This window comes from Drosophila suzukii, chromosome 2R (assembly GCF_043229965.1).
Source record: "Drosophila suzukii chromosome 2R, CBGP_Dsuzu_IsoJpt1.0, whole genome shotgun sequence".
In the NCBI taxonomy this organism is placed as follows: Eukaryota; Metazoa; Arthropoda; class Insecta; order Diptera; family Drosophilidae; genus Drosophila; species Drosophila suzukii.
In genome coordinates, this window is record NC_092081.1 from 1,966,386 (window position 1) to 2,199,144 (window position 232,759).

The 232,759-nt window shown below is 39.3% G+C and overlaps 11 protein-coding genes, 2 long non-coding RNA genes and 18 other non-coding genes across 37 annotated transcripts; 18 read left to right on the plus strand and 13 right to left on the minus strand.

Annotated features, from left to right (window-relative positions):
- Positions 1 to 11,439: 11,439 nt before the first annotated feature.
- EcR (Ecdysone receptor) lies at positions 11,440 to 107,552 on the minus strand. 4 transcript variants are annotated; one of them, XM_070994874.1, is made up of 8 exons: positions 107,309 to 107,552; positions 106,595 to 106,828; positions 102,541 to 103,031; positions 102,310 to 102,476; positions 15,658 to 16,175; positions 15,063 to 15,206; positions 14,845 to 14,997; positions 11,440 to 14,780 (listed from the first exon to the last, which is right to left on the minus strand). In XM_070994874.1, exons 3-8 carry the CDS (start codon positions 102,981 to 102,983, stop codon positions 13,593 to 13,595), a joined length of 2,613 nt encoding a protein of 870 aa, XP_070850975.1. In that variant the 5' UTR covers positions 102,984 to 103,031; positions 106,595 to 106,828; positions 107,309 to 107,552; the 3' UTR covers positions 11,440 to 13,592. The 4 variants fall into 4 exon arrangements, with proteins under 4 accessions (XP_070850975.1, XP_016943274.2, XP_036670059.2 ...); XM_017087785.4 differs by lacking the exons at positions 102,310 to 102,476; positions 102,541 to 103,031; positions 106,595 to 106,828; positions 107,309 to 107,552 and adding exons at positions 58,861 to 59,806; positions 67,478 to 68,318; XM_036814164.3 differs by lacking the exons at positions 102,310 to 102,476; positions 102,541 to 103,031; positions 106,595 to 106,828; positions 107,309 to 107,552 and adding an exon at positions 67,478 to 68,317.
- Positions 79,979 to 81,891, plus strand: LOC108019791 (uncharacterized). Its single transcript, XM_070994875.1, has 3 exons — positions 79,979 to 80,496; positions 81,449 to 81,737; positions 81,790 to 81,891. Exons 1-3 carry the CDS (start codon positions 80,017 to 80,019, stop codon positions 81,798 to 81,800), a joined length of 780 nt encoding a protein of 259 aa, XP_070850976.1. The 5' UTR covers positions 79,979 to 80,016; the 3' UTR covers positions 81,801 to 81,891.
- On the plus strand, positions 88,457 to 88,529 carry TRNAR-ACG (transfer RNA arginine (anticodon ACG)). The gene has a single exon. It is a non-coding gene; the product is annotated as a tRNA-Arg (tRNA).
- TRNAK-CUU (transfer RNA lysine (anticodon CUU)) lies at positions 89,123 to 89,195 on the minus strand. Its single transcript has one exon. It is a non-coding gene; the product is annotated as a tRNA-Lys (tRNA).
- TRNAN-GUU (transfer RNA asparagine (anticodon GUU)) lies at positions 103,077 to 103,150 on the minus strand. The gene has a single exon. It is a non-coding gene; the product is annotated as a tRNA-Asn (tRNA).
- Positions 103,567 to 103,640, plus strand: TRNAN-GUU (transfer RNA asparagine (anticodon GUU)). The gene has a single exon. It is a non-coding gene; the product is annotated as a tRNA-Asn (tRNA).
- Positions 104,100 to 104,173, minus strand: TRNAN-GUU (transfer RNA asparagine (anticodon GUU)). The gene has a single exon. It is a non-coding gene; the product is annotated as a tRNA-Asn (tRNA).
- A 10,029-nt stretch (positions 107,553 to 117,581) lies between the features above and the next one.
- On the plus strand, positions 117,582 to 117,654 carry TRNAR-ACG (transfer RNA arginine (anticodon ACG)). The gene has a single exon. It is a non-coding gene; the product is annotated as a tRNA-Arg (tRNA).
- An 89-nt stretch (positions 117,655 to 117,743) lies between these two features.
- On the minus strand, positions 117,744 to 117,817 carry TRNAN-GUU (transfer RNA asparagine (anticodon GUU)). Its single transcript has one exon. It is a non-coding gene; the product is annotated as a tRNA-Asn (tRNA).
- Positions 117,818 to 117,916: 99 nt separating this feature from the next.
- On the plus strand, positions 117,917 to 117,990 carry TRNAN-GUU (transfer RNA asparagine (anticodon GUU)). The gene has a single exon. It is a non-coding gene; the product is annotated as a tRNA-Asn (tRNA).
- A 3,818-nt stretch (positions 117,991 to 121,808) lies between these two features.
- Positions 121,809 to 121,882, plus strand: TRNAN-GUU (transfer RNA asparagine (anticodon GUU)). The gene has a single exon. It is a non-coding gene; the product is annotated as a tRNA-Asn (tRNA).
- A 412-nt stretch (positions 121,883 to 122,294) lies between these two features.
- Positions 122,295 to 122,367, plus strand: TRNAK-CUU (transfer RNA lysine (anticodon CUU)). The gene has a single exon. It is a non-coding gene; the product is annotated as a tRNA-Lys (tRNA).
- Positions 122,368 to 125,755: 3,388 nt separating this feature from the next.
- Positions 125,756 to 125,828, plus strand: TRNAK-CUU (transfer RNA lysine (anticodon CUU)). Its single transcript has one exon. It is a non-coding gene; the product is annotated as a tRNA-Lys (tRNA).
- Positions 125,829 to 129,147: 3,319 nt separating this feature from the next.
- Positions 129,148 to 129,221, minus strand: TRNAI-AAU (transfer RNA isoleucine (anticodon AAU)). Its single transcript has one exon. It is a non-coding gene; the product is annotated as a tRNA-Ile (tRNA).
- Positions 129,222 to 134,914: 5,693 nt separating this feature from the next.
- Positions 134,915 to 134,987, plus strand: TRNAR-ACG (transfer RNA arginine (anticodon ACG)). The gene has a single exon. It is a non-coding gene; the product is annotated as a tRNA-Arg (tRNA).
- Positions 134,988 to 135,126: 139 nt separating this feature from the next.
- On the plus strand, positions 135,127 to 135,199 carry TRNAR-ACG (transfer RNA arginine (anticodon ACG)). Its single transcript has one exon. It is a non-coding gene; the product is annotated as a tRNA-Arg (tRNA).
- Positions 135,200 to 135,577: 378 nt separating this feature from the next.
- TRNAK-CUU (transfer RNA lysine (anticodon CUU)) lies at positions 135,578 to 135,650 on the minus strand. The gene has a single exon. It is a non-coding gene; the product is annotated as a tRNA-Lys (tRNA).
- Positions 135,651 to 135,768: 118 nt separating this feature from the next.
- On the plus strand, positions 135,769 to 135,841 carry TRNAR-ACG (transfer RNA arginine (anticodon ACG)). The gene has a single exon. It is a non-coding gene; the product is annotated as a tRNA-Arg (tRNA).
- A 3,170-nt stretch (positions 135,842 to 139,011) lies between these two features.
- On the plus strand, positions 139,012 to 140,811 carry Cyp6w1 (Cytochrome P450 6w1). Its single transcript, XM_017087511.4, has 2 exons — positions 139,012 to 139,512; positions 139,662 to 140,811. Exons 1-2 carry the CDS (start codon positions 139,051 to 139,053, stop codon positions 140,727 to 140,729), a joined length of 1,530 nt encoding a protein of 509 aa, XP_016943000.2. The 5' UTR covers positions 139,012 to 139,050; the 3' UTR covers positions 140,730 to 140,811.
- A 12,266-nt stretch (positions 140,812 to 153,077) lies between these two features.
- Positions 153,078 to 153,728, plus strand: LOC108019662 (C-type lectin mosGCTL-7). Its single transcript, XM_017087553.4, has one exon. It carries the CDS (start codon positions 153,098 to 153,100, stop codon positions 153,641 to 153,643), a length of 546 nt encoding a protein of 181 aa, XP_016943042.2. The 5' UTR covers positions 153,078 to 153,097; the 3' UTR covers positions 153,644 to 153,728.
- Positions 153,729 to 162,131: 8,403 nt separating this feature from the next.
- Positions 162,132 to 162,896, minus strand: LOC108019681 (C-type lectin mosGCTL-7). The gene is made up of 3 exons (XM_017087573.4): positions 162,735 to 162,896; positions 162,569 to 162,677; positions 162,132 to 162,517 (listed from the first exon to the last, which is right to left on the minus strand). The coding sequence occupies exons 1-3, from the start codon at positions 162,879 to 162,881 to the stop codon at positions 162,243 to 162,245; spliced, it is 531 nt and encodes a 176-aa protein (XP_016943062.3). The 5' UTR covers positions 162,882 to 162,896; the 3' UTR covers positions 162,132 to 162,242.
- Positions 162,897 to 163,020: 124 nt separating this feature from the next.
- Ptr (patched domain-containing protein) lies at positions 163,021 to 179,358 on the minus strand. Its single transcript, XM_017088009.4, has 10 exons — positions 178,772 to 179,358; positions 170,927 to 171,057; positions 170,722 to 170,867; positions 168,034 to 168,248; positions 167,677 to 167,858; positions 167,445 to 167,624; positions 167,214 to 167,377; positions 166,810 to 167,148; positions 165,811 to 166,124; positions 163,021 to 165,732 (listed from the first exon to the last, which is right to left on the minus strand). Exons 2-10 carry the CDS (start codon positions 171,055 to 171,057, stop codon positions 163,888 to 163,890), a joined length of 3,516 nt encoding a protein of 1,171 aa, XP_016943498.3. The 5' UTR covers positions 178,772 to 179,358; the 3' UTR covers positions 163,021 to 163,887.
- TRNAN-GUU (transfer RNA asparagine (anticodon GUU)) lies at positions 171,936 to 172,009 on the minus strand. Its single transcript has one exon. It is a non-coding gene; the product is annotated as a tRNA-Asn (tRNA).
- TRNAN-GUU (transfer RNA asparagine (anticodon GUU)) lies at positions 172,193 to 172,266 on the plus strand. The gene has a single exon. It is a non-coding gene; the product is annotated as a tRNA-Asn (tRNA).
- A 1,036-nt stretch (positions 179,359 to 180,394) lies between the features above and the next one.
- On the minus strand, positions 180,395 to 181,274 carry LOC108019694 (uncharacterized). Its single transcript, XM_017087588.4, has one exon. The coding sequence runs from the start codon at positions 181,193 to 181,195 to the stop codon at positions 180,824 to 180,826; it is 372 nt and encodes a 123-aa protein (XP_016943077.3). The 5' UTR covers positions 181,196 to 181,274; the 3' UTR covers positions 180,395 to 180,823.
- A 4,650-nt stretch (positions 181,275 to 185,924) lies between these two features.
- eIF3f2 (eukaryotic translation initiation factor 3 subunit f2) lies at positions 185,925 to 187,100 on the plus strand. The gene is made up of 2 exons (XM_017087566.4): positions 185,925 to 186,116; positions 186,173 to 187,100. The coding sequence occupies exons 1-2, from the start codon at positions 186,015 to 186,017 to the stop codon at positions 186,932 to 186,934; spliced, it is 864 nt and encodes a 287-aa protein (XP_016943055.3). The 5' UTR covers positions 185,925 to 186,014; the 3' UTR covers positions 186,935 to 187,100.
- Positions 187,101 to 188,178: 1,078 nt separating this feature from the next.
- LOC108019622 (zinc finger protein 391) lies at positions 188,179 to 191,042 on the plus strand. Its single transcript, XM_017087503.4, has 2 exons — positions 188,179 to 188,877; positions 189,775 to 191,042. The coding sequence occupies exons 1-2, from the start codon at positions 188,457 to 188,459 to the stop codon at positions 190,602 to 190,604; spliced, it is 1,251 nt and encodes a 416-aa protein (XP_016942992.3). The 5' UTR covers positions 188,179 to 188,456; the 3' UTR covers positions 190,605 to 191,042.
- Positions 191,043 to 200,385: 9,343 nt separating this feature from the next.
- LOC108019651 (inner centromere protein) lies at positions 200,386 to 203,345 on the minus strand. 2 transcript variants are annotated; one of them, XM_070994877.1, is made up of 3 exons: positions 202,101 to 202,221; positions 201,867 to 202,031; positions 200,386 to 201,501 (listed from the first exon to the last, which is right to left on the minus strand). In XM_070994877.1, the coding sequence occupies exons 2-3, from the start codon at positions 201,894 to 201,896 to the stop codon at positions 200,491 to 200,493; spliced, it is 1,041 nt and encodes a 346-aa protein (XP_070850978.1). In that variant the 5' UTR covers positions 201,897 to 202,031; positions 202,101 to 202,221; the 3' UTR covers positions 200,386 to 200,490. The 2 variants fall into 2 exon arrangements, with proteins under 2 accessions (XP_070850978.1, XP_016943023.2); XM_017087534.4 differs by lacking the exon at positions 201,867 to 202,031 and having other exon boundaries at positions 200,387 to 201,501; positions 202,101 to 203,345.
- A 145-nt stretch (positions 203,346 to 203,490) lies between these two features.
- Positions 203,491 to 211,828, minus strand: Ttc7 (tetratricopeptide repeat domain 7). 2 transcript variants are annotated; one of them, XM_017088017.4, is made up of 9 exons: positions 211,519 to 211,828; positions 211,175 to 211,460; positions 210,709 to 210,820; positions 209,708 to 210,647; positions 209,067 to 209,615; positions 206,258 to 206,355; positions 206,054 to 206,167; positions 205,715 to 205,911; positions 203,491 to 205,653 (listed from the first exon to the last, which is right to left on the minus strand). In XM_017088017.4, the coding sequence occupies exons 1-9, from the start codon at positions 211,643 to 211,645 to the stop codon at positions 205,521 to 205,523; spliced, it is 2,556 nt and encodes an 851-aa protein (XP_016943506.2). In that variant the 5' UTR covers positions 211,646 to 211,828; the 3' UTR covers positions 203,491 to 205,520. The 2 variants fall into 2 exon arrangements, with proteins under 2 accessions (XP_016943506.2, XP_016943505.2); XM_017088016.4 differs by having other exon boundaries at positions 206,258 to 206,385; positions 211,519 to 211,827.
- A 633-nt stretch (positions 211,829 to 212,461) lies between these two features.
- Positions 212,462 to 213,351, plus strand: LOC136116659 (uncharacterized). Of its 2 annotated transcripts, none has more exons than XR_010653693.2 (2): positions 212,462 to 212,801; positions 212,878 to 213,351. It is a non-coding gene; the product is annotated as an uncharacterized lncRNA (long non-coding RNA). The 2 variants fall into 2 exon arrangements; XR_010653694.2 differs by having other exon boundaries at positions 212,462 to 212,765.
- A 253-nt stretch (positions 213,352 to 213,604) lies between these two features.
- Positions 213,605 to 223,318, plus strand: LOC139352520 (uncharacterized). Its single transcript, XR_011603740.1, has 3 exons — positions 213,605 to 213,809; positions 213,879 to 214,038; positions 222,624 to 223,318. It is a non-coding gene; the product is annotated as an uncharacterized lncRNA (long non-coding RNA).
- The last annotated feature ends 9,441 nt before the right edge of the window (positions 223,319 to 232,759 follow it).

Sequence of the window (232,759 nt, forward strand, 5' to 3'; positions counted from 1 at the left end):
ATCCTATTATACATCCACGTCCGTATTATCTGTACCTATACTTCCGTACTAATGATAAATCAGCAAGAATCCAATCTTACATGCATACAAAATTAATCAAAGTCATCCTCGAGGAGGCTAACATTTTGAAATCCAAATTACATACAATCACATAAATATATATACAATGATGCTGCCCTCTCCATCTTCAAGTTCCGCCAGTTATTTTGGCCTTCTACCATGTATTGTATGTACATATGTATTGATTTATGTACATAAATGAATGCTGACAGGCCACATCTCTGCATTGCTTACAGTGCACAACTCTGCACTGCTTCCAGTCCGCAATTGTGAACTCCATTACATTTCAGATTCACACTTATATTGTAGAACATATGTTTAAATTATTATTTAATAAAAAATATATATTGACAGCTAACTTTTTTCAACATACGAATCCAATATTAATACGGCGTCTCCACTGTCATCCAACGCATCCAATATAGATACTCCGTTTCCATTATCATCCAACCAATCCAATATAGATACTGCGTTTCCATTAATATCCAACGCATCTTATATTATATATGTATACGTGTTTTCCAACTCCTATCTTATTATTATTTCAATTTGATTATTGGCATTTATATACAATTAAAAATATTTATTTCACACATCACACGTTGCTTTCAACAGGGTCCATATATATTATCGCGACAGCATTTCTGTTTCATTCCACTACGCAACACTTGCGTTTCGGGGAAAAGTGTAACTTTATGATAGACCAATTTAAAGTGCTGTAGTCCAACTTAGTATGCAAGCGGGAGGGGAAGAAGACATGAAGATGTCAGCCCTGTCCGCCAGAAAAGCGAGTTCCTCTCGAAGACCGAAAACAAATCGCGAGGAACAACTCCTAAACTTGGAAGAAAACCCACACACAGCCCAAAGTCACCTACGTTTAAATCCACACCCCTTACAAAGACCATCCCTAACATTTCGGTAAACCCACCTACTCCCGAGTCTAAGAACGAAGTCCCACTTACAAAAAGTAGGGCTACTCGATCCAGCGCCAAAATGGCTTCAGAGGCGGCATTATCGAAATTGATTGCTGTAACCGACGGGACGAATCAGTTTGAAGCAAGGATCAATACTCCTGGCACAACTGAACCATCTGTGTACACTTGCCAAATCCGTCGTGACCAAGTCCGGTCGCCGATAGTCTCACCCCTGTGGTGCACGCAAAGTATGATTACTGCTCTGGGGTTTACGAGAAGTGTGCGGCACAATTTTGTGAACAAATAGAGAAGGCTCAAACGAAATCCCAAAGTACTAATCCTGTTGTCCCTTCCAATATAATTTCAAGCGGCTGCCGTCTCCCTCCTTGCGATACTGAGGTCTTCAGTGGTGATTATCTGCGCTGGCCCATATTTAGGGACCTATTTACCACCATACATATATGTTAATAATCCAAGGCTAACCGAGGTCAAAAAAAAATTATTCCGTCTACGAGGGTGGTCCGATAAGTACTTATCATCCAAAAGGAAAACGAAAATTTTGGAAAAGTGGCGATTTATTTCTTAACATTCTTTCTTTTAGCTCGATACACTTGACCCAGCGATGCTCCAACTTCTTTAACCCGTCTGAAAAATACGTTTTCTCAAAGTCTGCAAAATAGGCCTCTGGGGCGGCGACGACCTCCTCAATCGACGCAAATTTCTGTCCAGCGAGTGACTTTTTCAAGTTGGAAACAAAAAGAAGTCACACGGGGCCAAATCTGGAGAATATGGTCGATGGGGTAGCAGTTCGTAGCCCAATTCGACCAATTTGGCCTTGCCGAGGGCGGAAGTGTGATGAAACACTGCTCTGAAGTGGTCTCACGGTTGCGTTTGTTGTCCGGAGTGAGCAAACGCGGCACCCATCGCACCGACAGCTTTCTTATGCCCAAAATTTCAGGCAGGATATGTCCCACGCGGTCTTTTGACATCCCTACTGACTCAGCTATCTCGCGTATCTTCAAGCGGCGGTCTGCCAATACGAGATCGTGGATTTTTGTCACGTTACCCTTCGTGGTAGCCGTTTTCGGGGCACCTGGGCGGGGCTCATCAAAAACCGACGTGCGACCACGTTGAAACTTGTTAAACCAATTTTTGACGGTCGCCGTCAAAGCGCTCTTTGATTTCGCTGAGCGATTTCCAAGAATCGAATCACAGACCGTTATTGCTCTTTCTTAATTTTTCTAAAATCCGCGGACACGTCCGATTCCACACGCAGTTAAAACAAAACTACGAGTCCGATTCGGCTGAAATTTCGACAGAAGCCGTCTACGAGAATGTACTACACGATAGTAAATTTCTCTTGCGATAGTGACGCCATCGGGCGGTGAGGCTAAGTACTTATCGGACTGCCCTCGTATACGCAAAGACCACTGGAGATGCTTATGCGATTGTCTCCAAATCTCCGCTCACTAACGACGGATTCAAGTCAGCATGGGGCAACTTAATGACACGATTCGAGAATCGAAGACTGCTAGTAAATAGCCAGCTCAAGATTCTCTTTAATTTATCTGTGATAGGTTTAGAATCAGGAGTCGCACTGAAAGAGCTTCAAAGCACTATCCAGGGCTGTTTGGTTGCTTTAAGGCATTCCTCTATATCCACCGAAAACTGGGATTGTGTTTTCCTCAAATTGCCAAAACTGACTCTCTCTTTGTGGAAACAATCTCTTTCTGACAAGTCTGAGATTCCCAAATGAAAGGAAATGAACAAATTCCTTAAATCCACTAGTTTCAAGAGCACTCCTACTGCGAAAAACTTACATGCTTTTGAAACGAAAGTGAACGCAAAGCCACAAAATTGCAATTGTTGTTTCAAAGAAAATCACCCAATCCGCTTGTGCTCGCGCTTCCTGCAACTAAAAACGGAATAGAGAGTGAGTTATATCCAAAGCAGCAAAAGTTGTGCATGAACTGTTTCGAAAGGGGACACCAACTTCGTGAGTGTACTAGTACACATAATTGTTACAGGTGCAGGGGTCGACATCATAAGCTTCTTCTTCGCGATGATTCTTTTGAAGCTGCTTCTAGTCCGCCTATGGCTCGAACCATTAATCGTGGTGCCGCTCAAAATCAAAATACTTTTCGGGAGAATCAGATCGTCCTCGAGTTCAAGTACAAACTTCCGCCTATGTTCTTCCACTTTTGGCAGAGAATCTGCCGTCGCGTGAGGTTCCATCCGATGCGTTGAGGTATCTGCCAAATATCCAGTTGGCCGACCCGTTCTTCTCAAAAAGTGCACCAATTGATGTACTCATTGGAGCCAATATTATACCGTCGATCCTGTTAGGAGACGTGCGTCCGAGTTTATGCGAAATTCTCTTTGGACAAGAATCGATATTTGGCTGACCAGTTGGAAAACCTTCTTACTCGGTTTTGGGAGGTAGAGGATCTACCGCGTTCAGCAGCTGAAGGGCCCGACACAGTATGTGAGCACTTTTTTCAAGAAACCACAAAGCGACTAGAGTGTGGGAGATACGTGGTATCGCTTCCTTTTCGTAACCCAGATGCCATTTCTTTGGGTCATACCAGATCCATAGCAATGTCCCAATTCGTGAAGAATAAAAATCGTTTGAACAAAGATTCCACTTTGAAGGCCCATTCGAGAGTACTTGGAGTTGGGCCACATGTGTCAAGTACCAGCTGATAGCAGCTCACAAAACTTTTACCTGCCTCATCATGCTGTTTTTAAGCCTGACAGTACAACAACAAAGGTGCGAGTTATCTTCAACGCATCAAGCAAGTCAACAAGTGGCGTTAGCTTGAATGACATCTTACATCTAGGTCCTGTCCTACAAACGGATAGTTGCTTAAATGGCGATGCTTTCGATTTGTCTTTAATGCCGATATCACCAAAATGTACCGCCAGATCCTAGTAGACCCACAGCACACTTTATTCCAACGAATATTATTCCGAGGCCAGGACGGTAATCTCAACGATTATGAGCTCAAGACAGTAACCTTTGGCATAAACTGTGCGCCATTTCTGGCACTCCGACTTCTGCAGCAGCTGTCAATGGATGTCCAAAGAATACACCCGTAAGCCAGTGAAATCATCAGAACATCTATGTACGTCGATGATGTGTTAGTGGGGTCCCACTCAGAGCAAGAAGCTGTATGATTCGTGAGCTCCGTGCCGCTCTTGGGTCCGCAGGGTTTCCACTGCGAAAGTGGACTTCCAACCACAAGGCTCTGTTACACACAGTGTAATTCGGAATTTCTGGAAATCGAGGAGGCTAGCACTGAAAAAACGTTGGGCATTCGTTGGAATTGCTTCTTCTTATTGCTTCTTACCCCAGTCAATTCCTCGTACACGAAGCGTAAAATACTCACCCAAATCGCAAAGCTTTCGATCCAGCAGGTTGGCTAGCTACGTTCGTCGTCCGTGTAAAGTTGTTTATGCAGGAGTTGTGGCTAAGAGAATTGGCCTGGGATGACGTGCTGCTCATCGCCCTAGCCGAGAAGTGGCAATCTTTCCTTCAAAGCTTTCCGGAGATCAATAAAATCCGAATTCCTCGATGGTTGCAAACATGCCCTAAAGCGAAGGAACAAATCCGCGGTTTCTGCGATGCGTCACAACGCGCCTATGGGGCGGCCATATATGTCCGGGTAGAGACGCCTCAAGGCATAATATGCAATCTCCTTGCGGCAAAGACATGAGTTGCCCCGGTGAAAACTATTTCACTGCCACGATTTGAGTTATGTGGGGCCGTACTTTTAGTCGACTTGACAGCAGCCATTGTTCCTCAACTTCAACTCGACTCCACCGAAAAGTATTTCTGGACAGACTCGGCGATCGTCCTCCATGTCAATGGACTACATTCGTAGCCAACAGAGTGGCTAAAATAGGTCAAACGGACACCCTAGACAACTGGCGCCATGTCCGCTCAGAGGATATTCCCGCGGATTTGGCAAGTCGTGGGGTATGTGCCACAGAGTTGGTGAATACCGAAATTTGGTGGCATGGTCCTGTGCGGTTGAAGTCACCGCAAAGTAGCTGGCGAGACTCGACGGTGTCGGCCCCAGACACGGCGATCGAACATCACAACGTGAAGGTTCATGTTGCTATTCCTAGCCCACCTAGTCTACCAGATCTCCTTTTACGGTTCTCCGACCTGGGAAGGGCATTGCGCATTACGGCGTATGTGATTCGCTTTATAAAGAGCTGTCGAAACACACGCCGATCGTCCTCGTTAGAACTTACAGGGTCAGAACTCGCAGGGGCTTTGGAAACAATAACTCTTACAACTCAAAGAGCTTGTTATCAGGATGAACGTCGACTTCTCAAGAAGAAGCAGCATCTTCCATTGTCCAGATCCATCAGATTCCAGGTCTTACAACGGACGATATCCGATTTTAGTGTCAGCATCCAGTCATTTGGCTCGTTAACCAGTTCGATTTACACACAAAATATCCTTACACGGCGGGAACCAGATCGTCATAAGTCTAATACGTCATAAGTCTATTACGAAGTATTGGATCCCAAAACTACAAAATTTTGTAAAGTCCGTCATCCGCGCATGCAAAGTATGCATTATCTACAAAAAGAACCGAGCGAGTCACTTTTTCCAGACCATTCACGTACACGGGTGTTGACTTTGCCGGTCCGTTCGAAATTAAGAGTTTTATGGCCTGCGCTTGTCGTATAAGGAAGGGGTATGTGAGTGTATTCGTATGTTTCACCACAAAGTACATCCATCTCGAAGCAACATCCGATCTATTCTCCGAAGCATTTCTTGCTGCCTTTGCCCGCGACGGATTGCCCATGTTTAATCCATTCCGACAATGGTAAAAACTTTGTCGGAGCAGATAGAGCCTTGAACTCCGATTTTCTTGAATCCACAACGAGAATAATTGTTGGGCTGTGGGAAGCGGGAGTGAAAAGCTTTAAAGCTAATTTTAACAAAGCTATGACTATGTTTAAGTACACGTTTGAAGAATTCGCGACGCTACTGTGCAAAGTTGAAGCCTGTCTGAATTTCAGGCCGATTGCACCAATGTCTGAAGACCCAACGGATCAGCTGGCGCTGACACCTGGCCATTTCCTCATTGGAGCACCGTTACTCTCTGGCGCTGAACCGGAGATTAAGGGAGGTGCTGCCTCAATCCTAAATCGTTGGCAACGCATCAAGGCTCAGAGCCAACAATTTTGTGTCAGATGGAAACGAGAGTATTTGAGCGAATTGCATAAGCGAAACAAGTGGCGTTTTCCGTCTAAGAATGTTGAGGTAGGCGATCTTATCGTAGTAAATTAAGACAACCTTCCCTCAAACGAATGGCGGTTGGCTCGAGACCAGCAAGTCTACTTGTGAAACGATGACAAGGCCCGAGTGGTCGATCTTACCACGTCGCGTGGAGTCATTAAAAGACCGATCGCTAAAACCATTTTGCTTTCAATGGAATCCCAAATCCTGTCCTCCTACTCGTCAATCGTTTCCAGTTAATAACCAATAATCAACTAATTCATTATTCATTTCACTCATTCATCATTCATTTCATTCATTCCATTATTCATTTCATTTTTCAGACCATCTACATATAAGTACATCCATCCGGTTCCGTTCTCAGACCACTATGACGCCACGCCCACGCCGAGAGCAGGTACAAGCCAATGAGCGCAAATGTACTCGAGGTAATAACTCCTACCGTTGCCGAGTTTGCCGAAACGTCCACAATCTCAAGAAGTGCGTCCGTTTTTTGAGATTGAGCATGGAGAAGTGGCTCAGGCCAGTACTAGTCAACGGCTACTGTGCTAACTGCCTGGCACATGAACATTTGGGTGAGTCCTGCCGAAGTGGTAACAAATGCCGTCAGTGTGACGGAGATCATCACACACTTCTACACATGCGTGAGTCGACGCCTTCTCCACGGTCTAGATCCAGATCACCCTCTACCTGGTCACGGTAACCCTGCATTTAATAAGACCGGCACCTGTGACTCCATCGTCGCACCAGCCTGATACCGGGGATCCGTTATCGTCCCTGACGGCTTTGTTGTAACACAGAAGCCCCCGAGAGTTTCCCACGGCATCTATCCTGGTTCACAACGGGGTGACAGAGTACGATACGAGAGCGCTCATCGATCCTTGTGAGCCTGTGTCTCGTATTAACGCCTCCATGACACGAGCATTTCACCTCGATAAGATCTCGGTTGGCAGCGAGGAGGTGTGTAGATTAGTAATAAAGTCCACAATGACACTAGAATTCAGGGTAGATGTCTACTTGAAGATTGATCCGCATCTCAACCATCGCACGCCAACTACTCCAATTGATCCGCGGATATGTGGGAAGTTCAAACACCTAACTCTGGCGGATGAGCTGTTTGATCGCCCATCCATCGGCTATCATTTTAGGAGCTGACGTTTATTCGGACGTTATACGCGCAGGAGTCTCGGCGACCGATGGTAGAATAGAGGGCAACAGCGTTTATCCGATGGAATGGCTGGACGAAACACTGTATCCTTTTTTGATAGGCCAGCCCTCCAAATGCCGAAATGACTTCCTGGCAAAGAGGAAGGATTCCTTGAAGAAAACAGCCGAATTTTGCTGCGTTTCAGTCTCCCAAAAGATTCCATTTTGTTTCTATTCTTAAATAAAAGGGAACTAAATAATTATAATTTGTAGGTCATGTATGAGTGCAAATGCTGACTGCGATTTGAATCTATTGTTTTCTTTACAATACCACAGAACAACTCTTTCAAACGCGTTTGCCAATAGAAACACAACAGCGTTGCCCATCGAAAAATCCGAAAAATACCGGTGAAAATTGGGCTTTAGATCCCTGATTACGTTAGTTTCAATTGATTTTGTACTTTAAGCCTAGTACTCAGATCGGCTAAGAGTTTCACTAGTCGAAAAATCTTATTCTTTGTAGTGTGACCGAAGTTTTGAAAGTTCACCTGCAATGCATATAGCATGGTCTTACTGTCAAGCAGCTGGGCTTGTTGCCAAACGGAAAACAAATCAATTGGAGCAATTTATAAAAGAAGAGTCTGCTGGTGCACAAAGATATTAAAATAAAAATAAATGAAATGTTCAACGAATGTTTTTATTTATGTAAATTAGAAGTTTAAGGCTTCCTTCTTGTCCCACGGATGCTTCGCAATCTTTCCCCCGCCATCTGTAGTCCAGCTCCGAGTCCCAATAGGGTGGCCAATAATGGTTGGTGATGGCTCCTCCAGCTGTCCCTTAGCGGGCGACCTTATTTTCTCCTCCCTATAGAAGCCGGCGCGTCCTCCATATCCGCTTTAGCTGTCAAGTAGCTGGTGGAGGTGGAGTCCTCAATGGAAAGCTGGTCGGAGATCGAGCGATGTCCCATGTTCCTTCCCACTGGGATTGTCTAGTGGATCTCCTCCAGCACTTCAACTATTCAGCGGATTTGCTCCGTTGTGGTATTGCTTTCTGTCGGTCAAGTCCCACAATAATGGGCAACAGCTTGGATTAGGCGTCCTTTTTCATCTGCACTGACCTCCTTTAGCCGTTTTTGGTGTTTTTCTTCCATTTTTAATTTTTAAATTCCCCACCGCTTCTGCACGAACACCGCCAAAGATTAAATTTCTTATTCTTTGGGCCGCGGCTAACGGCGTTCATCGAAAATTCACTGTCGATATCTGGTATTTTTTCTGGTATTTCCTTAGCTCATCTGAGTACCGCGCTGAAAAACAGACCAACGAAAAGATTTAGCCGCCTCTCGCTCACTCCTGTGGTTAGCTCGCGGTTTTCGTCGATGTGTGTACTACGCCTTATCGATAAAATATTGAGCTTTCAATAGATAGAAATGGCCCAACTCCTACAAAAGCAATGTACTAGCTTTGAAAATACCAAATTGAAAAAACATGTTTTAAATATATAATTTTTATTTTATTACACGTTTCATATATAGTATATATAGACTTTTGTTAGATTTATGTGTATGTATATATTTACATCTTAGTTATGCAACTACGCCAAATGTAAGTGTATCTAGGCCTAAATAAATATGTTAATTACGAAATTAGATTTAAAAAATTGAATTATTTACGCCTTAATTTGCAGCTTTAGCGACGCGCCAGACCCTCGAAAATCTCTTATTCCCCTTTATGTCCTCCAACTTAATATAAAGTTTCGCTCTTAAAAGTATAAAAGTTTTTATCTAGTTATGTTGTTAGATATAAGCAATTACATATATTAACTTTAATAAAAAAGATTTTTAAATAAGATATTAGTTTTGTTCCTTTAAATAAGAGCATTTAGATACATATCCGAGCTTATATGTACATATTTATGCACCATGTGTTATGCACACCTCACCTCCAATTTATTTCCCATCTTGGTGTAGCCAATTTCAAGCCCAGGAAAAGTCACTGTAAAAAGAAGGTATGCATGCGCTTGCCTTTGTTAATTGGGTTTAAATACTAACAATCTCTACTTCTCTCTCGTTTTCAAAAGCGGTATACGGCAATTCAGGAAATATTCGCTATATGGATGATAATAAAACGAAATAATATTTGGTTTACCGACGGATAAGTCTTAAATGTGAAGTTAAAGTTGGCTGGCAGTGTAGCATATAAATAATAATGCAAGTGAAATAGAAAACTATTTCTGGACGATCCGTCCCTATCAGTTTTTCGGTTGCTTATTTATTTCTTCTTACGTATCTGGAGTGTAATGGGCTTCATTAAGAATATTTTCTGCTGATTAGATTATCGACCTTTTTGTATTTCACGTTACTCTAAAATGCCATCATTTCAGTTTGTGTCTGCATTGTTTCCCTATTTGTATTTTCCGGAAAAATGTTTTTATTCACTAAGTTCTTTGTCTTCGAATCGTGTGCGTTGTCAATCCATATAAGTATATGTTCCGACTTAAATACATATAATCGAAATCGTACCTTGACCTGGTTGTTATAATTGAATATATTTTGTTCATTTTTTACCATTTAAATTTAGATTATTACTGATTGCAAATGAAATTAGACTTATGGTGTCTCCCCTTTAATTTACTCTAAGTTTGATTAATGGATGAGGTTTGATAACTTAGTCAATCTGCATGGGTATTAGATCTCAATTTCGATTTGGCAGTGAGAAAAACTAAGCTATTCAACTCAAGTAAACTTAAGGATCTTTGCCTTGTTTTGTTTTTTCTTACGTTTTGATAATGAAGCAAATAAAGGTCCAACATCGCGTGCTATAATTCTGAATACGCCTATGACTAGGCAAAGTTTTGCGATAAACCATTTACCTCTAACAAGGCCTGGGCCGTTTGTGTTCACCCCAATAAGATATCGTCATGGGCTGAAAGTACGTGAGAAACAAATTTCCATAACGGAATTAATATCTTGGTTAAAGGTATATATTTTGTTATTTTCCTGCTCATGCTCTGCTGCTAAGGTCTCGCTTGTAGTTAGATTTAATTTTATAATGCTTAAAACCTTTCGATCACCCTACATGTTTTGCCCGTCTGCTTCATCATCATTTGTTTTGCTTGAGGTAGTTTTTCAATTCAGGATCAATATCTACAAGTTAAACACAAAATGCTTTTAATTGTATGTGAGTGTCAATCAATTTCTCTTAGGGTTATAGGGCTGATTGCACGGTCGTGGTCATGGTTTCTACATAGTTACGACTAGGTATTAGGGAAAAACAAGTTTACACATAACAGAAAACAGTGCATTAAAATTAAACATGGTATCGAATTTAAAAAAACTACATAACGATTTTTTTACGTTTCAGCTCTTGCTTTGTGGGTTATTATTGGTTATCTCCTTTATATGAATGGATCTGTCAACAAATTTTTACTTTATACCATATTGTATTTTCGTAATTCATCAGGTTGCATTATTTGTATTTTTGTTATTTTCATTCTTTGTTTTTATTCTTACAGAGCGAGAAATATAAATATATATTTATTATTTTATGCATATGTACAGGTCTGTGGCGTGCTATAATGTAATATTTTTTTAAAGATTTAGCGAGGGTCTATCGAAAGTGTTTATTATGCTTGCCTTATACTAAATAGAATACTCGACTTGGGAATTGTAAATCGAATCGCTAAGACTCATCCGCTCCCTGACACATTCGGATTATTGAAAATGTCTTTAGCAAATAAATGTTATTTAAACATTTCATGTTAGTGCTATTATATAGCTTTATTCTGTTTCATCCAATGAAAAAGAAACAAATTAAAAAACCAATGTTGAAAAGGTACAAAACTGCTTTCCGCTTACTTGTTATTCCATTTTTAATCTGTTCCTTTCGTTCTTAGCCAATTTCACAGCCATTTGCATCGCATGCAAATATTATTCAAATTCTGAATTTTTAGCTCATAAGTCTTTCACTCACACCCAATAATTTATATCTTTTCCATAGCCAACAAAAATAAAACACATGGGATATGACGAACAAATATTGGGCAAAATAAAAACACTAGGGCTTGGATTTTGTTTTTTGCATATTTTTTGTTGTCTTAATTTTTGTCGTGTTCAACATATATTTTCATACATTTAAAATATTTTGTTTGTCGTTATTTCTTCCACTTGTGGCAATTAGGAAAAAATATTCCGCATTACGATGTAGTTTGCTTCTTTTACTTTACAATATGTGTAAAACTATAAAACAAGGTATGCATAAATGAAGCTAATGTATATTTGTATATTAATTGGTCGTACTCGAGTGTACAAGCTAGAAAGAATTGAACTTAAGCCGATTTTAAAAAATAAACTTTTAATGAGTTTGATGAGCTGGGGATTATCGCTCTGTATTTTCCCTCTGACCGATTACGATTTTTATGAATAAATAACTCACTGCTTTTTGTTTGTCAAATTGCAGGCTACATTTAATTCTCTCTTTTTAAAAGCAAAGCGATTGTTCAATAAGAGTTTTTCCTAAACGTTCATGGTTTATGCTACTTTTAGTTCATCCTTACAAAAATTCATCTGTTTAAATTAAGAATTCTTAAAAGTTTACATGTGTGGCTGTGTGTGTGTAAAATTATATTTAAATTAAGATTAGTAATAAAAGTAAAAAATTGCACAATTAAAGTAGAAAGCTACATAAGATGTTTTTTAGTCCTAATACAATAAAAGAATTTCACTTTTACCTTTACGTTTTATTTCATTTATATTATACAGTTTTTTTCATCTTCCAACACAAATATCTTTTAAAATTATAATAAATTTGATTTAAGTTAAAATAGGGCCAACAATTCTAAACAATGTTTTTAAAATGTACATCTCAGAGGAAAATAAAACTAATAAAACCTAAAAACTTGTTTAAAAAATTGCATTACATTTTGTTTAACATAAACATTGCCAAAGTAAATAAATTTGCACGTTCTTTTAATGTGTTTTTCATTAAATAAATTTTGATTTTTCCAAATTTGTTGAATTTTTCACTCATAAAAATAAGAATTACCAATGTAAATTTCATAAATATATATGAAGACTTTTGGTGTATATGTCTGTTTATATGTGTGTGTGTTTTTTATTAAAATGATTGAAAACTATTTTACACCAAAAAGTGTTTATTGAACTTGAAATCAATATTAAATATAGACTTAATACCTTTTGATTCCTTTTGGTTTGTGAGTAAGACTCCTCCAACCACTTCAATTTAATTATCTTTTGTTAAAGTTTAATATAAAAGTTTTGTTAAAAAAATGTCGAAAAACGATGCCAATATTAAACGATTTTCGTTTTTGCTTGCAAAGGTTTTTGGGTGAAAATCATTAGAATCTTAGAATTTAAATTCTCATTTTTAAAAAATATAGGGAGGGCATAATAATTATGATTTTTGTTTAGTTTTACTTTTTTGTAATATTTTTTTGCAGTTTGCCTTTCGTTATGAAATAAAATATTTATAAAATCAGTCCGAGTTTTGCATGTTTTTTTAGAGTTCTTTGTTTTCAATTAATTTAAATGTATTTAGTTATGGTGGATGTTATTCTTTTTTTCATAACTAATATTTTCCTTTAACAGATTTCCTCACTTCTCTTACATTAGAATTAAGAGTTATAGTTAGATATTATACAGTTGCTTTCATTAAGTTTACAGTTAGTACTTATTATTTCACATATTTTTAAAATATAAACAATCTTTATTCTCTTCTCTCTTCTCTCTTGTCTCGCCCTACTCTCTGTTCTTTTTTCTGATCTGTTTCGTATGCAGTTCAGAGCATCAAATTGAATAACAAAATTCGAGAATTGATCGTGAGGAATAGAACATCCGCCCACCAAAGAATTGATACTAAACTTCAAGATTTGTAACGGTTCTCTTTGAAATATATGTCTCTCCGTTTCTCAACGCTTTTGTCCAATTGTTGTTGAAGCTTTTCAAGTAAGCTTTTGTATGTGTTAATAGGTTGTGTTACCTGTTAATTCGTAAGAATAAAAGATAAACTCTAATATTTGCAGGCTTAAGACTAAATAACTGCATTTTACTCTTGTCCATTAATTATTCTCTTCTTTTCTCACTTTATCCGCAACGAACATGCAGGGATGGAACTCCCATGGAACTGCCCCTAGATCGGTGTGGGTTCTTAATCCAGCAGGACTCCGATGGTCTGTTGGTGACGCTGTGACTGCGTCTGCTATGCCGTCGTCGAGTGCTCCGATTTGACAGACACTCCGCCGATGAGCTGCTCCTGGTGCGAGTGCAGGGCCACACCCATCAGGGCCATCGCCGTCTGGGCGTTTGCATACATGCTGACGTTGCCGCCCGCTCCGACACCTACTCTAACTCCGTTGCCCATCACCACCGCAGGTGTGGTGGAGGTCGCAGGAACAGCAGCTGTGATGCTGCTTGAGGAGGTGGTCGCCGCCGTGATGGATCCTATGGACCTACTTGCGCCAATAAAGTCGCTGCTCGTACTGACCGCCGAAACGGAACTAGAACCGGGAACGGTGGCGGGCCCGGAAACCGGAAGAAGCTGTGGCTGCGGCTGGAGCTGCGGCAGGAGCTGGGGCTGGAGCTGGGGTTGGAGCTGGGGTTGGAGCTGTGGCTGGAGCTGGGGTTGCAGCTGGGGTTGCAGCTGGGGCTGGAGCTGGGGCTGGAGCTGGGCTTGCAGTTGGGGTTGCAGTTGAGGTTGTAGCTGCGATGGTAACTGCGGTTGCGTATTGTTTTGGGTCTGGGTCGGAGGCTGGGGTTGGTGGTGGGCCGCGGCTGCCGCCGCCGAAGTGGAGGCGGACTCGGAGTCGATGCTTGCGGTTATGGCGCCACCAACCGAGGCGCGCATTCGCTCCGCCCGTTCGAGTCGCTCGTTCTCCTCCTGTGTAACCTGGAGGTGCGACTGAACCGAGGGAGGGATTGCGTGCACGTCCCAGATCTCCTCAAGGAACTTGGGCAGCTTGCGGTTTTTAAGCTTAAGCGAAAAGCACATCTCGGCGTTCTGGTTGCCCAGTGTGCGAAGCTCGGTGAGGATCGAGAGCAGCTTAGCATAGAAGACGAGGCTCATGGAGTCGCCGCAGTGGCGATTGAGTATATAAATGCGTAGCGTGTCGATGTAGTAGCTTTGGATCGCTTCGACTAGTTGGGCCTTCTCAAGGCCCGGCCGGTCGGAGAAGATCACAATGGCAGTGAGTAGCGCGTATTCAACGTTGTCCACCTTCATCGAAAACATTTGGCGGCAGAAATGCAGCAGGTCTTCAATATTGTCAGCCATTCCGGCCATTTTGTACGAATCCCGCGTATAGGATCTGTTATTAGCGAAGAATATGGAGTCCGAGCTGTGGTCGTAGCGGCGGGCCATACGCAGCATCATCACCTCCGACGAGCATGCCTACGAGAAGATGAGTTGGGCCTTAGTCTCTTCGCTTTACCACTGTTCTTGCAATCCTACTCACCTTCAGTAACGTGATCTGGTCCTCCTGGGGTATCTTTGTAAACGCTGGTAGACCTTTAGCAAACTCAACAATTAGCTGCACTGTGAGTATGGTTATCTCTGTGATGTGCCGAAAGCTGACGTCTGTCTGGCTTTCGTTCTCATCGGGTTGACTCTGCAAAGTAAAAAAAATCATTCAAGTCTTTACAAATGTATATGGAAGATCTCAGTGAGACTCACCATTATACGTCTGAGATCCTCTTCGGATGGCTGCTCGTAGCCATCCTGGTACCAAATTAATTTGTATATAACGGCCAACTGATTGTACGTTAATGAAGGTATATTGCGCGCTTGACACTTGGCCAATATTTCATCAGGTAGTAGCTGTATCGGAAAAACAAAAGGGTAAGTGCGACGAAAAAACCTGATAGAGCGCGATAGGTATTTATCTTTATAAATGGCGTCTTGCTATCAGCTTTGTAGAATAAAAGGGTACACTAAATTCGTCGGAAAGTATGTAACAAGTAGAAGGAGCCGTTTCCGAACCTATAAAGTATATATGTTCTTGATCAGGATCACTAGCCGAGTCGATCTAGCCATATCCTTCTGTCTGTATGAACGCTGACATCTCGGAAATTATAAGAGCTAGAATTTTATGATTATTTATTAATTATAACATATAACACTCTAGCTCTTATAGTTTCCGAGATCTCAGCGCTCATACGGACAGACGGACATGGCTAGATAGACTCGGCTAGTGATGCTGATCAATACTATATATACTTTATGATTACTCTACGAGTAACGGGTATAATAAAATAAATAATTCCCTTACTGGAATAGTGGCATGCTGTGGCGCCTCGCACGTCATCAGGTCAAGAATCTCCTTCTTAACGAAGTCGTGGGCATTGCCAGAGCCCACGCTGCCACTGTTGCCGCCGTGCTGGGAGCTGGGTGATGTGGTCATCTTGTCCTTCTCCTTCTGGGCCTTCTTCTCGCGCCGCTTCATTGCGCACTGGTTCTCCGGAACGACGCACTCCGGCCTCATGCCCACGGCCAGGCACTTTTTAAGACGGCACTCCTGGCACTTGCGTCTCATGTACATGTCCATTTCGCAGGCGCGCCCGAACTTGCAGCAGTACACAGCGCTTTTCGTCACGCTGCGTCGGAAGAAGCCCTTGCAGCCCTCGCAGGTGAGGGCGTTGTAGTGGTATCCGGAGGCCCGGTCGCCGCACACCAGGCACAGTTCCTCCTGAACCCGCGGCGCAGGACCTTTCTTGCTTTTCTTCGCATCGCAGCTCTCGTTCGCCGAGTATCCATTCAGGCTGCTCGAGGGCGAGAGATCATCGCGACCTATTGACGAAGAGAAGGGGGAAACACATCTAGTTAGCATGGATTCTTTCAGCCGCAATCCATTAAACATTAGACCCAAATAAATATATTTTCTTTGGCGGAGATCTATGTTCTCCGCCATTTGCATGTTTTGCAAGCTCCGGATTGGAATATAACTCGTTTGCTTGGTTATCTGCGTCGCTTTATCCGATACCTGGCAAGCGAAGTTTAGCGATGTCCACCACAGCCATTGCCTCCCGAGAAATTTAAAATTCAATTAACGTTGTCGCTCAAAGTCAACGGTATAGGGCACAAATTTATTATATTTTAGAAAACTAGAGAGAGCTCCTACACAGAGAAAGTAAAATACTAAAACATGTCATCTATCCGGTATTTTTATTACCCTTGCAGAGAGTATTATCATTACAGTCAGAAGTTTGCAACGCAGTGAAGGTGGACATTTCCGACCCCATAATATATATATATATTCTTCATCAGCATCACTAGAGGCGTCCGTCCGTCCGTCCGTTTCTACGTAAACTAGTCTCTAAGTTTTAAACCTGTCGGGCTGAAACTTTCCCAAAAGCCTTATATCTTTTGCAGGTAGTATATAAGTCGGAACCAGCCGGATCGGAGAACTATACCTTACAGCTCCCATAGGAATAATCGGAAAAAAATTTAAAAAAATATATATTTTTGGTGTTTTTATACCCTTGCAGAGGGTATATTGCAAGAAGAGTGGAAGAAAATCACCCATCAACAGTGCGCACGTCTTGTGGACTCAGTGCCAAAGCGTTGATCCGCTCTTCTTAAGCAGAAAGGTCATCCCACTCAATATTGAAGTAAATTTATTAAAAGTATAAGGAATATTGGGAAAATTTTAACTTTTTCAACCAATATGTTCCAGGTGGCTTAAGTATGTGAGCAGGACATTTTGGAGATGGTCTCAGATTTTTTAAGTTTTTCGTTGAATATATATTTTTATAACTTGGTTATTCTTCTATTAGAACACTGATATATAGAACTAATGTGACACAAAAAATTGGAGCTGTGAAATAAAAACTTTTCTTAATTATACCCGTTACTCGTAGAGTAAAAGGGTATACTAGATTCGTCGGAAAGTATGTAACAGGCAGAAGGAAGCGTTTCCGACCCCATAAAGTATATATATTCTTGATCAGGATCACTAGCCGAGTCGATCTAGCCATGTCCGTCTGTCCGTCTGTCCGTCTGTCCGTCTGTCTGTCCGGATGAACGCTGAGATCTCGGAAACTATGAGAGCTAGGCTATTGAGATTTGGCGTACAGATTCCTGAGCTTCTTACGCAGCGCAAGTTTGTTTCAGTAAACTGCCACGCCCACTCTAACGCCCACAAACCGCCCAAAACTGTAACTCCTACAGTTTTGATGCTAGATAAAAAATTTTAACTGAAATGTATTGTTCTCATCAATACCTATCGATTGACCTAAAAAAAAGTTTGCCACGCCCACTTAAACGCCCACAAACCGCGAAAACCTGTGACGCCCACAATTTGCATGCTAGATAAAAAATTTTAACTGAAATGTATTGGTGTCGTCAATACCTATCGATTGATCCAAAAATAAATTTGCCACGTCCACTCTAACGCCCATAACGCTTAAATCTGTCTACCGCCGGTAGGTGGCGCATTTTAATCTCGCTTTGCTGCTTGCATATCTCCATTTCCCTTTGAGTAACGGGTATCTGATAGTCGAGGTACTCGACTATAGCGTTCTTCCTTGTTTTCGTTTAAATTTTTGGTTGAAGTCTTGTGGCTTAAGTATATGAGCACCACTGTATATATATATATATATATATATCCGTCCGTCCGTCTGTTTCTACGTAAACTAGTCTCTCAGTTTTAAAGCTATCGGGCTGAAACTTTCCCAAAGGTATTAATTCTTTTGCAGGTAGTATATAAGTCGCAACCAGCCGGATCGGGCAACTATATCTTATAAATGTCCACGTGGACATGGTAACAATTTAATTTTAGCCTTTATGTTATTTATTCCACTTTTTAATAAGAAAAAAAAAATTTCAGTACCAGAACCAGATGGATCGGACAACTATATCTTATAGCTCCCATAGGAATAGTCGGAAAAAAAATGTTAAAAAATTATATCTATGGTGTTTTTTAACATATAACCTCCGAGGCTTGGAAATTACATTTTTTAATTAGTTTTGAGTTTCGAATTAAATTTTATCAAAATCGGACGACTATATCACATAGCTGCCATAGGAACGATCGGAAAATTGGTGGGAAAATATTATGAAACAAATTATAGCTTCGGTGTTTTTATACCCGTTACTCGTAGAGTAAAAGGGTATACTAGATTCGTCGGAATGTATGTAACAGGCAGAAGGAAGCGTTTCCGACCCATAAAGTATATATATTCTTGATCAGGATCACTAGCCGAGTCGATCAGGCCATGTCCGTCTGTCTGTCCGGATGAACGCTGAGATCTCGGAAACTGTAAGAGATAGGCTATTGAGATTTGGCGTGCAGATTCCTGAGGTTCTTACGCAGCGCAAGTTTGTTTCAGCCGAGTGCCACGCCCACTCTAACGCCCACAAACCGCCCAAACCTGTGGCGACCACAATTTTCATGCTAGATAAAAAATTTTAACTGAAATGTATTGGTCTCGTCAATACCTATCGATTGATAAAAAAAAAAGTTCGCCACACCCACCCTAACGCCCATAACGCTTAAATCTGTCTTCCGCCGGTAGGTGGCGCATTTTAATCTCGCTTTGCTGCTTGCATATCTCCATTTCCCTTTGGTCCCATTAGCTGAGTAACGGGTATCTGATAGTAGAGGTATTCGACTATATCGTTCTTCCTTGTTTAACATATAACCTTCTACGCTTGGAAATAACATTTTTTAATTAGTTTTGAATTTCGAGTAATAGGGTGTTTTTCCAGATTGATATGCGCAAATATCAAATTTGTGACAAAACTATAGTATTAATAATAAATGTACGGTATTTTTCTTTTCAAACTGATATTCTTTCATATAAGTTTGCAATTCGTATATCAGATGGATATAATTGTACTGTCAATATTAACCAGTTTTGATTTTTCTTTTTTGCTTCTTTTTTAAAAAGGAATATTGAAACCCCTTCAAATTTGCATAAATTATTTATTTTCAATATATTTCGGTTCAACTACAAACATATTTCGGGGACCTAGCAATGTATGGCCGATCACCCTGAACTCGGACGACTAACGTACATATGTAGGTGTACAACAGCGCGACGAAGTCCTTCTCCTGTGTTCGATAAATGTCTCCCAGCGAAGTGGTGGATGCCAAATTGCCCAGCTCGGCCTCTTGGCCAGCCATTTGACTTTGTGGTAGTTCAGTGTATGTAGCCCAGCCCCCGAAAACCAAAGAGTTCGAATTAGACAAACATGAAGTAAATACAATTGAATGAATATGTATATATATGTATAACTGTACTATAAAATAAAATGAAAAAATATTTTCCTTTTTCTGGGACTGGGTGGAACGGGTTAAAGCTCAAATGTTCTTAATTTGAGAATTTAGAAGCTCACTACCAAGAACTTGTTCTTAATTTAAGCGCTTGGCATTTCTCAGCTTGAGTAGAGGGGATACTCGATTCTAAAATGCAATCCAACAATTTCTTAATATGAGTGCAGTTTGTACTCATATATTTAGGAAAATGTTCAAAAAAGTGCACATATGTACTCAATTTAGGTACGTATTTTTAGGAAATTTATACTGATAGTGAGTGCTTTGCACTTAAAATCAGAATTTTTGCTGAATTTTTGAGTACAATAATTCTCAACCTGAGTGCAAATTACTTGAATAAATCTGTCTGTGTAGCTTTTATAATTACCGAGATCTCAGAGTTCATACGAACGGACAGAACGTCGGTTAGATGGACATGGCTAGATCGACTTGGCTTGTGATCCTGATCAACGCATCCTTTAACCTATTAAATACTTTCCGACGAATACTCAACGATACTCTACGAGTAACGGGCACACTCAATAAAAAATCAAGTATTTCGTGCTTGAATCAAGTATTTTCGTTGTCAAAACTTCGTCAAGAATGGAAATTACGGAACACGAGAACAAAATGCAGCTTTCAAGCACGAATTTTCAAGACCGAAAATAATATGTTTCTGAACCTTTCCGTCTACCATAAAGTATGAATATTTCTTAAATCTTATCATGTTTGTACTAATGAAAAGAAAGATTTAATAATAAAGTAAGAAAGTTGCAGGCATGATTTAAGGACGAATAATTCTTAAATCAATATACGTATATTCTAAACTTAAATTGGGTCTTAAATATATTCTAGTAAGAGAAGAGGTATTGAAAACTGAAATAAACGAGTAAAAATAATATTAATATTTTAAGTTTACTTACGTCTTGCCGTTCACGGGCATTAACACTGTGTAATTTATGCGCTATATACCGAGCACTTTCAGAAAAAACAGTTGGGAATTATTAGGTATTTGAATCGGACATTTCCTTAATGTGAGAACTTTTTCAGCACGAACGTTCTTGAATCGTTCTTGAATCAAGGCTGTTTGTACTTGATTTAAGCACGGTGTTTTTAGCTGAGTGTACAAAAATATCCCAAGTGACGCTATTACATCAGTTTTGAAAACAATGGTGCAAGTTCAAACCGGAGCCAAAAGTTTAGAAATGGTGTTCGAGATAAAAAAAGTAAATGTGAGTGAATAATTTCTAGATTTGTAGAAAAAAGTTATGCGGTGGTGAAACCCTTTAAATGATTTTTTAGTCACCATCCATAAGCCACCAAGGCCCATCATCGATTACGTTCAAAGAGGGGGATCAAGAACTGTGCATTGCGTTGGAGCTACGTTATGCGAATAGTCACGCCTGCAACACTCCCAGAGATAAAAGAATATCAAGTGCAAGTTTTCCCCACCAAGGCACTAACTATGTGCCAGGGAAGGGCCGCTGGAAAGAGACTGGATGGGAGGGGAAGTGGGCGTTGGTAGCGCATAAGTACGTGCTGCAGTTACAAAAGGAACAGAAACAGCCGCAGGAATGACAGTGATAGCAGCAGCAATGGCAATAGAAGGCTGGCCCAAGGCACGTCTCAGACTCTTAAGTAACGTACCAGAAACAGAAGGAATCGAAGCCAAAGCGGCTAAGACGTCACTTGGCCACAAAGGCACCCTCCTCGTACTGCTGCGGCATCCCTCTTCTCTGGCTTCAACTGCATCCGAGTGCAACGCAGTGCATTGTCGGCCTAACACAGTTTCGAGCAACCGTTTTCCCCGCCTGCCCACAAGTCACATGGCCATAAATATTACCCATGCGCCCCGTTGCCTTGGCTCGCGGCTACTTTCCCTCCCCTCCTGCAGTCGCCTCGTTTTAATTTCACTGCCAGCCAGGGAAGGAGCCCGGGAAAGCGCAGAAAATGAAATAAACGACGGCGTCATGCAAACTTTGTCTGCTCCAGCGGCTCATGGAAAATTGAGAATGGAAAATGGGGAGACGCCAACTTGACTGCGTTTTCACTGAACTGGAGAGCCAAGTTTGTGTGTGTGCGCCAAAGCCAAAATGAAGAAAATGGTTGTTGCTTTGGCAGGGAAATCGGTTGCCCAAAAGTAAAAACCGGCTTTGGTACCCTGCTCGTCTAAACTGGTCTCGGAAGAAGGGGGCTGAGTTCGTCCCACGGGATCGCCGCTGCTGATCCGATTGAGCAGAGGTAGGTAGACGTGAGGTGACTGCACCTACAAAAAAATCTTTGAGTGTCAATTTGATAAGTGTGGGTGAAAATAACACTATACGTAGGATAACATTTTTGGGATCATTTTGAGCCTAAACAAGTATCAAAAGTATGAAGTAAAACGTGTCATTTGGCTACAAGCGTTGATACTTCGATACCGATAAAAGCTTTTTTTGATTGCTTGAGTTTCGAACTGCGCTCAAGTATCGGTTATCATGGCGTTTACCCTAAACACCCGCAGGAAACGTTGTGCGATGGACCAATGGGTAAGGTGTCTGTCTCTGATGCAGAAGGTCCATGGTTCAAGTACGCGCCGATGCAAAGTACGCTGTAAGACTTTTAAGAATAATATCTAACATTTCCTTATCAATTGTGATAGCAAAGTTGTATTTGAAACTTTTTCAGATTTCAAATAAACAAACTAAATAAGTTTGCAAAAAGCGGGACTCGAACTACTAACCACCAGTCCAGTGCATAAAAAACAATGCGCTATCACTCTGAAGCATATCAATATTTTAGTTTCTTGCGGCAGAATGCTTTTTTGTGACAAAAAGCTTTTTCGTAAAAAACTAAATAGGGGCATATTGATGACGATTTTTTTGGGTGTAGAAAAGCTGCACAATTACCCACCCGCGTGACGAATACTTCGTCCCCTGGAGGACTGAGCGTGAGTAACATCAACTTTGTGACTATCGGTAATTATTAGCCTGTGCTGAAATGCAACTCGCCCACAAACAGCAAACACACACAGACCCACAGAGGAACCACATTTCATTTTTCATCCATGAAAAGACATTTTCCATCGCACGCAATGTCCGCAGAAGAGCAAAGCGCCATTGAGTAACAAACGAAAGCAGAACGGGAATGGATGGAAAAAGTGGACGCCAGATCGGCAACAGTACAGAACAAAAGACACCCCCGAGTCCATCCAACTTCCTTCCATCCGCCCCTCTGGAGCTGCCAACGTTTGGAGTTCATTGTGTTATTGTGCTTAGTCGCTCGGTCTCTGTTACACACCCATATAGTCCATGTATGCGACTCCGCCGACTAAGGGCAAAGGAAGTTCGGTGGAGAAGCAATTTGAAAGCTGTAGCCCCATATACATACATATGTATGTACATTGTACATCCATACATACATGTGTTGTAGATGGCCACGAAAGAAACTGCAGCCAGAGCCCCACAACTTCCAGTTCAGTGCAGGCGATTCGGACTTTTACGCTAAAGAAACAATGTTTTGAATACGTCCTTGACTTTCGGAAAACTAACTAAAGACGTCAGTAATAATATTGATTTTATTTGAAAGTCTAATATAGTACACTGTTCTTCAGCTTAGACCACTTGTGGCCAAAAGACACACGCTGTCTGTGTGGCGGCGACCGGCTGTGCACCACCATACTTTTATGATATGATTTACTTTGTCCGTAGCGGAAAAGGATAAAGGGTTTTCGCAGGGTTACGGTTTCCAATAAGAAAATGTTAAAAATTTGAAGTTGGTATTGAATAGTGAACATAATTTGTAGAAATACCATTCGGCATTTTATGTACCTCGAAATACCACCAAACTTGTGGGAAACTATAGACCGATTTGGGCAAAGCAAATTCTAGTTTGTAATTTTTTTCGGAAATTCAAGAAAGAAATTTACACTGCTACTGGTTCAAGTTAGCTTGCCTACCTTTTTTGCAGGCCGCACAACAACACTGGACACCTGCAGCCTGCGCTTTCTGGCATCTCACTCACTCTCTCGCTGACACTCTCTCTGCGCCTCTTTGTTTGCTCGCGCTGTACGCCCTTGCTGGAAAAAACTGTAAAATGTTGATGCAGGCCTCGAAAGTATGCAGTTTGCCTTTGGCATTGCCACTGTCACTGCGGGCAGCGCAGTCGGCGTCATGAGCAGCCCACCACCCACTGCGCCGCGTGTGTGTGTGTGCGGGAGTGCACGAGAGCGGATTGCACGTCGCACGAGTTTCCATAGTGGTGTAGGTAAGTTCTCCCTGCTGCATTTTGCATCTTTTTTGTCTGTTCATTTTGGCTTTTCATAGCTTTTTCACACACACTTTTTGTTCTAGTTAAAGAAACGAAACTTTTTGTTACAGCTCCTGTTGTTTCCGATGCTCCTGTTTTTGTTGCTCCCCTCTATGGCGAAAATGTCTCTTTGTATGCACTTTGCTCGCCTGGGTGTGTGTGTGCTGTGAATGCAATATTTTTAAGCGGCTTGCTTTCCGTGAATGCATAAAAAGGGCGAAGAAGAGTCAGCGGCAGCCTGTGCAAATAGCGCCTTCTGTGCAGAGAATAGAGAAGCAAGGCAAATAAGTTCCAAGGCGACCCGTCCAACCGGCCCGCGAATTGGCAGTCTAGTAGAGCCGCACTTATAAAAAACAGCCAGACAATAAAATCAAGCAGGGATACTTCAATGGTAATATCGATAATATCGATTTCCTCAATAAGGACTTTGTTACGTTTAACTTTATAGTGGGAAGCGGAATGTAAACGATGCAACATGGGAATCAACTTGATAAACGCGATAGTCATAGAATGTCACTTATTAGTATTATAATTTAAAGCAAGAACGAAGCTAAGGAAGATAGAGGTAGCTACGTCGTTGCATTCATTTGCTTATAACTTTTTAATGAATGGTCCGTTTTGAACTATTTGTAGATGGGTACATAATGGGTATATTATAAATAGTTAAAGTGGGCGTGGTTCTCCGACAAAACAATTTTCCGCGTTTATCCGGACAGAAGGACGGAGATGCCTAAATCGACATGGCTAGTGATCCTGGTCATGAATATAGATTCTAAAACGATTCTGAGCGTTGGAAAAATAATAGTTGTGTCTTAAACTAGCACTTTGCAAATCACCCAAATATCAGAAATCCTTAACTCCAGTGTACGTTAATACCGTAACACATTATTGACACATTTTCTGTGTACATCATCGCTCGTCGCTCGACTGTTTATTACCCATGGCACTAAAATTTAAATGCAAAGGCGTTGCGGGCGATTACATAAAAGAAAGCCGACGACCCTAAGTCAAAACAAATTGAGCAGGCCCAACTGACCACCACAAGTGCAGAGTTTACCCACAAAGGGGATGATTGTTGCAGGTGGTTGGGGATTCGGGGTGCTGCACCTTGGCTTTGGCCGTAGCTAGGATGATTTGTGATGGCCAGCCGGTCGAGTCGCTAAGGCCAAAATCAACCTAGTCTACGTAAACGTAGAACCGGAGTTGAAAAACTGTACCACAGAAAGCGCATGTCCATTGCACTGTCTGCAGCTCTCTGTCTCTCTCTTTTTCCTCTGCTCTGCCGTTTGTTTGGGGTTGCACACGTTTTTCTGTTCCAGGGGTTTCTCTAGTGCAAGGCTGCAATTTATTTTGCACGAGCTTGTCAGTTGTTAGGCACGTTTCGCCACCCCCAAGCCCCGAGAGTCCCCTTACGCCTTGTGAGTGCTTGGATTATATGGTTGAAAAATTGATTTTTTCAGTTCGTTGGCATGTTGCCGCCTGGCCATGTAGATTCTTGTGTTTGACCAGGGGCAGGGACACGGACAACGAGCCGGGAGAGGGTAGGGGCTGCACCGTGCGCAATAGGTAGCTGGAAATGATTTGTAACCTACTTTAAGCACAGGTCGACATTTAGACCAAGGGTCGTCGCATGACCTTTCGTGTGTTTTCCAACGACTTATATACATTTTTGATTGATCTTTTTGAAAAAAGTTATTGCTGGTATACATGGTTTAAAACTCAACGAAAAAATTTTAACTTTTGAATACATTTTTTTCTACACTTTAATCAACCATGTGAAGGGGAGAGAGCAAGGTATCATTTTTTGGACCCCCCTAATGTACAATGTACATATATTATTTGAAAATGAATTAAAGTAACGTATTTCGCTTACAGTCCTTGGAAGGACTTGGATGCACACTGTTTTAAAGGCTTTAAGCAGAACAATTTGAACTAGGTTCTACCGCCAATATACTACACTGCGAACTCCCACTCCGTTCCTTCGTACTACCCTGAAAGGGTTTCCTGCTCTGCCATTTGCCAACACTACATATGTATATACCATTTCTGTCCCACTGGAACCCGCCATTTTTTGCGCACTCCTTCGTTAATGACATGGGTATGCATTTGTATGGAACACATGGAAACAAACAGAGTCTCGTGTAAACTTGCAATGTTGTGCGATTTGTTTACAGTTTGCTTTTTATAGCCAACGCTATGTTTTATTTACGCTACTTTGCCCCGCTGCCCCGCTTACCAACACTGGCCAGCTGCAATCCCGACAGATATTACAGAAGAAGAGATCGAGTGGGACATGGTTGGAGGAGAGAAAGAAGCGGAGACGTTACACTTCTAGTCAAAAGTATAGCAATAGCGAACAATAGAGCTAAAAACAAATGGCAATGGAGAAAAGCCATTAGACACACAAAGAAAAGAACGAGCTAAAACAAAAATACAAAAAAAACGTTGGAGAATAAGAGCTAAAATAGATGGACAAAGAAATGAAGAATCTTCGTGGTAGCCAGCAAAAGTGTTTCAATCGGTAGCTTCGCTATTTTGGGAGTGTTGAGACCTTCAGAAAAGGGCACTGGGCATATGGAAAGATATATACACAATAGATAACGTCATAAAAGTCAATACATTCTTAGGGGCCAAAGTATGATAAACGATATAAGATATATCTAGTATACCAAGCCAAGTGTATACAAAAAATTGGTTTTCATCGATGGGATTCTAACTAGCTTTTCATTCATGAGAGCGTGGTGCTCAAGTAAATATTTTATTTGCATACTTCCTCACCCTCGGACTCCACTCATTGCAGCGTGACTTGTGCGAGCAATGGAGCGTTCTCCTCAGCTGCTATGTAAAATCCAGCACACAACTTTCGTTCAAGTACGGTTTATGGGGTTGCAGACGCCGCTATTGGAGTTTTAGCGAACAGAAGTTTTAAATTAAATGGCACAGAACCTTAAACATGGTCATGGTAGAGCATAATTGCGACCTTGTTGCGTTAGGTAAAAGTCGATTCCGACTTTGCCCCTCTTTGAGATCCCGTCTGGCATTTCAATTTTATGGTTATTGTTATAACATTATCAACATGCTGTAATGCAGCAGTCAGCAGTCCAACATCTCTTTGCCCACTCGCCCCACGGCGATTTGTGCGGCTTAGTCGTCGACTTGGCTTCAGACCTATTAAATATCAGTCACATTGTTGTTTGTCAGTGATTTTTATTGAGCGACACGAACAACGACACACTTTGTTCTGGGTTTGAGCGACTTACAATACACAATACATAAGATCTCGTTGCTGTATCTGCCTTTTAAAATAATATACGTCTGACAAGCGTGGACTAGTCTTCGTCCTGTAAGTCACTTACGTCTTCAGCAGACGGGGGAAGATTGGGTGACAGCGGATATCAATAGGCCGTCAGGGAGAGTGTGCGAAGGCAACTGCTACATGTATACAGCAGTAGATTTGCAATCGTTTTTTTTTACTTCGGCGAGCAAGTTTATATACCCTTGCAGTTATAAGAAATGGTATGTTAGTTACGTCATTATACCCGTTACTCGTAGAGTAAAAGGGTATACTAGATTCGTCGGAAAGTATGTAACAGGCAGAAGGAAGCGTTTCCGACCCCATAAAGTATATATATTCATGATCAGGATCACCAGCCGAGTCGATCTAGCCATGTCCGTCTGTCTGTCCGTCTGTCCGGATGAACGCTGAGATCTCGGAAACTATGAGAGCTAGGCTATTGAGATTTGGCGTGCAGATTCCTGAGCTTCTTACGCATCGCAAGTTTGTTTCAGTAGACTGCCACGCCCACTCTAACGCCCACAAACCGCCCAAAACTGTGGCTCCTACAGTTCTGATGCTAGATAGAAAATTTTAACTGAAATGTAATGTTCTCATCAATACCTATCGATTGACCCAAAAAAAGTTTGCCACGCCCACTTTAACGCCCACAAACCGCAAAAACCTGTGACGCCCACAATTTTCATGCTAGATAAAAAATTTTCACTGAAATGTATTGGTCTCGTCAATACCTATCGATTGATCCAAATCAAGCAGCAAAGCGAGATTAAAATGCGCCACCTACCGGCGGTAGACAGATTTAAGCGTTATGGGCGTTAGAGTGGGCGTGGCAAATTTGTTTTTGGATCAATCGATAGGTATTGATGAGAACAATACATTTCAGTTAAAATTTTCTATCTAGCATCCAAACTGTAGGAGTTACAGTTTTGGGCGGTTTGTGGGCGTTAGAGTGGGCGTGGCAGTCTACTGAAACAAACTTGCGCTGCGTAAGAAGCTCAGGAATCTGTACGCCAAATCTCAATAGCCTAGCTCTCATAGTTTCCGAGATCTCAGCGTTCATCCGGACAGACAGACGGACAGGCGGACATGGCTAGATCGACTCGGCTAGTGATCCTGATCAAGAATATATATACTTTATGGGGTCGGAAACGCTTCCTTCTGTCTGTTACATACTTTCCGACGAATCTAGTATACCCTTTTACTCTACGAGTAACGGGTATAAATATCAATATAATATGGCAACAGAAGAGTCCAAAATTGATATGACCAGTTTTGGTATTTTATTTTCTCTGTATACCTGCAGTAGAAAGCAGGCTATTGTGAAGGTTTTAACCCGGTAGCACAAAAATGGAGAGACTAGTTCGCATAGAAACGGATAGACGGACGGACACACGGACATGACTTTATCGACTCTTCTAGAGGTGCAGATCAAGGATTACTGCTTTACTTTATGGGTTCTTAGATCTTGGAAACTATAAAAGCTAGAAAGTTAAGGTTCAGCATACTGATTCTAGTTATTCTAGCGAAGGGCAAGTGTATTTCAGCATGATGCCACGCACAATATGCGGCCCACAAACGCTCATAACAATAAGTTTGGATTTGGTTTTGTTTATCATCCCTTGAGCTTTCGTTAGCTGGTAATAGAAGCACTCGAATATAGCGTTTTTCTTTGCTAAATCCTATGGACTTAAAGATCAGTTTGGTCTTTTTGCCCTCCTTTTTAGGTCACGAATGGCCTAAAAATATTTGACAGCTAAAAACCGTTTATCTCACTAAAAAAACACACACTTTTATTGTGTCCACGGTGTGAATCAATCCGGGATCTTCCGCAAAGAGTCCGATGCGTTACTTACTAACTTGAACTTACACGCTCATGTTTTACATGGTGCGAATGCCCGATGTGTATGGCGTCTGCCTCTGATGTGAGAGGAACCCGGTTCGGATTCCCGCTAGGGCCAGAGTAAGTCAAAAGATTTCAGGAAACATATTAAAAATTTTTCCTTAGCCATTTTAACTATAATTATTTTATTGAAAAATAAATCAAATTTACTTATTAGAAAGGAAAAGGAAAATAAAACAAGAGCACAAATATTAAAAATACATTGAAACTCGATTTTTAAGATATTTTTCTTCTTCTGTGTATATCCGAGGACCAAGGAATTGAACTCCACTAATGGCAGCCCTAAAAATGTTTATAAAAATTGGTTTTCTGATTACCAAAAAACAGACAATTGCAACAAAATATTCCGACCGAAAGGAGTAGGGCATTTACTCACACACTTAACAGCAACAAAATTAGCAAGAAAGGAAGTTAGCTTCGGCAAGCCGAAGTTTGCATACAGTTATAATTATTAAATTTAAAAATACAAAAAATTATATACCCAATAGTAAAGATAATATGTCAAAGAACACCGAAGCTATAATTTGTTTCATATTATTTTCCCACCAATTTTCCGATCGTTATTATGGCAGCTATATGATATAGTTGTCCGATTTTGATAAAATTAAATTCGAAATTCAGAACTAATTAAAAAATGTTATTTCCAAGCGTAAGAGGTTATATGTAAAAAAAACGCCATAGCTATAAATTGTTTCAAATTATTTTCCCACCAATTTTTCGATCGTTCCTATGGCAGCTATATGATATAGTACTCCAATTTTGATAAAATTAAATTCGAAATTCAGGACTAATTAAAAAATGTTATAAACACCAAACAAATAATTTAGGGGGCTATAAGATATAGTTGTCCGATCCGGCTGGTTCAGACTTATATACTATCTGCAAAAGAAACAAGACCTTTGGGAAAGTTTCAGCCCGATAGCTTTAAAACTGAGAGACTAGTTTGCGTAGAGACGGACGGACAGGCGGACATGGCTAGATCGACTCGTCTAGTGATGCTGACCAAGAACATATATACTTTATGGGGTCGGAAACGCCTCCTTCACTGCGTTGCAAACTTTTGACTGGAATAATAATACCCTCTGCAAGGGTATAAAATTGAATGTTGGCGGCGTCCGCTAACTGTGCGTATGAGCGATTTCTCTGGCTTTTGACATTGTGGGAAATTCTTTTGTCGAGAGCAGCAAAAACACATATTGTTTGAGCTGGTTTTTTGGGTACGGCATATTACATTACAACGTCTCCGTTGGTTGGTAAAAGGAACCGAAATGCTATAGTACTCGCTCAATATTACAAAATTCACTTCCAGGAATTTTGTATTTAAGCAAGCATTAAAAATTCCACTTTTGGTTTGTGCAGCGACATGCAAAATTAAATGAAAATCGAGTGACAAGCTAGGTTACTTGGGGCGGTAACGATGATCAACCTGACTCTAATGCCCAATTTACACAGCGTTGTGTTTACACATGAGCAAGTTCGTAAACCAAAAGTCTATGGGACATAAAAAATTTAAATCACTCTTCAATTTGGATAAGAATTGTAGACTTCTAGACTATAAAATAAATAATTTTCGGTTATTTATAGCGTGTATATTTTTTGCTCAAAACTTAACTGAGATAACAAAAGTATGTACAACAGCGGCGGACACATAATTTGGTTGTGGGGGGGATATAAGAAAATTTATTGAGTAGAAATAAAACAAGGAAGAACGCTATAGTCGAGTACCTCGACTATCAGATACTCGTTCCTCAGTTAAAGGGACCAAAGGGAAATGGAGATATGCAAGCAGCAAAGCGAGATTGAAATGCGCCACCTACCAGCAATAGACAGATTTAAGCGTTAGGGGCGTTAGAGTGGGCGTGGCAAATTTTTTTGGATCAATCGATAGGTATTGACGAGACCAATACATTTCAGTTAAAATTTTTTATCTAGCATGCATATTGTGGGCGCCACAGGTTTGGGCGGTTTGTGGGCGTTAGAGTGGGCGTGGCGTATTCGCGTAACAAACTTGCGCTGCGTACAAGGCTACGGAATCTAAATCTGAGATCCAAATTCTCTATCTTTTATAGTTTCCGTGATATCCACGTTCATAATTCCGATTTTCTTTAGTTTGTTGGCGGTTTGTGGGCGTTAAAGTGGGTGTGGCAAACTTTTTCTAGGTCAATCGATAGGTATTGATGAGAAAAATACATTCACTTCAGTTAAAATTTTTATTTTAGCATTAAAACTGTAGGACCCACAGTGTTGAGTGGTTTGTGGGCAATAGAGTGGGCGTGGCACACTGACGAAACAAACTAGCGCTGCGCAGGAATCTTTAGAATCTGCATGCCTAATCCTAGATTGCAGCTTTTATAGTTTCCGAGATCACAGCGTTCATACGGACAGACAAACAGATGAGTCTAGACAGAATTTAGTATACCCTTTAACATTACGAGTAACGAGTATAAAAATTGGAACTAAATGCAAATTACACATACTTTTTAAACCGAGTGGGGGATCTACCCCCATATCCCCCCGTGGATGCACTTATTATTTCGCTTTTTAAATTACAGTAGTAAATATATTTAGACAAGATTTCCCTTCAAAAAGTGAGCCTGACTTCAATTATTAACCTCGACCTAGTCATTTTCCTATTCCATAATGCCAACAGACTACAATACAAACATAGGCATATTGCATCACTTCCCCTTGGTTACTTTTCATTGTAAATTGGTAGCATCATTCCCTCTCTTATGAATCTTCATGCTCACAAATACTTTGTATAGCCATTAAGGCCCTCACTTAACCCTTGCAGGGGTGTTATGGTCTCAGCCAGAAGATTGCCAATTAGTGAAGGAGATGTTTCCGACCCTATAAAGTGTATATATATTCCTGATCAGCGTCACTAGACAATTATATCTAGCAGTCCGTCTGACGGACTCGACTAATGATCCTTGATCAAGGTTATATATACTTCATAGGGTCGGAAAAGCTTTGTTCTACCTGTTACCTACTTTTCGACGAATATAGTATACACTCAGAAAAAATCACGGTGCTAAAATCAAGTAAGTCTATACTTAAGATCGATTTCATGCTTAACATTTAAAGAACGGTCGTACTGGAAAAATATAAATTTAAATAAATATTAACTCTATAAATTCCCAACTTTTTATTCTGAAAGTTTATAAGGCGTAGAAAATACACGTTGTTAATGCCCGTGACCGGCAATTCGTAAGTTAACTTATAATATTCATGTAATTTATATATATCTTGATTATCAATTTTCAATTCTTATTTCTCTCACATAATTAAAAACCAATTTTAATTTAAATTATTCGTCATTTTATCATGCTTGCAACTTTCTTACTTTATTAATAAATCGCACTTGTTTTTAGTACAAATATGACTATATTTCACAATAATTCATACTTGGTTGTATACCGAAGGGTTTAAAAACACACTGAAATCGAGAATTTTCTGTATTAAATATTTTTGCTTTTCGAATTTTTTCTGAGTGTAGCCTTTTATTCCACGAATAACAAGTATAACTATAGCTTCGGTGATTTCGTTCATCTGGAGTTATCTGGAATTTAACATTATTTTAAGAATTTAGAATTTCGAATTTTGTATGTAAATCATACCTATAGGTAGTTTTATGAGGAGGGTCAAACGTGATTTTCAAGACATAGTTTCTTTGGCAATACTGCTTAGAATTGTCCATAGATTTCGTTTTCCCTATCACTTTTTTTGGCCCATACAAATCGGTCCGCCCTAATGTATATATATATGTGGTATAAATACAAATCTTCCGAATATACGATTTCTATAATATAGGTGCCTGCATTGCATTGCTTGTATGATATGGTTTAAGCTGCAAGGGTATATCAACTTCGGCTTGCCAAAGATAGCTTTCCTTCGGCTTTACTGTGAACTAGTCCGAGCAGCCATCATTACCCGATTATTACAGTATGTTTTTTGTTTTCTGGTTTTGTGGGGAATATCTTTTTGTGAGCAGCACAATTGTCTGGTTTAGACCAGCGATTTCATTTTTTGCCAATTGTCAAGTATTTTCCTTTGCTGGTGTTTTTTATTGAAAATAATTTATTAATTTTATTTTTGGCGTTGCTATGACAAAATGTGTGTCAAGGGGCAACATGTCAGTCATAGGATTTCTGCCTGCCTGTCAAATGTTTTTTTCACTCGAAAAGAAATTGCGCAAAGGCAGAGTGCCAAAGATAAGTTGGTATATAGGTGTACAGGTACCAGTACATAACGTACGTAGAGGCACAGATACAAAAATGGACCACTAGTGGGCCTTGCTTTTTCGCGAAAGGGGACATTTTATTTACTATTTTCAGAGCGCCTGCTGTCAAGTGTCATTACCTGGAAAGACAAAGAAACTGAGATGTAATTGAGCAGTTTTTTTACATCATACGGCTAGGAGGTAGGTAGACCTCGTGCTTGCAGATCCCATCCCAGGGAATAGTCGGAGCCCTCTCAAGCTTGAGAGCACCGAGAACTGAGCGAGAACTATGAAATCGCTTTCGGCCGAGATTTTCTAGTACTAATTATAAGCATGCGGTCACCACAGGCATCACAACTGGCATCATCATAATTATTAACATCACCATGATCAGCAGGAAAAAGCGAAATTAACATCAACCTGAGAGGAAAGAAGGGCTGGAACACTTCAGATTACCCTGGAAGGCATCTCCGTTTTAAGCTATCAAGTAACAGAAGGGATTTGGCAAATAAGGCGCAGGTTGTCACTTGTTACAGTAGAGCTCCGACGCACTAAACTAGTTATTCCAGAAGAATGGCCGAATCTAGACTCATTCATTCCTACTTGTTGGGTCGAACAAAACAATGGAAAGAATGCTATTTACAACATAGTAATTTGTATGGCTATGGCTTGCTAACGATTCGCAGTCAAGCTCGGCATGATCAATTGTCATTGGAGGCGGCTTGCCCACCTGACGCCAATTAAATAAAATCCAATTAAATCCGTGGAATGAAAATAAAAATAAAGATGGAAATGCAAGCATAAATATGTAGCTTGGAGAAACAAAGCAAACAATTGAAAAAAATTTACCATAAAATCCAAGGGAAATTAAAACATAGAGAAGGCAAACGGGGAACGGTTGCGAGCAAAGCAAAAGTGGCCGTTGCAGCCGTTTTCACATGGACTGTCTAAAATGGAAACCACTTTCAGACAGCGACATCAATCCGCAACTAGTTTCAGAGACTAAGTAGGTTTGGCAAGTGCAACGAGTGCACTGGGCAAGCCGAGCGCGCTACGATCGCAATCTCTATCTCGGTCTGTGCGGGTATATCTGTATCTTGCAGATACACAGCCGCAGCCAGGCTGCACTGCCGCTTTCTAAACACATCTCCAGACTCACATGATCTGGTCGGGGGCCTGAGATCTGGTTGGTCTGGTCTTGGTTGGTATACGTGCTATCGTTTCGATTCAGTTCGTATCGTATCTCTTCAAACGCTCGTTTGTGCCACAACATGGCCTTGAATTTTTAATCAAGTTTCGCGCTGGTCCCGTGCTCGAAGTCTCAGACTTGGAAGAGAGCCCAAAGGCAAGAGCTTTGCCACCCCAGCCCCTTCGCCACGAATCGCTTCGTCATGTTGGCTAAGTTCGGCTTAGGCAGTGTTCGTTTTAGGCACTAAGTTTGAAACAAGTTCCGTTGAACTTGGCTCGGTACTGTTCTTCAAAACATCAAATCAGAAACAAAAATAAAAAAATACTGCGTCGGTTATTGTTGAATTTTGTGATGTTTTTTTTGCAAAATGATTAATGAAATACCTTTTTTGTTCGCCTTTTTTGGCAAAAAATATTGCGTATGTATATAATATCTTTAAAATAAAAATGTTATTTTCCGGACTGTCCGAAAAAACAGAAACGAGGAATGGATGATAATGCAAAAAAGGAAGAAGAAGGAAAACAAGAAGAAACGCTGCAACGGAGTGCCTCAACTATCAGATACCCAGTACTCTGTTTTAAATGTAAATCAAAATAAGATCCCAGAACATTTCTTTCGGCGCGGCACCCACAATAGTGTGTTATATTTGGTACACCAAAGTGCAGCGGTTTTACTTTACACTGTAACAACATATTCAAAAATGTGTGCAAAGGTGTCGGAAAGTATGTAACAGGTAGAAAGAAGCGTTTCCGACCCCATAAAGTATATATATTCTTGATCAGGATCACTAGCCGAGTCGATCAAGCTCCGTCCGTATGAACGCTGTGATCTCGGAAACCATAAGATTCCTGAGCCTCTTACGCACTTTGTTTCATCAATGTGCCACGCCCACTCTAACGCCCAAGACCGTCGCTCCTACAGTTTTGATGCTAGAATAAAAATTTTAACTATTTTACCTATCGAAAAAAAAGTTTGCCACGCCCACCTAACGTCCACAAACCCCCCACAAACTTAAAAAAATCGTAGGTATGAACGCGGATATCTCGGAAACTATCAAAGATAGAGAATTCGGATTTCATATTTAGATTCCGTAGCCTTGTACGGAGCGCAGGTTTATTACGCAAATATGCCACGCCCGCTTTAACGCCCACAAACCGATGTAGCATGCGGCGCCCACAATGTTAGTTTCGTCAATACCTATTGATTGACCCAAAAAAACTTTGCCACGCCCACTCTAACGCCCACAAGCCGCCCTACACTATGGCGCCCACAATATTCATGCAAGAACAAAAATTTTAACTGAAATGTGACTAATACATTATCACATTATACATTATCATCAATACCCATCGATTGATGCAAAGAAAGTTTGCCACGCCCACTCTAATGCCCATAACGCTTAAATCGTTCTGCCACCCACATAATCATATATTGAGATCGGGGGAAGGTGGCGCATAACAGTCTCGCTATGCTTTGGCCCTTTTAGCTGAGTAACGGTTATTTGATAGTCGAGGTACTCGACTATAGCGTTCTTCCTTGTTTAAACTGTGAATATGTGTATTTCAGAGTTCTAATATAACAATTTTAGCGTTTGAAATTCAAATTTTGAATTGACTTTTGCATGCTTCCTCGGTCGAATTTATTTTAGCGAGTTGTTTTTGGGTGAATACGGGGTCTGCGTAAATATTTTCTATGTGAGTTTACACCGAAAATGAAATATCGAATTAAAAGTGAACATACAATAAGAAAATAAATTTAAAAAACAACACGATTTAAATCTTCTGGTGGTGTAGAATTTTAATGATCTTAGCAAATTTATTCCCAAAAAAAATAAAAAAAAGTTGTAAGTTAAGATATTGGGGGACCATTTTTTTGCGATATTCTATTTTCTGTTTTACCATTCTAAGTGCGTGAAAACGTGGTTTAGTTGAAGCAGCCTTAAATTTGTCACGGCAGTCCAAACAAGCGATAAGTTTCCTCGGCTCCTGGTATTTTATTTTTTCCCTTTATTGCCGATTTTAATGACTTAAGCTTTGCATTCGAGGTACAAAGTACCTATACGAAAAAAGACGGAGTCCCTCCTTGATCACATGTCTGTATATATGCGTTTGCATGTTCAGATGGACTGGTTGGGCTGAGGAGACAGGCAAGCAGGCGGAGGCTGAGTTAAATAAAGGCCAAATGAGCCGCAGTTTTGATTTATTGGGCCCTGCATATTTTTATACCCGTTACTCGTAGAGTAAAAGAGTATACTAGATTCGTCGGAAAGTATGTATCAGTATGTATTCGACCCCATAAAGTATATATGTTCTTGATCAGGATCACTAGCCGAGTCGATCCAGCCATGTCCGTCTGTCCGTTTGATCGATGTAATGTCGGAAACTATAAAAGCTGCAATACTGGGCCTAATGCATGCGGATTCTAGAGATTCCTGCGCAGTGCAAGTTTTTTCGTCGACAAAACTAAAATGTATTGTTCTCTTCAATACCTATCGATTGACCCAAAAAATATTGGCCACGCCCACAAAACTTCCAAAAATCGTAAATATGAACGCGGATATCTCGGAAACTATCAAAGTTAGGGAATTGGCGTTTCAGATTTAGATTTCGTAGAAGTTTGTTATGCGAATTTGCCACTCCTACTCTTAGGCCCACAAGCCGCCCAAACCTGTGGCGCCCATAATTTTCCCTTTGGTCCCTTTAGCTGAGTAACGGGTATCTGATAGTCGATCTTCTTGTTTCATTTGCTTCTGGCCTTCTCATCAAGAAAATGTTTTAATTTTAAAATCTTTGCAATAACCTCTCCCTCCAGACTGGGTTCAAGTTTTTGCATCTACCAATACTACCTAAACGCATAATTTGCATTTCGGTTAAAATTTTTTGGTGGTGACTCTTTGCCAAATGATTCAATTTCAGCGTTGACTGAAAATTCATTCCAAACCCAACCCATGGTTTTCTTGTTAAATATGGTTTGCTGTCGGTGTTGCTGTTCTGACTGTGTGCGCAAATATTAAAATGTAAGCGAATCGCATTTGTGGGTTTGTCTCCCCAGAGGGTATTTGGTATTAAGAGTCAAATAAATGCAAATTTCAAATCCTTTTTGATTATTCTCCTCCAACTTCGGTGGATATCACGTTTTACAAATGTAGTGGACTTTTAACATGTTTTGCTTGCCTTTTCCGTTCTTTTTTTATTACTTAAAGTTATGATTTTAGGAGGTGGTAAAACTCTTCATGATTTCCATTGAATGTGGCCATTAATTAGTTGAAAGTGTCATGCCCGAAATGAGTGGTATTAAAACATCAACTATCTAGACCTTGGGGATTTTTGTACTCTTAAAAAAGTATTGATTGCAATATCTAAAAAAAGAGGGTTTTTAGACTGTACACAGAAGAACGGTGTTAGATATTTAAAAACACAACAGAAATTCACTTCGAAAATAGGAAGTAGAATAACAAGACTGAAATGTTAACCAAGAATTACCGATTACACACAAAAACCGTTTGGTAAAATTGACCAATTTAACAGTTTATAGACACAACCCATTTTAAAAACACTAATGCGTGGATTAATGGGCGAAAACTCAGGATGGGCGAAGTATTGTTGTTCTGAATCATTTTTGAGTTGCGCGAGCCCAGGAGTAGCCTGATAAATGATCACTTTCCATGCTCGAAAGCCAATTATTAGTAAGATGCAGATAAGGCAGACCGACAGGCTGAAGAATGTTTGCCAGCAAATGGTTTGCATTTGTTCTCTCTTGCCACGTTATTTTGTCGGGGCATTTGCTGTTGCCAATTAAATGTTCAAATTCGATAAAAATCGAAAGAGTTCAAAAAAGGATCAAAAGCATTTGCCAACTACTTAAAATATAAATAAATGGACGAGAGACCGGAGCGGCAGTCTTAGCCACTGCCCTGGCCGCAGTAGAAGTAGAAGAGCGAGTCGAGGCAGATGCTCAAGGAAGACTGCGACAGCTGGCAATTCGGGGCAGGCAGCACTGGAGCGCCGAGGAAACACAGAAGACGACGGCAATTGGAATCTAATTTAAAATTAGTGCTTAAGGGATTGAAATAAATTTATCCAGGCGACGGCTGCCGCTTTTGGCTGAAAGCAAGGAGTAACATCAGCAAGCTCATTGAAAATGCGTCTTTGGGCTCCGGTTCCGGTCGATGCGGTGGCAGGTGGCTTGATCTTTATCGGGAATTGGCCAGAACTTGGGATCGAAATAAAAGTATACATAGAAAAGCTTATGCCACATAAAATGACGTTATTTTAGGGTAACTTGTTAGTAAATATGTAAATTACATCGGAATTGGTATATAAGAGCGTCAAACATTTGACCAGACGTGCAAATAGAACTGAACAAATTAGTTTAATATTATCTGTGCTTATTGTTCGGTTTTTAGTCACGGATCTTTGGTTTTGCTTTGCTAGTGGCCTTCGTTACTCGCTCTTTCTGTCTGCCTACGGAAGTCAGTTTATAATTACAATTTAAAAGTAATGTGCCAAATACAATCGCAGACTTTGTAATGCCCACGCCAAGAAACGATTTGATTATTTGCACAAAACCCCTAACGTAAGTACCGTTAGTCGTCAACGTAAGTATATACCCAACTGGTAGGTAACTGAATTGCGTCCAGCATTAAGTTGCCAGTTACTGGTTTTTCCCAAACATATTTTTTCTTATTTTGTATTTTCCGTGGCTTTAAAATATTTTATAATAGCCAGAGGACTTTTTGTTATATCTGTCAAAATTAAAAGACTTAGGCAACAAACCTCTGACAGAATGGAAAACAAGATGAAACGCTATAGTCGAGTGCCTTGACTATCAGATTGCAGAGCACTTCTATTGGCACGGCCCAACCTACTGCGCGAGCGCCATGCGCCTTTTCCATGTACATATAACTCAGTAAACTTTCAAAAAACTAAAGCGATTGGTGCGATTCTTAACATGTAGATATCTATCTATCAAATACCCGTTACTCAGCTAAGGAGAGTGCGAGGGAGATGGAGATATGCTAGCAGCAAAGCGGCTTTTTTTATTTGCTTTTAACTTCTTAATAAATGGTCCGATTTACACAATTGGATGGATATTGATAATCAAAACAAAATCCCATTTAGATTTTTTCTAAACCAGGTTTTAGCGATATGGGCGTTTGTGGGCCTTACAGTGGGAGTGTATATATATATCATATATTCATATATATGAACAGGGATCATAGGATCAAAGACGATTCCTTTTACCTCTTAAAAACTGTGGGACGGATACAATATACTCTCTTACTCTACGTGTCACTGAATTCAATGTTTAAGTCCTATCTACTAAAAACGTTACGTATTTTCTTAGGGGTATAAAAAGCAAAAACGGAACGGATACAAATTTTTACAAAATTTAATAAATCACTTTTGATTGTGCTATTTTTATTATAATCTAAAAAAACCTCCATCAAATTGAAATTTGGTTAGACAAAGGGAGAAAAACAGAACAGAACAAAAGCTGGGCTCACACATGGCTTAAAATCAACAAACGGGGAAAAGAGTGGGGGGAATCATTCTAAAGTAAACAGAAAATATAAATTTGGTTTGACATTGAATGAAAATGATAATAATCCACCTTATAATTATTTCGACCACGTAATTTTAAATAAAAACAAAGAAGGGTACTTATAACAAGAAAGGAAGATTTAGACTTCACCAAGCCGAAGTACATATATACCCTTGCAACTCAAACAAAATCATGCTGTTAAAATCATACGCGTATATTTGTAAGATTTGTATATAAATATATCGATACCTACAGTAATGAGACTGTAGTCCGATCTTTAATTACAGAAAATCGATAATCTATAATTTTTAAATACTGCAATACCTTCAGCGTAATAGAAAACTGGATAAAAAACGAAGCTAGAATTTTGTTTCTAATATATTCTCATTTATTTTTTCCTGCTCCTGTTCCTATTTGCAGTTAAAATTAAAAGAATATATATATACTTTATAGCGTTGGAAACGTCTCCTTCCTAGCGTTGCAAGTTTAAGAATGTAATCATTATAACCTCTGCAAGGGTAACCAAACCCGCGAAAGGGGCAAAGGAAAACGAATAGCCAAGAGTAAGGGCAAGAAGCAACAAAAACATCATTAGCAAATAAGAAACGCGTGTGCGCTGACGCAGCATAAAACTTTCCAAGAACAAATCCAAATAAAAAATCTACTATTCCGCACCCACTTAAACCTTCCACCCCCTAACTATTCTGTCAATACTAGAGTAAAATTTTTGAAATAGTAAAACTACAGAGAAACCGAGATGGATAGCACGCACAGAATAAATAATTTTATGCCAGTTACTCATTAAGTAAAAGGCATATTAAATTCGTCGGTAAGTATGTAAAAGGTAGAAGGAAGTGTTTCCGATCCCATAAAATATATATATTCTTGATCAGGATCACTAGCATCCGTATGTCCGTATGTAGTCTGAGATCTCGGAAACTATAAGAGCTAGAAGTAGAATCTTGAGCTTCCTGCGACCACATTTTTTAAAATTTTGTAAAAATTTTAATGAGATTTTGTTTTTTTACCAACACCCATCTATTATTCAAATCGAACCACTTGTTAAAAAGTTATAACCACACAATAATAAATAATTAGCAAACTCAATAGAGTCCGAGAAGGATGGAGATATATTCACGAAATTTCTCTAGCGCCACCTGGGTTTAACGTTATGTGGCGTGTTAAAGAAACCACGTAAACAGCCGATAGGAATGAACGATTGGTGGCGCTTTTTTGTTAGCTGAGTAGCGGGTATCTGATAGTCGAGGGCGTCGACTATACTCTTGCTATTATTTGTATTTCTTTATTATTGTGGCCAGCACACACGTTTTGAGTCAATAGTGTGAAACATCTCTTGTTGTTATTGTTGCTTACTACGCATCAACATTTAACCTTGAGTGGGACTGGTCAACGACCGTTTTGGCCAGCGAAAATTCTAACGACTTTTGTTACCAGCCACAACAACCATAACAATCAGAATATAAAAAAAATATAAGTGGTAAACCTGATGTGAATTAAAATCGCACAACTGGCTTTTGTTAGATGATAGTGCTGGTGAGTCTCTTTTATGTGAGTTTGGAGTCAGACCAGGCGTATGCGTAATAAATGAAGAACAGAGGGGTGTAGAAATGAAAGTAACAATAGTGGTTAGCTTCGAATTAACTAGTTGTATGGAAGTAAGAATGAAATTATAAAAAATTTTCATTAATGATAAGTCTTCAAAAGGTTGTAAAAATTGAGTCACTCCGTACATTTCAATTAAGACTAAACAGCTTCTGATTAATATCACTCAGTTTGGTAAGCAAAGAAAGTTGAGTTCTGCAGATCTTCCGCCCTGAGGTATAGCACTAACCTTGTCACTAATCAATTTTACTGTTACATAACGAACCAAATCTTAAGTTTTAATTAAGTAATTCTTAACGGTACATTGGCAATAGCATTCCCGTATTGCAGACGTAAAATTTCTAAGATTTCGACCTTTACACTGTGTAATATGATGTATGGCAAATGTGCGGTTTCAGATCTCATTCCATCTCCCTCAATTTAAATGTATCTGTCTTTATAAGTCTTTTTCTCTCTCCCTCCGACGTGCGGCAGTTGAAGTCATCAACACGTGTCTTGATTAATACTCACTGAATTTTCGCACAACGTTTTAATGGTTGTTATTTCCCACAAAACTCCATGCCCTTCACAGTTCCCCTTCGAATTGCTTACCTAATGGCAAAGGAAAAAATACAACAAATAATGAAGGCTAACACCAAAACAACATAATTCAAAACACTGGATGTGCATATAGACGTGTTGTTCCTTTCCTCGCCCTCTACTTGACAACGATATATGGGTATATATATGTACATTGTACATTTGTATAATTGTTTTATATTAGGCACATATGGCTTTATTTATATTCACCAAAACAACAAGTAAGTATGTTTTTATTTTTTAAGTATAATAGGTCCAACAGTTCTTCTAAAAAACTGAAATAATGGTCGTTAGAAAACCTATGAGAGTCTTTATTCACATTTATGAAAACTTGCAGTACATCCATAACAATAAAAATTATTTTAAATAGTGATTTATAAAAAAATGAAATTTATTAAAATCCATCATACAAGTCAAACACCACATTTATTTCATACCTCAGCTCAATTACAATTCGGTGTCCTCATTTTTGGCAAGTAAAGACAGAAAAGAAAGTAGCTGCCAAGCTGTGTTGGCTTGTGTGTAGGAGGTTGGCAATTGAAATTATAGAGTAATTTTTTAATTGCTTCGCCGCACTACACTTGGTTTATAGTCATATATATATAAATAACGAGCCGGATCGGACAACTATATCCTATAGCTCCCATAGGAATGATCATAAAAATATTTTAAAAAAATTTAAAGCCCATGTTCGAATATGATATTCTGATATATTAAACGGATGAAATACCCAAGAGTACGGGTGTACAAATCAGAAAATCGAAAATACAAATCACATACAAGGGAGAGTGCCTGAAAGTGTGTCAGCTCTAACTGCAGGTATCAGTTGCCGGCTCAAGCTGAAGGCTAGCGAAGCCGCAGTCCATGTTTGAGAGGTCGCGATTCAATTTTCTTTGATTCCATCGATTGCCAGTTGTGGGTGTTGCTCGTGCTGCTTTTTTGGAGCCATAGCTGTTGTTTCATGAAGGTTTTTGCAAAAAAAAAAAACACCTCAAACTAAACAAAAAATGTAAAGCCGCAAAACGTATACACAAAAAAATTAAATGTTAAATAAGCACGCACTTGCTGCTTATTTATTTAGAAAAAAATATGCAAAAAATGTTACAAGGTTAAGCCCTGACAACGGCACGAATTTATTGTTTAAATTGAACAAACAAAACTTTTAGCAGAGAAATGAGTAATGAACGAAACGAAATTATGCGAAAAAGTGCGCTAATTGTGAACCAATTTTTGGTTGTCAAAAAAATTTTAAAAAAGTGGTACAACCAAAGGTATTTGTAATCCTATATATCATATTTGGATGGATATTGTTCAAATTTTCCCCGTACATTCATTTAATATGTTTTTCCCTCATGCTAAATCCGATTAGAAGGTTTAACACAGCGGTCAGCAGCTTCCCATTAGGCGGGCGTAAGGAATGGCCCCGCTTTTTCTCTGCCGCCACACGAACAGTGTAGAACACTGGTATGGTCATTGATCATACATACCTATAAAGGGGAGCAAAAACGAGTTCATGTTTGCACTATTTTACCGTTGGCCGCTAAAAAAAGTTTTTATCAATGGATTTGAACCCAAATTTTCTTATACAAAAAACATACAATTTTTTTCATGAAGGATATAAAACGATATCAACTGGTACTCAGTTTTGCTCCCTATACAAACCAATTAAAATAAGAGAGGACGATATAGTCGATGGCCGTTACTCAGCTAAGGAGAGTGCGAGAGGCTTGGTGGCTTACTATTGAAAACAGCTGATTTGCTGCACATGGTTTGGAATCTCGATTTGCAAAATATTGACTTTTACATGGTTTTTACTTTTTAATAAATGGTCCGATTTCAATAACTTTTGGCATGTAGTATTGATAACAAGAAGAAAACCTCGAATTTAGTGATGTGGTTGCTAGACTGGTTTGTAGCGTTTAGCGTTATGGGCGTTAAAGTGGGCGAGGTCACAGACAGACTGACGGACAGACGGACATGGCTAGATCGACTTGGTCCCTAGTTATCCCGATCAAGAATACTTTATGGGGTCGGGAACGCTTCCTTCTACCTGTTTTCGACGAATCTAGTATACCCTTTGTGGAGCAATAGCTGCTACATGCTAGTTGATTTAGTTTTTATTTCCTTTATGAAAAGAATTACATTAAATTGTTATGTTTCGTATAAGAATAAGTTAATACATTTTTAAAGAACAAAAGATGTGTTCCACGCAATTATAATAACTTTTTTAAGCGGACAACGGTCAAAATTTGCCAACATGTACTCAATTTTGCTTCCCACTGTATAGTCATTCATGCACATGTGCTTGTCTCAACCTAGAACTCACACACATATGTAGCTCTGTTTCCGATGCTGATCAAAAAATGGTCAACAAAACTGCAACACAATAAAACAATATCTAAGGAATGCAGAATCCGACAGTTAATTTCGTTTTCGTTTAATTCGCCAAAAACTGTGTGCAATCCACGGGCTAAGGCAAATCTGCGTTTCAGCCCACGTTTTGCGTATATTTACTACCAACCAGCCGCCTTATCTTATCAGGCTGATTGAATCCAAGAAAACACGGGGAACAGTCAAGACGAGGAGCGTACTCAGGGGCACGGAATATTGTTTATATTAAGAACAAGAAATGAGCACTGGTTGTATGGCAAAATAAATAGCACAAATGTGCATTATCAGCTAAGTGCTGGTATCTACAATGTATGTATGAATGCTACTCATACAGACACAGCCCAGGCACACACTCTCCGATCCACCAATACGCAGGCAGTAACCCCAATTCGAACTGAACGATTGTGGGGCACTGTGTTATCACCGACGCCCGAAAAAATAAAGCCAAACAGACCGTCGTAAAAGAGAGTAAACAAAAGTGGGCGGCGACGGTTGACAGTTACTTCTCTAATTCCCGTCTCGGCCTAGGAGTTTCTCATAACCCTGATTAGGCGGACCCGAAATAATGTATTTGGAGCAATTGAGCGGAGTTCTAGTTATATATTGATTCGCTGCACGCAAATATCGCATCAGCCTCAATTACGATCCACTGACCAACGAACCGAACTAGTATACCAACTAAAAATTCAGTACGTTTATGACCTGTGACTAATTAAAATAATGATAGCTGGGACTTCCGTACTTGTCAGCCTGCTGCTTTAGTAAGCCCGTACGACCCTGAACTTGAGCTCAGCTATGAGTCTAATTAAAAGTAAACAACAGCGACGACTGCAAATTAAACGAAATCGTTAAAAGTGAACACTAAACCGGCGACTGCCAGTTCGTGAACTCTTTGGCCAAGTGTGAAGGCTAAATTGCTTTGAACAAAGGAAAATAAAATCGTTTGGCTTATAGAAAACGCGAATACGTTTTTAAAGCCCTGTCATAACGCAGTTAGCGTGTTTTCTCTTCTCGACGCTTTTTACATATCCAGAAGCAAAAGCCGAGTTTGTACGTATTTGTAATTGTTTGGCTATTAGCCAAGTTAGTGTTCTGAACATATGTACAAAACGAAAGGAAGTTAGCTTCGGCAAGCAGACGTTGATATACCCTGCATATTAAACAACATCATGCAATTACAATCATTACAGAAATCGTGCATTCCGAAGATTTGTGTGTAAATATACCAATAATTCACATGACACTTGTATGATATAGTCGTCCGATTTTTACATAAACCAAGAATTTGACCCTTGCAGGTCGTTCCTGTCGGAGCATTGAATATACAGAGCTTTCCTACTTTTAAAAAATAACAAGAGAAAGCGCTATAGACGACGGCCTCGACAATCAGATACTCGTCAATCAGCTAAAGGGAGTGCGAGATTGCATACTACACCACTTAGCAAGGTAAGGGGTCGTGACGATCGACCCTTCAACTTACGAAAAGTGCTTGTTAATAAAACTACATTAGTTGTTTAGAAACCATAAGCCTTTAAAATTGGCTATTTTTTTTGAATTTCCCGCTAATTTAGCGGATCGATCTAGTACAGCCATAAGGATTCCAAGACACTAAAACCAAAAAGGGATTCTTACAAACCCACGAACAAAGGGACAAACATTTTTGTTTTGGAAAGTCTCTCAAAATCTTGTTTTTGGAATAACTCTTTTTACGACGCGTATTCTCAGTAAGAACAAAACTTGGTCAATGAACATGGCCACTTATTCCCTTTCGATTTTTAATTCTGCGGCTATACATAGTAGTTACCCATCGCGCACTCTCCTATTTATTTCAAAATGATACAAGGACCGTTATATTTCGATTCGAAAAACATATACGGTAGTAAATTAAAATAAGCCTTATCTTACAATTTCTGTAATAAGGTTCTTAGTTTTCTAAAAATCGGAAAGCTCTACGCATACAATGCTCCCACGGGAACGACCTGCAATGGTATAGAAATTACGGCTTGCCGAAGTAAGCTTCCATTCTTGTTATACCCTTGTAGGGAGTATGATTTCGGTCAGAAGTTTGCAACGCAGTGAAGAAGACTTTTCCGACCTCATAAAGTATATATATCTAGATCTTGCCATGTCAATCTGTCCGTTTCTACGCGAACACGTCTCTCAGTTTAAAGGCTATTGCGATGCAACCTTTCCAAAAGTCTTATTTTCTATTGCAGGCAGTATATTCGTCGAAACGAGCCGAATCGGACAACTAAATCCTGTAGCTTCCAAAGGGATGGATGATCAAAAACAATTTTAAAATACTGAAAAAATCACTATATTTCGTTTTAGTAAAAGTAAATAAATTAGTAAATGAACACGTTATATTATTTCAACGATCCTTTTATTATTTTTATACCCGTTACTCGTAGAGTAAAAGGGTATACTAGATTCGTCGGAAAGTATGTAACAGGCAGAAGGAAGCGTTTCCGACCCCATATAGTATATATATTCTTGATCAGGATCACTAGCCGAGTCGATTTAGCCAAGTCTGTCTGTCTGTCCGGTGAACGCTGAGATCTCGGAAACTATGGGAGCTAGGCTATTGAGATTTGGCGTAAAGATTCCTGAGCTTCTTACGCAGCGCAAGTTTGTTTCAGTAGACTGCCACGCCCACTCTAACGCCCACAAACCGCCCGAAACTGTAACTCCTACAGTTTTGATGCTAGATAGGAATTTTAACTGAAATGTATTGTTCTCATCAATACCTATCGATTGACCTAAAAAAAAGTTTGCCATGCCCACTTAAACTCCCACAAACCGCGAAAAGCTGTGACTCCCACAATTTGCATGCTAGATAAAAAAATTTTAACTGAAATGTATTGGTGTCGTCAATACCTATCGATTGATCCAAAAATAAATTTGCCACGCCCACTCTAACGCCCATAACGCTTAAATCTGTCTACCGCCGGTAGGTGGCGCATTTTAATCTCGCTTTGCTGCTTGCATATCTCCATTTCCCTTTGAGTAACGGGTATCTGATAGTCGAGGTACTCGACTATAGCGTTCTTCCTTGTTTAAATTTTAAAAATCGGAAAGCTCTGTAATACATTGCTCCCATATGAACAACTTTCTAGGGTATATACACATCGGCTTGCCAAGTTATCTTCCTTTCTTGTTCTTAGCATGAGATTAGCACAATAGTTCGCACAGTCCCAGCCTAGTGGTTTTTTTATATTCCTTGTCTTTATAACGAGCGACTCAAGAGAACCATCTAAGCAGGGAGAGCGAGAGCATAGCAAACCATTTCCATTCACATTTTTATTTGGAAACAGCAGAAATTAAACAAAATATTTCTGATTACGAAAACGAGTATTTCCATGCGGCGTGCGATTGAGTTGTCTCTAGTCAACTTTATCACCTTTTTGGCGTTACGAAAAAGTGAAAGATGACGCTCCAACGCAACAATGGACGGGCTTGCCCTCTCGCTCGCACGCTCTACCACCGACCCGCTTCCTCCCACGCATTGCGTCGGCCGAAGCGTCACAAATGCGTGCGCTCCCAATTTGGGTTATTATTTGTGTGTGCCCCACTTTCCGAGATAAAGATATAACCGTGCGGGAGTACACGTTGCCCGGCCGGCGATGCGAGTTCCGTTCTACAACCCACAAGTAACCGACCGGCCTTCCCGACCTATTTCTTGGGCGGCACAGTTTGAATTGACACCGAATTCGGTGTGCCTACCGCATTTTTGCTTCATTTGGGTTGATTGACAGATTCGTCAGCGGCTCCCGACTAACAAATGTCCAGGCTTGCACTCAAAATGTTGGATATCTAAATCAGAATTGTGAGTAAGGAAAAACAAAGGCACTTTTTGAAATTGATACACTCAGTACAAACAGTCTTGACTTAAGAACGATTTCATGCTAGCCATTTTAATAATTCATACTTAAAATATTATTGTAATTTAGATATACCTCGTTTATTTCATTTTCAGTTTCCAATACTTATTTCTCTTACTAGCACATAAATAAAACGCGATTTATATTTACAATATATGTATATTGGTTTAAGAATTATTCGTCCTTAAATCATGACTACAACTTTTTACGTTATTAATAAATCAAACTTGTTTTTAGAACAAATATGACTAGATCTAAGAATTATTCATACTTGATTGTAGCCCGAAAGGTTCTAAAAACGGCCTAAGTTGAAAGCTGTATTATGCTCTCGAGATTGGGATTTTCCATGCTTGGCTAAGTTTTGACACTGAAAATACTCGATTCAAGCTCGAAATACTTGATTTTTTCTCTGAGTGTACAATTTACACCGAGAAAATTAGGACTTTTTGAATTGAGTCCTTGTATTCTCAATTTGAGGATGTGCTGTTTGAGCATATACAAGCATTGATCATAAACTGAGCTAATTTGAAATTTCAGTATGCCTCTTCTCATAGTGAGTTTGCCATTACTCACAGATCTCTTCGAAAGTGCTGGCCTATGGAGTAACTGTCTCTGGACATTTTCGGTCCCTTGTTCAATCTCCCTACTAGTAACCACATATGGGCAAATCCGCCAAATGAAACAAAAAAATCCTCGAGTTCATCGAATTTTTTTCATATTTCCACAAATAAATGGCCATATTTTCATAGTACAGTGGAACCATAGCACATTTCATTTGATTTGTTGTAAAAGTACTCCTGAAAACTGAAAAAAAATATACTTTTTCATTTTTAGCTACTTTTAAACGCATTTTTATGATTAATTATTTCGCAAGGAAATCATATGATTTCCTTGCACTTTTTCTACAAAATCTCTTTATTGCAATCTAATAACTAGATCAAAATCCAAAGAGGGCGAAAAAGTGTTCAATTTACTGTTAATAAAACAACATGGAAAAATCGTACGTTCGCGACCGGTACTTAGTTTAATACAAAAAAGAAGGAAATATTTCCTTAAGAACAGACTCAAAAGAAAGCTACTTGAATCCTTTTTGAAAGTATAGTTATTGCTTTAGAATATTCCGTCCCAATTCGCAGATTTTTGCATTTTACTAGATTAACCCGAAGTCGACTTCCATTTTGCGTACGTTCGCGATCGCATGTTTTTGGCCAATATTATGAAAATGATAGCTCAATAGACCCCATCATTTACACTGAGCAAAGAGCTGACAAAAAGCTATCGAATAGCAAAAAAAATTTCAAAAAACGTTTATTTTCTTTTTTTTATTTGCACTAAGTGCGACGAACGTACGTTCGCGACCCCTGGAAATGCACCTATTTATAATTTTTGTTTTTCTATTATTATCCCCTTGCAGAGGGTAGTGAATGCAGAGAAGAAGTCGTTTAAGACCCCAAAAAGTATATACATATATTATTAACCAGCATTACTAGACGAGTCGATCTAGCCATGTCCGTTTGTCCGTATGAACGCTGAGATCTCCGAAACTATAAGAACTAGAGTGTTGGGACTGGGCATGCAGGTTCTTGGGCTTTCTACGCAGTGCAAGTTTGTTTGTGCCACTCTAAAGCCCACTATAAAGCCCACAAACGACTATAACACTAAAACCCGTCTAGCGCCCACATGAACATTTTGTAAACATTTAAATGAGAGTTTGTTCTTATTATCAATACCTATTAACATGAATTATTGAAATCGGACCAGTTATTAAGAAGTTATAACCAAATAATATAGAAGAAGAAGAGATGTGGCGCTATGGGCTAGCTGTGTTAGTGAAAAAGGCTCAGTTGCTTTAAGCATATATCCATCCCTCCCGCACGCCCTTAAGCTGAGTAACGGGTACCTTATAGTCGAGCCATCAACTATAGCGTTTTCTATTGTTAGAAAACATTTCGTGCTTACTTTTAAAACATCTTAACTTATTCTAACTTTTAGTCAAAAAGCAACTTCTTTTCAGTGTTCTTATATTATGAACTTTTTGACTAAACTGGATTTTATGAGCCAATTCAACATAATTCAAGCACATTGAGAACATTTTGAAGTTAAAAAAATGTGGTTCTATTTCTAAGAACATTTTTAACTTAGATGGGAAGTCAGAATTCTCTCTGTGCAGTAACATGGTTTTGGAGCGTGGGCGCCTAATGGTGGGCAAAATTTCATAGCTAATGGTCGTTGTCGTGGTCGAGCTAGGTGACCTACTTTCCGGCACGCACCGCCCCTGGTCACCCCCTTATTTCCCATTATATTGGTCTTACTCACTGACGCTCGGCGGGCGTAATCAGAAAAGCTTTGATAAGGTTCCTGCTTGTGGTTTTCCTCTTAGTTTACACATACCTGTAAAAAGAGAATGAAAATGATATAATTATTGTATATGCTGTCTTGAGCTGATTGTAATCGTTTTAGATAAGATTACCCTCAGATTTTCATTCATTTAATGTTATAATTACTTGGTACCTAAATCACATCATTTACCGAGGGGAACAAAATCCGATTTAAAAAGAATTAGTTTCCCTGGCTTTTATTTTCAGCTGTCAAACCTTGCGTGACAACTTAAAGACAATATGCAGGTTCAATGGTTTAGATCACATGATACCCCCATTTAGGTGTTTATGTGACCCTATTGAGTGTAAAAAATTCTCTAATACGAAAGTCATCAAGGATAATATAGGATCACTTTGACACTTGGCAAACGTTTTTTTACGATAAAGCTTTTGTGTCACAAAAAAGCATTCAGAGTGTAAGCGCATCGTTCTTGGTGCACGGGCATGGTTCAAATTTATTTATGTCAAATTATTTATTTAATTTGTATTTATTTGTGTGAAATCAGAAAGCTCTTTAAATACACTTTGGTTATACATGAACCTGGGACCTGTCGCATTAGAGACAGAGACATTACCAGTTGGTACCAGGTTGGGATAAGTTCAAGTGGCATAATAGCCGATACTTAAGTAAGATATTGCGACTATCGCATGTGCGATAGGCACAGTTCAAAGCTCGAACAATAGGAAAAAGCCACTATCGGTATTTAAGAAACTACGTTTTTGTCAAAATGACACTATTTAGGTTCAAACAAGATTATTCATATAATATAGTATACTTTTGACACTTTTTTGCAATCATGATCCCAAAAATGTAAACCTAGGTTTGCGTCATTTTCACTCACACTTCTTAAATTGGCACTCAAAGATTTTTTTGGGTGTAGAAATGATTTCTTCACCGAGTCACCCCGCAAACGTGCGGATCGCAGAAATCTGTTTTCAATTTGCAGGTCAATTGGCACAGAAGCTGCGATTGAGATTTCTCCCGAAACTGACTACATGATCCGAAGAGCAATTGCACTCTCCTGCAAATGCTGCCCGCAGCAGATTTCAAGTTCACATCGACAGCCGGACAGCAAACAATGGGAAATTTATGCAAACATGTCTGTGCTATTGGGGGAGTAGGAGAAAAGGTAGGTGCCAGCAATCAGCGGCGCATAAATCAAAAATGCTGTTTTGCCTCTCTCCGTGGCCATTTCTTTCTGCCGCTATGCAGCTGAACATGAAAATTAAAAAAAAGAGGGGCAAAGAAAAAGTGGAAAATCATGGCTCAGGGGCGAGCAACAACAACTTTCACCCGCCAAAGAGAGCGAGATGGGGAAGAAAGAAAGTGAGACAAGTTTGCGCTTTTATAGAAGCTTGAAGTGAAGAAGAAAGTTAAGAAGCAGAATTCCCATTTGAGTCAGTGTCTGTATGTGTTTGTGTTGGTGCGTGGCTGAAACTCGATTGGGGAGCAGAAGAAAGTTTCTGTGCCGCTCAAGAATGCTGCATAAATTGGTCGGCGGCCAGAAAGAGATGACGACTGACTAGGTCGGCATACGAACCTCTGGCTGCGGGAAATGCACACGAATACACACGCACCCGCATTTGTATCTATTACACCACTTTTGCCCCATGGCGATCTTTTCCTACGCCTCTTTCTGTTAGCTATTGCTTAATGCCAAGTATTCTTGGAATATTGGGCTGTTCTTTATTCGGGTCTTTGTTTGTTATTTCCATCTAGTTTTCTGCGCCCTCTCTCTTTCTCTCTTTTCAATCTTTCTTTCTCTGCGGCTAATCAAGAATATAAGCACACACTCGCATTCGCTCAGGCGTGTGAGTATTTTTTATACACAAATATTTCACAATTTGTTTTCGCTTTTATTTTGGACAACATTTGTGCATACACACTACTGACATAGTTTGGTCTTTCTCTAATAATTATTTATAATATTTTTAAGCGCACAGTGGAGCAAGAGTTATGACAAGGCAACCATTTTTTAGATATGAACACTAATTGTTCCATGGCTCTATGTACATCGCACTTAAGCTCAATTTCGTTCTTTTCAACTTTTTAAATTTTAAATTTCCCTTAATACGCATAGGCGTCTATGTTAAAATCCCTTTAATAATATTTGGATATTGGACCGATATTTCGGAATATTGCTTACTATCCTGAACACGGTCTTTGAAGTATAGGGAAAATAATAATCAAAAGTGAAATGAATTCATCATTTTAAAATGTAATACATATTTTAACATGCACATGTTTGTGAAACACTTCTAGTGGCGATGTCTTGCTCTTAGTCACAGCTGCATGCCGGTTGTGTCATTAACCTATAATAACGTGTTCGCCTAGAGAGGTAGTGCAAGCGAGAGGTAGGGAGATAACTAATCATTTTATTTTGTTTGGCTGCACTGCACTAACCACAAGAAGCAGCACACAAAAGCACATCGCATAATGTCAAGTTGAGATTATTCACATACTCGTGATATATGAATCACTTTGAGTAATATAGAAAGCAAAAACAAGCTGCACATACATATATAGACTAAAATGAACTGTTGGCATAGAAAGATGTTGAACCGAGTACCTATTATATATTTAACAAATCTTAACTTTTGTGACTTGTGGGTGTATCGTGAAATCTTGAAATCCGAGCCTTGGATATCCAAGTGCCAAAGCTGGATATAGACTTGTTGATTATGCTAAGAGATCAGGTCCCTGCTCACACGGGATGTTTTCAAGAGGTAACTCATTGGAATTTCGGATGACAACCATGCGACCGTTGGGCTAGAATAAAAACAAACACGGCTTAAAGTCAAAGTCAAGCGGCTGTCAGAGAGACGTATCAATGCCAGGCGACATTCTCGCACTGCAACAACAAACAAGCCAAATAGCCAGCACCTGGGGATCAATGGTTCTGGCTTTGGGAGGGGGTTGTGGGTGGATGGGTGGGTGTGCGGAGAGCGAAAGCAGTTGCAACTGAAGGAGAGCTTTTGGGAGAGCGGGAGAGAGTGGCGGCGAGAGAGATCCCCTCTCTCGTTGGGGCTCGGGTTCTTGGCGCTCCGGTTCGCTGCCACACGAAGTGCTTCGTGCTCGCCTGATCGCGATTGTCGATTGTCGATTGCTGACAGCAGCAGCGAAACAACAACACTGCGAAATGGCGGCACAAAATCATTGACCTCAATTTTTCGTCATGCGAACAGACACACACTCTTGCGTCTGTGCACATGTACGTACACGAGCGCTTGCGGGTAAATGCATCGGTGTGAGCGAGTGCAAGTAAAAATAAATACTGAACAAAATGTAAATAAGAAAAACTTGTCAATTGGCGTTATCGTTCGCCAGTACTGGTATTTTATTTAAATTGTTTGCCATTGTATAACTGCTATTCAACATTATCTGCAAGGGCCGTCCTTGAGCATCGGGATTCCTTGAGCTAATTTTGTCATAGAAAAGTGCGAGTGTCGAGCGACCCATGAAAGTTGGACAAAAGAAATGCAAATAACCCAGCCCGAATGGAAGAGAAATGAAATTAAATGAGATGGGTTTAAGCGAGCAGCAGTTGTGCAAAGACACGCACACGAGTTGCTGCTGCTCTCAAATAATACCTCTTTTCCAGGGGGTAAGGTCGTGTACTTGAGCTTTTGCTGCGTGAAGCACGTTCGTGAGAGCGGGAGCGCAGGCTGTTCGAAAGAAAGGGGGAGATCCGACAATCAATGTCCTTGTGGCTCTTTCGGCTTCTGCTCATGTCTGGCCCAGTTTTAGTTGCAGTTCAGTTTTGACCCACTTTGAAAATTTGGGTGAATCTAGCTCTACAACAACAAAGCAAAACAAGAAAGGAAGCTAGCTTCGGCAAGCCGAAGTTTATACACTCCTGCCCATACTTATACGACACCTCGACAATTTTAGTTTCGACCCTCGTAGGAGAATGGGAAAACAAAAGAAAGCCAAAATGAGTATGCAGAACGAAAGCTGTATTAATTCTGCTTTAATTCTGATCTTCTTATCTCTGGTTGGATCTTGCGTTTCCAAGTAGCGGTAACAAAAGCTCAAAAACTCCATTTTTGCTATGCCTGCAATTGTAACAAAATTATACGACACTTTTCAATTTTGTTTGATTTAAGTAATGTTTTAATGTTTAAACTGTTATTTAATAATCAATTTGGCCACCATGAGCCTTTCCTACGTCTAAAAGCCTTTTAGGCATTGAATTTATAAAATTTTTTAATAAATTTATATCTAAAAGAGCCCATTGAGCCAAAATTTCTTCCTTAAGGCTTTCAACGCTCTCAAACTGGGTGTTATTGGCGTACACTCGCCTGGCTAAGAGTCCCCATATGTTTTCAATGGGGTTTAGATCCGGAGAGCACGCTGGCCATTCCAAAACATTTACATTGTGAACATTTAGGAAGCCCATCGTCTCTCTGCTCCTGTGAATTGATGCGTTATCCTGCATGAAAACAAGGTTTCTGTCCATATTTGTTTCCAAATATGGCAGAAGACGCTCTTCCAATACTCTCTTATAATCTCCACTATTCATCCTGCAGCTTGTGAAGCAGAGATCAAGCGTTCCCGACGCATTAAAGGCTCCCCAAACCATTGCGGATCCGCCTCCAAAATTTCGTTTGGAAAAAATAAGTGGATCCTTTCTCAAATCTCTCCAATAGTGCCGAAAACCATCTGGGCCGTCAAGATTAAATTTTTTCTCATCAGAAAAAATTATCTAAATGAGAAATTATGAACAAATCTGTGTAAACAAAATCGAGCTAAAATTGCATACCGAGGCCCAGTTTCTCTGAAGGTTGTTTTCAGCAAATTGAAGTCGCGCTTTTTTGTGGCGCGGCTTTAAGGACGGGACCTTTTTCAATATTCCTCTAACAATTACTTCGGATGTTTTCAGCGCCCGCCAAACAGTCATCCTGGACACAGGCTTAGTGCAACCTGCGGCAATGGTGGAGCACGAAGCAAAAGAATTGCTCGCTTCCAAAATTATGCGACGTTTATCGCGGTCATCCAGTTTTGGTTTTCTCCCAGAACTACGCTTCACACCATATTCTTCCGGATTTCTTAGAAAATTGGTTATAACACAACGCGTTCGGCCAATTTTTCTAGAAATTTCGCTCACATTAAAGCCTGCATCGTTGTAGGCTTTAATTCTACCTTTCTCGCCCTCAGACAATAAACGTCCAGCCGGCATTTTATTCAAAATTAATTTAATTGATCTCACAAATACTATACAAAGTAATTTAAACCACACTTGTCGCTCTAATCAAACAAAATTGAAAAGTGTCGTATAATTTTGTTACAATTGCAGGCACAGCAAAAATGGAGTTTTTGAGCTTTTGTTACCGCTACTTGAAAACGCAAGATGCAACCAGAGATAAGAAGATCAGAATTAAAGCAGAATTAATACAGCTTTCGTTCTGCATACTCATTTTGGCTTTCTTTTGTTTTCCCATTCTCCTACGAGGGTCGAAACTAAAATTGTCGAGGTGTCGTATAAATATGGGCAGGAGTGTATACCCTTGCAGGTCGTTCCTGAGGGAGCAATGTATATTCCGACAATAGAAAATGAACAGGAGATAAAGATTATCGACTATCAGATACCCTTTACCTAGGAGGAGTGCGAGGGCGATGTGCACGCAGCAAAGCGACTGTTCCCATAAGCGCCACCTATCGTCGATTCCTATTCCGATTATATTAATTTGAACAACTTGTGGAAGGGTATCGATAATCAGAACATACCCCTTTTTACACTTTTACAAAATATTTGAAAATATTTGGCGAAAACGAAATATAACGATTTTTTTATTGTTTGACAAATGTCAGTAGTTTTCATCAAATTTGTTTTTGTATTTCTTATAGTGTGGTTTAATTGAACATTGGGATCTGGGACAGTCTCTTATCTTGTTTGCATAGTAATTCTCTCGAAGAACAATGTTTTTCAACGAAAATTCGAACGAATAGCATTGCAGGAATGCAACTTAAAGAATTGTATCAGATATGGAGAGCTAGGTACCCCAAGGAAAAGCCTTCCGCACTTGTAGTCGAATTTATATAACTCAAGTATCCCTAATTTGAAACACCTTGTTTAGTTTCCAACAAAGAGAAAGAGTACAGATAAAATTAATTTTAAAACCCAACATTTATGGGAATTTGAACCATGATACTATTCAATTTTTCTCATCTCCCCTTCGAATGCAAGTTTTAAACGCTAATAAGAGGGCCTGCTGCAACTCGGACTGTCACTATGAAAGCAGCAGCATATACTAATATCGTATCCCAGACCATCCTTGACCTGGTATGCAGGCCCTGGCCTGCACAGAGACAAACTCAAAGCCATGACCCAGACGACAACGAAGACGCAATCGATTGCAGATACTGGCCTTGAACTCCCGCCCACGTCCCCATTCAATTTGGGTCAAATGCAAATGGTGTCCTTCTGCCAATGCCTTTGCTTTTGCCTCTGCCTCTGCTTCTGCTTCTGCTCCTGACCTGACCTCGTTTCCCCATTTGGCACGAGGTCAGTGCCACAACCACGAGCAACGGCGAGCACGAAACGCCCGAGGTGACTTCACCATGCCCTGCTCAACAATTGCAGTTGCAACGCAAGCAGGAATGGAAGTCGAGGAGCCGAGGAACGCGGCAAGGAAAGAAGCAGCATTCCCTTAGTACCCCCTTCTCCAGTTGCTCCCTGCGGGGAGGCCCTAAATATAGAACGACTTGAGGTAGGTTTGAGCTCGACAACGAGCGTTGCATCAGCACAAGCAGCAGCGAAAAGGCCACCAAACCGCCCTTATGGGTTCACATGGCCCGGTGCAGCGTCCACATGAAAGGCACTCTTCCATGACGCAGCTGATAGTGCCCAGCAACAATGCTGGCTGCCTGAGTGCGTGTTGATTGCACTCCCCAGTAAGATCCACAAGAACCGAAGGAAATGCCATAAGAAGTGCTTCATAAAAGGCGCTCGTGAAATAAAATACAATTAGCAAGCCATGCACCCCAGATACACAACCTGGACGTTATACACCAAATGAGATAATTACGGAAGTATTTAACACAAACCTGTGCAATTTAACGGAAGGTCAAGATAATGGTATATGCAGATATCGCAATATTTTCATGACGTTTATACGAAATTTTCTGATAACCATCTCAATTTCAAGAAAAGTCTATCCTCCATTTTCATTAATCTATAAAATCCAAAATAAATAAAATAAGACGCTATAGTCGACAGCTTCGACTATCAGATACCCCTTACTCAGATAACAAAAAAGCGCCATCCATCGTTCATTCCTATGGGATGTTTTAGAGATTTTACTAACACGCCAAGTAACGTAAAACCTAGGTGGCCCTAGTGAAATTTCGTAAGCAAAAAATGTTCTGTATTAACATATAAATCCATCCCTCTCGCACTCTATTGAAATTGTTAATTTTTTATTATTGTTTGAATGGTCCGATTTAAATAATTTTTAGCATATAGAGGGCTATTGATAAAAAGAGAAACATGTCACTTAAATTATTACAAAAATATTAAAAATTGGTGTTTGGGGGCATGTTACCTTGCCGAAATAAACTTGCGCTGCGCTGGAATCACAAGAATCTGCATGCTTAGTCCCAACATTCTAGCTCTTTCATACGGACAGACGGACGTGGATAGATCGACTCGTCCGGTGATCCTGATCAAGAATATGTGGTCGGAAACGCTTCATTCTACCTGTTACATACTTTCCGACGAATCGTTTACTCTACCAGTAACGGGAACAAAAATTGGACCCTATAACTAAAATTCAACTAAAAACGCTATAATGAAAGGATTGCAGAGGTATAACGCTTAGTATTAACCGTTTATCATACAGGTAACGGAACATTTTATTTAAAGTTAGATTTAAAGTGGTTTTTGTTTAACTGAACTGTGAAGCGTTCTCTGTGACCTACAGGTCTTACCTGATGAAATGGAATTCGCCGATTCGCTTCGCGGGGTGTGCTGCATCCCCAGGCCTCCCACTCCGCCCACTCCGACTCCTCCGCCGCCTCCCGCAACTCCGATGAGGCCATTGGAGTTGCCATTCGTGTGGTGGAGAAGGCCCATGCCGATACCGCCCCCGCCTCCCAGGTTATGCTGCAGGAGGAGCGGAGTGGTGGGCGTCGAGGGGGTTGTAGAGTTGATGAGGCCATGGCCATTCTGCATCTGCTGCTGCTGCTGCATTCCGTTGAGCCCCCCATTGAGCATCCCGTGGCCATTGGTCAACGCACCGAGATTGGTGGCACCCGGCACATAGTGGCCATTGGTGGAGCTTCCATTCCCGTTCCCATTAATTGGGATGATGGTCGTCTGGGCTGGTAGGGTGCTGGAGCAGCCTTGCATGGCCAGCGTGATGACGCTTTGCTGCTGCTGCTGATTCAGGTCGTTGCCGCTGGAGCTGCCGTACGGACCGGTCTCGTTGCCGCAGAGCCAGAGCTCCTGGTCGCAGTAGTCGTGTGAGTCCAGCGACGAGGGCGACATGTTCACCCCCGAGGGCAGGACGAGCCCGTTCGAGGAGGAAGTGACCTCGGAGGAGGACTCCTCCGGGAGGCGCATGAAGCCGCCGTTGTTTGACCAGCGCCGCTTCATCCTCTGGTAGCCGATGGTCGCCGTTTTGGGGCCGTTTCTCAGATCACTACGCGTCGGCTGGGGACAAGGGGCTTGTCCCTGGCAGTTTGTCGGTATGTGGAGAACGCTTCCTCCTCCTAAGATCCTCTGTTGCTCGGTAGTGTGGTCCGAGAGTCTGCTTACTTCTGGCGGTGTTTTCTGGAGTTTTGTGGCTGATCTAGTATTTTTTGCGCACTTGCTTGCGTTCAAAATACATTTTCGAACCAATTCCTGCTCATTTAGTACTCGGAATAGTCAGTGCTGCAATAAAGAGCGGGTACAACCCATAAGGATGAGTCGAAAGTGTCCCAGGTAAACCCGTTCTCCGCTTGATTCGAGAGGTTCCTTCAACATTTTGTGGTCACACTGAAAACGAGACGGTTCAACGCACCTGGGCGGGGGCAAGCTCATGAAATTTTCATTTAATTTAATTGCAAATTTTCACTCTACCTTGAACACGGCGCTGAACTAAAGCAAAGCGACAAGAGAAGTGAGCTTACCCAGCCGAAAGGAATACCTAATTTTTGAATAGATCAACCCCAGGTCGGCCCGACACATGTTGCGTATCTTGCGCGGAAATCTCCAGCTCGTTTAGCGCGAACTCTTCTGCAGAGATTGCAAACATTTGATTGGACATCTCCAACTAAATTTATTGTCATATGTATATGAGTCGGTCCGAAAGCAGAATAAATATCTTTACTTTACTAAACAATGATTTGTTTTTTTTTCACTCGAGTTGCGATTTATGGACCCTGCGAGTCTTGAACACCTATTTGTCGCCAAAATGAATGGTCTTTCTGTACCTTGTACTCAAATTTCTACAGAATTTAGATCTGTTCTATGTTTTTTGTTCCAAGCATATCTATTATTTCAAACAGAGGTGGTTTTTACTTCCTAACTAATCAATTTTATTTCCCTTTTAGCGAACATTTTTTATGTGTTTTTATGTCTTGACAATCGTTTCTGTTCCATCACCTATGTCCAATGCGATTTTGTAGCTCAAAAATGTAGCCAAAGCAGTTGGGCAAGGAATTGAGGGGATCTAGACAGTTTTAGAAACTGTCTGTCCTAACATGCGCTTCCTAAACAGTTTACTACCCAAGGTAAAATTCGATTTTCAGATTTATTTCTTGAATGCAGGTTTTAGTGTTGTAATAAGAATAAAACAAGTTCTTCTATCCACGTACAGATTGTATACAAAATATTTAAATTACTAAAAGGATGATTGGATTTCCGTTTCAATCCAACACATTTAAGTAAAGTCCATTGTTAAGTTGGCTTTCTATTTATTATTGGGCAATCTTCTCATTACCGTCTTAACATAATCGTCTGATTTTAAGATCGGGTAATTGCTGACACTTAATTAGTGAACGTGTATTGATAAGCGAGGCAATTGACATAAATACTAAATGCAGCCGGCATAAACTACGTTGAAAATTGTTAAGCGATTAGTCATGGTCAGGTCAGTGGGAGATGTGGATTATAAAAATCTTGAAGAGTAAAACTTTTGCACTTCGATTAGCTTTGCAATGCAGGCCGATCATGACTCATTCTACGACTTAAAGGTGAATCATTATTTTGCGTACCGAATATCGACGGCTTCAAACCAAGTCTCTCCTTTCCCGAGCGCTCCTCTTTTATGGGCCACCTACCATTAAGAGACCGGGCGAGCAATAACGAGAGGGAAAGATTCAAGTGATAATAAAGCAAAAGTCTGTAACTTTTCGCCTCTTTGTGCTATAAAGCACCAAAAACAGGTTTCATGCCATCACGAAAGCTTAGCGCAAAATCGAAAAGAATCACGATCAGGCGCAAGAAGAAGAATAATCGCTAAGAAACAGCCAGAAGAAAAGGGAAGACTAGTCTAAGCTTGCTTGGGGGAGGGAATGGGAGGTGGGGTCGTGAGATTTTGGCCCGCATTAAGGAAAAAACCTGTCGCCCTCGCTGCCAACTTTGCTGCCGGCTGAATTCGTCGGGCAGCAACACAAAAACAATACAAACAGGTTGTTCTTTGGCGTTTTTGCTTTGTTGTCTACAAAAATATTTCTGAAAACATCAGAAAAGGCAGCCAGCGGAGCGCGTATTTATCGCATACACTATATGTACCTTATATACGGGCTGTATATGAGCGAGATGCGCTGCGGTACGTACATACAAGTGTAAGCGACATTTATGGCATTTTTGCTGTCTTACTGGTCGCTGCTAATGTTCTCTGCTGCGCTCCCCTTTTGTTTTGCCCAGTTTACACTTTCTGCGGGTTCCCTGTCTTCTGTTCTGCTCCCGGGGCTCAGGTTGGAGTACAAAAGCCGTGAAAAAAGTCGAAAAGCCAAACGCGCAAGCTCAGATGACTACCTTTCGCCAGCTCCCTTTCCGTCTATTCGTTTGTTCTTAAGTAGCAGTTCGGGAGGAAGTAAAACAACCCGGAAAATTCTTCTGCCGGCTGAAAAATTTGTCACGCCTCGAGTGATATAAAACCACATGGGGAGACGGAAATAGCATACACCAATTTTTAGAATCGTAGAACACATAATGGGAATTCCAACAGTCAACAGGTCGGGAGTTCTACAACTTCCCTCCCATGAGAGCTGAGCCACAAAATCGAGGTCTGATATTATCTGGATAGGATCTGCGCCTAATTAACTCCGAAGATCATCATGAAAATCCTAAATCGTTTGCATCTGATTAACATGACAGTATAGCAGCAACATGCAAAGATTGAATACACCTTGAACTTATTTGGAAACTTGAGTTAAAGTACTCATTCGATGATATTGCCTAGGGGATTATTAAGTCGCAAATAAATTAAGAAAGCGGAAGACATCTAGTATGTACTCTCTTCGATTCTATTGATTGAAGACTTAACCCAGTTAACCCCAAAAACTGACTGACCCCCGATTATACTACGGATATCCTGCTGGAACGTTTCCACTGCTAAAGTATGTCAATGACTGGCACGCGACATCCGATTGCCACGTCCTTCTCCTAGCCACCAACTGCCCCAAAACAGCGTTCTCGAATGCAATAAACTTTATTAACAGTGCGACAACGCCAACAATTGCTGTACACGCCACTGAAACCGATGGGTGGTGGGCATTTATGCCAGTGGCCATTCCTCCCACTCGTGTAGAGTGAAAACAATTAAATATCCGCTGCCGCCTTGTCCAGTAGGTACAATAGGCCCACAAACACAAATCCCCATCACACATCGCTTCGAGTACGAATACTTCTAGGAGCGGATCCTTTTAATTTCCTGCTGTTATTTTCCTGCAGAGCCAGCGCCGCGTGATTTCCATTTTTGTGACAATTCAGAAGGCAAAAGGGAGGGAACTATGCGGACGGTGGAAAACATGTGCGACACATTCCCACAAACTCTCCCGAGAAAGAAAAGAGAACCAAATTATAAAGAGCCCCTGAGCAACTAACCACTAACTAACTTTAATACTTTAACTTGTGTTTTGTGAAAAAATAGGGAAACTTTCACAGGGAACAAAAACGAGATCTAAAAAAAATGTATGGTTTTTTCTTGTGGTACTCGCACAGTTAATTCCACATTTCGCACAACGAATGCAAAACTTTAAGAAAACTCCGGAAGAGGTCTGGGCTAACAATTTAGACTGACGAGTATATCCATATCGCAATCAAACTGCTGAAAACCTAACGGTAGATTCTGTCCGAATCTCCACCTATCTTTCTCCCACTATCCACCACAAACAAATTTAACCCAAAACAGGTCAACGTTTGCTTTCCGCGAAATCAGTTGGCTGTAGGTTGGTACGACTGACTTTGTTCTGTCGGTGGTTTTCCCTTTTAGTTTGCTGATTCGGTTAAACAATTATGCCATTCAATTGACACATATCCAATATTTGGCTTAAGACCAAACCAAAAAAGCTCGCTTCAGTCGATGCAAGCGAATCAGCGACTCTAAAAAATATTTCTTGGAGGTAGTTACTTTTTAAAACATTAAAACTTTCATTGTAGCATAAGCTATTTTCCATAATTCGGCAATAACATGGAACCCAAGTTCTCAATAAAAGCCTCTTAAACTTTTCTCTTAAGTATACATTCAGCTGTTCTAATTCCCAGTCAGATCTGTTCCACATGCCGGATCTCCCAGAGTCCTTAGAACAATTAAGATGTTCTATTCAATTCCACAGACCACGTCTTTGCCCCCAAAATCAATTAGCAATAGAGTCGAAAAGCGATAGAAACTTTTTAATACAATGCCCGAAAAAGATTTATAGCATTTGGCAATGGCCCGTTTTCGGCTCTTTTCAACCGAAAATATGTTTCAGGGCATGCGTTTCAATTAATAGCCTATCAAATTAATAAATAAAAGGCTGCAAACGCTAATTCAGAGCCGTGGGTACTTTATAAGCACATAACAGTCAAACAGCCTTGAAGCGTCAGCAAACTATCTACAAATATAAAGTAAATATTAGCAGCCAAGAGGAAAAACCCCAAGCGACGCGTCACAGTTGGTTCCAAGTTTAGGACAACTGTTTGAGGTTGATTGGCCCGGCTTAAAAAATACGCTTCTATCATTTCCTTTTCCGGTTAAGCGGCATCTCTCTCTTACCACTCTGCGCCGTCTACGATTTGCATTTATAATCGATAATAACATTTGCATATGTGGATCTGACTGATTGCCTGACCTTTTCGGCAGCGAAGATATCACATTGAAGCGAATACCGAATGACAAGGCAGTGTGACAAAATGTCTACAGACAAAATCGAAGATCGAAGAGTACTAACGGTTCGATCGTGCGGGTCTAATCAAACATATTTTAAAAAAATTACACGAAACACTAAAAAAAGCGAAATTTGTTGTCATTTTTTGCCATTAGTCACAAGTTTTATAAGTTGTATGAAAAATGTCAGTGCCAAGGTTGTTAACATAAAAGTCTGCCAAAGCACTAGTCTTAAACTAGGTTATGTATGTGTTACACCTAAATTTTTGCGTTGCTCGGCTAATCAACTAAAGCAATGAAATCTTAGCATCTACCAAGAAAATTGTGATAAGTCTAAGAAAATCTTCGTCACCGACAACTGTCTGCGAAAGTGTTGCCATCTTGACTATTTTGCTAGCCTGTGAAAGTCTACAAGCGCGATGGGAGAGAAATCAACTCGTTCCAAGCTGAAATGCTATGTATATACACATAAGTATGCACGTATGCAGGCGACATGCTAATTTCACATACAAGCATTTGGTCCCAGAACCCGAGCGGACATGGAAGTCATCCAGAAAAAGTCCGACCAGATAAGATACTCAATGCAATTGCAACAAGAGCACATAAAAGGCACCTGTTTGCCATTCCATTTCCCGGCCGAAAACTGTCATCCAGGGTTGGGAAAATGGTGGTAGTGCTCTGTATCATGACCCACTGGTCGGGACCCTTCGATAAGGCCGCTCCTAGCCGACGTTACATTGCTTACCTTGCTGAATGGGAGTTTTTATGTAGTTGCATGTTTCACTTTGGAAAAAGTTATGACGTGCCGTGTGAAGTGTGATTGGGGTTGACGATTTTAAGTACTTACTAATAAATAAGATGGTCAAATTATCCAGGGCCATTTAAGTTTGTGTGTTTTCAGTCCTAGCAAAGCTATGCTGAGGTTATCAGAAAGGTAAACAACTCTACCATTAAAATATTTGAGTTATAAAATTAATGCTCTAAGATGGCAATATGTGGCGGGTACTCCAGTGTTTGTTCTTATCCAGCTACTCGTGTTACTCTAAAAAGTTACAGAAACGACCTAAACAACTTCCGAGTGTCATATAATGATATAAACTCGCCCATTAAGCCCAGAACCTCGAACAGAGACTGCAGCGAGGACCCAGTCAAAAAACATCGGCATGGCTCGCAAAACACTAAGTCCCATGTAAAGGCATACATGTGTCTATATATTTGCATAAAATCGCATTAAAATTTGCCATTTTGCCAACTTTAATGTACCATAAAACACAAACAACAGCGGCGAAGACGATGACGACGTCGACGCCAAAGGAAACCAGTAACTTTTTGTGTTGTTTGCTTAGTGTCCAGAAAGTGTAGCAAAGGAGAAAAAGCGAATAATTTAATGTGAAAAAGCGGTAGAGAAAGGGACGTGAAAGAGAAGAACAAAAAATAAGAACAAAATAATAATAAGTAGAAACTTTAACCACTCCCGCCCAGGAAACGAAGGCCAACGACGGGGGGCTGGGCGAATTAATTGTGGGAGAGTCTGACTAATGTTGGGGACCTTATTTTAGAGCTGATGCCACGATGTTACCTAATGCCCCATTAGGCGCCTAAAATTATTAAAACCCAAACACATCTGAGACATCAGAGGTCTTGCTTATTTTAGGCCTAAATTACGATGATAAAACTAAAGTGAATTCAAAACTAACTCAATAGTCACAAAAGTTGTTTGTAATATAAATATGCTTTCAAATGTATTTCTGAATGGTAACATTGTTAAAACTGAAAGGAAAATATCGTAAATTATTATTAATTTGTAAGAACTCTAACTTTCTAAAGAGAAAATCATTGAACTTGAAAATTATAATAAAAGACTAGAGTTTATACAGTCGGTTTTATACCCTGCCAGAGGGTATTATAATATTAGTCAGAGGTCCGACTGTCCGTTCGCCCGCTTCTACGCAAAGTAGTCTCTTAGTTTTCAAACTATCGTGCTAAAACATTCCCCAAAAGTTGTTATTCTGTTGCATGCGGAATCCGATTGTTTCCAAAGAAGGAATCTGATATATAATGGAAAAAAGTAAGACCTCGTTGTTTTTTTGATTTTCTGATTTGAATAATTTTTGGCATGAGGATGGGTATTGAAAATTTGAACAAAAAAAAAATCAGACCATTCATAAAAAAGTTATAACCAAGCAATAATTAATAATTATCAAGATCAATAGAGTCCGAGAGGTATGGAGATATAATCATACAGAAAATCGGGTGCATACGAAATTTCACACCCAGGTTTCACGTTATGTGGCGTGTCAGTAAACAGCCGATAGGAATGAACGATAGGTGGCGCTTTTTTGTTAGCCAAGTAACGGGTATCTGAAAGTCGAGGCCGTCGACTCTTGTTTTTTTTTTAAAAGCTAAAATATATCTTTAAAAAACTCAATGATGGATAAGAAAAAACATGAAAATAAAAGCGAATTTATAAATATTAAGACATTTTTATATTCGACTCCCTAGAAATAGGCCAGCCATTCGCTTTTTAAATTTTGAATGTAAATTAACCTTTTTTTAATTTTCCCCTCTGCAGTTACTTCTCATATTAATTTCTCAAACTCTATCATATTGTTCTTGAACATACTTCCGCCACTCAACAAAACCAATTTGATTTACACCGAATTAAACCTCATCAACAGAATATTTGCATAAATCGACTGCCAGAGCTAAATCAAAGCCCACTTGAATATTAACCTAAGAGTGTATTTATGGATATCCATGCCAATTACGCAGTCAAGTGCTTGCCTAGACCCATATAAATTCCCCTATAAAAATCGAACTACAGCGCCCCGAAAGATTTGTATTTATTTATGTTTACGCAGGCGAAATTATAATTTTCAGCGCTCACTCTTTAATTGGCCGTCCGTCACTTGTCATGACAATAATTAATGTGTTACCAATCGGACGGCCATCCCCGAACATGTGTACATTTATTTTTATTAAATGTACCCTTCTTTGCTTATGCCCTGTATATCTCGGTAATGTAGTTTTCATTTCGACTGCTAATTGATTTGGGTCACCTCGAGTGAGAGGTGGCAAGATAGCCAAAACAAACACATTAGGGGCGAAAAAATTCAGAGATGGTTTTTTTCGGAACGGCGAACTTGTTGCCCAATTCACATCTATCCCTAGCAGTTGACCACAAAATGTTGTTATGGAAAACGAGTCAGTTGGTTCTATTGGATTTTCAGGTGCCCAGAACTCACCATATGCATCAATATAGTGCGCTAGTTCTGCTACTAATCCACAAGTATCCATGGGGTCACTGTGTTCTTGAATGGAAGATATTCCTGTTGGCAAAGCACTATTCGGAATTTCGGTAAATATCTTTTCACTATATTTGTATAAAAGGGATTCTTAACACAAATCCCTTATTCTCACTCGCGCACTATATTTGAGATTATATTGGGATGCGGAAAATGTCTACGACACTCCACAGACGACGACTAGACTAATGTCTAAGTGTCTGTGCGCCGCTTTGTTGATGTTTGGTTTCGAGTTCTGTGTTTTGTTTGTTCCTGCTTTCACCGTTGAATTGCTTCGGGAATCTCTCCTATTTACATTTCGGTCCCGTCGAATTCCTTTATCCGCGATTTGCACTATGCAGCCGCTGTATAATATCTATATAAATATGAATACATGCTCTTGATTTGCGTTATTTAAAGAACTATTTCCTCCCCTTTCTTCACTACACACATATGTATTTTTCTACTTTCTGAGGTTCAGATACAATGCATTTGCACTTTATTTTATATCTGCCGATGAATTGCACTTGTTTTTTTGTTGTTTTTGAGGAAGGCTGGTATTATTTGGGACTTTTCTAATCATTTTTTATAAATAGAAGGGTATAGGCAATTTGAACAATTAATTTATTTGGTTGCAACATTTTGGGTTTTGTTTAAAACGTTCGGTATTTGGGGAAACCGTATTGGTAGGTATTGTGTTTCGAGTTGTGTTTCCTATTGTATTGTGTATTTAGGCGATCGCGTTTGGGCGTCGGACTTGCGAGAAAGCAACCGTTAACAACAAAGTCCAAAAAAATACTAAATCAATGAGCGAGACGAACAGAATGTTAAACGTAAACTCTCCCAGTGGCAAACCACCTCCAAATCGTCGGCGTCGCTCAGTCGCGAACGAACTCACCACACACTCTCACTCGCACCGCACGCATACCAGCGCGCGGAGAGAGGGCCAGCCGCAAAAGAGCGAGAGTCAAAAGCGTAATCGGCGCTAAAGTTGAATGTGAAGCGAGGGCAGCACTCACTCATAAAGGCACGGCACTCTGAGCGAGCGGCTTGAATGAAAAATGCCGATGCAATCCCAAGATACTCTTTGTTCTCTCCCCATGTCTCTCTCTCTGTGTCCGTGAGTATTTATATCTGTGAGTTGTGTGCCAGCCTGTATGCGTGAGCAGCCCACATTGCTCGAGTATGTGAGTGCCATCATCGCTTTCCTTTCGCCCTGCCTTTATTTTCGGTTTCCTTCACTTATTTACTGTGTTTTCTTTCGTTGATTTTTGTTCGTCACTACATTCGGGTGCACAAGTGCAAATTCACACGTACATTCGAAATATACTCGCACAGTGGGACAAAAGGGTCTTGATGTGAGTTTGAAAAATTTCCAACCGGAAAACATGCTGGATGCATTATCACAAAAGAATACCAACGATCTCAGTTTCTTGACCAAAAAAGTGATTTAATCGAATGCATTTTTGGTTGTATTATTAGGAAAGTAAGTGAAGAATAACTCTAGTCGAAAATCACTCATTATTCTCTGAGTTCCAAGTCGATTGTTTGGTTCAAATTTTTGGGGGCAGCAAGTGTAATTTCAAAGAGAGTTTCAGCTTACTAACGTGCTATTTCGTAAGCAAGTCAGTTTTGGTTATTTCGTGTTAAGAAATACTTGCATACATACTTTTAGAGAAGTGTTATGTACATTAAACATACACAAATTTACACATAGTACTTACAAAAATATCTAATCTTGAACTTGATCAATTGTTGATACTTACAGATCTAAAAAAAATAGAATATGTAAATGTGCAGGTGACCAAATATACAGTGTCGCATCAAAAGAATGAGTAATAGACCCTTATAGTGTCAGAGAACCTTACAGAGTCCTCCGAAGGCCTTAACGAATTGTACACCTTCCGATTCGTTGCAAGGGGAAGCCAACTGAAGTCGGGTATAATATAGAAACTGCTGGACGTAATTGATGGAAACGAAAAAAGATCACCAGGGCAAACCGAACGGAGATCAATCTACCGCAAACCATGCATAAGGCACAAAAGTATCTATGAGTACGTACACACGCAATACCCCCGTCTGTTGGGCGATGTACATATACTCGTAAATTGCACATTTCGAATACATTGTGGTTAAAAAGTAAGCGCCAAGCGAACCGAGATACTCAGATACAGATACGTACACATTGCTGCAAATAATTGTTTACCCCATCCCTCCCCACCTGCCCACTGCCCCCGCCGCTCAACCGACCCATCGGTACGTGTTATTGTACATATGTCCCTGTGTGCGTTGAGTTGACGATGGGCAAGTTCAAGTGTAGAATGCAATAGAGAATTGCATTGGACAGAGCGAGAGAGGAAAACCCAAAAGAGAGCTGGGAGTCCCTCTCTCGCTCTCTACGCATACGCATAGAAAAACCGGCAAAATGCTAGCGAAATAGTGCAGGGGTATGGGTTGGTGGGGGCGGTGAGGGGGATGGTCGTGAGCATGTGGTGAATTTCGCCCTGTTTGGGGTTGGCTAGACACATTGAACCACAAAAGTTCAAGATGAAAACACAAAATATCAACAATGACAGCTGAGTAGTGGAAACGACATGGTTGAAGGTGTGTGGCTCGGGAGCTACAGAAGGGGTCTCTCTCCGCTTGCCTCTCTATTTGTTTGGGTGTGGGGGCCACTAATACAAACACAGCTGCCATCTATTACTGCGTCTATGATGGCTTTTCTGCTCTTCGCTTTACTCCCCAGATTCTTCGCCACCCCTCCTGTTCTTACCGCCACTCTCTTACACCCCCTCCCTTCTTGCCAGTCTGCCCAACGACTCTCAGTTCAGTAGTACACTGGAGCAATTATTTAGAGTATGAGTGCAACGTGTTTCGCTATACATATACATATGTATCTGAGGATCTGAATGTGTGCGACAGAGAGTTTGTCTAGCTGCGGGGGTGATGGAAGGGCCGACCGATGTCATGTGTATGCCGTTTGTTGGGGTAGTTCGCCGGCAAATAAAAGAATTAGAAAAGAGGCAGCTATATGTAATATAAAATTGCATGGGTCGCAAGGAACAAGCCATTGCCTTCACTGAAAGATTAATAAAAGTTAAAGTTAACTATGATGAATAATAAGCTGTCATTTATTTAGATATAAATAAAGTGATTAGATATTTCGTAGGTTAAAATCAGTCATTTAAGGGAGGGCACAACACGTATTTTATGAGTTCTGCTTTAAGTTATTTTTCAACTTTGATCCAAAAAAAAAAAAACTTATTCACGTGTGTTCGATAAGTACATTTTCATCAATAGTCAACAACTGTAATACAAAACAATTTTCCAGAAATTATCCAAGATTCTTCCATACATCCAATTCCAATTAGTTAGCTCTAGATCGGAGCTAGTTCATTCCAATTTGTCTTATCCCATGGGATAACACCATTTAAGCCGAAACCAACAGTTGTTGCAGCGCACAGATACATAATGTATCTGTGCACCACTCTCCAAGCCTCTGGTCTATGTGTGCGTGTATCTGTGTGCAACTGGCGAGCGAGATAGCTGGCTAGAAAAAGAAGAAACAACAAAGGAGAAAAACTTGTCTACATGCCTGTCGCACAAGCTGCAAAATTTATGCGAAGGCACACAAATCCACTGAACGAGAGACCGACAACGCAGCCGATGGTTGTTGTTGTCGGTGCCTGGTGTTTTTGATTTCTTGCCCATAGACAGGCTGCACCAATCTGCTCCACAACACTTCGCCTCCTCACCACCAGGCTGAACTTTTAAGATGCATACACGACGACACAGAGGCACCGAGAAAAATACGTTCAGATTAAGTCAAACTGCAAAAAACCGGCCAGCAAGCTAAGGAACATTTGACGAACGTTCAAAAAATGTGATTTTGATGACCAATAAAGGTTATATTAAAAAATTAAATATGATAGTTCTGTCAATCGTAGCTTAAAAGCATTAAACAAAAAGAGAAAACGTTAGTAGAGGGCCTTGACTATCAGACACCAATTACTCTGTTTACGAGATTTTTCTAACACGCCACATAACGTGAAACCTAGGTGGCGCTAGTGAAATTTCGTAAGCAGCCCAATTTCTGTGTGAATATATCTCCATCCCTCTCGCACTCTTTTGAGCTTGCTAATTATTAATTATTGTTTGGTTATAACTTTTTTATGAACGGATGAATTATTGTTGGAATTAATAATGTGAACAAAGTACCATTTAAATTTTTACAAAATATTAATGTGGAATGTGAGCGCTAGACGGGTTTTAGAGGTATGGGCGATTGTGGGCGTATCACCCCGCTGAAACAAACTTGCACTGCGCAGGAAGCCCAGTAGCCTACATGTCAAATCCCTACATTCTAGCTTTTATAGTTTCCGAGATCTCAGCGTTCATACGGACGGACGGACAGACGGACTTAGCTAGATCGATTCGGCTAGTGATCCTGATCAAGAATATATGTACTTTATGGGGTCGGAAACACTTCCTTCTACCTCTTAGATACTTTCAGACGAAAGTAGTATACCCTTCTACTCCACGAGTAACGGGTATAACAATACGTTTAGTTGACTAGCTTCGAAGTTGATGTTTTTCACCGTGCACGGACATAATAGTATTTTGTTGGATTTTCTTTGCCAGTCTGGTTTGCCTTGCTTAGCTTGGCTTGGTTTGCTTCGGATCGGATCGGATCGGTTCGTTTTGCCTGTTGGTATGATTTTGACTTTGAATCGGCTGCCACAAGGAGAGGGAGGGCGGGCAAAGGTAGGAGGCAAAGTCAGGTTTAATGTCGTTCAGTGGCGCGGCGGCGTTTTGCAGTTGAGGTAGTCAAAGCCACGAGAAAAAGATAGGCGGCAGCTAGCAGCGAGTGGGTGAAACTGTCTGACGGCAGTTGGGCAAACGACGACATTAAAAGTGGGCTGAGTCTACTCGTGAAAAGGAACACAAGACACCGCGCGACTGTGTGCAAATAGACAAATGTTGGTGGTTGTTTTCCGATAAGCGTCTATGAATGGGTGATGGAAGTAGTTGGTGGACCGCAGGAGGGCTGTAGTTGTCCGGCCGGAGCGCATGTACTGCTCTATCTTTAGGTATGTATGTATATGGAGCTACCGCAAATGGGTAGTGAGAAGGTCGTGTCCAGGCACAGTGGGCCAAATTGAGAGTAATGCTGTAGCTCACGGTGCCCACCCCTTTATTTCGCGAAAAAATTATCCGTGATAGACCGCATTGTCTTGGGAATTTACATAAAGAAATAACTAAGCGGTCAATGCTAATCGAATTTCAAAGTTTCGTGTTTTGTAACAAAAATAAAGTAGTCTTCTACGATTTGCTAAAAAAAGACAAAGGCTTTATTTTTTTGTTGTTAAAATAATATTAATTCTAACACATTCAAAAAGACAGCACATATTTTGTAAGGCGGCTACTCCCCAGCCGCGGTGAGAAGCGGTTTCTTAAGAATTCGTGAATGAAAAGCAAATAACTCAAGAAATCGTTGTCTAAAGCCTACACCCAGAAAAATGATGAAACAAAACTTTAGGTCATGCATGACATAAAAAATTTAAAATGGACTAAAAGTTCGTTTTTAAGTCATGCACTGCCTGAAAATGTCAAATGTTGTACGTTTTGGCCTACTTTTTTGGTTACGAATGGCCTAAATTTGAGCATTTATTTCCAGCGGCCCAATAGATAAAATTTTCTAATTGTTTGCTTTTACACTTTAACCGCTTTTCTCCCAACCCATTTATATATATATATATATTACATAGAAGTTGCTTTCGCACACTCTCCTCGTGCGCTTCGTCGATTATCTAAGAAATATAACATTTATAATACTGCCTAATCACCCCAAAAAACGAGTATTAATATCTTCAAATCAATTTTTGTATGCTTGCGGATTTTGTATATTTTATACCTAAGACGATTTAATTAAATATAGAAATATTTTATATATTAAAATATACATGTTCACTAGCATTCCAAAGGTTGCCATGACTTAATTTGAAAACATATAGGAGAAGATAAGCTAATAAATCGGTTTTCTTGCAGTGGACAATAGATTGCACTAAAAAGTTCCTAAGAAATCTATGTCTATTGAGGATAATTTGTCGATAATTTCGAGGGCTAGCAACCTTTTTCTCCTTAAGAATAGTACTCAGATCAGCGAAGAGTCACTAGTCACTAGTCAAAAAATAGTATTATTTTTAGTGTGATAAAAGATTACAAAGTTCACCCCCAAGCATGTAGCATGGTCTTAGTGTCAAACAGTGGTGTTTGTTGACAAACGGAAAACAAATCAATTAAAAAAAACTAGTCTAGGTATACAGTAAAAACATCGGTTAAACATTCCATATATTTATACCCGTTACTCGTAGAGTAAAAGGGTATAGTAGATTCGTCGGAAAGTATGTAACAGGCAGAAGGAAGCGTTTCCGACCCCATAAAGTATATATATTCTTGATCAGGATCACTAGCCGAGTCGATCTAGCCATGTCCGTCTGTCCGTCTGTCTGTCCGTCCGGATGAACGCTGAGATCTCGGAAACTATGAGAGCTAGGCTATTGAGATTTGGCGTGCAGATTCCTGAGCTTCTTTCGCAGTGCAAGTTTGTTTCAGTAGTGCCACGCCCACTCTAACGCCCACAAACCGCCCAAAACTGTGGCTCCTACAGTTTTGATGCTAGAAAAAAAATTTTAACTGAAATGTAATGTTCTCAACAATACCTATCGATTGACCCAAAAAAAGTTTGCCACGCCCACTTTAACGCCCACAAACCGCGAAAACCTGTGACGCCCACAATTTTCGTGCTAGATAAAAAATTTTAACCGAAATGTATTGGTCTCGTCAATACCTACACGCCCACTCTAACGCCCATAACGTTTAAATCTTTATACCGACGGTAGGTGGCGCATTTTAATCTCGCTTTGCTGCTTGCATATCTTCATTTAGCTAAGTAACGGGTATCTGATAGTCGAGGTACTCGACTATCGCGTTCTTCCTCGTTTTATCTGCACTGACTCCTGCAGGCTTTTTTGGTGATTTCCTTACATTTTTAATTTCTAGTTTCCACACCGATTTTGCACGAACACCGCCAAAGATCAAATTTCTAATTCTTTGGGCCGCGACTATCGGCGTTCATCGAAATTCACTCGCTTAATCTGGTATTTTTTCTGGTATTTCCTTAGCTTATCTGAGTACCGCGCTGGAAAGCAAACCCGACGAAAAGCGATACCCGCGAATTTGCCTCTCGCTCACTCCTATGGCTAGCTCGCGGTTTTCGTCGATGTGAGTACTAGGCTTTAGACGCTAAAGTCACTAAATAAAACACACAATTTTTCTAGTAATCGGCCATGTAAAGGCAGATCCACCTGATTTTTATTTATATAAATCGAGTCTTCCGTTCGCCAGGTATAATAGTTTTAGTGTAAACTATCTTACGTAGATATTTGGGGAAAGAGTGGTAATATTGTCGAAATAGGTATGAGGATAAATCTTGGAAACGATGTGCTTTGATCTCAAGGTGGTACTACTTAATGGGGTTGGAAACACTTCCTTCTACTTTCCGACGAATCTAGTATACCCTTTTATTCTATGGGTGTCGAGTATAAAAATAATCACAGAAATGTCAAGATAATGTTACGTTTCAATTTACAAGCTTATGCGTTTTGCCGAAAACGAAATACACCGATTTTTAATTCTATTAGCGTGCTTAGACTACAAGCATCTTTGTTGAATATTCATAAGTCATGCGAAGCACTTACACTACAGGTGCGCATTTTTCTATGAAGTCAATTGTTTTATTTCATAGAAAACTGAAGTTAAAGTCAATCGTTGGAATGCATTCATATTTTTACAACTACATTTTCAACGATTCGTTAATCACTCGAAAAACGTTGTGTCTTCTTCTATTCCCAGGGTCTCTATGGAAAAAAAAGCGAACATTCTACTTATTGTATAATGCTGGGTTCTGAACGTTTCCGATAGCTTTACAACTGAGATTAGTTTGCGTAAAAACGGACAGACGAAAAGACGGACAGGTGGACATTTCTAATAAGCCCCTTTGCTCTACGAGTTTATACCAAACATAAAGCAAGCCGTATAAAATTGAAAATGGCCTAGAATTTATTTAAATTCCTTAACTTTGCAATGGATTATCGTATTGCAATGCTTTTGCTAACAATCGACGAGCATTTCGATTTATAAAATCTGCAAGGGTTGAAAACATCGGCTTGCTGAAATGGCTATCGATTTTTCAGTGTATAATTACTTTAAGATTCAAGTAATTAATAAAACCTTTCATTTATAAAGACAAAATTTGAAAAACCCTAAGCACTTCACTCTTGCCATTTCCTTAACTAGGTCAGTGTCTGTGTCAGGGTCAGTGTCTGGCCAAGAATTTGACGAAGCATTTTGAAGTGCAGATAAGGTTTGGGACTCGGAGTATCTTTGAAAAAGAGGATTTGGCTTAGGTATTATTTTGGCTCAAAATCGCATCACGGGGTAGGAAAATAATTACAATTGTGTAATATTTCCAAAAAGCTACACCCCCACCCCTAACCTTTGGCTTCAGATTTGCCCCTGTCCAGACGTCAGTCAATCTAAGTCTGGGCTCTAGGAGCACATAAATCTTTATTACGCGCCGCAGTTTGTGTCGAGCATCGGCAATAAACATGAGTGCAAAATGCGAAAAAAATTAAAAAAATTGCGAAGCTTGACGGACTGCTTAGAAAAATAAAAAATAAATTAAATATAAGGCAAAAAAACGTTCTTTGAAAAGCAGAAAATAAAATTTTTAGATTAGACAAATTTGTTATTTTGTACCTTTGCTGTTTAGCAAACGCCCATGCATAAGCAAAGCGTACTTTTAGATGGTTGAATTACGAATTATGCTGTCTGCGATATTTTTATATTTATTGTTGTTTTCGTTGACGTGACATTATGATATTTATGAGACAATTTGAGGCGTTCATGCCTATGTGAATGTGTGGCATCCTCCAGGGCGCCAACGAATCTGATCGTAATGCCAACAGAAAGCTAGTCCCCCAGATTGCATACTAAGCATTCAGGGTGGGCGTGCCCTTGTCTCAGTTATCGATAACTATTTCCTGGACAGCCAAATCGAAACGCAGTACGGCCAAAACAAAATCTCATCAGCATTCAGAGGGGCTGGGGGAACTGAACACTTGTTGCTGCGGCACGTTCCAGCTAATTTTAGTAGTCTTTCTGTCGTAGCTGTAGGTGGTGTAGGGTGGTGTAGGGTGGTGTAAGTGCAACATGCGCTACAGAACATTTCCCGGGGTTGGGCCCTAATGCACCATTAAGCAGCAGACAACGTTGGCCGATGAAAAGCTTCTGGTTACAGAAATAGCCACGCACTTGCCATAACACCGTCTGCGTCGCACTCGGCTGGTGTCCCTATGCTCCTACCACCCCTACCAGCATTCCATCCTTCGAACTAAGGCCAACTTGTGTAAATTATTTTTAAATTGCACATATTTAATCAAGTGTGAAGTCTGCTGTGTTGCTGTCGCAGAACTTTGTATGTATGCATGTCAAACAATTAATTAGTAAGGAATTCTCTCTGTTTCGTTCTTTTGTTCATTTTATTGTCTTGTTCAAAAGTTTTTTTTGCCTTGAACTTTAGTTTTTTGGGAAGGATTTTCTGAAGTAGATCATTTGTGTGTTGAGCTACATTTCAAGGAACTCATTCAGGGTATTTCCTAAACTGTTGAATTGTTGAAAATTCAACAGAAAATTTCAGCAATTAAGGGAACGACCCTAAAAGTTCCCTGCTGAATTTTCAATTTTAAGATGTCGGCTTTTTGTCAGATTGTCAAATTGCCAGGCTGTGTTTACCAAAGATTACGTTTAAAATTAAGGAAAACGCCGAGAATAAGCCAGAAAACTAAACTATTAGAACTGCTAACAGGCAGCATCCTATCAGATATCCTTTACTTGCATATTTTATACGATTGCAGTTCCTCCATGTTTACAAGTGACCAGAGTTACCCTCTAACTTTGAGTCGAGAACAGCGACAACTCTGATTTTCAGCAATTAAACAAAATTGACTTTGCTGTTAACTTTGTATGGAACAGCTGATTAGCAGCTGATCAAAATTCAACAACTCAGCAATTTAACAGTTTAGGGAATATCTAGATTATCAGTTTCCAGTTTTAAAAGTTTTCAATGGCTTACGATTAATTCATTCTAACATGAAAATGTATGTTCATTTGTTCTTTACCAAAAAGGCTTTTTATATTAGCTTTGCAACTGCAGCTTTTACAACGCTTAAACAATGAACGCAATTTCTTTCAAATGCCAGCGATTTGTATTCAGCAACTAATTTAAGCATTCAGATGTCGCCCTAGCACTCTTGAAATCCATATGGGCCGTTCTTTTACAAACCGTACACTTATTTCAGTCACATTTTTGATATATCTGAAACTTTTTTAAGTGTGATGTTCGGTTTCAGCGGATTAAGTACAAAAAAAAAATAAGTGAATCGGATAACCACAGCGGGAGAAATAGACTTTCAAGCAAAGGAACTTTTTACAATTGGGCGTTTTTAACTAACTTAAATAATAGTATTCGTAAAATTTGTTTTTGTAAATCTAAATATGAAAGAATATTTTTGGCGAAATCCGTTCATTGTAAAAGAACGGCCCATATACACATTCACAAGTAGGTGTTTTATGTGAATAATCGATCGCCCACCGAAAGTTCATTGTACGCGTCGCGACGCAATTGCTGCGGTTCTTACTCATTTTGGCTTCTCGCTTAGCGCCGAGTTTTACCTAATTAAGTCAACAAAGTGGGAAACCCCAGACACGCACACGTACATATGTATACAGTACATGCATGATACCGCCAAAATTATAAGCTCTGAAAAAATTAGTTGGAAAAATGTTCGCAATAAAATGCACTAGTCGAATTATTTTGTAGACATATTTTGTAGTCATTGACGGATAGTTAGCCTAGTCTTTCTAGTATAGACCAATTTTAACTTTAAACGCTAACGTCTAACTTTGAAATGTTCAAAAATGTGTGTCGGTATATCAGAAATTACCTTTGAAAAAGATAGCACCATTCTGTTTATTTAAGAGTATTAAAATTATCAGTAACTCACTTCTGAAAGTACTATATCAAATTATATGCAATTATGGAGCCTCCCATTACAATAACAAAATTAAGTTTAATTTCATACACACCCTGTTCATAAAATTATTCTCAATTTGTGACGTTTCGTATGTCTGCCATGGGGGTGAACTAGGAGCTACACTCAGAGAAAAAATTAAGTACTATCAGTGTCAAATCTTCGCCAAGCAGTGAAATTCCCAGTCTCGAGAACAAATTACCGCTTTCAAGTACGCATTTTTAAGAAAGAAAATACTCCATTTCAGTACGTTTTTCGAACCTTTCAGTCTAGTACGATTTATTCTTAAATCAACATATATATTTTAAAATTGGGTTTCATTTTATGCTTGTAAGAAGAAAAAGGATCCAAATTACATTAAAATTATAAGTTTACTTACGACTTGCCGCTTACGGGCATTAAAGGTGTATATTTTATGTGCATTATATACAAAACACTTTCAGAATAAACAGTTGGGAATTTTAAGAGTTGACTGATATTTAAGTCCAAAATTTGCTCATTGTAAGACCTTTTTCAGTACGAACGGTCTAAAAAGGGTATGCATGAAATCGCTCTTAAATTAAGACTGTTTGTACTTGATTTAACCACGGTGATTTTACCTGTGTGGATTCTACGTGGCATAATTCATGTTTCATAAAAATTCGTTGTATCAACCTGTTTTTATATACAACAAGAAGAAACGCTATAATCGAATGGCAGGACTAAAAAATAGTTCTAGATCATTTCTAATGGCCCGGCACACACCACCGATGTCAGTGCCACGGCACCACGCGGACGGTAGAGGTACTAGTGACCATGGCAAAGAATGTTTAACTTATTTAGTCATAATTTTTAAAATAACAATGGTACGATTCTTAGCATGTATATTTGTAGGTATTGGATCAATAAAATCAAGTGCACATTTAACACTGGAATAAAATCTTCAGACAGTCTTTAGAAATGTAAGACTATTTGGTGTCGTGGCAGAGCGCCGGTAGGGGACCCCCAGACTCGCGAGTCAGGCCAGTGGGTACCACTACTTTAGAGTTATGGGCGTTTATGGAGAAGGCGGCCAGCCTGCTGAAATAAATTTGCGCTGCGCAAGAATCTCTAGAATCTGTATCCCATCCAAGGATATATACATACTTTATAGCGTCGGAAACGCTTCCTTCTATCTGTAACATACTTTCCGACGAATACAATAAACCCTTTCAATCTACGATTTTTTGAGAAACTGTAGTGTTTCTAAAGCAGACTGCTGATATACATTTAGCTATATGATACAGCTATGTTTTAAAAAGTACTGATCCACACGGGCGTAGCGCCATTAGAAATGTTTACAATCGAGCAGGCTTTAGGAGTAGTTTCATGGAAAGACTTCAAATTTTAAAATTCATACGTGATCCCTCCACCATTGTCACAAAGCAAACTAAACATAAACACGAGATTTTAAGAATGGAAAACCTCACAATAGCGGAAATAGAAAATCTCACACTGCCGAGATACGCCGGAGGCAAAGTCATGAGCGGTAAAAATTCCTTTGAGCTGTACGTGAACTTCCTGTGGATATTTGCTTGCATATATGTCCTTTCCAAACTGACCCAACTTTTGGAGCGGGTCCTTGCACAGCGGTTGCTCGGCCAAAAGCAATGGTGCGACGTGCGCTCAATCGAAAATGAATGGCAGCTTACCCTGCAACTTTACGAGGAAGACAAGCGCCAGCTGGAGGCACAGGTGCGCGAGCTGCGCGAAAAGAACCTTATTATGGAGCGCATGATGGTCGAACTGCGCGACTGCAACATCCACTTAATAAGCGCGAACTTTATGCGGTCCGTGATGCAGGATCAGGTTAATGCGAAACATTCTTTATGAAATTAGACTAAATTGATCAATAATATGTTTGATAGGTTTCGTTTAAAAGAGATTTTAGGGAAAATGCAAAAAATAAAATAAATCTCTTTTAACCGAAATATTTTTTATGTGACAGACAACAACCAAATACACTCATCCTACTATTTTATAAAAAAAGTTTTACAATTAAATAGTAACCATAGCAACAATGAACAAGAGAAACCGCCATAGTCGACTATCAGATACTCGTTACTCAGCTAAATTAAAGCGCCACCTATCGTTCGTTCCTATCTGCTGTTTACGAAATTTCACTATCACGCCACATAGCGTGAAACCTAGGTGGCGCTAGTGAAATTTCTTAAGCATCCGATTTTCTGTATGATTATATCTCCATCCCATAGCACTCTATTGAGTAAAATCTGCTGTGATGGTCCGTTCGTAACGACTGATACACCAATCCGATTAGATACCAGGACTTTGAAATTTCAATTGGTTTTGGAGAATGAGCAGTGAAAGTAAAAAGTGAAAATTAAGAAAAGGGAAGCTGTTGGGACCGGTGGGGATAAACGCCCCGATTATTTACCTAGTTTTATGCTTACTGAGAATACGCGTCATGAATGAACCTCATTTTTTCAAGTTGCTGAAACCAACTTGCTCTGCGCAGGAAGCCCAAGAATCTACATGTCCCAACATTCTAGCTCTTGTAGTTTTCGACATCTCAAAGTTCATACGGACAAGAATATATATACACTATGGGGTCGAAATGCTAACTTCTACCTTTTACACACTATCCGACGAATCTAGTATACCATATTTACTCTACGAGTAACGGGTTTGAATACACTTCATTATTCTGAATAGTTTTTGCCCTTTTTTATAGCGACTATCGGTATGGTCAATTTTCCATATAACTTAAGAGAGCTAAAACTAATATTATTCCTTTTCGTAGATTTCGCGACCACCACAGCCGAACATTTACGTCAGCAACACCCACTTTCATCTTACACGCCAGGTGACCGTAAACGAGAGACATATCGATCTTAATGTTCATAACGCCGGCGGGAAAGTTACCGACTCCATGGGCTCAATGGGTGAGGATCTGAATGTCTGGCTGCACTACCTGAAGATGCGCAAGTGCTACATAGGCCCGATCGCCGATCCAAATTTGACAGCTCCTAGAAGTTCAGAGCATATGCTTCCCATTGTTATGACTACCGAGCAGTTGGCCAATTTGCAGGGTAAGAAAAAATTCATCTAAAAATGTGCTGATAATCATTGCGATATTTCCAGGTATGATCTAGTTGACTTTATTTTTGATGCATTCTAAATAGAAATTTTCATTGTTATATTATTCAAAAAACAAAAATAAAAAAAAATTATGTTTAAAACTAATTTATAGTTTTTACTTATCTATTTAAAAATAAGGAAGGACACTATAGTCGAGTACCTCGACTATCAGATACCCGATATCCGGCCGACAAATAAAAACTCTTTTGATAAGTCGTTGGACCGAGCTATTAAGTGTATTGAAAAAACCAACACGCAAAAATCTGTTGTAGTTTTCATTTTGTTAAAAAGTTCGGGAACTTTTGGGACACATCTTGTAGAATATGGTGTCCGATCCGGCTAGTTCCGATAAAATTGTCCAAATTGTCTAGTCGGTCGATTTATTTAATTGGTATTTCAAATACAATTTCCGTTGAGTGCTTAGAGCCACGCAAAATCGCTTTTATTTGCCTAAACACCTACCATCCTACCATCCACACCAGCCCCCGCCCCTTTTGATGGTCATCATGTCAACATCTGGCGGAAACGAAGCAAAATAAATGCAAAATATGCCTGTCTGCCAGTCGGTCGTCTGTTTGCTCCAACTGCGACTGCTAAGACGATGACTTATCAAGGCAGAAATAAGCGATTGCTTTCTTCAGCTCTCTTCGCCCATTCTCCCGCTCTGTCGGCACTCTCCATTTTATTTTCTTTGCCATGGGGTCAGTGGCAGTTATCGTTGCAATTTTGTAATCAGTTGCCGACTCAAGGTTAAATGCTCGCAGGCACAGTGGTACAAAGTCAGTTTTCCTGCTCCTGGTTGCTTTCTCGGTTTCTACAATTATTTGCTCCTATCGAGAGTTGCCATATTTGATTTACATTTTTTCAAGTGCACCACTTTCGTTGTTGTTCCTGTTGTGCGGCTACTTTGTGGGTCATTTGCCTGTCTGGTTCACGAGTATATGCATGTACATATGTAAAATATGTACAGTGTACATTGTACACACTTGGAACTGGAATCGGGTTTATTTCGTTTTTTATTTGTGATTGTCACATTGCTGATTTAGATTTATTGCCATTTAAATGCAATTTCATTGTATTTTCTGGATCGGTGTTGTGCACAGAATTGGGCCTTCCCTTTCTCCCTCTGCACTCACATTTTCTGTTTTTACTGTCAGCTTTGACAATGATGACGCTGATGAAGCCCGAGTCGATTAGTGTTGAATGCTTTATAAATAATTGAACGGATGAAGTCACTGAACTAATTCAACAGCTCGTCCTCGCTAGTAACACGTTTTATCTGGCTTTGAGAAATTTAATATGTATATTCTTCGGCGTTTACGTTTAAAATCTGCTATCTGTTTTTTAAGCATCGTTACTATTATTTCTATACCCCTTACTCGTACAGCATAAGGGTATTCTAGAGTCAGAAAGTACGTGACTTGTAGAATGAAGCGTTTCTGATCCCATAGTGTATAAATATTCTTGGTCAGGATCACTGGCCGAGTCGATCTAGCCATGTCCTTCTGTCCGTATGAACGCAGTGATTTCAGAAACTAAGACAGTCTACAATATTGGGATTAGGCATGCAGATTCTAGAGACTGCTGCGCAGGGTAATTTTGTTTCAGCACAGCTGCGACGCCCACAATCAGCCCGAAACTGTGGCTCCTACAGTTTGAATTCTAGAATGACAATTTTAACTGAAATGTATTGGTGTTGTATTGGGTTTCAAACATTAAAATTTAAAGAAATTTTATTTTGAAATCTCTTGTCAATACTTATCGGAAGGCCGAGAAAGGTTAAATCGGACTGTTAGTTAATAAGTATCTAGTAAAAATATCGTCAATGACGTCACGGCCAGTAGACAAAAGTGTAAAATGTAAAAATGTAAAGTAGATTATATCTAAAAAGTATATTTATTTTGAAGTTGGTTAGCTAAGTAGCGGGTATCTGATAGTCGAAGCACTTTTTATTCCTAGTTTTACATTACTTTACTCAAGTTTCAGGTAAATTTAGCTTACACTTAAATTTCACAAGTCATATAAGCCCCTAAACATTGAATAAGAATAAATAATACAATAAATAACTCAGATTACTAATGTTTTGTCCTATATTCATTTCTTGCTATTAGCCAAGTTATTTGGTTTGGGTATCGTAACATAACCAACGTCATTGAAGCACCCGCATCTTGTAACTCTGTTCAATTTTACCTATAAACTTGTATTGTTATGCAGTTGATACTAACTCGAGCCAAGTCGAGGCCACGCCCTAAAAGCCTAGTGCAACATGGATGACGCATTCCCCGGTATTTATTTCTGTGGCTAGCGTCTTATGCCAACCACCTACGCAAATGGGAGTCCTAGGACGGTAAGCTAAAAGTTATTTATAGATCACCTACTATGCGTGGCACTTCACACTTGACCAGCATCGCCTGACGTTTGCATAGATAATTTGTTTACCACTCAGGCAAAAAATTAGAATCCGCAGAACGCAAATATTTTCGCACATTAACCCACAACCGGGCCGTGGAGCGGAGAGGGAGCGCCGGAATAATCTAATCGTTAATTGGCACACTAACCCCAAACAGAAATTTCGTTGCCATTGGCCCCATTCCACTCTCACTGATAAAAATAGTTTACGTTTTATCAAGGTTATTTGCCAAAAAAAAGCAAACAGAAAAAACAAACAAAAGCGAAAATGAAAGTGGGAGCCAAAGCAAAAAAAGTGCGAGGGTGTGTGAATAGATAGACCGCGCCGAAAACAATTGGGAACGGCCTTGAGATAATGCCCTCGTTTATGGACTTGCGTTGAACGCTTATTTACAATCGAAGAGTTGGTAAAATTGGAGGAATAGAAGCACTTTCCGCATGTTGAGCCATAAGCGTTGGACTATCTATAAATGAAATTTTATAAAAGCCACTCTAAACTACAATATCACAAATTCGAATTGCCTTTTAATGGCCTTCAAATGGATTTTCTTTCGATAAATAGTGTACGTTTTGGTGCAACAGATTCCAGGTCTTGTCATGAAGAACATAAACTGGAGGTTGGACATTTCCTTAAAAAAAGCCATTGCTGGGTTCCTGGCCGTTGGGAGGCTTCTTGGGCCTGCACCAACAACAATTTCCTTATAACTGAGCCAAGTACAAAAATCACCTAAACTCGTAAAAAAATACTGAATAAAACATTGGAATACTGAGTCGATTTGCGTGTGCGGTATATTTTCCCGCTGCAGCGAGTTGTAGAGACTTTTTCCCGTCTACTTCCAAAACGGGTATTTCTTATGGAGGAAAAAAATGGCTGAATCGGATTTGGGTCGCTGAAGCAAAAATCCCATCTGTGTGAATAGGGTATATGCTCGTAATTTCACACCCTTTGTTGAGAGGAGCATTTTAATATGTTAAACCATTAATACCAATTAGAAAAACAAAGCAATATTTTTAAACACACAAGTTTGATACAAAACCGCACTGACCTTAGACAAATTGCGAAACGAAATGACGCTCGGGCGAAAAATAATAGCTGGGTCAAATAGGAGATCCGAGGAATTTTCACAAATAAAGGGTAACGGCCATTTATCGCAACCTCCTTTTATCCTGCGAGCGTTGTTTTCTGTTTTCATTCTATCTTCCAATAATTTTGTTTTTCTGAAATTTGTTCTATCGTCCAGAAGTGTCTCAGAGTTACTTCTTCGCGATCCCGACCCTATTTGTTTTCGTAAAATGTCTTCTATCGTCTTTTCATCGTCCAGAAGTAGAATTATCGCCCTTTTGCTTGCAGGGGAAGTTTGTGGGTGTTGGAGTGGGCGTGGCAAAGTTCTTTTGGGACAAACGATAGGTATTCATGAAACCATGCCTGCCTGTTACATAAGTTTCGACAAATCTAGACCCAAACAAGGAAGAACGCTACAGTCGAGTACCTCGACTACAAGATACCCGTTAATCAGCTAAAGGGACCAAAGGGAGATGGAAAACTTTGTTTGGGTCGATGGATAGGTATTGACGAGACTAATAAATTTCAGTTAAAATTTGTAAGTTTGTGGGCGTTAGAGTGGGCGTGGTACCCTGCTGAAACAAACTTGCGCTCGGGAATCTACATACCAAATCCCAACTTTTTAGCTTTTGCAGTTTCCGAGATCTCAGCGTTCATCCAGACGGACGGACTGACGGACATGGCTAGATCGACTCGGCTAGTGATCCTGATCGAGAATATATACACTTTATGAGGTCGGAAACGCTTCTTTCTACCTGTTACATACTTTCCGACGAATCTAGTATACCCTTTTACTTTACGAGTAACGGGTATAAAAAAATCATCAATATGCCCCTATTTAGGTCAATGTAATCCTACGGAGTGTCAATAAATTTCTTTTACGAAGGTCTTCAAGTTGACCCTATAATAGGATCACTTTGACACTCGGCGTTATGTTAATTTAGCCGAATTCGCGTGACATTATAGTTGTAAACTAAAACATATACCACCTAAATTGGTTAATGGCAACGCAAGATATAATTAAAAACAAGAAGATATATTTCTTGAACATTTTTTTTGAAAAACGTATCCTAAAATCACCTGTTAACGAGGTAAACAATTAGTGACGATCGCACCTTCAACATACAAAGATTCTGATATCAACTTTTGCTACGAGAATGTGTTGTAATGAATGTATAATGTATACTGTATAAATAGTTTTTAATACAATATGCCTGTGTTGGCAATTAGCTCGACAGAACAAAAACAAACCTGTGCCCATTGTTGACCAATGAGCAAACACATTCGACACATTATTTGTACTTGCCCCTCTCTTACCATGCAAAAACATTTTAAAATTAAATACAAAATATGAAATAGCATCATTGTAAATACAACCTAAATTAAAATCTCTGGTAAATATTACATTTTGTAAGTATTATAGTAATACTATGTAATATTGTAGTAATCCCACAACCCAACTCAAACCCCTAGCCCAAAAACCTTAGCTGCTATGGCTCTAAGTCCCACCGCAGGTTCTTGGTTCAACACTATAAGATAAATAAATAAATAAATATTACATTTTAATGCTTGAAAATGTGGACGCCACAGTTTTTGGTGGTTTGTTGGCGTTACGAGTAGAGCGAGACACCAGCGATCATACGGACGATTTTTGAGGTTTGGGGGTGTAAGTCTGAAATCCCAATTCTCTCTCTTGAATTCCAGCGTGCCGAATGTAAAGAATTTAGAAAGTTGATATCAGAACTTTTGTTTGTTGAAGGTGCGATCGTCACTAGATTTTTACCTCGTGTAGAGGTGTTTTGTTTGATTAAATGGACACTCAACGTTTCTTTTTGGGTGTAGTTACACAAATATTCTTAAAATAGTAATAATAATGGGTCAAATCGATAATTCGATGGTTTGGGTCCATTTAACTATCATATTTGTCGATTGATTTAATTGATTGATTTAATCGGAAGACACCTCGAGTTTAGATCAGATTGGGAACACGGCTTTAAAAACAAGTTTCAAGAACAGGGCCAGCGATCCCAAAAGGAATACCCCAACGAAATATATGTTTTCACAAAAATTAGGGTCAGGGCTAGAGACAGTGTTTGGCGCTGCTGTCCCACTATCAAGTGTCGTCTACGGTTTGTTCTCTGCTTGCGAACGTGTATCTGTGCCATGCGAAAGCGAAAAGATACCCACTCACACACATCAGCATGCGGACAGTTTCGTGAAGGAGGAGGCAGGGCGTAAGTGTAAGTGTTCATGACTCCCATTCTAATTTTATTTAAATGCCCCGCACACTCAGACGTGCTGCCATCTCGCTCTTGCCCCCTTTTTACCTCCCGTACCCCTAATGGCGATACGAGCACTTCTATACACAAAATTGCAGGCGACGTCGGCCATTTTGGTTTTACTTTTATTTCGTCTGTTTTTTGGCAAAATTTCATGTTGTCTTTGTATTGCCGAATCGTGGCTGTGGCTGGTGTGACTGTCTGCCCTGCGCCTGCCACTCCCCCTGCGCTGCCAGCCCCTCCCCGAGTGTTGGATACAAACGCGACACGCCCCACACGCCCCCACTCACACCCGCCAGTATCATAATCATTGTCTTTGTGTCGTGTTTTGTGAAGCGCAAAAACGTGTTGCCATCACTTTTTTCGCTCTTTGTTGATATATTTTACGAACTTTTTAGTTGTTATTTTTGTTCGGCAAGTATTTTCAATTCTCCCAGTTTAACCGTCTATGCCAGTAAGTCTATGTTTTGTGATTTTTGTGATTTTGACAACTTAATAAATGCAGCTTTAACAGGTTCATTTTAATCGAAACCTCAACTCCTGCACTTGCCAATACAATTAAAGATAAGTTCAATGTTATGTTTTTTTGCCCTGGTTCGTCCTTATGTGAAGAGGACAGCGACACAAAAGTGAAACGGTGTCCTGTGTGCATAGGGCTTGGGCATCCCCGCATTATTGGGTCGGAAACGTTTTCTTCTGAGTGTTACATGCTTTTCAACGAATACAATATACCCTTTTACTCTACGAGTAATGGGGATAAAAATACCATGGCACAAAGTCGCGTGCAAAATGGGAATCTCTCATACATATACCGGTTCCACTTGCCAACGAATGGACATAGTATAGTTGGAAAAGTAGAAGAAGAATCTAAGCGACGGAGCGCACAAATAGTCGACACAAAAAGCAGTGCTTGCCAACCGGTCCTGTGGCGCAATGGATAACGCGTCTGACTACGGATCAGAAGATTCCAGGTTCGACTCCTGGCAGGATCGAGTAGATTAATTTTTTTTCGACACAGGCCTCAATTAAAAAGTACTCGAAACAAAGGCTTTACATAAACGACAAGCGTAAAATGTTTGAATCATTTTTTCCGAAGCTTTTCCTTACTTTTTTTGAATTCAAGTAATTTTTTTTACAAATTCCTACACAGAACATTTCTGTAAAAAAAAAAAAAAAAACTAATAAGCAGGGAACATAAATATTAAAATTTTTATTTTTAAAATCACAAAAAAAGAATTATTATGAACTTATTTAGAAAATCAAGTTTAAGAATTATTTAAGATTTTTATTTCAAAAGATATTTAAACGGTTTTTTGGGATTATGATTCCAAAAAGTCTGAGATAACATTTATTTTCGGCGTTCATTCAAATGTGTAAAAAAAAAGGTTTTTGATTTTTTATTTGCATTAATTAGTTAAATTAAATTAAATTAAATAAATTACAAAAATATTGTACTGAAATGTGTTCTACACCTCCGCTATTAGGTTTCACACCAAGTTTGTAATGGAGATTTTTGGTTCGTCGGCTTTTGTTCAAAGAGGTCCTAGGACTTAAATAAAAGTAAGAAAAACTGGAAAATAAAATTCGCCCAACGTGGGGCTCGAACCCACGACCCTGAGATTAAGAGTCTCATGCTCTACCGACTGAGCTAGCCGGGCACTTACGAGCACAGCCGACAACGAGATCCAGAAGCAAGTTCTGTCGGCTAGGTAGCAACAAGATAGAAATGGGCTGCTAGATACAGATGTTATGAGCATCCACATGAGAACGGAGCTCACACTGAGTGTGCGCCATTTAGTTCTTTAGCGGGAGTGATTCAGGTCAAACTAATTATCGTGACCAAGCAAATTAAATCAACGACTTTGATGAGCTGGCCGTGGCAAAGGTAATCAAAATGAATGTGATCAGTGGTCGTATTATCGCATGGCCCGTCGCTATTACACGATAATTTTCGGGCTCTTTGCTCAATCAGCTGAGGAGTGGGGGAAATTCCATTCCACTCAATGTCACGGCTCGCGCTCTCCGATTCTCCCTCCTGTTTGCTCGCCACTATTCATAGATTTCTATTTCATTTCACATTCACCCTGACCCACCGCAATAGTTTTTATATTGCTTCGCCTACCCCTTTCTCAGTCGACGGCAGCTGCAGCAACAAACACAACGCCAACTATTTATGGCAAAAGTCATTCGCTTTGTTGGTGTTGTTGCTAGCTTTCTATCAGAGTTTTTGCCATTGCTGCTCTCGACTAGTTTATTATTGTTTGTTGCTTGATTGTGTGTATTTCGCTTTTTTGGCTTCTGTTTTGTTTTTTCTGTCTACGGGCAATTGAGTTCCCCAGCGATAAGTCTGGAACCATCGTCACACGCACAGTTTTCTACGCACACAACGCAGCGCAAAAGCACCGAACTCAATAATGGCCATTTAAGCAAAGTGCGACATTTTTGCTGCAGACGGTGCGTATGTATAGTGGCGCGGCGTGTATACGCGGCGTATGAGTCATATTACGCATACGCCACTCTGTCTACGGCGTTCTGAACGATTTCATATTTGTCACTTAATGTGGCTGCGAATGGTTTGAAGATTTTATGGAATATGGTAAGTCACTTAGAGACAGTTCGTAAGTTCATAGATCATAGTGGGGAAAGCTTATATTTTACTAATGAGTTTAAATACAGTTCACACACATACTCATTTTTATCAACAAGACGGTCCACACTTGTATGGAAGTACTTAAGGTCCTACTCTCACTTGCATACGCGGTCGACAACGTGGCATTTGGGGCATACCAGAAGAAAATGTTTGAAAATAAGATGCGGTCTAGGTCTGTGGTTCGGCTTCCACCGGTTAATCACTCATGCGCAGCTTTGCCTTTGATCAAATATATTATTTCTACACAGGTGTCCTTTAATAATCTTGGTATCTGATACCAGAAAGTAGACAAAATTAGAAAGGAAGGATTTAAAAAAATGTATTTTAGGTTATTTTTAATAAAACTTTAAGAAAGGGCCGCAAGGCCCACAGTAATCTACCCTGTTAAGGTGTGAGAATGAGATTATTTTTAAAAAATAATACAACATAATGCATACATTATCAAATTATCATCCAAATGTTATTTTTATTTGTTAAAATATAAAAAATTAATTAATTTAATGTATGTAAGATATTATATGTTAGGCAATAAATTATTTAAATCTTTTTTTAAATTTTGTTTTGGCTTTCTCTTTTTCAGCATTTGCCTTTTTTTCGTTTTCTTTTATTGGCTTTCATTGGCCTTTGTTCTCCAATATTTATTATTTTTTGTTTTTGCTGCACTGATTTGAAATGCTTTGTTCTCATTTCTCTTCTACCTATTTACTCATGCAGCTTGTATGTATGCATGTTTGACTTTGTTTTGGCAAAGTCATGTTCAGGTATGTAGTATCAGAACTTATTGCGCTTTAGGTTCATTGTTTCCCAATTGAGTATTTGTTTTTCGCAGTAAATACAGCTGAAATAGAGTACACACATTTTTATACCCGTTACTTGTAGAGTAAATGTAAATACTATACAGTATATATGTATATATTCTTGATCAGGATTCGATCGAGCTATTTCCGTCTGTCTGTCCGTCCCTATGAACGCTAAGACTCGGAAATTATAAAACTTAATAAATAAGCTTACAGGTTTCAAAATCTCTAAGCCAGCCCAAGTTTTTCAGCGAAGTGGCACGCCCAATCTAACGCCTACAATTGTAACTTTAAATTGATGAACAGATAAAACATTGTTTCTTGTTTTTAAGTTGGTTAGCCGAGTCGTACGCAAGACTCCCATAGGAAAAATCAAAAAAATATTTCTTTAAATATGTAACTTAATATTTCAGAAATTCAAATAAAATTTAAAACAAATAGGACGACTTTATCATATAGCTGAGATAGGAACGATCGGAAAATTAAAGACAAAACAATACATACTTCGTTTTTGGTTAACATTTACGTAATAAAAACAATTTCCGTAATAAGTTTTTAGTTTTCTAAAAATCGGAAAGCTCCGTACATACAATGCTCCCACGGATACGAACTACAAGGGTATTGAAACATCGGTCTGCCGATGTTACCTACTGTAAGAAAAAGCTTATTAAAATTTGTTTTCAGACAGTGTATTCGGTACACATGTATGTATAGCCTTTCGCATTTAACTTAAAATTACCAAAATAGAACAAAAACACATCTCAACAAGTGCCAAGGCGTCGAGTGCACGGAATATACTCGTATGTATGTACAACAGAAATTAATGCTATTGGCGAATGCCTCGACTATGGAATACCTGCTACTCACAGTAAGTTTCAGAAAATGTTGTTTTGTTCAGTGGAATTCCCATCGAAAATTGTTGATCATGATTACAAGGGTATTTAATTATTGAGTGCCTCGACTATCAGATACCTGTTACTCAGCTAGAGATAGCTCAAGGGAGATGGAAATATGCAAGCAGCAAATATACTTCTTCCGAGGTTGAACGTCGCCCCCTAGCGGCAAGAATCTCTAGAACCTGCATGCCCACCTTTGTAGCTTTTATAGTTTCCGAGATCTTAGCGTTCATACGGACAGACAGACATGGCTAAATGGACTCGACTAGAGATCCTGAACAAGAACATATGTACTTTCTACAGTCGGATACGATTCCTTCTACCTGTTACATACTTTACCCGAATACAACATACACTTTAACTCTATGAGTGAGGTACTTTTGAATGAATGGTCTGATTGTCAAGTTATGCAATGCAGATGGGCATTAATAAAAAAACAAAAAAATACATTTTAAGAATATATATCCTTTATACTTTACTTACTTTTCCCCGAATGCAATATACCCTTTTACTCTACGAGAAAGGGTATAAGAAATCTAGTTTCGTTGTTTATAATATAAAAAATTTAATAATTTAAAAAATGTAAGATGTTCACCTTAAAGATAATTTTTCATGCACATATTACATTACAGATAACATTACATCTTTGAAATTCTGCTGAATTTTTTTGAGTTCCAGATAGGTATACTCGTGATTCTTCCCTAGCTATAGAATTAGATCAAACAACTGAGTGTATAACAATGTGCTGTATTTTTAGCTCCCTGGCATTTCAACTTGTTTTGCCTCGCGGCCATTTTGATGACGTTGGGCTGACTAAATGACTAAATGACTGAGTGACGAACGGACTGACCCCACAAAAAACGCACTCGAACAATTGCCGCACCAACACACTCGCAAGTAGCGAAAAGAGGGGAGAAATTCATCTGTGTGTGGCGACTGACGAAATATACGAATACAGGCCCCCTGGCCCCTCTTTCACTCACTGTGTATTCGTGTTAATGGGTCTCTGACCTGATTTAATAATAATAAATAAGCTGTCACGAGTGAAAAGAACGTAGGAGGGGGAGGGGGAGGCGGCGGCAGAGTCCAAGGTATAAGCTATGTATACATAACAATTGAACAAAAGTAAATGAACAATTAATAAATAAATATTCAGAGAGACAATAAATCCCCCGAAAGTTATTATAACCGCAAAACCGAAATATAAATATATCGTTAAATGTCAAGACCCAAGGCGTTATAAAGGTTTTTATTATTTATTAAGTTTACTACATAACATAATAGCTAGTCGGTCATTTTTAGTTCCTTTACTAGTTGATTTCAAATTATCTTCTTATTATTGATTTAAGTTTTAGGGCTGGCAACATAATTAGAAAAATAAGATACTTTACACAATGACAGGTATGCCCTGAATAAATAAATTAGTATAAAAACAGTGCATTCACTGCCCCTTAAGAGATCGAATGTTGTACCTCCAGTGCTTAATTATCAAACTTACCTACATACATATGTATAATATAATTCGAGTTGCGGAATATGGCGAAACAATCTCGTACAGCATTGAAACGACCTGTACAACAAAACCGCAAAATAATAACGCGAAAATTATCACCACCATCTGTTTTTTATTTTTTTAATTTTTTGCCAAATGGGACTTTTTTCTGTGCGAGTGTGTGAGTGACTGGGCGTGGAAGTGTGCGTGCGACCTTGAAATGGGTTGCGCTTTGTTGCTGGCACATTTTGGAAATTATCGCGCGTGTTTCTGTGTTCGTGTATACGAACATCCCCCCTCCCCCGCGCAAACGAAAGTCCCCATCGCTTTCATTTCGATCGTGTATGTGTACAAACTTCGGTTGACAAAATGCAACCAGCTAAAAGTATACGTACACATGGGCAATTCCGAGTGTATGCGTGCGAGCCAAAAAAAGAAAAAGAGAAATTAAGTGCGCTCGGCAATTTTCAGAGCCGCTGCCATGAAATTAATTATCTTTTTACAGAGATGCACGATAAACTTGCGCGACTCGCCAAAAGCCAAAGTTCGCTGTATTATTTCAAGGCCAAGTGCGATACGCGAAAAAGTGCAAACAGCAGCGCAGCAACAACAAAACAACAACAGCGTCTACAGAAGCAATAGCAATGAGTGTTCAGTGTACACAGGCGATATGTGTTGTATATACGCAAACGGACTTCCATGCGAAAATATATCAGCCAAATCAGCACCCAGAATCACTAGCGAGTGTGTTGCGCAAATGTTTTCTCATTTCTTTTTGCCCTGCACTGGTAAAAACAGAGGCGTAGGATGACAGACTTGAGTACTGGTGTTCCGAAATCTTTTCCAGCAATAAGTTCCGTCTAATAAATTGCACATGTTTCTTAAACTGGAATCGAAATATATTATTCATCTTTCTTATTACTACTTCATAAAATGATTACTAAATCTTCAAAAATGTGCGCTAGACAGCTTCTAGCATTATGGGTGCTAAAGAAGACGTGCCACCCTGCTGAAATAAGCTTGCACTGCGCAAGAATCTCTAGAATCTGCATGCCTAATCCCCAATCACAGCGTTCGGCTAGTGATCCTGGTCAGGAACATATACTTTATGGGGCAGGAAGCGCTCCCTTTAGTTGAGTAACGTGTGTCTGATAGTCGAGGCACTCGACTACGTTTTTTTTTTTAAGTCCAGTTCGTTAGTGTACATTTTAGCAAGTGTCAGTGTGGTGCAAAGCTCTTAAATCAAAAAGGGAACTTTTGGTGACACTAGGACTATTTCTTTCTTTTGAACAAAAGAATTTTCTACCATCGAGTATGTTTATAGAAGTGCTAGTCACCTGTCCTGAGTTAATTGCAAATCGACTTGGTCTTTCCATTCCTGTAAAAAGACCAAGACCCAAAGTCAACGAGAGGGTTTAATGGGTAAAGCCTGGAAGGCACTGATATGAGTAATCATCAAAACAAGAACGTCATGACTATCTCCGTCATTATCCGGTTCATTATGTTGATCGTCATCATAAAAGCGAAAATTTCACATGAATTTCAAGGACAAACACAATGTACACATATGTACACTGTACATACATACATATATGTAGATGTATTCGAATGTGTTTGTATCGGGGGAATTTGTTATTTTTGTCGGTCTTCTTCTGCTCGCTCGCTTTGGTTGGTTTTTTCAGGAATTAATTGTGCGGGTTCTGCATGAGGCACACATACCCACGTAAGTGTTGCATTTATATATGCGAAAAAACCGAAAAGCTGAAAGAAAACAAGAACCCGCCACTCTGGAATCGAAAGCGTCGCACGAGGCTCTTGTGCTAATGGCATTTGGCCTATTTATGTTTCTGCGTACATATATGGGCACACGGGCACAGCAGCACCAACACCAGCGTGGCAGCAATATTAAGTAACGCTCGCTCCGGGGTTTTAAATTCGATTTGAACCCTTCGTCGCGGGAGCTGTTGTTGGGAAGTTAATTGGGTTAAAAGCGCACTGGGTTAGCGCAGGGTGTTGAGAAAGTCCTGTAATCGAATATACACAGGACTTCACGGAATTTGAAAACGAAACCAAGCATAACACAGGTTTTGGAGTATCTTCGAGTTGGATTTCTTAAATAAATAATGGGTAATTTCAGTAAAAACTGTTTAATTTTTTGCGAAATTTACAGAACTTTCTCTTCTGCAAAATCACTATCAGATACCCTTCGCTCAGCAGCAAAGAGAGGTTGTAAAGCGCCACCTACACACGATTTCAATATATGGGCGTTTGTATGCGTCAGAGTGGGCGTAGACAACTTTCTTAGGTCAATCGATAATTATTAACGAGACCAATACATTTTAGACACAATTTTTATTATTATTATTATTAGCATCAAAACTGAGTGAGACACAGTTGCTTGTGGGCGTGACACATTAGCGTAACAAACTTGCGCTGAGTACGAAGCTAAGAATTCTTAATCTGAAATCCCAACCCTCTGCTTTAATAGTTTTCAAAATATCAACGTTCACATGGACAATTGTTTAAAGTTTGTGGGCGGTGCATGGCGGTTGATAGGTATTTTCGAGAGCAATTAATTTCAGTTACAACTTTTTTTCTACCTTTAAAACTGTAGAAGCCACAGTTTTGGGAGTTTGTGTGCGTTGCGCTGCGTACTAAGTACTAATTAATCTAAATCTGAAATCTCAGCTCTCTAGCTCTTAAAGCTTCCGAGATCGCAGCGTTCATACGGACGGACAAACAGACGGACAGACGGACATGGCTAGATCGACTCTGCTAGTGATCATGATCAACATACGTACTGTATGGAGTCGGAAACGCTTTCTTCTACCTCTTACATACTTTTCCCCGAATACAATATTTTTTTTACTATTCGAGTAACGTAGCCGTAGCGTTTGGCCCCAGTTTTGACAAACCTGTTTAAATACCTTTGCAAGATGCACTTTAATAACTCGAACTTCTTTACTTAACCAACCATTTAACCAAAATAAATTGTTCGTGCCATTGAATATTTTTATTTATTCGGGATTTAAAAGAATTTTTTCTGCAAGAGATTTCCACTTTAATTTTGAAGCACCCTGCTGATCAAATTAATGAATATACACATCTTTTTGAAGACCCTGTACTATCGGACACTCATCGCTTCCCTTTTCCACCCGCTGTTGCACTTAGTCAAAGCCGGTCTTCCTCCCCACGTGGAAAAAACGAAAACATATAAACGCATATACATATATACCTACAAGCATGCATGTACATATGCTCAAGATCAAGGTCAAACTATATACATATAGAAGCTTATGTACAGCAAACACTAACCAGAATGAAAAAGCGAATGGAAGAGAGAATCGCAAACATGGGCCGACCCAAACACAATAGCAGGGCCTTTGGTCTTGGTCCGCTTCCAAAGTCCGCCAGACCGTCCCTCTGCCGTCCGTTGCGGTTTAGCAACCCCTGCAGACCATTTGACACACTAAGCCAAGACTCTAGTGTTTTTTGCACTCCTTGGCCTTCTACACAATGGCAGGCAAGTGTACCTGCTGGCTGGCGAAAAAAGCATCTGCTATCCCCCGGCTCAGCCCAACGCAGACGCGGAGTCCTTGAATGGCCACTGCCAAGAAGAACCAGAACCGCAGCGGCAAATTTGAGGAGCCGAAGGAGAGCGCTTCTGTCAGGCTACAAATTCTAAGGCACAATCAGGAAATGCAAGCCAGGGGAGGGGGGAGTGGCCGAAACCAGTTCTCCGGCTTTGATATCAGCAGCCTTTTCGGAGTCCAGACGCCGATCCAGACTGGCAACGGTTATCATGTTTCAGGCGCATGATTGGAAATCATTGTTGGAAGCTTTCGCCTTCACTTCTTTCGGTCCTTATTTCCCCTGCATTGCGTGTCCTGCGCAGATTAAGCTGAGTCTGGGCATGCTTTTGGGCTGGGCCGTCTAGACATTAGGTAGGGCGAACCTAATTGCACACAATGCCCAATCGATGCGATCGATTCGATTTGGTGTGGCTATAGCCCCCAGGGTTTCTCCAGAAAGTGGCTACAGCCAACAGCACTTATGCTAATTTGAGTGTTACGAGAGCTTTCGGCTCTTGAATTTAAGAAGAGATTGCGTCTCGCCTATGCAACGTACAGTTAGGAAAGGCTGTTTCTTTTTCACGACGTGTTTTTGATGACTTGGATACAGGCATGAACATTTCGAGAAGTTTTCAAATTGATTTAGCTTTCAATTTCAAATTTAAAGGACACCATATCGAAGCCTAGTTCTAGGCTCCACGTTCTCTGGCAAAAATCTCCAGATACGGCAAAAATTAAAAAAAAACAAAATAGATTGTCAAGAAAAATTTGGCAAACAACGAGAATCGGAAAAGGTTTGGTGCCAATTCGGTATTCCTTGGAGTATTGTTTGTTAAATTGCGCATTCGCTACATTGCACACGTCCCACCCGAACCCACCCACAACCAAGGAGGGAAAACCAATCGCAAGTGAAATAGCCAAGAAAAATAACAAACCCCACGGACAGAGCTGACGAGAGGATAGGGACTAGGGCCATGTCTGCTTGGGTCGTCCTTACAACGAACGGCAACAGCCTTGGCATGATTTCATTACGCACACCCCCACCCCCTGCCTTCAGCTGGTTGATTTTTGGGTCGCCGCAGCCCGCGCACCGCCAGACATATCCCCAAGTTGGGGCGAGCTGGGTGAAAGCGAGGGAAGTTCGGGCGCACGCACGATTCGGGGGCTTTGAGGGGGCTGCAGGGGCTGCAGGGGGTGCAGGGCGCTGTAGGATCGATTATTTTCGGCACGGCAGTGGCCATTTTATTTTGGGAGCGTAAACTCCATCCAAAGGAACCTCTAGGACCCAGCTTGGAGGCTGGAGGGCGTTGGCTTGTGCGTTCGTCTGGCGGTGAGGGGGATTGGGTGTTCGTCCCTCTTACCCACTTTCCACCAGAAAAGTTTACGATGTCGAGCATTTAGTGCCAAAAAACGACGTCGACGTCGCAGCCTGTGTGTGCGTGCGCAGTCATCGTCTGGTGACCTTCAACTTTCAACTTTATTGCCATTGTCAGTAAGCCGTCTGCCGCCTGCCGCCTACCGCCTACCGCCTACCGCCGAGCCTCCCCCGCCCGACTAATCATCTGTCTGTCTGCCCGTCCCGAGTGCGGCGCGTTTTGGTAATTTCGAGGCTTACATTCGCTCCACGTCTGGATGCGAATCGAGCTTCTGCGATTGGTGGTGGGTGGTGGCTGGCCCGGGGGTTTTGGCCTTTTATTTGCCTTGTCTGCAGCGCCCATGACCTTGGAGCTGGCCACGTTTTCACGTGAAAGGTGAAAGGCACGTTCTGGGCTTATGTCTGTGTTGCTCTGTGTATGTATGTGCTCGCATCTATCTTGGAGTCCGGGGGCGTGTATTTTATTCTGTTAGGAATGCCGTCCGTGCCTAATTCCCTGTTTGGTTTCCCTTTGTCCTGCATCACAAAATCTTTCTGATTATAATCGAGATGTATGCATTGAAATTTTGCAGTTGTGATGCTTTTAAGTAACATTTAACAAACTGTTTTACAGGAAAAGTTACCGAAATAACAGGTAAGTAATGGACGCCCCGGCACGCTTTATCAAAATATTATTGTATTGCGGCGTGCCTAATAATAACCATTTAGAAGAAGCACATTTTTAGTCGATCAAATAATAAATTGTCGTCACAAAAGTTTATATCAAATCTCTAGTAAGTTAATAGTGCCACTGTGATAATTCTTTTGCCCCGTTAAGAGATGTTTTTGTTTGGTTTAATTTAGGCTATACTTTATTGACTTTTTATAGAACGCTAAAGAGAGTGTGAAAAAACTTTAATGATGAATATCATTAACCGACGGCACCGTTTAAATTCTTACAGGTAGAAGATAGATATTGACAAATAATATAAAATGTACACTCAACTGCGACTTGTGGGCGTCAGAGTGGCCGTGGCACTCGGCTAAAACATTGATTGAATTTAAATTTTTAATAATAGGTCAGATTAAAATATGATTTAGGCAAGTAGTTAGGTATTGATAAACAAAACAGAATCCTATTTACGCTTTTTCCCCACAATACCTTTCACCCAAATAGAAGTTGACTTTAGCTTTGTGATCGTGCTACTTTCGGATAAAAAACTTACGCTGAATCAGTATCTAAGGAATTTGATTCTAAAATCCCAACTATAGCTCCTATAGTAGCCGGACAAACAGACTGAGAGACGGATATGGCTATATCGACTCGACTAGTACATGTATATATCATGTATATATATACATGTTACATACTTTCCAACAAATACAATATTCCTCTTTATTTTAGGACAATCGACAATTTTAGGAATTTTGGGAATACAAATCGGCGAACGATCCATCTTACAGACCGTCCCAACCAACACCCCTCTCCGCTAAAAACAAAACACTTAGTACAATTTAAAATTATAGAAAACAATTGAAATATGCAATGTTATAGGCAATTATTATTTTTCTGTATGCTTCAACATTTTTGCCGGAACAAAGACTGGTCGCACTGAAATCTGTTTTACGCCTCCACCGCTTTGCCATCTTAAATTCGCCCCGGATTCGTTCTGTATTCTTCGAATTTTACACCGTAATTCGCCTTAATGTAAATTGGCATCAATAGTGTAAATGTAGACACAGCACCACCTATTGTTCGGAGCAATGCAAACGAAAAGTTAAATATGTGGCCGCTATGCTATGTGGCGCCAGCCAGAAATTTAAAAAAATTGACATGTAAGTTATTATGTAAATAACTTTAACGGCGAATTCAAGTGGCGAATTTAAATGGCAAGGGGTCAATTCAAAAAGCGAGAATTTGGTCAACTCACAGAGTTAATTTTTTGCCCGATATTAAGGTAAGTAAAAGGGTATACTAGATTCGTCTGAATGTATGTAACAGGTAGAAGGACGCAATCCCGACCACATAAAGTATGCAGTATAAAGTACAAAATCGCCCTAAAACGGGGGTCGATGGCGATTGGGTAACGAAATAAGGGGCAAAATTTTCTTTTTGTTCTAAAGGTAAAGCGCTTTAAAAACAAGGGCAAGTGTCGTAAAAATTTGTATAAAAAATCGAAAAAAAACATTAAAGAACTGAAATTTTAATATACTAAACATTTTGTTTTGGTTATTATTTTAACGTGTTACTATTTTTTTTACTTTTGCACACAAAATTGTTTTATAATCCCGTTCTAAAACACAAAAAAAAAATAAATGTTGACTGTTCGTGGGCTTGAACTCACGCCATTTTGAAAGTTCAACGCATTAGACCACCGATTTTCATTTCGATTGCGATATGTTCGGAAACAAAGATGCTATCATTTGTATACCCTCGCAGAAGTTACAATGATTTCAATCAGAAGTTTACAACGCAGTGAAGGAGACGTTTTCGACCCCATACAGTATATCTATTCTTAATCAGCATCACTAGACGAGTCGATCTAGCCACGTCCGTCTGTCCGCTTCTACGCAAACTAGTCTCTCAGTATCGGGCCGAAACCTTCCCAAAAGTCTTATTTCTATTGAAGTTAGTACATAAATCGGAACGAGCCAGATCGGACAACTACATCCTACAGCTCCCATGATCAAAAAAAATATTAAAGACATTTTTTTTAAATTATAACCTTGGCGTTTTTTGGGATTATCATTCTTTTAACATTTCAGAATTCCGAACAAAATTTACAACAAATCGGACGACTTTGCCATATTGCTGCCATAGAAACAATCTGATAGTTAAAGTTTATTTTTTAAAATCGGAACGCTCTGTACATTCAATGACCTGCATGGGTATAAAAACTTCGGCGTGCCGAAGTTAGCTTCTTTTCCTGTTTTCTTTAATTATTCCTTTGGGAGCCGTATGCCATATATACTACCTGCAAAAGAAAGACTTATGGAAAAATTTCAATTTTAAAATTGAACGGACTCTGCTGTTTTGTTGATCATACAGATCATACAGATATCTGTATCTATTTTTATACCCGTTACTCGTAGAGTAAAAGGGTATACTAGATTCGTCGGAAAGTATGTAACAGGCAGAAGGAAGCGTTTCCGACCCCATAAAGTATATATATTCTTGATCAGGATCACTAGCCGAGTCGATCTAGCCATGTCCGTCTGTCCGTCTGTCTGTCCGTCCGGATGAACGCTGAGATCTCGGAAACTATGGGAGCTAGGCTATTGAGATTTGGCGTGCAGATTCCTGAGCTTCTTACGCAGCGCAAGTTTGTTTCAGCAATGTGCCACGCCCACTCTTACGCCCACAAACCGCCCAAAACTGTGGCTCCTACAGTTTTGATGCTAGAATAAAAATTTTAACATAAGTGTATTCTTCTCATCAATACCTATCGTGTGACCCGAAAAAAAAATTGCCACGCCCACTCTAACGCCCACAAACCGCCCAAACCTGTGACGGCCACAGTTTTCATGCTAGATAAAAAATTTTAGCTGAAATGTATTGGTCTCGTCAATACCTATCGATTGATCCAAAAAAAATTTTGCCACGCCCACTCTAACGCCCATAACGCTTTAATCTGTCTACCGCCGGTAGGTGGCGTATTTAAATCTCGATTTGCTGCTTGCATATCTCCATTTCCCTTTGGTCCCTTTAGGTGAGTAACGGGTATCTGATAGTCGAGGTACTCGACTATAGCGTTCTTCCTTGTTTCTTTTTGGTGTATTTTATAAATCTTGGGTTTTGAGGTTAACATTTACAATTATTTTTAAAACATTATGAGTTATACGACCAAATCTTAGTAATGGAGTCATCTCCAAACTTTTAGCTATAATTATATATTGTGGATCTTTTGTACGCAGTGTGGCGGTAAGTAAACACTTCCCTTGTGACACCCAAACCCTAAAACTATACGTATGTATGTACATCGTATGCGCTTACTTTGGTCTATAACTCACCTGTTTTGCCGGTGGGACTGTAGGGATCATAACTTCCGGCTGACATAGGCGAAGCATAGCCGTTAGACATATTGTAGCTGTGATTCTGCGATCCGGGTGATGGTGAGAGCGGCGGCGCTGAGCTGGGCACGCTGCCTGGACTAGGTGTGGACATCCAATCCTCTGGGCTGGAGATAAGATTGAATTTAGAAGTGTGGTTTCTGGCAGAGCCGTTATCAAGGGCGCTCTTACACATCTAATCGTGGCCTCTTGTTGGGAGCAAGCACCAAGTGCCCGTTGGCTGCCGCAGCCGACGTCGAAGCTGCTGCTGTCGAACTTGGGTTGGAAGATGTGGCTGCTGCTGCGGGGGCCGCAACGGTGGCGATGCTGGATCCTCCGGCTGCCGTGCTCGCGACAATGATGTCCGGCATGGGCTCGATTTTAATCGGGGTGGAGTTTGACTTCAGTATGTCCTCGACTGCGGTGGCAGATGTTGTTGCTGTTGCGCAGCCATTCGCACTGGCCTCATGCAAGGTCAAGGCGGCATGGCTTCTGTCGGCGAGCGAAGAACATGTGGAGACTGGGGCAGACGAAGATGCGCCTGCGGTGGCAGCTAACTGTTGTTGCAACAAAATGTGGCTAGGTGTCGAGGAGCGCTTTTGTTTTGATTGTAGTTGTCCGCCCGTCGTCAACATGGCCACGCCTTCATGATGTCCATTAGCGTAGAATCACATCCCTCGTACCTGTGCAGCAAAAAAAAAACATTAAAAACATACAAAAAGTTAAGCCGCCCCCGGGTGGACTCGAACCACCAACCTTTCGGTTAACAGCCGAACGCGCTAACCAATTGCGCCACGGAGGCTCATGTCGATGAGCGGTTAAATATCGTAACTAAGCCAAGACAAGAACATTTTATCGGGGGTGCCACAGAAATCGCAGGGTGCCCATTCAGCGTCAGATGCATTAAAAAATATTGTGCGCGACTTAACTCTGATGTGATTTCATGGCACCCTTTATGTATAATATTCAATATCCACAGGCGTGCTTTAGAAATTGCTTAGATTTTTTGCTACCGCACGAACAACAATAATTAGTATTGAAAAAGTCATTCCGTGTTCTTAAAAATACTACTTCAAATAATTTACTTTGATTTTTAGTGAGCAAAAACTAGATCCCCCACTTTAAATTTTATTAATAAATAATATAAAAATCTTTAACAGCAGTGAGGGATACACTTTCATAATCGGAATAGAGAATAAATATGGAACCAGCCCCGTAGCCTCCGTGGCGCAATTGGTTAGCGCGTTCGGCTGTTAACCGAAAGGTTGGTGGTTCGAGTCCACCCGGGGGCGGAAAAACTTTTTTCTTTTAATTTTACACATTTTTTTAAAATCGAATTATTTTTTAAACCTAATCAATTTCAACAGACATTTTTGTTTGTCTCATACTATTAAAGATATTAATTTAAAACACAGAAATCCCATGCATCAATATACATTTTACACGATATCTGTGGCAGCCCTGATAAAGGAGCTGAAAAAGTGATTTTTTTCTAATGTCCTCAATATTCAAATACAGGTTGTAGTGGTTTAAGCCCCTCTTTTCAGGTGAAATCCTACACGAAACATTGTTCGAAAAGGATGAAGGTATACGAAAAAAATGTCTGTTAACACCCCACAACCAAATCCTAAACATTAATATTTTGCAAAAGTTTTATAATAGTTAAATAGTCCAATTCAAAACATTTTTGTTTTATGTTTTGTTGCTGTCTAAATTAAAAATGTCGAATTTATCTCGAAAGAAAAAAAGGACGCCCCCGGGTGGACTCGAACCACCAACCTTTCGGTTAACAGCCGAACGCGCTAACCAATTGCGCCACGGAGGCCGATGCGACCGGGCCGACAAGTGGCGGCTTTAAAAAACAGCTCATATAGCGAATGAATCCAGTCTATCGATGTGTAGGCAGCTACCTCACTTCAAAAGTATTGATTAGTCCTTGCTCATGAGCTTGCTTTACTCGATTCACTAATGTAATCATTTACCTAATTAGGAAACTTTTCCAAACGCCCTTTGGCATTAAATGTTATTATTTATAAGCATGTGCCCGGGTATTAAATTGCATAACCAGATGTCAATTACCTGCAGTCGAACGAGGTCAATGCAGCAGTTTAATGCACTATAACTATAGTTATATACGTGTGACATGCAACGCTGGAACTTAAACTGAAGCAGAGCCAGCCGACCGCCCGATCGCTAAAGGCGGTGCCTTTGTTTTAGCGCAGAATTAAATTCTCAAGTGTACCACCCACAAAGCAATACACCCTAAGCACAGACCCTCTAATAAACCACACACGGAACGCACCCAAGCGAGGCGCCGACAAAATGGCGTAAGCATATTGACCCAGAATCCTTGATAAGGTCGTTCCACGTTGGGCAGCAACACATACGAACGGCCCAGTCACATACCGACTGGATCCGAACGCTGTGACCCAATTTCGATGGATGCTTATATAACCCATCTGAAGCCCGCCTTCTGCCTCAGTACGATTATCAAATTTTAATTAACCCACCAGGCCAACAAAAATGCACGACAGAAGTGCGGTGCACATCGGGAAAACACTCACCGAGCTGCGAATGCAAAATTTTGGCGTCAGTTGTGCAGATTGAAATCTATTTGTGGCACATAAAAATAGCAAGCTTGTATTCGGCCCTTCCTCCAATCCCCGCCCCACTCCCCGTGCGTTCGACAGAGTTTATTAGCCTTTTGGTTCGTTTCGTTTTACTTCTGGCATCTTGCACTTGCACTAATTTCGCGGACCGGCTTGTTGTTGCTCTGGCTGTTGTGTTGTGTTCTTCATGTGTGTGTGGGTAATCAATCGGACTGACTAGAACCGCGGTTGACGACCGGCTGACCGCCGGAGGAACGAGGCGACTGAGGGGCCCACTAAATGATGCACTTCCGCTGCATAAAAAACAGGAGAATTTCATTTGTGCTGTATTTTTCTAAAATCTCGGGAAATACTTCGTGAGACGACCACAACTCATCTGCATTTCCAATTGTAGCCGAGCAATAGCAGCTGCAATTTATGTACATAACAATTAGCGGAAAGAAAATTAATTTTAAGTTTTGGTCTTCACCGCGGAGTTTTGTAAAACTTTGTCATTTCTGCGTGTAAGCACAAAAGTCCTTGGAGAAACTGTTACGATAGAAGGATGTTTAAATCGCGTCGTTAACTGCATTTTAAATTAATTTTTGACTCTTTTTTAAATTAGTCTCTCTTTAAATAATTTGTTTGGTTAAAATTTTGAGTCCATCGATCTTAATTCAGAAAACTGAAGTCAAAACAAAAAGACGCTTTAGAATCAACTGACAGATACCCATTACTCTGTGTACCAATTTCAAAATAAAGGCCCAAACTTATACATGAGTACCAATAACGATTTCAAAAATATATTCGAAATGTTAATAGATGAAATTAAAATTAAATCGTTAAAATGCTCCATATGGGCGAGTTTGCCATTTTTAAGCTCAACTTTACCCTTAAACCAATTAGTATTTGTTGCTCAGTGCCAATTATTTTTAAAGTGTCTGTCCGAATGAACTCTGAGATCTCGGAAACTTAAAAAGCTACAACATTGGGATTAAGCCTGTAGGTTCTAGAGATAGCTACGCACAAACGGCTGTAACCCTAAAGTCTGATCGTCGCCCATATATTTTAAAATTTTGTTTCAGAGTAAATTGAAATTGATGTTATTGATCAATACATGTCTCGTACAAATCGTATTATTTTATTTATTCTCAGGTGAAAAGGCAATTGAGAAATTACCTATAACTTATGCTTTTTTATGCAGCTATAGCTACTGTGGCCTTTCCGTGGTCGGCAGCGCCCCATTAAGCGGGCATACGGAATAGCTCTCCCCTGCCATCGCACGTACAATGTGGTACAACAGTCGTTACACCCACATCGATAAGCCCCTTGCAAATTACTCACACAAATAAAAGGCAAATTGTCAATTGCGGGTTAGATTTTAAAACAGTTCCCGAGTTCGAGACCACGAAGTAAAATTCTTTAAAGAAATTCACATTACCGGTTATGTCGCTTACGCACTAGAAGCTTACGGGTCAAAAAAATGTTTTTTTTTGCAATTGTTTTTAAATTTTAAAAAATGTTCCTAAGCAATGACATACGCTAAAAATAAAATCTTTATGCTGAGAGCCATTGAATATGGTAGTGACCTTCCGCACACCCCCGGTGCGCTTCGTCACTACGTTACCCCTTGTCCGCAGCGATTTAGACTCACTCACCCAGTTTTTATGCAGTTTTGTTGTATTTCTAAAATAGTCCGCTATAATGTGGTAATTGGTTCCCTTACTTCTTTACTGTCTTTTTTTATTTTTATTTATTGCTTATGATTCCCTTTTGATCAAAATCGTATATTCTTACACTTGATGGGAAAACTTAATTTGATTGCACCTTTTATACAGTTCAACAATATTTGAAAGTTAGTTCCGGCCCACAGTACTTTGCAAATGCATTTTCTACAAGAGCAGAGAGGGAGAGAGCGAGTTAAAAAGAGCGGGGGTGAGAGAAAGCTGCGAAGAGTTCGAGAGAGAGAGTAGGAAATGCATGTGTAGCGCCCAGACACGTGCATTACCCGACGATTTCTGGTTGGCGCAATTCGATCGAAAAATATCAGGCTCAGCAAAAAGTTTGAATAAACTTATGTTTGGCCCATTTCGCTGCTGAAATTTCTGTAATAAAATTGGACACAAGCTGTTTTTCATTTCGTTCGTTAAACATCGTCCAAAGAACCGCGACAGCTCTGTTATTAGTACTCTCCGTGGAATCTTTCTCTCTCTCTCGCTGAGCGAATAAACAAGCGCCCCAACTGCATGGAATGTTTGTCAAGGGGCGGGGGTAAAAGGGGGACGTGTCACTCGCCACAGCAGCAACAACAACACTGAATATCAAACTCGGCACACATTTTGTAGCTTTAAAAACATATTTCCGATACAAACTTAATGTGCCATCAAGTAAAGATTTGCCTAAAAACACAATTGGTAGTTTGATTCTTTTGATTTGCAGACAGAATGTATGATTCGACGATCTTTGTTTAAGCACTAAAACGGGTGCAGCGCGTTGATTAACCCGAAATTGGATTTATTCTCCGCGTTGTCCCATCACGGTTTTCGAGTTTGTTTTCGATTTGTCTGCATTTTTTCACCGTAAACTACGCGCGATGTAATTTGTATTACTCGAGAAACTCTGAAACTGAAACGTCAATGCCGCCGCCTCTGCCGCCTGCGCCGGCAGCGCTGCTCGGCCTCTGCCGTCGCTGTCAGGTGAAGCTCTCTCATCCTCTCTCGATTGCTGGCGGGGCCAGAATGTAGTTTTTGCTTTTGCTGCGCAGGCGCTCTTCGCCGAATTTTTGGCCTGGCAATGCCGCCCTTTCGCTCACGAGCCCGACTTTTGGTTTCTGTGATTTCTTCAGACTCTATTTTGTTGTGTTTTGGCGCTTGGTTGTTTTGACTCTCAAGCTGCGCCCGCTCAACTTTCGCGTCAGTTCACAGCGGCGCGAGCAACAACAACTACGGTGCAGTAGCTAGCCACAGCGGCAGCATTCACGCACAGTGGTTGACAATCGTTTTATAAATTCAGCATTGTTCCTTCTTCGACTTAAAATTTTAGAATTTCGTTTCATTCAAAAATTACAAAGTTAGAAGGTTATTATAAGGGCTATAAAATCTAATCCATTTTAAATATTAGAAATGGTAATCGAATTTTTCTACATTGTCTAAATATTAGCGTCTCGAATTTCAAGTCCGCTTTTCGCCCTCTAATTACTATACATATGTAATTTTCTAAAATTGAAAAATACAATTTGGCTGGTTTTTTTCCAAATAAAATTATTGGCACGCTTAGCCTAACCGATTTGATTTTTCATTTCAAAATCGGGTTTGGCTCTATATCCTAAATGGTATAATGCTAAAATAGTATTGTAACATCGTTTAAGTACTTTAAATTAGACCGTAAATGTTTATATATTTAAAAAAAAGGTAATTGGCCTTTCCTCTGCGAAAAAAGTGTTTCATTTGCAGGATCATGGATACTATCATTAATTAATGGGTGCTCAGAATCTATTTTACCTATTGAAACAACGGTATTTTTCTCTTGCAAAGCGGGGGGCTTTAGACATGCAGTTTCATTGACAAAATGGCTTACAATCGTATTCCGCCAAAAGGGATATGTAAGGTTTTTCGCGTCCCTACGAATGTATCAAATTCAACGCTACTGAGATATTTTTGATCAAATACTGGTTATATTGGTCAATCGTGTATTTAAAGATATAGTTTCTTTTGCAATATTGCTTAGAATTTTTTTTGCGTCCATACAAATTGGCCCAGTCTAATCTATAAGGAACAAGAACGTGTATGTAACAATTGAAGAACCTATTTAATTTATCCGTATACAAACGGATATACACTTAAGTGGTCTGTTCGACCTAGCGCCCGTGTTGCAGGTTGTCCCACTGTGCGCGCACTTGGCCAAACATACTCGTTCTTGTTATTACTCTGCTGGCTTTAGGCCACAGTGCGGAACTTTTGAGAAATTGAAAACTGGTTTCTGTGCTTGGCTCATTGGCAGAGTAAAACTTGTGGACTGCTATTCCGTGTTTCTTTTCGCAGTGGCTCTTGAGCTCTACTTGCTGGCGACTGCGCTGCTGTGATTTGTTGCTGCTGCGGTTCTGGATGTCTTTTATGCCTGTGACTTTGTAACACACTTTTTATACCCGTTACTTGAAGAGTAAAAGGGTATATTAGATTCGTCGGAAAGCATGTAACGGGTAGCAGGAAGCGTTTCCGACCATATAAAGTATATATGTACATATATTATTAATCAGAATCACTAGCAGAGTCGATCTAGCCCTGTCCGTCCGTATGAACGCTGAGATCTCGGAAACTATTACACCTCGAATGTAGGGATTTGGAAAGCAGATTCTTGAGGTTCTAAGACAGCTCAAGTTTCCTTTAGAAGGGTTCTACGCCCACAGTAACGCCCATACCCCCTTGTTAAAGCCTGTCTAGCGTAACTGTTCAATTGTGTTTTAAATATCTATCTTTATGCCAAAAATGGTTAAAATCGGACCAAAGTTATAAGCAAATAAAGAAATCGACGCTAGGTGGCGCCGTTGCGGGGTGTGCAATTGTGAGCAGACGCTATGCTGCATATGTATCTCCATCTCCCTCTCACTCCCCTCAGCTGAGTAACAGGTATTTGATAGTCGATGGCATCGACTATAGCGATTTCTCTTGTTTGTGTTGATTTTGCCTCTGCTCAGGTCGCTGCATATCCGACAACAATGCGACTTTTGATTTTAATGATTTTTGTTTATTTTATTCAAAGGAATTTTATTTATTATTTTTTATAAGCGCTCTCGAATTGCACTGGCACATTTCTCGGGTTTTGTGCTAGTCGTCGGAATATGTTTTTTATTATACCCTTTACTCGTAGAGTATAAGGGTGTACTGTATTTGCTTGAAAATGTGTACTAGGTACACTCCTCTGAGTTTCTCAAAAAACCGTTCACAACGTCCTTAATATTAGTATTTTCGTTCTCAAAAGTGGGCCATGATCGACCCATACTCAAATTCTCGAAACCGATATCGAAGTCTTCTCGGCATTCGAATAACTTTTGAAAATGTGTGCTTTCGATATGGAGTTGAAGTCTTCTCGGTTTCAGCATCGAATCGAACTCGATTTAGAGATGAGTCGGTCTCGGATTTACGCATAAAACCTTCTCGCTCTCAGATTTCATTCTCATATAAAAATGTTAAATTTTGTAAAGCTCTATGTATGTACAATGTACATATATATTTTAGCCCAACGGCTTTCATATAATTATTTAGTTGCTATACATACATAATTAGGTGGTGTTATAAATTCGGATAACTTATAAATATAGTTCCTTGATAAATCACAACCGGTAGAAAACCTAAGGCATTCAAAAGAAACTCCGGCAGCTAAAACAATATATTATTAGTATTATTGTGCTTAAGATAAGTTGCAAAAACAATCACACTCTATTTGATACACCCAGAAAAATATCAGGAAAATTTTTCATGGATTTACAACAATCCGCTCGATATGTTCCGTTCATAAAAAACAAACGCCGCGTAATCAAATCATTAACATTTCGGTGAAATGATGAACGCGTCATTGAAAAATGCAACGACGTTAATGGGGACACCATTCATGAAAACATGCAGATCTAGTGACCCGACTGTCCGCACTTGAAAACTTAGCTCGGTGGTCCGCTGGTAGCACAGAACGTACACAATTGTACGTTTTATTAAAATATTATTTCTAATGTGTATATGTTTATATATGTAATCTTCTAATAATATAATAAATAAAATCTTTGTCATCAGCAAAATATCCAAAATACATAAAATTCTAGCAACAGCAAAATAATTGTAAGGAAATTAAATAAATCCTCTACCAGGAGTCCAGAAAAACTGGCTTGTACACATACCTCGTTTTATTATGTTCTCAAGTTAAGCCCGAAATGTTCTTAAACTGACCCCATTCGTTCAGAACCCAACCCTAAAGTTTCGGTGAAATTTTATGAACGAGCGTTCATGAATTGTCAGCAAACGGGCTTACGCACTTTTTGACCCCGTTCGGTCTTGATTTTTTTCTGGGTATATTACATTGTAATATGTAATATATTTATATTTGTGGTTATGTCTGAGTGTCATTGTGGTTGCAGTTTCAAGTCTGTGCTATTAATTCGACACATAAGTTTATTGTTCAATATATACTTAAATAAATATATTTGGTATACAAATATGAAAAGGAACTAATAAATCGCATTACTCGAATAAAAAAAATGAACAAAATAACACAAACTGAAAAAATATGATTTTACTTACGTTTTAGTTGGAAAAGGGCCTTGATTAAGTTAAACTCGAGGAGCAGGTCCTTCCATTTTTTGCCACACTTTGCAGATAAAAAAGAAGTGAATTTGCAGCGGCAGAGTTGCAGCTCACTTCGATAACTTCCCGATAATTTTAACAGAGATTAAATTTTTTTTACGTCTTCCTTACTTCCTTCTCCAGATTGATATTGCTTTTGACTCGATATCAAGAAGAATAAGTGAGAACCGATCTCGGCTTGTTCCGTTCTCAATTTTTTCGACCTATAAGGTATACATACATATGTATACATTCTATACAGAATATATATTCTACCTGAACACATATGTTTGTATATTCGTGATCAGGATTACTAGTCGAGTCGATCTAGCCATGTCTGTCTGTCTGTATGAACGTTAAGAAACTCATCTTGAGATTTCGGAATCTAAAAAGAATGTTGGGATTAGGCAAAGGGGTCGGGCAGAGATAACGCTTTACTCTGACGCGCATATGTTCAGCATAACCTCAAACTATTTACCTAAGCTAATTTGCTATAATCGACTATTGAACCTATTAGCCAGGGGAATCCAATAAAGCGCACCCACAGGGTCGTCCACCGTCACCCGTTCCACCCCGGCCCACCCTGCCTCGGTACCACCATGAAGAGTGAGCATAAGCGGGGTGGGAGGTATGACCAAGGGGACGCATCCACGCCCCAATTGAATGACACGACATGCGAGCGGCCAGCATGCTAGAGGCAACAACACAAAATGCTAGCGCAGCTATGACGAAAAATCTGAAAGCAACAACCACAACTAAATACAACTACAAGCGCTGACAGCAAGTTGAATGACATAAAGCATCAACTGACCTTCAACTCTGAGAGTGAACCTTAGAAAAAATGAATACTTTTACATTCGCGGCAGCCACATGCAAACGCAAGTGTGAGAGCGGCGAGTGCAACTTTATAGCTCGTTCGATGTGGGAGAGAGACAGCGGGAACAAAGAGGAAATCAGCAGAAGCACAAGCACTCAACCATGGCGAAAATGACTGTTGCAACCCACTCTCTCGCATACACATACAGAAAAAAAATTGCACCTCTCCAATGTGCCCTCTGTAAGAGAATGTAGCAAAGGAAGAGAGCGCGCAATTGAGCACTATACGCTCCACATTCTAGAGGTGGGGGAGTGTCTAGCGCTGAATCACGAGCAGCCGATGCCGATCTGGAGGTGATCCATTGTGATTATAATAGATAATAATTTCCACAGACTCCATCCGGTGTATTTTTGACAAAACTCCAATTCCCACAGAGCAACAGCTGTTCTGAAGACCCGTGGCTAATCAAACCAAACCTGTTGCTCTACGCCTTCCATTTTCAAAAGTTCCCTGTCATTATTGTTTACGTTTTCGTAGTGAATTTTTTAATTTTTACTGTCAAAAAGAAGAATTTAGAGTTATACAGAAAAAACATCGCCATAGTATCACATAAAAGTGTCCGTTGTATTTGGATGGGAAACTAGCTGCAAAATTTTCGGACCTGCAAAACCTTATGGACCTTCCGTTCAACGGATGGAAGATGGTGGACGAATCACTGTGGGAAGAAGGCTGGCTATTAGCCATTTTTGAACCGCAATTAAAGACGAAGAAATGCTTTATTAGGTATCTAAAATAAAATATTGGCAACTAATCAGATACCCTTTTTAAAATAATTTTCGAACATTTTTTAACGGAGTTATTAGAGAAAGAATGACGTCGTCATAGACAACATTTGCCGTCAAAATAATAGTAGCGTAACCGCCCTTCATTATTTTAAAAGTTTAAAATACATCTCAATGCCCTGTAACTCCCAAAGTGTTTATATTGAGTATATTGTGAGCTCCAACTGGGCCAATTTTTTAAACTATTCAGTGATTAGCGTCTAATGATATCTTAAAAACTTGAAAAAAAATACGACAAAAACAAAGACATAAACTATTTTAAAGTTACCATCCAAACGAACCAAACCAGCCATATTTTCACAAAACCTAAGGTAAAATAGATTTAGCTTTATTTAATATAGCTTTGAAATAAATAATGACAAATTCTCACTTTTGACACTATTTTCGGTATATGTATACTTAAATGTTAATAAAGTTATATGTTTATTTGTTTAAACAGTTTTTATTGATTACCGATTATCGATTTTAACAACCTTAAAAACATATGTTTTATGGCACTGCCCAAATTTAAATTTCTGGCGCAAAGCTGTTACCGGCCTAACAATGCAAGGCTATAATAAATAAAGTTCTATCTATTTTACCATTTTTTAAAGTACTTTTAGAGATTTTAAATTTTGAAAAGAATAATATGAAAATAATATTATTTTCCAATTATTTACCCGTTCGTTCCTATGACAGCTCATAAAAATTTTACTGTAAAATCGCCCCAAAAAAAGGGGCCAATGGCGATTGGGAACAAAATGAGGGGAACACTTTCTAAAAATCGGCATGTATTGGTCTTAGATTTAGTCTGATTTTTCCTAAATCTAGGGTGAATTTTCTAAAATCTGGGTCGTTTTTTCTGTTTTCAAATGTAAATACCCTTAGCATATGAAAAAAGTTTTACGAATCAACGGCAACATTTCTTGAAATTATGGTGACTTTCTTATTTTTATGGTAAATGGCCTTAATTTAAAAGAACATTTTTCTTGAGTTAATGGTGTTTTTTGTTTTAAAGGTAAAGCGCCTTAAAAATAAGGCAAGCGCCCTAAAAATTAAAACAAATTTGTATAAAAACAAGGAAGAACGCTTTAGTACCTCGACTATCAGATACCCGTTACTCAGCTAATGGGACCAAAGGGAAATGGAGATATGCAAGCAGTAAAGCGAGATTAAAATGCGCCACCTACCCGCGATCTCTCTTATGTGGGCGGTAGACAGATTTAGGCGTTATGGGCGTTAGAGTGGACGTGGCAAACTTCCAGAGGGAGTTATGATTTCAGTCAGAAGTTTGCAACGCAGTGAAGGAGACATTTCCGACCACATAAAGTGTATATATTTTTGATCAGCATCACTAGGCGAGCCGATCTAGCCATGCCCGTCTTGATCATATAGCTGGCATAGGAACGATCGGAAGAGTGGTGGAAAAATAATATGAAAAACATTTTAGCTTCGGTGTGTTTTGACATATTTTTAGGAATTTCGAGCAACAATCCTTAAAAATTTAACATGGTGTTACTAACATTGATTATTTCTTATAACTGCAAGGGTATACAAACTTCGGCTTACCGAAGCTAACTTCCTTTCTTGTTTAACATATAACCGCCTACGCTTGGGAATAACATTTTTTAATTAGTTCTGAATTTCGATAATAATTTTATCAAAATCGGAACAAATTATATCTTCGGTGTTTTTTGACATATTGTCTCATACTATTGGGATTATCATTTTTTTTTTTTTTTAAGAATTTCGAATTTAATTTTAAAAAAATCGGACGATTTTATCATTTATCTGTCAAAGAAACGGTCAGAGAAATAATGAACTAATTATTTTTTAAAAAATGTTGCTTATTGATTTTGATCGTATTTTCTTTAAGTTCTTTAAGTTATTTTAAGTCTATTTCAACTTTTCAGAATTACGAATTTAATTTTACACAAAAATCTGACGACTATAATATTTTGCTGAATGGGGTGGAGTCAAGACACGAATAACATGGAACAAGTGTACAGGTGTTCAAATTTTAAGGTAGGCTACCAAGGTATACCCGTTTTTCCAATTTTAGATTACAGAAATAACCATGTTACTAACATTGATTATTTCTTATAACTGCAGGGGTATACAAACTTCCTTTCTTGTATTAATATCCCATAGCTCATCAAAATATTGTAAAAAAAATGTAATAAATATAACTTTGGTGTTTTTTGACATATTAACTTTAACTTTTGGTAGTATCATTCTTTTAACAATTTAGAATTTCGAATAAAATGAAATAAAAATCGGACTTTTTCGGCATAATAATACAAAGACCGTTAAATTTCAATTTCGGTAAACATTATCTTAATATATCGGACCTTTTTTTTAGTTTTCTAAAAATTGGAAAACTCTATATATACAATGCTGAAATAGGAAGCACTGCCTGGGAAAAATAAGGCTCAAAAAGAGTACAAATAATCTCAATATCAGTATTTCTATCGTTAAAAATTTGTTATGAAAGAAAGAAAATTTTACACAACTTTAGAATTTATTGTTATACTTTTTATGAGTGAAAAATTATTAAATTTGAATGCAATTTACTCGAAAAATTTTCGTTATGTAAAGATTAATTGCTTTTATTTTAAATTGAAAAAAGTATGTATATAACTTGTATTTTATACCAATTTATAAATATAACAGCATTAAAATGTTTTGTATAAAACAGAAAAAAAGCTAATTATAATAGGCACAACGATTATAAAACAGACAAAAACAAAGTAAAAGCCAAGCGATGAAGGGATGGGAATGCAGACGCTACAGCCAAAAATAAAAATGCATTCGGAAATGGGACGCCGTGCTCTGCTATGTTCCATTAAAGTACAGTATTTATGGTTGCCTCACCGTCGAAAAAAGGCCAAAAAAAACTGAAGGGCGAGCTACTTTTTCGGCATCCATCGGCAATTTACGTCATCGCACTTGGGTGCACTTGCCGATCTCTCTTCGGCTCCGCTTCCGTCGACCCGCTCGCCTTACTCTATCCATCCCATTAAAGTTAAAACTACCAACTGAAATTCAAATTCTCATTCATTGTTCCAAAATACAATACGCTCGTTTTATAGAAACGGGGCATACAGTGCCGAACTTTACAGTTGGCACTCTTAGCATCTTCAGCGGGTATTAAGATTTCAGTCAGAAGTTTGCAACGGAGTGAAGGAAACGTTTCCGACCCCATGAAGTATATAAATTCTTGATCAGCATCACAGCATTCGATCTAGCCAGTCCGTCGGTCCGTCCGTTTCTACGCAAACTAGTATCTCAGTTTTAAAGTTATCGGCCTGAAACTTTCCCAAAAGTCTTCTTTCTTTTGCAGGTAGTATATGAGTCGGAACCAGGAATAATAGAAAAAAAACAAGGAAAAACGCGATAGTCGAGTACCTCGACTATCAGATACCCGTTACTCAGCTAATGGGACCAAAGGGAAATGGAGATATGCAAGCAGCAAGGCGAGATTGAAATGCGTTAAGCGTTATGGGCGTTAGAGTGGGCGTGGCAAATTTTTTTTGGATCAATCGATAGGTATTGACGAGACCAATACATTTCAGTTAAAATTTTTTTATCTAGCATGAAAATTGTGGGCGCCACAGGCTTGGGCGGTTTCTGGGCGTTAGAGTGGGCGTGGCAAACTTTTTTTGGGTCAATCGATAGGTGTTGACGAGAACAATACATTTCAGTTACAATTTTTATTCTAGTATCAAAACTGTAGGAGATTCTTTCAGATACTTTTTTTATTCTAACATTAAAACTAAAAGAGCCACAGTTTTGGGCGTATTGTGGGCGTTAGAGTGGGCGTGGCACACTGACGAAACAAACATTCGCTGCGCAGGAATCTCTAGAATCTGCATACCTAAACCCAGTATTGCAGCTTTTATAGTTTTCGAGATCACAGCGTTCATACGGACAGACGCACAGACGGAAATGGCTAGATCGACTCGGCGAGTGAATGGGTCACGAGTAAGGGGTCGCAAACGCTTTCTTCTACCTGTTACCTACTTTCCGACGAATCTGATATACCCTTTTACTCTACGGTTATCTTTCGTTTTCGGTAAAACATAAACGCTTTAAATTGAAATGATGCTGATATTAATGTTTCTGTAACTATTTTTCACTATTCTCAAAATTGGAAAGCTCCGAATATACCATGCTCCCATAGGAAGGATATATAAACTTTGGCTTGCCGATGTAGGCTTCTTTTCTTGTTGAAGATAGAGAGTTATCACTTAACTTTTTGATTTTACTACTGCCTATAAGGCCCGTGTTTGCTACGGCTAATGCCAAAAATTAAAAATGAACATTAGTTCATAAGTTTAATTTGTAAATAAATCAAATAAAAACGAGGTAAGGGGTCGTGACGATCGCACCTTCAACTAACAAAAGTTCTGATATCAAATGGGTTTTCTCTTAGTTGTTATTATTGTAAAGCGTAACCTGGGTTCCAGGCTATCAACTTGTTTATTTTAATATTTATTGAAATGTTTTCCTTAAACGTAGTAATATTTGATATTGTTTTTTTAATAATCGCTCGACCACTCTCTGATTCTATATTCTGTGCAACATCGCTTTGTTTTTTAGCAAAATCAAAATTTTCTACAAACATTTTTTATTGACCACAAAGAAAGTTTTACATCTAGCTGATTTAATTTATATAGGTCCTGTGGCGCAATGGATAACGCGTCTGACTACGGATCAGAAGATTCCAGGTTCGACTCCTGGCAGGATCGAGTGAACTTTTTAATATTCATTATTAATAAAATTATTTTAAAATTCTACGACTTATAAAAATTTAGAGAAATCAAAGCCTAAAAGGATTCGCCCCCGGGTGGACTCGAACCACCAACCTTTCGGTTAACAGCCGAACGCGCTAACCAATTGCGCCACGGAGGCTTCGGAAAGTAAGTTATGTTGTAGCTTGGATGCGATACCCTCATTCATTTTTCGTAAATGTTAAGAAATGCATATATTTTTCGCCGCGATTTTTCAAAGGCCTCCGTGGCGCAATTGGTTAGCGCGTTCGGCTGTTAACCGAAAGGTTGGTGGTTCGAGTCCACCCGGGGGCGAAATTAATAATTTTATTTCAATAATATTGTAACTTATATATTTATTATAAATGTTTTCTTTTTGTTTTAAAACTGCCAACACTAAAATTGAAATATATCGTAGGTTAAAATATATATAAACTTCAATCTTTTTGCAAAATGTAACAGATTAGTAAGTATAAAAATTGTAATTCTACAGGTAGTATAGAAGTTGGATCCAGTCGGATCGGACAACCATATCTTATATATAGCTCTACAGCGTTCCCAATTTAATTTTTCACAAATATTACTGAAGCGAGCAACAATCCTTAAGAATTTAACATGGTATTACTAACATTGATTATTTCTTATAACTGCAAGGGTATACAAACTTCGGCTTGCCGAAGTTAACTTCCTTTCTTGTTTTATTATTAGGTTCCACACCGGCTTTGCACGGTGTCGGAAACTATAAAAACTAGAAAGTTGGGATTTGGCAATTAGATTCTTGAGCTTCTGGGGGGCACAGGCTTGATTCAATTGGGTGCCACTCCCATAACGCTAAAACCGTTTAGCACCCACGTTTTTTTATATTTTGGAAAAATGTAAATACGATTTGGTTTTGATTTTCAAAAATTCCAGTATTGCCAAACAATTTTAGATTCGGGCCATTGATATAAAAATTATGAGCAAAAAAAAGTGTGCATTCCTGGAAACAGGCGCTTTTCTACTTGTATATCTCTATCTCCCTCGCACTCCCTGAGTGCTCCCAGTACCCAGAGTAACGGGTATCTGATAGTCGATGTTTATCTTGTTTATCATTAAATTGTTTGGTGCACCAGCAGACTAGTCTTCTTAAATTGCTCCAATTGATTTGTTTTCCGTTTGGCAACAAACTCAGTGAACTTTGAAAACTTCGGTCACACTACAAGGAATACGATTTTGCGACTATTGAAACTCACAGCCGATCTGAAAACTAAGCTTTAAAACCGTTTGGACCCTTCTAAACATTTATAACACTTTCCACGCATACAGTTCTTTGACTAAATCGATTTTTTAAGACTATATCCATTCTTTAGATAAACAATGAACGTTGTGGTGCAACAGGCGTCAGGTCTTGCCAAGAAGAGCATAAGCTGGCTCAGTTCCGAGCCTTTGACAGGCTCCTTGCTTCTGCACCTTATAACAGGGCCACTGAAGTTAAAATGCATTTACTTCTCAAAAATATCCCGAAACGCGAATTACAAAGATCACCTAAAAAAAAACTGAAGCTGAAGCGAGTTTTAGCGAATTTTTACCGTCCTTTTCTGGCACGTAAAGAAAAAATCTCTGAAGGGAAAACCCCCTCTGTGAATAGGCTATAAGTCGCCGCGTTAGGAATAAGAAATTTAATCTTTTTAGCAGAACCATCAACAATACGTTCTCCGTCGAGCTTTTCATTTGGGGAATTGCTGAACTTCACCACCACCAGCTACTTGGCCGCTACAGCAGAGCTTGAAGACGCGCTGACGGAAGAGTTTCCCGAGGAATTATATTTCAATAAAATACCAACACTTGTCATTAATCGGGTATTTTTACAAATAAATTTTGGTACCTTATGTTGCCATACCATTTTGATATTTTCGAACATATCACTATGACATTTTTCATACAAGATTAATATACGCACATATGAAATTTGTGACAAAACGATCGTATTTGTAATACTAGTCTGGTATTTTTCAATATCAAACTGATGTGCTTTCATATCAAACTCATATTCTTTCATATCAAACTAATATTCTTTCATATCAAACTGATGTTCTTGCATATCAAAATGATATTCTTTCATGATGATATGACATCCAACTGATGTTCTTTCATATCAAACTGCACGTTGGGGTGTGCAAGAAGTAAATAAATTGAAATTAGACAAACATCCAGTAATTTCAATCCAGTAATCAATTTATATGTAAACTTTTCGTCCAATGTCAGAGTGACCGCGGCAAATCTGTCAAAATATCTTTAATACCATACTAAATACCATAAATACACAAAAAATAGAAGGCACAGTCATACTTTTTTTGAAGACTTTTTGATTTTACGTTTGTTATGAAAAACGTTATAAATTGATTCGAATTCATATCAACATCTGTAGTTGACATGATGTTGTATTATATTGATATGAATTTGTATCATTTTGACAAGAAAAACGCTACAGTCGATGTCCTTGACTATTAGATACTCGTTACTCAGCTTAAGGGAGTGCAATATGGTTAAAGCAACTGTGCTTTTTCACTAACACACCTATCCAATAGCGCCACCTATCTTCTTCCATGGCGCCACTTGGCCTACAGCGCCAACTAGCCTATAGTGCCCCTAGCGGCTTTATGGCGTATTAGTAAAAACAGCTTATTTGCTGCATGTGGTGTGTAATCTCGATTCAATTACAAAATAATGATTGCTTTTTGGTTATAACTTTTTTATGAGTAGTCCGATTTCAATAATTTTTTGCATGTATATGGGTATTGCTAATGAGAACTCTATTTAAATTTTAACAAAATATTAAAAAATTTGGGCGTTACACGGGACTTATTGTTATAATTTATTGTTTACATTCGACCGAATAAATGCACTTTCTAATATGTTTTTATTCTGCCCGCTTCATCAAAATATCTAAGCTTCTTAAATACAAAGGGGTATTCTATAGCAGCGTTCCGAATGAAAAAATTTTAGAAAGTGTATATGTTTTCGAATATACAAGCATTTTTGTCACAAAATTTGATATCAGAACTTTTGTATGTTGAGGGTGCAATCGTCACGACACCTTACCTCGTTAAAAGGTGCTTTTTTTTGATATCAGCAGTTTTTGTTTGAAGCATCAAACAAATAATTGGTCTACTTTCCCAAACGTAGAACTGAACAATTTAAATGATTTCGTTGCTTCAAAATGCAATGCTCAGATAGGTATTGATGAGAACAACACATTTCAGTTAAAATTTTTATTCTATCATCAAAACTGTAGGAGCCACAGTTTTGGGCGGTTTGTGGGCCAGGCACATTTGCCTGTTACATACTCTCCGACGAATCCAGTATACCCTTTTACTATACGAGTAACGGGTATAAAAACTTGAATTGATCCCATAATTCTAAATTTGAGGGACTGTGCTCTTCCGTTTCCAATATGAGAATAAATATTCTCATAATGAGTAACCGAAAAACTCGAAAAGGAGTATCGAATTGTCATAATAAATTCTAGATTATTTCTTTTAAATCAGCTCTGCGAGCGACACGAGAGATGAGCAATCTTTAATTCGTTGCGTCTATGGTTGTCTCTCTCTCACTGTTTCTAAATGCACCGCGTGTAAAGTGGCACGCTCCACAAATTGTATTTGTAAAGTGCTCTTACACGTATTAATAAATTAAAATGTGCGTATGCACGTATGTACATTAAGGTGCTGAATGTTAAATATAATATTTATATATATAGTTTTAAGAAAAATAATATATATATATAATATATATTATAAAATAAAATGAAAAAATATTTAACTCTTCCGTACTTCCCGTTCTGGGTGGAACGGGTTAAAGCACAAATGTTCCTAATTTGAGAATTTAGAAGTTCACTATCAAGAACTTGTTTCTCAATTTGAGCGATTGGCATATCTCAGTTTGAGAAAAGGGGACACTTGTTTCTAAAATGCAAGCTAAAATAGTTCTTTATATGAGTGCAGTTTGAACTAATTTTGAAGAAAAAGTGGTACGAGAATGGTTACTGGTAACAATATATTTATAATGAAGCCGAAGAACGGTAATACAGGAATAATGTCTATTTATCTTTTAAACATAATATGAAGCAAATTTACGACGCGTGTTAAACATCTGCCTCCGTGGCGCAATTGGTTAGCGCGTTCGGCTGTTAACCGAAAGGTTGGTGGTTCGAGTCCACCCGGGGGCGCTTTTACTTTTTTTGTAATTTTTGTCTAGGAATATTTCAGCACTATTAGTTATTAAGAGCAAAAAGATTAGGCTTTCGAATGCAACTACAAAAATAATAATACAAATCCAAACGGATGAAGACCTATGTATACCAGATTTGTCCTTCATTAATAATTTCATTTAAACCGTTTAAATACATTGATTTGCTAACACGAAAAAAATGCACCAAGCAAGGAGTCAAAGGTGTAATTTTGCAAGGAAACATTTGTGAAAATGGGTAAAAAAAAAACGTAACGGAAATTATAAAAATATTGTTCATGTTAAAAGCTGTTTTTTAAACGCATACAAAGTCGTGGAAGGAAAACTAGTAAATCTACGAAAAAGAAGGAAGGTGGAAGTCCGGATCTAACGCTGATCGTACAATGTGCATTGCCCGGCTAGCTCAGTCGGTAGAGCATGAGACTCTTAATCTCAGGGTCGTGGGTTCGAGCCCCACGTTGGGCGCTATTTTTACATTTTCTTTAATTGTAATTCTTTATAAGTAATGTATTATATCATCAATATGCCCCTATTGAGTGTCGAAAAATCTCTGATACAGAGGTTATCAAATTGAACATATAATATAGGATCACTTTTGACGCTTGGCAAACCTTTTTTACGAAAAAGCTTTTTTGTTACAGAAAAAAGCATTCTGCCGCAGTCGTGACTCAGATTGAAAGCGCATTGTTTTTCATGCACGGGCCTGAGTGTTCATTTTTTCCTTTCCTTTTTTTATATTTACGGCCAAATTAGTTTTTTCATACAATGTAGTATCCTTTTGACACTTATTTAGGATCAAATTAATCCTAATAATTTGATCCTGGGTGTAGTGTCATTTTCACTCACACCTATCAAATTGACACTCAAAGTTTTTTTTGGGTGTGCGCTGTAATCACGACTACCTTGCTTCCTTTACTCCTCAAGCTTTGCTTGGTCTGTGTTTTTATATATATTATATTATATTCGTCGGAAAGTATGTAACACGTAAAGGGATCACAATCCGAGTCGATCTAGCCTTGTCCGTCTCTATGCAAGTCCGTCTGCCTATCCGTCCGTATAAATGTTGAGACTCGGAAACTACACCTAATTTGGGACTTATAATCAAAGACTTGTTTTAAGTCCATAATGATTAAGGCTATGGCCTAAAATATAATCCATAATATGATAAATGCTTAACATTGAGATTTTCATCTAAACTTACAAGCCAATCGAAAAAAAGCGGGGTGTGGTTCAGCGGAACTGTCTCAGCTCCCCGTTTTCTCAAACTTAGTCCAAATCAACTGATCAATTTTCTTGACTATAGAAAAAATTTCTACATTTTACGGAATTTCGCCATAATATTTATACCCGTTACTCGTAGAGTAAAAGGGTATACTAGATTCGTCGGAAAGTATGTAACAGGCAGAAAGAAGCGTTTCCGACCCCATAAAGTATATATATTCTTGATCAGGATCACTAGCCGAGTCGATCTAGCCATGTCCGTCTGTCCGTCTGTCTGTCCGGATGAACGCTGAGATCTCGGAAACTATGAGAGCTAGGCTATTGAGATTTGGCGTGCAGATTCCTGAGCTTCTTACGCAGCGCAAGTTTTTTTTCAGCAGCGTGCCACGCCCACTCTAACGCCCACAGACCGCCCAAAACTGTGACTCCTACAGAATGGACTCCTAGAATAAAAATTTTAACTGAAATGTATTGTTCTCATCAATACCTATCGATTGACCCAAAAAAAAAAGTTTGCAACGCCCACTTTAACGGCGGTTTGTGGCACCTGTTACACCCACAATTTTTATGCTAGCTAAAAAATTTTAACTTAAATGTACTCTAACGCCCATAACGCTTAAATCTGTCTACCGCCGGTATGTGGCACATTTTAATCTCGCTTTGCTGCTTGCATATCTCCATTTCCTTTTGGTCCCTTTAGTTGAGTAACGGGTATCTGATAATCGAGGTACTCGACTATAGCGTTCTTCCTTGTTTTTTTTGTAAAGAAGAAGAGGAAGAATCGCAATTTTTCTTTAACTAATGGCGTTTTTTTCTTGAAATAATGGTAAATTCTTACTTAAATTTAGTAAAGAAATACCCATAATTTAAGGGAAAAGTGACTTTTTTTATACGTTTTGATGGTGGTCTAGCTGGTAAAGACGTCCGGTCAATAAACAATCGTTCAAAGTACCTGGTTCGAGCCCACGCCACGGCAAGTGGTAAATTTGTTTATTTATTTATCTTTTTTTTAATTTTTTTTTATTAGTTTCACTTTTCTATTTACCAAATTGTTTAAACGGTTGGTTTAGAGTGAAGGTTTAGATTAGAATAAACGTTATTGGTATGCGTAAAGCTGGACCAAAATCACCATAGCCCTCTTCAGTCATTGTATGACAAGAAGCACGCGTGGCCGAATAGTTATATGTCTGGCTATGGAGTGAGCAGTTTCGGTTTGGAGTTCATGCCGGGGTTGTCTGAGGTAAGGATTTTTCCATCTGTTATTTTATATGTTTATAAAAAGTATTTATAAAAAATAAACCTTTAATAAATTCAGGTAAATATAAAAATGTATAGACTATATTCCCATGTAATAATTGCCATCAAAATTAAAAACGGTTTTATCCATTTAAAATCCAAAATTGCAATACAAAACCAACCAAATTCCTCAAAGGTAATCTTACATTGTAAATGATTTTTTTCTTATTTTAAGACAACTTTTCTTAATTTTAAGGTTATTTACCATACATTTAAGAAACATTTTTCATTATTTCCTGAAATGGAAAGCCGTAAATTCAAAAAAAAAAAATTTTAAGCTAGAATGTTGGGATTGGGCATACAGATTCTAGAGATTTATTTATTTTACTATGGCGCCACGGCCATTCTAACGCGCATAACCAGTCTTTTAAATGTTGTTAAAGTGTAAACGAGATTTTATATTAAAATTTTTGCATTTAACAAATATTTGACCGCTAAAATCCTGTTAAACTAAATATGTCTGCTAGATTTTGATGTTGGATTTAACCAAACAATAATAGTAATTTCGTTGGAAAGCATGTATCAGCATCACTACCTGACTCGATCTAGCCATGTCCGTCTATCCATATGAACGCTGAGATCTCGGATACTATAAGAACTAGAATGTTTGGTTTTGGCGTGCAGATTCTTGGGCTTTCTGCGCAGAGCAAGTTTGTTTCAGCAGAGTGCCACGTCCACTCTAACTCCCCCAATCGCCCATAACGCTAAAACTCGTCTAGCGCACCCATTTTTTAATATTCGCTAAAAGTGAAATAAAGTAAATTAGATTTTTTTCTTGTTGTCAATACCTAAACTACATGCCAAAAATTATTTAAATCGGAACATCCATCAAAAAGCTTTAACCAAAAAATAAAGAATAATTAGCAAGCTCAACAGAGTGCGAGAGGGATGGAGATATATTCATACGAAAAATCGGCTGCTTACGAAATTTCACTAGCGCCACCTAGCTTTAACGTTATGTGACGTATTAGTAAGACCTCGTAAGCTGCCGATAGGAATGCACGATAGGTGGCGCTTTAAGTAAGCTGAATAACGGGTATCTGATAGTCGAGGCCGTCGACTATAGCGTTTTCTTTTTTTGATTTCCTTCGCACATTGTTTCGTTTTAATATTTTATTGCAAATTACTTGGTGTCGGCAGAGCGAGGACCAAGTCGTGTTGTCAATCTCCGTCCCTCAAGACTAGGATTCCCTTGCGCCTAAAATGGAGCTTTACATTTTTTTATAAACAAAGGAGAAGCAATTCCAAAAGTGTCTGGCCGAAGCTATTAATAAATCTGTATTGGTTCCGGTGCGTTTGGGACAAATTTCATTCCTTGGGTTCGAGCGTTCACATTGCCCGGCTAGCTCAGTCGGTAGAGCATGAGACTCTTAATCTCAGGGTCGTGGGTTCGAGCCCCACGTTGGGCGGAAGCTTAATTTTTTTACCAAATTTACCTTTGTGTAGCTGCTTTACAGCCCAAGAGATCAAATTTTCTTAATTTTCATACCCCTTACTCGAAGAATAAAAGGTAAAAGTAAAAGTAAAAGGTTCCTCGGGAAGTATGTAATAGGTGGAAGGAATCGTTAGCGACCCCATAAAGTATATATATTCTTCATCAGGATCACTAGCCCAGTGGATCTAGCCATGTCCGTCTGTCCGTCCGTATGAACGCTGTAATCTCGGAAACTACAAAAGCTAGAGAGTTGGGATTAGGCATGCAGATTCTAGAAATTACTAAGCAGCGCAAGTTTATTTCAGCAATGTGTTACGCCCACAAGCCGCACAAAACTGTGGCGCCCACAATTTTGATGCTAGAAAACCAAATTTAACTGATATGTATTGTCTCGCCAACACCTAAAAAAAAGTTTTCTACGCCCATTCTAACGCCCACAAACCTCCCAAAAAGAAGAGCAATGACGTCAGAGCCAGACAATAACAAATGAATTTATGCATGTGTGTGTGTAAATAGTTGCCGGCCAACTGCGCGGGAAAGCGAAAAGCGCTGCCGGCGCTAAGAGAAAGCAGAGTGCGCGGCTAACTAACCCAATTGATAACCCAAATAATTAACAATTTAACCAACTTGTCCTTTTGGTCTCTCTATCTCTGAAGTAAACTTAATGCGTATATAAATTATCTTATTCCGATTATGTTAATCTATACATTAAATTGCTGAAGAACAATGGTAGTGGCGCGGGAGGGGTTCTTCTCGCTCTTTGAATTACCCCTCTCTCCATTATGACCTGCAGTGCATTCACCCAAGCAAACAAGAAAGAGACGGAAGATCAGTAAAGGGGCCAAAAATGTGTGCCCGTAACAGCGCCGTAAATCTTAGTCTACGAATAACTCCCGTATGGCAAAACCCTAATGCGATTTTTTTGCGAGTCTTCAAAGATTATTCCAATTCTAAAGCGGTCATCTTAAACTTAACTTTTGTCAATTTTCAATTCAAAAGCTGAGTAAGGGGTATCTGATAGTCGAGACACTCGGCAAATATTATACCAAAACTGATCATCAATCGGATATTTTTGCGTATCAATTTTTTTCCCTTATTGCCATATCATATTGATATTTTCGAACATATCAAATTGATATTTTCGAACATATCAAATTGATATTTTCGAACATATCAATACGGTATTTTTCATATCAAACTGATATGCTGGTATTCTTTCATAACAAACTGGTATTCTTTCATATCATACTTATATTCTTTTTTATTAGGTTGATATGTTTATTATGTCAATATTAATCACTTTTGTTTTTACTTTTTTGCATCTTGTATACAACTATACATTAAATATTATTATTGAGATGTTGTGCTGTATTAAATTAATTATTAATGCGATTAAATGGTGTTTCAATTTTTTAAAAGAGTCACAAGAGCGTTAACGCTCAATTTTTTATTTAATAAATCAATTTTTAAGCTTAAATATAATTCAAAAACAATTTCAATTCATATAAAAAGAACACAATACAAAATAGTATTGTTTTTGCGGGAAACGATTTCCAACAAACATCGATGATAAACGCTTTAAACGCTCTCGTTCTATCAAAATTACAACAAATGAAAATTTGGCTAACATTTCTGATTGCAAATACGGCGAGAGGAAAGAGGGAGAGAGCAAGACGGAATAGGTTGTGCTATTTATAGCATTCGTTCATAGCGTACATAACACAAGCGCAAATGGTTTTGCGTGTTTGCAAACGCAGGAAGTTTGTGAAAATTTAATTTTTGTGATTTTCAAGAAAGAGAACCGAAAAAATTTAAAGTCAATGGGCTTTTCTGCATTACGCTGGATAAAAGGTTGATCAGCGATGTCGTTGAGAGCTCGATTCCCGCAAACAGCAGAACGTTTTTTTAATTTTATTAAAATTTAATGAAATTAAAAAGCAACATAGAAATCGAGTTAAGAAAAGAAAAACATTATACAAAAGTTTTCTTTTGTTTTTTAGAAACAAAAAAAAAACAAGAAATAACGCTATAGTCGAGTACCTCGACTATCAGATACCCGTTACTCAGCTTATGGGACCAAAGAAAAATGGAGATATGCAAGCAGCAAAGAGAGATTGAAATGCGCCACCTACTCGTTATCTCAGTATGTGGTAGACAGATTTAAGCATTATGCGCGTTAGAGTGTTTTGGATCAATCGATAGGTACTGACGTGACGTTACAATTTTGTATCTAGCATTAAAATTTTGGGCGCCACAGGTTTAGTCCGTTTGTGGGTGTTAGAGTGGGCGTGGCATATTTGCGTAACAAACTTGCGCTGCGTACAAGGCTACGGAATATAAATCTGAGATCCCATTTCTCTATCTTTGATAGTTTCCGAGATACCCGCGTTCATATGTGGGCGTGGCAATCTTTTTTTTTGGGTCAACCGGTTGGTATTGATGAGAACAATACATTTCAGTTAAAATTTTTATTCTTGCATCAAAACTGTAGGAGCCACAGTTTTGAGCGGTGTGTGGGCGTAACACATTTCTGAAACAAACTTGCGCTACCCAGGAATCTCAGGAATCTGCATGCCTAATACTAGTACTGTAGCTCTTATATGTAGTTTTCGAGATCTCAGCGTTCATACGGACAGACGGACATGGCTAGATCGACTCGGCTGGTGGTCTTGATTAAGAATATATATACTTTATGCGGTCGGAAACGCTTCCTTCCGCCTGTTACATACTTTGCAACGAATCTAGTATACCCTTTTACTCTACGGGTAACGGGTATAATAAACAAAACCAAAAATGATCGCGCTGGAATCTCAGGAATCTGAATGCCTAATCCCAGTATTGTAACTCCTATAGTTTCCGAGATCTCAGCGTTCATACGGACAGACGGACATGGCTGGATCGACTCGGCTAGTGATCCTGATCAAGAATATATATACTTTATGGGGTCGGAAACGCTTCCTTCTGCCTGTTACATACTTTCCGACGAATCTAGTATACCCTTTTACTCTACGAGTAACGGGTATAAAAATATATAAAATAAATAAAAAAATAAATTATATATATATAAAAATAATTTATAAGTCTACAGCGGGATTAAATCCCCATGCACCTTAGACTAGTCAGATGTCTTATCAACTACCCAAAATGGCAATCATTGCAGGTTCCATGGGTTAACCAAAGACTATTAAATTGTATACAATGAAGCTGGTTGATTCTGAAGGCTCTGTTAAATATATTGAAATAATTGTAAATAAAAAAAAGTCAATAGTTAAGATAACCAAAAATTAAATTACTGGCCCATGAGGGGATCGAACCCGCGACCTTCGCGTTATTAGCACGACGCTCTAACCAGCTGAGCTAATGGGCCTATTGACAAACGCTGCACAAAAGGTCCAATTGGCGTGAGCTCGTGGTAAGGTTAAGATTTATGTTTCAAACTTACGTTTATTAGTTTATTGCACTTTGATTCGATCGCAAAATCCAGAGTTATCACTAATATTAAGAGGACAAGAGCATTGTTAGGAACGGAAGACAACCAGAAGCTCTTTCGATGCCTGAAAATGCATCAATGAAACGTGTTTTCACACACAACACAAAGGCGGAGAGTACAAACGCCAAGGAAAAGTAAAATAAAAGTAAAGCAGAAGGAAAGATAATGAGAAGAATGTATGCCGGGTAGATACAAAATAAAGCGATATAAGGGCTCTGTTATGAAACGAACAGACGCAATAAGTTCTCTGTGGTGTAGGTTAGGGTGAGCAGCTCCCCCACTCGCACACACAAGGGAACAGACTTTGGAGGTAGGGGTGCAGGGCTTGCATAGGCCTTCCCGTCGGACAACTTGCAATTGTCGAAGAATGAGCGTAGAAACAGGCAGACGGCGCAAAAGGCTGCACGAGATGGCAAGCTAAATTCGTTGCAGAACTGCAACGCAGAAGCAGTAGCGGCGGAGGAGGCCGGATGAGATGGCGGACGGACAGGCATTCAGTCTGATGTCAGGGGCATGAAGTTGCAATGAAAATGAAATTGCAAGCGGCCCAAAGACAGACGGGATATTTATAAAGACTATATCGGTGTGAGCGCCGCGCACCATACATATTTAGTCGCTAGTGTCTGGTTCTACTACATTCTATGTGGCAGTTTAGATATGTATCTGCGAGATACATTTCAGGCAGGCCCAGCGCGCGTCGAAAACTCTGTCTCACCATTCTCTGAACTATTTTCGCTTTCAGCGAATGTCCGGTGAAGAGTCTTATGGCGAAGTTTCAACCCAAAATGGACGACGATGTCTCTTTGCCTGCCAGACTTGTTTTTCATAGTACACTCTTCCGGTTATTTTTTAGAATATATTATACATAATCATTTAGATTAGGTACTTTATTTGTATGCAGTTAGAAAAAAAAATGTTTAGAACTTTTCAGTTGTATATTTTGGTAAAAATTTTAAAATATTTATTACCAAAGTTTGCAACGCAGTGACATTTCCTACCCCATGAAGTATATATTCTTGATCAGCATCACTAGACGAGTCGATCTAGCCATGTCTGTATGTCCATCTGTCCGTCTACGCAAACTAGTCTCTCAGTTTTAAAGCTATCGGGATGAAACCTTCCCAAAAGTCTAATTTCTATTGCATATAAGTCGGAATGAGCCGGATCGGAACACTACAAATACAAACAAATATTTTTAAAACATGAAAGGAAGCTAACCTCGGCACGCCGAAGTTTCTATACCCTTGAAGGTCGTTCCCGTGGGACCATTGTAAGTACATAGCTTTCCGATTTTTAGAAAACTAAAAACTATTTACAAAAACTTTAAGTTATTGTTCAATTGCAATTTACTACCGAAAACGAAATATATCATAATGTCGTCCGATTTTTTTAATTGTATTCAAAATTCTGAAATGTTAAAAGAATGATATCCTCAAGACATATTAACTTCTAATCTTGGAAACATCATTTTTTTAATATTTCTGAAAAAAAACATCAAAAGTATAAATTTAATTCGAGGGGTAAGTTGTTAATTTTTTGTTTTGTGTGTTACTTTTGGGGGATAGATCTCCCACTCGGGTAAAAAAGTATATTTAATATGTACTTTGTTCCAAATTCTGGACATCTATTCAACAAACTTTTTTTTATATCCCCCACGACCAAATTCTGGATCCGCCACTGGTTTACGCAATAAAGGAAGTCTAAAAATAGTACAAGCTCTTTCCCGTTTCCCCTTGCCAAGAAAGGCAGGCTCACGCGCTCTCTATGTAGATCTCTACTTTTTGATATTACACTAGTTTACAAATTAAACTTTTCTTCGAAATAAACGCGGAAACCCATTTTCCTGGTAAGTTTTTAGCCGCTGAACACGCTAAAGTTATGGAAAAAATTGTTCGAAGAACTGTTTAAGTTTGCATAAAACAACTTTCGAATGAACATACTTGTACCTTTTAGAAAACATATGGCGCATTGTAATCGGACCGAAATATATATATATACCCGCTAAAAGTACAAAAATTTGTTTTATTTTTGTTTTTTTTTGTGTAGGTAGTTTTTACATAATTTTAAAAATACAAATAAAGACATATGAAATAATTTGGTCGTTCTACAAATGTAAACGTTTGAGACCATAAAACTGCTTCTGGAATTTATAGAGTACAAATCCTACAGTTGGAAAATATATTGTAATTTAAAAGTTGTTGCAATACTCACTAGTCTCCAAGGTGGTTACATAGGGTTCAGCTACTTTTTGAGCCTTTGGAATAGCAGGGCAGATGTCCTACATTTTTCCCAGCATGATTGGCCACCTCGGAAGGATAATGTCATTGGCAAAAGTAATGTGCTTAAACAAGCCCCTGTCCATGCGGAAAGCGTAATTCTTCCCCCGCTGCAAGTTCGCACAGCATGGGTATGTCGTACTTAAGGACGAAATTTCCCTAGCTCTCAACGAAAGAAATTACACCTGGTATATTTTTTGGGCCTCAATTAAGAAAATTATTTGCTGACGAAAATTTGACAAAATCATTAAAATCTACAAAATAAGCAGCGTGGAAGGCGTTCCAGGATGTAGTTTACGGGCTTTTGGGAAACAAAAGAAGATATAATGCCCATAAATTAATTCAGACCATCATGATAACTGTTCATTCCATTTGTGAGTAGTATAAGCATTTAATTAAGATTACTATTCTTAAAGTCAGTCATATGCCTAAATAAAGGTCAGCGTATGTCACTTCCTTAACAGTCAATTCGACTTCTTTTCTTTGAATTGGGGTGCAGCAAGTGATGAGCAGGGAGAACGATTTCATCAGGATATGGCATCATTTGAAAAGCGTTACGAAGGATTCTGGGATGGGTGAATGTTAAGCGACTATTGTTGGATGCATGGACGGGAAGTTTATTCTCATCATGAACGAATTTCAAATAATAAAGCCTTCTTCCGAGCTTAAATATTTTTTATTTTTCTTACTACTAGTGAATTCCTGATATAATGATTCAAGCTGATGAATTTGGATTACTTCACTAAATTAGCCGAATCTCTTACAATTTACATTTGATTTTCAATCGTTTGGGCTCAACTTCTTTGGGACAAAAGCCAAATCAGATCTGCATACTCAAATTAATTTTTATGTTTTTATTTGTATTTTTAATTTAATGAGCCATATTATTTTCCGAAGGTGCAAGTATTTCCGTTTGAAAAATGTTATTTCCAAATTTTTTGGACTAACGGCTTTCGAGATTTTTCACGTTTAATAAATCAAATGCGAAAAATCAGGTTTTTGGCAACATATTTTTTAACGGTTCTTTGGAATATTTTTTTAATGGGTTTCAGCGACTCAAACTAACTATAAACCAGGAAGAACGCTATAGTTGAGTCCCTCGACTATCAGATACCCGCTACTTAGCTAAAGGAATCAAAAGGGAAATGGAGATATACAAACAACAGGCAACCACAAAAAATTTCATTAAAATATTTTGTCTATCCTTAAAGCTGTAGAAACCACAGTTTGTGCGGTTTATGGGCGTTAGAGTGGGCGTGGCATACTCGCTTAACAAACACTCTAACGGTCATAACGGTAAGCCTTTCTATTAAATTTTAAAATTGAACTTGATTTTACTTATCAAATCCTATATATATAAATCGTATTGTTATTTTTTAAGTTATGACGCTGACAATGGTGGTGTGTGCCGCGCTAATAGATATTAGGAAATTTGAATTTTATTTTATTTAAAATCTAAAAGAGAGTAAATGGTATCTGATCTTCCGAGCACTTGAGTTTTGCATTTCTTCTTCTTTTTATGTTAGATTTTATTTTGATTGTTGAAATTTGCGTTGTTAGGCTAGTAACGGCTTTCCTCCTGAAGTGTGCATTTTAGTATTGATCAACGTAAGGGCAATCATGTTTTTCTCTTAGGCAGTATAGTTAAACTTTTTTTTGCAAATATCGATAATAACTTCCACGTAAATAAGTAGGTTAGCTACTATTTTTTGGGGATTGGGGCAATTTACACGATTAAATAGTTACCCTGCAGTACTCTTCATCGCTTTTTAGTCACTGCAAAAAGATCATCACCGAGCGCTTTATCAGCGCTGACTTTGTGGTGATGATTTTAACATAGGCAATTCCTACGATTCATCACGGCACCAATTCATCACCTATTAGGCGCCTTTTTTCCGCAACGCTTTTCGTTGCATTCGAGTCTGCCGACGTCGCAGTCGACTGCGTGTTGATTTTGTGCCAGTGCTGAATCGTGGAACTGGAGGGTATCCATATACACATGTACATTTGTAAATCCGAGTTGGCTCTTGGCGATTATCCTTATTCTACGTAGAGTTTCGATGTTAGACCTGCAGTAGCAGAATCGCTAAACGAGTTACCCGCGACGCAGAGAGTCTTCTGCGAAGGCCTACAAACACACATTCGAAAGAAGAAGAGAGTAAAATGTATGGGAAGAGAGCACCGCAAGCAGAAAACCAATACACATACAGGCGAATGTAAGTGGGCACGAGGAATGGCAGCTAAACAAACAGCAACAACAAGAACGAAGCAGGCAATTATAGCCGAAGCAGACGATGAAAACAAAAATCATGCGAAAAACAAAATAGAGTAGCGCCAGAGAGCGAGAATATCAGAGAACGGCAGAGATGCAAGACATGGGAACTTTTTTGTTGATTTACGGCCTTTAAACTGAAACTTACCCGAGCTGAACACAAGTTCTCTTTACTTCTGCCACTCTCCGTTTGCGATTTTTCATTGCACACTCACAAAAACACACCCACGCACCATTACGCTGGTCCGCAATTCTAGCGATTATTCCGACAGTAGTTTTCACGCAAAGGTTATGGACAGCCACATCGACTGGCCTCAAAAACTTTCTCGAACTTTAAAACTCGCACTCTGCGCCTGAAGATTGGTCTTTAATTGATTGCCATCGATGGCGATTGCCGCACTCGGGAACTGCACACTGCGAAAGTCAACGACGGACTGAGACCCACTGATTTTCTCCCCCACTGTATTCGGTTGGGTTCGCTGCTGACGCTGCGCTGGCTCGCTGCACGCTTCCGTCTCGCAGAGGGGGTGGAGTTGCATTCTTTGAAATGTGTTTCGTTCTGAATGTAAAAAGCTAGCCAATTGCTCTTCAGAATGGATAGCTTACATACATACAATGTTGTATTTCAGGGAAAAAACAGTTGTGCGATTTTCGGATTGAAGAAATTAAATTTAAACCATCCCTAAAACCCTTACTCCGTGAATTAAAAATGTTTTTTTGGGTTGCTGATACTAATAATTTCTAAGCACATACAAGATGTTATATGATATGATTTCAATATTTCCAAATATTTCTTAAGGACATAGTCTTGTCTCATTGCGATTAAAATAAAATCCAAGTTGTATTGAACATAAGCCCCCTGTGGTAGAGAATAGATTTTGGGGTCTTCAAAAAACATTAGAAATTAGAATGAACAGCCAAAAGCTATTCACAGCTTGGAACGAAAAGTCGATAAGGCAGTGCCAGAGTGGTTAAAAGCTTCTCACTTTGTTTTTTTAAGCTTTGACACCAGGTCGGCATGCGGTCCTGTGGCGCAATGGATAACGCGTCTGACTACGGATCAGAAGATTCCAGGTTCGACTCCTGGCAGGATCGACTGTGTTTACATATTTTGTATTTTTTAAATGTGTTAAATAGATTATAAAAAAGAATACAAATTTCATCGTGTCAATTTTAATAAGTAAATTGCATAAAATATAACGAAACTGACCAATCTAAGCCGATTTTAACATGTGGTCCTGTGGCGCAATGGATAACGCGTCTGACTACGGATCAGAAGATTCCAGGTTCGACTCCTGGCAGGATCGATTCTTTTTAGTAAAGTTTAAAGATAACGGGCTTTTAGTCGCGATTGCTTTTAAGTTGTGAGCAACATTAGGCAACGGTGAACACAAAAACAAAATGTCATGTTTTTTTATATCTTTGTTTCACATAATAATTTGACGAAACATTTTTGATCTAGAAAAAAAGAGTGGTCACTATTAATTTGCCCAAGGAATAAAACAAAAAAAATCATGGAAACTTAGTAAAAAGTTATTCTAAGATTTGTACTGTTAATTTACCCAAAACATAAAACAACAAAATATATGAAAACTTTTGAAAATAGTAAATCACAATGTTTCTATGTTGATACTACTTAGTTGTATGAGTTACGAAATCAAAATTATACAATAAAAATAAAATTTCGCCCAACGTGGGGCTCGAACCCACGACCCTGAGATTAAGAGTCTCATGCTCTACCGACTGAGCTAGCCGGGCTTTTGCCGAGAGTCCGACATCTACTTATTTCAGCTAATGGCACTGCCATTCTGAAAAAGCTTTCATAACTAAGTCATTGCGATAATCTTGAAGACCTTTTGGCCATTCACGTCGGTAGGGTCCTGTGGCGCAATGGATAACGCGTCTGACTACGGATCAGAAGATTCCAGGTTCGACTCCTGGCAGGATCGTAGTATTATATTTTTTATTTACAAAATAAAAAAGACTGTTCACTTTTTTTACGTAACATATGCCGTTTTAAAAAGTTTTTCGCTATGAACTGAATCGGCCTGCGCTTTTTTTCGCTCAACATCCAAAGGCAATTTTTCTGTTAATTTTTTTTATATACCAAAAGTCAAGGTATCTCAAGAACAATAAGTTTGAAATTTAAAAAAAAAACGTTCAAAACTAAAAAAATGAGTAAAATAGAAATTTTAGCCTTAACTTTAAATTTGTTGTATTTAGTGAATTTACCGTTCCAGTGTCATATAGGATATAGTACTATAAGCCTTTCAAACCTTCCTTTTTTTGGATATCCCGCGTAACTAGCGGTTTTTTTAAACGTTATATATATTAATACACCCATAAAGTCCTCAAGTCCCTAAAACCAAAAAGGGATTCATACAAACAGAGGGACAAACATTTTCAGTTTGGAAAGTCCACAAAAATCTTGTGTTTGGAGTAACTTGTGAACGGGATTTTAACAAATAAGGTGTCATTCGACGCGTATTCACTTAAAAACAGGGAAGAACGCTATAGTCGAGTACTTCGACTATCAGATACCCGTTACTCAGCTAATGGGACCAAAGCGAAATGGAGATATGCAAGCAGCAAAGCGAGATTAAAATGCGCCACCTACCGGCGGTAGACAGATTTAAGCGTTATGGGCTTTAGAGTGGGCGTGGCAAATTTTTGAATCAATCGATAGGTATTCACGAGACCAATACATTTCAGTTAAAAGTTTTTATCTAGCATAAAAATTGTGGGCGTCACAGGTTTGGGCGGTTTGTGGGCGTTAGAGTGGGCGTGGCAAACTTTTTTTTTTGTCAATCGATAGATATTGATGAGAACAATACATTTCAGTTAAAATTTTTATTCTAGCATCAAAACTGTAGGAGCCACAGTTTTGGGCGGCTTGTGGGCGTTAGAATGGGCGTGGTACTCTGCTGAAACAAATTTGCCACGCCCACTCTAACGCCCATAACGCTTAAATCTGTATACCACCGGTAGGTGGCGCATTTTAATCTCGCTTTGCTGCTTGCATATCTCTATTTAGCTGAGTAACGGGTATCTGATAGTCGAGGTACTCGACTATAGCGTTCTTCCTTGTTTTGATTTGTATATCACTCGTTACTGTCAGACCATCACATACGATTTTGAATTCTGCGGCTATATGTACATACATAGTAGTCGCCTTCGCATACTCTTCTCTAAAAATAACAAGAGAAAACGCTATAGTCGATGGCCTCGACTATTAGATACCCGTTACTCAGCTTAAGGGAGTGCGAGAGGGATGAGATATGCTTAAAGTAAATTTGTTTTTTTCACTAACATACCTAGCCTATAGCGCCACCTATCTTCTTCTTTTATAGCGCCACTTGGCCTACCGCTCTTAGCGGTTTGGTGGCGTATTAGTGAAAACAGCTAATTTTTGGTTATAACCTTTTAATGCCTAGTCCGATTTTCATAATTTTTGGCATGTAGATAGGTATTGATAATAAGAACAAACTCTTATTTAAATTTTTACAAAATGTGGGCGCTAAACGTGTTTTTGTATAATAGTCGTTTAGTTAGAGGGGGAGTGGCATCTTGCTAAAACAAACTGGCGCTGCGCAGGAAGCTACGTAAGAAGCTCAGGAATCTGCACGCCAAATCTCAATAGCCTAGCTCTTATAGTTTCCGAGGTCTCAGCGTTCATCCGGACAGACAGACAGACAGACAGGCAGACATGGCTAGATCGACTCGGCTGATCCTGATCAAGAATATATATACTTTATGGGGTCGGAAACGCTTCCTTCTGCCTGTTACATACTTTCCGACGAATCTAGTATACCCTTTTACTCTACGAGTAACGGGTATAAAAAGTTAATTGTTAATTTTATGTTTGAACTGATGTTTCATCGATGTTTTACTTCAAAAATATCGAAATCATCGATGGTCTTAAACATCGATTGTTTTCCAGCCCTTTTGACTACTTTCAGTTCTTATGATTCTAATTAGCAGTTTAACAACATGCGTTGAGCGGCCGAAAAAAATTCAAGAAAAGTTCCGCAGAAAACGGTAGCTCGAGAACCAGCATACATGTCCAGCACTATTTTTTATTAAATTTGTTTTAATTTTTAAGGCGCTTTACCTTTAAAACAAAAAACACCATACATTCAAGAACAATTTCGTATGCTTTTAATTCTGTGATATCGTTTTAGCTGCAAGGATATATAACTTCAGCTTGCCGGAGCTAGCTTCCTTCCTGGTTGCTTTTAATATCAATCACAAAATCAACGATTTTGGTTTGTTGCTTGTTTTAATTTGTATGAAACCGTACAGTTTGATATATCATACCGGTTCCCAGCGAAAGTCAAACCAATTTCCAATCAAACTAATAAAAAGTATATTTCTAATAACACAGACTAGTAAAAACGTTCAATTTAGTTTGTTCGGATTCCGGTAATACTGGTCAGGGGTTCCCTGAACTTGTGCTGTAGTCTAACAGCACACGCTGACTCGTTCAAACCAAATCATAATTCTCATTCGCAGTTGATTCAACTTTTTGCATTGTCACGAAGCCTAAGCGAAATAGAGTCTGCGATTTTCGCTAGTCAAGCATTGAATGCCGTTTTAAATACCCTTATCATGGGTTGGGGAGTGTATACACTGAAACAAGTCGGACTATATTAATTATTAAGAAAGGACATTTAAAAAATATTAAATAGTGTTAGTGTAGTTATCCAATTACTTCATCACGCGTAGTTCTCGCGAATGTATACCAAATATATTTATTATTTTTTAATGGAGAGGTGTTTTGAACAGGAAAAAATATGTTTGAACTAAAATTTAATTTAGAGAAAATACATTTACACTGCAAGGTTTGCGAAGACTGTTTTGAGGTGAATCTTATTTTAAAAGCTTATAAACACTTTTCTTTAATTTGGGCTCTTCTAATATGTTTTACAATTAAATTATTGGAAAACGCTTGTAAAAAATAATTTTTAAATTTATATTAATTTCGTAAGTTTTTTTTAGTGTTGAATTTTTGGAGCGCTTTCGTGATAAGCGTTAGAACGCATCTACGTTACCCTATATTTAGAATGGCTGTTCCCGCCGGAAAAGCTTGCCGATCGCTTAAAAGCACTCCACTGAGAGGCGATTTCAATAGTGACTCCTTGGATTCGAAGCTTCCAACATGTCAATCGAGCTACCGCTTCTTCTCGCCACATTAACGATCGTTTTCTACATTTGGCAGAGACGGGTCTTTACTTTTTGGAAGCGCCATGGTGTTAAATACATTCGCCCACTGCCCCTTCTGGGCAGCACCGGTGAATTTCTTACCGCACGAGTTCCGTTCTTCGAGCAGATCCAAAAGTTCCACGAAGCCCCTGGCTTCGAAACTGAACCTTTCGTAGGCGTGTACATGGCTTATCGGCCGGCTCTAGTTATTCGCGATCTAGATCTGATCAAGACTGTGATGATCAAGAAGTTTCAATACTTCAACAACCGCGTTCTGCAGACAGACCCACACAGAGACCCCCTTGGCTTTAACAATCTCTTCTTTGCTCGCAGTCCTGCGTGGAGAGAGTTACGAACTAGGATCTCTCCTGCCTTTACCACAGGCAAGATTAAGCAGATGTATCCTCTTATGGTGAAGGTAAGTGGCAAAGAGATTCAAAATATATTTGATCAAGGTATACGATTTTTCAAAGGGCCACGCATTGGTTGTCTTTAATAATTAAAGGCAGTATTGATATGTAAATATTTGCACGTTAGCTCAGAAATAAAACAGTATTCTTCTCATAGATTGGAAAGAATCTGGAAGACAGCGTGGAACGCCTGGGCAGCGGCTCGAACGTTCAGGTCAAGGATCTATGCGCCCGCTTCACCACCGACCTAATAGCCACCATAGCCTTCGGTCTGGAGGCCAACGCTCTGCAGAACGCAAAGAGCGAGTTCTTCTACCACAACAAGGCTATCTTCACGATGACTCTAGGTAGGGCCATTGATTTTGCCATAATTTTCATGCTGCCGGCTCTGGCGCCGCTAGCCCGAGTGAAACTCTTTTCTAAGGAAACCACCAAGTTTATCCGAACCAGCATCAACTACGTACTGGCAGAACGCGAGAAGACTGGTGAAAAGCGAAATGACCTTGTCGATATCCTTCTGGCTCTGAAGCGGGAGGCTGCCGCCAATCCGGAGAAGTCGCAAAAGGCAATCGATCTAGATTACCTGGTGGCCCAGGCGGCTATTTTTCAGACAGCCGGGTTTGAAACTAGCTCCTCCACAATGACGCTAACACTTTACGAGTTGGCCAAGAACGTGGCTCTCCAGGACCGCCTGCGGCAGGAAATCGCCGACTTTTTCGGAGACGAGGATCATGTCAGCTACGAACGTATTCAGGAGATGCCCTACCTGTCTCAGGTCGTCAACGAGACACTGCGCATGTATCCGATTGTGGGCTACATTGAACGAGAATGCTCTCAGCCTGAGGATGGTGAACGGTTCACCCTTGATCCATTTCACAACATGGAGCTGCCGCATGGAATGCCCATCTACATGTCGACCCTTGCGGTCCATCGGGATCCCCATTACTGGCCAGACCCGGATAAGTTCGACCCGGAGCGATTTAATCCGGCGAACCGCTGTAACCTCAACATGGACGCCTACATGCCATTCGGCATAGGTCCTCGCAACTGCATCGGTATGCGATTGGGTTTGCTACAGTCAAAACTGGGGCTTGTCCACCTTTTGCGTCACAACCAGGTCCACACGTGCGACCAGACCGTTAAGAAGATTGAGTGGGCTGCTACTAGTCCGGTTATGGCCTCCAAACACGACATTGTCCTTCGACTGGAAAAGGTTTTTAATTAGTTGGCTTCTTGACAAAATTAATTAACAACGTAGGTGAATTAAAATTATTTTGTTGTAATTAAAGAAACTGGAATCAAAAGAAGAGTCGCTTTACAGTAGTGCCTTACAGCTCTTTGGGAACATAGCGTAGGACTAATTCTTCAAACTTTGTATACCCGTCACTGGTAGAGCATATGGTATACAGTGCTGCCATTTTGTCTTTTTCCGGACAGATCTGTCCTTTTTATACCCGTTAAGGGTATACTAGATTTCTCTGAAAGTATGTAATAGGATCTTGATCAGGATCACTAGACGAGGCGATCTGGACATGTCCGTATGTCCGTCCGTATGAACGCTGAGATCTCGGAAACAATAAAGGCTAAAAAGTTGGTATTTGGCATGCAGCGCAAGTTTGTTTCAGCAGGTTACTAGCACCACAATTTTTGAATATTTTTGAAAAATGTATATGAGATTTTGTTTTGATTATTAAAATTTATCTACATGTTCAATTCGGACCATTCATTAAAAGCTATAAGCAAATCAATTGTACAGTCTTGGGAACAGACGCTTTGCTACTTGTATAATATACAATGTATAGCTCTAATGGGGCCCTGCTCGACTATATTCAAAACCGTGTGGGGATATCCAAACAAGTTTTGATTTGATTAGTTCCAAATCAATTTCTATTTTAAGGTCGTCATTATGAGTAAATATTCGCCGTTCGATTTAATATAAGGACATTAATATGATACAAGATAAGGACATTGCCAATCGTTATTATATTGTTATTATGAGAATTCTTTGCGGGACTGGGACGAAATTTTTATTGATGCACATGTTTTCCTTAAAAAGATTTCTGTGTGACTCCCAAAAAAAGTAATAAATAAAAGCAATATTTCATTTATTGTCAACTAAAACCGATTTAATTTTGTGAAATTTGTTATATATGCTTTTCTTGAACAGTCTAATATTAATTTGGACATTATTTTATTTTTTATACAGTATTACAAAATAGTTTGCTTAAGGGTGTTTATTAAAAACATTATTTCCTTCACCTTACGATCATTTGTTACCAAACAAGCCCTTTTTATACCCCTTACTCGTAGAGTAAAAGGGTATACTAGATTCGTCGGAAAGTATGTAACAGGCAAAATGAAGCGTTTCCGACCCCATAAAGTATATATATTCTTGATCAGGATCACTAGCCGAGTCGATCCAGCCATGTCCGTCTGTCCGTATGAACGCTGAGATCTCGGAAACTATACAAGCTACGATACTGGGATTAGGCATGCAGATTCCTGAGATTTCTGCGCAGCGCAATTTTGTTTCAGCAGAGTGCCACGCCCACTCTAACGCCCACAAACCGCCCAAAACTGTGGCTCCTACAGTTTTGATGCTAGAATAAAGATTTTAACTGAAATGTATTGTTCTCGTCAATACCTATCGATTGACCCACGCCCACTTTATCGCCCACAAACCGCCCCTAAACTTCAAAAAATCGTAAATATGAACGTGGATATCTCGGAAACTATTAAAGATTGAGAATTGGGATCTCAGATTTAGATTCGGTAGCTTTGCACGCCCACTCTAACGCCCACAAACCGCCCAAGCCTGAGGCGCCCACAATTTGCATGCTAGATAAAAAATTTTAACTGAAATGTATTGGTCTCATCAATACCTATTGATTAATCAAAAAAAAAAATTGCCCACTCTAACGCCCATAACGCTTAAATCTGTCTACCGCCGATAGGTGGCGCATTTCAATCACGCTTTGCTGCTTGCATATCTCCATTTTCCCTTGGTCCCTTTAGCTGATTAACGGGTATCTGATAGTCGAGGTACTCGACTATAGCGTTCTTCCTTGTTCATAGTTAAAGAATTATTTGTTATTGACATTTTCTGTAAAAGTCTTCAAATAACACTTATTTAGACTTTTATTTTTTCAGTCTTAATATAATAGAAATACCCTTGCAGAGGGTATAATGATTTCAGTCACGTTTCCGACCCCATAAAGCATATGTATTCTTGATCAGCATCTCTAGATGAGTTGATATAGCCATGTCTGTCTGTCCGTTGCTACGCAAACTAGTCTCTCAGTTCTAAAGCTGTCGGGATTAAACCTTTCCAAAAGTCTTAATTCTATTACAGGTACTGTATAAGTCGGAAAGAGCAGGATCGGACAACTAATAAAAGAAAAAATGTTTTCAGACATATTAATTAATAATAATTTAATATAATAATTTGTGTCAAAATAATACATAGACCGTTGTAATTAGTTTTCGGTAAACATATACGGTAACAAATTGAAATGGAACATTATCTTAAAATTTCTGTAATTAGATTATAGTTTTCTAAAAATCGGGAAGCTCTGTACATAAAATGCCCCCTCGGGAACGACCTGCAAGTGTATAGAAACTTCGGTTTGCCGAAGTTATCTTCCTTTCTTGTTTTTATACCCGTTACTCGTAGAGTAAAAGGGTATACTAGATTGGTCAGAAAGTATGTTGCAGGTAGAAGGAAGCCTATAAAGTATATACTTTTTGATAGGGATCACTATCCAAGTTGAAACAGCCATGTCCGTCTGTCCGTCCGTCCTTCCGTGTGAATTCAGAGATCCCGGAAACTATATGTGCTTTTGTCCGCACTTCTAAAGAATTGTAAAAGTGTAAGTGCGATTTTGTTTAGATCTTCCTGTTTTGTTTTAAAACGCAAGTATACAAGTTGAAATAATGAAGATGGGGGTTGTGCCAATATTAAATGCTCTTTTTGTAAGTATTTAAGACTTTTTGAGAAATACTTCTAGAAACTGTAGAGGTACTTTAATGAATAAACACGTCACGTATAACTTCCACACACGGCATCAAAAGAGTAAGTGCGATGCAACGTGAAATAAAATGACATCAAATTTAATGATAAACTGCTGCTAAGCCATTTTACAGTTGACTTGTTCTAAGGGTGCTGCAACTGCCACTGACAAGGGCACTGCAAATGCGTAACACGCAACTCAATGACTTTGTACTGACCTTCTTGTTTGGATTTGCAAGCGGATTCTCCCTTCGGCAAATCGCGTGCTACTTTTTATACGAGTATTGCGTAACTTTTGCCACCTTTCGCGGGAGTGGTTTTCCTTCCGATTGAATTGCAGTTCATCCAGGACGAATCAAACAAGGAAAGCCACTCAGCTGGGGGAGATCCACCTGAACCTGCTTGCAGCTGACAGTAGGTCGTTACTGGCTTGGCTCGGCCATTAGTTTTAATTAGTTAGTGGCAGTCGTCGCTTAAATGTCTTTCTGTCAGATTACCCATGCATTTTGCATCAAAGCCAAACGAAAATGCTTCGCCTTCAGCCAGAAGGGGCATGCAAATCGACATTATTTTAATAAACTCCCAAATTGCGTAGCTTCCCTCTTTCTTAGTTGCCTTCTAATTAGCTGAAAACTTTTTACCCCTCAGCTATGTATATCAGGAATTGTTTAATTAAGGAACTGGGCGCCTTAACTTGCGTCAATTTCCTCAGCTTTGATAAAGACATTTGGCTGAAACGGACGGGACGAAAAAAAAGGTCCTAAAATTTATATTAATAATTTTGCGGCTCAGATTTTCGGTCAGGGAACTGAGCAGGTCAGGTATACCCGTTAGTCGTAAAGTAAAATGGTAAATTACACCCAAAAAATCTTTGAGTGTCAATTTAATTAGAGTAGGTGAAAATCACACTACACCTACACCCAAGAAATAAGGTCATCAATATGCTCTAATTTAGGTGTCAATGTGATCTCTCTGATACAAAAGACATCAAATCGTCCATAGTATAGGGGGCACACTTGGCAAAAGTTTTATAAGAAAAAGCTTTTGTGTCAAAAAAATCATTCTGCGGAAAGATAAAAAAATGTAGGCGAGGCTCAGAGTGTTAGCGCATTGTTCTGAGATTGGCGTTTCGAGTTCCACTCATAACAAATTTAATTCTGGCAATGGCTGGTAATGCCCCCTTTTTCCTCCTCCCTATAGAAGCCAGCGAGTCCTCTATCTCCGCTTTAGCTGCCAAGTAGCTGGTGAAGGTGGAGTCCTGTGGCTCCCCAATGGAGAGCTCGTCGGAGAACGATCTGGTGACTGTGCTAACAAGATACTTCTATTGGTACAACGTAACCAAATTCTTTTGGCCAGAACTTACTTTCTTTGCGAGGACACCGTACTGGCAGGATGTCCATGTAGGGAGCGAAATCTCACTCAGCATGTTCCTTTCCATTGGGATTCTCTAGTGGATCTCCTCCACCACTTCAACGGTTATGCGTATTCGCCCTACTGTGGCATTGCTTCCTGTCGGTGAAGTCCCAGCGCATTGCGTAATTTCATACTAGTTATACCCGTTACTCGTAGAGTAAAAGGGTATACTAGATTCGTCGGAAAGTATGTAACAGGCAGAAGGAAGCGTTTCCGACCGCATAAAGTATATATATTCTTGATCAGGATCACTAGCCGAGTCGATCTAGCCATGTCCGTCTGTCCGTCTGTCTGTCCGGATGAACGCTGAGATTTCGGAAACTATGGGAGCTAGGCTATTGAGATTTGGCGTGCAGATTCCTGAGCTTCTTACGCAGCGCAAGTTTGTTTCAGTAGAGTGCCACGCCCACTCTAACACCCACAAACCGCCCAAAACTGTGGCTCCTACAGTTTTGATGCTAGAATAAAAATTTTAACTGAAGTGTAATGTTCTCATCAATACCTATCGATTGACCCAAAAAAAAAGTTTGCCACGCCCACCCTAACGCCCATAAACCGCCCACAAACTTCAAAAAATCGTAAATATGAACGTGGAAATCTTGGAAACTATCAAAGATAGAGAATTCGGATTTCAGATTTAGATTCCGTAGCCTTATACGCAGCGCAAGTTTGTTACGCGAATATGCCCACAATTTTTATGCTAGATAAAAAATTTTAACTGAAATGTATTGGTCTCGACAATACCTATCGATTGGTCCAATTTGCCACGCCCACTCTAACGCCCATAACGCTTAAATCTGTATACCGCCGGTAGGTGGCGCATTTTAATCTCGCTTTGCTACTTGCATATCTCTATTTAGCTGAGTAACGGGTATCTGATAGTCGAGGTACTCGACTATAGCGTTCTTCCTTGTTTTTTTTTCTCTTTATACCCTTGCAGAGGGTATTATGATTTTAGTCAGAAGTTTGCAACGCAGTGAAGGAGACGTTTCCGACCCCATAAAGTATAAATATTCTTGATCAGCATCACTAGAAGAGTCGATCTGGCTATGTCCGTCTGTCCGTCCGTTTCTACGCAAACTAGTATCTCGGTTTTAAAGCTATCGGGCTAAAACTTTCCCAAAACTGTTCTTTCATTTACAGGTATCGGACAACTATATCTTATAGCTCCCATAAGAATAATCGGGAAAAAAAAATTTTTTCTTCGGTGTTTTTCAACATATATGTAAACTCCTACGCTTGGAAATAACATTTTTTGAATAGTCCTGAATTTCGAATTTAATTTTACCAACACCAGACGACTACATCATATAGCTGCCATAGGAGCGATCGGAAAATTGGTGGGAAAATAATATGAAACAAATTATAGCTTCGGTCTTTTTTAACATATAACCACCTCGTTTGAAAATAACATTTTTTTTTACTTTTTTGCATCTTGTTCACAAATAAATATTAAACAAGTGAAAATGTTATAGTCGACGTCCCCGGCTATCAGATACCCGTTACTCAAATAACAAAGAAGCACCAACTATCGCTCACTCCTGCGACATTTTACTAATAGCCTATGCACACATCCGCTTAAAAATCGCTGTTGAAACTTTAAGCGGATTCCTGTTCCCACAGAGAATCGCTGAAGTGAACAGCTGATAGGCATAAACAAACCGAAATCGCAAATTCAGTTGCTCCTATAACAAAATGGATTACAACGCAGGCAAAACATAATTTCAGCGATAGCAATTGGAATGTTTTTTGCGGCAAATTTTTTTTCCATTGTTGTTGAAAAATTGGCCAAGGAAGAGAGTTCCATTTGGGAAAGAGTTGTTCAAATGGAATCTGAGCTTTTGAAAGCCAACAATCTGCTGGGAAAAGTTATGCCCCTGGGGTTGCAACAAGTTAGATTAGCATGGACCCTTGTAAGTATTCAAAACACCTTTCCCGCGTACGTAAATTTGATTGTTTTTAAGCAACGATTTGGCCAATTCTGGGAGATGGATGTGCCGGCAAACAGCAAAATAACGTGAGACCTAAGTGACTCAGTGAAATTTCGTAAGCAGTCGATGTTCTGTATGAATTGATCTCCTCTATTGAGTTTGCTAATTTTGTATTATTGTTTGGATCTAACTTAACTTTAATGAACGGTCCGATTTGAATCATTTTCGGCATGTAGAATAGTACTGATAATAAGAAAAAAATCTCACTGAAATTTTTACAAAAAGTTTCTTCAAACAAATATAATAGTAACTGCAAAAATAATTTTTCAAAAATCATTTTGCTTATATTTTTTATGATTTTTTGAAAATGTCTAGAAACATGAATTTGAACCATATTTTTCTTTTTTCATACAATTTTTTTTGGACATTGTCACCTTTACAAAATCATAAAAAATATAAGCAAAATGATTTTTAAAAAATTCTTTTTGCAGTTACTATTATTTTTGTTTGAAGAAACTTTTTGCATCAAAAAATATACCTGTACCTGTAACATTCATTCTGATTAATCGAGCACACTCTCTACGAGATGAGGGTATAATATGTGATATTAGAATATTTTGTGTCGGTCCACATCAAATAATGAAATATACAAAAGAATTACTTTTGATTCGGTCACTTTAGCGCTGAATTGTTGTTTTAAATCGTATTTCTTAAAAGTTAAGGATACCTGAATATAAAAGCATTGCATTTTTTACATATTCGTTTTACTGTTCATCCTTCCTACAATTTGAGCTGTTCTTGGTCGTGTCATGTTAAATTCGCAATTAAATTGTAAGATTAGTTGACAAGATGACATGATCTATTAGCTTAAGTTATTTGTCTTTAGTCGGTTGGAAGGAAAAATTGCAATTAAATTGGATGGCTAGTGCGGCTCCGATGCGGATGCTGAGGGCAAAGGACGTCGACAAGATGGAAAGCACCCCTCTGACAGCACAAAGTCACTTAGGACAAATGCACGAAAGGCTCCTCGGTTAAGGCCAATGAGTGTCTCAACTCCTGCTGGCCCTTCTTCAAATAAATTTATACTCCGAGCGGGAGAAGAAAACTGGGGGATGAGCTTGGATTTTAGCTATTGGACATATTTCGCAGCACGTAAAGCGAAGGTCGGAAGGACAAAGAGTCCTTATAATCAGGTTAACAACAGGTATTCAGTAAGATGATCTTTTTGACAGGAGTAGACTTTATGAAACCATTTATTGTTATTTTCACCTGCGTTCAAAAGTTTGATTCCTGTTTCCGATACAAAAGGAATACGTCAACTTTGATTAATCTTAAAAACAAATACTTTTTACAGAAAAATTAGAATTCGGCGATCAAAATGTATTTCAAATTATTAAACTGTTTTTTTAATTATACCTATTATTCATAATCAGGATCACGAGTCGATCTAGCCATACCTCTATATTTGTACACTCAGGGAAAAACACCGTGATAATATCAAGTACAGTCTTGATTAAAGAACGATTTGATTTTAAAACCGTTCATACCGAAAAAATCTTTCATTGAGCACATTTTGGATTAACTCTAAAAGTTACCAACTGTTTATTTTGAAGTGCAATGCCCGTGAGCGAAAAGTCGTAACTAAACGTATAATATTAATGCATTAATCTATAGATTGCGATTATTCAGGGTTGGCGAAGTATTGACTCTGAAAATTCATCATTCAAACACGAAATACTTGATTTTTTCTCTGATTGATATGAACGCGGAAATTTCGGAATCTACATATAAAAGCTTCAAAGTTGGGATTAAGCATGCAGTTTCCAAAGATGTTCGTCCAAAAAACTTTTAACTATGTGCAGTTAAACTCTAAAATAAAGGTGTTTTTTTTTTAAAGTAAACAATCACGTAAAAACATTAGAAGCATAGAGCATCAAGCAAATTTTTTAAGTACGGACACTGGATTTAAGTGTTAATGAACGGTAAAAGAGTTTATACATCTGAACAGAACAATATACCCTTTTACTCAATGAGTAACGGGTTTAAAAACGTATTTATTAAAATGAGATTGTATGCTGTTAAGGTTGCTCAAGATATATTTTAACAGAGTATACTAATATCTTATAAAAATAAAGAACAAATTAAATTTTTAAAATGAACTGTAGGACTTGCCCCCACAAAAAAGTTTTTTAACTTTTATATTTGCGCCAGTTTATCACGGTTGGGTAGGACCCATTTTTTCCCGTTACTCGTAGAGTAAATGGGTATACTAGATTCTTCGGAAAGTATGTAACAGATAGAAGGAAGCGTTTTATATCCCATTAAATACACATATTCTTGATCAGTATCACTGGCCCAGTCGATCTAGCTAGCCATGGTCGGCTATCCGTCTGTCCGACGTATGAACGCTGTGATCTCGAAAACTATAAAAGCTACAATGATGGGATTAAGTGAGCAGATTCCAGATATTCTGGGACACAATTTTCATGCTAAAATAATATTTTAACTGAAATGTATTAGTCTCGTTAATGCCTATCGATTAAGCCAACAAAAGTTTGCCACGCCTACTCTAACGCCGATAACGCTTAGGACTGTCTGCCACCAACATAACCATATATTGATATCGAGGGTAGGTTGCGCATTATCTTCATCTCCCTTTGGTCCCTTTAGCTGAGTAACGGGTATCTTATATCTGAGTAACGGGTATCTTCGACGTACAATGGTGGTTAGTGTCTTAAAAGTTCGGGAAAAGACTTCTCTAAATGCATAAAAAATATTTTGAGGCTCACATTCCTCGTATGTATTAAAGCCTGTTCACCACATAAAATTTATTGTGAATATAGGAGAACAGATTACTTTAATGTCCATAAGTTGTGATCGACTTAAGATATGATGAGGCCTTAAATGGAAATCTGTAAGGGCATCTAAGCATTTTATTGGAATGCATATAAATTAAATTGAGAGCAAGCTATCCAATATATCTTTAATCAAAAGATTAAATGTTGTAATTCTTTTCAAAAAGCGATTTTACAAATACCACACGTCAGGATCAAAACGTCTTATATACGTCTGGTCCATAAATCGACTGGAGCTAGAGAGTTGGTCGTAATGCTGAAAATTGTTAAAGTCGAACCATTAGTTAATAACTAACTAACTAACATTAGTTATTACGATCGTCAACAAAGTCACAGCCAGTAGAGAAAAGTAAAATGAAAAAATGTAAGTTACTTACAAATGTAAACGATCGTATCGATGTTTCTTCGTCTATACTCGAAGGGACATTTTATTTGAGGTTGGTTACACTAAACTACAAAATAATATTTTGAAAACGGCTCGCGAGAAAGAATTAAAACATGTTTTAAATGGATACGTTTTATTTTAAAGATTTTTTAAGTCAATTTTTTTTGGAATCTCCGTGGCTTTAATTTTATTTCGACTTGCGCCACACCAACTTGGGTGATATATTTTTTAGCTTACAACTACGGGGGTGGTCCAATAAGTACTTAGCCTCCAAAAGAAAAACGAAAATTTTGGAAAAGTGGCGATTTATTTCTCAACATAATCTCCTTTTAGCTCGATACACTTGACCCAGCGATGCTCCAACTATTTTTACCCGTCTGAAAAATACGTTTTCTCGAGGTCTGCAAAATAGGCCTCTGTAGCGGCGACGACCTCCTCATTCGACGCAAATTTCTGTCCAGCGAGTGACTTTTTCAAGTTTGGAAACAAAAAGTAGTCACACGGGCCAAATTTGGAGAATATGGTGGATGGGGTTGCAGTTCGTAGCAGAATTCGCCCAATTTGGCCTTGGCGAGGGCGGAAGTGTGAGCCGGTGTGTTGTCATGATGGAAGAGCACTTTTTTCTTCGCCAAATGGGGCCGTATTTTCTGCAGTTCGGCGGCGAATCGGCCAATAATTCAGAATAGTAAAGCCCTGTGACCGTTTTGCCTTTCTCCAGGTAGTCGATGTAGATCACACCTTGTTAATCCCATAAAACGGTGGCCACCACCTTTCGACTGTTCCTTGGTCTCTGGTGTGTACCAGTGGATAAATGTTTTGTCTACGGTCACGAAACGACGCAGAAACTCCTTCGGATTGCGCTTAAACAGCGTCAAACATTGCTCTGAAGTGGTCTCACGGTTGCGTTTGTTGTCCGGAGTGAGTAAACGCGGCACCCATTTCGCCAACAGCTTTCTCATGCCCAAAATTTCATGCAGGATATGACCCACGCGGTCTTTTAACGTGCCTACTGTCTCAGTTATCTCGCGTATCTTCAATCGGCGGTCTGCCCATACGAGATCGTGGATTTTTGTCACTTTATCCTCCGTGGTAGCCGTTTTCGGGGCACCTGGACGTGGCTCATCAAAAACCGACCTGCGACCACGTTGAAACTCGTTAAACCAATTTTTGACGGTCGCCATCGAAGGAGAAGAGTCACCGTACACAGCATCCAAGCGGTCTTTGTTTTCGCTGCCCGATTTCCCTTCCAAAAACAAGAATCGAAACACAGACCGATATTGCTCTTACTCCATTTTTCTAAAATCCGCGGACACGTCCGATTCCCCACGCAGTCAAAACAAAACTACGAGTCCGATTCGGCTGAATTTTCGAGAGTAGCCGTCTACGAGAATGTACTACACGATAGTAAATTTCTCTTGCGATAGTGACGCCATCGGGCGGTGAGGCTAAGTACTTATCGGACTGCCCTCGTATCATACGAGTCGTATGTCACACATTAATTTTGACGAAAAAAAGAATTGGCTCCATTGAGAATAATGTGAGTTACAACTCGATAAACTTTGAAAATGTGAAATTTGTTAGCACTTTAGTGACTGTAAGGCGTCTATTAAAAAAAAAATCGTGCCACTAATCGAGACGTGCGCCATTTTAAAGTCACCGTTCATACGTACCAAATAAGCCATATATGGAAATCCAGATTTTCATCGAATTGTTTAAAAATGCCTGTTATTTTGACAAGGAATAGCAAAAAAATAACAAAATCTTACATACGGCTAATTTGATTCAATAGCAAACCCTGCAACTTGGAAATACCATTACAAGATAACCAGGTATTTCCTCAAGAAATCTTCTGCACGTAAATCGCGGTCCATCGGGGGTAACTTTGTTTTTCTGTTTTAGACTATATCCAAAGTTTTTATGTTAAAAGTTCTTCCACACAACTTAGCGTTGCATAGCTTTTGGCGCATTCAGTGCGAATCGTAACTACGTGTACTATTGGCCACAGTGATTTCAACAATATTACCACCCATTAGGATTTCAGCCAGTCTGAAAAAATGTCATTATATTTTTTCAAAAATAGCTTTCCATATAACGCATTTAAAATTTTAAATTAATGTTTTGTATTGTTTTTTATTTTCTTTTTTAAGAGACTTGGCTCTTGATGAAATACTTTGTTATACGTATTAATAGTAAAATCTCTGTTTTATATTGCTGCTAACCGCTGGACTAAGACTATACACTTTATCTGACAATAAATGACTCTTAGTGATATGCGAATCTTTCGAGCATTGTGCAGCACTGGCAAATGCAAATGCAATTCTAAATGGACGCCATTCACAGAAATCATATAACGTGTTCGCCCCACAGAACTCCACACTTACCACAATGCAGCAGTAATTTTTGAATCTATGTCATTTTCCCCCAAGCCAGGGAAAAATGGAGAGGAATCCAGCGATCTGTGTTTGCACATTTCGTTGCTGTTCAATCCCAGCGGGACTCGTAAACACTTGGCCCAACACACAAACACACAGAGCGCCTCCAAAAGGAAATGTGCTTCGAGATTGAATGGGGAAAAGTTAGACAAGGGTTCCGCTTTGGCAATTGGCAATCCTTGACCCCGTCATAACGTCTTTTTCCTCCCACGAATTCCCCCAGCTGTCAGCTGAGTTAAATGAGATATGCTTTTTACATTTTTTCGATAAATTTCCAGCACTGGCATTGGACCGAATGCTTTTAAGGGTGGGATAAAATTATTAGCGAGCGCAAATCTTAAAGTAAAAATGGCAAGCGGATTTTCGCAGCGCTTAATATTGAGATTTACTGGTAAGCAATATTTATGGCGAGCAGCAAGAAGCAAGCACGCTGAACCAATTTGGGAAACTACTCGGATATATGTAAGTACCAGATTTGGCTGTTTATCTAGTGACATTGATGGATGCTCCGGGCAATTAGTACTCTGGCTATATAAGGGAAGTTCCCCTCTGGTTGATTCAAAGCAATATGCGGTCCCTATTCTTGATCAGTTTACTCTTCGGCTTGGCTTGGTCCTCGCCGGAATCGCAGCTGGCGCCCACATCCCCGGCACCTGGAAACGACACCTCCGACGAAGCCGAGATACCCGCCTTCTCGCCCTTCAGCCTGCGCAATGGCAGGTTTGCCATAGGCGCCTTCGCCAAGGTGAACTGGTTCCAGGCCCAGGTCACCTGTGCCGCCTACGGGTACACGCTGGTGAGCATTACGTCCGAGCAGGACCAGCGCAGCCTGCGCAACTTCCTCTTCGAGTACGCCCGAAACCAGCAGGAGCTCCTTGCCGATCCGCTCTGGACCTCCGGCACGGACCTGGCCAGCCAGAACAACTGGGTCTGGTTCAGCAAGGGACGGGCCCTCAACTACCGCAACTTCCAGAATGGACTGCCCGGCTACTCCAGCGATGGCCGGCAGTGCCTGGGTATCAACGGAATCAACGGACTGTGGGTAAACGAGGAGTGCGGGGAGCAGCGCTACTTCATTTGCGAGAAGCGCTGTCAGTTCGACGACGACGTTTAGTACCTCAAGTGACGAAATAGGTCCAAAAACGTTTGGTGTTGGTTCATTAAAATAGCAGCCAAATGTGTGCAAGCAAAAACAAAAAGGGGAATGCGATTTCAATTTAGAACAAATGCGGGAAAGCTTTAGTTACACAGCTTTCATCTTCTGTTTGCAGAAGGCATCGCTTTTTGGCGAGCTTTTAAATTATTTGAAGATAGGTAGGGTCATAGGTCTAACAGAAATTTGAGTAATTGAAAAACAAGCTAGTTACAACGCTTTTTGGAATATTTTTACTGATTTTTCCCTTTACAGCAATCGTAAAAGAAGGAATGCTGTAGTCGAGTACACGTCAATCAGATACCATGCAGTACCATCGCTGACTTTATAGAAAAGTGGTGTTGGCATGTCCTAAGACTCATCACTGAAATGTATTGTTCTCATCAATACCTATCGATTGATCCAAAAAGTCTGCCACGCTTACTTTAACGGCCACAAACCGCCCACAAAACTATCTCGGAAACTATCAAAGATAGAGAAATGGGATCTCAGATTTAGATTCCGTAGCCTTGTACGCAGCGCAAGTTTGTTACGCAAATATGCCACGCCCACTCTAACGCCCACAAACCGCCTAATTTGTATGCTAGACACAACATTTTAACTAAAATGTATTGGCTGTCAATACCTATCGATTGATCCAAAAAAGCAGTTTGCCACGCCCACTCTAACGCCCACAAACCGACCAAACCTGTGGCGCCCACAATTTTCATGCTAGATACAACATTTGAACTGAAATGTATTGGTCTCGTCAATACCTATCGATTGATCCAAAAAAAAGTGCCACGCCCACCTAACTCGCGTAACGCTTAAATCTGTCTACCGCCCACATAACCACATATTGAGATCACGGGTAGGTGGCGCATTTCAATCTCGCTTTGCTGCTTGTATATCTCCATTTCCCTTTGGTCCCATTAGCTGATCTTATTCTTTGTAGTGTGACCGAAGTTGTCAAAGTTCACCCGCAATGCATGTAGCATGGTCTTACTGTCAAGCAGCTGGGTTTGTTGCCAAACGGAAAACAAATCAATTGGAGAATTTTAAAAGGGAGGAGTCTGCTGGTACACGAAGAATGTTAAATAAGAATAAATGGAATGTAAATTAGTAGTTTAAAGCTTCCTTCTCATCCCACCAATGCTTCGCCATCTTTCCCGCGCCACCGCAATCCAGCTCCGAGTCCCAATAGGCATATTGGACCATGAGAAAGTATGAGCCGGATGGGGAACGGGGTTGATCCGCTGATGCTGCAGGAAGTCGCCCAGCATCCTGACAGTGGCTGGCTTCGGCTTCTCCAACTGTTCCTTAGCGGGCGTCCTATTTTCCTCCTCCCTATAGAAGCCAGAGTCCTCCAGCTCCGTTTAAGCTGCCAAGTTGCTGGTGGTGGTGGTGTCCAGAGTCCTAATGGAGAGGTCGACGGAGATCGTATTACTGGTGGTTCTGCTAAAAATATACTTCTATTAGTACAACGCAACCAAATTCTTTTGTCCAGATCTTACTTTCTTCGCGAGCACACGCCAGGCAGGATGTCCATGTAGAAAGCGAAGTCCCACTCGGAATGTTCCTTACCACTGGGATTCTCTAGTGGATCTCCTCCAGCACTTCAACAATTCTGCCCCTGTAGTGTGACCGAAGTGTTCAAAGTTCACCCGCGGTGCATGAGGCATGGTCTTACTGTCAAGCAGCTGGGCTTGTTGTCCAACGGAAAACAAATCAATTGGAGCAATCTGAAAAAGAAGATTTCTGGTGCACAAAGAAATAAAAATACAAATAAAAGGAATGTTAACGAATGTTTTTATTTATGTAAATTAGTAGCTTTAAGCTTAGTTCAGTTCGCGCCATCTGTAGGCCCGCTCCGAATCCCAATATGCATATAGGACCTTGAGGAAGTGGGAGCCGAGTCGAGAACGGGGTTAATTCGCCTGATGCTCCAAGAAGTCGCCCATCATCTTGGCAATGGGTGGTAATGGCTCCTCCAGCTGTCCCTTAGCGGTCGACCTTATTTTCTCCTCCCTATAGAAGTTGCAGCGTCCTCCACCTCCGCTTTAGCTGCCAAGTAGCTGGAGTCCTCCATGGAGAGCTCGAGTGAAGTCCCATTTTCCTTCCCACTGGTACTCTTTAGTGGATATCCTTCAGCACTTTTACTATTCTGCGGATTTGCCCTTTTGTGGTATGGCTTCCTGTCGGTCAAGTCCCACAATAATGGGCAACAGCTTGGATTAGGCGTCCTTTTTCATCTGCATTGACCTCCTTTGGGCGTTTTTGGGATTTCCTTCCATTTTTATACCCTTTACCCGTAGAGTAAAAGGGTATACTAGGGTCGTCGGAAAGTATGTAACAGACAGAAGGAAGCGTTTCCGACTCCATAAAGTATATATATTCTTGACCAGGATCACTGCCGAGTCGATCTAGCCATGTCCGTCTGTCCGTCTGTCCGTCTGACCGTCTGTCCGGATGAACGCTAAGATCTCGGAAACTATGGGAGCTATGCTATTGAGATTTGGCGTGCAGATTCTTACGCAGCGCAAGTTTGTTTCAGCAGAGTGCCACGCCCACTCTAACGCACACAAACCGCCCAAAACTGTGGCTCCTACAGTTTTGATGCTAGAATAAAAATTTTAACTTAAATGTATTGTTCTCATCAATACCTATCGATTGACCCAAAAAAAGTTTGCCACGCCCACTTTAACGCCCACAATCCGCCCAAACCAATGACTCCCACAATTTTCATGCTACATAAAAAATTTTAACTGATCCAAACAAAATTTGCCACGCCCACTCTAACGCCCATAACGCTTAAATCTGTCTACCGCCGGTAGGTGGCGCATTTTAATCTCGCTTTGCTGCTTGCGTATCTCCTTTGGTCTTTTTAGCTGAGTGACGGGTATCTGATAATCGAGGCACTCGACTATAGCTGTTGATGCATTATATTAATTTGAATTTGATATGTTGATGTTATGTAATTTTTTTATGCAAGTGGCGTCTCTTTTTGCCGACTAGAGTGACCGTCTTTCATTCGGTGATACATGCGAGATTTCCATAACAGTTTAGTATTTTTCTTACATAACACAATGACATAACATCAACATATCAAATTCAAATTAATATAATGCATCAACATCCTCCTCCCAAGTATTGGAGTCGTGGAAAAGTAAGTATAGACGACGGCAATACTTAGAGTTTACAATGTATCTGTTCTTACATCTAGTTTAATTATTTTTACTGCAGGTCTCTTATAAATATGGTCTTTAATTTTTACATCAACAATTCTCACACGCCCATCATTTGATGGATACGTTTTGACAATTATGCCTTTTGGCCAAACATTTCTAGGAAGGTCGGATTCCATTATCAAAACTACATCACCTTCTTTTAAAACATTACTGTCTTTTGTCCATTTACGACTACATAGTAAAAATTGTCTATATTCTTTTTTCCATTTCAACCAAAAAATGTCTGCAAGTCTTTGTGACGATTTCCACATATTTAACAGTCTCAAATCACCATCATTGGTGTTAGTGTAAAAGGATTCGCGATAATTAGAACCAATTAACAAGTCATTTGGCGTTAATGGTTCCGACATGGAGTCTGAAGGAACAATCAAAAGTGGTCTACTGTTAATCATAAACTCGATCTCACAAAACAAAGTTTTCAAAGTGTACTCTCTAGGATATCTCTCTTTTAGTAGAACTCCTAAATATTTCTTGACTGACTGTATGAGCCTCTCCCATGTGAGGGGACAATGGCGGGTTAAAGTACCAAGTGCAACCTTTCGTGGTTAAAAACTGAGTAAACTTGTCATTTGGCCCCTGTTCTATGATTTCTTTTATGTCCTTGTCAGCGCGTCTGAAATTGAAATCCTCGCCTACAACCAAATTGTCTAAATATATGCATAAACGCATTGCAGGATAGGTCTTCAGCAATCTCAAGATAAACTGCTCGTGTTGTCATGCATGTGAAAATAACACCGTAACGCTTTACATGGCTTCTATTTTGTGTAACTTCTATAGGCCCAAAATAATCAATACCTACTTTCAAAAAGGCTCTTTCGGTTGGCTTTATACGGCAACTTGGTAGCTGACCCATTAGAGGTGGTTGCGGCCTGGCTTTTTTGTTTTTACATTGCTGACAATTTCGAATGATGTTCTTTACTGTACTTCTACATTTTGTAATCCAAAACCTTTGGCGGATGTTGGCAATTACAGTTTCGTTTCCCATATGACAATTTTCGACGTGATAGTACTGAACGAGTAATTTAGTGATTGGATGATCTCTGCTTAAGATAATCGGATTTTTAGAGTCGATACTCATTCCTCTTCACTTAAATTATCTAGTCTGCCTCTGAGTCTTAACAGATTATCGCTAGAGAAAAATAGGGGTAGACTATGCAGACTGCTTGAAGTTGATACAGGTTCATTACATTTAAGTTTTCCAATTTCCTGATAATAACTGTCTTGTTGTATGCTAAGAAAGATTAATTTTTCCGCTTTGAAAAGTTCTGTGGCTGTTAGCTCATTATTGATAGATATTCTCAAATTTGGTCTTAGCTTTGTCAAGTATCTCAAAACCCAGGCTGTTGTTCTTAAGAATCTCATCCAATTGGAGAACCTTGAGACGTCCGGTAATATAAATGACTGCTTTTGAATGGTAGTGAGATTTACGAACTCTTTATCGCTAGCATCAGAACTGTCTGGACTTAGAGGGATTTTACCTAATGGCCACTGATCTTGATTTTTTCTAAGGAATGGCGGTCCTGTCAGCCATAACTCATTTGATGAGAAGTCAAAGGATGAGATCTTTGTTGCTTTATCAGCGGGGTTCAGTTTTGAGGGTACATGTCGCCATTCACTTGAATTTGTTAATTCTTGTATCTCTCCCAAGCGCTGAGCCACAAAAGTCTTGAACCTTTTGCTGCTCGTTTTCAGCCAGTATAAGACTATCTCGGAATCTGTCCACATGAAAGTAGAGTCTAGAGTAAGGTTCCTTGAAGCTCTAGTCTAGGAATTGACATTGGTTTAAGTGGCGCTACTCGCGACTTAGCTGAAATCAGGGTGGTTTCTATTTGGCTGTTACACTGGAAGCGTAGGTACGCGCAAGATGCGTATGCGTATTTTGATGCATCGCAAAATATATGTAACTGAACATTACAATGACTTATGCTAAGTGTAGTCAACTGCCTTGGAATGTAAAAATCGTTTATTTTATTTAAGCTGTTACACAATGCCTTCCATATTTGAAATTGATGGTCTGTAATGTAGTCGTCCGAATGGATTCCGCTATCCCAAATGGCTTGTAGAAGGATTTTATTTGATATCAAAAGGTTTGAAAGAAACCCTAAGGGATCAAAAATGGACATAGTTATTTTTAATATTTCTCGCTTAGTTGGTCGTCTGAGATTGTTAAGAAGTTCAAAATGGGACTTAGAAAACTTTAAATTGTATGTGAATATGTCTTTTTTGTGATCCCAAATTAAACCTAGAACTATCTCTTCGGTTAAATTCTTTTCTGTGACTTGTTTCGATGGAGTGTTGTCTGTTATCTGATTTAAAACTTCTGGAGAATTAGATATCCAATTTTCGCATAATTAATTTTACGGCTGTACTAATGTCTGGAGCTCCACCCAAATAGTCATCCATGTAATGTTTTGTTATTATGTCCTTACAGCCTTGATCATAGTCATTTTGAAAATCTAAGGCGTTTCTGTTTCTGACCTGTTGGGCGATACTTGGGCTACATTTAGCGCCAAAAAATAGAACTTGTATTTCGTATTCGGATTGTCGGTTGTCGCCTCGCCATAGGATTCTTTGTGCGCAACGGTCTGACTCCTGTACTTTTATTTGGAGAAACATCTCTTTGATATCTCCGACAAATGCAATTTTGTGTTCTCGAAAATTCATTAGAACTGTTGACAATTGGCTATATAGATCTGGACCTGGCAAAAGGAAATCATTAAGACAACAACCATGGCTTTTGAAGGCCGCGTCGAAAACTATTCTAAGTTTGTCTGGCTTGTTGCTATTTAGAACTCCAAAGTGTGGCAAATAGTAGGTCAAGGGAGTGATATTAGTTTTCTCAGCAGAAGTCAATTTCCTCATATACCCATTTTGTATGTAGGAGTCAAAGGTTTGTTTATATTTTTTCCCGTACTCCGGGTTTTTGTCCATTTTTCTTTCGCATAACAACAATCTAGAGTATGCATTTTTGTAACTTTCAGGTAGTTTAATGTCGTCACTTTTCCAAAATAGACCACATTGAAATCTGTCATCGATTCGTTTGAGGGTTTTGTCAACAATTTCCAAACATCTTCTGTCGTCAAGTGATGTCGGAAAGTCATGAGGTGTTAATAACTCATTCTCAATGGACCAATAGGATTTAACCAGATTGTGTAGAATGTCCAGGTCATCGTTAGGGTTGTCGTAACCTACGCAATTAAATACATGGCATGAATAATTTCTATCTGGAATTTCTCTAATCATTCCCACTGTTCCATGTACAACCCAACCCAGTGCCGTTTTGCTAGCGACAGGTCCTTGAAATGATTGATATTTCAATTTCCGAGATACTATGATTGACCAATTGTCTTGACCAATCAAAATCTTTGGATGCGCGTTTTGGTAGGAACAAAAGGAAAAGTCTTTCAAAAACTCGTAGGTCCCAGGCATGTCGCTTATTGAAAGGGTTTGAAGGGGTAGATTTAAGCATGATACGGTCTTAACTTTTCGAAGAGTAAATACTTTGGAAGTCTGTTCCTCACCTCGGATACCCACACTAACTACCTTTGAGTTCGCTTGTTCATATACCTCGTTATTTGTCCACTGCATCTTTAAAGGACTAGTCGGTCCTTCTAGTTGTAGGTCAGTCGCTAGTTGTTCATCGATCAATGAAATTGTCGAGGCTTCGTCAAGTAAAGCGTATGTCTCGATTGCTTTTTGTGGACCTATTAGTGTGACTGGAATGACCTTTAGTAATACTTTGTTGTAACCGAAATTAATGTTGCAGTTCATGTCGGGAATTGTCTTGTTTTAGTCAGGATTACTAGGCATATCAAGGGAAGCGCTTGCTGTGTTGTCTTTGTCTTTATGCAACAAAAAATTGTGGTTAAACTTACAATTTTTTGCCCTACAAGTCTTTTTGCGTTTGCAGTCTTTCATAAAACATTTTCAAAAAATAAAGTCTGACGATCCGAAGATTATACTATTTCACGAATGGTTAGGTCAAACCATAAAAGCAGCGACATTGCTCGGATTCGGTCAGAATAAATCAAAAGACACAACACTAACAGTCTCAAGTGCAGTCAAGACATTTGAAAAATCCAAATACTATTGTAACTATTGTAAGTCTACTGATCATCACATAACAGATTGTCCAAAATTTAAATCCTTGAGTGTCGACAAGCGTTGGGAATTCACATCTCACAATAAGTTATGTATATCTTGTCTGGGTAGAAATCACAATAGCGTTCTTCCTTGTTAGTTCTTAAATTCCCCACCGCTTTTGCACAAAGCCCCAAAGATTAAATTTATTATTCTTTGGGCCGAGGCTAACGGCGATCGTCGAAATTCACTTGCTAGATCTGGTTTTTTTTTTGTTATTTCCTTAGTTTATCTGAGTACCGCGCTGAAAAACACACCGACTAATAGCGTTAGTCGCGTATTTGCCTCTCGCTCACACCTATGTTTAGGTCGCGGTTTTTGTCGATATGAGTACTAGACTTATTTCTTGATTGAATTGTGCGGTCACACTGACATTCGATAAAAAGTTTTTATAAAACTGGAACATTTTGCGCTGATTATTTGATTTTGCAAATAGTAAGTATCTCAAAATCATTGTATTTACTTGATGTTTGCCTAATTCTCATTAAATGGCTGGAGAGGATGCCGAGCTGGACAATTTTTCGTCCGCTGGGAGACATCTATCGAGGACGGGAGAATGGCTCTCTGGCGCTGGTAAAAGCCTAAATGAGTGGTCTGATACCAGAGTGATTGACCATACATTGCTAAGTCCTCGAAAAATGTTTGTAGTGAAAACGGAATGTATTGAAAATAAATGAATAATATTAGAAAATTTTAAAGGGTTTTAATATCAATTTTTTACAATAATCAAAAAAGTAAAATCAAAACCTGTTAATATTGATATTACAAACATATCAATTCGATATGAAAAATTACAGGTTTGTAATAAGTTTGTCACAAATTTGATGTGTGCGCAAACCAATCTGGTATGAAAAGTACCATGTTGATATATTCGAAAATATCCATTTGACATGTTCAAAATATTATTACGATATGGCAACATAAGGGACCAAAATTTATGTGCAAAAATATTTGCTTGATAACCATTTTGGTATTTTGGTACTTTCTCTGCGTGTGTTCAGTATTAACTTCTCCTCATTTATATTTGTTGAAATTGGATTTAATATCCATTAATAATAATATATAATATAATAATAATAAGCTTTCTTTGCTGTTTGGGCTTGCTTTTATAGAAGCTCTTTATTTTTTTTAATAGTTTGTTTAGTTAATATTTTTAAGTTGAAATATCCATTTTTGCACCCCAAGACACCGTTTCAGATATATACCTTTTTGTCTAACGATGAATAATTCAGTAGGCAAACATTTTCGCAGATGAAGTTATGTTTTCCATCACATGGAGCACTGTGCCACAAATTGTCTGATCCTAAGATCAAACAGGCGTCTTTGCCAGTCCGATCGGACTTGGGTTCATCTTTGGCCCACTGGGCGTAAGTCACGGGGATGCCAGTGCTCAGCCAAGTCCAGAAGTAGCTGCGCTCCACCATATTTGTGGCACCCAGCCAGAAAGTTTTGTTGCCAAAGATAATTTCTAAGTGAGGACAGTAATGGAGTAGTTAAATTTACTCAAGAACAACCTTACCTTTACTATGTACGTAGTGAATCAGTAGCTGATGCTGTTCCTCATTTCTTACAGTTGCTAAAACGGCGCCCACTCTATTGCATATATAGTTAGCTTCCAGCCAGTTTACCTCAAAGATGAAAATATTTATTAAGCCAGAAGATCTGCAGCTGTGGGCACAACTCACCTCGGCGAAACCCGCCACAGAAAAATATGCATCGCACTGAATTAGCGGATTGCATCTTGGAACGAAAGTAGGCTCCACGTTGGTGCCGTTATTGAAAGCTATTACCCACAAAGGCAAGGTACAGATAATAAACAATTTGGAAAGCATACTGAATGTATTTCCTTCAAACCCGAAGTCATTTATATGGCCTTGGCCATAAGATACGCCATTAAAAGTAACTCAAAAAGTCATTAAGACAACCCAATGCACCGAAACAATATCTACAAGGTGTGCACATTAACATATATCTAGGAAAATATAAAATTTTATTAAATAGAAAACATTGTAAACGCTTTACAGCCTTGTTCAAAATGTCTTACAGCGCTAGGTACCTAGGCATACGCTCGGGCCTTGATGCGGCCATTCTTATCAGTTAATAGTTATTAAATATATACTTAGTGTTGCTTTTGCTATACAATACATTATTAAACAGAATCGAACACGCACTCGCACTAAGTCTAAATTAATTTAAATAAACACTGATGTGGGGAACCCAAAGTCTGACTCAAGAAGTATACATGAAACTAGGTGTATAGTAGTGTGGAGATTGTACCTTAAGTTGTTTGACTCGAGTTGTTATGAATAAAATGATAGGGATAAATGGGTTTTATCCACTACAAAATTTTGAGTTCACAACGAAAATAATTCCTGTGGCTTGTGTAAGAACATATAGTTGGATATTCGTTGAAAAGTGACGACAGAAACAGCTGCGATTTCTTCAAAGAAAGCCCTAACTTAAAATAAGTTTGACAAGAAAATTTGCTCTGCTCCCTCTATGTTTCTTTATACCTGGATGGGTTGCTTGCAATAGATGCCAAAAAAAGTAACCACCAAAACATTCAAAAAGTAATCTATGGACAATTCTGAGACATTTTGACTTATAGCACATAACACTTTCGTTTTCAGTGAGCTGTTCTGTGAGACAAAATCAAGGTCTAAATACGTTCTATAAAAATATTTAGAACTCGAGGAAGCATTCAGTTTTTGATTATGCAAATTCTTTGTTTTAGTACTGTCCAAATACTATATTCCTTTTTGGTAAATCTTTTTTAAAGGGTCGACTCCCCCACTTCTCTCCATACATTATAGAAATAATCCTGTCACATAACGACCCTTACTGGAAGTAGTCACCATACTGGTAGGTGGGCGGATGCTTTGACCCCTTCCCGTTCGGCTGGTAGAGATTGTGGTGCGAGGAGGAGCGGTAGGAGTAACTGGGCGTGGCAGGATCTGGGCGACTGTGGGCAGGCGAGTGGGTGCGTCGTGCCCTCCGCTCCTCAATGTTGGCCGGCCAACGCTGGTGGCGGTTGGTCGAATCCTCCGAGGACCGTCGTCGGTGGTACCGCTTAGCTGGGGGAACGGCTCCAGTGGAGGGCGACATAGCCACCTCCTGCTGATGGCGGTAGCTGCTGTCGTCGCCGCTGCCGGCACTTAAGGGCTCCGCCTGCCGTCGGACTCGCTCGTCCACTGAGGAGTTGGGCGTTCCGTGCAGGTCGATGACGTCGCCGTGCGAGTTGCGCCGCGCCCTCTGCATGTCCATCTCCAGTTCCTGGTGATAGTTCTCGTACGGAACCCTGCGCTGTCGCTGGCGCTGCTGCTGCTCGTGTGTATCTAGGCGCTGGCGCCACTCGGCTGCTGAAACCTGCTGGCCATAGAGCTCGGGCTGGGCCTGGAACACCTCTGCGCCACGTCCATAAATGTTCTGGTAGGAGGAGCGACGCCATCCGTCCTCGTATCTCCGACTCGGAGACTCCCGGACCACAGCTTCCTCCTCTGCGGAGGCAACCTGTTGCTGACGGCGCTGCGATCGACTGGAGCTGCTTTCCGAGGAGTCCTCTCCAGAGGTGCCCAGTCCCAGGTCTTTCTCGTCCACGCCGTAGGCTTTGTACGGGGCTCCCATGAAGCCCTTCGATCCATAAGGGCCGTTAATGCCCATGGTTGGGTATTGCATGTAGTAGGACTGCGAGAAGGGCTTCTCCAGGGTCCGGTGATCCAGGCTATCGTCCACTTCTGCGTCGCTACCGTCGTCCTTGCCCGTCCAGGTGAGACAGGATCCGGGCCCGAAGAGCGAGAGTAACACGGGCAGCAGGAAGAGACCGTGCATGGCTCCAAAGAAAATCACCAGGAAGACCATCTTGAAGAAGACCAGGAAGATGTAGCTCTGAGCCAACAGAAGGGCCACAATGCCCAGAATGGTTGAACTGGAACCCTGCACAATAGGCAGACCAAGGGAGTGAAGGGCCTCGCGGACGCGAGCCTTCGGACTGCGTTTCTTCGAGGACATATACGTATAGCAGATGTGAGCGGTGAAGTCCACTGAGAAGCCAATGCACATGATCAGATTAATCATCGAAATGGAGTCCAGGTTAACGTCCCACAAGGCCATGTAGCCAGCAACGCCCAGCTCGATGGAGATGACCGAGAAGGCCACCCACAAGGAGCACAGGATGTTGGGAATAAAGACGAAGGAGATGATCATCATGATGATGGCCCCGATCACCATCGCCTGCAGTGAAACCGGTCGGACCAGCTCGAACTGGTCAAAGAACACGAAATAGGGATGGAATATCGAGGCGTTCAGTGGCGAGTCCTTGCAGATCTGGCGCAGATCCCGCACCATCTCCTTTTCGTGGTTGGTATCCGTGATGTTAACCGCCTGGATGAGAAATCGCGAGGCAATGATTTGGGTTTCGTCGTCGTTGAAGCGTACGTCCAGTGAGAAGGGATTTCCGGGGAACAGCCAGTGCTCCTTCACCGCATCAATGAATGTTTGCTCGTCGTCCACAGTCACGTTAAGCAGCTCGTTGTTGCGCTCCAGGAAGGATAGGAACGACCGCAGCCAGGACTCTGTGTACCGCCTGGAGGTCACGTACGAGGTGTGTTCCAGAGTACTAGTCAGGTTCTCCACCTGCTCCTGCACGAGGGGATCGGAGTAATTCAGCGGGCCAGCAATAATGACCTGCAATTTCAATAAATCAGAACGGAACAAGCGTTAAGTCTACTACAGAGCTGTTGAACAATGTGCTTAAAGGCCCACCTGCATTCTGTATGGAAACTCGCGGTAGTACTCGTCCTCGCGATCGAAAAACTCCACCGAGTACGAGTCCTCCCGGGAGAGCTTTCGCCGTTCGAGGCCCTCCTTTATTTGGGTTATTCCGTAACAGGCGCCCACCAGGTAACTCGCAAAGGCCAAGATGATGACCGCCTTGCACCACTTGTTGTTGATTACTGCGGCCAGCTTGTCCTTGAAGAACGCCATCAGCATGTGGTCCTTGTTGTCGATGGGGTTGTCCGGATCGTTGGGGTCGATGCCACCCGCCATGATCGCCTTGTAGAGGAAGTTGCGCTTCTCTGCGGGACCAAAGAATCGATAGAAAGAAGTGGTGTGAGACAAGTTTCCATTGGCCTCATTTGTGGTCAGCACAATGTCTGACTAGTCAAGTTGTTTCTGTCTCATGATCAAGTTCATGTTGCAGCTGCTGCTAAGCCATCTGAAATCGAACTACTACTATCCGGTTGTGGTGCTGTCTACATTTCGGATGGCTTAACTAGATCTTGCAGCATGCACACTAGGGCGGACATATTGATTTCTACTCTTGGGAATGTCATAATTTTAATATTTCCGAGTTTCGAATGAAATTTAACAAAACGGAACGATTTCGGTAAATATATTGGTAATAAACTGAAAAGAAACATCTTAACATATATCTTAACATATCTTAACATTTCCGTTATTTTTTTGTAGTTTATAAAATCGGTAAGCTAATATGGGAACGACCTGCAAGAAGCTTCGTCGTCATTTTTGCAATATCTTTGTCTAAACTTTCATTTAATAGACTATAACTTTTAAATGCGAGTTGCTTAATGCTAACATAGCCTTTGATCTTCAAAGTTATAAAATACAATCGCTTTTTTAATGTAAACACCATACGTTGTACACTCAACAAAAATATTTAAAGCAATAACTCATTTGAAAATAAGACTCCACGCGCTTGCAGGACAACAATAGGAACAATGATTCCCTCGGTTCACTAACCTTTAATTGCAACCGACATTGGCTGGACCCGGCAGCCGAAAATGGAATGCAAATTCTTTCGCTCCCTGTAGCCCGAAATGGCCATGCAGGCGGCGAAGAAAGTGATGTGCCACAGGAACGTAAAGCAAACTGCGAACACCGAGTACGTGCAGAAGATTCTGACCGATCGAAAGGGGCTGATGATGCCGATCAGGAACGAAATGAAGTCGGTGACCGAAGTTATTGTGATCGACACGGCTGCCTCGGACATCATAAGGCCCATGCGTTCAGCCACCGGCATTTTGGCCTTGGTGCGCCGCCAACCCGCCAGCATTACAAAGGTGTCATCGATGCCGATGCCTGTGGTGTAGATTTGTGAATTAATAGGACGGTCTTGTGGAAGAGGATGCTTATGCCAAACATACCGATCATCAGGAATGGGGCAGCCAGATTGATGCCGATGAACTCAATGCCGCAATACATAGCCAGGCCAAAGGCTGCCAGGGTGGCCATAATGGCCGAAATATTGCCCATGAGACCCAAGAAGGGCTTCGAGCGAACTGCATCGCCCATCATGCAGGTGATGATGCTGAATATTTGGAAGTTAAACCGATTATGTATAGCTTTAAGTGCCAGCGACAACTGCAGCCACTTACCTGAAGAGACCCATGAGCAGAAAAGTTGAGCTGAAATAGGGCACCACGGTCTTCGTATTCTTCTCGAGTTCGTGGTCCAAAGTGCGGGAGGCAAAATACGAGACCGAGATGTGCTTGAAAAGGCCCGAGTCCTCGGCATTGCCAACTACCCTCAGGAAGGTCTCTTCCCATTCGGCACCCCTAATAAGAACATATTAGTGTCGGTATATTTAAAGGAGATATTTGTACTCACTTTGCGTCCTGCCGTTTGGTGTCTGCGGTGACGAAATACACCAGCTGTATGGCCGGAACACTGATCACTATATTGTCCTCAGTCAGCTTGGTGCCGCCAAAAAAGACGGGAAACAGGTGGGCATCCCACGTGACTGGATTGAACATGAAAGGAAATGTCAAATTCAGCTGACCCGATTCGATCTGAAAGCAAAGAGGACAAAAATCAATTTGAAGCGTTCATGGAAAAACGTCAATGGTAAGATTCAAGGGTATTTTAATTAGGTATTTACTATTTATCGAATATAAAACAAAGAGCTTATGATGATGAATTAATCTAGAAAACAAACGACTTCAGTTGTAATGCCGCTGTACTCACATCATCCATCAGCGCATCCAGGTTGAGAATATCGTTCTCAAAGCACTCGTTTTCCCACCGGGCACAGTTGTCCTTGTAGGTATACGTATCCCCGTCGTAGGTCGTGGTTGCATTCTGGATGAGGTTGTCTAGCTGGCGCAATTCCTGGAACACCTCGCGCCTGATCATGTTTTCATCGCCATCTTTTGTTATCACAATGACTCGTCCAAAGCGACCTAAAAATGCAAAAGGATGAGGGATTAGCCATGGCTAAGGGTTCGGAAGACGGTTGGCAAACAATTAGTGACTTTGTGGACCTAGGCTTGAAGGCTAATGTGGCTGCTGATGTTACCCACACGCCAATACGTGACAATAATTTTAATTGGGTTTGATTGGATTTTGGTTTTGTTTGAGTATTTCATTTGGGTTTCTGTTTGCCCGTTTATCGCACTTCCACTTGATATTAGCCGATTGTCCCAATCGTCATTTGTATTTAATGCGCCATAGCAAATGCAGCCTCGTGTACTTGCGTCACAGTATTGATGCGAAACTTATAACAGGTGTATCAAGCAATACAACATTAAAGAATTTGGCAACGCGCCAAGCATCTCGATCAATCAGAGTAAAAGAATAAAAAGGAAAAGAATGGATACACTCGCGTTAATATTGCCATTTTATGATGTATCCAACAAGCATTTTTGCTTCAAATATAACTTGCAGCCAACAGAATCACTTTAAATAAATATATTATTAAAAATTGAATATATATATCCATCATTATGTCATAATCATAATCATTTTAATCTCAAAATCTTTAAGCTGTAAGCTGTTATAAAGATAAAGAGTATTTGAAGCTTCGTTGCCGAACTATAAATTAATTTGTGAAGGAACTTGAGTTGTATAAAATATTAAATGCCATCAGCAAACCATTCACGTTGTACAGACATTTTTTTATGAATGATTCACAACATCGAACAAGGACAACCTCCATTGATTGCGGCCCGAATAAACCAGAAGTCTTTACAATTCATCAAATAAATTGAGGAGTCAAAATAATATTAGCTTTTCGTTTCTTTTCTTCGACACTCAAACAATCAAGGAAAATGCTACAATTTATAATTTACTAGGAGGAAAGCCGACGTCCGGATATCCTTGCCTTCCGGCACCTGGACCGTCTGAAAAATGTAATCTCTTAGGTGACGTTTTGCTTAAAATATTTAGAGCATCAGTTTTCCTATTAATTTATCATTTTGGCGGGTAATTTTATTATGTGCTTGGTCTTTCCTCTGTTGCGCTCTATAAACAAATTTCCAAAAGACAGGGGAAAGTTGCAGCGTGCACGCCTCTTGTGGCACATTTGGCCAAAGTGCAATCGAAGCGGAGCACTGAGTTTTGTGGCTAACTGGTCGTAACCGACTAAATGCGGTCTAGATAATACCGTTGGGCACCAACAGCGATCGGGTGGATGTGTATCTGCACCGATCGCTTATGGCCTCCACACACTCGACGGGTTTTTTATCTCAGCTGCCCATTGCCAGACGAGTCTCCAAACAAAGTTCAATGATGAACTGAATCGGCGCTCGCGTCTTCAACCGACTTATTCGTGGCTTTGCATGGATTCCATTATAGAGCTCTTCGAGGTTTTCTGCTCCGGGGTTCTCGACCAACAGCTCTGATCTGCATGCAACTCGGTGCAGAACTGCTCAGTGCACATTGAGTACATCTTCGTGATTTCGAAAGAACAATTGCAAGATATCTTCTGAAGGAGAAAACTTTCGAGACTTATTTGAGGCTTTAAGAAAGAAACTTTATGGCATTCGTAGATCGTTTTGCTTGAAGCACACGTTTCTCCCATCTTTTGGCTAAGCCAGGTCCGTATTACTTAATTTTTTGAAACAGGCATTAAAGTCCGGCTAAACGACTGGAAAAACGAAGCCTAAATTATGCAAATATTTAGCGTTAGGTAAGCACACTACTGCACCTAGTTGCTAACCCCACAAATCGCATTTATACAAATTAAGTTTGTGCAAACATTCAGTACACATCGAGACTTCCAATTGGGTATGGCCCACACTTAAACACACTCATGCATTGGCCAGTAATCGTAAGACTTATACAAATAGGCTGCCCACATATGTGTATAATATATTGTACTTTTTATATTTATTCAGAACTGTCAAAAATGTGTAATTTAAATTTAGGTGCACCTTGGAGATCGCTGTTATTCCCAAAAATTGGGAAGCGTGAAAATTGTAGTTACTGCTTAAGACTTGGTGGCTCTTCCACATTTGGCAACTATGTAAAGTATAAGGTACTCTGCCGTAGTCGGCTTTTGACATTGTTTTTGCTGCAATTATTGCTAATGCTCCTGCTTTTACTAATGTTGCTGCTTGGCGTTGGGGGTTTTGGTTGGTTTGCCCAATAAACCATTTAGCGAAGTTAATAGCCTGAAAAGCGGGCCCGAGTTCAAGACCTCAATAAAAGTTAAGACATTATGTCTACATCTTAGCCGTGTGCTGAAATTATTTATTGCACACTTGAGGGGAATGTCGGTGCAGGGGCAGAGAAAGGGAAAGAGTTTAGTTTTGGGAAGCAGAAAGGTGCAAAAAGTGTGGAAACACCTAATGTTGCTACGCGAGTCTAATTCCATTTAATTTAAGCGATATTTACCACAATAGTCACATCGTGCACATATTGGCCGCTACTTACCGGGTCTCGTTATGCGTCCGACGTTGAAACGATGCGTATAATTAACTTTGAAGTATTGTTCAACAATGGCACGCTCAGTCTTGCCCTCCCCCGCAATCGGCGAGAATAGATACTCGGGATCGATTTGATATTTCAGCTGTTGGTAGCTGTAAAGTATAGATTATAGATTAGTAAATGGGCTTTAGCACAGCATCGTTCCACTCACCCCGTCATGCAGAGCAGCGTCAGGAGCACCGGAATGATAATAAAATATCCAGGGTGCCTGGCTATGCAAATTCCCAGATGGTAAAACGATTTGTTTAGTGTCTTATCGACACACGATATGCCGCACGTCATCTGTGAAGGGCAAGAAAGCGGAAGATTAGCTCAGTCTGGAATAAAGATTGCGTTACCAAAATCTTTTACCAGTTCTAAAAAGGGCAATTATGTATGAATACAAAAAAAAAAAAACATCCAAAATTAAAATTTACTTTAAAAGTATAAAAATGTGTGTATTATAGTTTCATTTCAAACCAAGGAATCTTACATTTGGATTGCCTCGAATTTTATTTTGTTTTTATTTTATGAAACACATACTAACAATTCATTAACATAATGTAAACCGTTTACCATTTATATTACGGTTCGCTTACATATTTCGGTTTGAAAACGAAATTTTGACATGGATACTAAATAGGATAAAGAATATGCTAGTAATCTCAATATAACCATCGCGAGTAATTATCCATTTTATATCGGGCAGTTTCCAAATAATACCAATGAAATTTTCAAATTTATACTATCATCTTATTGGGGAGAAATTTGTACTCAATAGTTAGTCATTCAAAAGTTTATACAAGAGATTAGTTTCTATGATTATTTTTTTCCGGTGTATAAGTATATTAGTATCGCTAAATGTATCTACAGACAGACTAACATGTGTACCGCGTACTCGTTACCGTGTCTATTTGGCTTTGTTCATCGACACCTTCAACTTAAACTTTAGACACGCATTGTTTTTGGTTGCCTCACTTTGCTGCTGTTTGGCTAAACGAATCTCAACAAATGCCCTTGTTCACTATCTCACTGAACAAAAAAACGAAAATAAAAAACACAATAGCAAGGAAACCCCTAATAATGTTCATTAACACGCCTAAAGAACTCAAGTATGCAATTAAATGTTGAAAAAAGTTAACAACAGAAATGTAGAAAAAAACAGGGGCAAAAAATCGAATCGCCCCCGGGTGGACTCGAACCACCAACCTTTCGGTTAACAGCCGAACGCGCTAACCAATTGCGCCACGGAGGCCACGCCAACTTCGAAAAATCTACTAAACTTCACAGCCCACAGAAAAACAGGGAACAAATCAGATAAGAATATAAATAAATTCTAATAAGAACTGCTAAGCAGTTATTTTGGTGCGAGTACAACAGCATCGGTAGAACACGTCCAGTGAGTTCAAATAGAACATGCGGCAACATGGAAGCATCTGCCTCCGTGGCGCAATTGGTTAGCGCGTTCGGCTGTTAACCGAAAGGTTGGTGGTTCGAGTCCACCCGGGGGCGCTTCTCACTTATTTTATTTTTTTGGTTTTAGTTGTTAAATTTTTGTTATTTTTCAGTTTTTTGCTTAGACTTCCTTTTGTTAACTCTCAACATTAAACATATTATTATGATTAATATATTTTTTTACTGTACACAAGCTGCGCAACTTATTTGGGCATTCATCATGCCAAACACACGTTGTTACAAGCTAATTTGGGCACATATGTATGAATGTAATTAGCTCCTATAAGTGCAGAGCACAAAGGATAGAACATTAGCGTTGGCACTTGCTGAACGTTTAAGGCCGTCCCAAACAGAGCAATGGCAGCCAAAGCCACAGAAGAGCAACAAAATGGCAGCAGAGGCTGCCGAAGATGAAGCATCGCTATTGAGCATCGCTTAAAGTCCGATCGTTGCGCTCGAACTATAATTCCCGGTACTGGTCGCATGCGAGGCGACAGACTAAAAAAATCGATTTGTCGGGCATCCAAGACACGTAAACTTTATACAAGTTTACTTTCCATTTTTTCTGTCTGGGGTTCAACGACTACTGACGCTGCACTTTTACCAAACTGTAACAATCATGTTTTGCTTTTCGTACAGTAAACACACTGATTACAACATGGTCAAGCCGAGCAGTTCAGCCTGTGCTTATGTCGAGCATGCGCTCGCCAAATTGAGTCACGGAGCTGTCTCAAGGTTATAGCTCTGACTTCGGGTCCAACTTTGACTCCAACGCCCGGCCCTCCATTGACATAACGGTTCATTATGTCAAAATGATTAAATAAACATGATTTTATAAACAGGTCAGCTGTGTAGGTTTATATACCCGTTACTCGTATAGTAAAAGGGTATACCTGTTCCGTCGGAATGTATGTAACAGGTAGAAGGAAGCTTTTTCGGCCCACAAAGTAGCCATGTCCGTCTGTCCGTTTCAGCGCAGAGATCTCGGAACTAAGGGCTAGAATACAATACAACCCACATTTTTAAACATTTTATAAAAATTTAAATGACATATTGTTCTGATTATCAAAATGATTGAATAATAATCAATACTTTGCAATTCAATCGGGAATGCACAACACAGGCAGCAAATCAGCTGTTTTTACTAATACGCCACCAAGCCGCTAGGGGCGCTATAGGCTATATGACGCTATAGGATAGGTGGCGCTATAGGCTAGGTGTCTCCATCCTTTTTTCACTCCCTTAAGATGATTAACGGGTATCTAAAAGTCGAGGCCATTGACTATGGCGTTTTCTTTTGGGTTTATTTTATATTTGTTTAATGACAACATATCACAATTAATTAATCATACAACTAAAACAAATTGTTTTTTTTGTGTGCTTCAATATTTGCGCTGACTCACATATTTGGAAAACGGTAGGTATTTAGATTTCTTAATCAAATTTATATGAGTCGGTAACGCACTATTAAGTGCCAGAAAATTTCGGGGAAGTTTCTCCCTATCTCATCCAGCTCCTATCAGCTATTTACCTGTCTGATCAAACTCCAAAGCCATTATGCAAAGGCTAAATATAAATATTGTACAATATACATAGGTATGGTCGCATAACTAACAGTTTCAGATTCGGTTCGAAATTCATTAATGAACTTTACAAATGCATGTCGCAAGTCCGGTGGGGCCTGGGTGCCCCGAAGTAACTTATCAACGCTTCAGTTTTCATAATCATATGGGCTCCTTCATTTTCTCCAGTTTCTTGGCGAGTTATGCGTTTGTGAGTGACAATAAATGTGCCCAAAAAAAAACATCTGTACAAAATGCAATATCATGATTTTTCCATAGTAGTTGATATTACTAAAGCGATTTTTGTGACACCTTATGAAACTGGAAGTGAAGCTGAAATCACAAAATTCCATTTTGGATTGCCACCTGAGTCAGTGCCTAGGTCGGTGCCTTGAGCAAGCCCATACTGCGTGCCAAGAAAACCGATTTGAACCGGGCACTTCCCTCCCAGAAAGCTGTCAACTTAGACCATCGTATTTTTGGCTGCGGCTTTTGCATAATTTCTAGGTCAACTGCGGATGATACAAGGCGGATTCTTTGCTTTTGCCAACCCAATTTTTTATGTGCATATATTTCTTGTTAATACTCAACTAAATGCGAATGTTAACACGGAGATTGGAATGCGTTTCAAAAGCTTTTACGTTTTGGCCCGAGAAAGTTGATGACCAAAATGAGTTTGTCTCTTCAGTCTTTTGTTTTGTTGTTTTTACTTTCTGTGTCTACCATTGTGTTGTTTTATTTTGTTGCCTTCTAGATGCCTTATTGTTAATGAATGGTTCGCTTTTATAAATGTTATGACTCTCTAAAAGCATTGGTAGCCTTCTAATTTTTAGTCCATATTCGGGTCAACTTCTAGGTTACACATTAATGGATTCTTCCTTTCTCCCTGAACCTATGTGTAAATGACTCCAAAGTAGTACGTATTCTATATACATTCATCAAAGGCGTTCTCAGTCAACTTGGATTTTTCGCCACTTCACTGACACATTTTCATCACCGCTTTAATCACGGTTTGCTTGGTCGGCTTACATAACTCCCGGTTTTGTCCAGCCCCGTTAAGATGTTTGTTGTTGCCGCCTTTGCTTGGCTTAAACAATTTATATAATGCATATTTAGAGGCAGAAGAAGAAAAACAGAAGGAGGCGAAAAACGAGCTGCGCAAAAATTGATTGCGAGCAAAACGCATGCAAGCTTTTGGTGAGTTTTTCTTTCTGACCAAGTCAACAACTTTCACTTTTGCGCGTTGCGGTGGCGCAAAGCATAAATGCCGAGAAATTACCAAATTAATATTAATTAATATTTAAAAATATTTCGCTATTGGGATTTCGATTTCAAAATGATTTCTTGTTATTGTCTACTTGTCTGTGGGCTTTGCCGCACAAACATTTAGGTCAAGTCATTGAAGTAGAACACAAGAGCGATTAATGACCTTGGGCGTGGGAGTGACATATGGACAAAAAGTACATATATATATAAATGTATAATTACTGTGCTAACTTGGCTTAAGCCGATTCCGTTTTACCTATACATTTACACATACATCTACCAGTTTGTTTTTTGGCCGCATAAAAAAGGTCGCTTACAATTGAAATTGGTTGCCACACAATGGTTTGCAATGCATTTTAATTAGCTTACTTGGGGCTAACAATTTAACATTGAAAGCCTTAACAGTTTTCGGCTTATTGTTTTTTTGGGGGTGTGGTGGAAGAGAGCTTGTGGTGGGGAAGACCTGGCGAGGTTCTGCCTCGAGGCAGAGGCCAAGATAAAAAATCACTTTCTACTTTTTCTGCGCCCCTTGACTGACTGACTAACCGAGTGGATTGAACTGGGGGACGGGACGGGACTGGAGCGATTCCAGCGGCATGCGTTCAGCCTGGATCTGGGTCACACTAACACACAAGCTTTTGGCCTGATCACACAGTCACACACACTGGCACTAGGTGGCCGCTTTCAATTTGAATTCAGCTTTTTGATTTGTTTGCTTTGCATTAATTAACCATTTACGTTAGCGTTTTGATTTCGGACTTATCTGCTCTAAGTTCAGTCCCACATCTGTAGGTCAGTGGAGCACAGTCCGAAAGCACCTTAATCTGATATCATTCATTAGCTGCAGTTTTAAAATCGATGTAATGGAGTATAAGTGTATCTAGAGTTAGTCATGTATTGATGGGAAGGAAGTTGCGGAGAAAGTGACTCAAAAATGTTCGTGTCAATGGCCTGGCACTAGTAAAACCTATAAGTCCGCAGAGCCGCATAGTAATGGCAAATGCTAACCAGTTTATTGGCAATATTATCGTGATATTCTAGACAAACAGTTTTCATCTAATGCATGCCAATAAATTTTCATGATTTAGGCCATCAAGCGGGAATAGGAACAAATTTAATAGACCTTTGGGTATCGTTCTATAGTTCCGAATATCTATTGGTGTATGTATGGTCACATGGTTACCCATCACTATTTCTGTCGACTTTCAAGATTTGTAACGAAAATTATAAGCAATACATCATGATGACGATGATTTGTCCTTTTTAAAAATGTTTGTTCTTTTTTTCCGCTTTTTTTTGCTGATCTCTCCGGATTTTTAAGCAGAGTGTCGGCAGCACCGGCCTCGAATAACTAATCGTAAGAATAAGCATGCTCTAATATCTTAAAGCGTCGCTCTTTTATAATTAATCGAGCGAAGATAAGTCGTTTCCATAACTTAACACTTTCTCGTCACTTTTACTAGTCTACCGGATTACTTTCCTTGGAAATAAGTTAATTATGACAGAGTTTTTCCGGCCATCAACGGCGAGTTAATGAATAAACCAATTAGCACACAGACGACAGCAAAAAATATCAAATGCCGAGCGACAAAAAATCGAAATGTAACTCTCTGAGAAGAAATGGCGGGGAAGACACCGAGAGAAAGAAGTGGAGAAAGAAAAAGAAAGTGCAAGGCTGGTCACATGTCATATGTACAACATACACGTATGGGTGCGCGAGTGGCGGTATGTAACGGCATTTCTGAACTGAAACCAGCTTGGAGCTCCGGAGACCGGAGGGAGAGGGAGATGGCGAGCACTTTTCCTTTCAAGATGCCCCCGCTTTCCCGATTTCCCCCTGTTCCGACCACTACTCTATTAACTATAATTAGCTTGCCCAAGCACTTAGCTAAATTTAAAATGCTTTGGACCGAAGAATGTGAGCATGGAGCTTCTCATTTTCACAACATTCGCTTGTCGTTAATCATTTAAGCAAACACTCAATTATATTTTGACTGAGTTTTAGCAAATTATGAGCTGGTTGCAGAGTTGCTAATTGAAAACTGTGAAAGACTAATGGAGCAATAAAACAGTATCGTGTGTCCTGCGGTGTCTGCGTACATCGAGCCGTATTGTTTAAGTAAAAGGAAAAATCCCGGCTTAAACCAGTTCAAAGCCGCGCGGATTCGGTGGCGGGCTACCTGCTGCTCAGTCCTACCAAAACTGCCCAAGAAGAGGATGGAAAACCCATCTACCTGCGGTTTTCCCATCTGCAAGACCAAGTCGTGCAACTGTACACAGTTACCAAATGTGAACCGCTCAATTTGGCTTTAACCTTGAGCATAGTGGACCCGTCATCTGAAAATCGACGATGGGGATGAGCCAATCAACCGGTTTCCTTTTGGACGCGAATTTCACTTGAACTTTCATTAACTGGGCCGAAAAACTCCCTCGGCTCTGTGGGCTGCCCAGCGCCAGGTCCATTCGGCAAACCGGATCACCAAAGTTCAGTTTATGTAATCACTCTTGCTGTTGAGCTGTATCGGAATACGAATATGCAAACACATGTGAGAGGGGGTCATCCGCAATTGATGACGAGTGGGTCTGTTGGCCAACGTGTTTACATATTTTCCTTGGCCATTTTCCAAATGAATTTGATCGTGTGTTTTCGATCCGTGCCTTACTTTCTGTGGCTCAGGTGGATATTACTTCAATTGCACGCCGTAATTGCAGCCGCTCTCAATTCGAGTTCCACTAATTTGCCTGTCAAAAGTTTTAAGTTTCTTTCTCGACTCGAGTTATCAAAGCGAGTTGGACTTGGCCCAGAGTTGCAGATTGTTGTGGCAATTGCACTTGCTGTTTGGAAACAACGTCAATTAGATTTTATTGCTGATGCAAACAGAGACAAACTTGTACACTTAAATTTTGGACTCGAATCTGCGCCTGTATATGTTAGATAAACTCGAGCTTAAATTGTCCATGAAATTTTTAAGAATGTCGCTTGCTTCTTGTTCGCTTCAGACATTAATGAACATCAACAAAGCGATGAATTACTGAGCCCACTTTACTTCTATTGTAGCTCATAATTTGTACACAGCGAACATTTGGAGAAGCACTCTTTTCATTACTTGTAAAATAATCACTGACGATGACAAAAAATCGGTATCCAACAAGCAGTAATGAGATATGGCGAATTTTGGATACCCTCTACTAACTGCATAAATATAATTATAGGTCCGTTCGTCGTTCTCCTTGATCCAATATTTTACACAAATTCAAAAAATAAAAAATAAGCAATATTTTTATTTTTTTATATAAAGACCGACTTTTATAAACAATATCTTCAAAATCAGATGGACAAAAGACTTAACAAATATGTAACTATGGTTGTATTTGAACACATGTAAAATATTTTAAGCATTTACTACTGCATTTCGATACAAGAGTCGTGAATTTAAATATTTTAAAGGCTTCACGTCATCGACTTAGGCTAGGCGTCCCACAGAAAAAACAAACGTTTAAGTAAGACATTAAAATTAATGAAGTCTCCTCTACCACAAATTTATTTTCAGCGCATTTTTAGCAACTACGCACTTTCTAGCTAGCATTCCCTAACTCAATCCCATGAAAACAGTAAAGCACAAATAAGATTTCAACCCCTGGACGCCAACCCCGGGACAACCCTGCGCATCTATTATCTCCAATAAAACCACCAGGAAGGTTCGAGGCGTAAATGTCTCTGTGACTGCACTTACCCTGTGACACTGATTTGTTTTCACTGTTGTTTTGCCCCGTATCCAAGATGCTGTTCTCCTTGCAAAGTAGTTTAGTGTGTAGTACTTTTCCAGTAGTTTCGATGGACCAACAAATTACACGCGAGCCTTTCAATTGCACTCGGCTCAGCGTGCTCCGCCTTTCACAGAATTTCTTAGTGATGATTCGAGAATGGCACACTCTTTGCACTGCATTTGGCCATCGTATTTTTATTACTTCACCTGGAGTGCAAGGATCGAAAACAAAAGAAACGGAGTCGGAGACGGATTCGGATTCGGATTTGGAGCGTCACGACAACCGCTGACTTTGAGACCGAGCCACGGACTGAGAGATCCAGTCGCTCTTCAGATCGCGCTGAACAGATCAGATGCTTTCTTGCGCTATCGCTTACGTAGAGGCTGGGCGATTTCGAATTCAGTAACCGTTAACCGATGGATCAGTTCTGGCCTTATTACCGACGTATTTGGCCCCTTTCAAACTGCTTTCATTGGAAGTCTCGATTAACCATTAGGTAGTAGTGGCCCTTAAACGAAAGGCGAATGTTCCGCACACACGACCGCCTCGCACCACGTAACGGAAACGAATGAAGTCTTACGTTTGCTCTGCGCTCTCGCGGCGCTCAACTGCAGCTCAGCTCTCACCTGTAGCGCTCGATCGGATTCATTTTCTCTCCCTCTCACTCTCCCAGGTGCGTGCACCGGTTTGCGGCGGATCTCACGATTTTTGGGAAAAATCTTTGCGTCCCCTTTCCTTTGTATACCTGTTTCCATCAACAGGTGTGCTCGTTTTTTGCTGCTGTCTGAAGGTCGCATTTTCGCTCATTAATCGACACTTTCTTCTGCGCCTGCGCAAAAGTTTAGTGGAAATCGCAAGCGCGAGTTCAGTTGAATTTCGGCCCGTTTATTAGGGGCCCTAAAACCGATGGAAATGTGTTTCATTGGAAGTTACCGTCTCTCTATGTAGCTAAGGTAACCCGTGTGTAAATGCGACCCGAGTGTTTAAAATGAAAGGAAGATGGTGAGTTTACACTGGCCCAGGAAACAGCTCTCATGTTCTTGTATTTGAAACCCATTATTTGGTGTTTTTATAGCCGTAACTGGTAGAGCAAAGAAGAGTTATATATGTATATGTACATTTATTCTTTGTCGGGATCGATCTAGCCAAGATGTGAGCGCTGTGATCTCGGAAACTTCGTAGCCCACAAACACCCACAGGACGAATTTTAAATGATTTTGTAGGAGTGTAAATGAAATGTTGTTTTGATTACCAATATCAATGTACCCATCCAAAATATGGTCTAACACGCTTCCTTCTACCTGTTCCCAATTTTGAACCGAACACAATATACACATTTGTATTGTATAATATGAATACATATTAAATTGTACCTGTTTTTAACTTATAATTATTTTTAATTGAGCAATTTTCTATTTCGGCACGACCTGTGTGACCCCACCAAAAAGTGCGAACTTGCAAGGAATTTGGAAATCGTAATAATATGGGAGGGTATAGATAGAGAGATACAAATATAACGGTGGGAGCAGGGATCCAGATATTACCGCTGAGAAATTTAAGCGGAAATTTTAATAAAAATCATTTACAATTTATTTCAAGCCGAAAAAAGTGCACACAATCGGTAGCAATAGCAGGGGCATAGTGTGTGATAAAAATATACTCATGTGCAGAACCAAACAATGAACTATTGGAAGTGTACGGCCGCTGGCACCCAATGCTATGCGAGTACGTAGTACGAGTAACCATGTTGTACATATAGTATAAGTGGTGTACGTAGTAATGTCAGTCGGGCACGTTCAACTCGGCCGAGGAGGATTATATTGGATGTGTCGCGTAATTGAGCAGTGTAGGTGTAGCGCCCGACTCGGCGGGCGAATGTTGAATTTAATTCTGAGCAATCAAGCCGTGCGATCTGTGTACATATATATACTCGTACTCTGAATCCAGCATTAACATTGTCCAAGGCGGCGGCATTAACGAGATATTTGATTGGCTCCTGAATGCGGTCGCCAAGACGATTATGCGCAGGTCGAGTCCAAAGTGGGACCATCCAGTTCGATGCCTTGGGATCGCAGCTTGTCTATGAACTCCGTCTCCATTCGGAAGAGGTCCTCGAACTCCAGCTGTCGGCGAATATCCTTTACGTTCTGCAACCGCATGTGCTCCCTCAGCCGGAACATCATATAAAGGATGACCATGTAGATACCCACCACGATGTTGGTTCCTCTTTCCCAAGACTCTGGCGTATACGAACGTGGTCGCTGTTCCAAGTAGCTTAGGTGCGAGGTAAGAACAAAGTCGTCGAGACGATAGCCCGCCACTTCGAACGCCAAGAACGCCAAACATAGAGTCCCTGACACAAAAGCCAAAAATATTTTTGAGTCTTCCATGATAAATACACTCGAACTTGTGAATACAATTATTTTCACTATTGCGACAGATTTCGCCCGACAGTCTAATTTCAAATTGCCCTTCCCTCTTAAACCGAACACAGCATAATATTTTATAATGCATAAATATGTATGTTTAGGAGCGAATAATTCAAAAGTCAATACGACAGTCCATTTCATTCTGGTCAAATTGACCCTTGCTGACAGTTCTGCGCAACTTTAAGCAAGAAGAAACGCTATAGTCGAGTGTCTCGACTATCAGATACCTGTAACTCCGGTTTGAATGTAAAAGAAAATAAAATTCCAGCGCATTTTTATTGGTCACACTGCACTACTACAGACCATGCCAAATCCAGTTTAACTTAGTTAGTTAGTCATAACATTTAAAATAAAATTTCAATTATTATTATTTATTTCAATTAACAATAAAAGAAAATCTTAAAAGAAATATGTCGAAGGAAGCTTTTCCGACACAATAAAGTATATATATTCTTGATCAGGTCATACGGACAGACATACAGACGGCGAGACGGACATGGCTATATCGACTCGGCTAGTGATTCTGACCAAGAATGTGTATAAACTTTTCCTTTTACGTTCTACGCACTTTTCTTCAATTACAATTTATATTATATACTAAGTGTAAGGGTACGTGACATGTTGGACGTGACATGTTGGACGTGACATGTTGGACGTTACAAATGTGTCAGCCTTAAGAGTGGTCGAAAAATTTTCCATATTATTTTGTCTCCATAAACTTATTTAAAAATAAAAAGCTTAAAAAATAATGTGTGTCGTTTTTTTTAACTCCGCGATTCAAATACTATTTAAAAAAATTATTTTGCCACCTTTTGTTGTCTCTTTTCCTAGTTATCCCTTTCCCCGTTATCTCGTTACCATTTTCCCCGATTGTCTTTCCTCCTTTGCAGTATTAAAAGTTATGATTTTATTTTAAAGTAAATCAATTAAATATAACTAAAAAAATATATATACATTTACTTTTCACCTTAATAGTGTATTTAGACCACAAGAATCATTTTAAAATTTTACATTATAGATGCGGTTTTAAATCATTTGAATTTAAAGAAAATGGAAATAAAAACAAGGAAGAACGCTATAGTCGAGTACCTCGACTATCAGATACCCGTTACTCAAAGGGAAATGGAGATATGCAAGCAGCAAAGCGAAATTAAAATGCGCCTCCTACCGGCGGTAGACAGATTTAAGCGTTATGGGCGTTAGAGTGGGCGTGGCAAATTTTTTTTTGGATCAATCGATAGGTATTGACGACATTAATACATTTCAGTTAAAATTTTTTATCTAGCATGCAAATTGTGGGCGTCACAGGTTTTCGCGGTTTGTGGGCGTTTAAGTGGGCGTGGCAAACTTTTTTTTTGTCAATCGATAGGTATTGATGAGAACAATACTTTTCAGTTAAAATTTTCTATCTAGCATCAAAACTGTAGGAGTTACAGTTTTGGTCGGGTTGTGGGCGTTAGAGTGGGCGTGGCAGTCTACTGAAACAAACTTGCGCTGCGTAAGAAGCTCAGGAATCTGTACACCAAATCTCAATAGCCTAGCTCTCATAGTTTCCGAGATCTCAGCGTTCATCCGGACAGACAGACGGACAGACGGTCAGACGGACAGACGGACATGGCTAGATCGACTCGGCTAGTGATCCTGATCAAGAATATATATACTTTATGGGGTCGGAAACGCTTCCTTCTGCCTGTTACATACTTTTCGACGAATCTAGTATACCCTTTTACTCTACGAGTAACGGGTATAACAAGGAAGAACGCTATAGTCGAGTACCTCGACTATCAGATACCCGTTACTCAGCTAAAGGGACCAAATGGAAAAGGAGATATGCAAGCAGCAAAGCGAGATTAAAATGCGCCACCTACCGGCGGTAGACAGATTTAAGCGTTATGGGCGTTATAGTCTGCGTGTCAAGCTTTTTTTTGGATCTATCGATAGGTATTGACGAGACCAATACATTTCAGTTAACATTTTTATTCTACCATCAAAACTGTAGGAGCCACACTTGTGGGCGGTTTGCGGGCGTTAGAGTGGGCGTGGCACGCTGCTGAAACAAACTTGCGCTGCGTAAGAAGCTCAGGAATCTGCACGCCAAATATCAAAAGCCTAGCTCTTACAGTTTCCGAGATCTCAGCGTTCATCCGGACAGACGGGCATGGCTAGATCGACTCGGCTAGTGATCCTGATCAAGAATATATACACTTTATGGGGTCGGAAACGCTTCCTTTTGACTGTTACATACTTTCTAACGAATCTAGTATACCCTTCTACTCTACGAGTAACGGGTGTAGCAAGTAAAAACACACAGCACCAGCGCCACGTTACTAAGCGGTCAGTAGCGGTACTACTGTCCTTGACAGCCGTTGGTGAGTGAAGGGTAAGATGACGAGAAGGGTAAGGTAAAGAACTCGTCAAATCTCATATGTGACGACAAGTCAAAAATTCCAAATAAATTCAGTATCAATCTATCGTGCGGACAATAATATTATTAAGAGTTCACGTAATATGTTCGTGAGATAATTTTGACTAAAAAGGTGGAGCAAAAATAACAAGAAAGGAAGTTACTTCGGCAAGCCGAAGTTTGTACGCCCTTGCAGTTAAATTTATTACAAAATATACAAAAAATGATATCCCCAATAGAATAAGATAATATGTCAAAAAACACCGAAGCTTTATTTGGTTTCATATTATTTTCCAATTTTTCGATCGGTTCTATGGCAGCTATATGATATAGTCGTCCGTTTTTTATTAAATTAGATTCGAAATTCGGAACTATGAACTATCAGATATCATATGTTATTTCCAAGCGTAGTAGGTTATATGTTAAAAAACACCAAAGATATAATAAAAAACGTCTCCTTCACTGCGTTGCAAACTTCTGACTGAAATCATAATACCCTCTGCAAGGGTATAAAAAAACCTATACAGCTGGTTTGTGTTTCAGCAGTGCCAGGGAAAAGATTTGTGAAAAACCAAGTCAGTTAAATATATAAAAGTATTGATAACGGTTCTTGATTTATGAAAGTAACACCATCATATTTGACAAACATTTTGTGGGCCATGAAGATTTATTTATTCATTTATATCGTTTTTCGTTTCTTTTCTACAGCCGATAACTAAAAATAATATTTTTTGTATATTTTTATAAACTAGAAATAAAACTACTGTGCGTAAAAAGTATGGTGAATTTGTTTGTAAAATGATAATTCCTTATTTGTTTTTCTAAATCAGTTTCATCCCCTTTAAAGTGAAGTTTTTCCAATCCTCGAAATATCCCAAATAGTCACTTCCGGTATAGACATCAGCACTTTCTTCAATTTCTTTTTATATCCTCAATCGACTCGAAACGCTTGGAGCCAATTGTCACGAAGAACGAGTGAAATGTGAGCCGGTTTTTTATCGTGATGCAAAAATCAGATGTTGTTGCCCATAGTTCGGGTCTTATTAGATGAATTGCTTTCTTATTTGCACAACGCCACGAAAATCGAAGACAACAAATTCACTTTACTTTTTGCCCACAGTAGTACTTTATGGTGTCGGAAACGCTCCCTTCTGCCTGTGACATACGTTTACCTACAATATTTCGTTTTAGTCTACGATTAACTATTATAAAATATAAATGTATGTAATGAAATAATAAAGGTATTTAAAAATATTAATGTCTTATTGTTGTTGTTAACTTTACAACGTCGGTGTCGTGGCAGTGCGCCGGCAGAGGTGTCCAGACTCGCGAGTCAGGCCAGTGGGCACCACTGTTGTAAAGGTATAAAATTTGGATTTTTAAAGATAATAAAAAAGTATGCATGTATACTCGAACGCCATGACCATGACACACCGTTGTTATCTACTTCAAAAATTTTACATTTTACACATTATATTTTTATCTACCGACTGTGACGTTACTGTCCATGTTCTTGCTATAAACGGGCACAAGATTAACATATTAACTAATGTACCGATTTGGTGTGCAGATATGTATTGACAATCAAAATAAAATTACACTTGCTTGCAAACAAAATCTTCAAAATTGTGGGCGCCACAACGTTGTGAGGTTATGTAAGGAGTGAAAAAAATCTTCGATGATTTGGTTGTTTTATGTTCAAAAAATTAACTAAGTTCGGAGTAATCAGGTTGGTAATTTTGCCGGTAAGTTTGTCACCAACCAACCACATTAAACACTAGACCTTTGTTAGTTTTGTTTGGTTAACTTTTGTCCCAAAACTTTTCGAAACAATATAGATTCAACAAAGAATTAGGGTAATCTCTAAGCTATTTGTTAACTGTTCCATACAAACTCCATTCTGCAAATCAGAGTTGTCACATTAACTCATTAAAAAACCATTTTAGCATCAGCAGCAGGAAATTTTTACATTAAAATCAAATCAGAATGTATAGTTTTAGTTAATCTTATATTATTATTGATTTTAATCAATAACTTATAAAAAAAAAAAAATATGTTACATATTTTTACTTACGAAACAAGTCACAGGTGCTTAAAAATTCAACCGGACCAATTAGGGTCGTTCCCTCAGTTGCTGGAGATTTTTGATGAATATTAAAGCTTATAAAAAACATCCAGAATATTTCATAAATCGTTTTATACAGTGAGTTTGTGTTTCATTTTTAATTGTTTCTAAATGGGTGGAAAACCACACTTTGGCATGTTTCCTGTTCTTCAGATTGTCCAACACTGGCATTTTGACTTTGACGCAAGCACAGCCAACTTCACTTTGCTGAAAGTAGTCTTTTTTCTTAAAAGTTTTTCTTACAACTCACGATGACCAGCAATTTTAATATACGGGCCAAGGTGCTGCTACATCCATTGGTGCTTTTCCAAATTATCGACGCCTACGATCGCCGACCAAAAGATGCCAAGCAGGTAAGTGCACATAAATCGTGTTCCCTTCCAGTAATTCATCAAAAGCTACACGCCAGGTAATGGGCACAATTCTGGGCCGTAACAACGCTAAGAATGGCCACATCGAGATCACCAATTGCTTCACAGTGCTACATAAGGAACAGCCGGACATTGGCCGCATAGACTTGGATCATGCATATGCTACCGATAGTCTGGAGCTCAATATGCTCACCTGTCCGCAAGAGCGTGTGCTGGGATGGTTCTCCACTGGAAAATCGGTGTCCCGCTCCGCGACTCTGCTTTACGAATATTATACCAGAGAATGCGGCGAAGGGCAGCCATTGCACCTTCTAGTAGATGCAACCCTGAAGACCCAGAGACTGCTACCGCGACTGTACTGCGCTGTCGAGATCGGAGTGCCCGGCGGTACCAAAGGCCTGATGTTCTCGATGCTGCCGCTGGAGATGACCAGTGGAAATTCCGAAATGGTGGCTCTGCGTTTGATGGAGAAGCAATCGCTGCACCCGGCAACTAAACAAGTGGGACGCATTTTGCCGGAATTGGTTCAAGTGGTGGAAGGCACAAAGGACATGCAAAAGCGCCTGGATTTGGTGCTGCGCTATATCAACGACGTTTTGGCCCGGAAGAGAAAGCCGGACAACTTGGTTGGCCGGGCCCTTCACGACGCCCTCAGCTCGGTTCCGGTCGTGGATTCCGAGAACTTCCGCCTAATGTTCAATGCTAATTTGCGCGATATGCTAATGGCCATCACCCTGTCCATGATGATAAAAACCCAGTTGCAGATCAGTGAGAAGTTGTCCAGCATGCACGATCACTGATTTAACATGCCAAAGGGCTTTTACGGGGAAATTCATCCCATTAAGTAAATTCATCTTTAATCTCAACTATGTAATCGCTTTATTCAATCTTATTTTACCATGTACAACAGACATGTGTTAAAATTCACTTCTTATTCATAAAAAATGTGGAAATTGCGACTGCTTTCATTTTGTTGTTGGTCCTTTCACGCCATGCCTTACCTATACATTGAACGTATTTATCGCTCATTTGCTCAATGAGTGACTTAAAAAGATACATATCTCAAAAAACACAACACACAAACAATTTGATCCTATTTTTAGTACACAGAGGTTGAGAGATTAAATATGTAATCGCTTTAAATGCATTTATCTCAAAATGCTATCTTGAGAAGTGTCGCTTTTTGAGTGAATGAGCTACATAAACATAAATACTATTGAATGTATTACAAGACGAAAGAAAATCTTTTACCTTAAGCCTTGAATAAAAAGCTATTGTTTGAGATTATTAAACGGAATTTATGATTGTCAGATTGATAAGCTGCGTCTGAACTTTAGATTCCAAAATCATCGCCAGGCGAGATAGTGAGCTCATGCCGTAAACAAATTATGTTTGTTAAGGCTTCCCCAGTCGCCACCTACTTATTGCCCTTTTCAAGAACTATACTGACTGAGCATTTTAATGGCAATATTGGTACCATTTAATTTCTAGTGACATTTACAAGAGACTTTCATCAGTGGCGAATCAGTTGGCCAACTCCTGGAGCAGTTTTGGCCGTCGAAAGGTAGCGGTAAATACAACAACAGCGAGAGGACTGGGAAATCCGCTGCGGATCGAAGATAAGGTCCGGTACAGGTCTATTTCGGTGCGTTCGACACTCAACGATGAGGGCACGGCGGAGAATGGAGGTAGGTAGGTGGTGGGGATCTCCGGGATGTGGACCACCCAAATAACGACGAGATAATTACGCCTTATCGCGGTTCAGGGACAGTCTGCGGATGTCCACCAGGGTAATCAATTAGCCGGCACGAACTGAAAATTAGCAAACGTTGACGTTGACCTGCAAAAGTAGCCCTACCCCACCCCTGACACCCTCTCCGCAGATGCTCTTTCCTGTAGAATCTGTGCACCCCCACCCCCCAGCCAAATCGTCGCCACCGCCGCCGCTGACTTATCGCCCAAGCCAAGGGCTATCTGTGCGCCCCCGGTCGCCTTTCCTGATAGCCATCGCTGGCAACACTACTTTGTGGAATGGATCGGATGCGGACCGCACCCTCAGACGTCCAGCGAACGGCGATCCGAGCAGACGCACCAAGTATTAAGCCTGGGATCAAACCGCGATCTGATCCGATTTCGTATAGGTTCTAAAATGAAAACCTAGGCAGACCAAATTTAGATAAAAACAATTATGAACGTCAGTGCTACCAATCGTATGGTTCTGGCCTTTCAAATTTAATTTCTAGTGAAACCCGCGACCGTAATTTGGAAAAAAAAAGCCCGATACCGGTACGTGACTGTTAGAGATTTTGGCACCAAAGTATTATGTTTTCGCTGCTGCTGCACCACCCGCTCGTCTGCCGCTGCTGTCTGCTGGAGCAACCGCCGCTCTACCACAGCCTCCATGACGCCTCTAGCCGCCTGGCCGTGGAGCTGAAGGCCCTGGCCCCCGCCCTGCTCCTGGATCCCGGCGACAATCTCACCGACGTGATCTGCGATCTCTGCCTGCGCCGCCTGCACGACGCCCGCGACTTCCAGAGGCGGTGCGAGCACTCTGAGCAGGTGCTCCGCCTGCGGCACGAGCAGTGGAAGCACACGGTGGCCGTGGGCGACGCCTTGGCCTTGGACGACGTGCTAGAGTGCCTGGAGCGGGAGGTGGGCAGTTTGGAGGCTCCTGTGTCCGCGCATCAGCAGCCCAGCAAGCCGGTGGCTTATGTGTCGCCGCTAATGGAGACTGTGGACTTTGGTAAGGTGTCCCCAACAGGTGTGAACCTCGATCTGTCCCAGGAAGTCACTATAGTGACTATAGACTTTATTTTTAAAGCCAAGCTCAACTAGAAAAGGAGTGAACAAATTTTTCGAATTATTTTAGTTCGTCTTCCATCGGAATACAGTTTCATTTAATACTGTGGTTGAAAGAGAGTTCTGAATCTACCATCATAGTTGTTCATGTTTTTGAAAGTTTAAAAAAAGAAGAAAAAACAGGACCATCAGAAACTTACAATGTACATTTTGTCTGTTAGTGTATCCCAATATACTGCTTAAACAAAGTTTTTGAACAAAAATGTTTAATAATTTTCTTTGTTTGTATGTGTAAATTATAAAAACTTAAAAATTGCATCATATTTCGTTTAAGCAATAGTTTTTAAAATGATGAATATGTAAAAATAAAATTTTAAATACGGCTTATTACTTTTTGAATGATCGGATCTTGCAGTTTCCAAGATGTGGTTTCGAATAAAACCCATTTAAACAGCTCACCTCCTTCTATATCTAACCTACCATTCCGATCAAAATGAAGTTTTGGAAGTGTTATCCAAACAAAAAGAATTAATTTAAAAAAAAAACATTTTTGGTTTTTAAGCGCTAGCCATGCCCGTTTATGGTTGATTTCGCTGCACCTCGCACAGGGTAGTTTGATTTAAGTTTAAACAATTATTAATATAAAGGGTTATCTTTTATTGACTTTAAAACAATATTGACATTTCCAAAAATAAAGCTTTTGGTACTGTGAATGATATAATTTAATTCCATGTCCCAACGCCTCAAACACTGTCTTGTCATATTATAGTCCTCCCAATCTATAGAAAAGTTATATTTATTCAAAATATGCTAATAAATTTTATTTGTCGTATCCCCACAGAAAGCTTGGACTTCCAGGAGAGTTCACCCAGTGAGTTCGAGGCTCCTACGTACTGGGCATCAACTGTAGACTCCGGCAGCCTGAATACGCCGCATCACCAGCCGGAGACCCCCGAACCCTTCGAAGTAGAATTGCCCACGCCCCCGGAATCACCAGAAGAACCAGAACCGAAGCCCACGGGAAAGCCCAAAAGACGGAGAACAAAGCCACGCCAAGACAAGCAGAAACCCAGTGTGGAGCGGACGGCTGTTTCCCCGCGGTCCTTGCACCCGTGCGGCGAGTGCGAGAAGAAGTTTACCCGAAACTTCCAGCTGAAGCTGCACATGATCGCCGTGCACGGAATGGGCGAGATGCGGTACCAGTGCGAGGAGTGCGGCAAGAGCTTCGCCTCGCGGCACAGCCTGCGATACCACGTGAAGTCGGTGCACTCGACGGAGCGACCTTTCGCATGCCAGCACTGCGAACGGCGGTTCGTCCTGCGCACCCAGCTGCTGTCCCACCTGCGCACCCACACCGGCGAGGCCAAGCCGCGAATCTTTGAGTGCCAACGCTGCTCGAAATACTGGCCCACCAAGTCGGACCTGCGCACCCACATGCGCTCGCACAACCCCAACATGGAGCGGCCCTTCAAGTGTGACCGGTGCTCCAAGGCGTTCTTCACGCGGGGTCACCTGAACTCCCACCTGCTCGTGCACACCGGGGAGAAGCCATTCGCCTGCGAGTACTGCGACAAGTGCTATCAGAGCGTTGGCAACCTGAACAACCACATGGTGCGCCTGCACGCAGAGATAATCGAGGCCCAATTGGAGACGGAGGCCATCGAGAGCTGAGGACCAAACAGGCGTCCTGAGCAGAGGCTGTATTAAGTATTATGGGCGTTGAAAAGGCAATATCACCGAGTCGGGGGAGCAGACAACTGTTGCTATAAGAGAAAAACTGCTCCGAAAAGATTTAAATTCAAAACTGGTCTTACAATAATAACATTACCCATCGTAACCAGTCGTAGTTCGAAAAGAAAAAGCAACATAACGTCAGTTTCAAATAGTTTTCTAAGCAACCATACTAATTTTATTTTTTAAATGAGCAAAATATTTTTAACCATTTAAAAATGTAATTTTTAATATAAAGTACATGTTAGAATAAAATAATAATACAAATTGTAAATGTTGATGTAATCTTTTCCCCCCGACTATGAGATATCCGTTACACAATGTTAATTGTTTTTAAATATAATAAAAAGGTCTGGTATCTTTTAATCTTTTTAAAAATTGCAAGCTTAGACGAAATGTTTGGCATTTGCAAAAATAAATATTTTAGGGCTGGCATCATTATTGTGCAATCAAAGATTTACAAACTTTTATAAGGACCAGCCGCCTTATCTGCCGTCTCAATGTCGCACGCAGCAAACTTTTGATTGCCAAACACAGCTGCGAGGTGAAAGTGGCAAGACAGCACACTTAATAAAAACTCAAAACCAAAGGTGAAAAAAACAAAACAGAAACGAAACACTTAAAATAGAAATCGTGAAAAAATTATAAATTAAAATATGACAAAAAGGAACGATATAGTCGAGTGCCGTTACTATTAAATACGTACTACTCTGATAATCTGAGAAAACGCTATAGTCGACGGCCTCGACTATCAGATACCCATCACTCAGCTAACAAATAAGATTCCCCTAATGTTCATTCCTATCGCCTGTTTACGAGATGTCACTAACACGCCACATAACGTGAAAGCTAGGTGGCGCTAGTGAAATTTCGTTAGCAGCCGATTTTCTATATGAATATATCTAAACCCTCCCGAACTCTTTTGAGTTTGCTAATTAACAATTATTGTTTTCTTATAACTTTTTAACGAAAAATTTTGGTATAGATGTTAATTGATAATAAGAACTAAGTCTCAATTAAATTTTTACAAAATAAACAAGGAAGAACGCTATAGTCGAGTACCTCGACTATCACCCGTTACTCAGCTAAATGGAGATATGCAAGCAGCAAAACGAGATTAAAATGCGCCACCTACCGGCGGTAGAAAGATTTAAGCGTTATGGGCGTTAGAGTGGGCGGGGCAAATTTATTTTTTGATCAATCGATAGTTATTGACGAGACCAATACATTTCAGTTAAAATTTGTTATCTAGCATGAAAATTGTGGGCGTCACAGGCTTGGGCGGTAAAGTGGGCGTGGCAAACTTTTTTTTGGGGTTAATCGATAGGTATTGATGAGAACAATACATTTCAGTTAAAATTTTTATTCTAGCATCAAAACTGTAGGAGCCACAGTTTTGGGCGGTTTGTGGGTGCGGTGCGGTGCGTAAGAAGCTCAGGAATCTGCACGCCAAATCTCAATAGCGTAGCTCTTATAGTTTTTGAGATCTCAGCGTTCATCCGGACAGACGGACAGACGGACATGGCTAGATCGACTCGGCTAGTGATCCTGATCAAGAATATATTTACTTTATGGGGTCGGAAACGTTTCCTTCTGCTTGTTACATACTTTCCGAAGAATCTAGTATACCCTTTTACGTTCTATTTTTAAGAACATTTTTAACTCAGATAGAAACGTCAGAATGCTCTCTGTGTGCAAACCTCCAGTGGCCGCTGTATTTCCCTTGTTACTGTTATAATTTATTATAACAAAAATGTATATTTAAATTTTGGTAACACTTTAAGGATCTACGTCCACGTTCAGAACATTCAATTCAGGGTCTTATAAAACAGAATTCAAGGCTTATCACCAAATGTCTCAGTCTATTTGCACGAGTGTTTCATTATGTATGGTATGTGTACTACCTATTCAGTACAAAAATAAAATGTGTACACAAATCGTAAATTAGCAAGAAGAAGCGATTGACAGAGAGGCCAACAAAGGGTCGATCCATAGCAAGATTGTAAAAAAAAGCGCAAGTAAAATTTTCCAGTATATTATCAATAAGGACGGCCGTTCAAGTAGTGGCAAAGAACACTTAGAGTTTCACACCAATATGTACTGTTTTAGTCCAGAGGCCTGCGTATTTTCTCTGCACACATACACAATAATATACCTGAACTTGTAAAGCATATCCTACAATAAGTCTACATACAACATGCTGTCTGCCGGAGGGCTAAAACCCCACCAGGTTCGTAGCTACTTTGAGGCTAGGGGGCAGTGCCCTCACGCATTCTTAAAATTGGTACTAACATAACATGCAACATACAACTGGGGACGGTCGTACACGTAGTGACGAAGCGCACCAGAAGATTTCTCCGATCATAACGAGTCATACACCGATCGAAAGGTGATGTGATTGTTTTAAGTTTTGTTTAAAAATTCGATTGGTTCAGGAGAAATTACAGTGAAAGTAGAAAGAATTAAATATAGAAGATTTAAGCTAGGGAAACCAGAGATGCAAAATGTACTGATCTCTTAATTTTATCACATTCCTTACTCAAATTCTCGTCGATTGTTACCTAAACCATTGCAAATTTATGCACTTTACATGAATTTTAGCCCACAAATATTGATATCAGAACATTATTATTATGAAGGTGCGATCGTCCCTCCCCTCGTTTAAAGGTGTATTTTTTTTATATGGATGTATTAGGGTGGGTCGTTTTGGAGGTCTTCAAAACGTAGGGAGGAACGTAATCTATGGACAATTCTAAGCAATGTTGCCAAAAATCGATGTTTTGAAAATCACGTTTTACCCTCCATATGGAAGTGTGTTCGACCCCATAGAGTATATATATTCTTCATCAGGATCACTAGTCGAGTCGATCTAGATAGATCTCGAAAACTATAGGCACTAGAATGTTGGTATTTGCCATGAAGATTCTTGGGCTTCCTGCGCAGCGCAAGTTTGTTTCAGCTGGCTGCCACGCCCACTCTAACCCATCTAGCACCCTCATTTCTTATTTTTGAATAATTTATTATCAATACATGCCAAAAATTATTGAAATCGGACCATTCATTAAAAAGTTATAACCTAATAAAAACCAATATTTTTCAAATGCAATCGAGATGTAGCTAATCAACTGTTTGTACTAATAAGCCACCAAGCTGCTAGGGGCGCTATGGGATAGCTGGTGTTAAAGGCTAGGTGGCGGTAGGTAGCGGTTGGTGGCGATAGCCACAAGCAAGCATATCTCCATCCTTCTTGCACCCTCTTTAGCTGAGTAACGGGTATCTAATTGTCGAGGCCATCGACTACAGCGATTTTTCTTGTTTAAACATATAATGATCAATTACGGGCCTCATCAATGCCTCTACAAAGTTAAAATACCGATTTCTTTTGAAACAAACAAAAATAAAATACCACATTTATATTTTCGAAAACTTTCACGATTGTATTCCTTGCTTAGGCAATAAAGTAAACCAAACCAAAAATTAATTAAATTTAATTAAACTAAAATTTATTATATCCCTGAATATTTTCTGAGCATGCTTCATAAAATGTAGGAAACAATAAATTGATATTTCTAAGCAAAGATTGAGGGATGCTAAAAGTATTATCAGTGCCAGTCATTACAACAAATACCGAATGTCTACATCATCCATAACTTCCAGCACTAGCACAAAAAAACACCATTAACACATAAACTGGGCTTGTGCACGACATTTTTTTCAATTACAAAACCACTATAACAATTATGCACTTGAGCTACTGAATCCGAGAGAGCAGTTAAAGTGTTAATCTAATTAACTTTGATAAAGACGGAAAGCTTGAACTAAGGAAGTGACCGCTGGCCTAGGTCGGCGATGAATCAGACTTGACGTGGTATGATAACCTTGTTTCAGGTTGGGCTGCATGTGCATCTCCTGGTATTTTCGCGGGGCTGTTACTCACAATGAGTATTTGCACATCCGGAACGTGATCGGTGAAATTGAGAAACTAAGAGGAGTCTTTGCTCTCTGGCCACTGACCCAATCAAGGCCTCCTGACTCAGGGCTTCACTGAGGTTCTCCAGAGGTGCTCACTTTCGTCTCCATAAACTAAGGTTTGTTTTACCTCGACTTCCTCACCCGCTCCCTATTGATCTTAAGTCTTTGTTATCACCATTTATTGAGCCGAGGGGATCAATGAACGGTTCGCTTATTGTTTGCCGGACCTTTGTACTCCAAATCTTTGATTATCATTCCAATTACATATATGTTGCGGCGACGGATGACTAATGCGACAACCAACGCACGTGACCTTCAAATAACATCTAAAAAGGGGTATTCGTTTTGTAGAATTTATGAATACAATATAAAAAACAAGAAAGAAAACTAAGTTCGGCTACCCGATAGAGTGAACGCTATAGTCGAGTGTCTCGGCTATCAGATACCTCTTAATCAGCTTTAAAATAAAAATTGATAAAAGGTTATTAAAAATGTGAAGATGACCTCTTTAAAATTGGAATACGCATCGAAGATTCGCAAAAAATCGCATTAGGCACACGGGTGTCGCCATACGAGAGTTCGTCGTAGACTAATAGGAAAACAGAAAGATTTACAGCGCTGTTACGTGCAAACATTTTCGGCCACTTTACTGTCTTCTAGTCCTTTTCAACACTTGGTAAACGAGCAATTTAAAGATTAAATTCACATAATCGGAACTAGATAGTTGGGTTTTTGGAGGGGGAGACAAAAAGGACAAATTGCTTAAATTGTTTATTATTTGCAACTTTTTTCACACACATATGGCTCTGACGATATTGCTTTTCTTCTTGGTAGTTTTGTTGGGGTTATAGTGGGCGTGGTAAATTTTTTTTTAAATCAACCGATAGGTCTTGACGAGATTAATACATTTTAGCGATATTCGATTTGGTAGCATCAAAACTTTGGGCGCCACAGATATGCGCGGTTTATGGGCGTTACAATTGGCGTGACACATTACTGAAACAAACATGCGCTGCGTAATAATCTCTAGAATCTGCATGCCTAATCCCAACTTTGTAGTTTCTGAGATCACAGCATTTATACGGATGGCCACACAAAACAAGATTTTCTTTTTCTTCCCAAAATGAAAATGCGGAAAAAAAAACCAGATTTAATATGCGTATAGTACTAATGCTACAGAAACGTGCTATATATCTCTGAAAAGATAATTTAATTTGCTAAATACTCTTTATAAAGTAAAATTGTATGAATATAATAGATTTAGAGTTACGATAAAAAGGTTTTTTTTAAAACCACTTTTTGACTATTTTCTCAAAATTGAGTCGAACGATTTCTTCTTAAATTTTAAATCATGTACCCCTTGAAATACCTCAACTTTTGGTATATAACACTTTTTGCCCTAAAAATTACTGTTTGGACGATATTAAGCGATAAAAAGTGCAACTCGTTTCAGATCCGCATACGTAATATTTCATACTTATTGGAATAAACAAGAAAAAAACCCATTTGATGAAAAATATTCTTATTCGATTTTTTCAAACGAAAAATCTGTTATGGTTTTAGGGTCCATTACTTGCATGAAGCTAATCGAAATAGGAAACTTGATCTATTTGTTCTAACTCTTTGGAAAAACCCGCTAGTTCGGCGGGAAATGTAAGAAACGACAGATTTCTCTTGGAATCTGAAACTATACAGCCCTTGAGATTCCAAACTTGTGCTATTAAAATAGGTAATTGAAGCGATAAAACTTGTTATTAAAAAGTTAAACATATGGAGTGTGAATGTAAACAACCCATACCTTATTAGAATAAAGTTAAACCGAAGTGGAACATGAAAGTGTGTATTTGGTTTTTCAATAGCCAAGCCATATGGGGACGACTCCTAGTCATATTGGGGTACCTAAGCTCTTGTGCAAAAAAAAACTTCTGATGTCAAACAAAAACACCTCTTAACAAGGTAACAAGTAGTGGCGAACGCGCATTTAAAAAAAATTTCTGATATCCGTTGAACGGATGGTCCATAAGGTTTTGGCGTTCCGAAAATTTCCCAGTTAGTTCCCCATCCAAATTTGACGGACTATTTTATGCGATAGTTGGGCGATAATTTTGGGTGGAAACCCTAAACGCTTCTTCTTGACAGTGGAAAGTGAAACATTCATTACGAAAACGTAAACAGTGATGACGGGAAACTTTGAAAAATGGAAGGCGAGAGTATGTCCCCACACTTATATCTTTGGTTTAAAATTATCTAATAAAATGTATTTGTTGCAGATACTAGGGAATACTTTGCGGAGCTCTTGGATGTAGACCCAGATGACAGGGAAGCTTCTATCTGCAGCGGCAGTCAACGCTCAGGCAGCACTGCTAAGCGCGCAAAGGTGGACCACAAGTCGGAGCTTGTGAAGATAGCTCGAGAAAGGCTGGAGAAGCAGCGATCTCAGACAGAAATATTGTCGAGAATGGCAGACAGCCAAGCTAAATTCCAATCGGATTTGTTGAAGCTGTTGAAAAAAAACGAATTCCACAAAAGTTTCGAATAAATAGACCAAAATAATAATCAATAAAAAACAAAAAGATTTATAATTAATGAACTTTATTTGTTACCATTTAGACAATATTGGGAAATAGCTGCCCTTATTTTTTTTGCAGGATGGCTAAAATATGCAGACGTATTAGTCCAAATTGGTTGTTCGCGTGGGTCACTTGCAGCCTGTTGCCAGGTTTCATTTATAGCGCTGTTGTGCTCATTTAAAATGTTCTGCAAAATGCAACAGGCTAAAATGACTGCATTATTATTCTTGTAGTGGCTGTCAAGACCATTCCCAACAAACCGCTGATGATCCCAAGGCTATAGCGATCTGCTTTCCCAGAGGAATGGCATTTCGCCAGTTCTTCCGCAAAACACATAGTCGGTCCACCAAAAACGAAAAGGTCCCTTTCTCCATACGAAAGCTCTCTTTAAAGAACTCGTCGTTGTTTTCCGGTATATCCTTTTCCCAAAATGTCCCGTATCGCATCTGTTTGATATAAATCGCATTCTTTAATAGTATTTTTAATACAATTTAAAAGCACGTACCAGCATCCACACACTTAGTGGCATTTGCTCTTTTGCAGAAAAAATGCTTTCGTACAGATCCAATTCGTCGTCATTCCACTCCTCTGAATTGGCTGCCAATAAAAGCTGATTCAACTTAAGATTTTGCTGTTGTACAATTTTTGCTTGTGTTTTTATTAGCCACAGCTGATTGACAGCTGTTGTCGGATGGTAGATGGTAGATGTGCCCTGTGGGAATCTGGTTTCACATTTGTCAAAAATCCCAACCGTTTCGAACAAATGGACTCTATGGGAAGGGGGTATTATACACATTTTTAAAAAGTGCCTTTTTTTTATAAATATTTATATGTGAGTCTAATGTAAAGCGATCACAATTTATTGACAGACTTTCAGACTTTTCAGAGGCTTACTATATAGTACTATAAGATCCTCGAGCCTTATCGACACTTAAAAGGTTATATATCATACAATTGCGATCACATCTTACAAATACCGAAATATTTCTAAATCTGTAATAAGACAATTAAACGAATATTATCATATTATTGTTCAAATTTTGAGTAACAAAATATCATGGTTACTGGATAACTTTTATAATGATTTCTTTTTAAGTTTTCATAAATTATCGTTAGTAGCAACAATTTGTTAAAATTTAAAGTAAAAATTATTTAGCAATTAAAATCAAAAATCTATAAAAGACTATGTATGTGTGTACATATTAGATGGTCGAATATGAAAATCACGGAAATCATACGGGAATATGGTTAAACTCCCACAGTATGCATTATTTAGGGCCCAATTGTTCAAATAATCCTGGTTTTAACACTATTGGTCAAGACTTACTTCTGTCTCCTGCCGAGATCAGACTTGCATCCGCCAGGTTTAGGTTTAATTATAACTTCAACTAGAAATTGCGGTTTTGTTTGGAAGCTATAGAAAACTGTTTAATGCCCAAAATTATTTAATTAGTTATAATTAAAATAAGTAACGTAATACCACATCAATTCAATCTACAACATCAAAAACAATAGCCTCCAAAACTACCACGCACTTCTGACGACTTATTATGAGTTTAAAAACCGTTTAGTTGGTAAATTTCAGATTTGATGCTTAGATTCAACTCAGAATAATGTTAAATTATTCGAAAGAGTTAAAATGTGTTTTGATTTTTAGCTTTTTTATACTTTAACCACCTTATTTGATCATTTCTGGTATTACCGATGTTATGTGTCTCGCAATGAAAAACGACGGAAAATAATAATGCAGTTTTAAACATTTTGTAATGATAATAAACGTAGTTAATCAATAAAAAGCTAACTAAATATAACTTTGAGTTTTTACATTTTTTGGAGTCATTAACACTGGCACTATTATTTTAATGAGCGGTCGAAACTTGACATAATTTCTAAAAATGACCATATTATTATATTACGCCGAATATTGAATGTGGTATTTGCTGTATTCCACTCTTATTAAAACAATAAAATGCCAAATTGTTTCAATCTGAAAAGAAAAAAAGCCACAGCCGAACTTGTAAGTGGGAAAATGCAAGCACTACTATTTTCATGATCGAAATTCTGAAAACTTAAAATTGAGCTATATATGCCTTAAAGAGAGAAAGTTCTGACGTTCGGAAATTTACCATAGAAGATGACGTTCTGTTTTAAGTAAAAAAGTTGGCAAATAGATATATTTAAGTTGATACTGTACTCATTTTAGGAAATAAAACTTAAATTCAATGCGAAATTCTTAATTTGATGAAATGTGTGGAAAAATTGTATCATCGAAAGTTTTGCAGTCGATATTGTATTGATGCTTAGTTACTTTTCTCCGGAATTTCGCCCGAATGAGTTCGACACCCCGAATTGGTTCGACATTATTTACATTAAATGTCTCTGGACTTCAAATAATGTGGTAACGGTCCCGTGTTCAATTTGTGTGTTAGATTTGTCGGAAAATATGTAACAGGCAGAAGGAAGCGTTTCCGACCCCATAAAGTATATACATTCTTGATCAGGACCACTAGCCGAGTCGATCTAACCATGTCCGTCTGTCCGTATGAACGCCGAGATCTCGGAAACTATAAGAGCCACGCCCACTCTAACGCCCACAAACCGCTCAAAACTGTGGCTCCTACAGTTTTGATGCAAAAATGAAATTTGTAACTATTTTACCTATCGAGAAAAAGTTTGCCACGTCCACTTAACGTCCGTAAACCCCCCACAAACTTCAAAAAATCGTACATATAAACGCGGATATCTCGGAAACTATCAAGGATAGAGAAATCGGATCTCAGATGTAGATTCCGTAGCCTTGTACGCAGAGCAAGTTTGTTACGCAAATGTGCCACTCCCACTCTAACGCCCACACGCCACCCAAGCCTGTGGCGCCCACAATTTTCATGCTAGATACAAAATGTTAACTGAATTGTATCGGTTTCGTCAATACCTATCGATTGATCCAAAAAAAATTTGCCACGCCCACTCCAACGCCTAAATCGGTCTACCTAAACGCATTAAATTTATTCGTGTGGATACCTAGTTGATCTTAGTATATTCTTTTGTGTGTTCAGAATTTCAATATTATAAATTCTGTTCCTCGTTAAGACGTGCTATTGCTTGGTATTTATACATTTTAACCAACAAAGTGATAGACACAAACAATGTACATGCACAATCTCTAAAGATAACCCAGTATTCAAAGATTTATCTCACATGTCAATGCAGTTTATTTACATTAAAACAACAACAATTTAGTATATACATAACCAGCTTCACTAACTTAGTAACCACACACGTGCTTACCGCGAAGATTGTTCGAAAAGCAAGCGTCCCAGCTGCACTTGCTGCTGGGCGTAGGTGTTGAGGGCTGGGATATCCTGACCAACCGAGCCGTTAGTGGCCCCTTCGGGAGTTACAGACTGCCGGACCAGTTCCCGCAGACTAGCCGAGATCTTGGCAGTACGGAAGCGGTCATCTTGCCGACGCTGGCGACACTCGACGAAGCGCTGGGACTGATGACGTTTGCGCTCAATGTCCTCGCGCAGCTGATCCCTTCTCAGTCGTTCCTCCTGCTGTCGCTCCCGCCATTGCTCCTCATGGTGTGCCTGCTCCACGAAGTTGTCGTGCTGCATCCGCTTCAGATACGCCTCCAGGAACTGGCCTCGCAACTCGCCCGCCCGACGCAGCTTTTGCGTGAGCCGCATGCATATGTCCCGCCTGCGCAACGTTTCGTCCAAGTGCTGCTCCTCCTGGTGCACAGTGACGGCCTCACTGCGACGCAACTCCTCGCACCGACGCTGGCAGAAGTTGAGATCCCGTTCTAGCCGCCTGGCTTCCAGCCGCTTTTTGGCCGCAGCGTCCTTGGCGTGGAGCGCCCCACGCAATCGCTTTAGTTCCGCTAGATCCCTTTCAGCCAATGACTGCAGACGCGCCTTGGTTACCAGGTAGTCCTGGAACTGTTTGTCGTGAATCGCCTGCTTGTACGCCTCCAGTTGCTCCACCCGGAGAAGCTGCCGCTCCAGTCGTTCGTTTTCCCAGAACTTACGAGCTAGCCAGGCCGTCTCTTTGTCGGCGGCCTGCTGGTTCCGCTTTTCCGCCATACAATTAAGGATCTTCTGGTCGTGACTTGGCACCTGCTGGAAAGCGGCCCTCACCGTGGGCTCAAGACACAAGTTTGCCATCGAGGTGCACAGCGAACTTTTCTTGGCTTGCGGTTGGCTTGGCACCAGGGCTATATTGTTCTGCGACTTTGACTTGGCCCGTCCAATGATTGACAGAGCGGGGGCGTCTATCGGGGGGGCCAGAAATCGCTGAAGAAAATTTAAGATGTACAAAATTAAGCTAAAATTTAGGTTTTTATTTACTTTTTAATTTTTTTTTAAAGTATGCTACACTATTTTTACTTGTCACTAGTCGTAAAATATAATATTAATAATATTTTAATATTTAATTAATATAATATTTTAAAGCCCTTTTAAAGATCACTTTAGGTGTCTAAAAGTATGCAACTGAATATCTTAGACTCAGAAGTACAATGAATTCCTTCAAAAAGACTTTTCTATTTAACTACAACTGAAATGACACTTAAAAGTGATTCCAAACCCACAGTAATTTGTGGTGCACCCATGTGCTAAAAAAATTACGCAATTTTTGTATTGAATATTAAATTATTTACCTTTAAATGGTCAACCAAATCCCCTATCATAAGCTTATTTAAATACCGTCCGCATTATAAATCTCCTTGTCTTTCAAACTCTCAAATCAAAGGGAATTTCCGTCAAAAAAATGTGATTTTAGCGTAATCAATAATAGAAACCAACAGTCAAGCCATAGAAAATTGCTATTAGAAATCATGGGAAAACCAAAACAACATATTTACTGGGAGTTCGTTTTTACCGAGCATACTTACTTGAAGCATTCTGCAATCTCTTTGACCAATGTGCCGTCGGCGATCCTGAGGAATGGGTTTTGTTTTATCCTGTGAGGGCTTTTTTCGGGACTCACTCTCGCGGCTACCAGCGCTTTTTGACCTCCGACTTCTGCCAGAGCCTGTGTTCCCTTTCTGGCAGTCAGAAGATCCCTGCCTGCTGTGGGGGGACTTTCCCTCTGTTGGCGACCTGGAAGCACTTCTGAGGCTTTGGCTGCTGGCACTTCTTTTACACTTGCCACTCTCCCGCCGGTGTAGTTGCTCCAAGGCCTGAATTTCCTTGTCCAGCTGCACCAACTCCTCGCTCGTTTGCACCTGATTGCCGCGCCCACTCACGGAAGCGCTGCTGTGGGAGCTGTAGCAGTCGCAATGGCAGATTTCGCAGCAGCTGTCCGCCAAATCCAGCTCCTCGAGCAGTTGCAAGTGCTTCGCCTCCGTCTGTCCTTTGGATTTGCTTCTGGTCCGCGCCTCGCTGCGCCCGCGACGCTTTCGTTTAGGAGTCATTATTTTTGTGGAACTAATCACCCATCAGGAGTAGTGGACGCAAACCAACGGGGTCAAACTTTAAACTGGCACACAAAATATATGTCTCGGTATTTCTTTTTTATGACTGGCGTAATCAAGCCGAATTCCTGTGCCTGCTCTACAGCGACATTTGTTTTATTTATTTTTCCATTGATTGGACATATGCTAGTTGTCCTGGGCAACGGCACAATCCCAAAAGCCGAAAGCAACCCCAACCTAAAATAAACTCCTTGGCAGTTATAGAGGTCTGTTTTAGGCTTTTGGCACAGATGTGGAAACTATCGTCGTCAATTACCTGATGTCCAAAATAAAAGTCTTGCAAAAGTGGTATACAGTCAACTGAACATAAACGTTTTAAAAATAAATAGAAGAAACATTTTTTTATTTTAAACTTAATTTAAAACGTCTATAAAAACAAAAAATCGATGAAAACGCAGAATGATTTTGCTTAGTAAGTTTATCTTAAATTGTAATCCAATAAATACATCTAAAAACAAGGAAGAACGCTACAATAGGTACTCGACTGTCAGATACCCGTTACTCAGCTAAAGGGTCAAAAGGGAAATGGAGATAGGCAAGCAGCAAAGCGAGACTGAAATGCGCCAGCTACCCCTGATCTCAATATATAGTTATGTGACCGGTAGACAGATTTAAGAGTTATGGGCGTTAGAGTGGGCGTGGCAAACTTTTTTTTTGGCACCTTCAAAACTGGGGTTGTCCCCTTGGGAGATGTTGAGAATTGCAATTGCACAAAATAAGTTTTGTTAGCCACTGTCAGGAGACTTTTGGATGCGTAGCCCCCAAGCAAATTTGTTGTGAAAACCATTACTCAACCAACGGACCTTAAAAATGTTTAAATAGCATTACTGTTATTACAATGCAATTAAAATAATGACCTGATTTTTGGTTATATATATGTATATTATATAATTTTACTAAGCAGTATATATGTACCTATAAATCAATCAATATTTAAGCAATAATTAACATTTCACGAAGTAATAAAATAAATATACTGTTAGAACCTTGTTATGTTTAGTATAAGAGCAACTGGAATGTATAACAGCTGGTCGAGCTTTCTCTTGAATGCACTTCTGTCTTAGTTCATAGGGATTCACGGTATTAAATGAATCTAACTCAACAAGACTTTGTTCTCTTATTTATACAAGTTATCATCACGTGGTTAAACTGAAATTACCATTGTAGCAGCTTACTCTCACATTAACCATACCCATCACCATTATTACGGAGAGTAACATAAAAATTAAATCAAAAATCCTGCACACAAAAATATCTGTTAGTAAAACTGACCAATATTATAAAAAACCGGTCCCCGAACATCGAATTGTCTATTTTACAAATATTCTTCGTTTTTACAAATATTTTTGTGTGTACGAAGCGAAAATATGCGTGCATATCTTTCGTAAAATTAGGCGCTTGTATTTTTTTTAAAGTAATATTGGTTTCTAGGATTTTTCATCCAAAAGAGTACTGGGTCTTAGATTGCAAATCTATGTCGGTTCGTTTTTTTTTATTAATTTTATATCAACTTGAACATTTCTAGCTAATAATTTACAGTAAAGCCCTGCATGAATCAACACAGTGCGAGATATTTTAGTTTTTGCAACATTTTACAGTGTGATCCAGTCTCCATGACAAAAGTAAAAAAAACCCGTAATACATTTTCCAATATGTTTCCGAAATCGCATTCGATTTCGACGCACGATTCGATTCGTGTTTATGAAGTAGGTATTCTGTACACGTTGGGCCTCCTCTTCTAGTGAATTCAAATTTCTTAATTGTTTTATATTTTAGATCGGTAAAGTTGCTCAATTTACCTTATTTTACCACATTAATTATTCTTAGAGTTTAAAGTGTTATAATAAATATATTAAGTGTTAAATAGTAAAATACTGCAAAGGGAGGAGCCGAAATCTTGGAAATCAAAAGGGATACATAGAGTTCATATTTCTAAGTGAGTTCACCGCTGTGATCGAAACATTCTGTCAATTCATGCAGGGATTTCATTTACGCACAAACAATATTAAAACTCTTGCTACTCAGAGGGTTCACCCATGTCTCGGTTTCAAAAAATCAAAACATTTTTTTTAGCATAAATCCAAATATATTTTTATACCCGTTACTCGTTGAGTACAAGGGTATACTAGATTCGTCGGAAAGTATGTAACAGGTAGAAAGAAGGGTTTCTGACCCCATAAGGTATATATATTCTTGATCAGGATCACTAGCAGAGTCGATCTAGCCATGTCCGTATGAACGCTGAGATCTCGTAAATTATAAGCGCAAGTTTGTTTCAGCAGGGTGCCACGCCCACTCTAACGCCCGCAAACGACTATAACCGTCTAGCGCCCACATTTTTAAATATTTTGTAAACATATTTGTTTCTATTATAAATACCTATGTACATGCCAAAAATTATTAAAATCGGACCACGGCTAATGGTTTTAGTTCATACAAATACTACATTCATCTAACTTAAAATGCTGCTTAATTTTGGCTACCTTTTACCTTACTTTTGCGTTACTTTGAAGAGCTATACAACAAAAAGATGCCAATTTTTTAAAACTCAAATATTTTTTAAAAATTTACTTTTGTAAAATAAATATATGGTAAAAAATACAAAAGTTCTAAGTTTTTATGGCGTTTAAAAAAAGCATTAAAAAAGCTAAGAGACATGGGCGACACTCCAACCATTTAGTTATAAACAAGGTATTAATTAGAACTTTCACTTCTGAAGATTTAGGTAGGTATATGTGTATGTGTAGTATATATATGTATAGTATATTGCTGTTCACTTTGAGGTTATTTAAGGTTAAATCTACTTCACACAAATCAAGAGAGGTACAATATTGGTTCCTATTCAAAGACCAACGGTATTGAAGTAAAGGGTAACACCGGGCATGACGGCTCTAGTTGCAGCGATGTGGCAAAGCAATCGGCGGATACATGAAAATCGCCCAATATCTCCATTACCTTGCCTAAAGCGAACCTGTTAAATTCAAGACTATCATTCGAGGTTTTTGAGCAAAATAAATTTTCTCAGATGTTACCAAATCCTGGGACAGCTTGGATCCAGCTTAGCCGCATCCTTAAGCATCTTCTCAGCCAGCCGCGGTTCGCCCATTATCAAATGGGCCTCCCCCAGGGCGCGCAAAGCTTCCGTATGATTGGGGTTAGCGGCTACAGCATTTAGGAAACATTGCTTAGCGTCAAACCATTGCTCCAAATATACGTGCACCTGGCCGCGCTAAAATTAATATTTAATAATAATAATAATGGGTTACAGAGGAATTGAATTGTATTATGTAAGCTTGTGAGTAAAATGTTCAGTGTTTATTTGGTATTAGGTATTCCATCCATTGAACACAACACACACTTCAAGAACGTACCATAAACATGATCTGATGCGAAAGCGGGTATATCTGTGAAGCTTCGTGTATGCAGTTGAGTGCCTCGTTGGGCTGATCGATGCGCAGATAGACATCAGCCAGCAACAGCCAGATCTAAAGCGGATACGATACACCAAATTTTATATTTCTTTTCTCCAAATTTCACTTCATATTGAGGAAATATCCATCTATCTATATACGCACCTCAATCTGGAGCATCCAGGGTCGTCGGGGTCCAGGACGCTGGGTAAACGAACTAAGTGAGCTGGCAGCTTCACTCAAAGCCTGTTCCACACGGGATACTGCAGCCAGGGAAGCCGCATACACGGAATCTTCAAAGAACAAAATTTAATGTTATTAAGATTGGCAAAAGCTATTATCCCATATACCCAAAAAATAAATGGTACGGGGATATTTATAGGGGATAAGGATTTAAAAAATTGTAAGTTTAAGCAAGAAAGCATCGCTAAAGTAGTCAACAAACTATAGGCATTCAGATAGAAAACAAGCAATACATTTTAAAATACGAATCTATTCAATTTAACAAGAATAAATAAACTGTTTGGGTTGCAACTAAAATTCAGTTGAATTAGGTGAACAAGATTTTTGATACCCCCAACTAAATGAAATCGCCCGTATGAGCAAATTTAAAACAAAAGAACACACTATATTTGACGACCGCGACTTCAGATACTCAGCTATCAAAAAGCACCACCTATCGTTCATGCCTATCGGCTGTTTACGAGATTTATATTGTCTGAGTTTTATTTTCCGGTTGAAAAATAACAGTTATTCATTGATTAAAAAAAAAAAAAAATCAATAAATTCTGTGTTTTATTATTTCGATCATAAAAACAAAACTCAAAATCATTTTGTGACGGTTTTTTGGTTTGATTAAATGTAATTACAAATTTAGAATACTAAACGCGCGGTTGACTATTTTTTAAGATTTTTTTTCAGATACTATAGACCATGGTAAGTAAGATTGTTTTATCAATTTATGTCGCACAAAGAAATCAATGTTTTAATAGTAGGCAGTCTTTACATTCCGACCAGTTAAATATAAGAGTACGATTTCGGTTAACAAAATAAATTGTCTATACTGGCCTAGTGGCCCCCGAAACAGGGAATATGATTTTGATTCTCGTCCGTGGTGAAACCATTTTTTTTTAGTTTTAGGTTCAGATAGTATTATTAAAAGAATGCAAAAAGTTAATCGACTGATATAAACTCATTAATTTTAAGTTGTATTTTTTTAAAATTGTTTGTTTAGTTCAACAAATAAGTTTTTTATTGACTCTGACAAAAGTTTGCATTTGAGGTCCGTTAGAATAAGTTGCAGGGCGGAAAAGGACCTTTCAACTCCAACTTGGGTAGCAGGAACAGCATGGACCATTTTTGTCATTTCGTAGAGGTATGGGTAGACAAATCTTTCCTCCTCCCAAAGTGTTACTTTTTAATATTGACACATTGATTATTAAATATTTATACTAACCGTGGTCTATAGTATCTGAAGAAAATCTTAAAAAATGGCCAATACCGCATTTAGTATTCTAAATTTTGAATTACATTTCTATGAACCAAAAAACCGCCACAGTATGGCTTCGAGTTTTATTTTTGATCGAAGTAATAAAACTCAGATAATAAGTTTTATTATTTGATTTTTATTTAAAACCCATCCGTGTTCCAAGTAGTATATAAACATGTTCCAAATGAAGAATAAAACAGTTATCAACACACCTCTTAACTCCGCGGTTCTACTTCCTACATCTGGGAATAGGGCTCGTAATACACTATCTCAACTAGCAGCTAACCACGTTAGCTCAACCTCAGCGCAGCTCAGCATCGCCTGTGGTCCGACATCACAGTAACCATCGTTACCATTGCCGCGACGCGATCGTCCTGCCATCAAAGCGTCCCCGTGCCAGCGACAAGTGCTCATTACCCCCTTGTCCCGCGGTGTGACCCGGAAGTGTCTACTTCGGTTAGGCACAAACACCAGGGAATAACTGTTTTTTTGTTCAAGCGAAAAATAAAACTCAGAGAATACATTTTATTTGTCAATTTTAAAATAAAACTAACAGAAACTCAGAAAAATAAAAACCATTGTGGTCATGTAAAATACAATGTCTAATAATGTCAGTGGTGCTGTTGAATTTTTTTCATGGCTTTCCCTTGTTAGTGATTTGTTAGTTTGAAAAAACCAAAATAAGTTATTTTAAATACCAGTTATTTTTTAACCCTGGGTAAAACTATTGCATATACTTTTTTTATACCCTTGCAGAGGGAGGTGGAAAAATAATATGAAACAAATTATAGCTTCGGTGTTTTTTATCATATAACCCCCTACGCTTGGAAATAACATTTTTTAATTAGTTCTGAATTTCGAATTTAATTTTATCAAAATCGGAAGCCTATATCATATAGCTGCCATAGGAACGATCGGAAAACTGGTGGAAAAATAATATGAAACAAATTATAGCTTTGGTGTTTTTTGACATATTATCTTATACTATTGGGAATATCATTTTATGTATGTTTAAATTTAATAATTATAACCGCAAGGGTATACAAACTTCGGCTTGCTGAAGTTTATTTCCTTGTTTATTTTCTGATGAACACATTCCCTTGTCATTTTAGTCGAACGTAAAAAGCGATGAAATTACACATGCGAAATTTAAGGTGTATTTTAAAATAAAGACCAAATATTAGAAAATCGCTATCAGCAAACTAAGGTACTAGAAAAAGGAATGAAGCGAATTCAAGTTCTAGCCAAGTTCGATCCACATGCAATCGCCATCAAGACTTGGCTAAACCTGAACTTTATATAGCAAACTTACAATTGTTTTTGCGAATTTTATTGGTTTGTTATAAACAGACATTCCGCAGAAGGTGGGATACAAATATTTGTATAGATATATATACACAAGTATATATACACAGAACATTCACATTATTAGAGAGAGAGGTACATATATAAGTTAGATACGGGCGGAAGCCTTCGAGTACTTACTTGAATCCTTGTCGGACATCTGTGAGGAATGTGGCAAATGCACACCACTCTTGGTATCCGAGTGTTTCTCCTCCTCCCCCGCTAGCTGGGCCTCGTAAACGTCCCGCCAAACGGCCAGCATGTGTTGAACAGTGCCCAGCGCAGTCTCCGCGTCCTCCAGGTGCAACTGCAGGTGTGCCTTAACATGTAAAAGCTGTAGGTTGTCAGGAAACTCGTGTAAAGCATCTTCCACCACCCCAAGGGCTTCCCGAGGACGCCGCGAAGCTGTCAGCAGCAGTGCAAAAAGGTGCAGACAGGGAGCATGCTCCATGCGCAACGCTAGCGCGAAACGGATGTGGGCCAACGCCTCTGCCAGCTGTCCGAGCAGCGCGTACTGCAACGATAAGTAGTACTCTGCCAGATGGTCGTTCCCGTCCATCTGTACAGCCCGCTCCAGCGCGTCCAAAGCCAGCTTGTGGCACGCATCCCGCTCGCTTTTTAGGTTCGACTGGATAGCAAGCTGCTGGTGCCCGATGCCAACAAAGAGTTGACTGCGCGATGGTCGCAGGCCTGGATAAGCAAGAATAATGAATTCAATTCACAGCACCCATATAAACCATGACTTATTAATTTAGTGCTACCATGAGCATAGCCGAACTTACCCTTCACTTCGCGCTTAAGCGCTTGCTGAGCGTAGTCTAGGCCCTGTTTTACCGTCTCCAGACTTTCGTAGCAGAGACGCGATGCTAAGAGACAAGGCAGTGGATCGCCAGGCGTCAACTTCATTGACTCTTGCAGTACTCTCAGAGCATGTGAATGTTTTTCGGCTGCCATAAGGCTCAGACCATACTGCCGCCATACATGTTGCTCACCAAAGCTAAATTTCAGCGCCTTCTCGAAGGACTCGTTCAACAACTGGACAAGGCCCCAGCGCACAGTGGCTAGGGTCAGAAGATCATACACTGCTGTCACGTTGCCCATAGCATGCTGACGGGCCTGCCGAAACTCAGGACTCTGTGACAAGACAGTATCTCTCACTGCCAGAGCTTCGGCGATGAGTAGCAGCAGTATCACTTCCTCCTGCTGATTTCGTGGGTTGAACTGCTGGCGGGCTGAGTATTTTCTTGGCTTCCAAAGCTTTTTGGAGGATCCTCCACGCAGGGTTCCACCGCCCGACTTTCCGGTAAAGGGAGGGGCATAAATCGTGCCGGACACCCCCCTTAAAAGCACCTCGGCTAGTTGACGGGCCAGCGTGAGACGTAGCGATTGAGTGGCCCGCGTCTCGATCGCGTTGAGCATGATTCGGTACCGCTCAACCGCCTCCTGAAGCTTTTCCGTCTTGATAAGCACTATGGGCGCCCGCTGCAGGGCGGTCTCAAGGATGGCGCCCATTCTGCGGTTCACTTCCAAGCCAGTGGGCCCACCCGCCGGTATGGTACTGCTAATGGCAAAGCTGCTGCTCGAAGGCTGCACACTCGACGCGTTTACGTTCAGCGTGGAACCAGCAGTGGAGTTGTTGGATGAGCTGCTACTTCCACTCACGATGTCGTACTCCTGCAGGTAAAGTAGGCCCAGATCTGTGGCGCGCTCAAAGCAGGTTATCTACGGAGTTTAAACCAAGCTAGTGAAGGGAGTTCTTAGGAAAAAAAACCGAAAATCTTACCATTTCTGTTTCTTTTTCCGCCTTCTTGAACTTGGACGACGGCTTTGAAGTCTGCTGCTCTAGGCACAGTCCCTTAATGGCATACGACTCGGCCAGGATCTTGAGACTGCGACTATAAAATAAATGGGAATTAAAGAATCTGAAGGTGGATATGTTGACAAAAATGTAGAATTGCTAAAAAAAAAATGTTAAATGCAGAAATTACATTTTGATACCAAAAAGTTTACTGTAGACCGGTTCTAATAAAAATAATAGTGACATTTTAGTTCACAAAGTAATCTACTGGTCAGTAAAAGGTATCAGGATATTATAATTAGCAGGCAACGATACAGCCTAATAATAACATTTTTATCAAGACAAAAGCTACCCGAATGCAAAGGCTTCATAATACTATGTGTCCCTAACAGTTTGGGATACAGTATAAAAACCATTGATTTGTATATCTTGCTAAATAAGAACAACATACAGAGTCAGCTCTTTCTCCGCAAGCGTGTTGAGTTCGGCCTTGACGAAGTTGTCGAGACTCTGCTCATACTCGCCACAGGCAAAACACAGTTTGGCCAGCAGCAGGTAGGCGTCCAGGGCAATGCCAGCCTTCTGCCCGCTCTCGCCCAGGGCCAAGTTGAGGAAGCGCCGGGCCTCGGCCAAGCCAGTCTTGGCACGCCCGAAGTTGGAGTCGGCGGCAGCGAGCGCGTTGTCCTCCAGGTAGTTCTCCAGCCGCGCCTCTCCCACTAGGAAGTTGGCCAGACACTCTGGTTCAGGAAAAAGGAGTCATTGTACTGGTAAGATTATCCGCGCCATCCTTCTTACCGTTGTGCGGCGACCCGGTCTTTAGTTCGTCAGTCAGCTCGATAACCCGCTGCCACTTGCCTTCGCTGCGGCAGCTCTCGATCAGGGCTTCCACTTTGGTGGTGTTACGCATGTTTCTATTGGCCATAGGTGCGCGCACGGGTAAGCTCGGGTATCTCGGTGCTTCCTGTTCGGGGGAGTGTATTTATATGATCACTGCCGGCTCCTCTGCGGTTACAGCACTCTCCTTGCACGCTAATCAAATTATTTCCAAAACATTGGAGTTTCCCGTGTTTTCTTCGCTCTTCTTCTGCCTCACATATGGTATTGGCTCCTATCGACACGCTCTGTTATCGATAGTTAACAGGCCATCAAGGTATAGCCTCCGCACACAGCCGCTTGAAATTGCACTTAGAGAATTCCCAATAAAGAAAAGTAATGAAAATAAGATTCCTTGACTATAATTTATTTTAGGCAACAATTTTGTGATATGATGTGCCTACAAATGGCTTTTTCTTTAAATAAAAAATAAAGTTTTGCCAAGAAGGACATAAGGTGGAGGTTGGTCATTTCCTTAAAAGAACAAAGCAATATCTGTTTTCACGGTGAAAACATATGCTGTGTTCCAAGCCGTTGAAAGCCTCCTTGGTCTGCGCCCTGCAGTGTACATGCATTTCCTTCCCAAAATAAACACCGAAGCGGCCAGTACATAAATTACATAACCTAAAATTCTGAAATAACACTTTCCCCGTCTGTTTCTGGCACGTTAGTTCAGCTTTCTTTCTTATGGAAGAAAAAGTAGCTGAAGCAGAAACGCCCTCTGTCATAATACCCTATAAAAGACTTGTTACACTATGTAGAGTTACCTATCGATTAAGGCAATAACTCTACTACTCCAAAAAAGTGTGTACACGGGGCTCATCGGGTTATGTCAGCTGTTGTGTGTTTTGGTTTTAACACTGAGCGTTAGTGCTTCCTTGTATAGGTCAAGCAGCGCCTGCGCTGCCGCGTATGACCAAAGGATTGAATATTTTGTCATAACACAGTAACATAGGCTGACATTTTTCAAAGCTGCTTTCAAATTTTTTTTAATAAATTCAAATAAATACCTACTTAACTTACTAAAAAAGGATTAAGCCTAGTACTCATATCGACGAAAACGAGAGCTAGCCACAGGGGAGAGCTGGAGGGAAATAGGCTACTAAAGCTCTATGTCGGGTGTTTTTTACCGTAGCTCAGATGAGCTAAGGAAATACCATATTTCGTGTGTGAGTTCCGATAAACGCCGTTAGCCGCCGAGCAAAGTATAGGAAATTTGATCCTCGCAAAGAACGTAAGTTCTGCCCAAAAGATTTTAGTAACGTATTTGTATACTTTTAGGACAACCACCAGTAATACGATCTCTGACGAGCTCTCCATTGGGGATTCACAGGACTCCACCACCACCAGCTACTGGGAAGCTAGAGCGGAGCTGCAGGACGCTCTGGCTTCTAAAGGGTGGAGATAGAGGATCTATTAACCAGCCATTGCCAAATGGCGCGGAGAAAATGGCGAAGTGTCCTTGTCAAGGGAAGGAAACCTTAACATAAATAAAAACATCCTTTCAACACTCCATTTATTTGTATTTCTTTTTGCACCAGCAGATTCGTCTTTTTAAAATCCTTCAATTTTTCGTTTGTCAATAAATCAAACCCACCTGCTACAAAGAATACGATTTTCCGACTAGTGAAACTCTTAGCTCTCTGAATACTAGGATTTAAACCAATAACTCAATAACTCCATAACTCCTTGTATAAATAAGCTTTTAGTGCGATCGAACTTGAGTGAATATATAAAAAAGATGTTAGAAATGTATATTTCTTTCTTTTCTATCCTTTCAAAGTTGTAAATGACGTATTAGTAAGCGCTGAAACTTAGCAAGGCTGTTATAGATGACGTGTAAGTAAACGCTGACAACAGGGCTCTGCTGTTGGGATGCTCAGAAATTGCGTATACGCCAAGGGCTTCTCTGTTATCTAACATTTCCTTGCAGTGTGACCAATTAGAATATTTAAGAAAAAGTAAAAGAGATTAAAAAAGTATATTTCTTTGCGTCGGACGGTGTAATTGATCTATAATTCACACTGGTCACATTGTTAAAAACTGAAAGATTGGATTGACGTTTGTGTGTGTACTCGAAATATTTATGCGGCGTTTCGCGAAGAAACATTTTGCGATCGGGAGAAATAAAGAATGAGTGTTCTGTGCCGTGAGAGTAAAACTTTTCGAATTAATTGCCGGGCAGTCGTTGCACCAAAAACAAAGATAATGCTGTAAGTTATTCCGGGCTTGATATGTATATACATGCACACGTCTAATTTTAGTATTAATTGGGCTGAAAGCACAGCACGTGTGGGACTTTGTTTGTGTGTGCGACGGACGCTCAGCTGTTTCAGCGATTTGTGTTGTTGTTTTCGGGCACAACATAATGCAATCAATTTGAAAGGGGCAGAGATGGAGATACATACACATAAAGGGAATAAAAGTGAGAGTGGTTTCCAGGTGTGTGTGTTGTGTTATTTTTAAATACATCTGAATCGTCTTGTTGGAAATGCAACCCCCTAGCTAGCATATCATCTTGTTCTTCAACTTACTTAACTTTTATTCCACTTTTGTTGCCTATTTTACGCGTCATTTGAGCAATCATATTTGTTTGCCTTCCCCGACCCCAACGCCAACCATCCAGTCATCGATAACTTTTATCGCGTGCTCGTCAGATGTCAAAGTTAATTGCCACGCTTTTATTTTGGCTGGCCTTTATTTGTTGCTTTTCAGAACTGTGCGAAATAAGCGTCCGATTAGCAATTCATGGCAGTACAACCAACAATAAAATCGAATCAAATCAACAAACTATTATGTAAAAGAAACTTTTATATGCACATAAAAATAAGCGCGAAAGATCCACCAATGATGCCCGAATTCTGGGTCTGTCTCGTTCAAAACATTTGGTGAAACACTTTTTTCGCGGAGAGAATCTCTTCTATTCTCGCGCACGCATTTTGCGAAAATGGAGCAGCGAAGGAATTGTTTCTAGCGCACCAGAGACGCGCCAAATTAAAAGCCAAGGCGAATCAAAACAAAACCCAGAGGAACGCCCGACTGGCGAAAGGGGGTGGGTGCCTGGGTAAGACTTCGCTGTTCTGCCTGCTTATGACGTAATGAAAATAATTACAAGGCAAGAATTGGTGGCAAACAAGTGGAAAATGGGCTATGGAGGTGGAAACGGAATTGTGGAGTTGTGTGCCTTAGAAAACTATGTTTCAATTGTTTATTTGTTTTCCGGGCGAACGAATTTGGATAGGTCCCGTTTCCCAAGTGGCGGCTTATATTTCTTGGACAGACAAAATCCCTTATCAAAATCCCTTCAATATTTGTATTATAAAATTCAACAACAATTTTGTGGATAATGCAATTAATTAACTGTAAAATTTATTTTATTTCATTGATTTTATCTGAAAACAAGGAACCGTAATCATTATGAGTTTTATTTAAAAATTGAATAAAATTTAATTTTTTTTTGCTCAGGAATAGTGTTTATTTTTAATTTTTATTATAAAACTTAAAAATAAAGATTATTTTTGAGGAATATTATAAAAATGACCAATTTTAAAATCATGATGAAAATGGATAGGCGATTCAAAGAGAATCACTATGGTATTTTCCTTTGATTGTTGTACCACTAGTTATGATCGGACCATCACAGCAGTGATGCAGTGGGCTTCGTCGCAGAGTCGACTGCCGTCCACGGTGATGTTTGAAAAGAGTGCAATTTAGTTTTCGTCAGAAGTTTTTTACGCAGAGAAGGAATTCAAGTCGTTTCGAAAGGCGTACAAAGTATTTTGAAATTCCTTTTTACGATATTTAGCACAAGCCTGTAGCTTTAGTAGTTCACAAGTTACGGGTGTCCAAAATTGATCTATTTATGTATATCTGTTTTCTCGTCAAACTAGCTAGTTTTCCAAAAAGTGGTAGAAGTAAAGTTTCTCCTATTAAGCTGTTTAACATCATCTAGAATTTTCAGGACTCTAAAATAACGTTTTGGGACAAACTGGCAAACAAAATAAAATTTTCATTTTCATAAGTCCCCCAAAATCTTGTTTTGCGTAATACTTTTGAACGGAGCATCCTATTTTGACAGTTTAGGTGTCATTCGACGCGTATTTTAAGTGAGAACACAAGTAGGTTAATAGCGGAGGCTGTTTATCCCCACCGGTTCCAACAGATCAAATTTTCGTTTTTACACTTTCAACGCTCTTTCTCCCAAATTTTTGTTTTTGTTTAGTCTTGGTAAGCAATTCTTTTAGTTTTTGCAATACCTTTCGATTGATGTATCACTTGAAACAATCGGACGATTTCAGTAGATATTCAATTCTATGTATAAATGTATATCAAACAAAAACACCTCTTGACGAGGTAAAAAGTAGTGGCGAAAGCGCTCTTAACAAAAATTTCTGATATCAACAATTGTGACGAAAAATGATATTACATTCGATAAAATAAATAAACTATATTAAATTTATGTATTCGGCACGCAACAGTAAATATTTACCTAAACGTAAATTTTCTGTTGAAGCGTGCCGAATACATACAAGTTTGGAAACTCAAGGGCTGTATAGTTTCAGATTCCAAGAGAAATCTTTCGTTTCTTACATTTCCCGCCAAACTAGCGGGTTTTCCAAAGTGGTAGAACAAATAGATCAAGTTTCCAATAACGATAACGGATTTTTCGTTTGAAAAAATCTAATAAGAATATTTTTCATCAAATTGGTTTTTTTCTTTTTTATTCCAATAAGTGTTAAATATTACGTATACGGAGCTGAAACGAGTTGCGCTTTTTATCGCTTTATATCTTCCAAACGGTAATTTTTAGGGCAAAAAGTGTTATATATCAAAAGTTGAGGAATCTCAAGGGCTATATGAATTTAAAAAGAAATCGTTGGACTCCATTTTGAGAAAATAGTCAAAAAGTGGTTTTAAAAAGTAACTTTTTATCATAACTCTAAATCTAATATATTCAGAAAATTTACTAAATGAAGAGTATTTAGCAAATTAAATTATCTTTTCAGGGACATATAGCACGTTTCTGCAGCATTAGTTGATACTATAAGCATTTTAAGTCTGGCTTTTTTTTGACTTCCCGCTAAACTAGCGTGTTTTTTCAAAAGTTGTAAAACAAACGTTTTCTAATTCAAGCTACTTTATACACCCATAGGGTTTCCAAAACCCTAAAACTAAGATGGGATGCATACAATCCCACAAACAAAGGGACAAACATTTTCATTTTGGGAAGAGGAAGAAAATCTTGCTTTTTGGATTACTTTTGAACGGGACATCGGATCTCAACAAATGAGGTGTCATTCGACGCGTATTCTCAGTAAGAATAAAACTAGCTAAACAGCCGGCGGCTTTTATCCCCACCGTATCCAGCAGCTCCAATTCTCTAAATTTGTACTTTTACACTTTCACCGCTTCTTCTCCCAAACAAATCTATATTTCGAAAGTCTTGGTATGCAATATTCTTAGTTAGTGCGATACCTTTCGATTGGTGTATCACTCGTTACGATCGGACCATAATGGAAGATTTTCAATTCTGCGGCTATATATGTATAGTAGCGCTCTCTTGCGCGCTTCGCCACTACGTGTACTGCCGTCCACAGTGATTCGCACGATCAAGGTAGTGATGTAAATTTGGGTCGAAACATCGATGTCGATCTTCATCGTTGTTTGCAAAATGATACATCGATGTTTTGTGAAACATCGGCTAGAAACATCGATGCATCGATGTTTTCAACCCATTCCGTTATTTTTCGTTAATTCAATTTGTAGAAGCCTATTAAATTTTTTATTGAGATTTTTTAATATTTAAATAAGAAGTAATTAAGATTACAAAAATAAAAGCTTTCTTAGTTTTTTCCTTTTTATTTCTTCATTGAGTGGTTTTGTTAACAATTTTATAAACGAACTTAAAACTATATCAATTCATGAGCATTCAGCAGTCTTTTTCATTACATTGAGAATCAAAAATAATAAAATAATAATTTCCGTCAACTTTTGTAAAGTGCCTCCAGCAAAAGCTTGTCTTTGTTGTTATTCTAGAATGAATACATTTGTAATTGCAAATAACTATATTTATATACATATATATTTCACATAATACTTACTTTGGCATTGCAAACACGGTAAACTAAAACAAAAAAACCATATGTTCTGCAATGTTGTGCAACTCGACGCCCGATGTTTTGGTTAAACATCGATGCATCGGCATAACATAAAACATCGAAAAACATCGCCGAAAAATCATCGATGCTCGATGCATCGATGTTTTTTTACATCACTAGATCAAGGTCCATTGTACCAAACATTCGGGAATGGCTGCCCAGAAGCTGTATTTCCGATTTGGAGCCTTTAAATCCGTTTGCTGTTTCTAGCTACAAAAAAAGTGTTCTTTACCACCTTACAATGACCTTTTGAAAGTCTACTGATTTATTATCAAATTATCAAAGTCTTTCCTTTTCTCAACATGGATCCCGATGAGTATATATCAGAGTTGACATTATCCTTTTACGTTATTCTTTCGCCTTCCTGACACTAAACACTTTGGATTGGATTGCATTTGCATGGTGAAAGTCCTTCTAAACATCCTCATACATACATAATAACTATCCAATTGTCGATTCTTGAGTTATGGTGACGAAAAGGAATCGAGCTAAATGCCATATTGCACTTACAATGGAAATCGATATTAATCCATAAAACATTTTATTTAAAGTCTTTAAATTTTGCTATATTAGGCCGATAACAGTATTGCGCCTGAAATTCAAATTTCAGTATTGAGCTTCGTAAGAGCGTTCATGTTATTCCCTTGGGCAGTGTTGTGAAACTTTAATTTTTAACGTTAAAATAATCGAAAACATTTTTTTAGCGCAACTGCAGAAATAATAAAGAGAGAACGCTATAGTGCCTCGACTATCAGATACTCGTTAATCAGCTTTTAAATTGAAAATTTATAAAATGTTATGATGTTGCCATACGTGTTAGTCGTAAACTAATGGGAAAACAGAGATTTATAGCGCTGTTACGTGCACAATTGTTCGGTAGGGGTAGTGTATTTAAAAAATAAGTTTAAACACGTTTTTAAAAATTTTCTTTTAATTTTCATTGAAACTTAACTGATAGTATATAATAATAATTAACAACAACCTAGGATAGTTCATAAGATTTTTGAGAACAAAATAAAAATAGTGTTCGGTCAAAATAATAAAAGTGAAACGTTTCAAAAATTTGCACAGCCAAAAAAAAGTTTAAAGATTGAATGATTAAATGTATATAATATACCTATATATAAGGACTATTTTAGTATTTTGGTGCATATCCTTTGTTTGCAATAACAGGCACAGCGCTTATGCACGGAATCAACCAAATTTTGCATCTTTTGACAGGAATAGATCCCAAGATCTTTGTAAAGCTTCCCAAAGTTGATAGTTATTGCTTGGTTTTATTTCCTAGATTGCTCTTTTCACGTCACACCATAAATTCTCAATTGGAGTGAGATCGGGTGACGTCGGGCCACTCCCTGACATTGACTTGATTGACCACAAACCAGTATGTTTGGGATCGTTATCCTGTTGAACGTCCAAACAAGTGACATGTCCTCGGAGGCATATGGGAGCATCATATCACTTACCAAGCCTTTAATAATTTAAATTATTTCGGGAAAAAAGGCGGTGAAAGTGTAATTGTGAAAATTTAGAAAATTTGAGCTTTTCAGGACGGTGGGCATAATTATCCTAATTATACCCGTTAGTCGTAGAGTACAAAGGTATACTAGATTCGTCGGAAAGTATGTAACAGGTAGAAGGATGCGTTTCCAAGCCTAGAAGTATACATATATATTCTTGATCGGACCACTGCCCGAGTAAATCTAGCCATGTTCAGAAACTATAAGAGCTAAAGTGTTGGGACTTGGCATGCATGGACTTCCTGCGCAGCGCAAGTTTGTTTCAGCAGGGTGCCACTCCCACTCTAACGCCCACTAAGTATTATAAGACTTAAACCATTTTTTAATATTATGCTAGAACTGAAATGAGATGTTGTTCTTATTATCAAGCCGCTAAGTGCGACTAGTTGGCGCTCTAGGAGAGGAATATAGGTGGCGCTTTAGGCTAGGTTTGTTAGTGAAAAAATCAGAGTTCGGTTAAACATATCTGCATCCCGCTCGCACTCCCTCAAGCTGAGAAACGGGCATCTCTCTTTTCTCTTGTTTTATTTTACTGCAATAACTGTATTGGAATATCGAGAAGTTAAACTAATGTTTTTTTTTATTTTAAAGTTATAAGCAAATGAAGTAATGGACGCTCGGTGGCGAAGTGTAGAGCTGTAAACGATTCTACTTTTTGTGAATCGATTCTTTTCGATTCAATTCTGAAAAAGGTCAATTAAACCGATTTAGAATAAAAAAAAGATATAAGACATATTTCAGCTTTCAAAATGGAGAGTAAAACATTAAATTTAGAATAAAAATATTTGGATAAATATATTTATACTCATTTTTAATATTAATTTTCCTGATAAACACGACAAATTACACCAGTTTACAAAAGAAAATTGATGAAATACGCCTTTCAGGAAACCTTTGTTTTCCGGTAAGATACATCTCCCTGATTAAGAAAAGGGCACTTAAAATTTTTTCTATGGTACCAATTTTTTTTAAAGTGTAAAAAACGTTTTTAGCACTTTTTTATTTTCTAACTCGAGTTGCGATAAACCGAATTCGGTCATTAAGGACTCATTTTACAGGTAATAGAATGCCCTTTAACTTTCTTATACACATCATTAAGTTCCATTCATTAGTTCAAAAGCTACACTTCGTCAAAGTTGAAAAATTTGGAAAAAAATCAAAAACGCTGGCATAAATGGCTTCTTTAAAAATACACGCGTAAAAACCGAAATTAGTTTTATGTTTTTTTCTTGATGGCTGAACCATAACGGAGAATATGCGCCATAGATCACGACAATCCGTTGGTAAATCGATTTTTAACAGATTTTTAAACGTATATACCCAAGTTCATTATTCGGGAGCAGCGGCCGTTAAACGTTATTTTAAATTTTCAGTGTTGGGGAACGTAAGAATTTGGTGCAAGTTGTTATGCATAACGTCAGTTTCTTTGCTATAGCGCTGGGCAAGCTAAAGAGTATGCGATTGCAGTTACGAGGAAATCATTTTCATATATTTTTAGCAAGGAAACTGACGTTATGCATAACAACTTGCACCAAATTCTTACGTTCCCCAACACTGAAAATTTAAAATAACGTTTAACGGCCGCTGCTCCCGAATAATGAACTTGGGTATATACGTTTAAAAATCTGTTAAAAATCGATTTACCAACGGATTGTCGTGATCTATGGCGCATATTCTCCGTTATGGTTCAGCCATCAAGAAAAAAACATAAAACTAATTTCGGTTTTTACGCGTGTATTTTTAAAGAAGCCATTTATGCCAGCGTTTTTGATTTTTTTCCAAATTTTTCAACTTTGACGAAGTGTAGCTTTTGAACTAATGAATGGAACTTAATGATGTGTATAAAAAAGTTAAAGGGCATTCTATTACCTGTAAAATGAGTCCTTAATGACCGAATTCGGTTTATCACAACTCAAGTTATAAAATAAAAAAGTGCAAAAAACGTTTTTTACACTTTAAAAAAAATTGGTACCATAGAAAAAATTTTAAGTGCCCTTTTCTTAATCAGGGAGATGTATCTTACCGGAAAACAAAGGTTTCCTGAAAGGCGTATTTCATCAATTTTTTTTTGTAAACTGGTGTTATCCATCCCGGCTCGTATAAAATGCGCGCCATTTTTAATGAAGATATCTTAGAGCTCTAGAGGGGCTCAATGAGAACTCGATGACCTAAGACCAAAACGCGGTCGGAAACGATCAAAAATATTGGACAATGTCAAATTTTCAGGGAATAATCATTTGCTATAGATCAATAAAGAAAAACATTAATTTGACATAAATGCTATAACCCCAATTTCGTATCCTAACTATTTTTTCTTCAATACTGGGGCAAGGATAGTACAAATTTTTTTTTGGCAATTTGCAACATTTCTTGAAGACGTTGCCATTGGCTTCAAAGTGGTGTAGGAAAAAGTTATAGCCAAAAGAACAGGGTTTCCAATGATACAACTTTAATGGTGATAACTTTATATTAATAGATGCTATGTCAATCCAAACTTTTTTTTTACTATCCTTATCCCCTACTACTATTTTAAGCAGTCAAATTTTGACAACATTTTTAAAAATGACCATAATATTATTTTAATTCAAGTATTGAATGGTATATTTGCTGTATTCTACTGTTAACGGTTTCAACCGAAAATCAAGAGAAAAGGCTATTGTCGATGCTATCGACTATCAAATTCACGTTACTCAGCTAGTGGAAGTGAGAGGAAGATGGAGATATACAAAGCGGCTGTTCCCAAGATTGCACACTTTATTTCAAAAATTTTTAATAATCGGTCCGATTTAAATAATATTTTACATGAGAACAAAGTCACATATACATTTTTGCAAAATATTAAAAAATTTGGGCGCTAAAGTTATTATATTTTTTTTGATCGAAAAAATCCCATACTTGGCCCACCCTTATGCGCCCTATGAAATCCGCAATGACCTATTATTGATTCCTCTTGCTCTGAAGAATTTGCGGTTGAGTTAAAGATTCATGTACATAATAGTATTTTTATGTTCCATTCAAGTTCCCGTTACCAACAGATTTTTAAAGCTTATATATTTTTTAATCATTAAACAACTGTTATTTATTGACTTTTCAGTTAAAGTCTTTAAATAGCACTTACATGTATAAGACTTTTATTTTTTCAGTCATGAAATAACAGTTATTTTTAGACGTACATATGTACATATATAAACGTTGTGGAATACATATTACATATTATGGAAAGTTATGGTGTTATTTACTGACTTTTATATAAAACTCGGCAAATAATAGTTATTTCAATGCTTATACATAAAAGGTGAAGAATAACGATCACAAAATGATTTTTAAAATAAAATTTTTAACTTTTAAGATCCTTGAGAACTAAAAACTAAACTCTTGCATCTTTACAAGAAAAGGTCTCTCATTTTATGTACTACTGAGTTTGACAAAATGTATTATAACAAGGAAGAACGCTATAGTCGAGTACCTCGACTATCAGATACCCGTTACTCAGCTATATGGAGATATGCAAGCAGCAAAGCGAGATTAAAATGCGCCACCTACCGGCGGTATACAGATTTAAGCGTTATGGGCGTTAGAGTGGGCGTGGCAAATTTTTTTTTGGATCAATCGATAGGTATCGACGAGACCAATACATTTCAGTTAAAATTTTTTATCTAGCATGAAAATTGTGGGCGTCACAGGTTTTCGCGGTTTGTGGGCGTTAAAGTGGGCGTGGCAAACTTTTTTTTGGGTCAATCGATAGGTATTGATGAGAACAATACATTTCAGTTAAAATTTTTATTCTAGCATCAAAACTGTAGGAGCCACAGTTTTGGGCGGTTTGTGGGCGTTAGAGTGGGCGTGGCACTGTGCTGAAACAAACTTGCGCTGCGCAGGAATCTCAGGAATCTGCGTGCCTAATCCCAGTATTGTAACTCTCATAGTTTCCGAGATCTCAGCGTTCATACGGACAGACGGACAGACGGACATGGCTAGATCGACTCGGCTAGTGATCCTGATCAAGAATATATATACTTTATGGGGTCGGAAACGCTTCCTTCTGCCTGTTACATACTTTCCGACGAATCTAGTATACCCTTTTACTCTACGAGTAACGGGTATAATGATTAAGAATAAACATAATTTAAGCAAAGTAATTTTAATGCATCCTAACAGCTATCAGAAATTGATAAACAATGATAGAGGAAATTAATTAATAAATATAAAATTTTTACCAATATTAAATAATAACAAAATAAGTGATTTCGATAAATGGATCAAAATTCGTCAAGAATTAAGTTACTATCAAAATAAAAAACGTAATAAATCATGGAATTTTCAAAATGAACAAAAAGCGAAGCCTATTACAACCAAAACAATTGAATCCCAAACCACTGATTGGATTGATATAAAACCCAGCACATCAAAATCAACATCAAAGTACGATCACTCACGTCCGGAAAAATTTGAGTTTCCCGATTTACCACCTGAAAGTGATGATGAGGTTTATAGTTCAAATAAAAAAGAAAATTTTTTATCAGATAAACGAAAAGTGAGTGATACCTCTTATTTAGATAGTCAAACAGATAAAAGGAAAATAGGATTAGAGAAACCAGTGTTCAAAGTGAAGCTTAATGAACGACAACGTAAATTAAAAGCAAAACTACAAAAACTGAAAACGGAAACTTTACCTTATCAAAATTTTAAATATGTAACAGGACGTGAAAGGTTAATGCGATCGGTTAGAACAAAAAATCCAGTACAAACTGGGAAAAATAAATTAAATTGGATTTCGTATCATTAACTTTCATAAAAAATCAAATATGTGTTATTTAAATGAGATTTTTATCACATTGTTAAGTAATGACTCAATGAATGTATTTCCTGACAACGTAAAGTGTGCATTTACAAACATTGTAAACATTCCAGAAGACATGAACGATGATTGGGAAGTCGGTATTACAGATATAAATTTGAATAATTACATTAAATATATACCTAACCAAGATAAAAATGTCGTTGAAGAATCCGAATTTGTTAGTCTTGCAAATGGTGAAACATTTAGATATAAAAATGTATCCGTTCAAACGAATATACCTGAAAATGGATTGATTTTTATTTACACTGACATAATAAAACCAAGGTCAGTAGGTAGTAAAAGACCGCGATGCCTTCGTGTAATGCATTATAATGGAAAGGAAAAAAATATTCAATTTAAAAATATTGAATATTATCCTTTGGACATATGGTCACCAATTGAAATCTCAATACTAATTACTGATTCCAATGGATATAAGGTACCATTTGAAACTTCAGATGTTCCGATTTTCGTTACTCTTCACTTTAGAAGAAGGAGAAGGTCAGACCTATAAATAATGCATACCCAAATATTATTTATTTAGAACCAAAATAGTCATCATGGCGAAATCTTATCAGGATTATTATGTAAATCAGTGTGGTGGGGGCTTAAGCAACATCGAAAGTCTTTACATAGCCGCATATAGTGCAACAAGGACGAGGAATCGAAAATTTTTTTAGCTGTGTTTTTAATTACATAAAACCACTTTTTCTTTCGGGCATAACTGCTATAAAAAACAAGGAAGAACGCTATAGTCGAGTACCTCGACTATCAGATACCCGTTACTCAGCTAAATGGAGATATGCAAGCAGCAAAGCGAGATTAAAATGCGCCACCTACCGGCGGTATACAGATTTAAGCGTTATGGGCGTTAGAGTGGGCGTGGCAAATTTTTTTTTGGATCAATCGATAGGTATCGACGAGACCAATACATTTCAGTTAAAATTTTTTATCTAGCATAAACATTGTGGGCGTCACAGGTTTTCGCGGTTTGTGGGCGTTAAAGTGGGCGTGGCAAACTTTTTTTTGGGTCAATCGATAGGTATTGATGAGAACAATACATTTCAGTTAAAATTTTTATTCTAGCATCAAAACTGTAGGAGCCACAGTTTTGGGCGGTTTGTGGGCGTTAGAGTGGGCGTGGCACTGTGCTGAAACAAACTTGCGCTGCGCAGGAATCTCAGGAATCTGCGTGCCTAATCCCAGTATTGTAACTCTCATAGTTTCCGAGATCTCAGCGTTCATACGGACAGACGGACAGACGGACAGACGGACATGGCTAGATCGACTCGGCTAGTGATCCTGATCAAGAATATATATACTTTGTGGGGTCGGAAACGCTTCCTTCTGCCTGTTACATACTTTCCGACGAATCTAGTATACCCTTTTACTCTACGAGTAACGGGAATAAAAATATAAGGGAACAGCAACAAAAGAGCCAAAACAGGAAGATGACAGCCATCACTACTCCTGCACCGCCGCTTTGGCACACAAATCTCAATTTAAAACAATCAAACGCCATGAAAATCATAAACCCCAAGAAAAAAGCTAAAAACCTCTTCGGCCAAAAATTGTAACTTACAAATGTACATATTTACATATGTACGTATGTATGTACAGCTGTAAGCGACATCTGTATACCCTTCATTGGAAATTCGCTGTTTCAAATTTTACTCATAAATTTATGTATGTATGTATAGTTTCGGTCAGAGTCAGAGCAGTGCCACCTCTCGTTGTTTGTGTAATGGTTGATTATATTTCAAGATTATACCAATTGGAGTAAAAAATACAAAATAAAATGCGTAAATTTGTTGTTTCATTCTAAACTAAAATTGTTTATAATGGGACCAAATTCAACCAAAATCTCGCACGACTTTATTTAAAACAAAACAGTGTTCAAGGGGGGTATGTAATGTACATATGTATGTATGTATGTATTGAGGTATGTAAGAACCCCACGATGTTAATAATTATAAAGATGTAATTAAAGCACAACAAACTTTTCCACATTTGATCGCTTATAGTGACGAACTCAAACATACCCTACAAAAACAGAGCGCAAAAACAAAAAACTGCAAACAAACGAAATGTGCTTAGAGAGAAACACGCACACCAACAGCGATGGCGCAATACACAACGCACACACATGTACAGCTCTCTCCCGTTTGTTCACTACTTCGCTGAGAGCTGGAGAGGCGAGACAGTGAGTCAGTCGGTCAGGTTCGTGAGAGAGCCAGTAAGACGAATGGCAAATGAACAGACCAACCCGTTCCGTCATCTTGCCGCACAGTGGACCCAAAACAACAAACGATTTTAATCGAAGGCAAACTTTTATTTAAATTCAATTCAGAAATCAATAGCGACACATTAATAGGCTTCAGTGCGAAATAACGGACATAATGTTATTTTTGTTTGTGAAACCAACGAAAAATCTTGTGTAACATAAAAATTTTTTTAAGAAGCAGACATTCACAAAATTAAACATAACTTTTTTACATTTATTTCCCAAGAAAACGCTAAAAAACGTCAACGACTTTTCCCGTAAACAGGTCCCCTTAAAACGCTGATATGGAAAGATAGAACTTAATGGGAGCTCGAACCAAGCGGATGTTCACTCTTATTCATTTAAGTTTACCCCGCAAAAATATTTATTTTCTCCGTTCGGTTTCCTAGCGCTTGGTAGTGGTTCCACTGTGCGCCGTTCCGTCGCTGTTCCACATCGTTCCATGGCAACCACTGCGCAACGCCTTGGCAGTGAAACGTTTCATTTGCTGAAAAAACGCGAACGAATTCGGAATGTGAGCGAGCGGACGCGTCAAAGCCTAATAGAATAAACAACGCGATCGAGCAGCAGCTGTCCGCAGTTGAATTGAGAGAAGGCCGACGGCAAAACAATAGGCACATCAGATTAGTCGTGCGTAACGAGTGACTAAAGCCGGAGGCATATCTGATACACCTACAATTTCTTTGCGCCTAATTAAAAGCGTTCGAAATTCGTAAGTATTGCTGGAAAAAACGAGATTATTCCTCTCTTTTTCACCCCGGTGCAAGTGTCAAAATTGCAGCCTATGTGTGTATATATACATATAAGTCATTGTGTGCGTGCTTTTGTGCCTGTGCGCGAGTTCAAATATCGAACGACAACAGAAAATTAAGATATTTAGCGAACCGTCTCTTCTTCTTTTGAATCGCTTTTTCAACGACTACAACAACAACGACGACATCGGCGACATTTGCACACAGAGAACAAACAGTGTAACAAGATTGTTCAAAATTCGAGAACAGTAATGTGGTTCCCATACTCGCATGTTCCGCAAAACATCGAACCACTGTGCGTGAAATAAAACTAAGTGGAAATGGAACGAGCGGCGAATGAACGAGAAAACAAGCAAAAACAACAAGAAAATTAACAAAAAGAAGGAAATCCTATAAATACCAGCAAGAAATACTTATCAATAGCGGATAGAGGTTCGGAAAAATAATTATAGCAACGAATTTAAGCATTTTAAACTAAAGCTTATAGACAGACGCTTTTCTTCTTCTTCACATATCAAAAATGGTATTTAATAGTAAATTAATTAACTGAAAAAGTGCTAGTCACTTCGTAATTTCATTGGATGTGCTCATTACAAGTTATAGCAAAGCAATTCGTGGATTTAAACAAGCCCTTAAATTTGATTCGACGTTTAATTAATAAAACAAAAGGGCAAGATAAATGATTAATGAAAAGTACATAGTTTTCGGGATATTCCAGTTATTCTTCCGCTAACTGCACAGGAACCGTATACAGCAGCCCTCGGCGCAAATGATTGCGGCTACTGAACTTAGATCTTGGTTTAAATCTTTAGGTTAAAATGTAAATCATTTTAAATTATTTGTGTGAATAACCGATGTCCTGAGTTCAATATGCTTCCCTATACTTGTAAAGTCCTGAAGGCGATTTGGACATAGACATCAGGCCAAAGAACATCATTAGTTAGTCAACAAAAATGTATAATTAAAGCACTAAAGACCTAAACGAAGGCATACTAGATTATAGAAGATGCCGAAAAATCGGACTCTCAGCAACAACAGAGATGGTGAGAGAGGGCGTAAGAAAGAGAAAAACGTAAAGCTGCCTACCGATGGGGCAATAACGAGTTTAAAGCTCCCCTAGCTTTGAACTCGCAAAGTCATATTTACATTGGACTGAAATTGTGACAAATTCTATGACAGTCTGATGCTATGGCCTAAAGTTTCTATTCTTTTATTTTTATCTGCGACGGGCAGCCAAAAACATTCACTTTACGATAAGAAAAATGAAGATGGAACGCTCGATGCAATCGACTATCAAATACCCGTAACTCAGCTTAGGGGAGTGCGAGGGAGATAGAGATATAGAAATAACAAAACGTCTGTTCCCAATATTGCACACTTGTGATGCTTATAACTTTTTAATAAATGGTCCGAATTGAACAATTTTTGACATGGACATTAATAATCAAAACAATATCTCATTTGACCTTTATAAAAATATTAAAAAATGTGGGTCCTGGACTGTTTTTACCGTTATGGGGGATAAAGTGGGCGTGGCACCTTGCTTGCTCTGCGCAAGAAACTCAAGAATCTACATGCCAAATTCTAACCTTCTAGCTTTCATAGTTTCCGAGATCTCAGCTTTCATACGGACGGACGGACAGACGGACATGGCTAGATCTACTATTGAAATGTCAAAACACACACATCACAAAAACGTACCTAGGCTTAACTATTAAGTAGTAAACAAAGCAACAACTAAACACATATTCAACCATTGTAAATAGTAAAGTTAAATTGGTTATAGATACTAAACTATCTTCATTGGTCAATTTTACCAACCACATTTTTTTGTGTGCCCAAAAACATAAATGTTATCTAAGATTTTTATTTGAAATAGACAATTGAAAATTTATTTTTATTAAAAGAAATATATATTTACCCAAATATGCATATGCTAACTATAAGTAATGTAATAAATTAATATATAAACATAAATATGATTCTCTTTGATTTCCTTACTTGGTTTGCCACAAGGTTTAATGTTTTTTTTTATTAAAATCAATATTCTAAAAATAAAACTAATTAGTAAAAACAATTGTTTTTTTATGCTTTCTTTTATCAGTGTAATAAATAAAATATTTACTTCTGATTATATTTACGTAACCATAACCATAACCAAGACCTGGGCCGTATGCTCACAAAAATGGATGCAGCATTTTGACATTTTTTTCCCTTAACGTTCATAGGTAACACCTGTGTACTTCTTTCTTGACTAGACCGCCCTTTCAGAACATATGTATGTGTACATAGCATTGAAGAAGTAGTACATTTTGCATTATTTATTTATGTAAAAAAAAGAAAACCCTTTATAAACTGTCGAGCTTACAAATAATTTATTATTTTCGGCAAAAGTGTATATATTTAAATAGGTCGGAAATATGTTAAAAAATCTTTAAAAGGCAGGTAAACTTCCGGTTTGAAGAGCGAATCGAACTTTTCGAATAAAAAGCTTAATAACTTTTTGCAAGGGTACAAGACTGGAAAAGAGTCGAAAGCCAAAACAAAAACCGAGAGCAAGTTTGCTGACAATTTATATTTGCTTTTAATGTTTGTTGGCTGTTGCACTGCCTTTTTTTCTGCATGCAAACAAATAAAACAGGTTTTCACGTCAATTAAACAACATAAACAAGAGAACGATGTGGTCCAGTGCCTCGACTATCGTATACCCGTTACTCAGCTTAACAACTTAACTTGTTAATTAACATTGATCCAATTTAATCAACTGTTGGTCGTCAATAGATATTGAAAAAAAAAAATAGACTAAAACAAATTTTAAAAATTTGGTCGCCACAAAATTTTGCGTCTGGTGGTCTTTTTAGGCAAATTTTAACTCCATCTTAAAATATGCATGCGACAAGCCGAACTTAGGCTTAGCATTAATCTAGCATTTATAATTTTCGTTTCCCAGAACACGGCGTTCATACTGACAAACAAACAAACAGACGAACAAGGCTAGATCTGATCCTGATCAAGAATATATATCATCTATAGAGTCGGGCACGCTTCCTAGTACCTGTTACATACTTTCCGACGAATACAATAACCCATTTACTCTGCGAGTTAAGGGTATTAAAACATATAATTAGCATCTGCATTGAAAAACAACACAGTGCTGTTTTGAAAGAACAACTTTTCCAGTAATAGAAAATATAAATTTAGGTTTTGCACAAGGGTCAGTGGCATTTCGAGTGATTCTTGTTTGAGTGCCCGACTATCAGATACCCGTTACTCAGATAATGCAGTGTGAGGAGATGGACACGTGAAAGCGGCAAAGCGACTGGCTACACCCACGGTGAAAACTTCATTTGCTCATAGCTTTTTAATGAAGAGTAGTGTATGTTCGTGCGGATTCTTCCACATCGCGGCAATAAAATATCGATTTAAACCGCTCTTGTTTATTGCAAGTTTGGTGCCAAAATATTCAAATGCTTACATAGTATGTAAGCACACGCAAATTTTACGGCAAGATTTTATCAGTTGCGAATACAAAAGGCAATTAAATTCCAAAATATATAAGTAAACCTTATTATTAGAGGTTACTACAAAAAATAAAATAACATCACAAAGCCTCCAAAGGCAGAGCAGTCAGAAAAAGATAAATGAACTGTGGCCGACGGCCACAAAGTGACATTTTAGCTCTGTTTTTTTTTTGTTTTTATGATAGATAAAATATAACTGCATTCCAATTTTAATAAATAGATTACTTAAGAGATCTAAGTAGACTTACATTTTAAGGGCCAAATTAAATTTGGTTTAGTTATTAACTTAACAAACTTAAATCGTAATTGACCTGCTGTCTGTATTATCACTCAAACTAAACGTAGTCATGCCATATACACAATGTATCGTGTTCCTTCAATACTGGTCTCTCCCATTCCTTCAAAAGGCGATTGGCGGTGGTGTCCCTTGCCAAATGAGCTCAACCAATTTATTTTCCATGACAACTGTGTGCTGCCTGCCTAAGACAATATAAAGTCAGACAGAACGAATATATGAATGCCCCGATTACAAGATACCCGGCACTCACTGCTCTATAAAATAATTTTTACACATCTTCCAGAACTGGAAGACCTAGTTTGCACCAAACTTTCTATTATATGGTATAGCCTTACGAATTGTTTAACTAAGCGAAGGCGGTATAAGGAGTATAAAAAAACTATAATACGATTGTTTTACGTGAAGTTTATGGAAGTTTCTTATTTATAAACTTAAAAACGGAAGGCGTATCATTTGTAAATGGTAAAGAATATGTTAATTATGCGGTCACATATTTGCATAAACGCAATCCACCCTACTTACTACTCTATGAGTACTGAATACAAAATTCTTTCACCTTCAAGCATCAAGTAACGATGAACGTCCGACGCTATGAAAATTGGCAACAAATATGGGCTAGACTCAATGTCCCCATACGTTTTTGTTGATTTGTTGGCGACCTTCTCTTTTTCTGCTCTTTTTCAAAGCTTTCCTTAATATGCGTTACATTTATGTACCCAAGAAATCGTCATCAATATGCCACTATTTAGATGTCAAGGTGACACTATTGAGTGTCAAAAAACCTCTGATACGAAAGTCATCATATTGGCCCTAATATAGGATCACTTTGCTGAAACTTTCCCAAAAGTCTTCTTTCTCTTGCATGTAGTATATAAGTCCGAACAAGCCGGATCGGACAACTATATCTTATAGCTATTTGGTGTTTTGTAACACATAACCTCCTACGCTTGGAAATAACATTTTTTAATTAATTTAATTTCGAACTTAATTTTATCAAAATCGGACGACTATATCATATAGCTGTCATAGGAACGAAATAACATGAAATAAAAAAAATTCTAATTTTTGAAAGAAATTTATAAAACAATTTATTTTTGAAAAAGTTAACTTACAAGCAGTGATTTTAAAGATTTGTTTTATTTGCTCTAAATACCTACTTATGAAAAAGTATTTAACGGACTATTTGTATTTTACACTCGGTTTTAAAGCAAGCATAGGAGTATAAAACGCTTTAAAAACAATAAAGGAAGTTAGCTTCGGCAAGCCGAATTTTGTATACCCCTGCAGTTATAAATATTAAATTTAAAAATACAAAAAATGTTATTTTCAATAGTATAAGATAATATGTCTAAAAACACCGAAGCTATAATTTGTTTTATATTATTTGCGCACCGATTTTCCGATCGTTCATACGACAGCTTGATATAGTCGTCCGATTTTGATAAATTAAATACGAACTTTAGAACAAATAAAAAAAATGTTATTTCCAAGCGTAGGAGGTTATATGTTTAAGAGCACCCAAGCTATAATTTGTTTCATATTATTTTCTGACTGAAATCATAATATCCTCTGCAAGGGTATACAAATTTAAGTATTTCCACTGTCAGAGTGGATTTGAAACTCGATCGCATTATTTACGTGTCACCCAACTTACGCAGTGCTCCGCAGCGTTTAGAATTGATAGGCGCAACATGCTTTTTAGCTCGGTTTCTTTTCGTCACAAAAATGGAATTTTGATCTTTTGGCAGTATGGAGTGTCGTGAGCGAAAAAGCAACTGAGAGAGATTCTA

Coding starts and splice junctions, on each gene's coding strand:
- LOC108019662 (XM_017087553.4), top strand. CDS start 153,098: ATGCGGTCCCTATTCTTGATCAGTTTACTCTTCGGCTTGGCTTGGTCC.
- LOC108019651 (XM_017087534.4), bottom strand. CDS start 202,622: ATGACTCCTAAACGAAAGCGTCGCGGGCGCAGCGAGGCGCGGACCAGA. Junction 201,502..202,100: donor GAGATTGCAGAATGCTTCAA/GTAAGTATGCTC, acceptor AATTTTCTTCAG/CGATTTCTGGCCCCCCCGAT.
- eIF3f2 (XM_017087566.4), top strand. CDS start 186,015: ATGACCAGCAATTTTAATATACGGGCCAAGGTGCTGCTACATCCATTG. Junction 186,117..186,172: donor GACCAAAAGATGCCAAGCAG/GTAAGTGCACAT, acceptor GCTACACGCCAG/GTAATGGGCACAATTCTGGG.
- LOC108019622 (XM_017087503.4), top strand. CDS start 188,457: ATGTTTTCGCTGCTGCTGCACCACCCGCTCGTCTGCCGCTGCTGTCTG. Junction 188,878..189,774: donor AATGGAGACTGTGGACTTTG/GTAAGGTGTCCC, acceptor GTATCCCCACAG/AAAGCTTGGACTTCCAGGAG.
- LOC108019681 (XM_017087573.4), bottom strand. CDS start 162,881: ATGCTTTCCAAATTGTTTATTATCTGTACCTTGCCTTTGTGGGTAATA. Junction 162,678..162,734: donor CTGTGGCGGGTTTCGCCGAG/GTGAGTTGTGCC, acceptor TTCATCTTTGAG/GTAAACTGGCTGGAAGCTAA. Junction 162,518..162,568: donor TCACTACGTACATAGTAAAG/GTAAGGTTGTTC, acceptor GTCCTCACTTAG/AAATTATCTTTGGCAACAAA.
- EcR (XM_017087785.4), bottom strand. CDS start 59,527: ATGAAGCGGCGCTGGTCAAACAACGGCGGCTTCATGCGCCTCCCGGAG. Junction 15,207..15,657: donor CACAGCATGCCACTATTCCA/GTAAGGGAATTA, acceptor TTTCCGATACAG/CTACTACCTGATGAAATATT. Junction 14,781..14,844: donor ACCAGATCACGTTACTGAAG/GTGAGTAGGATT, acceptor ATCTTCTCGTAG/GCATGCTCGTCGGAGGTGAT.
- Cyp6w1 (XM_017087511.4), top strand. CDS start 139,051: ATGTCAATCGAGCTACCGCTTCTTCTCGCCACATTAACGATCGTTTTC. Junction 139,513..139,661: donor TGTATCCTCTTATGGTGAAG/GTAAGTGGCAAA, acceptor TTCTTCTCATAG/ATTGGAAAGAATCTGGAAGA.
- Ptr (XM_017088009.4), bottom strand. CDS start 171,057: ATGACGTGCGGCATATCGTGTGTCGATAAGACACTAAACAAATCGTTT. Junction 170,868..170,926: donor ACGCTGCTCTGCATGACGGG/GTGAGTGGAACG, acceptor TATACTTTACAG/CTACCAACAGCTGAAATATC. Junction 167,378..167,444: donor CTGCTCATGGGTCTCTTCAG/GTAAGTGGCTGC, acceptor CCAAATATTCAG/CATCATCACCTGCATGATGG.
- LOC108019791 (XM_070994875.1), top strand. CDS start 80,017: ATGGAAAGACTTCAAATTTTAAAATTCATACGTGATCCCTCCACCATT. Junction 80,497..81,448: donor GGTCCGTGATGCAGGATCAG/GTTAATGCGAAA, acceptor TCCTTTTCGTAG/ATTTCGCGACCACCACAGCC.
- LOC108019694 (XM_017087588.4), bottom strand. CDS start 181,195: ATGGAAGACTCAAAAATATTTTTGGCTTTTGTGTCAGGGACTCTATGT.
- Ttc7 (XM_017088016.4), bottom strand. CDS start 211,645: ATGGCCAATAGAAACATGCGTAACACCACCAAAGTGGAAGCCCTGATC. Junction 211,461..211,518: donor GACCGGGTCGCCGCACAACG/GTAAGAAGGATG, acceptor TTCCTGAACCAG/AGTGTCTGGCCAACTTCCTA. Junction 209,616..209,707: donor GCTTAAGCGCGAAGTGAAGG/GTAAGTTCGGCT, acceptor TTGCTTATCCAG/GCCTGCGACCATCGCGCAGT.